The 254486-nt window shown below is 43.6% G+C and overlaps 1 protein-coding gene across 4 annotated transcripts; it reads left to right on the top strand.

Annotated features, from left to right (window-relative positions):
* The first annotated feature begins 10969 nt into the window (after positions 1-10969).
* Positions 10970-165892, top strand: zbbx (zinc finger, B-box domain containing). Of its 4 annotated transcripts, XR_010975964.1 has the most exons (20): positions 10970-11109; positions 18156-18269; positions 19236-19332; positions 21577-21625; positions 21706-21809; positions 25645-25740; positions 31886-32044; positions 47662-47857; positions 53043-53163; positions 54727-54836; positions 73106-73215; positions 75234-75313; positions 84021-84232; positions 90743-91080; positions 98334-98496; positions 136989-137153; positions 153998-154270; positions 160052-160145; positions 161577-161746; positions 164334-165892. XR_010975964.1 is itself a non-coding variant. In XM_068042182.1 (19 exons), exons 1-19 carry the CDS (start codon positions 11042-11044, stop codon positions 161692-161694), a joined length of 2667 nt encoding a protein of 888 aa, XP_067898283.1. In that variant the 5' UTR covers positions 10970-11041; the 3' UTR covers positions 161695-165892. The 4 variants fall into 4 exon arrangements, 3 of the variants coding, with proteins under 3 accessions (XP_067898283.1, XP_067898284.1, XP_067898285.1); XM_068042182.1 differs by having other exon boundaries at positions 161577-165892; XM_068042183.1 differs by lacking the exon at positions 31886-32044 and having other exon boundaries at positions 161577-165892.
* The last annotated feature ends 88594 nt before the right edge of the window (positions 165893-254486 follow it).

The raw sequence follows: 254486 nt of genomic DNA, 5'->3' as shown, positions 1-254486 counted from the left end.
TCACCTTTCCCTCCCCTCCCCACCTTTCCCCTCCCTCCCCACCTTTCCCTCCCCTCCCCACCTTTCCCCTCCCCTCCCACCTTCCCTCCCTCCCCACCTTTCCCCTCCCCTCCACCTTTCCCCTCCCCTCCCCACCTTCCCCTCCCCTCCCCCATTACCCCTTCCCATCTTCCCCCATCCCCCTTCCCCCATCCCCTCCTCCCCACAAGCTCCTCCCCCTTCCCCCTCCCACCCTCGCCTCCCACCTCCCCCTTCTGCTCTCCATCCCCATCCCCCTCCCCTTCCCCATTCCTCCTCCCCTCCCACTCCCCCTTCCTCCTCCCCCCCACTCCCTCCTTCCCCCCACTCCCCCTTCCCCTCCTTACCCCCTCCCCCACCCCCCTCCTCCCCATCCCCTCCCCCATCCCCCTCCCCATCCCCTCCACCCATCCCTCCTCCCCATCCCCCATTCCCCTTTCCCCTTCCCCTTTCCCTCCCTTTCCCCTCCCCTCTTCCCCATCCCCTCACCTCCCCTCCCCACACCCTCCTCCCCCCTCCCTCCCACCCTCGCCTCACCTCCCCCTTCTGCCCTCCATCCCACCTCCCTCCCTCCTCCCCCTCTCCCTCCCCCCTCTCCCCTTCCCCCTCTCCCCTCTTCCCCACCCTTCCCCCATCCCCCCTCCCATCCCTCCCCTTCCCCCCCAACCCCATCCCCCTCCCCCAACCCCCCCCCTCCCCCCACTCCCCCCCCCATCCCCCTCCCCCATCCCCCCATCCCCCTTCCCCCCAACCCCCTCCCCCATCCCCCATCCCCCATCCCCCTTCCCCCCATCCCCTCCCCCATCCCCCTTCCCCATCCCCCTCCCCAACCCCCATCCCCCAACCCCCCTTCCCCAACCCCCTCCCCCATCCCCCTCCCCCCATCCCCCTTCCCCCAATCCCCTCCCCCCTCCCACCCCCATCCCCCTCCCCCCCAACCCCCATCCCCCAACCCCCTCCCCCAACCCCATCCCCACCCCCTCCCCCAACCACCCCACCCCTCCCCAACCCCCTCCCCCACCTCCCCCATCCCCACCCCCCTCCCCCATCCCTCCCCCCTCCCCCCTCCACCCCCTCCACCCCCTCCACCCCCTCTCCCCCTCCTCCCCCTCCTCCCCCCTCCTCCCCCTCTCCCCCCTCCACCCCCATCTCCCCCCCTCCCCACCCCCCCTCCTCCCCCTCCCCCTCCCCACCCCCATCCCTCCCCCACCCCCTCCCCAACCCCCTCCCCCACCCCACCTCCCACCCCCATCCCCCTCCCCCAACCCCCCTCCCACCCCCTCCCCAACCCCCCTCCCCCCTCCCCCTCCCCACCCCATCCCCCACCCCCATCCCCCTTCCCCCATTCCCACCTCCCCCATCCCCCCTCCCCCTCCCCCCTCCCCCTCCCCCCCTCCCCCTCCCACCTCCCCCTCCCCACCCCTCCCCCCTCCCCACCCACCCCTCCCCCCTTCCCCCCTCCCCCCACCTCCCCCACTCCCCCTCCCCCCCTCCCCCTCCCCCCTCCCCCCTCCCCCTTCCCCCCTCCCCCCCCCTCCCCATCCCCCCTCCCCCTCACCCCCCATCCCCCCCTCCCCCTCCCCCCTCCCACCCCCCCCACCCCCCCTCCCCCCTCCCCCATCCCCCCCTCCCCCCTCCCCCCTCCCCCATCCCCTCCCCCCTCCCCCATCCCCCTCCCCATCCCCCCTCCCCCATCCCCCACCCCATTCCCCCCTCCCCCATTCCCACCCTCCCCCATCCCCCTCCCCCATCCCCCCTCCCCCATCCCCCCTCCCCCATCCCCCACCCCCATCCCCCCTCCCCCATTCCCCCCTCCCCATCCCCCCACCCCATCCCCCCATCCCCCATTCCCCCCTCCCCCATCCCCCTCCCCCATCCCCCTCCCCCATCCCCCCACCCCATCCCCTCCCCCATCCCCCATCCCCCATCCCCCATCCCCCACCCCCATCCCCCATCCCCCACCCCATCCCCACCCCATTCCCCCTCCCCCATTCCCCTCCCCCAACCCCCATCCCCATCCCCATCCCCCTCCCCCATCCCCCCCCCCATTCCCCCCCCATCCCCCAACCCCCATCCCCATCCCCACCCCAACCCCATCCCCCTCCCCTCCCCCAACCCCCCCCACCCCCATCCCCCTCCCCCCCCCATCCCCCCCCTTCCCCCCCCTCTCCCCCCCATCTCCCCCTTCCCCCCCCATCACCCCCATCCCCCCCACTCCCCCTCTCCCCCCATCTCCCCCCCTCCCCCCCCCCCCATCCCCCCCCATCCCCCCCCTCCCCCCCCCTCACCCCCCTCTCCCCACCCCCTCCCCCCTCTCCCCCACCCCCCCCTCCCCCCTCCCCCCCTCTCCCCCCTCTCCCCCCCTCCCCCCACACCCCCCTCCCCCCCTCTCCCCCCCTCCCCTCCCCCCTCCTCCCCCCTCTCCCCCTCCTCCCCCTCACCCCCTCCTCCCCCTCTCCCCCTCCCCTCCCCCCTCCTCCCCCTCCTCCCCCTCCTCCCCCTCCTCCCCCTCCTCCCCCCTCCTCCCCCCTCCCCCTCCCCCCCTCCTCCCCCTCCCCCCCTCCCCCCTCCCCCTCCTCCCCTCCTCCCCCCCTCCCCCCTCCCCTCCCCCCCTCCTCCCCCTCCTCCCCCCTCCTCCCCCTCCTCCCCTCCTCCCCTCTCCCCCTCCTCCCCCTTCTCCCCCCTTCCCCTTCCCATTCCCCCTCCCCACCCTCTCCCTCCCACCCTCACCTCCCCCTCCCCCTTCCCCATCTCCTCCCCTCTCCACTCCCTCCTTCCCCTCCCTTCCACCCTCAGCCTCACCCCCCTCCTCCGCCACCCCTTCCCCCTTCCCCCCTTCCCCCTTCCCCCCTTCCCCCTTCCCCTTCCCCCTTCCCCCATTTCCCCATTTCCCCATTTCCCCCTTCCCCCTTCCCCCTTCCCCCCTTCCCCCTTCCCCCCTTCCCCCTTCCCCCTTCCCCCCTCCCCCCTCCCCCCTCCCCCTCCCCCTTCCCCCTTCCCCTTCCCCTCCCCCCTTCCCCCTCCCCCCTTCCCCCCTCCCCCCTTCCCCCCTCCCCCCTTCCCCCCTTCCCCCCTTCCCCCCTTCCCCCTTCCCCCTCCCCCTCCCCCTTCCCCCCTTCCCCCTTCCCCCCTTCCCCCCTTCCCCCTCCCCCCTTCCCCCCTTCCCCCCTCCCCCCTTCCCCCCTCCCCCCTTCCCCCCTTCCCCCCTCCCCCCTTCCCCCCTCCCCCCTCCCCCCTTCCCCCTTCCCCCTCCCCCTTCCCCCCTTCCCCCCTCCCCCCCTCCCCCCCTCCCCCCCTCCCCCCCTCCCCCCTCCCCCCCTTCCCCCTTCCCCCTTCCCCCTTCCCCCTTCCCCCCTCCCCATTCCCCCCTCCCCATTCGCCCCTCCCCATTCCCCCCTCCCCCATTCCCCCCTCCCCCATTCCCCCATTCCCCCCTCCCCCATTCCCCCTCCCCCATTCCCCCTCCCCCATTCCCCCCTCCCCCATTCCCCCCTCCCCCTCCCCCATTCCCCCTCCCCCATTCCCTATTCCCCCATTCCCTATTCCCCCTTCCCCCATTCCCCCTTCCCCCATTCCCCCTTCCCCATTCCCCCTTCCCCCATTCCCCCTTCCCCCATTCCCCCTTCCCCCATTCCCCATTCCCCCTTCCCCCTTCCCCCTTCCCCCTTCCCCTTCCCCTTCCCCCATTCCCCCCCCCTTCCCCCCTTCCCCCCTTCCCCCCTTCCCCCTTCCCCCCTTCCCCCCCCCTTCCCCCCCCTTCCCCCCCCTTCCCCCCCTTCCCCCCCTTCCCCCCTTCTCCCCCCTTCTCCCCCTTCTCCCCCCTTCTCCCCCCCTTCTCCCCCCCTTCTCCCCCCCTTCTCCCCCCCTTCTCCCCCCCTCTCCCCCCCTCTCCCCCCCTCTCCCCCCCTCCTCCCCCCTTCTTCCCCCCCTTGCCCCTTCCCCACTCCCTCCTCCCCCCTCTCCCTCCTCCCCCTTCTCCCTCCCACCCTCAGCCTCACCCCCTCCCCCTTCCGGCTCCCCCTTCCCCCTCCCCTTCCCCCATTCCCAATTCCCCCTCCCTCCTCCCCTTCCCCCCTTTCCCCTCCCCTTCCCTATCTTCCCCCTACCTACCCGTACTCCGTGTTCCTTCACAGCTCCACATTTGTTCCCAGGATGGAGATTGGGAAACACAGTTTGGACTTTGTGTTTTCCTACAGGATTTGTGTTTGGGATGGAATAGAGCAAGTTTGAGAGTGAGCCCAGGGGTTTTCTGCAGCAGAACTGTATTAAATAAGCGGAGTATGGGACAGAGCATGTACTGGGAAAGGACAAGGGAAAGATTGGTGGTGCGGGGTGTTATTGCAGGGTTAATCACATTGCATGAGCATTGAGCTATAGGAAGAAGTTGAAATTTTTAACTGGGGAATTTTTAACAGGAGTGAGCTGCCTGTGATAGGACCACTGAGACATGTACAAGATGTTAACTGATGCAGAAAGAGACAAGTTAAATATGGATTTAAGCCATGTTACGCCATGACTAGGATGGGTGCATAATTTCACACTTCGTTGGTAATGTTTGGTAGTATAGTGGTTTCAGTGCGATATAGTTCGATGGGAGTGTTTCTTCGTGTTCTCAACATTGACTCTGGACTCCATGGAGTCTTTTGTAACTTCAGGGCAAGATAGATCCAGGAAATCTCCTGCTGAAAACTTACTGCCTTCCCCTCGATGAGCTGATGAATCAATATTCCTTCATTTTGAATGTTACTTGGAGGAAGCAGTGACGGAATCAGACGCACAGAATATACTCTTGGTGGTGGATATTGAAGTCCCCTATCAAGAGTGGCTTGGTAGAACCACAACTGAGGACTTGACTCAGTATGAGGGATACAGTGGCCAGAATGCGCCTACATCAAGTGGTGAGGGAATTAACTTGAAGGAATAACTGCTTCACCAACCTACCTGTTATAGATGCATCTGTCTATGATGACATTTGGAGGAGGAACCCCCTCTACAATCTTTATGAAGACAATGTCTTCTTTATAGTGAGGGCATCCTTCATTATATAAGTTGGTGCTATTGCCATGCTACAGAGACAGACTAAGTACGATCTAGCAGCCCACATCCAGGCATCTGTGAGGTGTTGTTAGCTGTCACCAGCAGCAGCAGAATTGTATACTTTTTTTATTCTTTGATGGGATGTAGGCATTGCTGGCAAGGCCAGCATTTATTGCCCACCCCTAATTGTCCTTGAGCAGGTTGTTGTGAGTCACCTTCTTGAACCGCTGCAGTCAATCTGGTGTGGGTGCTCCCACAGTGCTTTTAAGAAGGGAGTTCCAGGATTTTGATCCATCAACCGTGAAGGAATGATGATATAATTCCAAATCAGGATGGTGTGTGGCTTGGAGGGGAACTTGCAGCTAGTGGTGTTCCCATGCATCTGCTGCCCTTGTCCTTCTAGATCAGGGTTGTCCAACATACGGCCCGTGGGACAGGATCCAGCCCGCTGGATGTATCCATCCGGCCCGTGGATGTAAACTGTTCCTTGGGCCGTTTCTCATCCTCACTGTGATTGGAGATGAGAAATTTCCCTTTGTCTTCTTCTTTCAGAGCGGCCTTTTTAAAAATGTTGAACTGTCAGTTTCACAGCTGACAGCTGCTGACATCGGAAACAGCCGTTTCCCAACAGACTCGGGGGTTTTCTGGCAGGTTCTCACTTTTATAAAAAAAAAAGCATGCAGGACAACCCCATGTCTGTTGGGAAGCGACTGTTCCCGATGTCAGCAGCTGTCAACTGAGAAACTGAGAGCGCACTGTTTATAAAAAGAACTGACCAACCATCTGCTGAGCATTCCACTCTCTCAACTGTGAGGGAGAGACAGAGGGAGCGCGGGGAACACTGAATGGGGAGCGGGGACGGAGATACGGGGTGGAGAGGGGCAGCGAGAGGGTGGAGAAGGAGACAGACAGACAGAGGGGGGGGGAGAGAGAGAGACAAGGGAGGGGGAGAGAGAGAGTCAAAGAGTCATTTACTTACGGCACAGAAGGAGGCCATTCCGTTCATCGAGCCCATGCCAGCTCTCCACGGAGCTATGCGGTCAGTCCCACTCCCTGGCTCGATCCCCGTAGCCCTGCAAGTCTATTTCTCTCAGGTGGCCATTCAACCTTCTCTTGAAGTCATTGCTCATCTCCACTTTCACCATTCTTGTGCACAGCGTTCCAAGTCATTACCACCTGCTGCGAAAAAAAATTCTTCCTTATATTCCCCCTTGCATCTTTTGCACAAAACTTTCAATTTGTGTCCCCGAGTCCTAGAGGGGTGGAGGAAAGAGAGAACGTGACACAAACACAGCACAGGGAGAGGGGGAGAGAGATCAAGGTCTCTCCTGAAAGATGGACATCTGTCCAGAATACTCTGCATCATTGCATCAAGTGTGTGGGCAGAGATTGACTATTTATGCAAGCAAATATAATGCCAGGTATGTCACTAAATCAGTTTTCAATAGAGTGATGAGGAAGTAAGTCAATAAATTAGTCTTCTCATTTAAAGCTTCTTCACAAAAATGCACATTGTTGTTGTTTTTGTTAGTAAGATAAATTTTTAATGCCTTTATTTTTCAAAATTTGCTCAGTGGCCCCTTAGGCTGAGCAAAAATCGTAATGCAGCCCTGCGCCCGAAAAGATTGGACAACCCTGTTCTAGATGGTAAAGGTCTCGGATTTGGAAGATGCTGTCGCAGGGGCCTTGGTGGGTTGTTGCAGTGCACCTTGTAGATGGTACACACTGCTGCCACTGTGCATCGGTAGTGGAGGGAGTGAATATTTAAGGTGGTGGATGGGGTGCCGATTAAGCAGACTGCTTTGTCCTGGATGGTGTCGAGCTTCTTGAATGTTGTTGGAGCTGCATTCATTCAGGCAAGTGGAGAGTATAACATCACACTCCTGACTTGTGCCTTCCAGATGATGGACAGGCTTTGGGGAGTTAGGAGGTGAGTAACTTGCTGCAGAATTCCCAGTCTCTGACCTGCTCTTATCGCCACAGTATGGTTAGTCCAGTTCGGTTTCTGGTAAGTGGTAACCCCAAGATGTTGATAGTGGGGATTTGATGGTAATGCCATTGAATGTCAAGGGGAGATGGCTAGAAACTCTCTTGTTGGAGATGGTCATTGCCTGGCACATGTGTGGCACAAATGTTACTTGCCACTTATCAGTCCAAGCCTGAATGTTGTCCAGGTCTCGCAGCATATAGACACGGACTGCTTCAGTGTCTGAGAAGGTTGCACATGGTACTGAACATTGTGAAATCACTAGCGAACATCCCTACTTCTGACCTTATGATGGAGGGAAGGTGATTGATGAAGCAGCTGAAGATGGTTGGGCCGAGGACAATAGCCTGAGGAACTCCTGCAGCAATGTCCTGGAACTGAGATGATTGACCTCCAACAACCACCACTATCTTCCTTGTGCTCAGTATGACTCCAACCAGTGGAGAATTTGTCAGGGCTCCTTGATGCCACTCTCGGTCAAATGCTGTCTTGATGTCAAGGGCAGTCACTCTCACCTGCCCCCTTGAGTTCAGCTCTTTTGTCGATATTTGGACCAAAGTTGTAATGAAGTCAGGAGCTGAGTGGCCCTGGCGGAACCCAAACTGAGCATCAGTGAGCAGGTTATTGCTGTGTAAGTGCCACTTGATAGCACTGTCGACGACATCTTCCATCACTTTGCTGATGATCAAGAGGAGGCTGAAGGGGTGGTAACTGGACGGATTGGATTTGTCCTTTTTTGGATTCTGTAGAATCCACAACTTCATGGCCTTGCACATCCCTCTTTCCACCATCGCCATCAATCTGGGGAACTAATCCTGGTTCAATAGGGAGTGTAGAAGGACATACTAGGAGTCGCACAGGTATAAGAATGCAGTACCAACTAAGCAAAGCTACTTTTGTGCTGAACATCAAAAGGAGCAGAGCTGTGTCCAAAAGCCAATGGATGAGAGAAGACCTCTCCATTTACTCCACATCCAGATGAGAGTAGTGGTGGACAATCAGGCAATTAATGTGAGTGGGAAGTTTTATGAACATCCCCATCCTTAACAATGGTGTAGACGAGCATGCTAGCAAAGAGTCGAGACTAAAGTGTTTGCAGGTATCTTTAGACAAAGTTGCCGAGTGGATGATCTGACTCTGCCTCCTCTTGAGATGCCCACCATCATGGATGCATGTATCCAGATAATTTATTCCAGGCTTACAAGAGATTGTAGAATGCGCAGGACACAGTAAATGCCATGGGCGTTGATGACTACAGTCAGTACTGAAGTCCTATACACTAGATGTAATTACCTCCCACACCCTACCAGCTAAGCTGTACCAGTACAGTTATGACATTGGTATCTATTGGATAATCAAGGCTCTAGAATGGTGCTGTCCATTGAACATTTTAGTGTTTGGTTCACGTCATAGTTCCTCTGAAAAATTGAGCAGTCTATGCCAGCCTACAACAGGGCTTGGACAACATGCAGGCATGATTTGACAAATTGCAAGTAACATTCACACGACAGAAGTGCCAGGCAATGACCGTTTTCAACAAGAAAAAGCCCACCCGCTGATCAATTCGCAGATATCCGTACACCAAAATCAGGAAGCAGGAGACAGTCTATGATCCACAACTGTTTTATTCTCAATCCACAGTTCAGTATAAATACCAGTTTCCACTCTTCCCTTCTGGACTAACTCCCTGTCCAGAAGTAACTCCTCTCACTCGGGAAGAACCCAGCCTTTAAATATAAGCTGCAATGAGCATCACCCGCTCTTTATTAACTCTGAAGTAAGTCCTGGTTAATTAAAGGGACCAGCATTTTCAACATTGTCACCCACCTCACCCTGACTGTCAAAGGCACTATCATTACTGAGTCCTTTTCCATCAACATCCTGCACGTCACCATTGACCAGAAACATAATTGGACCAACTATATCCACACTGTGGCTGAAGAGCAGGGCTGAGGCTGGGTAGTCTTCTGATGAGTGGGGATCACCTCGCCCACCATCTACAAAGCAAAAGTCGGAGTATGACCAAATGCTCCCTGCTCGTCTGGATGAATGCAGTTGCAACAGTGCTCAAGGCTTGACAGTATTCACTGCAGAACAGTTTGCTTGATTGGCATACTTGTCACTAGGGTCTTTGTCTATCCCACATCACTGGTGCACTGTTGGTGCAGTATGTACTATATACAGAATGCACTGCAGCAATTTTAAAAGGTTACTTCAGTATCACCTCCCTTGCCCATGACTTTTACCACCAAGAAGAATAAGAGCAGCAGGATCTGGAGCACCACCTGACTGAGATATATATCGTTTCATTGTTGCTGGACCAGAACTCTGGAATTCCCTACTTAACTGTCGTGGGAGCATCATCACCATTAGGACTGTATCAGTTGAGAAACATGGCCTACAGCTGCCTTCTTTGGGTAACTAGGGATGGGCAATAAGTGTGGCCTTGCCAGCATCAATCCGATCCTGAGAACAAATAAAAGGAAGAATTTATTTTATAAAGAATAACCAATAATTGTTGGGGTAGTGGAAGCAAAATAATTGTCATTCAAAAATAAGTTGGACATTGTAATTGGTGGTTGGGTGGGGGGGCTGGTGGTGGCTACAGGTTTTCTCTCAATGTTTTTGTCACCCATACCTATCTGATCCCAAGACACCTGAGAACCTGTTGCCTTCTAGAAAAAGGGAAACCTGGAAAATTGTTAGGAGGCAGTTAATGGATAGATTCGGTGTCAAAACTGAAGAATCAGAGTTATAATTCATCTTAAAGCTCTGCAATTTGGGCATAGTCTTGGAACAGACCACCTCCCTGATATCTTAGTGTTTATCTACCAGGTAATTGGCTCTTGGCTCCTGATTGTAACTGTTTAAAATTTTACACAGTTGGTAGCAATCTTGCATGTGAGTCAGAAGATCATGGGTTCAAGTCCAACAATGGTCTTGAGCACATAATATAGATTATTGCCTTAGTGTATTACTGAGGGAGAATCTGCATTGTTGGAGTTGCAGTCTTTTGGATGAGATGTTAAACCAAGGCCCAGTCTGTCTATTCAAGTGGAAAGGATGCTATCCAGAAGTGCAGGGAGTTCTCCAAGTATTCTGGCCTATATTTATCCCTCAACGTGCACCATCAAAAATGGATTAACTGATCATTTACCTCATTACTTTTTTGTGGGATCTTGCTCTGCATGTATTGATTGCCACGTTTGCCAACATAACAGTAATGAAAGCACTTCAGAAGTACTTAATTGGCGATGAAGCACAAGTTTGTTTCTTTTCAATTTTATGCAAATTTGCTTTTTCTACAAGTTATTTTTCTTCCAACCTTCTTCCTTTAAGCTTCCTCCCTTTTTTTCCTGTGTGCTACCAAAAAATGAACTAAACTATGAAAATATAAAAGCATAATGTATGAAAATGCTTGTTATATTTCTATTATAGTACAATTTACTTACAGTTAATGTATACTAAAATAACACTTCTTGGATCAAGCCTATTGCTACAGAGTTCAAGTGCTCCTGTCTGCTGGCCAGTGAAAATAATGTTTTACCTACTTACTTGCTCAAACCCTTTTAGAATTTTGAGTACATCTATTAAATTTCCTCTCCCTTCATTCTGGTGAACAAACTCCAGTTTCTCCCATTTCTCGTCATCCTTGTTATCATTTTACTAATCCTTTCTATGGTCTCCATAGCTTTTTCATTCTAACTACAGTAGAATACCCAGAACGAGATGTACATATGTCCTTGCTTCATGTCTTCGAAACCTAGTATATGCCAGAATATGCTACTTCCTTGATGTTGCATTTAGCTCTCTTTTGTATTGCTGTATCATGTCATCATACTGAATGTGACGTGGGTATTATCCAGTAGCTTAACTATTTTTTACATTTTACAGATGTAATAGATAAATCCTTTGTTTTTCAGAAATCTCTGTTCTCGCACTGCTGTTGGATGTCACAGCTGCTATTCCTTGACTTTGAATTGTCGCAATCACTGAACTATGAATCCCAATGATTTTGTTGTGATCCCAGGCAACAAACCTGGCATGTCTGTTAAGCTAAAAGCGAGGTAAATTAAATAAAGGCATCTTGGGCGAATTACATTTTTGTTAAAATGTAAAATTTTAATGGATATGCAGAAGTAGAATTTTTACAAGAGGATAAAACTTGAAATAACAGATTCTGACCTCCCCTTGTATTTTTAACTATGTTTATAGTGCTTGCTAACTTCTCCATTTTAGATCATGATTTGAACTAAATGCATTCACTAGTTTAATTCATGAACCTGCTACCGTTGCAAACCTAACTTATGTGGTGCTTTCAATCTGTGGTGGTAACTAAGCCTGGTGCAAATCCTTGATCTGCAGCTAATTTTTACAAACGGCATTCAGAGGTCATAAGTTTTACTCCAAACTAATGTCATGGTAAATAAAAAGTGTTCATTTTTATTGCAAAATCTGAAATAAAAACAGAAACCGCTGGAAATACTCGGCAGGTCAGGCAGCATTTGTAGAGAGAGAAGCAGAGTTAATGTTTCAGGTCTGTGACCTTTCATCAGAACTGGCAAAGGTTAGAAAAGAATTAGGTTTCAAGCAAGTGAAGGGGGTGGGTGATTTACTGGGAAGAGAATAAAAGGGAAGGTGTGATAGGGCAGAGAGCAGGAGAGATTAAGGGCTGAATTTTACGCTGCCCCAGCGGGTCGAATGATGGTGGCGTAAAATTGAGCGGGAGACTCTGGGAAGCCTTCCCGCCCTACTCCCGCCTCTGGCCAACTTTATGGTGGTTGGCGGGGGGGTGGGGGGAATGAAACGGCCCGCCTGCCCGCCCCAGGCCAATCGTGGCCATTAATGGCCACTTAAGGGCATTCGCCCGCCTCCACAGGTATTTTGCCCATGGCAAGCGGGCATGCTGGGGACGTGAAAGGCCGCCCAGCGATAGCTGCTGGCCTTTCTGCATGCCGGGGGATGCCATGGCAGTCGGGCACAGGGTGCCTGATTGAGGCCCGCCCCCGCCTCCCAACCCACCCCCGGGACCCAAGACCCCCCCCCCCCCTCCTAAATGACTATTCTTGCCTCGCCGCCACACTGATCACACCCCCCCCTCCCCCCACAGTGAGGCAAGCCCAACTCACCTGAGGTCCTGGCTCCATGGCCTCGTCTGGGCTGCAGTCTCAGCAGTGGCCACCGCTCTTGGTGGCGCTGCTGGGACTGCCGGTCTGCTGATTGGCCGGCAGCTCACTGAGGTGGGACCTCCTCCCTCATTCAGGTGGAAGTCCCGCCTCGGGACATTTAAAGCCCGGGGACCTGTAAAATGCAGGTCAGATCCCCAGGCTAGGTGGAAACGGGTTTGCCACCAATGTTTACTATGGTAAAATCCAGTCCTAAATAACAAAGCTGTCATGGGACAAAGGCAAGGAGCGTTTTAATGCTTGTGGTGAAAGATAAAGCATTAGTCCAGAGAGAGTGTTATTGGCCGAATAATGAGCAGCTCGGTCCACATGAAAAAACAGGCACATGATTAAAAAATAAAATAATAAAAAAAAATTGCAATGTTGGATTTTACAACACATAGTAAAAAATATTTGTCTGTAGTCCATCTCAGGCATCCACCCAAAATTTCATTGTTTTTGAGTTTTAAATACAATAATTGTCAATATTTTTGTGCAGCTACAAACAAAATTAGATGAGATTGATTCTACAAATGTTAAAACAGACTTAAGGTGAGAAGCAGACTTCTTAAGTTATGATTAATTTGGACTTGCTGCTTTAGTATTCCTTAAGAATTTATTTCAAAATACTTGCTAACATCTACAGTATCTACAAAGTGTGAAGATACTATAAAGTTTGCCAAGTGAACTTGTTTTTCTTAGCCTGATTTGTTATCTGCTACATAGCTATTTGCAAATATATGTTTGTAGTTGGAGCATGTAATGAATGCATAGAAAAGAGAAATAAATACTTTTTCCTACTATACTACTTTTCAAGCTGGTAAATCATAAGTTTTTCTTAAGATTGGGTATTACTATAAAAAGCTTAACTAAATGTATGATTTGCCTTGGAGACTGTTGGGCCTATGAGAGTTAATTAGTAGCTCTTAGGACTTGACCATGGGATGCATATTAAAGGAGTGGGCAAAGGCCATTCATTGTGGCAAAGTGAAAGATCATTTACTGGATCCATGAAATTGCAATATTTTCTTTTTCTGGTGCGAAACTAGGAACTGTGGAGGAGCAAAGAGGTTTAGGTGGTTGTCGTGTATACAAATCACATAAAGCTATTGGACAGGTACAAAAGTTAACTGCAGCATTTGTGCTGTAGCCGGAATCAGTTTAACTGATGTAATGTCATATGTATTTTATTGATGTATTGCAAATAATTCCTCTAAATGTGAGACCTTTTACACTTTAACAATTTTTAGCAGTGCTACTTCTTCTTAGCACTGGCTTCGTTTCACACATTGTCCCAGGTTTCAAACAACTTATGAGCAATGTCAATGTGCAAGCATTGATAAAATTGCAAATGGGTACTGATTTTATAAACTATCATTTGTTCTTTCACAAAAGAGGTAAAATGTCAAAACAAAAATACATGTACATATCAAATGTTAACAGGATTGCATGTAGATTATGTATATGTGGGATGAAGAAATCATATTAGAAGCCACATTTCTGCAGAACCCAGTAGGATGTTCAGAAATACGTTGGAGACTAGATGTGTCAGTAAGCCATTGGAATATATTAACAAGAGATTTTTTAAAGAATTCCACTAATGGATAGGTGGAAATAGACAGCATTTTAGAACTCTGTTATGTTCAAGAAAGCCAGTTGGTAAAGGATGGAACTGGAGCCAGCCTTCATACGTAAATGTTAGACTGAGTATTATGAAACATTGCAAAACTACATCTCCTAACTCAACCACACCCCAGTTTTAGTGAATGTCTCTTTATACCTGCTCAAGTGAAACCCCAATTATTGCCCTCCACCTGCATATAATTAAATACAATTAATATACAATTAACAGATTCCCTTCTTTCTCTTTAAATAGCAATTAGTTAATATGCACAACCAAAATTTCAAAATAAATCAAAAAACTGTCCATGTTCTGTACAAAGCATTACATCGCGAAGTGCCCTTCCTCTAGGACTCCTAAAAATTCTTTGTACAAGCATTTCTGTTTGTCAAGCAACCAGAGAATTAAAGACTTGCATCCACCTATTTAATTTTAGAGATTTCCTTTCTCTCCAGCATTTGTTTCAAGCCAGCAAGGTCAATCTGTAACTTTTCTCGCTCATGCTTTTTGTAGCATGTACGTGATTCCACGATGAACGATTATCTACATAACATTCAATGGGTATACTATCTTCAGTCAGCTCCTTGTATAGAATCTCACTTAAAATATTTGACAGATAGAATCACATATTCACTGCTTCCACAAGAGCCGTTGTTTCAGCAGCTAAAATACTTTCAGCGGCCCTTTGTATTTTCTTAGCTTCCTTACCAAAGGAACAACATCTCCCATTTTCACCCATCAGATATGAAACCAACTGCACCCAAAGTCCCATCAGAAAGATTAGCATGTGAAGCACCACAAACAATGACTAGTTTCATGTTCTTTGGGTCACCTAAGGATGGTAACTTAAGTACACATTTATCCAGACTTAATTTTTTTCAATGTTTTATTTGCCCTTAAAACATTCTCGACTTTAGGATGTTTGATCATAGTACTTAACTCCAAAACATCAAACCTAGCATTTGGTCTAGTCTGGGTGCACAAGCAATTCAACTGACCAATCAAGTCTTGCAGTTACTCTGTGTGTTCTTTAAATACAACATCATCTTTCTGTGATGTCCTAGTATGATTAACTGGGATGGGAGTAGCACTCTCTAAATAGGATTGTTGATTCAAACTTATTCCAGATCTACGCTGCTTAATATCTAAACCAATATATTTAAAAGCTCCAGAAGCCAGACTCTCAATCTTAAATTCTACTCTAATCTTAATAACACATTTCTCATTCTGCAGTATCACCTCATAAGAAATCATGGCGTATCATGAAGATGCCTGAAAGTTTCCCTTTCATGACACCGATAAAACATTGCATGATCTGCTTTTAGTTGAACACAACCTATTTTCTGTAAAACAAATGTCACCGAAAAATACCACATCCTGGAAGCATCATTCAGGCCATAGACATATTTATTTCGTTTCCATAGTTTTCCTTCTGCATCTGCTTCCTGTTCGGGTGGTTTCAGAAACACTTCTCTCAGAAAAGCATCACCCTGCAGAAATGTGGCTTTTCTGTCAATTGATCTACACTCCCATGAAAATGTGACCAAAAGAGCTAAAAGGATTTTCCAAGATTACTTTTCAGCTGTGGGAGAGTCCACTCTAACATCTGTATCTCCGAGTCGCTTATCAAAATCCCTAACAACTAGCTTCGCTTTAGCCTCAAGTCCCATCTGCAAGGACTTTTTCAGTACAAATTCACCCATGTGACAAGACACCTCAGTATAAACTCCAAACTCTGTCTAACTAATTTATTTTGTTTTGCCTCTTTTATTAGTGTATTGGCAGCCACCAAAACTTCACAGTCACGAAGATTTCTGCTCCTAGTTTTGTTTAGAGACTGTTCTGTAGCCTTCATTTCATTGTGTAATCTATTCAAGCTTCAACCTCTACTTGCATTTTTCCGTCTGTTGGGACTGCTACTGTGAGATCTCTCTCTTGCATTGTCAGAGGCTCTTTCTCTGGTATAGAAGTAACTTGGAAGTATTGTGAACTGTGGGGAGCATAGTGATAAGCTTCAAGAGGACATAGGCTGGTGGAAAGGGCAGATATGTGGCAGACGAAATGTAATGCAGAGAACTGTGAAGTGATTCATTTTGGTAGGAAGAATGAGGAAAGGCACTATAAATTAAAGGGTACAATTCTAAAAAGGGTGCAGGAGCAGAGGGACCTGGGCGTATATGTGCACAAATTATTGAAGGTTGCAGGGCAGGTTGAGAAAGCAGTTAATAAAGCATATGGCTTTATAAATAGGGGCCCTCCAATATTTCTTACAGATTTCACATTTATCACTGATCTTTTCCATTAACCTTGTATATTCTTCAACCACATCAGCATTCTTTAGCAAGGTTTTTAATATTTGACAAGCAGGACCAGCAAATTATGTATCTTTAAGATAATTTGCTTTTTTCTTTGATTTTTATCACCTGATGCCATTAAGACTTATCTAAAACTCTAACAAAGAACATTAGATTTTGTTAAGGAGATACAATAATGTCATGATTGGGTAAACTACAGATCCACTGACTTTCCAAAAACTATTGATTTATTATGCTCCATGTCAAGTTTCATTTGTGCCTTTTTCATAGAAAGCTTACTCAACAGCAAAGTTATCTCACTAGGGATACATCAGTACTGATAAAGTGGCTTACTCCAGCTATTTTACATGGAATTACAACTCTTTAGTGACCTCAATGTGTTGTCATTTCTAAATCTAAAGCAAGCAGTACTTTTATATTCCGGAAACTTGCATCGATTCTCACAATTTAGTGAATCTAGATAATATTTTAACCAATCTGTTGTGCATACTGTCGAAGTGCAAGCACTATTTAGTGCAGCACAGTTGAATGAGTCCGCGACTAACAGATTCATTACAGGACAAAAACTCCTTGTGACTAGTACAATTCATTCGGATTCGTTATTATCTTCATTTTCTGCCTCAGAATTCTCTGTCATGTATCATTTTGAGGATACTATCTTTCTGCTTTGGGCAGTTCATCGCATAATGGTACTTTGAATCACACCTGAAGTACCTAGTAACTGTTCCTGGGCATTTCTGAGATCCATTCGCCTATTATTGCTGTTCCAATTTTGTATTCTGCTGTAGTTGCAAGATCTGCTAAAGGTACTTTCATCCTAATTCTGCCTGTCTGTAATTCATCCGCTGTACTGATGCCAGTATCTGGGCTATTTCAAAATCTGGCAATCATTGAGTCCTCTATTCTTTGTGTCACTACGCAATGCCCCATTTGTTCCTCTAAGGCTACAAGAAGTTACTGTTTTCGCCAGGAATTTTTTCAAGGCAGCAGATATCTGATCCAACAGGGTGTCTCTCTCTCAGAACCGAATACCAGTTGGAACCAGGAGCTTGTCCATATGAGACACTTTAGCTCAATCCAGCAATTTAAATGCTAGTACTGAACCCGGGATCTCTATTCAATTCCCTCAATATTTTATACAGTTGGTTAAAGTTTATGATGCATTTCTCCATTGAGTAACCATCTGTTTTTCAAAATCTATCAAAGTTTGACCATGCCTCATTGACATTTAATAGATCATCTTTCTTGTAAAATTCATCCAAGAACTCTAATAGCAGATCCAAGCCTTCATCAGTGTCCAACTGTCAGGCATGCAGCTCACAAAATAATTAATTTCTGATTTTACTTCTGGTAGGAAGCAACAGTTCTAAGGCTATTACTTCCTCTTTGGTAGGGACGTAACCCATGTCCACATATCCACTTCATTCTTCCACTGCTCATATGGTTCAGACTCCGAGAACATTGGGGGATAATTCTACCCCAATAATTTGCACTTGCTTTTTCTGCCATTTCTCACAGTGGCTACTAGGATTGTAGTCTTCTGTCTGAATTTTTTTTTCTTAGTATCCAACTTCACTTTTAGGCAACCATCCTCTGCTACCATATTGTATTCAAGAAAGCCAGTTGGTGAAGGATAGAACTGTAGCCAATCTTTACTCAGTCTAACATTTATTTACAGAATAAAACATTACAAGCACACACGTCCTAACTCAACGCCACCCAGTCTCTCGATACCTGCTTAAGTGAAATCCCAATTAATGCCCTCCACCTGCATATAATGAAACACAATTGATGCTCTGAAATTCTAAAATGGACGGTTCAGTGTCTGAGAGTTTGGCATTTGCCACTTAGTGGTGCTTCATTGTATTGAGTATTGGACAAATTCTAAAAATTCAGTTAAGAAGCAGGACTGGAAGGATATATATTGTTATTTGGTTATCTTTGTCAGGTTATTATAGATTTCGAGTTTCCCAATATATCATGTACAATAAGTCTTCAATTCTTTTCTGTAGAAATCTTCGGGAGCTACGATTAGAAACTGTGCAGCTAGAACTAGATAGTGATGTAATGGAACAGAGATTGCAGCAGCTTCGTCAAGCCATGAGTAAGGAAAAGGAGGAACGGGAGTAAGTGTTATGAGTTACTGCTTCACATAATTTTTTTTTAAAGCTGTGAACTAGGTGGACAGAGTTGTAACAATAACAACAACAATTTGCATTTATATAGCACCTTCAATGTAATAAAAACATCCCAAGTGGCTTTACTTGAGCATTATCAGACAAAAATTGACACTGAGCCACATGGAGAGATATTAGGATAGGTGGAAATTGGAGGGACGCAAAGATCTTGCTTCAAAAGAAGAGTCTCAAAATAAAAATTATTTTGGCATATATGTTGGGGATATGCTGGCACTTATTAAAAAGTGCCACCAGATTAAGGTAATTTCAGATATAGTTTTCAGTCATTGGCTACACAAGTTTTGAAGTAGAATATTCTCCTAAACTCAGAAACTTAGCGGTTTCTTCTCCTCTGTCTCTGAAATAAAACTGCATGCTGGACCCTTTGCATTAATGATTGCTTCTTGTTGCTGCAACAAATGACAACATTTAAGATGATATAAATGATGCAATTTTGCTCCAGAATGGCTGGGTCAATTTTCATATGAATTTGGGAACTATCTTTAATTTCAATTCTTATGACATTTGTGAGAATTTACATATTACAACCGCCAATCAAAATTTGATCCTGATGCAACTTTCAATTTCCTTTTAATTTGCTGCATTTTCTTTTTTTCTTGCACTTATAAAATTCCCTCTTCATTTACAGTCATTTTTGACTAGTGTAAAGCCTGGCCATAGTAAATGTTAATAGATTTCTATGAAGTTAGTTTTTCTCCAGGATGGTAGTGTGTAGGAACTGAGCATTTGCGGTTTAGTTTCTGCTCAATGTCACTCAGTAGTAGGGATTAGCTACCTCACTGTGGTTTTTGAGGATATCCTGATAATCTCACTGTAAAATATAGACTGGACTTTGAATCAGCGTAGCTTTTAATGGGTGTGATATGATTTTATTTTCCACTTTGTTTATTGTAGACGATCAGGGCCATATCATTGGAAATCTGGACAGATGGGGAGTCTTGTAAATCATGCGCAGGTAGTGCTGAGGAATAAAGAAAATTTTAATCAAAAGGTAAGGAGAGACTTCAAAATAAAATCATTTGGAACAAATTTCTATTTGAGGCTGTTGCTTATTAATGTCCTCATTTGGTTCCATAGCATTTGATGCAATGTTTGTAGAATCTCAACAGAGGAATTCTAATAACTGTTACTGAGATAGCATGGTTGGGGAGAACTGTAATTGTAGAATCATAGAAATTATAGCATAGATGAATCCTTTTAGTTGAATGTTTCTATACCAGTCCTAGCTCACTTTTCTGCCCAACCGTTCAGTGTCTGTCTGTGTTTTATTCTATCATTTCAGGCATGGATGGGAGTAAAACACTTGCAATATATTTACAGTTGCTCCATCCCTCCCCCATATCCTTCCCTATCATTTCTATTGTCCATATGCACTGCCCCTATCAACTCTCACATTGTTTCTTCCATCCTCCCTTATAGCCTTCCCCTTATTCCTCTCCAACCCTAATATTTTTAAGAAGAAATAAAATTCTGTTTCCAACACTGAGCTTGAAAATGGGCTTTTATTATTTTCATTAATTACTTTATAAACTTATATTGTATTATCACAGCACTGCTGGTTCCTTCGTCTTGGGGAAGCAGAAGCAAGAGCGATCTGATGACTAGGTGGTTGGTCTGAAGCTTGAGGGGGACAGTTAGGTGTGCACGTGAATAGGTCATGCGGGTTTGTGAACTATTAGGAAGAATGGATTGTTGAGAAGATTGATGATGCTTGGCCTGATTTATAAGGATAGATGAGCATCGGGAATAGGGTGATCTTGGGGATTGGTTAGGCAGGGAGGTTAGGAGGTGGGCAGAGATGGTGAAGAATGCTCCTGGGAGTTGGGTGTTTGGGATATCAGGAAACAGCTACATGTCTTGGACGGTGGAGGGGTGGTGTGGGGGCAAGGTAGGGGGCATGTGTGGAGAAAAAAACAATGGATAAACATGCTTTTAAATATATGAATGAGGTAATGAAGAACAAAAAAAAACAAGGGGGGTAGTAATAGCAGAAGCTACCTGGAGAGAGGTGTTGCTTCTGTTTAGCCTTTTGCATCTCTTGGAGAGGTGAGGATGGAGACTGCAACCAACATCCCATATAAATTGCTAATCTTGTTGATCATAAACCCTTCCAGAAACAACCTCCATTAATGTCCTGGTATAATTTTTGGATAAAAACGTCAGCACAATATGATTTATATTGTTTCTAGGTACAGCCTGTGGTATTTTTTGCTCAACAGTTGGGGGGTGCAAGGAAAAGGTGTTTCATTTCTCGAAACAACAGTGTAAACAAACAGACAAGATTAAATGGGCTCTGTCTCTTGCTTTCTGAAGTGAAAAATAAATTCCATAGCTTTTATTTCAAAGCTTATTTAAAAATCCTATGCAATCATCCAGTTTGCATTGAACCTTTTCTAAAAAACTGAATATTATGTACAAAGACGCAGTTTTTCTTTTCTGCTGGTGGCCAATATCACATCACAATCAACCAACTAAATTATGTTCTGCAGAATTCTAAAGATGAAACAATACACAGAAGTAAACATACAGGCAAGGTACTATAGAGTACAATAACTAAACTTACAATGCCCACAGAACTGTGTTGACTACCTAAAAATGTCTGAAATAATTCCAGTTTTTTTGTTGGCTAATTCTTAGAAAAATTTGCTGTCAGATAGAAAATCATCAGATTTCTTCCTGACCATTGCTAATCTCCAAAGATTAGTCTAGAACATCTGCCAGGGATTTTTATGTTATGATTCCTGTATTGTGATGTCCAAGACTTGCAACAGTAGCTTTAGATAATTTCAGCATGGGGATGTCTTCTAGATGGTGGGATAGCAGAGTAACTGGTCATTGAAACAAGATGCACGTTAAATGCCATTTCTACTATTGGACGAGGCGCTCGAGAAAGATGGTAGCAAAATTGGTCGCTTTGGAGAAAAACAGGGGCATTTTATGTCACAATCTATGGGTAGTTTTCAAAGGTTTGAGTAGGGTTGTTGGTAATGTTAATTTTAACAAGTGAATGGCTGGTAGATTGAGAAAATCTTTATGAACAATCTCCAGTTAATTTAATTGACTGGACCTTTGTGCTAGCCAGCTTTGTTTTCCAGGTATGACGTTTGCACTCCTTTTTCTATTAAAGTGAGCAAATAGTTGCATATAAATGGATATGAATATACATATTCGCCTGGAGTCATTTTCTGCTGTTCTGCAAAGTAACCCTTTTAAAATTACATTTATTCTGTCACAGATAGCTTCTGGAAAAACAAAAATCAGAATACTGAAGGATCAGTGTGCAGGTATGGCTGTTGTTTTTAGTTAATTTGTGTTCATGCAGGTTATAAGCATATGAAATGGTTTCTTATTGTGCTTATTTCAGAGCCTCCAAAACATGTATTCACCAATGTGCCAGTTTGTGTAACTGAAAAGCCAAAGGTTTTGGGGAAAACGTGTGGACAGTGTGAGATCAGAAGTCCTGTGCTGGTAAGTAAGACAGGAGATATGTACTTTAAATATTTTGACATAACAGTAACTGAGTGTTACGACTAGGTGAGAAAGGGGTCTAGGGGTTCCCTCCCAGCCTTTGCCTGGTTTAACCGTAACAGGGTTTAATTTTAAAAACACTGTTTTTAGCTCCCCCTCAGTGAATTCTTGTTCACTGCTCTCCAATTGTAAGGCAAAGAAATCAACCAGACAGGTTTTCTTAGACTTCCACCGTTCTTGTTTAAATCTATTAACCTTAAACGCTAATTCGGTTAATGATTATGCATACGCGACACGACCAAGTTAGCATGCATACGCGATAAACACACAAGTTCGATGTAGAGTTTTTGATTGCCGTTAAGTCTTGCTGTTTCGTTGGGGCCCAGTGCATGCTTTAAAACTTGCTTTGATGTAGGAGTCTTTTCTCTCTTGAGGTTTAAGTGACTTCAGTGGATCTGGAAATTCAGGAGAGAGAGAGAGAGCTAGCTAGCCAGCCAGGAAAGAGGCTGTCGTCTTGCAAGTTCAGTTGCAATCTGACTTAAACTGTGCTGTAAGCAGTTCAAATAAAAACCTGGGCCAGCAGGTTAGTCATGTGACTAGCTGTTTTAACAAACTCCTGCATTTGTGGATTCTCCATCTTACAGACACCCTGGAATGCTGGCTTTCTTACACATTTAATGTCTGGTGATCAAAATCCATTTAGGTTCATTGACTTAGGGAGCCGTTCTATTGTCTCCAGGCACTGTCTCTTAGTATGCAAATGTTTTTCAGCCACTGCTGATCTCTTCAAACAAGTCATTTCTTCCTTCCAGCAACAGTTTAAAATTAATGTTCATTTGACAAAATTAATATGCCTCATTCTTGGCAGGTGGGGTCTTCATGACACTGAGTCAGTGGAAATGTGAAAGCTGATGACCTGCTTTAACTGGCATTAGGTTGCAATGTGACACTTCAATTTAATAGTAGGAAGAACTGATGAGTTTATGGATATATGCTTTAAAATCCCTTGCACAAATTCTGACGTTTGTAAAGGAATAATTGAACTTCTCAATCACAATTAGTCTGAAATCTAAGCAAACTATTGCCCCTTTAAATTAGCAATTTTGCTTTAAAAATGTAGTTATCCTATTGACAGTCTGTTCCCATATATTATGTGAGGCTGCCATTTCTAGAACCCTTGCTGCTTAATGCTATTCTGGCGTAACATTTAATATTTTAAATAGAGTTTTAATCATCAGATTTAATTTTCAGCTATCTACAATCTAAGCTGGTTTATAGTCAGAATGAGAATGTCAGGAAATTGGAAAGAGCAATAAATTATAAACTGATTTATGAGGTTTCCCATGCATGAGCAATGTGTGCTGTAACTCAGCTGTGAAGTTGCCCAAATTGAATCCAGGCAATTTATTTGAGACCACAGATACCGATGTATATTGCCATTAGTGCAAAGCAAACAATCATTTCTAACCTTTTTACTGTTACCAAAGAGTTGACTAGCCCACGAGTTCTTTTCTATAATTCAAATTTAACCAGCCTTTGTACACACGATAGTTTGAATGCATGTATAGAGCACTCTTCGCAGGCCAGTGTGCTATGAACCAATTATTTAATTTGGGTTTACCAATCTTGTTGCCTCTGGTTACTAATCTCAAACTGATAGCTGTGGCAGAGCAGTGCCCTTACAGGTGACATATGAATTCATGTTTATTTTTGAGTGAAGTGCAGCAAAATATTTTTAAACCACAGTGAGTGGTAAAAAGAAAGACTTGCATTTATAAAGCACCTGTTATGACTTGAGGACGTCCCAAAGCACTTTACATTTGAAGTGTAGTCACTGTTGTAATGCAGGGTACGTGGCAGCCAATTTGTGCATAGCAAGCTCTCTCAAACAGCAGTGTGATAATGGCCAGATAATCTGATTTAATGATGTAGATTGAGGGATGAATATTGACCATGACACTGGGGATAACTCCCCTGTTCTTTAAAATAGCGCCACAGGATCTTTTACATCCACCTGAGAGACCATACGTCTTGGTTTAATGAAAGAGAGCGCCTATGAAACTCCCACACTACTGAACTAGAGTGCCAGGCTAGACTTTTGTGCTCCAGTCTCTGCAGTGGGACTTGACCCACAACCTTCTGAGTCGGAGGTGAGAGTGCTACCCATGGCTGACACATCTGTGTAACCCACTGTCCTCCAATACATGCCTGCGAATGCTGATAGTGAGTAGTTAGCCTAGAATACTGTGATCTGTGTGTTCCCAATTGGGAAATAAGAAGGAATTCTGTGATGCTAGATCTGTGCCCACTTTTTTGCCAGTACTATTTCTGGCATCATTTCCAGTGGTTGTATAAACATTTTTGGGCTGTTCTATGGAAATGAGGCAAAAATTATGAAATGTCGTATTTTCCGTCTCTTGTCCTGATTACTTTTCTTGGCTGTATAAATAGGCATTCCGGCTGCTAGGTGATCTGCATATGGCAGATAAGACATTAAAGAGTGTAGCAGCAGTTTAAAGATTATTTCAAACTTATTTTTGGAGTATTTTTACTTTTTTATTACCAACTACTTTGACATCTGTGTTTGCGCCATTTACTATGAGGCTGTTATTTTGCTCCAATTTCAGACGGGGCTAATATATTTCCCATTGGACGTTTCATTGCTTTTCTTTTTGAGAGAAGAGAAACAACTGAGGAATGCCGAGGCTGGTCAGAGCCAGAGGCACAATTCCCCCACCTGCTGGTTGGTATCTTCACACCAGTATATACAGACAAAGGCTCGCCTATTTGTAGTTTTTGGAGGAAGTGACTTTACTTTACAAAGGAAGCTGTTGCTAAGTTATGAAATCACGGGCTTGATTTTGTGGAGGAGACGGGGCTCCCAGTGCCGGGCCAAAAAGGCACGGGCAAACTAGCCTCAGCCTTTTCACTGGCTAGATTCCAGCGGCGGGGGGAAGAGGCCCTTAAGTGGGAGACAGTGGTGTAGTGGTAATATCACTGGATGAGTAATTCAGAGGTCCAGGCTAATGCCGTGGGGGGACACAGGTTCAGATCCCACCATGGCAACTGATGGAATTTAAATTCAATTAATTAATAAGAAAAATGGAATTGAAAGCTAATCTCAGTAATGCTGCCATGAAACTATTATCGATTATCGTAAAAACCTATCTGGTTCATTAATGTCCTTTAGGGAAGGGAAGGAAATCTGCTGGCCTTACCAGGTCTGGCTTACATTTGACTCCAGACTTACAGCATTGTGGTTGGCTCTTAACTGCCCTCTGAAATGGCCTAGAAAGCCATTCAGTTCAAGGGCAATTAGGGATGGGTAACAAATGCTGGCCTTGCCAGTGATGCTCACATCCCATGAAAGAATAAAAAAAATAGTGGCTTTAGTAGGCCACTTAAGGGCCTCAATTGGCCTCTGGATGGGAAGCCTGTCATCGGCCTATCCTGCCCCTGTGAAAATCGCTTGGCGACGGGGCAGTAACGGGCCCTCTGCCTCCCTGCCACACATTGTGACCCTGCCTCAAGGGGGCACATAAAATCCAGCACCACATATGCATTTCTCACAATTTTCTATCCATTCATTGTAATATGTGAAAAATCATAAGTGTGCTCACAATTCCCATTATGTGCTCCTAGTGATTAAGAATGCTAACTGGGAGCCTGATTTTGTAAAAGCAGCCCTAAAGCACAAGTTCCATTTAGTTTTTGGCTGCATCTGTGCTCTAAAGATAACCTCATATACGCTCGGAGGCAGAAAAATGTCTCTTTTCTTTAAATCAATGAGAATTTCAGCTAGTCTCACCTTAAAATGTTTCTGCACTTTTCAAAGGTTTGTGTGGAGTGTGGAGAGGATTACTGTTCCAGCTGTTTTGCTAAATTCCATCAAAAGGGGGCACTGAAGCTTCACAGATTTTCTCCTTTTCAGGTACAGACAAACTCTTCTGTTACATATTTTCATAATATGGTGATTTTATTTAAATGTATTGTAGCTTAGGGTTTTTAAAACTAATTTTTTTTGATTGTAAGTTTTGCCTATTCTTGATAATTTTTTGACATATTGTTTTTGATTCTCTGCCTTCCAAAAGGAATTCACGAACTGTGATCATTTCACATGGCTTAATCTAGCATTTACTGTAAATAAATGAATGGCTAAAAAATCATGCCCACTGTTTTAGCTTACATTTGAAGGCATACTTAACTTTATACTACGCGCACACACACGCACCCATTGATTGATGGTAAAGATTAGCCAATCATCAATTTTACAAAGTCCTGCTGAATTAATTTGAACTTTATATCGTAGTCAGTGGAAAAGAAAATCAAACAGGATGTATAATGGGCGACATATCCAATAGCACTGGTTTTATGCCACTACGGAAAGTTAAAATTAGCCTCCATGAGTCAAGGTCAAATGTTGTATTCAGATTAACTGCAATTAAAAGAGAGGATAATTGGACCAGGGCATCTATTGAAAATAAGTAAAGCTCATTTTTGAACTATATATCTAATCAACCTTTCTTAAAATTTCACATATTTCAATGCAGTACAAAAGATATTAGGAAATGTAATTTCTTCTCTCTTGTTCTCTCCATCCCCACAGAGTCCTCAATAGAATTAGCATTAAGGCGGTCCTACTTGTTTTAGGCCATTTTTGTGGTACTTTTTGGACAAAAAGCTGTATTCAGATGCTGAGAATCCAAAACAAACACAGCATTAGAGAAGTGGGTTCTGATGCAGCTAAACCCGAACTGTTAACTGATTTGTATTCTCATAACAGATACCGCCTGTCTGTTCTCTGTCTCCAGTGTTTATTGTTTATGCTACCATGGTTTTTCCCTGCTGCATCTTTTTCCTTATATTCTGCCTTTGTCTATAGAACAATCTGTTCCATTTTGCCAGAAGCTAGAGCAAGTGCTGATAACCAAATTTGTCATCAATATTTTTGCAGAAGTCCAATAAATTTACAGTAACATTTTTTAATGTGCATTTCATTTTTTTTTTAACTGGTCCATCCCTTTGGGCTTTGCTTAAGGGAAATTGGAGGATATAAATTAGGTTTTGCTTGTATCTACAAAAGATATTAGTTGCTACTTTTTTGTGTGTTTCTTGTTTTGTTCAGTTCTGCTCGTCTGTGTCCTTTTTCATTTGTTGACTTCATGTTCTGTTTCTCGAATATTTTTCCGTGTCAGTTGACTGGGAAGGGGCCTGTGAGGGACGATATTTCCTTTGGTGCTCGGACAGGAAGTTGTGGATGGCTAAAAGGTGGATGTAGGACATGAAGGGAGGAGAGAGCTGCAGCCTTGGTATAGACCAGTGGACATGAGGGCTGTTTGTGATTTGGGCAATGTTGTAAGTCTGTTTTGCGATTGGGGTCAGTAGGGTGATTTTTGAGCTGCAGCTAGTGGGAGATAGGTGAGGGCCAACCTTTCTGAATTTTGTTTCTAAAGTTTTATCGGAACAATAGTAGTAGTCCAACAAATTTTAGTTGCTTTTTTAAGAATGATCAGTGTTACCAAACGCATTAAATTTTGTGTACTCTTAGCATGCAAGCACATAGCTTCTGTTTTATTAGTGGTATTAGTGAACACTAGACGAATCAATGAAATGAATTTGCTAATGTTAAGTCCTCTGTGATGGTCTTCTCCTGATCTGTGTTTCCCTTAGTCTTCTATTTATGCACTGACTACAAATTGAATGGCTTCACTAATTAACTCCATTGCACATACGACCTCAACACAAAACACCTTTTACCACTAGGCCAAAATAATATGATATGCAGTCCAAGGGCTGAATTTTACGCCGCTCCAGCGGGTTGGATGGTGACGTGGGGGCGGCGTAAAATTGAGCGGGAGGCTCCAGGAGGCCTACCCGCCCCGCTCCCGCCTCCGGTCAACTTTACGGCAATTGGGTGGGGGGGGAATGGCCCGTCCGCCTGAGGCCAATCGAGGCCCTTAAGTGGCCACTTAACGGCCACTTAAAGGCCCTCTCCTGATTCCACGGGTATTTTACCCATGGAAAGCGGGCATGCTGGGGATGTGAAAGGCCGCCCAACGATAGTTGCTGGCCTTTTCGTGCTCCAGGGTGGTGGGGTGGGGGGTCATTGCAGTCAGGCACAGGGTGCCCGATTGAGGGCCACCCCTGTCTTCCAACCCATCCCCGGGACCCAAGACGCCCCCTCCCCACAAATGACCACTCCAGCCTCACCAGGGAAGGACTGATCCCCCTGGTGAGGCAAGCCCAACTTAACCTCGTCTTCAGTCTCCATGTTTTCGGCTGGGCTGCTGTCCCAGCAGTGGCTGCCACTCCCGGTGGTGCTGCTGGGACTAAGAGCTGCTGGCCCGTTGATTGGCCGGCAGCTCACTGAGGTGGGACCTCCTCCCTCAAGTGGGTGGAAGTCCTGCCTCGGGACAATTAAAGCCCGGAGGGGGGACCCGTAAAATATGGGATGGATCCCTGGGCTAGGCGGAAGCGGGTTCACCACTGCTTAAGGTAAAATTCCCATCTGCTTAAGGTAAAATCCAACCCCAAGATTCAACTTTGTAGCTTGTTTTCAAGTGAATGCTCCAAAAAGGCCATGACTATGCTTTAGCACTCAGGTACAGTGCCAAAATAATGGTGCAGAACACGGTCACTGCCACCTTGTGGTACTAAAGTGGTTTAGAATTTCTACTCTGTGATTCAGTTTGTAGTTTTGTGTGTAAAACAGATTCAGTTTTTCATATCACAATGGAAAAATCAGAAAAATAAGCTGAGAGTAACTGTGTATTTCCGCTTTTCCTTTTGGAGAGGGAAGGAAATGCAAAGGAAATGCAGCAGAGTGCACAAGCTGCTCCTCCTGAGTTTGAAAGGTACATAAGTAGTTTATGTGCAGAAGAACGTCAATGGTGTGTTTCTGCTCGATATCATTTTGTGCTCTATGCATGCTAATGTATATTAATAACAAATCATTCATGCATACTTTGGAAATTGTGTAAAGAGAGCACTATGGGAATGACACTTGATTGTGCATTGTAAGACGCTCTCTTTTGTCTAAAGGATCTAGCCTTTACTCTGGGTATCAATGGCAGACAACAACTTGGATACTGTGCCACTAGATGTGGTACACCTTTTTACACCACTAAGCAGTAGTGCATACTGACGATAATACTGGTTGCTTTGTAGCCCTGCGAGCCGGACTCTGTCTCGGTAGTCTGCCTGCCAACAAATTTTCCGTGCGTGACCCGCGCCGACCATGCCACCCTGACCACTGTAGCAAAGATGTTCCTCTGAACTCTTTCTTAATACTTTTTTTTTTGCTATGGCCCTGTTCCATATAAGGTAAAATCTGTCTTTAACTCCTTCAATTGGCCTGCAATTACCTCAGTTTTTTTTCAAAACAAGCCAAATACCTCTCCAGGTGATGGCCATAGAATCATAGAAGGTTTAAGACACAGAAAGAGGCCACTTGGCCCCTTGTGTCTGTTCCAGCTGAAAAACGATCCATCTATTCTAATCCCACCTTCCAGCATTTGGTCCGTAGCCCTGTAGCTTACGGTACTTAAAGTGCATATCCAGACTCCTTTTGAATGAGTTGAGGGTCTCTGCCTCAACTACCCTTTCAGGTAGTGAGTTCCAGACCATCACCACCCTCTGGGTGAAAAGTTTTTCCTCATCTCCCTTCTAATTTTTCTACCAATCACTTTAAATATATGCCCCCTTGTCACTGACCTCTCTGCTAAAGTGAATAGACCCTTCACCTCCACTCTAGCCAGGCCCCTCAAAATTTTGTACATTTCAATCAGATCTCCCCTCAGCCTTCTCTGTTCCAAGGAGAACCACCCCAGCCTGTCCAACCTTTCCTCATAACTGCATTTTTCCAGTCCTGGCAACATCCTCATAAATCTCCTCTGTACCCTCTCTAGTGCAATTACATCCTTTCTGTAATGAGGTGACCAGAACTGCACACAGTACTCAAGTTGTGGCCTAACCAATGAGTTATACAGTTCCAGCCTAACCTCCCTGCTCTTGTATTCTGTGCCTCAGCTAATAAATGAAAGGATTCCATGTACCTTCTTAACCACTTTATCAATCTGTCCTGCTACCTTCAGGGATCTGTAGACATTCACTCCAAGGTCCCTTACTTCCTCTACACTTCAGTATTTTCCCATTAATCGTGTATTCCTTTGCCTTGTTTAACCTCACACTTCTCCAAGTTGAATTCCATTTGCCACTTTTCTGACCAGACCATCAATATCTTCCTGCAGCCTACAGCTGTCCTCCTCGCTATCTATCACGCTGCCAATCTTTGTGTCGTCCGCAAACTTCTTGATCATGTCCCCTACATTTATGTCCAAATCGTTAATGTACACCACAAAAAGCAGGGGACCAGTACTGAGCCCTGCGGAACTCCACTGGAAACAGCCCTCCGGTCGCTAAAATAGCCATCAACAATTACCCTTTGTTTCCTGCCATTGAGCCAATTTTGTATCCACCTTGCTGCATTTCCCTGGATCACATGGGATTTTATTTTTTTAACCCGTCTGCCATGTGGGACCTTGTCAAAAGCATTGCTAAAATCCACGTAGATCACATTAACTGCACAACCCTCATCTATCTTCCTTGTTACTTCTTCAAAAAATTCGATCAAGTTGGTCAAACAAGATCTTCCCTTAACAAATCCATGCTGACTATCCTTGCCTTTCTAAGTGACAGTTTATCCTGTCTCTCAAAATAGATTCCAATAATTTGCTCACTACTGAGGTTAGATTGACTGGCCTGTAATTATTCGGTCTATCCTTCGCTCCCTTTTCAAACAGAGGTACAACGTTAGCAATTCTCCAATCCTCCGGCACCACACCTGTGTCCAGTGAGGACTGGAAAATGATGGTCAGACCTTCTGCTATTTCCTCTCTTGCTTCTTTTAACAGCCTAGGATTCATTTCATCTGGCCCTGGTGATTTATCAACTTTCAAGGTTGCTAATTCCATTAATACCTCCTCTATCCCTATGTTTATCACATCCAATACTTCACACTCTTCCTCCTTAACTACAATATCTGCATCGTCCCCCTGTTTTGCGAAGACAGACGCAAAGTATTCATTAAGAACCGTACCAATATCTTACGCTCCTACACAAATTGGGCCTCATGCATGAATTTCAAGGCCCACTGCTTCAGATAACAAAGATGGTTTGGTTCTGCTTTGTTATTTCTTGCACCATTATCAACCTCCAGACTGGTGTTGACAGACTTGTATTTTTAGCTCTTAATGAGCAAGGCTTGAATCTCTTCCCACTTTTGCAGTTTATTTGGTGTTGCAGACTGCTAATTCTGGCAAGACTCTGTCATGACAAATTGACCATCCCATCTTGTGCCTTCAGTCCCACAATACAGTTCATTAGATGTCTTTGGTCATGATACTTCAATGCACCTTGTCGCCACCATGAGACCGACTCCACACACACAGGACTCCGCCACAACTGGTCTACAATCATTAATATAAAAGAAAGCAAAGGAACAGTTACTTGATTAAAAAGTGATTGTACATTAAAAGGTAAAAATATGTTGGCTTACAGTATATTAACAAAATAATTGCTACTGCAATTTTCTTAAGACTACAATATTTTGTGACCAAAAACTTTTTTCTAGTGAACAGTTGTACACAGAGAACCTAAATATTCTTTTCACTGTTATTGCCTTTTCTTCCTTGATAATGAAATTCAAAAATGTGCTCCCTAACAGAGTGGTTAGTCTTGCCTAGAGCACGTGGAATGAAGCAAACTTTGAAGGGTGCAGTGTAGTTGTTTATCTTGTACCGCTTCAAGTTATCTTCTGGTGAAAAAGCAACATTAACTTCATGTCGAGATTTTCAGTCACAAGATCAGTTGTGTTGTACTAGGTTTGGGTCATTTTGTTCTATCATGTTTGCAAATGTTCTTTGGAGAACTGTTGGAATATTTATGAGGAATAACTGAATAATAAATGACTTAAAATCTGCGAGGGAATGATAATCTAACATGGCCCTTATTAAACTGCCTCTTTTAAAAAAAATTCTTCTATTCAATGATGTCATCCATTTTTATAATATTGACAGGCTGGCGAACATACATCAAGCAATTCATTGCATTTAGTCAGCCAATTTAAAAAACAAATTGAATCTGATGACCCATCTGTGAATACTAAGCAGTTTCTGAAGAAACAGTTTTCAGTAAGAAAACCTTCATCTCAAATGGGCACACAACAACATGCTGAGGTAGGTTATTGTTTTAAATTAAGATTTTATATGAAGAAAAGACCACAATTAAGTAGGTGCATATTTGCATGCCTGATAATTAAAACCTCGTTTTATGTGGTAAGCATCAAATTGTATAACTGGTACAAATGATTATTTATTTCCAACAAGACGCATGTAAACCTAGAAAACTAGCAAAAGCTGATCAACAGTTTCAAAAAGACTAACTGCTCAAAAGCAAATCTGAATACAGGTCAATGACACTTCAAAACAAGACTTACAATGAAAGTGCAGTTATTCACTAGCCTATAATCTTGAGCAGTTTGCATAGACAACATTCCTTCATTTTTTTTTGAAGGAAATGGAAACATAAGTATCTGAAGGATGATACAAGCCTAAGGATGAGAAGGCCCAAGATTTATTTTCTGGGGGAGTATGGGGTGGACGGGAAGAGCAGGAGCAATTAGCCTCCAGAAATTTCAATGTTTGACAATTTATTTGATTTATTTTCCAGCATTTAAGAACTTACATGAGCATTGCTGAAGTTTCATTTAAGAAGGGACTTTTGTACAATCCTCTTGAAAATATCTGTGACATTTGGGAAATGATGATCTTCCTTTATTTTTAAAATTCTTTCACCTAGTAGCAGCAGTTGATCTTTTACTATGAGAAAAGTTTTAATCCATTTTCTATGAGTAGAGTATTTGAACCCAATCTTCTTAACTGTAGTCTAATTTCAGTTGGAGTTGTAGGCAGCACATTTATAAACTCTAGTTATTGTAGGGAGACCTGTTGATGTTTTACTTAGAATTGGTACATTCATGTTAACTTTAAACACTTTTTTAATACTGTATAATTCTTTTTTTTAAAGATAAAAATAAAACTTTAGGCTGTCAATAGAACAACCAGACCCAGCCTTCACAAAAGCTACCTCAAAGGTCACTCTTTCTCTCTTCCCCCATCCCCCCATAGTCACAGAACTATTATATACCCTCCAAAACTACCAGATCTGACATCCCCAAACGTTTCCTTAGCAGTCACACTTCTTTTCCACATCCAAACCCAGTTCGCATCACTGTATCCTATCTAACTCACCGCCACTTCTCCTCTCCCACTCTCTTCCCCCGTCCTGGCTTCTCCTCTTTAACTTTGTTTCTCTTCTCCACCCCCCAACAGCACAGTGCCCCCTATGGTTTGATGGCATTCACTTCCTTCTCTATTCTAAAGTAGTGTGAATTGAATGCTTGTCCTTCCAACAATTTGTATTTCTAGCATGTTTATTGTAGTAAAATGTCCCAAAGTACTTCACAGCAGCATTGTCACTTAGAAATTAACACCAAGCCACATAGAGATATTCAGACAGGTGACCAAAAGGTTGGCCAAAGAGGTAAGTTTTAAAGAGTGATTTAAAGGAGGAGAGTGAGTGACAGAGAGAATTCCAGAGCTTTAATCCTAGGCAACTGAACATATAACCACCAATTCCTAATGAATGCCAGAGCTGCAGAGCAGACTCTGGGAGCAAATATGTTTCCACCAGCAGAGACAAAGACTGTGCTTTCCTAAAACCTCAAAGTAGATTTTTTCCCAACTCCCTCCTTCAGCTTTTTCCCTCCCTTCCCCAGAGTGCCACTTCTGGCTTCTCTCTTTTAGCCCTCTACAGCACCACTCCTGGCTTCAAATTCCCTCCACGTAAGTGTGCTCCTAGCTTTTCCCTTCTTCCCACCCATTAAATCACTGCTACTGACTTCTCTCCCAATCTCATAAGAATTTCTGCTCGCACTGTGCAGTGGCATCATTAACCAAGCAGGAGGAATTGGGAGTTTGGGCGAAGGGCGTAGTCTATGCTGTTTTGCCAGCCATGCATGCAGTTCTATCAATACACTAATTGTCTGCATCAAATACATATGGTTGGTAAGTATTTGTTTAAAGTCTTAAGTATTTGATATAGCAGGAATTGATTTACCCCTCCACCCCAAAGTCAGCTGGAGAATAGAAGATCTCAGTGTGATTTCAAAAGACATCTGTGAAGACAGCTTGCATAATTTTTCAAAAAAACTTCAAAGATTTTGAATCAAATTTGCTGATATTAAAATATTGTTTGAATCTGAACATGTTTGAAGAATAAGTTGCTCATGACTCAAAATTGTTGCTGACATTCGAATGACTTTGTTGATTAAAATCTAGGTGTGAATCATGCTGGAATGTAAATTGAGTCTTGTGCTCTGCATGATTGACACGAATGATGGGTGCAGCATAATATCTAAAAACCTGTTCACCATGTATGTAGGTTTTGTTGGACTCGTCCATGAAATTCTTTTAATAATTGTTGATAATACAACAGCAACTTGTATTTGTCTTGCACTTTTTACATAATAAACTGTCACAAGGTGCTTCACAGGAACATTATAAAGCAAAATTTGAAACCGAGCCACATCAGGAGATATTAGGGTAGATGACCAAAAGTTTGGTCAAAGAGGTAGGTTTTAAGGTGCATCTTAAAGGAGGAAAGAGAGGTAGAGAAACAGAAATTCCAGAGTTTAAGGCACAGCCACCAATGGTGGAGTGATTAAAATTGGGATTATTCAAGCAGCCAGAATTAGAGGAGCGCAGATACCTTGGAGGGTTGTGAGACTGGAGGAGATTACAGAGATAGGGAGGGGTGAGGCTATGGGTGCATTTGAAATCCACGATGAGAGTTTTAAAAGCAAACTGTTGCTTAACTGGGATGTAATGTAGGTCAGCAAGCACAGTGGTGATGGGTGAATGGAACTTGGTGTGAGTTGAGATAAGGGCAGCAGAGTTTTGGATGACCTTGAGTTTACAGAGCATCAGAAGATTTACATCTAATTTTCTCTCTTCGGTATTCTTACCTATCTATCGCCTACTATGACTTCTCTTCCTGCTCCCACACCGTTACCTCTGGTGTCCTCTAAGGATCCATATTTGTTCCTCTCCGATTTGGAGAGGATGAACATGGATGGCCGGCCAAGAGTGCATTGAAATTGTCAAGTCTAGAGATAACAAAGGCTTTGGATAAGGGTTTCAACAGTAGATGAACTGAGGCAGGGACGAAGTTTGGTGATGTTACGGAGTTGGAAGTAGGCAATCTTAGTGATGGTGCGATTATGTGGTCAGAAGCTCATCTTGGTCAAATATAATATTAAGATTGCGAACAGTCTGGTTCAACTTCAGACAGGGAGAGGAATGGAGTGATGGTTGGTAATGGAGTTTGTGGTGGGGACCAAAGACAATAGCTTCAATCTTCCCAGTATTTATTTGGAGGAAATTTCTGCTGATACAGTACTGGATGTCTGACAATTTCGAGTCAGGGGAGAAGTCAAGGGAGGTCGTGGTGAGGTAGAGTTGAGTGTCACCAGCATACATGTGGAAACAGACATTATTTTTTCAGATATGTCGTCGAGAGGCAGTATGTGGATGAGAAATAGGAGAGGAACAAATATGGATCCTTAGGGGACACCAGAGGTAACGGTGTGGGAGCAGGAAGAGAAGCCATAGTAGGTGATAGAAAGGTAAGAATACTGGAGAGAGAAAATTAGATGTAAATCTTCTGATGCCCTGCAAGTGGTGCAGCAGTATGCATGGGTCAGAAAGTCAGACTTTCAACTTCTCGCACTACTGTTCTACTGTTATTGTTTCCCTGCCCAAAAGTAGGCTTCAGTATAGGACAGCCTGACCCTTGTTTTAATATTTAAATAATACTGTGGTATTACTCGTCCCTTTGTGTGTGATCTAGTGTTAAAAGTCACGGGAATACAAGTCATAATCAAATTAAATGTGGGATTTTATTATAACAGAACTGGAACATATATACAAATAGTAACTGCAGGATCTAGACCTGAACACGTCTTACTAGGGCGGGCTCCATTCACAACTAACTGGTCACGTGTGAGTCAACATCACTTCCTCTGATGATGTTCACTTGCAGTCCTTAAGGTGTTGCGCCCTCAAGGTCATCCCACAACAAATACTGCTAAATCCTTTGCCATATTTTTCAACTTCTGGCACATCTATTTGGTCTACTTTTGGACCTTCTGTCAAAGCTGGCCGTCTGATCTTGTCTCAGTAGCAATTTCAGGATGAATTATTTTGCCTGAGCATTTTTGTATAGCTGTATTGCACATCATGCACATTTTATGAAGTCTGTATTTTGTTTTGAAGGGGGCAGTTTAAGCTTTGCCACCAGCTGCAGGCAGGCAACCTCCAGGAATGCATTGGCACTATTTGTAGCCATGAGGTGGTCGTCGAGGCTCAGGGCCTCAAACTGGCCTCGGTCGCCCTTCTGCCGTCACAGCTGGGAGCCGGGAAAGAAGTTCCACCACAAGCTGGATGGTGACCACAAGCGCAGCAACAGCCTGGAGGACGCCGACATCAAGGAGGCCGTGCAGGTTGTGGGCTAGCCTGCTTGCCAGGGTTGCGACCCCCGCCCGATGCCCACCCCCTTCCCCCCCGCGCCCCCTTTCCTCCCCCCTGCACCCGCTTTCCCAAAGCCTTTGCCCTCGTCAGCAGACGTGGTCTCTTCAGACGACTAGCAAAGATCGGATGTCCACCAAAGCTACTAAGTATCATCACCTCATTACATGACAATATGAAAGGCACAATTCAGCGTAGCAGTGCCTTATCAGACCCCTTTCCTATCCTGAGTGGCGTGAAACTGAGCTGTGTTCTCGCACCTTCACTGTTTGGGATCTTCTTCTCACTGCTGCTCTCACATGCGTTCAAGTCTTCAGAAGAAGGTATTTTCCTCCACACAAGTTCAGATGGCAGGTTGTTCAACCTTGCCCGTCTTAGAGCGAAGACCAAAATATGGAAAGTCCTCATCAGGGAACTCCTCTTTGCTCACTATGCTGCATTAACATCCCACACAGAAGAGCGTCTGCAGAGACTCATCGACAGGATTGTGGCTGCCTGCACGAATTTGGCCTGACCATCAGCCTCAAGAAAACGAACATCATGGGACAGGACATCAGAAATGCTCCATCCGTCAATATCGCCGATCACGCTCTGGAAGTGGTTCAAGAGGTCACCTACCTAGGCTCAACTGTCACCAATAACCTGTCTCATGATACAGAAATCAACAAGCGCATAGGAAAGGCGTCCGCTGTTATGTCCAAACTGACCAAGAGGGTGTGGGAAAATGGCGCACTGACACGGAACACAAAAGCCTGAGTGTTTCAAGCCTGTGTCCTCAGTACCTTGCTCTATGGCAGCGAGGCCTGGACAACGTATGTCAGCCAAGAGCGATGTCTCAACTCATTCCATCTTCGCTGCCTCCGGAGAATCCTTGGCATCAGGTGGCAGGACCATATCTCCAACGCAGAAGTCCTCAAGGTGGCCAACATCCCCAGCATATACACCCTACTGAGCCAGCGGTGCTTGAGATGGCTTGGCCATGTGAGCCACATGGACGATGGCAGGATCCCCAAGGACGCATTGAACAGCGAGTTCGTCACTAGTTTCAGACCCACTGGCCGTCCATGTCTCCGCTTTAAAGACGTCTGCAATCGCGACGTGAAATCCTGTGACATTGACCAAGTCGTGGGAGTCAGTTGCCACCGATCGCCAGTGCTGGCGGACAGCCATTAAAGCGGGGCTAAAGAATGGTGAGTCGAAGAGACTTGGCAGTTGGCAGGAAAAAAGTGCAAGGAGAGCTGTGTAACAGCCCCGATAACCAATTTTATCTGCTGTGCCTGTGGATGAGCCTGTCACTCTAGAATTGGCCTTTATAGCCACTCCAGGCGCTGCTCCACAAACCACTGACCACCTCTTGGCGCTTACCCATTGTCTCTTGAGACAAGGAGCCAAAGAAAGAAGGTAATAGTGGCCATAATCTTTTTATGTCATGAGTCCTTCCAGGCAATCGCAGGAATCATCAGCTAGTCAGCTTTATACAGATGTTTAAAGTTAAGTGACAGGTGCCATGTTTTCTCTTGGCAACGCCTTCATAACTTTCCAAATGGAAAGGTTCCAGCAGCTTGAGAGGGCACAGAACTTCTGACTTACAAGGTTTGCTGTAGTGCAGGGTGTCTTTGGAACCGATCTGGTCAGTACTCCTTGACCTTCCTGCTTTCTTGCCACCATTGCAGGCTTCACTTTTTTTTAATTCATTCATGGGATGTGGGCATTGCTGGCTAGGCTAGCATTTATTGCCCATCCCTAATTGCTCTTGAGAAGGTGATGGTGAGCTGCCTTCTTGAACCGCTGCAGTCCATGTGAGGTAGGTATACCCACAGTGCTGTTAGGAAGGGAGTTCCAGGATTTTGACCCAACGACAATGAAGGAACGGCGATTATAGTTCCAAGTCAGGATGGTGTGTGAATTGGACGGGAACTTGCAGGTGGTGGTGTTTCCATGCATTTACTGCCCTTGTCCTTCTAGTTGGTAGAGGTCGCGGGTTTGGAAGGTGCTGTCCAAGGAGCCTTGTTGTGTTGCTGCTGTGCATCTTGTAGATGGTACACACGGCTGCCACTGTGCGTTGGTGATGGAGCGAATGAATGTTTGTGGGTGGGGCGCCAATCAAGCGGGCTGCTTTGTCCTGGATGTGTCAAGCTTCTTGAGTGTTAGAGCTGCATCCATCCAGGCAAGTGGAGAGTATTCCATCACACTCCTGACTTGTGCCTTGTAGATGGTGGACAGGCTTTGGGGAGTCAGGAGATGAGTGACTGGCTGCAGGATTCCTAGCCTCTGACCTGCTCTTGTATCCACGGTATATATATGGCTACTCCAGTTCAGTTTCTGGTCAATGGTAGCCCCTAGGATGTTGATAGTGGGGGATTCAGCGATGGTAATGCCATTGAATGTCAAGGGGAGATGGTTAGATTCTCTCTTGTTGGAGATGGTCATTGTCTGGCACTTGTGTGGCGCGAATGTTACTTGCCACTTATCAGCCCAAGCCTGGATATTGTGCAAGCCGTGCTGCATTTCTACACGGACTGCTTCAGTATCTAAGGAGTCGCGAATGGTGCTGAACGTTGTGCAATCATCAGCGAACATCCCCACTTCTGAGCTTATGATTAAAAGAAGGTCATTGATGAAGCAGCTGAAGATGGTTGGGTCTCGGACACTAACCTGAAGATCTCCTGCAGTGTTGTCCTGGTGCTCAGATGATTGACCTCCAACAACTACAACCATCTTCCTTTGCTTGAGGTATGACTCCAACCAGCAGAGAGTTTTCCCCCTGATTCCCATTGACTCCAGTTTTGCTAGGGCTCCTTGATGCCATACTCGGTCAAATGCTGCCTTGATGTCAAGGGCAGTCACTCTCACCTCACCTCTTGAGTTCAGCTCTTTTGTCCATGTTTGAACCAAGGCTGTAATGAGATCAGGAGCTGAGTGACCCGAGCGGAACCCAAACTGAGCGTAACTGAGCAGGTTTTTTCTAAGCAACTGCTGCTTGATGGCACTGTTGATGACACCTTCCATCACTTTACTGATGATTGAGAGTAGACTGATGGGGCGGTCATTGGCCAGGTTGGACTTGTCCTGCTTTTTGTGTACAGGCCATCTTCTGCTTTGGCCTCCTTATCTCAAGAGACAATAGGTAAGCGCCTAGAGGTGGTCAGTGGTGTGTGGAGCAGCGCCTGGAGTGGCTATAAAGGCCAATTCTAGAGTGACAGGCTCTTCCACAGGTGCTGCAGAAAAATGTGTTTGTCGGGGCTGTTACACAGTTGGCTCTCCCCTTGCGCATTTGTCTTTTTTCCTGCCAACTGCGAAGTCTCTTCGACTCGCCACACTTTAGCCCCGCCTTAATGATTGCCCGCCAGCTCTGGCGAATGCTGGCAACTGACTCCCACGACTTGTGATCAATGTCACAGGACTTCATGTCGCGTTTGCAGACGTCTTTAAAGCGGAGACATGGATGGCTGGTGGGTCTGATACCAGTGGTGAGCTCGCTGTACAATGTGTCTTTGGGGATCCTGCCATCTTCCATGCGGCTCACATGGCCAAGCCATCTCAAGCTGCTGACTCAGTAGTGTGTATAAGCTGGGGATGTTGGCCACCTCGAGGACTTCTGTGTTGGAGATACAGTCCTGCCACCTGATGCCAAGTATTCTCCGGAGGCAGCGAAGATGGAATGAATTGAGACGTCGCTCTTGGCAGACATACGTTGTCCAGGCCTCGCTGCCATAGAGCAAGGTACTGAGGACATAGGCTTGATACACTCGGACTTTTGTGTTCCATGTCAGTGCGCCATTTTCCCACACTCTCTTGGCCAGTCTGGACATAGCAGTGGAAGCCTTTCCCATGCGCTTGTTGATTTCTGCATCTAGAGACAGGTTACTGGTGATAGTTGAGCCAAGGTAGGTGAACCCTTGAACCACTTCCAGAGCGTGGTCGCCAATATTGATGGATGGAGCATTTCTGATGTCCTGCCCCATGATGTTTGTTTTCTTGAGGCTGATGGTTAGGCCAAATTCATTGCAGGCAGCCGCAAACCTGTCGATGAGACTCTGCAGGCACTCTTCAGCGTGAGATGTTAAAGCAGCATCGTCAGCAAAGAGGAGTTCCCTGATGAGGACTTTCCGTACTTTGGACTTCACTCTTAGACGGGCAAGGTTGAACAACCTGCCCCCTGATCTTGTGTGGAGGAAAATTCCTTCTTCAGAAAACTTGAACACATACCTGGGCAATTTTCCACATTGTCGGGTAGATGCCAGTGTTGTAGCTGTACTGGAATAGCTTGGCAAGAGGCGTGGCAAGTTCTGGAGCACAGGTCTTCAATATTATTTCCGGAATATTGTCACGGCACATAGCCTTTGCAGTATCCAGTGCTCTTAGTTATTTCTTGAGATCACGCGGAATGAATCGAATTTTTTTTTTTTTTTAGAGATACAGCACTGAAACAGGCCCTTCGGCCCACTGAGTCTGTGCCGACCATTAACCACCCATTTATATTAATCCTACACTAATCCCATATTCCTAGCACATCCTCATCTGTCCCTATATTCCCCTACCACCTACCTATACTAGGGGCAATTTATAATGACCAATTTACCTATCAACCTGCAAGTCTTTTGGCTGTGGGAGGAAACCGGAGCACCCGGAGGAAACCCACGCAGACACAGGGAGAACTTGCAAACTCCACACAGGCAGTACCCAGAATTGAACCCGGGTTGCTGGAGCTGTGAGGCTGCAGTGCTACCCACTGCGCCACTGTGCCGCCCTATTGACAGAAGTCTGGCATCTGTGATGCTGGGGACTTCAGGAGGAGGCCGAGATGGATCATCAACTCGGCACTTCTGACTGAAGATTGTTGCAAATGCTCTGCCTTATCTTTTGCATGAATGTGCTGGGCTCCCCCATCATTGAGGATGGGGATATTTGTGGAGCCACCTCCTCCAGTTAGTTGTTTAATTGTCCACCACCATTCACGGCTGGATGTGGCAGGATTGCAGAGCGTAGGTCTGATCTGTTGGTTACGGGATTGCGTAGCTCTGTCTATTGCATGCTGCTGTCGCAGTTTGACACGCCATTGGTCCTCTGTTGTAGCTTCACCAGGCTGAGACCTCATTTTGAGGTATGCCTGGTGCTGCTCCTGGAATACCCTCCTGCACTCTTCATTGAACCAGGGTTGGTCTCCTGGCATGATTATAATGGTAGAGTGGGGGGATATGCCGGGCCATGAGGTTACAGATTGTGGTTGAGTACAATTCTGCTGCTGCTGATGGCCCACAGCGCCTCGTGGATGCCCAGCTTTGCATTGCTAGATCTGTTCGAAATCTATTCCATTTAGCACGGTGATAGTGCCACACAACACGATGGATGGTATCCTCAATGTGAAGGCGGGACTTTGTCTCCACAATGACTGTGCGGTGGTCACTCCTACCAGTACTGTCATGGACAGGTGCATCTGCGGCAGGCAGATTGATGAGGAAGAGGTCAAGTATGATTTTCCCTCTTGTTGGTTCCCTCACCTCCTGCCACATACCCAGTCGAGCAGCTATGTCCTTTAGGACTCGCCAACTCAGTCAGCAGTAGTGCTACTGAGCCACTCTTGGTGATGGACATTGAAGTCCCCCACCCAGAGTACATTCTGCACCCTTGCCACCCTCAGTGCTTCCTCCAAGTGGTGTTCAACATGGAGGAATACTGACTCATCAGCTGAGGGAGGGCGGTAGGTGGTAATCAGCAGGAGGATTCCTTGCCCATGTTTGACCTGATGCCATGAGACTTCATGAGGTCCCTCTTAGATAAACTTACAGCTTCCCTTGGTGCCTCTCTTGCATCCTTGAAAGGGCTCACCGAAGCACTCGGCGCTGGCTCATTTTGAGCAACAACCTCAATTGCTCCATTGCAGTCACTTCCTAGCTTACTGTCCAGTGTGCCCGTTGGGGGCTATTCTGGCCAATCTTCTTCCTGTGTTACTCACCCCTCTATTCGTTGGCCCTATGGACTGCCAGCGGATCAGTTTTTACCACTCTACGCATCTCCCTGCAAAATGTCTGTTCATGTGTGAAGAAGGCCCTTGCCCTGTACAAACTTATCGTGGATGATTGCATCGATATCATGGCCTTAATGGAAACCTGACTGAAGGATGATGACCCCTTTCCTCTTAATGGAGCGTCACTGTCTGGTTACATCTTTGAGTACTTGCCGTGCTGAGACCATTGCGGTGGCCTTGTGGCGCTTATCACCAGATCACACCTTGGTCTGACACCCTACTCCTTTTCTCCTCCTTTGAGCTTCTGACCTTGTTCCACCCCTCTCACCTCTCTTTCAAAATCATCGTCCTCTATCACCCTCCCAAGTATGATAAATTTTCTCACTGAGATATCTTCACTGCTTTCCTTCAGCTTCTGCACTGAATGACTTCTCATCATCAGTAATTTCAGCCTCCATCTTAACTCATCATGTTCCCACTCCTCTGAGTGCACTGCCCATCATCTTCCCTAAATCTCTCCCTCCATGTAAATTCCCCAATCTATATTCACGCCCACCCCCTTGAGCTTGCCATTTCACGTGGTGTTGCTAGTCCCATCGCATCAGTTACAGATGAGGCCGTCTCTGATCACTTCCTTGTATCGTTCTTCACCCACATCTCCCTTCCATACCCCAGCCTTACCTCATTCTGTTTCCATTCCTGGAAAAAAGTATCTCCAAATTTACTTGCCACTGTTTACCACAACATTGCTGCAGCTACTGATTTGCTCAACTGGAACATAACATCCATCTTGACACCCTGGTCCTGAATAAAACCATTACTCTCTCTCACCCTTGCTGTTCCCTGGTACAACCCTCATCTCTGCTTCCTCAAGCCCAAGGGACACAGACGTGAGAGGATCTGGTGATCAACTGGTTTAACCATTCACCGTCAGATCCGGCTGGACCACAAAAATTCTATAGGGTCCTGCTTTTGTCTGCTAAAACAGCTCCCTATACCAGGATCATCTTTACTGCAAAATGTCTTCTTAACCCCCTCTCCCCTGTCCCCTGCACCCTCATCTCCAATAATAAGTGCAAGGAGCTCACGACTTCTGTGCCACAAAGATTGAGATCATCCAATCAGCTGCCTCTGCTACATCTCTCCTTTCACTAGCCCACCTGGCCAGACTTATTCTAATGCTCCCTCCTGCCCTGGCCATGAACTTGCATCTTTCTGCAGTTTGTCTCCTATCTCCTCTCATGCTCTTTCTGAGCTCATCTTGGTCATGAGACCCACCTCTGCGTTATCACCTCCCAAATTCATTCCCATCATTCCCAGCAGTTTTGTTTGAATTCCTCCAGTCAGGATTCCACCCTGCCACAGTATCAAAACATCTATCAAAGTCACAAATGACATTCTATGGGCTGAATTTTAATCATGCGCGCGGTCCGTCCTCGGCAACGTGCTTTCGACTCGGCGGCCCTCCGACACGGAAGGGCCGCCGAGGAGCCCCTGCAATATTTTGTGCGGGGCTCATTTAAATAGTGGGGGCGGAGTGGCCGTCCCTGATGACGTGTAGGGGGCGGCTTCCGCATCCCCGGCAATGGCATCCAACGCCACTGCACAAGCGTCGGTGCCATTTTTAAAGGGCTTTAAGCCCTGAGAAGTCATTTTACATTTTAAAGGTGCAGTATTAAGGAATTTTTATTCACACATAATATAGATATGGAGGCCTTTCCCCAACCTCCCCTCCCCCCCCCCCCCCCCCCCCCACAATGGTCATTTCAGTGCCTGAAATGACTAACACATGCCATTTTCCCCACCTGAACTTTACCCCCTAAACCTATAACTTTTGCAGAGTTCAGACAGTGTGCGAAGGTCAATGGAGGCCTTAAAATCGGTGTGAGATGGCAGGTAAGTTAATTTGAATATCATCTTCTTCTTCTTTGGCCTCCTTGTCTTGAGAGACAAAGGGTAAGCGCTTGGAGGTGGTCAGTGGTTTGTGGAGCAGTGCCTGGAGTGGCTATAAAGGCCAATTCTAGAGTGCCAGACTCTTCCACAGGTGCTGCAGATAAAATTGGTTGTCAGGGCTGTTACACAGTTGGCTCTCCCCTTGCGCTTCTGTCTTTTTTCCTGCCAACAGCTAAGTTACTTCGACTTGCCATTCTTTAGCCCCGCCTTTATGGCTGCCCGCCAGCTCTGGTGAGCACTGGCAACTGACTCCCACGACATATGATCAATGTCACAGGACTTCATGTCACGTTTGCAGACGTCTTTAAAGCGGAGACATGGACGGCCGGTGGGTCTGATACCAGTGATGAGCTCGCTGTACAAGGTGTACCTGGGGATCCTGCCATCTTCCACGCGGCTTACATGGCCAAGCCATCTCAAGCGCTGCTGACTCAGTAGGGTGTATATGCTGGGGATGTTGGCTGCCTTGAGGACTTCTGCGTTGGAGATATATTTGAATATAATTAATGTGAATTTACATATGGAAATGAAGAGCCCATGCCAGGTGGCGGGGGGCTGCACCGAGGTCCCCCCACCACGGTAATATGTGGCAGGCCCTTCCCAATGTTGCAGATCGAGGCGGGCCTCTCCCCACAGAAATTCAGCCCAATATGTCTGAAACCTTTGACAGCATTGACCACATCCTCCTCCTCCAATTCTTCTCCAACTTTGTGAGACTGCTGTCACCTGGTTCCATTCTTATCTATCTAATCATAACCAAATTATCACTTTATTTTTTTTAATTTCGAGATACAGCACTGAAACAGGCCCTTCGGTCCACTGAGTCTGTGCCAACCAAGAACCATCCATTTATACTAACCCTACAGTAATCCCATATTCCCTACCACCTACCTACACTCGGGGCAATTTACAATGGCCAATTTACCTATCACCTGCAAGTCTTTGGTGGTGGGATGAAACCGGAGCACCTGGCGAAAACCCACACGGTCACAGGGAGAACTTGCAAACTCCGCACAGGCAGTACCCAGAATTGAACCCGGGTCCCTGGAGCTGTGAGGCTGTGGTGCTAACCACTGCACCACTGTGCCGCCCACTTCCAATGGTTTCTCTTCCTGCTCCCACACCATTATCTCTCGCATCCCCCTGGGATCTATCCTTGGCCCCCTCCTGTTTCTCCTCTACTTGCTGCCCCTTAGCGACATCATCTGAAAGCACAGCATTTAATTTTCACACGTATGCTGATGATACCCAGCTCTACCTCAGCACCACCTCTCTTGACTCCTCCAGTGTTGCTAAATTATCAGACTGCTTATTCAACATCCAGTACTGGTTGAGCAGAAATTTCCTCCAGTTAAATATTGGGAAGGCTGAAGCCATTGTTTTTGGTCCACGCTGCAAACTCTGTTCCCTAGCAACTGACTCCAGCCCTCTCCCTGGCAACATTCTGAGATTAAACCAGTCTGTTCACAACCTTGGTGTCACACTTGACCCCAAGATGAGCTTCCGACCACATATTCTCACCAACACTAAGGCCACCTATTTCCACCTCCATAATATCATCTGTCTTCGCCCCTGTCTCAGTTAATCCGCTGCTGAAACCTTCATTCATGCCTTTGTTACCTCTAAATTTTACTATTCTAATGCACTCCTGGCTGGTCTCCCACATTCTACCCTCCATAAACTTGAGGTCATCCAAAACTCTGCCCGTGCCTTAACTACACCAAGTCCTGTTCTCCTATCACCCCTGTGCTCACTGACCTACATTGGCTTTGGGTCACACAGCATCTTGATTTTAAAATTCTCATCCTTGTTTTCAAATCCCTCCATGACCTTTCTCTTCCCTATCTCTGTAATCTCCTCGAGCTCCACAACCTTCCAAGGTATCTGCACTCATCTAATCTGGCCTCTTCAGCATTCCCGATTTTAATCGCTCCACCATTGGCGGCTGCAACTTTAGTTGCCTAGGCCCTAAATTCTGGAATACCCTCCCGAGACCTCTCTGGCTCTTTACCTCCTTTCCTCCTATAAGGCACTCCTTAAACCTACCTCTTTGAACAAGCTTTTGGTCATCTGACCTAATATCTCCTTATGTGGCTTGGTGTTATATTTTGTTTTATAATGCTTATCTGAAGCGCCTTGGGACATTTTATTTTTTATAAACATGTTGTTGTACGTGGCCATGAGTGTTCCACTTGAGAATTGCATTGTTTTACTTAACTGGAGAGGGCTCTACACCATAAATTTGCTGGTAATTTTGTAACTAGTTAGCACAGAAGTATGATTTAATTCTATTTCATGGAGATACTTGTGATCAAGAGTTGATTTCATATATAATTCTCCACATTACTGGTCATTTCTTGGAGTGTGGATATTATTCTTGTATTCTGCTGCAGTCCACGGCACTGAGTCTTGGCTCGTGACTCCAGTCCAGAACCCTCATATATCAGTAGACAGTACACTGCAGACCATGCCACCACCAGAGTTGCTGTTGAGCAGACTGCAGGCATGCTGAAGCAATACTTCTGAGTAATCTAACCAATTAGAGGAGTACTGTTTAACAGACCAGCCAGAATGAGCAAGAACATTGCCAGATGCAACATACTTCACAATTTAGAAATCAGAAGAGATGAGGGGGAATGGCATTAGGTGAATTGCTGATTCAGAGAGCTGGTGCAGACATGATGGGCCAAATGGCCTCCTTCTGCGCTGTAACGATTCTGTGATGTAAATGTGCAGATGGTCCAGAAGTTTGAAGTCCCCAAGAAGAAAAGAGGCCTACTTGGAGGGAGTTGATGTGTATGCAGGCAGAGTAGAGAGAAACTCACTGATTGCTAAGTACTATCAATAAAGTACACCTTACTATTGTAATCTTCGTGAAAATGATGCACATTCCATCCATTTGACCTGAATTGTCCAAATTCTGCCACATCAATGTAACTTGGAAGATTTTAACAACCCTACATAAAGAATACAGATGTGCAAACAGGAAGCCAAATGGATGGATTTGTTGGGAGCTTTTCACATGCTTCTAAATGCTGTAAGCTTCCCCTTGGTGGACCTTGTCCAACTACTTCATTCTCATCCTCTACACTTAACTTCTACTGTTAGCATAGCTGTAGTCTGTCAAAGGTTTACTGTAATGTCTTTCTAATCTGTAATCTTTTCTAAATTGTGAAAGTTTACTGTAGCAATGCATGGTCTGTTGCATAAATAAATGAAAGCAGCTTTTATGTTGGAGATAAATATCGAAACATGGTAACATTTTATAATTTCCTGTATGCTCTAGGTTCTTAACATGGAACGAGAGGATGGTGAATCAGCTGTATGTGTGCAAAACAGCAGTGCGGAAGATTTGAACAGTAGTTCGTTATTAAATGGCAACTTTGATGAGGAACAGTCATCAAAGTCTTTCCAAGAAGCATTAAAAGAGTGGAGAGAGAGAAACTCTAGTGAAGCACAATGGTCACCCGAAAGGTTTTCAGGTAGAAATGATCGTGGCGCTTCTATTTTGAATACTTGAAAACAATTTAAGGAAAAAAACACCTTAAAATGTGATTTAGCAGCTTAAATAAAAAATTATTTTGTATAAATCATTAAAAAGTGAAAACATTGATAAATTTGAACAATGTCATGATACTAATCTGAAGCATGGAAATGAAAACAGCATTTTAAATGAAATTGGGAGCTGTGGTAAACCATTGCCAAAAGATCTGTATTGATGCTCCATAAATTGCAGCTAATACCCTTCTCAGTCTCTGTGTTGTCTTTCTACAGTCTCTTCAGTTCTTTCATATACTATCACATTTTCTCTCTAACATACAGTCCATCATTTCACTCTCCAGTCCTTTCCCACAAATTTTCCAGTAGATCTGGGATAAATGGGGCTGGAAATATGCTGCACGATCTAGTTCACCACACTCCCATCTCAAATGTAGATACATATGCTTTTTGCCATTTGCCTGGTTCAGGGGACCAGCACCGCTTGGGCCTTGCACAAGTGTTCAAATGTAGGTGGAGAGGGCCTTGCAGTATCAATTGTAGATCTTTCTAAGAAGCGCCGTCCCCATAACCCAGAAGCAACAGGACAAATTTTGTGAAATAAAAATGTTGATTTTCTTTTTCTGGCATGACTCTCTGGCAAAAACTGAGAGCCTGCCTCTGCCACACAAGTGACCTCAGGGCCTCAAAGTCAGTAGAAGCAAGCATTGCCTCACCAGAGATGCTCCCTGTTATAAAGCATGGAACGTAGAGAACAAAAACAATATAAAAGATAATTAAAAGATTGTGGACACTAAATAATCTTTATTATGGTTTATTACTCCCCGATTTATATTTTACTCAGTAAAGGTAAGAGCAGTTCAATACTCCAAAAAAGTTTATTTTTCACAGTATTATAAATAATATGGACTCCATTCTTATTCTCTCTGCCTCAAGCCTCCAGGTTTCCTGTACATAATTGCCTGTGTGCTGCTTCTCTTCTATGCTTATAGCAGTAACAGAACAGGTGCTAAGTCAAATGTCAGATCCTTAGGGTAAATTATCTCTCTATTTTTCCCTTAAGAAAGTCGAACCTGGGAAATGGGTTAGTTCAGGAGCAGTGGCAGTATCTTGATGAGACTGTCCATAACTATAGGCAGTTAAGCTGTACAAACACGGCTATAAGCTGTGTTTTCCCGCAAGGCTACAGCTTTACTTTTGGGGCATATACTACTGCAGCCTGTTGATTTGAAATAGATCATCTGCCTCTCCTTGTTTATGAACTGTACTAAATATGGTTTTCATGGGAATTTCTGTGTTTTACTTCACTGATGATCATAGCAAGTCAGTGAATGTTGATTTTTTTTGGCAGGTAATTAATTATAAAACAAGCTGCCCTTTGCAGCAGGAACTGTGGACAGACCAATACATTTATTACATGTAAAAGGCCATAGTAAAGCTATTCAATACTTCTGGTTCTTGAATGTAAGCATTTTATGTAAGGCTATATACTTTGTAAATTTAAATGTAAATTTGGCGAGCGCCAAATTTAAAAAACAGAACTATAGAGGTTCTTGTAAATTATTGAGTCAGTGATACATAAAAGAAGATTTTTAGGTATTGACTTTAGTTATTTATTTTATTTAGAGATATAGCACTGAAACAGGCCCTTCGAGTCTGTGCCGACCAACAAGCACCCATTTATACTAACCCTACAGTAATCCCATATTCCCTACCACCTACCTACACTAGGGGCAATTGACAACAGCCATTTTACCTATCACCTGCAAGTCTTTGGCTGGGGAGGAAACCGGAGCACCTGGCGAAAACCCACACGGTCACAGGGAGAGCTTACAAACTCCGCACAGGCAGCACCCAGAATCAAACCCAGGTCCTTGGAGCTGTGAGGCTGTGGTGCTAACCACTGCGCCACTGTGCCGCCCAACTTATAGATGTCAGTATAACGACAGTAGAAATTGTAGCAAGATGGAAGCTTCTTTTACATTGATATATTTGTTGATATTTTAAAATGCCTTATCCAGAACCTGGCATTAATCATTCTCTAAAAGACCAATAATTTGAAATAATCCATATCACAGAAGCATGCTTTCGTCCTTGAAGTGACAGATGTTATCGTGAAATGCCCAGGAGCAGGGATTATGGAAATGTTACATGATTAAAGCTGCACAGTACTTCTCTGAGCTGCAGGTGGTATTTGGAAGCTGTCAGTTGTCTTAGACATTGATGCTGTTGTCTGAGCTGTATAAAAGTAGGAAAAATTTTGTTTCTTGCCCCTTATTTAAATTTAGCAGCATTCGCTATCAGAAGTTAAAATGGTACAAATTTGTCTGACCTCTACAATAATTTAAGCTGACAGTAGATTTTGAATGTCATAGAATCATAGAATGATACAAAACAGAAGGAGGCCATTCAGCCCGTTGTGCCTGTGCCAGCTCTTTGACCGAGTTATTCAATTATTCCCACTCCCCAATAATGATGATGAAAATAGCAAGAATTTGGAATTGTATGCAGTGTTGTCTTCAAATTTTATGAGATCGCCAAAGAACAAATATCATGACTGAGAATTAGCTTGAGCAGAGCATCTCACAGCATGCCCTGTTAGTTAGATTTCCTCCTGTACCCTTCGGCTCAAAAATGTTTTGTGCTGGAAGTGTGAGCTGATAATGGTGTGGTGATGGCAACAAGGCACCTGGGACCTTGGTGAACGACAGGACCATCAGGATATCTCCTTAATGCAATTTAACGATTGAGAACGAAACAGGAAGGACCAAGAAGGAAAATGAATTAGAGTTAAATCAGGTACAAAAAGAAATAAAGGGAAAGAATGATTGACAAAAAAAGAACCAAAAAGGAAAAGTAAGAAATAAAATCTGGCATTTGTAAAATTTCCAACAACAATTCACAATCTGATGAATTGAGACAGCAAATCTATAAATGATCGCTTTCTGGGTAAGAGAGATTGATTGGCAGTGATTAATAATTATCACATTACGAGGGTACTTCTGCAGTTAATTACTAGACTTGACTTTCTGTGGCCTGTTTAATGGATAATTCATGTGCAAATGCAGAAGCTTCATGAAAATCTCTGAGAGGTTAATGGTGCGATGAAGCTAATGGCAAAGCAGCGCAAATCGATCAGCAACTTGTGCCGATTCACAATTCCCTGTATGCTTCTTCCTTCAGAATCAATGTAATTCAATATCACTTTGGATTAATTTATTTGTTTAGGTCATTTGATCCTAATCACCACATTAAAATAAGAAATCAGAGTAAAGTCATCAATATAAACTCTACCTACTATGAAAGATAGTTTATTGAAATGTACTTAATAAAAAAAAACTAAACTGGGTTCAGGTGCTGTTGATAAGTTGTTGAAATTGCAGTGTTGTGAACTGAGGCTCGAGTGAAATTGGGCCTCCAGACGTTATTTGCATTGAATCGGTGTCACAGATGCCAATCAAGTGTCCCTATGCAGCTCACTAGTCGGGATCTGACTCCTGTTCCCTTATCTCAGCTAAGTAACCTTTATTCACATGTGAATCTTGATATAAAGTTTCAGCAGGCTAAATGATTGCAGAGCAATTTGCACCGGAACTCAATCTTGCCTCATCCACTATTGCTTAATGCGAATGTGGTGCCATTATTCAAGAAGGGTATTAGGGATAAACCAGGTAATTACAGGCCGGTGAGTCTAACATCAGTGGTAGGGAAACTATTGGAAAAAATTCTGAGGGCCAGGATTAATCTCCACTTGGAGAGGCAGGGATTAATCAAGGATAGTCAGCATGGCTTTGTCTCGGGGAGATCATGTCTCACAAATTTGATTGAATTTTTCGAGGAGATAACTAGGTGTGTAGATGAGGGTAAAGCAGTTGATATAGTCTACATGGACTTCAGAAAGATTTTGATAAGGTCCTGCATGGGAGACTGGTCAGAAAGTAAGAGCCCATGTGATCGAGGGCAGATTGGATCCAAAATTGGCTTAGTGGTAGGAAGCAGAGGGTGATGGTCAAGGGTTGCTTTTGCGATTGGAAGCCTGTGACCAGTGGTGTACCACAGGGATCGGTGCTGGGACCCTTGCAGTTTGTAATGTACATTAATGAATTTAATCCTGAGAAGTGTGAGGTGGTGCATTTTGGGAGGACTAACAAGGCAAGGGAATATACAATGGGTGGCAGGACCTTAGGAAGTGTAGAGGGTCAGAGGGACCTTGGTGTACTTGTCCATAGATCACTGAAGGCAGCAGAACAGGTAGATAAGGTGGTTAGGAAGGTATATGGGATACCTGTCTTTATCAGCCGAGGCAAAGAATATAAGAGCAGGGAGGTTATGATGGAGCTGTATAAAATGCTAGTTTGGCCACAGCTGGAGTACTGTGTACAGTTCTGGTCACCACACTATAGGAAGGATGTGATTGCACTGGAGAGGGTGCAGAGGAGATTCACCAGGATGTTGCCTGGGCTGGAGCATTTCAGCTATGAAGAGAGACTGGATAGGCTGGGGTTGTTTTCCTTTAAGCAGAGAAGGCTGAGGGGGGGACCTGATTGAGGCATACAAAATTATGAGGGGCATAGATAGGGTAGATAGGAAGAAACTTTTTCCCTTAGCCAAGGTGTCAATAACCAGGGGGCATAGATTTGCGGTAAGGGGCAGGAGATTTGGAGGGGATATGAGGAAAAAATTTGCACCCAGAGAGTGGTTAGAATCTGGAACACACTGCCTGAAGAGGTGGTAGAGGCAGGAACTCTCACAACATTTAAGAAGTATTTGGATGAGCACTTGAAACGCCATAGCATGCAAGGCTCCAGGCCAAGTGCTAGAAAATGGGATTAGAATAGATAGGTGCTTGATGGTTGGCATGGAAACAATGGGTCAAAAGGCCTGTGTTGTGCTGTATAACTCTATGACTCTAATAGCAATCAGAGTGGGGATTCTAGCTGATTTTAGTTCTTCTTTGATTAAGAGATACTGAGGTCTCCTGATGCTTCTACCAAATTAGTTGCAATCATATCACACTCCACAAATGGACTGAATGCTGGATCCTTCATGGTCTTTACTGCTCAGTTACTTGCTGAACAACCTCACTGAGCCATTGGGACAGATCATTTTGTGTTTTAGACATAAGCTTTTCCATAAGCCTAATGACTACTTTGCACATAATCCTGACAGTTTCCACAGGGACATCACATGCCCAAGACAACCTGCAAAGTTCAAAAGAACCATTTGAAATTCAATTTAAAGAACACAACATAAGCTATTTGGAGAAGCTGCTGCTCAAAAAGTACAGAAGGTAACTTCAGTTTGTTCATGATTTTTTGGATGTTTTTCACTTTCCTACCATTGGAAACAACATTAGGGAGAAAGGTAGATACCTAATCAGTAAATTTATCAGGTATTACGTAAAGTAGGAAAGATATGGATATCCCAGCCAATAGTAAGTTTCTTGGGGTCAGGTGATCCAGAGCAGCTCTTGTTCCTTGTTGATGACTGCCGCAGTGTGTTGCCTCTTAAGTGAAAATGACACCTTTAAACAGAACAGAAATTATTTGACAATTAATTCATCACAGTGATTTTACTCAGCAAATATTGGATTAAGTTGAAATTGTAACAAAATGGTAACAATTTTTGAAGTTAATTTTAAATATCTTTGTTTTAAATTGAATTATCTGCTTTTAATACAGTCCACAATGACTTCAAAAATGACAGATGTATTTTCCTCTGCTCCTGTCTGCTTCCATAGATTACAGCTAGTATTGTTTATTGAGCAGAAAGTCAAATTGCATTCACATCTTATAATTAAAACAGATAATGTTCAGGTTAAAATAATAACTTACCATCAAAATGTAAGTAAACAATTGGAACTGAAAAGTATTTTAAATACAATGCAGGGAATGCAATTTCACTTTAAGCGATACATTGCTGATTTAAATAGGCTCATGAGGTTCACCTGAAATTGTGCACATCATGGGCTGGATTTAGTCGTGCCAGCGAGACTCCTAGTGATGAGCTGAAAAGGCAAGGGGAATTCTGCCTAGGCCTTTCGGAGCCCCCCAGCCCCGGCGTGATTCTACAGTGCTCAGGCACTTAAGTGCCCGGTGCTGGGATCCCCGTCGCTTTAAAGATGGGGATCCTACCTCCAAGAACTGCCGGCCAATCAGAGGGCCAGCAGCTCAGTAGTATAGGTAGCACCACCAGGAGCGGTGGCCACTACCAGTACTGCAAGAGGCCTGGGAGCAGGCCCAGCACTGGAGACCCAGATAGAAGGTAAATGAGATGGTGTCGCTGGGGCCAGTTTGGCAGGCCCCTTGATGGGGTGGGCGATGAGTGATGGGGGTGGTGTGGGTGTGGTGGTGCGGTGCAGGAGCCTACGTGGGCCACAGATTACCCACGGGGGAGGCACCCCCCCCTCCCCACAAGTCTGCAGAGAGGTCACTTCGTTTCACTGGCCTAATTCCAGCGGTGGTGGGAAGAGGCCCTAAAATACTTAAGGGCCTGAATTGGCCTTTGGCGGGAAGGCCGTCTTTGGCCTTTCTTGCCCATGACTTAATCGCGGTGCGATCGGAAGGTGACGGACCCTCGGCTCCCACCTCCCGTCCCAAATAAAAGGGGCCCCTCACCTCCTAACCCATCTCCGGGAGGCCTATTAAATCCAGCCACATGTGTGTGGGCTACTTGCTGTCCGATCAAGTGGGCAGCCCAGTAAACATATTTAAATGAGGACCTCATGCTCATGATATCTTGGGGTTTTCCTACTCACCCTAAACACCCGATTTGCACCATGAATTTAAATACTTGTGTGGTAGGTTTTTACATTTTTTAATGTAATTTAAATAAATATTTTTTGTTCTTTTAGGTCTCCAGTAGAATCTTTTCAAGCTTCCTATACAGATGACCTAAGGTCCTTTTCCCCTTCATCTTGTAAAGAAGAGGATGACCAAAAAGATGAAGCACTCCTTCTAACAGGTTAGTTTTGTCAATGTGCTTCACAACTGAGGATACTCTAACTCTTCAGATGGTATACAATTTGTACAAAATCTGTGTCATGTGCACAAGAAGTGCATTGATACAAAAATTATGGACAAAATCTGAAGCGTTATAAAAACTGACTTAGTCTTTTTTTAAAATGAACCTTTCTTTTAAAAAGTGGACAATGTGCTCAAAAATGGCCACTGAAGAAAAATGACTTGGCCTTGGTATATTCAAACAGTCTAACAGGGACAAAGGAAAATCTTCAAAGCCAAGAGGTGTCAATTGCACCCATCCTACACCCAATCGTAAATATTCCAGAATTGAATGGGTTCCTCTGAAACAATAAAATGTGTGAAGTAGCCATGTCCTGGGCCATTGTGCGATCATCATGGGGGAGAGGCCAAAGCGTATCCTACCCGGAGGTAAGATGCAACACAGCTTTACCTGAAAAAAGCATTCCAGAGCGAGAGAAAGAAAGATGCCTAGAAAGCAGCATCCCGGAAGCTTGTTTCCAGCAACCCAGAAGGCACGTGCCCTGCTGTGGAATTCTACATCTATATACTTTATACAGCAGTGAACTCAAAGTGATCCACTGTCTTCAACTGAATTTTCAACCAAGAGAGGAATCTACAAACACCTCAAGACTGCAACAACGAGAACTTGACTTCTAAGAGAATTCAACAGGTTTACCATGACTTCCCCTGAAACCTAACCCCACTTATAATCACTTACCCCTTTTCCACTCTCTATCTGTCTCGTGTGTGTGTGTGTGTATGCACGTGCAAGCGAATGCATGAGTGGATGCGGTTGCGACAAGGTCAGGTAAGGCGTATTGATCAATAAACAATTGATTTTCTGTTTTCAACCTACAAGAAAACCTGTTGCTGTGTTTTTATTTGTCAAATAAAACACAAAGGGGTTAATCCCTATTAACAAAACACACTGGCTGTGGTCAGGTGGGAGTTGAGCAGTGGTAACCACCCAAACCTCACCACATGGCTGTGACACCTGAATTTCAAATTGTGTTTACCTATGATTGTCCTTAATTCCTTGTGCAACATAGAGCCTATAGTCCTTTACTCAATTATTTTGGGGATTGTATAGTCTTAATATACTTCTGTACTTTATGATAACATCTTTACTCTTAGTAGTGTTTTTGGTTGTGTCATGTAGACCCCACCCTGCCAAGAATGAGGCATATTAATTTTGTCATATGCACATTGATTTTAAACTGTTGCTGGTGTGGAGAAATTACATGTTTGAAGATCACCAGATACAGGGCAGGAAGGACATTTGCATACTAAGAGACACTGCTTGTGGAGACAGAGGACTATTCCCTGCTCCAATTAACCCAAATGGATTTTGATCACCAGACATTGAAGGTGTAAGGAAGTGCATTCCAGAGACTGCTAAGGTAATACACTCCACAAACCTTGTAGGCGAGACTGTTCCAAATAAGGAGCTAGTCATATGACTAACCTGCTGGACAACCTGGGGTTTTTTGAATTGTGCCACAGAGCAAGGAACAAAAGGCAGTGTGCAACTGAAGCTGGAACAAGAAAGCCTCTCTCTCTCTCTCTCTCTCTCACTTTCTCCCAAGCCACCGGACCCGCGGAAGACATGTAAACCTCAAGAGAGAAAAGACTCTACATCGGAACAAGTTGAAGCGTGAACTAGGCCCCAATGAATTGCAAGACTTACTGGCAACCAAAAACTCCTCATTGAACTTAAAGGACTGTAACTACCAGATATTACCTCAAATTTTCCCCTTTATTCCTTCTACTTTTTCTGTCTCTATCTGTGCATGTGTTTATCGCATATGCATGCTTGCGTGGTTGCATCGCATATTCGTAGTCGTTAACCAGATTAGAGTTTAAGATTAATAAACTTCTACCTTTCTTGTTTAAATTTAAGGAAATCTGTTTGATTTCTTTGCCTTACAATTGGAGCAGTGAACAAGGATCCACTAAGGGGAGCTAAAAACAAGGTCTTTTAAAATCAAACCCTGTTACGGTTAAACCAGGCAAAGGCTGAGAGGGAACCCCTAGACCCCTTCTCACCTGGTCATACCAGAAATTTGGGGGCTAGCGTCCTGGATTTGACCCACAGCCAACCGAGGAAATTGGAAGTGGGAAGCCAAATTGATCCCAAACAAAAGAGAAAAGATTTCAATACAGGTTTTCTTGTGGTTGTGTGTGCTAGAATACTAACATGTCTGCGACTGAAGCTAGTAGCTCCGCAAGCCAGAATGAAGTAACTTGGGATAAGTTAAAAGCATTGTCTATGGAGGAGTTGAGGAAAATGGCTGAGCAGTATGGCATCACTGTACATGGCAGGGCTAGGAAGTTTGAACTCCTAAGGCTAGTGGTCAACCATTTTTCCCTTGAATATGAATAAGCAGAAACAGGGTTAGAAGTAGACTCCAACAGGGTATTGCCAGCAAAGATACAATTGGAACAGAGGAAACTTGAATTTGAGGAAAGAGTAAAAGAGAGATAGGAGAGAAAGAAAGAGCCTTCCAGAGGAACATGAAGACAAAGAGAGGGAGGAGAGAGAAAGAGAAAGAACCTTCCAGAAAGAAAGCGAAGAGAGAGCGCTGAAGCGGCTTGAGTTAACTAGGGGGCGACAGAGTAACTCCAGTGAAAGCATGGCCAATATGGAGGAGCGTAATTCAGAGCTGGGTACAGAATTGCTAAAACTCTCCCAACTGATCCCAAAATACAATGAGGGAGACGTGGAAGCATTTTTTGTGACCTTTGAAAAACTGGCAAGGCAGTTAAAGTGGCCAGCTGAGGCTTGGACTCTGCTGTTACAGAGCAAATTAATCAGAAAAGCCCATATGGTTTACTCCATGTTGCCAGATGAGAGTTCATTAAATTGTGAACTGACAAAAATTGCTATACTCGGGGCATATGAGTTAGGACCCAAAGCCTAGCGCCAAAAGTTTAGAACCCTCAAGAAGCAAGCTAATCAAACTTACTTGGAGTTTCAGAGAAATAAGCAGCTGGCTTTTGACCAGTGGCTGAGGGCTCTTAAAATACTGCTGAGCTATGAAAATTTCAGATAAGTGATTTTGCTGGAGGAATTTAAAAACTCTGTCTCACTCTCCATAAAATATATGTAGAAGAGTAGAAGGCTCATATAGCCTGGCAGCCAGCAGTTGTGGCCGATGAGTTTGCGCTCATTTATAAGTCAGTTTCCCAGGGATAAACCTTTCCTAATCAAATCCGAAAAGGATGAAGGATGGGAAGCTGATAGAAGCTCAAGCAGTCCTGGGAGGGAAGGAAAAGCAGGAGACACAGGGGGCCCTCCTCCAGCCAAAAGGGAAGGTGCTATAAGTAGGAATGAGACCCGGAAATCTGTGTGCTTTCATTGTAGTAAGGCAGGGCATTTAAGAGCTGACTGCTGGAAACTAAAGGGAAAACCTGTAGGGTTAATCAGGTCACACCCGCTCAGTGAAGACAGGAACCTGATGGAAAGCACAGTAGAACAAGCTGTGGCTTTAACTGCAGTAAGAGTGAGACCCAGGAAGCTTACAGCTGCAAGTGCAGGAAAATGTATTCGAATTCCTGAAGGTTGTCAGGGTTTTGTGTCTGAAGGGAGAGTAACCCCGTACCCCTCGAGTGGGGCAAGCAAGTCAATAGTAATCCTCAGGGACACAGGCCACTAGCTCCCTTTTACTGGGAAAAGGCTTGACCTTTCCTCAGAGAGTGCAGTGAACACCAGAATGGTGATGAACGCTATTGGAAGGCAGCCTATGTCTGTACCTTTACACTGGGTGCACTTGGAATGCGACCTAGTTGCGGGACCGGTGACTGTAGTGATTGTCCCTAGTTTGTCTGTGGACGGGGTTGACCTGCTTCTAGGTAATGATCTGGCGGTGAAGGTGGTAGCCCCTCCATTAGTGAAAGAGAGACCGCAGGGGATCAGAGAGACAGGGCAGTGGCAGGAGACAGTCCCGTGCAGTTTCCCTGAATGTGTAATGAATGAGGCCATGATCAAACCAGCTCCCTCAGAGGAGACTGAATTGGCACTGCAGGCAGATGGCCATGAGGCCTGTCTGTCCGAGACTTTCTTTGGAAAGTTAGAAAAAGCAGGGAATGAATTAAATGAATTTTCCCTCGCTGAGGCTTAGTGAGCTGACCCAGTATTGAGAGAGTTAGCACAGGCTGCCCAATCTGAAATTGAAGCAGAGGGAGTCCCTGATTGCTACTTTCCCTTTTCCCTTTCCCTCCCTTTCCAAAGAAAGAGGTACTGATGAGGAATTAGAGTTCTCCTCACAGACCTGAGAGCAAGGAGTGGACAGTGGTTCATCAGTTAGTGGTGCCGCAGAGGTACCGGAAAGAAATCTTAAGAGTGACCCATGAGATTACAGTGGCTATACGTGTCGCTATACATGAAAAGCCAAAGCCCGCATAAGACAGCTGTTTGACTGGCCAAAACTCCATAAAGATGTGGTGGAGTAATGTAGGAGTTGTCACATGTGCCATGTTGAGGGGATACCCCAACCTATGTTGAAGTCTGCACCCCTAAGTCCTGTATCGGTGTTTGGAGGACCATCCAGCAGAGGGCTGGTGAATTGTAAGGGACCCCTGTGAGAACAAAAAGGGACAGGCAGGCACATGGCTGGCAACAGGTTCGAAAGGAACGGTGAAAAAGGGACGAAGAGGGCAGGTTAAAGGAAGTCCGGGAGAAATCCCAAATGGAAACCCCTACTGTCCGGTCAGCCAACCCCGAAATATTTGAAAAGTTAGACCCCACATCCTCCTATGTAATTTTAAACACTAGAAAAAACCCACCAGAGTGACTAGCAGCATTTAAAGGAACCTGCAGAGACAAATAAAGTCCTCAAGGTGGCAGAGAAACTGTGAGGGTGATGCCTCACCTAATTGAAGTGCCACAGGGGAGTGCAGCAGAATCTGGACAAATACCTGCAAGCAGGAGTGTCCCAGAGAACAAAGGGTGGATTGGCAAACAACTCACCCACACAGTCAGGAAAAAAGGGAACCAGCCATTCCCTGAGGTGAAAAGCCCTTGCATGACTCAACAAAGTGCTGAAAGAGAGTTCAGAGTGGAACCGCCCACTGCTGCCACCCCTGTGCAGAACACTAACCAAGGGCTAATTAAAGCTAACCCTCCTCCTGCAGATCTCAACAAGACCCCTTAGACAGTCATGGAAATGTGAAAACCGAAAAAGCTTCCCCAAAATCCACATGTTTATTGGGATGCCAAAAAGGGCTGTTTAATGCAGCACTGCTACCAAGAAAAGACAGGCTGTAACATTTGTGAAGGTTCTGAATGAATGAGAGATGCATGTTTGTGTCCCTGTCCTTATCTTCTCTCTAGTCCCTTTTATTGAAATGCTCTTTTTTTACAAATCACATTTCTTTCCGCTGGGTGTGGAGGTGTCATGCAGACCCCCACCTGCCAAGAATGAGGCATATTAATTTTGTCATATGAACATTAATTTTAAACTGTTGCTGGAGTGAAGAAATGACTTGTTTGAAGATCACCAGACATTGGGCTGGAAGGATATTTGCATACTAAGAGACACTTGCTTGTAGAGAGAAAGGACTATTCCCTGCTCCAATTAACCCAAATGGATTTTGATCACCAGACATTGAAGGTGTAAGGAAGCACATTCCAGAGATTGCTCAGGTAATACAATCCACAAACCTCGCAGGAGAGACTGTTCCAAGTAAGGAGCTAGTCACATGACTAACCTGTTGGACAATCTGGGGTTTTTTGAATTGTGCCACAGAGAAAGGAACAGAAGGCAGTGTGTAACTGAAGCTGGAACAAGGAAGCCTCTCTCTCTCTCTCTCTCTCTCTCTCTCTCTCTCTCTCTCGCTTTCTCCCAAGCCACCAGACCCACGGAAGACATGTAAACCTCAAGAGAGAAAAGACTCCTACATCGGAACAAGTTGAAGTGTGAACTGGGCCCCAACGAATTTCAAGTCTTACTGGCAATCAAGGACTCCTCATTGAACTTAAAGAACTGTAACTACCAGATATTGCCTCAAACATTTCCTCTTTATTCCTTCTACTTTTTATGTATCTGCGTGTGTGTTTATCGCATATGCGTGCTCGCGTGGTTCTGTCGCATATTCGTAGTCGTTAACCGGATTAGAGTTTAAGATAAATAAACTTCTACCTTTCTTGTTTAAATTTAAGGAAACCTGTTTGACTTCTTTGCCTTACAATTGGAGCAGTGAACAAGAATTCACTAAGGGGGAGCTAAAAACACGGTGTTTTAAAAGTAAACTCTGTTACGGTTAAACCATTCAAGTGCTGAGAGGGAACCCCTAGACCCCTTCTTAGCTGGACCTAACAATTGGTTTTGATGACAATGATTGCTGTCGAAAATGCAGAAATTCTCTCTGCAAAGGTCTGTTACAAAAAAAACTAAAAACGAATACTTTTGCCAAATACTTGATAATTTTTGAAGAAAAAAAAGATATGGAAGGAAGTCAGTTGTTCATTTTGGTATGGCGTCCAGGTATATGGAGGCGAGTCACTGGGATCTTTTCTAAAGCAGTTCTTTTCAGGTGGCGTTGTGAATTAATCTGGCAGATTTTTTCAGCTTCTCAGGAGAGATGCTGCACCAGGGATTTTAGCTCTCCCACATTGAATCTTTGCAGGGTTTCTTCAAAGAGGCAGAGAAAGCTGAGCTGGGTGGTTTCTTTTTCCTTGGCAGGCAAAACACCAACTGTCTTCAAAACAGTTCACATCCCAACTGAACTGAAAACAATATCCAAACCTCAAACAGAAAGTCAACCTCTTGACCTCCATAAACCTTGACATGTGGCTTCTCTGTAAATATCTTCCCCAGGTCACCAAGGTTTCTGTTGTTTATTGAGAATAAAGCACATGATTTCCAGCACAGGTTGTTTTCAGACAACATCTCAAGTGTCCTTTCAGTGAACTTGGTAAAAAAAATCTATGTAATCATTTCAGTTTTAACACAAGTCCTCAAAATATTTTTTAAAATGGAAGCAATTTCTTAACAACAGCAAGGGCCCACAGACAGCTGTAAGATACATAGCCAGATGATCTATTTAGTGATGTTTATTGAGGGATAAATATTGGCAAGGACACCAGGAGACACCCTGCTCTCATAAATGTATTGGTGCAGGAACTTTAAATAAACCTAAAAGGGCAGTCCAGGCTTCGGTTTGACACCTTTTTAAATAACGGCACCTCTAACAGTACCATACTGAAGTATGCGCTGAAGTCTGCAGGATGAGGCTTGAAGCTTCAACCTTCTGAATACTACCACATAGCCGAGGCTGACGATGAAGGTGTGAGCCATGCAAACGTCCCATCATCAGAGTTTTACATAGGATTGCAGTATTCATGAGTTCAAACAAGTGTCATGCTGGGCCCCCATCTGCCAAGAATGAGGCATATGAATTTTGCGATATGGACATTAAATTTCAAATTGTTGCTGGGAAGAAGAGAAGGCCTGTTACAAGGGCTGTCAGACACTTGACTGGAGGAAATTTGCATACCAATACGGACATGAGAGGTTCAGAGTCATAGAGTTAGACAGCACAGAAACAGGCCCATTGGCCCATCGCGTCCGTGCTGGCCATCAAGCACCTATCCTCATCCCATTTTCCAGCACTTGGCCCGTAACCTTGTATGCTATGGCGTTCCAAGTGCTCATCTAAATACTTCTTAAATGTTGTGAGGATTTCTGCCTCTACTTCAGACAGTGTGTTCCAGATTCCAGCCATCCTCTGGGTGAAATTTTTTTTCCTCAAATCCCCTCTAAACCTCCTGTCCCTTACCGTAAACCTGTGCCCCCTGATTATTGACACCTCTGCTAAGGGAAAATAATTTCTTCCTATCTACCCTATCTATGCCCCTCATAATTTTATATGCCTCAATCAGGTCCCCGCTCAGCCTTCTCTGCTCTAAGTAAAACAGCCGTAACCTTTCAAGTCTCTCTTCATAGCTGAAATGCTCCAGCCCAGGCAAAATCCTGGTGAATCTCCTCTGCACCCTCTCCAGTGCAATCACATCCTTCCGATAGTGTGGTGACCAGAACTGTACACAGTACTCTAGCTGTGGCCTAACTAGCATTTTATACAGCTCCATCATAACCTCCCTGCTCTTATATTCTATGCCTCGGCTAACAAAGGCAAGTATCCCATATGCCTTCCTAACCACCTCATCTACCTGTGCTGCTGCCTTCAGTGATCTTTGGACAAGTACACCAAGGTCCCTCTGACCCTCTGTACTTCCTAGGGTCTGACCATCCATTGTATATTCCCTTGCCTTGTTAATTCTCCCAAAATGCATCATCTCACACTTCTCAGGATTAAGTTCCATTTGCCAGTGCTCTGCCCATCTTACCAGCCCATCTATGTCGTCCTGTAATCTAAGTCTTTCCTCCTCACTATTTACAACACCACCAATTTTCGTGTCATCTGCGAACTTACTGATCATGCCTCCTATCTTCACGTCTAAATCTTTAATGTACAGTACAAACAGCAAGGGTCCCAGCACCGATCCCTGGGGCACACTACTGCTCACAGGCTTCCAATTGCAAAACCAACCCTGAACCATCACCCTCTGCTTCTTGCCACTAAGCCAATTTTGGATCCAATTTTGGATCCAATTTGCCAAATTGCCCTGGATCCCAGGGCCTCTTAACGATTCTTCCACGTGGGACCTTATCAAAAGCCTTACTGAAGTCCATGTAGACTACATGCTTTACCCTCATCTACACATCTCGTCACCTCCAAATTTCAACTTTGTTAGACTTGATCTCACCCTGACAAAGCCGTGCTGACTATCCTTGATTACTTCCCTTATCCACTTATCCTAAAATGGTCTTGGATCACCAAGTATTGTGTGTATGAGGAGGCATTCCAGGGTCTGCTCGGACAAGAGAATCCACAAACACAGAAGTGGTTACCGTTGGTCACGTGACTAACTTGCTGGCCAACTTGGGGAGTTTTTTGAATTGTACAGACAGTTTGAACTGGGAGAGGCTGTTTGCTCCTGGACTGAGAAGACCTCTCCTATCTGCTCCCATCTCTTTCTCACAAACCTCTGGACCCACTGAAGACACGGGAACTTCAAGAGAAAAAAGTCTCCTACATCGAACAAGGTTTAAGAAGAATATTGGGTCCCAACGAAAAGCAAGACCTACCTACAATCAAGGACTCTACAGCGAGCTTGAAGAACAGTAACCAAAACCATCTTCAGATATTGCCTCAAACTTTTCCACTTTATTTTCTTCTGCTCTTTTCTGCCTCTATCTGCATGTGTGTATCACGTATGCAAGCTAGCGTGGGCACGTCGTGTATCCGTAGGCGTTAACTGAATTAGTGTTTAAGTTTAATTAAGTTCAACCTTTCTTCTTTAAACCTAAGAAAATCTGTTTGGCTGGTTTCTTTGCCTTACAATTGGAAAGCAGTGAACAAGGATTCACCAAGGGGGAGCTAAAAACAGTGTGCTTAAAAAAAACCCTGTTGCGGTAAGACCAGGTGAACGCTGAGAGGGAACCCCTAGACCCGTTTCTCACCTGGTCGTAACACAAGTGTCAAAAATGGAAGTTGGATGCAATAAACAGACAGTCTCCTTTACTTGATTGACTTGAGTGGATAGTTGCCAAACTTAATCAACTTGTCATGGGAATTGTGATCTCCTCAGACTTTGAACAGTTTGAATGTGAACTATTGAGGTTGATTTTTAACTCCAAGTGAGCTTTGGCAAGGTGGGGCGAGTAGAAATTGTATTTGCAGAACACAGTTTTCAGGCTGACGATATATTAATTCCTGGACCTCATCTGCATGTCAGCTACCCACTCAAAATGTGTGGAAAGCAGCATTTGGCTCGTAAGTGTGAGCAGAGGCTCAGGCAACTACATAAGAAACAGGAGTAGGCCATTCAGGCCCTCCAACCTGCTCCGCCATTCAATACGATCATGATCTGATTTGATTGGGGCCTTAACTCCACTTTCCTGCCTGCTCCCATAACCTTTGACTCTCTTGTAGATTAAAAATCTGTCTAACGCAGCCTTGAATATATTCAATGACGCAGACTCCACTACTGTCTGAGGTAGAGAATTCCAAACATTTATGACCCTCTGAGAGAAGAAATTCCTTCTCATCTCTGTCTTAAAAGGGAGACCCCTTATTTTGAAACTCTGTCTCCTAGTTTTAGATCCCCCCATGAAGGGAAATGTTCTCTCAGCATCGACCCTGTCAACCCCCCTCAGAATCTTATATGTTTCGATAAGATCACCTTTCATTCAAACTCCAGTGAATATCGGCCCAACCTGCTCTACATTTCCTCATAAGACAACCCCTTCATCCCATGAATCAACCTGGTGAGCCTTCTCTGGTGAAGTCTCACCAATACCCTGTACAGTTATAGCAAGACTTTTCACTACTTTTATACTCAATCTCCCTTGCAATAAATGCCAACATTCCATTTGCCTTCCTAATTACTTGCTGTGCCTGCATGCTAACCTTTTGTGACTCATGTACAAGGACACCCAGATCCCTTTGTACCATAGTATTCTGCAGTCTCTCTCCATGCAAATAATATTGTTTTTCTATTTTTCCTGCCAGTTTTCCTCACATTTTCCTACATGATACTCCATCTGCCAACTTTTTGCCCACTCACTTAACATATCTTTGGGTTGAATTTTATTTGCGTGCCGCACATCGCGGCGGCGCAGTTTGAAGTCGGCGGCCTTGCGGCGCGGAGGGCTCATTTAAATGGCAGGGGCGGAGTGGCCCCCCCCCAATGACGCAGAGAGGGTGGCTGCTGCGTCCCCAGCAGCTGGGTCCGGCGCCACCGCGCATGCTCTGGCGCCATTTTTAAAGGGCTTCAAGCCCTTAAAAATTTGCATTTTTAAAGTAGCCCCACTTTGGATTTGAAAATAATAATTAAAAGCTGGAGGCCCTTTCCCAACCTCCCCGATGTTTTTATTGGCCTTTATCAGGTATGTTTACTTTGATCCCACACTGAACTTTCCCCTCCAATCTCGTCACATTTGCCCTTCAACCCCCTCCCACCATCCCCTCAACAAATAAAAAATGTTTTCCTTGCTCCCCACCCTGCTAATTTCACTCTTCCCTTCCCCACCAGTATCTCGCCTCAGAATTCTGAATGGAGTTCTGAAGGCTCATGAGTTGCAGTGGGCGGCCATAATATTGACATGGGACGTCCGCCGGACCAGATAGTTGATTTGCATTGTTTATTGAATTAATTGTAATATTTAAATGGAGGCTCTGCCGCTAAGTGGCAGGGTGAGAAGGGGCCACACCGAGGCCTCGCCACCACTGGTAAAATGCGTGAGGCCTTCTTGGCATTGGGGGTCGTGGCGGGCCTCTCCCACAAGTATTTTACTGACCCCCCCGCAACCTCCACATCGAGGGGCTGGTAAAATTCAGCCCTTTATCTCTTTGCAGACTCTCTGTGTCCTCCTCACGACTTGCTTTCTGACTATCTTTGTACCGTCTGCAAATTTGGCTAAAATACACTCGGTCCCTTCATCCAAGTCATTTATATAGATCGTAAATAGTTAACGCCTCTGCACTGATACCTGTGGCACTCCACTAGTTATAGTTGGCCGACCTGAAAATGTCCCATTGATCCCGACTCCCTGTTTCCTGTTAGTTAGCCAATCCTCTATCCGTCCTAATATATGACCCCCAACACCATGAGCTCTTATCTTGTGTAGTAACCTTTTATGTGGCACCTTATCGAATGCCTTTTGGAAATCCAAATACACTACATCTACTGGTTCCCCTTTATCCACCCTGCTTTTTACATCCTCAAAGAACTCTAATAAATTTGTCAAACATGATTTCCCTTTCATAAAAAAACATGTTGACTACCTGATTTTCTAAATGTCTTGCTGCTACTTTGTTAATAATGGATTCTAGAATTTTCCCAATGACAGATTTTAGGCTAACTGGCCTATGGTTTCCTGCATTCTATCGCCACCAGCCCCCCCGGCATCCCTAGCACACCCCCACCACCCTTTCTTGAATAGAGGTGTTACATTTGCGGTTTTCCAATCCACTGGGACCTTTTCAGAATCTAGGGAATGTTGCAAGATTATGACATCCACTGTCTCTGCAGCCACTTCTTTTAAGACCCTAGGATGCAGGCAATCAGGTCCAGGGGACTTGTCAGCCTTAGTTTCATTAACTTTCCTAATACTTTTTCTTTAGTGATATTAATTGTTTTAAGTTCCTTCCTCCCTTTTGCCACTTGATTTTCTGCTATTCCTGGGATGCTTTTTTGTGTCTTCTCCCGTGAAGACAGATGCAAAATACTTGTTCAAAGTCTCTACCACTTCCTTGTTTACCATTATTAATTCCCCAGTCTCATCCTCTAAGGGACCAACACTTACTTTAGCTACTCTGATCCTTTTTTTTTATTCATTCATGGGATGTGGGCGTCACTGGCCAGGCCAGCATTTATTGCCCATCCCTAATTGTCCTTGAGAAGGTGGTGGTGAGCTGCCTTCTTGAACCGCTGCAGTCCATTTGGGGTAGGTATACCCACAGTGCTATTAGGAAGGGAGTTCCAGGATTTTGACCCAGTGACAGTGAAGGAACGGCGATATAGTTCCAAGTCAGGATGGTGTGTGACTTGAAGGGGAACTTGAATGGTGGTGTTCCCATGTATTTGCTGCCCTTGTCCTTCTAGTTGGTAGAGGTCGCGGGTTTGGAAGGTGCTGTCTAAGGAGCCTTGGTACATTGCTGCAGTGCATCTTGTAGATGGTCCACACTGCTGCCACTGTGCGTCGGTGGTGGAGGGAGTGAATGTTTGCAGATGGGGTACCAATCAAGCGGGCTGCTTTGTCCTGGATGGTGTCCAGCTTCCTGAGTGTTGTTGGAGCTGCACCCATCCAGGCAAGTGAAGAGTATTCCATCACACTCCTGACTTGTGCCTTGTGGATGGTGGACAGGCTTTGGGGACTCAGGAGGTGAGTTACTCGCCTCAGGATTTCTAGCCTCGACCTGCTCTTGTAGCCACGGTCTTTATATGACTACTCCAGTTCAGTTTCTGGTCAATGGTAGCCCCTAGGATGTTGATAGTGGGGGATTCAGCGATGGTAATGCAGTTGAATGTCAAGGGGAGATGGTTAGATTCTCTCTTGTTGGAGATGGTCATTGCCTGGCACTTGTGTGGCGTGAATGTTACTTGCCACTTATCAGCCCAAGCCTGGATATTGTTCAGGTCTTGCTGCATTTCTACATGGACTGCTTCAGTATCTGAGAAGTCACGAATGGTGCTGAACATTGTGCAATCATCAGCGAACATCCCCACTTCTGACCTTATGATTGAAGGAAGGTCGTTGATGAAGCCGCTGAAGATATTTGGGCCCAGCACACTACCCTGAGGAACTCCTGAAGTGATAACCTGGAGCTCAGATGATTGACCTCCAACAACCACAACCATCTTCCTTTGAGCTAGGTATGACTCCAGCCAGCAGAGGGTTTTCCCCCTGATTCCCATTGACCTCAGTATTGCTAGGGCTCCTTGATGCCATACTTGGTCAAATGCTGCCTTGATGTCAAGGGCAGTCACTCTCACCTCACCTCTTGAGTTCAGCTCTTTTGTCCATGTTTGAACCAAGGCTGTAATGAGGTCAGGATCTGAGTGGCCCTGGCAGAACCCAAACTGAGTGTCACTGAGCAGGTTATTGCTAAGCAAGTGCCGCTTGATGGCACTGTTGATGACACCTTCCATCACTTTACTGATGATTGAGAGTAGGCTGATGGGGCGGTAATTGGCCGGGTTGGACTTGTCCTGCTTCTTGTGTACAGGACATTCTTTTCTTTTTTTCTTTTGGGCCTCCTTATCTCGAGAGACAATGGATACGCGCCTGGAGGTGGTCAGTGGTTTGTGAAGCAGCGCCTGGAGTGGCTATAAAGGCCAATTCTGGAGTGACAGGCTCTTCCACAGGTGCTGCAGAGAAATTTGTTTGTTGGGGCTGTTGCACAGTTGGCTCTCCCCTTGCGCCTCTGTCTTTTTTCCTGCCAACTACTAAGTCTCTTCGACTCGCCACAATTTAGCCCTGTCTTTATGGCTGCCCGCCAGCTCTGGGCAATTTTCCACATTGCAGGGTAGATGCCAGTGTTGTAGCTATACTGGAACAGCTTGGCTAGGGGCGCGGCAAGTTCTGGAGCACAGGTCTTCAGTACTATTGCCGGAATAGGGCCCATAGCTTTTGCAGTATCCAGCGCCTTCAGTCGTCTCTTGATATCACGCAGAATGAATCGAATTGGCTGAAGTCTGGCATCTGTGATGCTGGGGACTTCAGAAGGAGACCGAGATGGATCATCAACTCGGCACTTCTGGCTGAAGATTGTTGCAAATGCTTCAGCCTTGTCTTTCGCACTGATGTGCTGGGCTCCCCCATCATTGAGGATGGGGATATTTGTGGAGCCACCTCCCCCAGTTAGTTGCTTAATTGTCCACCACCATTCACGGCTGGATGTGGCAGGATTGCAGAGCTTAGATCAGATCCGTTGGTTATGGGATCGCTTAGCTCTGTCTATCGCATGCTGCTTACGCAGTTTGGCACGCAGATAGTCCTGTGTTGTAGCTTCACCAGGTTGACACCTCATTTTGAGGTATGCCTGGTGCTGCTCCTGGCATGCCCTCCTGCACTGTTCATTGAACCAGGGTTGGTCTCCTGGCTTGATTATAATGGTAGAGTGGGGGGATATGCCGGGCCATGAGGTTACAGATTGTGGTTGAGTACAATTCTGCTGCTGCTGATGGCCCACAGCGCCTCATGGATGCCCAGTTTTGCATTGCTAGATCTGTTCGAAATCTATCCCATTTAGCATGGTGATAGTGCCACACAACACGATCGATGTTATCCTCAATGGGAAGGTGGGACTTCGTCTCCACAAGGACTGTGCGGTGGTCACTCCTACCAATACAGTCCTTGACTGAAGCATCTGCAGCAGGCAGATTGGTGAGGACGAGGTCAAGTATGTTTCTCCCTCGTGTTAGTTCCCCCACCACCTGCCGCAGACCCAGTCTAGCAGCTATGTCCTTTAGGACTTGGCCAGTTCGGTCAGTAGTGGTTCTACCAAGCCACTCTTGGTGATGGATATTGAAGTCCCCCACCCAGAGTACATTTTATCCCCTTGCCACCCTCAGTGCTTTCTCCAAGTGGTGTTCAACATGGAGGAGTACTGAGTCATCAGCTGAGGGAGGGCGGTAGGTGGTAATCAGTAGGGGGTTACCTTGCCCATGTTTGACCTGATGCCATGAGACTTCATGGGGTCCAGAGTCGATGTTGAGGACTCCCAGGGCAACTCCCTCCCTACTGTATACCACTGTCCCACCACCTCTGGTGGGTCTGTCCTGCAGGTGGGACAGGACATACCCGGGGATGGTGATGGCAGTGTCTTGGACATTGTAAGGTATGATTCCGTTAGTATGACTATGTCAGGCTGTTGTTTGACTAGTCTGTGGGACAGGTCTCCCAACTTTGGCACAAGCCCCCAGATGTTAGTAAGGAGGACTTTGCAGTTGTTTTTATATATTTCTACAAGCTTTTGCTGTCAGTTTTTATATTGCTTGCTAGTTTACTCTTATGCTCTAATTTCTCCCTTTTTTTTAGTCATCCTATGCTGGTTTCTAAAATTTTCCCAATCTTCTGGCCTGCCACTAATCTTTGCAGCATTGTACACCTTTTCTTTCAATTTGATACCATCCTTAACTTCCTTAGTTAGCCACATCCTTCTCATAGAGTCTCTCTCAATGGAATATATCTTTGTTGAGAGTTATGAAATATCTCGTTAAATGTCTGCCACCGCTTCTCTACCGTCTTACCTTTTAACTTATTTTCCCAGTCCACTTTAGCTAACTCTGTCTTCATACACTTGTAGTTGTCTTTGTTTCAGTTTAAGACAATAGTTTCAGACCCAAACTTCTCACCGTCAAGCTGAATGTGAAATTCTATCATGTTATGATCACTCTTGCCCTCGAGGATCCTTTACTATGAGGTCATTTATTAATCCTGTTTCATTACACATTACCAGGTTTAAAATGGCCTGCCCCTGGGTTGCTTCCAAAACATATTGTTCTAAGAAACTGGCCCTAATACAGTCCATGAACTCATCCTCCAATTTAGTTAGTTAAATCTATATGAAGATTAAAATCGTTTACAATTATTGCAGAACCTTTCCTACAAATCCCCATTATTCTCTTCACTGTTCCCTTATGGACTTGAGCTAAATTCAAGTCGCAAACCACTTGTTCAATTAGCACAAATGTTTTGATAGGTAGAATGGGGGCAATAGTGTTGATTGCATGCCTGATATTTATTGCAGAGCTCTTGTATGGCACCGCTCTTCCTTCCTTAGCTTTGGCAAGCCTTCCCTCTCTCCTGCTTCTCTTTCTGATGCGTTGTCTTCTCCTGGGTCCTCTTATAATTTTCTTGTCAACTATGTAGGGTTTTAAAAGATAGTGGGTGCATTGGTTTTGATCTTCCAGAATTCCCCAGATTCTAGAATGGTCCTCGTTGGGTTGGAAGGTAGCAAACTTAACTCTGCTATTCAAGAAAGGAGGGAGAGAGAAAAGAGAGAACTGTAGGTCAGTTAGTCTGACATCAGTCATCAGGAAAATGCTAGAATCTATAATTAGGGATGTGGTAACAGGGCACTTAGGAAATTATAATATGATTAGGCAGAGTCAACATGGATTTATGAAAGGGAAATTGTGTTTGATAAAATATTAGTTTTTTGAGATTGTAACCAACAGGGTAGAGGGAGCAAGTTGATGGAGTGTGTTTGAATTTTCAAAAAACATTCCATAAGGTGCCACATGAGTAGTTATTGAACAAAATTATGGGATTTGGGGTAATATATTAGCATGGATTGAGGATTGGTTTACGGACAGAAACAGAGTGTTGGAATAAACAGGCCATTTTCAGGTTTTCTGACTGTAACTCGTGAGGTACTGCAAGGATCAGTTTAATTACAATCTATATTAGTGACATGGATGAGGGGACCAAGTGTAATGCATCCAAATTTGCTGACAATACCAAGTTAGGTGGGAAAGTAAGCTGTGAAGAGGATGCAAAGAGGCTGCAAAAGGATTTAGATGGGATAAATGATTGAGCAAGAATGTGGAGAAATATGAAGTTATTCACTTTGGTAGGAAAAATAGAAAAGCAGAATTTCTTTACATGGTGAGAGACTGCGAAATGTTGATATTCAGAAAGACCTATCGAAAGTTAACATGCAGGTACAGCAAGCAATTGGAAAAGCAAATGATATGTTACCATATATTACAATGGGATTGGAGTATAGAAGTCTTACTACAATTGTATAAGGCCTTAGAACTGGAGTCCTGTGCACAGTTTTGGTCTCCTTACCTAAGGAAAGATATATTTGCCTTAGAATGGAGTACAATGAAGGCTCACTAGACTGGGGTGAGAGGATTGTCCTATGAAGAGAGACTGAGTAGACTAGGCCTGCATTCCCTAGAATTTAGAAGAATGAAAGGCAATCTAATTGAAACATGAATTCTGAGAGCATTGGACAAGATAATTGCTGGGAAGATATTTCCCCTGTGGGGAGTCTAGAATTAGGGGTCACAGTCTCAGAATAAGGAACCAGTCATTTAGGACTGGGATGAGGAGAAATTTCTTCACTCAAAGGGTTGGGAATCTATGGAATTCTGTACTCCAGAGAGCTGTGGATGCTCAATCGTTGAGTATATTCAAGACAGACATCAATAGATTTTTGGCTACTGAGGGAATTAAGGTATATGGGGATAATGCGGGAAGGTGGAGTTGAGGTAGAAGATCAACCATGATACTGGATGGCACAGCAGGCTCAAAGGGCCGAAGCGCCTACTCCTGCTCCTATTTCTTACATTCTCTTTGCCCACTCCTGCTTGTCTTTGTCATTCCTTATTTTTGTTGGTTTTGTAGTACTGGCATTTTAGCTTTGAAACAACTAGTGCAATTGTAAGTGCAGAAACAGAATTCCTGGTTTTGTAGAAACAGTGAAGGTAAGAAACGATAGAGGAGTGGAAAGAGGCACATTTTACGCCCCCCCTCCCCCCCTTTATACTGTGATAAAGATAACGGAGTGCTAAGAGAAGTGGTAGGGATGGGGGAACCTGTTGGCAGTGAGATGAAGCACATTGACAGTGACAACTTGGTAAAAGTTTAAAAACATTTAAAGTTTTAAAGCAATTATTGTGACGTATACACTGACACTATCACATATATTGTCTTTTCTTTTTGGCAGCTGAAGAGATTGAGGAACATGAAAACTGTGTTGCTCTTTTTAAAGTAGATGAATCCTCCGAAGATTCAGAGAAACTGCAGCCAATTTTGAGAATTATGGAATTAGAAGAGGTAACTATGTGTATACCAAATAAATTAAATATCTGGGATTGCAAGGACAGAAGCAAATAAACTAGGAATTTCCCACTGTACGACCTCCAAGTGTGAAGGTCACATTTGTATTTCTATGCTGTCAGAAATCTTGTTGAACTTATACAATGGCTTTGGGAGTCCAGTCATAGCTGTGCAGCAAAGATTGTAAAAGTGGATCTCTAACATCAAACTAAATCTTTCATACTGAAGCAATAATCATTACAAGGTTCTTAGCTACCATGTTGGAGCAGCATTGCAATCTACAACTCCTAATTAAGGAATGTGGACTCTTAATTGACCACTTAAGAGCCTCAAATGGGTTGGGGTGAGATGGCCGTTCCTGGCCTTCTGCACCCCCGACTAAATTGGAAGGCATCGGGGAGATGACAGGAACTCCGCTCCCCGCCTTTCGACACACCTTTATGGGCCCCCCCATGCCTCCATTCCTGTCCTTGGGGGACCCACTATTTGACTGATAGCTGGGAAGGAGATATCAAATTATGAGAGAGTTTACTTTTACCAGACATTGTTATTTAAAAGTCAAAGATAATACATTTGCTTCTATCATATCCAAAATCCAGCCAGTCCGAGCTCATTGAACCCTGTCTCTAGATTCTACTTCCGACAAGTGGGTAACCGTCAGCTTATGCGTAGGCTTTTCTCTCCCTTGCAGCACACCCTCGCCTCTTAATGACTTGAGAGTTATTCTGGAAGGAATAAGTGCAGGAGTTGCGAGGTGAGCTGAACAACATCCTGCAGCATACTATCAAGTGGAAAATTTACAAAAAGAAAAGTCATGCTATAAAAAATAAAACCAAGAGCAATGCGTGTGATTTGAAAAGATCAGAAAAGTTTACTGATTAGTCCAGAGATACTAATTTCTATGGACACTTTTTTAAAATATTTGATATCAGCATTTAGTAAAACCTCTGAAATCAGCCCCCATTTTATGAATATGACCCTTTGTGGACACCTTGCACTTCTCATATTCCCACATGTCTACGAAAATGATTGAAATTCAGAGTGTTAAGAATCTTCTAACTTCTAGTGAAGAGGAACTTTGCAGAAGCTCATTAAGTGTATAGCATTTTAGTGGACCTGTAAGTGGCCCATGTTAAGTTCATGATAAGACTTATCAAAGTGTGCTTACTTGAAGTAATGGTTTTACATTGACATAAAGCACTGTGGATGTGGCATGTTCAGTGCATTTTTGTGACATGTTTCTTTTGCTGCTGCTTATTGACCTTGAAAGTGACCTTTTGTGAATAGTTCTGCAGCTCATGGGAGATCCATTCACATCAAAGGCTTTTGTTTTGTCGTAGGAGCTTCAAAGCTCCAGTTAGTGAATGAAATGCGATGTCCGAGTTTTAGTTTTCACAAACTGAATTGTAAATGTTATCCCAAATCATGAATAAAAATCTGAGATCCAGTGTACTAAAAATAAAACAACTATTTCAGTTACCTTCAAGTAATGACCTTGGCCATAGGCCATTATTTATTGCTGTTATTCAGTTTTAAGTTGTTTTGAGTTGTCAAGCTTTGTAGGGCTGACAGCTTTCCTGAATTTGTAGGGTGTCCTGTACTTAATTGTCTGTCTCAGTTTGAGCCTTGTATAGAAAATGGAAGTGCTCCATTGGATTGATAGCCAATATTTTTCTAAGGTTGGGGTTATGACACATTATCGGGTTAGACTGGAGAGAGATTTACTCTTCTTTGGAATATGCATTACCTGACATAGGAGTGAGTGCTGATGCCAGCACCAAAAATGGAATAGTGTTCCATTGCTCAGCATGTGCATCCCTGATCTAGGCCAGGGCCAAAATTTGTGAAAAATCTATGGAGGGCCAGAGAAAGTGGGGTAACAATTTGAAAAATGTGCTGAACACAGAAGTTAAAATATATTGCATTGTAAAACCGTAGAGGCCTATGTATGAATCAGGTGTAGGCAAAATTATTGTTAAACCATGCAGCGAATCAAATTGTGTCTTTATAACCAGACCAACGCTGAAATAATCGAAGAAACTTCCAATTATTTGGTTGAAGAAGCAGATTGCAATGGACAAGAAAATAGACCAAGGTAATACAATACTGCAATATTTCTGAATGACTTCAGTACGAGTATACAGAAACTTGAGAATAAATTTCATTTTGCAACAAAATATTCTAGGTGAACATCGGGGATTTGTGGTTTACAATTTTTTAAAAAAAATCATCATGAGAGGATAGTTAAATGAGTTAGGAGCAGCTTTCATGATTTACATCAACCACAAGAATTGCATATTTTCCAGAAACTATAAATTCCTGATGTGTATTCTGTTTATATAATACTCATAATGTACATATTGTAGTAGTATAGATTGTTTATCAATATTTTTATTTAGCTTATTACTGATGCAATTACCATTTTGCATACAGGTTAATATCGATGTTTCTCAAGTTAATGGATTCTAAGTTTGACAGGGAGTTTGAAAAGGGATGAAAGAGTACTTGAGGGAAAAAATCAGGCGAATGTCACTTTGCTATTTCCTGCATTTTAGATTCCCACTGTACAGTCTGGTAGCCATAATTCTTCCTTCTTGCCTCTGTTCTCCTTTCCCCATTCTCACAACCTTGCTTGATTTCTGCCTTCCCACCTTTGTGAATTTGTCCATCTGCCATCTGTTCCAGCTGTGATCCTAGCCAGTATTACTCTCCTTTGTAATCTTGCTCTCCTAATGCTGTTCAACTTCCTTGGCCTTCTTCCCTTTTACTGGTACATTGCAACCAGCTTTTCTGTCTCCAATTGATAGTCACGTCATTATTTAGAGTTGTGAAGCAATATCTATTGTATAATTTAAATACTAGAATAATGACTGCAAGTTCATTTTTTTGTCAGATTTATAATTTTTTTTAGAATATTCCCATTATTGTGCTCTTTAAATCTATATTAAAATTTTCTTGCAGAATTCATAGTTGTTGATGCTAAAATTTAGAAGTATGAATCATTTCTTGATATGAAGTCTTAGATTCAGCTCATTGTAGTAGGTAAATGGTCAGCAAAATGTGTTTTTATGCTTTTAACCATTTCTGAGGACTGTCACATACCTAACTGGCTATTCCCATAGAGAATGTCTTCTCAAACTCTGGGTCATCAAGTAGGCAAGTGCAATACCTTGCCATCTTCTGCTAGGACTATCACATGCAATGACAGTAATGGCGAACTGCCCTGAAACTTTGTTGCATTTCTTTGCAAACATGCTGCAAAAGTGACCTGTGGGTTGGTGGTATAGAGTGGAGTGGCACAGAGGAATCTATCTTGCAACCACTTCATTCAGCAAAGTCTTGCCTGCAGCATCAAAGAAGATTGGTGCTGAGCTCCTCTGCCTCTTGCCTGGAGACTCATGCATACATACTTGGCTTCCTATTCTTTCATTTTTTTCCCCTGTCGCTTCTTGCACATTTGCGCCTTCAGCTTTGGCAAAGGAGTGTAAGATTTGATAAGATAGGGACGTTTTATGCCCCCTTCTAAGGTGGGAACAGACTTGGCAGCACAAAGCATGTTGTGAATTGACTTTATTGAGATTGTTATGCAAGGCCCCCACCTGCCAAGAATGAGACACATCAGTTTTGTCATGAACATTGATTTTTAACTGTTGTTGGAATGAGGAAATGACTTGTTAAACAGATCAGCCGTGGCTGGAGAAAAACATTTACATACTAACAGACATCGAAAGTGAGGAAGCACATTCCAGGGCCTGCTCTGGAGGATACAATCCACAAGGGCCAGGACTGGTTGGACCAGCTGGTGGCAAGAGAACCTGGCTGTTCTAGGGTTTTCATTTGAACAGTCCACCCAGAGTTTGAACTCAGAGGGCTGGATTTTACTGGCCCCTTGACGCCGCGAGTTGCGGTGCGGGGGTCGGTAAAATGCTGCGGGTAGAGGTCCGCCTCGACCTGCGACGGCGAGCAGGTCCCACTGTATATTACTAGAGGCGGTGGGACCTTGGTGCAACCCCCCGACGCACAGCGGCGGCACCCCAATTAGCATATGGTAAGGAGTACTTAGCTATGCTGATTATGCAGCTCGCCACCTCTCCACTGACACTTCCGGATTTTGCGCTGAACGGGCAGCTGTCACCTGCCATCCCAGTCATGATCTGAAAAGCCGGCAGGTCTTCCGAGGCAGAAGTTGTCTCCAGCGAAGGTAAGTTGTGCTATTCAGGGGTCTCACTCTGCATTACAGTAGGGAGGAGGGAGGGGGGATATTCAGGGGTCTAACTGCATTCTGAAAGGGAGGAGGGAAGGGGTGGATACACAGGGGTCTAACACTGCATTCTGAAAGGGAAGGGGTCTGGGATTACTGGAGGAAAAGCTGTGCTGGCATGAAGGGAGGTACTGTGTACTATCCCTCCGTTAATAGTATATGCTCTGTGTTTGTGAGGGCCAGGAAAGCAGCTGCTGTACCCGTCGACACAATCCAGGCCCTGTTAGGAACCTTCAAATACATGCAAGGTTCAACTTTATTTATCATATGGAAATAGGTATGGCTTATCCTATATTGTGTGATCCTCTGCATGTGAGGATCCGTATGCGCCAGAGGCAATACCAACAGGCATGTGGATTCCACGTAGAGGCCCCCGATCGTGAGCAGCAGCCCCCAAAGGGAGCTCACCATTACGTTTGCCGTGCATCTACAGGCCCCGCATGACATGCCATCAGACGTCAGAGCACCAGTGTCAGAGGAGATTGCGCATAAAGAGAGGGTGGTGACATGTCTCTGTGCCATACTCAAGGAGCCCATGGGCTCCGGTGGACATCCCATGCCTTTGTTGCTCATAGTGGCAGTGGTTCTCAAGCCTGATGCCTCTGCAGCCTTTTAGGGACCCACCAGAGATCTTTGTGGGGTCACACAGTCACCAGTGCACCGTTGCATCAGGGAGTCATTAATGCCCTGCACTGGAGGGCCAGTGAGTATGTCTGTTTCAGGACAGACTGTCACAGCCAGGCCCAGAGGGCCATTGGTTCTGGCATAATTGCCGGAGAACCATAGATTGTAATGTTCATAGGCTTCACTCATGTGGCCATCAGGCCTACTGCCAGGCTACCACCTGCAGATGTCACTATTAAAGGAGCCCTCTCAATCTAGGTGAAGTTGGTTTGTGAACACTGCAGATGCTTGCGGCGAATGTGTGACCGCTTCTCAGGCAGCTGCCATGACACCTGGGTCTTGCGCCAGTCCTGGCTGCCACCACTGTTCACTGAACTGGCTCAGATGGAGGGGTGGCTTCTTGGAGATAAGGGCTATCCTTTGCAAACATGGCTCCCGACGCCAGTGAGAGACTGCACCACTGCTGCAGAGGAGAGATACAATGCCAGCCGCTGAGCTACATGAGCCACCATTGAGCAGGAGATTGGCATGCTGAAAGAGTGCCTCCAATGCCTGGATGGATAGGGTGTGATGCCCTGTAGTACAGGCCGAGAACGCAGATCCTTTCTTTGCTGCTCTGCATAACTACGCACCCAATAGGGGCCAGGCCTGGCATGATGAGGAGAGACGTCAACAGGATTCCTCCTCAGACTATGAGGACGCTGAGGACCTACAACATGAAAACCGCATGGGAGGGCAGATAGCATCCAGGCTCTGCACGCACGGCTAGCAGTGAGCTAAGGATTTACGGAAGTGGCTTATCAGACAAAGGCTGCCTGCTCCATAGGAACCGACATGAGCACATGCAAGCCACACATCACCTTCACTCACCTGCTGTGCACCAGTCCACATCTGCAGCATCCCTTTGTAAACCATTAGAGGCAGCAGCTGACTGAACCAGTGCCCATGTCACTGAGTCCGTGCAGACGGTCATGAGTAATGGTGGCATGGCAATGATGTTGCATATGTTGGCTCTTCTGAAAGGCTAATGGTGCAAAGGGATGTGACATTGGTGCTACTTGCTGGCACACATCATTCACACAGAGAAAAGGACACACATGTTGGTGAGGAACATTTAATGAAAGACATATTTACATTGCTGTGACACCCGTGCATTCCGATTTGTGTCAGGGTGTTCTCTGTAAACCTCTGTAATACCTTTTATGGTCTATTTAAGTCTCACGTCCTGGAATATGCAAAATTAAGATTATTCACCCAGGTGCAGCATGCCTACAACATGGAATGTAACACTTGAGTGGGAGAAGAGGATCGCAACTTCACAGGACACTGGGACACAGCAGGGTAAGTATGTGCCAGCAAAGCGGAAAGTGCTGGGGTAACTCAGCAGGTCAGGCAGCATTTGTGAACTTGGACAAGTTAACTCTGCTTCGCTCTCCACAGATGCGGCCCGACCTGCTGGATTTGTGCAGCACTTTCTGTGTTGCTGCCTGATTGACAGCAGCCCCACTCTTCAGTAGTCAGGTAAGTATTCTTTGACAGCTGTCAGGAAGCAAGTGCTGGGGCGCTTACAATAGGGCCCCGGCACCTGCTGCACAACTGTCAAAAACTCTCTCACTGCATCGAATATCCTGCCTCGCCCCACCTAATATGGGGAGGGCGGCTCGGCGCCGTGATTCTAATGAGCCCCTGTGATTAATATCATGGGGGCTTGGCAGCGGCCGGCGAATGTGGGCGCACTGCCGAGTTCAAAGGGCTCTTATGCGGACGGCGGCGCTCCAATAAAATTCAGCCCAGAGTGTCTTTTTGGTCCTCGACTGAGAAGATCTCTCCTGTCTGCTCCCATCTCTTTTTCACAAACCTCTGAATCCACTGAAGAGACATGAACCCCAAGACAAAAAAGTCTCCTGCAGTGAACATGGTTTAAGAAGAATACTGGGCACCAACGAAAAGCAAGATCTACCTACAATCAAGGACTCTACAGTGAGCTCAAAGAACCGTAACAAAAACTCCTCAGATATTGCCTTAAACTTTTCCACTTTATTTTTCTTCTCTTTTCTGTCTCTGTTTGCATGTCTGTGTCGTGTATGCATGCTAGCGTAGGCGCGTCGTGTATCTGTAGGCGTTAACCGAATTAGAGTTTAAGTTTAATAAATTTCAACTTTTCTTCTTTAAACCTATGAAAGCCTATTTGTGCTGGTTTCTTTACCTTATAATTGGAAAGTGGTGAACAAAGATTCACCAAAGGGGAGCTAAAAACAGGAAGTTAAACCCTGTTATGGTAAGACCAGATGAAGGCTGAGAGAGACCCCAAAACACCTTTCTCACCTGGTCGTAACAGAAATTTGGGGGCTCGTCTGGGATTTGACCCACAGACAAACGAGGAAATTGGAAGTGGGAAGCCAAATTGATCCCAATCAAAAAGAGAAAAGATTTCAATAAAGGTTTTCTTGTGGTTGTGTGTGCTAGAATACTAACATGTCTGCGACTGAAGCTAGTAGCTCTCCAAGCCAGGGTGAAGTAACTTGGGATAAGCTAAAAGCACTGTCTATGGAGGAATTGAGGAAAATGGCTGAGCAGTGTGGGATCACTGTACGTGGCAAGGCTAGGAAGTCTGAACTCCTAAGACTAGTGGCCAACCATTTTTCCCTTGAATCTGAGAAAGCAGAAACATGGTTAAAAGTAGATCTCAACAGGATATTGCTAGCAAAGATACAATTGGAACAGAGGAAACTTCAATTAGAGGAGAGAGAAAGAGAGACACAGGAGAGGGAGAAAGAAAGAGCCTTCCAGAAAGAATGTGAAGAAAAAGAGAGGAAAGACAAAGCAAGAGAGGAGAGAGAAAGAGAAAAAACCTTCCAGAAAGAATGCGAAGAGAGAGAGTTGAAGTGGCTTGAGTTAACTAGGGAAACAACAGAGTAACCCCAGTGAAAGCATGGCCAATATGGAGGAGCATAATTCAGGGCTGGGTACAAAATTGTTAAAACTAGCTCAACTAATTCCAAGATTCAATGAGGAGGATGGAGAAGGATCTTTTGAGAAACTGGCAAGGCAGCTAAAATGGCCAACTGAGACCTGGCCTCTTTTACTGCAAAGCAAGCTAATTGGAAAAGCCCATGAAGTTTATTCCCTGTTGCTGGATGAGAGTTCATCAAATTATGAACTGACAAAAAATGCTATCCTCGGGGCATATGAATTAGTACCCAAAGCCTATCGCCAAATGTTTAGAACCCTCAAGAAGCAAGGTAATCAAACTTATCTGGAGTTTGAAAGAAGTAAGCTGGCTTTTGACCAGTGGCTGAGGGCTCTTAAAGTACATCTCCAGGGAAGTTGTTCTGTTAGAGGAATTTAAAAACTCTCTCCCACTCTCTTAAAGACACATACAGAGGAGAAGTGGGCTCAGAGAGCCCGGCAAGCGGCCGTACCGGCCAATGAGTTTGCTTTAATTTAAAAGTCGGTTTTCCAGGGAGAACCTGTCTTAGTCACCCCCACAAATCCGAAAAGGTTGCAGGGTGGGAAAGTGATAGGAGCCCAAGCAGCCCTGGGAGAGAAAGGAAAGCAGGAGATGCAGGGGGCCTTCCTCTATCCAAAAAGGAAGGTGCTGTGAGCAAAAGTGAGACCCGGAAACCTGTGTGCTTCCAATGTAATAAATCAGGGCATTTAAAAGCTGACTGCTGGAAACTAAAGGGAAAACCTGTCAGGTTAATCAGGGCACACCCGCTCGGTGAAGAAGGGGAACTGATGGATAGCACAGCAGAACAGGCTGTGGCTTTAACTGCAATAAGAATGAGACCCAGGAAACTCATGGCTGCAAGTGCAGGAAAATTCAGTAGGATTTCTGAGGGTTATTAGGGTTTTGTATTTGAAGGGAAAGTAACCCCATACCCCTCAAATGGAGCAAGCAAGCCCATAGTAATTCTCAAGGACATAGGGGCCACTAGCTCCCTTTTACTGGGAAAAGGCCTGACCTTTCCCCCAGAGAGTGCAGTGAACACCAGAATGGTGGTGAATGGTATTGGAGGGCAGTGTATGCCTGTACCTGTACACTGGGTGCACCTGGACTGTGCCTAGTTTCGGGATCGGTGACGGTAGGGATTGTCCCTAGTTTGCCTGTGAATGGGGTTGACCTGCTCCTAGGTAATAATCTGGCGGGGGTGAAGGTGGTTGCTCCCCCAGTAGTGAAATAAAGACCGCAGGAGGTCAGGGAGACAGGGCGGTGGTGGGAGACGGACCCCTGCAGTTTCCCTGAACGTGTAGTGGATCAGGCCATGATCAAACCAGCTCCCCAGAGGAGACTGCATTGGCACTGCAGCCAGATGACCATTAAGTCTGTCTGTCCGAGACTTTCTTTGGAAAGTTAGGAGACCCAGGGAATGAATTAAATGGATTTTCCCTAGCTGAGGCTAAGCGAGCCGACCCAGTATTGCGAGAGTTAGCACAGGCTGCCCAGTCTGAAAGTGAAGCAGAGGGAGTTCCTGATTGCTACTGTTTAAAGAATAAGGTACTGATGAGGAAATGGAGTTCTCCTCACAGACCTGAGAGCAAGGAGTGGGCAGTAGTTCACCAGTTAGTGGTGCTGCAGAGGTACCGGAGAGAAATATTAAGAAGGGCCCACGAGACTGCAGACAAAAGCCTTGAGAATTTTTGTTCCTGTACTCTAATGTTACCTTTTATTTGTCCCCATCCCTTTTAAATTCCTCCCTCTCTCGCCACCAGTTCAAACTTGCACCTAAAGTTATGCTAATAAGATGACCATAGAAAATTAGGTGTAAACAGCCAAGCTCATTTAAGTCTCTCAAAACCTATCAATGGCCATTTGACAGTAATGACAAAAGTGGAAAATCTAGGCCTTGTTCTTAAATGTTTATTTCGCACGACGGCTCATTTATATGGAGGGGGCAGAATGCCGGCCCCCGATGACGTCATCGGGGCGGGCACTGTGTCTCTGGCAATGGCGTTCGGCGCCACCGCACATCGCCAGCACCATTTTTAAAAAGATTCCAGCCCTTCAGTTTGATTTAAATTTTTGAAGGTACAGGTCATGAAAAATTAAGTGGAAAATTTTATTAACAGTTTCAATCCCCTCTCCCACCCTTCCAATGAGTAAATATTTTATTAGTTGTCCTCTCCCGCCAAAAAGCATCAACTCCTGATCCTGACCTTTCCTCCCCGAACATTCTTCACTTTAACCTTCAACCCCTTCCCACCATCCCCTCAACCAATCGCAAGAGTTTTCCCCGCATCCCCCCCCCACCCCCAGCCATAATAACTTCACTGCTCCCCCCTGTCCACCAGTGTGCCGCCTGGGATCTCCAAACTGAGATCCGAAGGTGTGGGAGTTCTGGTAACTGGCCGGAACATCGGTGTGGGACAGCTGTCGCGACGAGATAAGTAATTATGCAATAATTAACATTTATTTAAATATTTAAATTACGTTTCTGTTGCCGAGCGGCCGGGGGGGCCGCCACGAGGCCTCTCCACTGCTGGTAATATGGCGCTGGGCCTTCTCGACATCGAGGCCCATAACGGGCCTCTCCAGGAGGTATTTTCCAGCACCCCGCCCCCTGGCGCCACGACCCCCGATGTCAGGGGGCTGGTAAAATCCAGCCCAAGGAGTCATACCCAATTGCGGTTTCCAGGTAAAGTAGAGTTAGAGGGTGGGGGATAATTGGGTGCACAGATGTAATTCAGCCACCATTTTAAAGTCATACATTCTGTCCTTATCTTTATACATCCATTATAAATTCTTGTGCCCACATTTCTAATTGATGCTGCCAATATAAACTTCATGCATTGTAATTACACCTTCCTGCCAATGCCAGTGGAAAAAGTTGATGAGAAGAGTGTGCATACACAAACAAGATTTTTAATATAGTTTATATAAATATATCATAGTCATTGCTTTTCCATTTTATTCCAGAATTTATGGAAGTTTATCCATCACAATGAATTCATCACTGCAGCAGGAAGACATCACAATATCAAGAAATATTGATACTTCACCATTTCAAGCTTCAAAGAGAAATGATTTGTCAGACCTCAGTTGCGCCTCTACTGTGGAAAAGGAAAATCAACAGTTACCCCTTCATGATACAAATAGAGATCTAATGGAGAAGAAGCACAATTATAGAGGTACAGAATATCTTGATTCCTCCTAGCTCTACTGAATAGAAATGTGGATAGTAACCCTACCTCTCCCCATGTAGCAGAAATCATGCCCTCCTCCCCTACCCCTGCTCCCTCAAACCATCACCAGTGAGGGCAAGCTTAACCTTCCCTGTCACTTCTGAGGACAAAGAAGCCTTTCCATTCCCACCTGCATTCCAGCATATCTCCAATGAGGGCAAAAAAACTTTTATTTCCCCTTCCCACATACCAAAGAAAACCTGCCAACTGAGGATATAAGTCAGTCTTTCCCTACCTCCCCCTCATCTTTAACTCTTCTTCATCCAACCACCTCCCCCTTCATTTTTCTTTGCGACCCCCTTTCCAATCATCCTCACGCCTTTATTTCGCTTGCATATTTCTCTCTACCAATTTTTCCCCTCTAATCTAATAATCTCCTTCTAACCTGCTTGACCAGAATATTGGACAGTGTGATTCCACATTTGTGGCTTCATAGGAAAACAACTAGTTATAAATTATATTTGGTACATGGGGTGCACATTTCATTCAAAACTTTCATAATTCACGTTGCACATCTGGACAAGCCCACTCCATTGTCCGTAGTATCTGTTACACCTGTAGGTGATGCAGAGTGTTGTTGACAGTGTTGTCAAGCGGTAATTACTCACCATTAACCTTACTGATGCTCATTTTGGGTTTCACCAGGACCACTGGACTCCAGACTTATTACAGCCTTGGTGCAAGCATAGATAAAAGAGATGAATTCCAGAAGTAAGGTGACAGTGACTGTCCTTGATATCAAGGCAGCATTTGATAAAGTGTGGCACCAAGGAACCCTAGTAAAACTGAAGACAATGGGCTGGATTTTTGCGGCGACCACACGTCATGCAGCCACTGCGATATTCAGCATGGTGGCTCTTTTAAATGGCTGGGGTGGACTGCCCAGTCCAATGCCATGGAGGGGGTGGGCTGTCCGTCGATGGCAATGGCGTCAGCAGCCTTTGCACAGGCGCTGACACAATTTTTAAAGGGCTTTGAGCCCTATCATTACATTTAAATCATTAAAAGGAAATGGGTTTTAAAAATTAAATTCATTGATCTAGCCCCTCTCCCGCCCACCCCCAACAACCATAGATTTAATTCTTTGCCCTCTCCCCCCCAAAATATTTAGCTTGTGCACCTGATCTTCCCCACCAACCTCCCCCACAAAGTTCACAAACTTTACCCCTTCCCACCATCCGCTACACCAATCAAATCACTGTGATGCCCGTCCCACACCCGCCCCCCCGCTCTGAACAACTTACCTGCTCCCCTCTCCCCCCACCAATGTTCCCCCTCAGAATTCCGGAGGGAGATCCGAAGGCATGGGAATACCGGCCACCGGCACCAATATCGCCCTGGAACAGACGGCAGGAGCGGGTAAGTCATTTATTCATTCATTTACATTTTTAAAAAATATGCAGATTTGTCTCCCGTTGCCAAGCTACGGGGGCGGCCGCCACCAGGCCTCGCTACTGCCAGCCTCTGCCGGAGGCATTTTCCAGCCCCCCTACCCTCCACCATGACCCCCGCGTAGGCGGTTCTGTAAAATCCAGCCCAATGGGGGTTAGGAGGAAAAACACTCCAGTGATGAAGTCATCCCCAACACAAAAGAAGAGGTTGTAGTTGTTTGAGACCAATCCTCTGAGCCCAAGAACATCACTGCAGGAGTTCCTGAGGGCTGTGTCCTAGGCCCAACCATCATTAACTGCTTCATCAATTACTTTCCCTCCAACATAAAGTCAGAAGTGAGGATGTTTGCTAATGATTGCACATTGTTTAGTTGTATTCCTCAGATAATGAAGCAGTCATGCCCATATGCAGCAAGACCTGGGCAACATTCAGTCTTGGGCTGTAAATGGAAAGTATCTTTATTGCTGCACAAGTGCCAGGCAATGACCATCTCCAACAAGAGAGAGGCTAACCACCACCCCACGTAATTCAACAGTATTACTGTTGACAAACCTCCACCATCAATATCCTGGAGGTCACCATTAATCAGAAGCTTAACTGGACCAGCCACTAAATGCTCGAGCTGTATGAACAGGTCTGAGACTAGGTATTCTGTGGCGAGTGACTCACCTAATTCCCCAAAGCCTTTCCACCATTTACAAGGCACAAGTCAGGACTGTCATGGAATACTCTCCATTTGCCTCAATGAGTGCAGCTCCAACACCAATCAAGGAGCTCAAAATCATCCAGGACAAAGCAGCCTGCTTTATTGGCATCCCATCCACTGTCTTCAGCATTCACTCCCTCCGCCACCGGCAGCTTGTACCTGTAGTGTGTACTATCTATAAGATGTACTTGCCAAGGTGTCTTTGAAAGCATCTCCCAAACCTGCGACCTCTACCCGCTATCAGGATAAGAACAGCAGTTCTTTGGGAGCACCAACACCTGCAAGTTCGTCTCCAAGTTACACGCCATCCTGACTTGAAAATATATCACCATTCTTTCATTGTTGCCGAGTCAAAATCCTGGAACCTCCTACCTTACAATACTGTGGGAGTACCTTCACCACATGGGCTGCAGGGGTTCAAGGACAATTAATAAATGCTAGCCTTGTCAGCGACACTCGCATCCCACAAATTAATCTTTTTAATAAAAGGTGATGGGTCAGGGGTTTTAAAGTCAAGGGTGTGGCCTTGTCTGTCACACACTCACCCAGCCTTGCATCATACAAGTACCAGTGAACATACCGGTAGAAGTTAAAATATTTTTGTTCCATAACCTAAAGCTCAGGTAAAATAGTGAAATATTTTTAATTATTTGTTCAACACCAGCAGACGTGAATGTTCTTTAATAGTTCTTTTCACATTGAAGGGTGGCACTTGCAGATATTTGTATGAGGCTTTAAAATATTTGCACATAGATGTGAATGCAAATTGAGAATGAGGAAAATAACGAAATGAAATTCTAAACGTTAGGTGGAATAATGGTTTCGGAAAGGTTAATGTCAAGATTGTAGAGCTGTGTGTTTTGTAATGATCAGTTCAATTAGGAACTTTCTGACTGTTGCAGTTATGAAAATGTGAGGTTATAGTAATGTTGAAATGTGTGGCATAATATTACTTTTCAGAGAATGAGGCTTTTTGTACTGTTTTGAATCAAACTAAGAATTAGATCCATTTTTTAAGCATCCAAACGATGCTTTGGAAAATGAACTGGATATTGATTCATGTTCACTGTCTCTATCTTTGACGCAAGGAATTTAATGTGACAACAAAAAGAAAAGCAAAACTTCTGGAAATGGCATTTTCTGAATTTTATGTGACTGTTGTCACAGTGCATCTGATGTGTGTGTGATCCAAGTGCAGTGTTGATCATCATCCTAGAATTAGTTGACGTTGTCTAATGCTGCTACTTGCTGAAGTCTGAGTTTTAATTGTGGTGCTTGTCAGTACAGTGGGTTAGAGGTACATGAGATTGAATTAGCATTGCTGCTCTTGTCCTCGCTGGTAGAGGTCACAGGGAGGTGCTGTCAAAGTAACCTTGGTGCTTTTCTTTGTACATTGATTACACATACTGCAGCTACTGTGAGCCAGTGGTAGAGGGGAAGATATTGAGTTCTGTGGCACAACAATGTTGTTGCAGCTGCACCCATCCAGGGAGTATCCCATCACCCGCCTGACTTAAGTTTTGTAGATAGTGGTGAGGCTATGAGGGGTCAGGAGGTGAGCCATTTGTTATAGATGTACTTATAACCACAATGTAGATATGGTGAGTCCAGTTCAGCTTTTGGTCATTGGACCCCAAGATGTTGATGGTGGGATTTTTGGTAATGGCAATGTTGTTGAAGGGCTCCTTGACATCATATTTGGTTGAATTCTACCTTGATGTCAATAGCAGCTCCTTTCACTACTCTTATATTCCATTATTGCATTTGTGCCTGGATCAAGACTCTGATGAGAATGATGAGGCAAGTGGTTCTGGTGGAAACTGAACTGCGTGTGCATGTTATTGGTAAATAGGTGTTGCATACTAATGATTGGGAGGAGGCTGATAGGATAGTAATTAGTTGAGAGATAATTATCCTGTTTTTCATTGATGCCAGGGAAATATTCCATATTGTAAGGTAGATGCTAGTGTCATGGCTGTCTTGTTTTAATATATCTAGGTATTTGTGGTATCAGGTCAAACTGAACAATCCAGCACTCAAGCATTAAGATCACACCATTATCATACTTGGAAGGTATGAAATGTTCATGTAATTTCTTTTATTCTTTAAATTCCAAAGAAAATTTACACCACCCTCGTTGAAATAAAGAAACAATTAAAATACTGTTTTCTTGTACTTTAACTGTAATTAATTGTTGAAGAACACAACGCAATAGTCATAAGAGGAGGAGGTAAGCATGCTATCTGAACAGATGGTTTACTGCAGGCATTCCATCAATATATGTAGATGGAAGAAACAAAGGGGTCAGCAACAAAGTGATGGCATGCGCAGCTGATCTCAAAGGAAATTTGCCTACAACGATCTAGCAAGCTCTGTAGTGCGGATTTCATTCTGGCGCCAGCTATAGGGAATCTCTGGAATCCAGCAACAGTGATGTCACGAAGCAGGCTAAGCAGCCAATCACATTGAAGAATTCTCACAGACAGCAAACCAGGAAGTAACCAGCAGGTTTCATCATTCACTTTTTATAATTTTACAGAAAATGAAATACAAATTAGGACATACACGTTGCTAGAAGCTGAACTATCATGAACAATTTGATTTCTAAGAAAGGCTAGGCCATCAGCAGGTGGGAGCCTCTCATGGTGGTCAATTCCTTTAGTCACCTAACTGTGCTTCAAGATTATAATTCAGTTTGGTCAGTTTTGTCAAAAGTTCAGTTGACTGTGGTTTAGGTCTGTCTGCATATGACCAGTTTATCAATTATTATACTGTGGTAGCTTACGTGATTGGTTGCAAAAGGGCGGCACAGTGGCGCAGTGGTTAGCACCGCAGCCTCACAGCTCCAGGGACCCAAGTTCGATTCTGGGTACTGCCTGTGTGGAGTTTGTAAGTTCTCCCTGTGACCGCGTGGGTTTTCGCCGGGTGCTCCGGTTTCCTCCCATAGCCAAAGACTTGCAGGTTGATAGGTAAATTGGCCATTGTAAATTGCCCCTAGTGTAGGTAGGTAGTAGGGAATGTGGGATTACTGTAGGGTTAGTATAAATGGGTGGTTGTTGGTCGGCACAGACTCAGTGGGCCGAAGGGCCTGTTTCAGTGCTGTATCTCTAAATAAATAAAATAAACTTTAGTTTTTATTATTTTAAAAATCTATGAAATTTTTATTGAGACATAGAGAAATTGGACATTCCTCAAATTTAAAATTAGGTTTTCAGGGCAGGAGAGGTTGTTCTGCAGTAATTATGAACTTAGCACACAATTAAAACCCCAATTATAGCTCTTCAACAAGGTGTAACTTTTTCAGAGTTTTTTTACAGCGAGAATAGTAGCGTAAAAAGTTAAAGTTAGTGTCAAGTCAGTGATTCCATCTGTGAGGACTTCAGTGCATCCTGTGGAGGAACAGGGAATTACTGACAGCAACTTCTGGATTTCCATGTTTAACTGTGCATGTGTGGATGCTGGAAGTTGTGGTGCAGGTTGACAGTTTTACCGTCATTACAACTGCAAAATCTGGGCCAATAAAGCTTTGTTACTACCCGCGGATATGCTAGTGTTAGCAAGTGTAGAATGATTGTGATGTTTCTTAGTCAATGGATTTATGTGTTCCAGAACAGAATTGTAAATCAACTACTGGCTACAAATTTTGGCACATAGAGATATACAAAGAATAGTACATAGTTAAAACATTACTCAGATGCACATTGCCTCCTGACTGGACCAAAAAAAACTCATAATCAATATTTTCAAATACGGATGATGCATTTATTTTTTGATGGTCTTGGCCTTGCCCTGGTAGCCAATTCCAATAACCTATTATCCTTTAGACATAGTAAAAAAAAACTTCTTTCTTGTTTCTAATTTTTAATTTGTATACCCTGTTTTTTGATCTCTTTGCCATGTGAATAATTCCTTGATCACAATTGATAGTATTTTATCATTCATGTACAAGTTGTGCAAAGTTGTTGTAATTTTTACAGTATGTAACATAATTTGATTCTGGCATTGTTGGTACTGTTCTAACGCATGAGTAGCTTATTTTAAACAAAAGCAAAATACTGCGGATGCTAGAAAACTGAAATAAAAACAGAATATGCTGGTAATACTCAAAAGGTCAGGCAGCATCTGTGGAAAGAGAAACAGAATGAATGTTTCAGGTCGATGACCTTTCATCAGAACCCAGTTTTAAAAGTCATTAATTCTATGAGAATTAATGCCATACTTATTTGGTACTCTTTTGTTGCTTCTAAAAGATTAAAAGTGTGGCTTATGGCACTTAGTATTGTTGGTTTAATATCTTTTTTATTTTAGTTTTTAAAAATATATGTATAATATACTATGTTTTTCTCCCAACTTTACAGATTCCTCAATGGACAGAAAAGATTCAGTTTCAAACTGCGAGACATCTCGGCCTCAGAATGGAACAGTGAAAGAAAGATATTGTGATGGAAGTCTAAATGCAGCCTCCCCTGATTGTGGCAGTAGTTCATCCAGGAAACACAGATTTATAAACCAAATCCTTGATAGAACAAACACTGTTACTTCTACATTGCCATCTCAGATGACTTCAGTGTTTTCAAATGATACACCTGAAAACCCTGTTTCTTCATTGAAAAGTTGTGAGGAATTTAACCATAAGCTGCAGATAGATGACTTAGAAAATAGCAAGAACATTGGATTCATTGCCAAGCCATCTAATGTAAGAGTTTGATACGTTTTTTTTAAAATAAAAGAACTTACGCTGTAATAGATTAGTCCCTTAAAACTTAATATAAATTTCCCATATTTAGTTTTTAAATTTAAACATCTAAACTCATACAATGCTGGCATTTCTAGGGAATGTTTTATACCCAGGCTGATCCCTTTTTTATATAGATTCAGTGATTGTTTAATATATTACTGGTCGAATATTAGGAGTAGCTTTATAAATCCATTATTGCAAACTCAAGGGATGATTCAGAGCATTTGACAAGTGCCACATAAGATACTTATATTATGAAAATTAAGCACACGATATCAGAGCAAACGTAGTTACATAGGTAGAGAGATGACAAGAGACAGAAAGTTAAGAGCAAGTGGTTGTTTTTCAAATTGAGAGGATGTTATTGCTTTGCCCTTGGGATCTGTGCTTCGACCTCTTTTGTTTTCCATTTATATAAATCATCGGGGTGTAAACACAAAGGAAATTATATCAAAATTTGCTGATGACTAAATTAGGGAGTATGACAAACTTTGAAGGAGGATGTAGATGTTCACCAAGGTGAGCACATAGCAATTCAATGAAGATAAATGTGATGTGTATATTTTAGGGAAAAGAGCACTGAAAGTGGTAAGAATCTTAACAGGATGGGGAACAGAGCACTGAAAGTGGTAAGAATCTTAACAAGATGGGGAACAGAGAACTCTTCATTGAACTTTGAGAAGCTGGTTTTATAAACGGGAAGGCCAAAAATAAGTAAAATGGGATTCTTGGCTTTCGAGATAGGATATGAATGTAAAAGCAAAGATGTGATGTTGAACTTGTGCAATGTTAATGACACCAAAGTTGGAATAGTGCATGCATTTCTGGGCATCCCATTTATAGGAAGCATTTTAGAACCATGGAAATAGTATTAACAATTCATTACAATAATACCAGGAACGAGAGGCTACAATTACAAAGAAGCAGTTGAAAAATTGAGGCTTTTTCATTGAAAGAAAGAAGAAAAACTACTCGACTAAAAGATTTTGTCAAGATAAATAGTGAAGATTGTTTCTCTTCGTTGGTGAATTGGTAACAAGGGGACACAGACTCAAGATTATTATTCGAATAATGAGGGTGTGGAATTTAGAGCAAAGAGTTGTTAGAATATGGAATACTTTACCACAACTGGTTATTAAGGCGGAACTTCTAATATACCAAAGAGGCTGAATAAATTTTTGAAAAGGAAAACTATAAAAATATCCAGGGAAATAAGAAAAATTGGATTAGAGGAGACAACTCCATTTGAAGAACTAGTGCAGGAGCAATGGTCAAATGTGCTGTAATATGAGTCTTGCTAACCTCCATTTTCTAATCTAAAGATAGAGAATTGCTTGTTCCTTCCTAAATTACTGTCTAAACGTGTGAGGCTGTTCCATTTGATTAAAAAGATGTGCTGCCATCTTCTTACCCTGTCTACATAAATTAGAAGAAATATTGATTTCATTGTGTAGCTATTATGCAAGCAATCTTTGTACTTTTAAAAAACATCTTTTCATCTAGAACTATTCTCTTGTGTACCCAGGTGGTTGATTGGTTGAATGTATTAGACTGTACTATGAGCAAGATGACTGCCTATGTATTCAGCAACTTCTCATTCAAAATAGAAAGAGAAACAAAGAAAAATGTGCAAGTTAGCAGAGTAATGCTCAGAATCCTACTCAAATAAGTCTCCCCTGCTCACTCGCACTCTCGCTCTCTCCCTCGCTTGTACTATATCTCTTCCTACCTCAACAGTTTTTAAAAAATTATTTAGTGGCTAGCAGACATCTCTAAAATTTTAAGGCAATTACTAGTCACCACAAGAATAGTGATACTATCTTTTTTTTTAAAAAAACTTACTAAAATTGTATATACTTTGTTTTCCTTTTTATTGCCTTCAGTTAATTGTTTTAGATTAGTTACTTTATTGCTGTTGCTGTTGAAGGTTTTGTTCCAGCATAAGTAAAGGTCCGCGCATCATACTAATTGGTAGTCATAAGAAAATGAGTCATTATGATTTCTCCTTTTAATAATATGAAGATACCCTACTCTCATCAGAACGTATGCATAGAAAATATATAGGACTAGATTTTACTAGTGCGCTGCAACTCACGGCAGCATGCTTTGAAGTCAGTGGTCCTCCTGCGTGCAGCGGCTACCACTGAGCCCCTGTAATATTTCACACGGGGGCTCATTTAAATGGAAGGCACAGAGTGGCTGTCCCCAATGACGTAGAGGAGATGGCCGCTCCATATTCAGCAATAACGTCTGGCGCCACCGCACAGTCGCGGCACCATTTTTAAAGGGCTTCAAGCCCTTCACTAGCGTTTGCATTTTTAAAAGGAATAAAAGTTCAAAAGTAAAGTTACACATGTAGTAATATTTTCACTCCCCTCACCCACACCCCCATGGAAGAATCAATTTGTTAAATGCCCATTCACCCAGCCACAAAATCTTTTATGCAGATTCCGACCTTTCCCCCCAACCTTTATTAACTTTAAAGTTTAACCCCTTCCCACCATCCCCCCCCCACACCAATTAAAAACTGTTCCCCGCTCCTCCCCCACACCCGCCCTGAGAATTACACTCCTCCCCCCCTCCCCACCAGTGTCTCACCTAGTTCCCCAAACAGAGATCCGAAAGCGCGGGACTTCCGGCCACCGGCTGGAATATCGGCGTGAGACAGCTGCCTGGTCTAGGTAGGTTTATTTACAGTTATTTCAAAACATTTTGCAACGGGGCTGCACCGAGGTCTAGCCGCCGCCGGTAAAATGTGGCGGGGACTTCTCAGCGCTGGGGATCAAGGTGGAACTTTCCTGACAGAATTTTCCGGCCCCCCCCCCCACCCCCCACGACCCCTGATGTTGGAGGGCTGGTAAAATCCAGCCGATAGTCTTCCTGAAGGCCAAATGATATAGGTATAATTGAAACTCTCTTAAAGGGATACATTCTCTGATTTGCATAATTATTTTGCCTGGGGTACGTAAAATATACTCTTCTTTCAAAGATTGCAGATGACTCCATCTAGTAGGCAAAAAATGTTAGCCAGAGTCCCACTAAAAAAATACTATTTTAATAATTTTTTTCCTTAAAAATAGAATCTGGATAATGATCATTTTAAGAATTGGATAGTTTCCAAAATACCATAGAAGGCACTTGCTCCAATGCATTGGAGCACATGGAAGTGTTATCAGTAAAATGCATAAGAGTAGGATTTAGATTGCCGTGTTGGATTGGTACTCTGCAGTTTTCTTTTGTTGGACCAGGAAGAAATTTCGGTTACTTAGATTGGCAAATACAATGATTTGGTGGTTCACAAGAATCGGTTCTGAGGCCAATGTTGTTCACCATTTAAATAAACAATTTGAATTGGAAGTACAATTTGAAAATTTGTGACTGATGCCAAATTGAGGAGTGGAGTTAATACAGAGGAGAACTGCAATAAAAGACATTAATACACTTGCTAAATGCACATGTAATTATCAAATTAACTTCAATATGGATGAGTGTGAGGTAGTTAGCAAGAATAAGGAGGTCACATTTTCCATGGGAAAATAAGTGTCTAAATGGAGTTAAGGAATAAAGGGTTCTGGGGGTACAGGTGCACAAATCACTAAAAGTAGTGATGCAGGTTAATAAGGCCATTTAAAAGAAAAAACAAAGTGCTGGAGTTCATTTCTGGAGGGATAGAATTGAAGAGAAGAGCAATTATGTTAAACTTGTATAGAACCTTCGTTAGGCAACACTTGGAGTACTGTGAACAATTCTGGTTTCCATATATAAAGGACATAGAGGCACTGGAGAATGTGCAAAAAATATTCAGTAGAATGAAAGCAGAACTGAGAGGTTATACTTATCAGGAACGATTGAACAAGCTGGGTCACTTTTCTCTAAAAGAGAGAAGACTGAGGGGTGACCTGATAGAGGTCTTGAAGATCATGAAAGGGTTTGATTGGGGTAGATGCAGAAAAGATGGTGAGACCAGAACTAGGGCCCATAAATATTGGGTAGTCACTAATAAATCCAATAGGGAATAAAAACAGAAAATGCTGGAAATACTCAGCAAGCCTGGCAGCATCTGTGGAAAGAAAAACAGAGTTAATTTTTCAGGCCGATGTTCCTTCAGAAGAGTTTGCCAAATACCAGTTTAAACTCAAGCATGTCCATGAGGTAGGTAAAGACCTGGACAGCAAAGAAGACACTCAAAGCAAACAAGCCTTTCCCATGGTGACAGTCGTACACCACATGGATGCAATTACACAGCTGGAAGCCTTCACTACAATCAAAATCATATGTCCAAACAAGAGTGGCAAGCACAAGCTATGGCTGAAGGTTGATGCTGGGCAAGTGCCAACATTTTACCACTTTGGATACTGAGGGTATATAGCTAGCTAAATGGAAATCTATGCCATAGCCAACAAAAGCTAGACTCACTGCATATAATGGTTCACCAATATGAAGCGTGGTAGCACTGATGATGGAGTTCAGATATGGAAATTCTGCATGGCCACCACAAGTCTTCTACGTTGTTGATACCGATGGTCCACCAGTAGCAGGATTACCAACATGCAGTGGACTCTGGATTGTGACGATTCACAAGATCAGTAATGTGCCAGTGCTACACAACCAAGGTAAATGTGACCACATTGAGTCCATTCAGGATTTACGAAAGAAGTACCTGGACAGATTTGATGCCGTGGGCAGTTTTAGAGGAGATGTTTTTCATTTGAAAGACGACACAGTTCCCTCCATAGATCCACTATGGGAGTGCAGTGTCCACATCAAGGACAAACTAAAAGCTGAACTTGACACAATGGAATGCTAAGGGATTTTTCATCATGTCCAGCAACACACTGGTGCAGTTCTGTAATCACCATGATCAAGAAAGATGGTATCATCAGAGTACGTCTTGATCCAAGAAGGTTAAACCAAGCACTCAAGATGTCCTCACAAAATTCATACTTTGAAAGAGTTAAATCCAAGATTTGAGAGAGCCAAGGTTTTCTAAAAGTTGGACACAAAACATGGATACTGGTCAGCCTACCTTTCTGAAGATTCACAGGAACAAACAACTTTCAGAGCACCATTTAGGTGATATTGCTTTTTATGCTTACCATTTGATCCATCAGTAAGTCAAGACCTGTTCCAACAGTATATGGATTTCATCACTGATTCATCAGCCTTAGGAGGGTGGTAGGTGGTAATCAGCAGGAGTTTTCCTTGTCCTTGTTTGACCTGGTGCCATGAGACTTCATATGGTCTGAAGTCAATATTGAGGACTCCCAAGTCCAGTCCTCCTGACTGTATTCTACAGTACTGCCATCTCTATGGAACAGGACATAAAGATGGTGATGGAGCAGTCTGGGACATTGGTTAAAAAGTATGATTCTGTGAGTTTCTCGGGTTTTTGTTTGATTAGTCTGTGGTACAGCTGTCCTAATATTGGCACAAGTCCACAGGTGTTAGTAAGGAGGGCTTTGCATTGTTGGCAGGGCAAGGTTTTCCATTGTCCTGTATGGTGCTTAGGTCGATGCCATTTATTCTGACAAGGCTTTTTTGTAGCAGTTAGTATTATGAAAGTGCTTCCATTTCTTAACATTTGTTGAGGACTCATGTTTTAGAATTGTGGAAATGGATTCCTTTGGAGGACTGAAGTGATTTCATAGATGCTGGACTTTTTTTTTAAATGGTCACTGGAAGGACTTTGGGACTCGAGATTTCTGTTTTAAAAAACCCTACTGGATGTCACATGTCTTAAGCTAAATAAGCAACAGGAGCCTTGGTGACTTGGGGGAGTTATTGACAGAGAAGTGACATGTCAAGCTTTACGGTGGTCAAGAGTTGATTTCGTTTTGAATATTGTTTTGAGTCTGTTGGAGGTCAGCCTGCTAAGAGAGAAAATCCTTTCTCCACCTCTGAGAAACCCTGGGAATCCAATGTGTGATACCATATTTCTCCTGGAAAGCCTGCCAGACTAATACTTGATGTAGCCTGAAGAGAACTGCTCCAAAAAGAACCCAGTGACAGTCATTTACACGTATTTGGGATGCCAGAAAAGGAACAACTGATATAATTCCATATCTTATCCTTTTCCTTCAAGCATTAACAAGTATTTGTCCAATGTGTTTTTTTTTGTCTTTTTTGTAAAGAGATCTCTGCAGAGAAAATATATTTATTTTTTCTTTAACTGATGTATGTATGTGTGTGTTTGTGTGTATGTGTCTGTGTTGGGCTAAGTTAGAAGGGAACTTTCATATTTCAATCTGTGTCTTAATGCTTTGCATCTTTACTGAATACATCTTGTTTTATAATAAATTGATATTTTTTTTGTTTATTAAAGAAACCTGGTTGGTGGATTTTATTCTGAAATAAAAATAGAGTATATAATTGGCTGTATCGGTAACTGGGTAAACATTTGAATATATGTTGTGACCTGTGGAGAAGTGGAACTAAAGAAAGACAGTGCACTCATTCCGCCTGGGTCGTAACATTAGATACAACTGAGGAGCTTGCTCGGCCATTTCAGAGAGCAGTTAAAATTCTACACATTGCTGTGGATCTGGAGTCACATATGGGCCAGATTGATTAAGATGTCCCAAAGGACATTTGTGAACCAAATGTGTTTTTCCAATGTGCCATTAGTTTCACAGTCAGCAGTACCAATACTGGCATTTTTTATATTCCAGATTTTTATTTAATTAACCGAATTTAAATTCCCCAGCTGCCTTGCTGGGATTTGAACTCATGTCTCTCGATCATTAGTCCAGTTCTCTGGATTACTAGTTCAGATGATACCCTACATTGAGTTCTACATAAAAACAGTCTCTGCACTTTCAATAATATGATGAGGTGTACAATAAAAACTTTTATAAATGCAATTTCTTTCTTGTAACATATTCATTTACTATATTGTAACTTACAGACACATTTTTGATAATAGATAACATGGAATTCTCTTTTTATGACTTACGTACGTTGAAATTTTTAAAATCTATGAAGGACCATCACAAGTAAATGGCCAGTGTTTCATGAAGAGTAAATGGAATTGTGTAGTAATTGTTGATGATTGCAGCGTATAATGCAAGTAAGTGGGATTAGAATAGGTCTCTCTAATTAAAGAGCATGCACTCGTGCTGATGTGATGGGCCAAATTTATTTTGTTCCGTAACTTCTATATTTTTATAAGGTAACACTAATATTTTTGCAATAATTTGTTTCAATCTTGTTAGGAATTGCATGAGATTGCTCATTGCCAAGATGTTGACACTGGCCACTATCTGGGCCTGGAAGGTTTCTTCACCTTGCAGATGGATCCTGATCAAATTGTTGCAGAACCTTTTGCAAAACGAGTGATGAATGACAAAAAAGAAATGTCAGAAACACTGATCAAAGGTATGACATCCTGTATTTATATGAACTCAGATAGGCAGGCATCAGATTGGCTGTACGTGCTTGTTATTTCAATGAATAAATCTGAAAGTCAATTATAGCTGTAAAATGGAATTCAATAATGACTTTCATTTCGGCATTGTGTGTTAAAGTCTTTCAGGAAATGCAGAAAGTAACTACAGTGATGCAATTTGTCAGACTACTATCTTTTCAAACTGGTCTTGAACTCAGCCAAGCATGATTGAAAAAAAGTCTTTGTGGGGGACTATTGAATGCCTACATGAAAGAGTCTCAGTTGTCTAAAACAAAAACAGAAAATGCTGGAAATATGAACTGAAACATTAACTCTTTCTCTCTCAACTAGTGCTGCCTGACCTGCTGAGTATTTCCAGCATTTTCTGTTTTTGTTTCAGATTTCAAGCATTTTCAGTATTTTGCTTTTGTCTCAGTTGTTTAAATTTAGTTCCAAAGGGGCCTGAGTGTAAATGTCAATAATTCAGCAGTAATTGCCAATCTTATTCAGGGATTTATGAGGGTAGATTTTCAATTCTACTGTCTGAGCAGATGTAGAGAGGAAAATGTGACGGGGAGGATCATACATCGTAACAGAATCCACCAATATTCCCTTCAGTTTATATTAATCTGAGAAAAATATGATGGGTTCCATAATGTGCTTGTAATCCTCTGCTGCCAGATTTTCTTTTTGTGCTCCACCCAGGCAATGTGTAAGGCCCAAGTAATAAAGGTGTAAATCTACCCCATGGGGTTATAAAAATGAATGAAATTATCAAAGCATGTTGTTTAGGCAGTATGAAGAAAGATTTGCCCCTGCATTTAGACTGTGTTTTACACAGTAGGGGCTGAATTTTATTCAGGCGCCGCGATGCACGGCAGCGCCCTTTTAATTCAGCGCGGCACCCGCATTTAGCAGCTGCCGAAGAGCCCCTGCGATATTATGCGCGGGGGCTCATTAGAATCACGGCGCCGAGCCGCCTTCCCCATATTATGTGGGGAGAGGCGGGATATTCGGCGCAGTGAGAGAGTTTTTGATAGTTGTGCAGCAGGTGCCGGAGCCCTATTTTAAGTGCCCCAGCACCATCTTCCTGACAGCTGTCAAAGAATACTTACCTGACTACTGAAGAGTGTCAATTTGGCAGCAAAGCAGAAAGTTCTGCAGAAATCCAGCGTGTCAGGCAGCATCTATGGAGAGCGAAGCAGAGTTAACTTGTCCAAGTTCACAGACCTGAAAGTTAACTATGCTTCTCTCTCCACAAATGCTGCCTGACCTGCTGAGTTACCCCAGCACTTTCTGCTTTGCTGCCACATACTTACCCTGCTGTGTCCCAGTGCCCTATGAAGTTGTGATGCTCTTCTCCCACTCAAGTGTAACATTCCTTCTTGTAGGCGTGCCACACCTGGGTGAATAATCTTAATTTTGCACATTCCAGGACGTGAGACTTAAATAGACCATAAAAGGTATTACAGAAGTTTACAGAGAGCACACTGACACAAATCGGAATGCAAGGGTGTCACAGAAATGTAAATATGTCTTTCACTAAATGTTCCTCACCAACATGTGTGTCCTTTTCTCTATGCGAATGATGTGTGCCAGCAAGTAGCGCCAATGTCACATCCCTTTGCACCATTGGCCTTTCAGGAGAGCCAATGTATGCAATAACATCATTGCCATGCCACCATTACTCATGGATTCAGTGACATGGACATTGACTCAGTCAGCTGCTGCCTCTAATGGTTTATGCAGGGATGCTGCAGATGTGGACTGCCACACCGCAGGTGAGTGAAGGTTATATGTGGCTTGCAGAGCTCATGTCGGTTCCTATAGAGCAGACAGCCTTTGTCTGATATGCCACTTTCGTACATCCCTAGCTCACTGCTAGCCCTGCGTGCAGAGCCTGGATGCTATCTGCCCTCCCATGCGTCTTTCATGTTGTAGGTCCTCAGCGTCCACAAAGTCCGAGGAGGAATCCTGTTGACATCTCTCCTCATCATGCCAGGCCTGGCCCCTATTGGGTGCATAGTTGTGCAGAGCAACAAAGAAAGGAGCTGGCCTTTTCTGCCCATAGTACAATGCATCATCCTATCCATCCTGGCATTGGAGACGCTCTTTCAGCATGCTGATCTCCTGCTCAATGGAGCCTTATGTAGCACAGTGGCAGGCGTTGTATCTCTCCTCTGCAGCAGTGGTGGAGTCTCTCACTGGTGTCGGGAGCCATATTTGCAAAGGATAGCCCTTATCTCCAAGAAGCCACCCCTCCATCTGAGCCAGTTCGGTGAACAGTGGTGGCAGCCGGGACTGGCACAAGACCCAGGTGTCATGGCAGCTGCCTGAGAAGCGGTCACACATTTGCTGCAAGCATCTGCGGTGTTCATATACCAGCTTCTCCTAGATTGAGAGGGCTCCTTTAATGGTGATGTCTGCAGGTGGTAGCCTGGCAGTAGACCTGATGGACACATGAGTGAAGTCTATGAATGTTACAACCTATGGTTCTCTGGCAATGGTGCCAGAACCAATGGCCCTCTGGGCCTGGCCATGAGAATCTGTCCTGAAGTGGACATACTCACTGGCCTTCCAGTGCAGGGCATTGGTGACCTCCCCGATGCAGCGGTGCACTGCTGACTGTATGACCACCACAAAGGTTTCTGGTGGGCCCCTAAACAGCTGCAGAGGCGACAGGCTTGAGAACCACTGCCACAAAAGGCATGGGATATCCACCGGAGCCCATGGGCTGCTGGTCATCGTTGAGCAGGGCACAGAGACATGTCACCACCCTCACTATAAGCGCAATCTCCTCTGACACTGGTGCTCTGACATCTGTTGGCATGTCATGCGGTGCTTGTAGATGCATGGCAAACGTAATGGCGAGCTCCCCTTGGGGGCTGTTGCTCATGCCCGGGGGCCTCTACTTGGATCACACCTGCCTGTTGGTATTTCCTTTGGCGCATATGGATCTTCACATGCAGGGGATCACACAATGTAGGATGAGCCATACCTATTTCCATGTGATAAATAAAGCTGAACCCTGCATGTATTCAAAGGTTCTTAACAGGGCATGGATTGGTGTTGATGGGTACATCAGCTGCTTTCCTGGATGAACTATGTGGTGTGCTATGGCATTGCCCATCTTGGCCAAAACTCAGAGTGGCACATCATGACTACCTCCCTTTATGCCACCACAGCTTTCCCTCCAGTAATCCCAGACCTGCTCCCTTTCAGAATGTAGAGTGTGATCCCAGCATATCCCCCCCCACCCCTCCTCCCTTTAGGATGCAGAGTTAGACCCCTGAATAACAGAGCGTACCTTCGCTGGCGACAACCTCTGCCTCTGAGGACCCACTGGCTTTTCAATTCGTGAATGGAACGGCACACGACGGCCACCCGTTCAGCAAAAAATCCGGAAGTGTCAGTGGAGAGGCGGTGGGCTGCATCATCAGCAAAGGTATGTGTTGTTATGTTAATTGTGATGCCGCCGCCGTGCGGTGGTGGGGGGGGCCACACCGAGGTCTCTCCGCTGGCGGTAATATGCGGCCCACCCTTCTCTACATCGCGGGTTGAAACGGGCCTCTCCCTGTAGGATTTTACCGGCCTCCGCATTGTGACTCACGGCGTCGAGGGCCCGGTAAAATTCAGCCCTAGGTGTGGGGTGGGGGTGGGGTGAAGGAAAAGAAACATTGTTTGTTATGTATAATTAAGTCATAAATCCATTCTTTATAAATGGTTTTATAATTTGTTACACGTATCACATGGAAGAAATCTTCCTTTGCTTGGATGCAGAAATCTAGAGTTGCTGTCAGTGATTCCCCACTCTTCCACAGTGTGTGCTCTTTCAATCCTCGCAGATAGAAATCAATTAGGAATCACTGATTTGACATGAACTTCCACTTTTTACGCTATTAACCTCACTGGAAAAAAGCCTTGAAAATGTTGTGCCTAGTTAAATGAGGTATCACTGTGTACTAAGTCATAATTACCGATAAACAGCCTCTCCAGCCCTGATAATCTATTTTTTTTATTTGTGAAATGTCAGATTTCTCCATCCCATGCTAAACAAAATCCATTGATTTATAAAATAATAAGTGGAGAGTATTCCATCACATTCCTCACTTTTGCCTTGTAGATGGTGGGCAGGCTTTGAGGAGTCAGGATGAGAGTTACTCGCCATAGAATTCTTAGTCTCTGACCTGCTGTTGTAGTCACAGTATTTATATGGCTGCTCCAGTTAAGTTTCTAGTGTGTTGTAATCCCCAGGATGTTGATGGTGGGGGATTCAGCAATAGTAATGCCATTGAACATCAAGGGGAGTTGGTTAGATTCTCTCTTATTGGAGATAGTCATTGTGTGACGCAAATATCACTTGCCACTTATCAGCCTAAGCCTGAATGTTGTCCAGATCTTGCTCCATGTGGGCATGGATTGCTTCAAGATCTGAGGACTTGTGAATGGCAAGTGCAATGATCAGTGAACATCCCCACTTCTGACCTTAAGATAGAGGGAAGGTCATTGATGAACCAGCTGAAGATGGTTGGGCCAAGGGCACTACCCTGAGAAACTCATACAGTGACGTCCTCGGACTGAGATGATTAGCCTTACCAACCATAACCATCTTCCTTTGCGCTGGGTTTTACTCTAGCCAGTGAAGCCTTTTCCCCAGATTCCAATTTTGTTAGGGCTCCTTGATGCCACGCTCAGTCACATGATGCCTTGATGTTAAGGGCAGTCACTTTCAATTAACCTCTGGAATTTAGCTCTTTTGTCCATGTTTGGACAAAGACTGTAATGTGATCTGGAGCTGAGTGGCCCTGCCAGAACCTATACAGTCAGTGAGCATTGGTGAGCAGGTTATTGCTGTGTAAGTGCTGCTTGATATCACTGTTGACGGCACCTTCCATAACTTTGCTGATGATTGAGAGGAGGCTGATGGGCTGGCAACTAGCTGGATTGGATTTTTCCTGCTCTTTGTTGACAGGACATACCTGGACAATTTCCACATTGTTGGGTAGATGCCAGTGTTGTAGCTGTGCTGGAACAAACTTGGCTAGTTCTGGAGCACGTCTTAAGTACTGCAGCTGGGATGTTGTTAGCACCCAGAGCCCTGGCTGTGTCCAGTGCCTTCAGCTGTTTATTGATATCATGTGGAGTGAGTCAGATTGTCTGAAGACTGGCATCTGTGATGTTGGGGACCTCAGGAGGAGGTCAAATTGAATCATCTACTTGGCACTTCTGGCTGAAGATGGTTGCAATTGCTTCAGTCTTGTCTTTTGCACTGAAATTCTGGAGTCCCCCATTACTGAGGATGGGGATGTTTGTGTAGTCTCCTCCTCTGGCTAGTTGTTTAATTGTCCATCACCATTCGCAAGTGAATGTGTCAAGACTGCAAAGCTTTGATATGGGCCGTTGGTTGTGGGATTGCTTAGCTCTGTCCATCGCTTGCGGTTTCTGCTGTTCAGCATGCATGTGTTGTAGCTTCACCAGGTTGTCACCTTATTTTTACGTATGCCTGATGCTGCTCCTGGCATGCTCTCCTACACTCCTTATTGAACCAGGATGAGTCCACTGGCTTTATGGTAACAGAATGAGGGTTATGCCAAGCCAGGATGTTACAGATTGTGGTTGAATACATTTTCTGCTGGTGCTGATGACACACAGCGCCTCATGGATGCCCAGTTTTGAACTGCTCGATCTATCCAATTTAGCATAGTGGTGGTGTCACGCAACACATTGGAGTGTGTCCTCAGTGTGAAGATGGGACTTTCTTTCCAAAAAGACTGTGCGGTGGTCACTCCTACCAATACTGTCCTGGATAGATGCATCTGCAGCAGGTAGATTGATGAGGATGAGGTCAAGTAGGTTTTCTCCTCTTGTTAGTTCTCTCACTACTTGCCACAGGTCTGGCAGATATATCTTTCAGACTTGGTCAGTAGTGGTGCGACCGAGCCACTCTTCGTGGCAGACATTGAAGTACCCCACCCAGACTACATTCTGTGCCTTTTCTAACCTCAGTGCTTCTTGCAAGTGGTATTCAACATGGAGGAGTACTGATTCAACAGCTGCGGGAGGGTGGTAGGTGGTAATCAGCAGGAGGTTTCATAGGACCATATGTTTGCCCATGTTTGACCTGGTGCCATGAGACCTGGTGTCAATGTTGAGGACTTCCAGCACCACTCTCTCCCAACTAGATACCACTGTGCTGCCACCTTTGGTGGATGGTAATGGAGGAGTCTGTAACATCGGTTGTAAGGTATTTTTCGTTGCCTATGACTATGTCAGGCTGTTGCTTAACTAGTCTGTGGGACAACTCCATTCCAATTTTGGCAGAGGTACCCAGATGGTTTTGAGGAGGACTTTGCAGGTTTGACTGGGCAAGGGTGTGTCTTTGTTGTTTTTGGTGCCTAGGTTGATGTTGGGTGGTTGTCCTGTTTTATTCTTATTCGACTTTTCTGTCGTAATTTGATACAACTGAGTGGCTTGCAAGGCCATCTCAGAGGGCAGTTAAGAGTCAGCCACATTGCTGTGGGTCTGGAGTCACATGTAGGCCAGACCACGTAAGGATGGCAGATTTCCTTCCCTGGAGGACATTAGTGAACCAGATGGGTTTTTAACAAAGATCAAGTTTCATGATCATCATTACAGTGGCTACTTTTTTATTCATGATTTATTAATTAATTAAATTTCAATTCCCCCAGCTACCATGGTGGGATTTGAACTCATGTCCCCAGAGCATTAATCTAGGCCTCTGGATTACTAGTCCAGTAACAGTACTGCCATGATAATGTTCCCTATTACCAGTGGACTTCCTGTCACATTGTTGATGGAAAGCTGGAGGAAATGTTGTTTATTAAGGAAGTGGATGTGGTGATGGTAAATGAAAGGAGAGCTTGTTGGTTTTGGATAGGGAGAACCACAGAGATAGCAGGATCTGAGTGAGAGCTCAGAGGAGTGCAGAGAGGGAGCGATTTGGAAGTGGACAACCCATCTCATTTATTTTGGCGGTTATTTATTTAATCAATTCATTTGAGGCTGTCTGTATTCCCAAAGGCTTGCTATGATGTTTTCATTGTTTAATTAATTTGTGGCTGTACAGCTCTCCCATGATTCATTCATTAATGAGTGGCTGACCCCAAAATTAAAATATTTAATGCATTACAAAATACTTTCTAGTTAGTTTTAAGAGAGCTAATTAATGACACAATTGAGATGTAGTTTAGATGTGCAACAGTGCCATCTAGTATTTGGCAGTTTAAAAGATATGTTTAATGTTAAGTGTGGATAGTTTAGCTTAATTGTTTTAAGCAGGACAGCTGTGTAGCAAAAGATTGACAACAGGAAATGAACACAGATGTAAAATGTTATTACATTATAGATAGCTTATACCCTTACACTGAGGGGCCTTGATGCCCAGGACCAACATCCCAGTGTAAGTGCTGGAATTTGACAGTTTGACAGTCGGCCCCTCTGTGGCTGACCCTACCAATTTATCTATCTAGATAGAAACACAGCACAAAATGTAGCCCTTGTAATTTTATTGTGATGCAAATATATTCTTGGAGTCCAAAATGATTAATACAGGTTTTGCATTTAAATATATGGACTTTCTATGTGCAGTTTTTTTTTCTAGTTCCTTCTCAGCCCCTCTTTTAACTTGTATCTGTGATAGGAACATAGGAGCAGGAGTAGGCCGTTCAGCCCATCGAGCCTGCTCCGCCATTCAATACGATCCTGGCTGATCATCCACTTCAATGCCGTTTTCCCACACGATCCCCATATCCCTTTATGTCATTGGTATTTAGAAATCTGTCAGTCTCCACTTTAAACATACTGAATGACTGAGCTTTCACAGCCCTCTGGGGTAGAGCATTCCAAAGATTCACAACCCTCTGGTAAAGAAATTTCTCCTCATCTCTGTCCTAAGTGGCTTCCCCCTTATTTTGAAATTGTGCCCCCTGCTTCTAGACTCCCCAACTAGGGGTAACATCTTACCTGCATCTACCCTGTCTATCTCTCTCAGTATTTTGTAGGTTTCAATGAGATCACCTCTCATTCTTTGAAACACTAGAGAATACAGGCCCAGTTTCCCCAATCTCTCTTCATAGGACAGTCCCGCCATCCCAGGAACAAGTCTGGTGAACCTTGGTTGCATTCCCTCTATGGCAATAATATCCTCCCTAAGGTAAGGGGACCAAACCTGCACACAGTACTCCAGGTGCGGTCTAACCAAGATTCTATACAATTGAAGCAAGACTTCACTACTCCTGTACTCAAATCCTCTTGCGATAAAGGCTAACATACCATTCGCCTTCCTAATTGCTAGCTACACCTGCATGTTAGCTTTCAGTGACTTATTGACAAGGACACCCAGGTCCTTTTGTACACCTACACTTTCTAATCTCTTACCATTTAAGAAATACTCTGCACATCTATTCCTCCTACCAAAATGGATAACCTCACATTTTTCCACATTTTATTCCATCTGCCAGGTTCTTGCCCACTCACTAAGTCTGCCCAAATCCCCTTGGAGCCGCTTTGCATCTTCCTCACAACACACATTCCCACCTAGCTTTGTGTCATCTGCGAACTTGGAAATGTTACATTTGGTCCCCACATCCAAATCACTGATATATATTGTGAACAGCTGGGCCCAAGTACTGATCCTTGTGGTACCCCATTACTCATGGCCTGCCAATGTCAAATGACCCGTTTATTCCTATTCTCTGTTTTCTGCCAGTTAACCAATCCTTAATCCATGCCAGTATATTACCTCCTATCCCATCTGCTTTAATTTTGCTAACCAACCTCTTGTGGGGGACTTTATCAAAAACCTTCTGAAAATCCATGTATACTACGTCCACCGACTCCCCTTTATCAATTCTGTTAGTAACATCCTCAAAAAACTCCAACAGGTTCGTCAGACATGATTTCCCATTCATAAATCCATGTTGACAATGCCCAATCAGATCATTATTACCCAAGTGTCCATTTATCACATCCTTTAAAATAGATTCTAGCATTTTCCCTAATACTGAGGTAAGGCTCACAGGTCTGTAGTTCCCTGTTTTCTCTCTTCCTCCCTTCTTAAATAGTGGGGTGACATTTGCTGCCTTCCAATCTACAGGAAGCGTTCCAGAATCTATAGAATTTTGAATAATGATCACCAATACATCCACTATCTCCATAGCTACCTCTTTCAGCACTCTGGGATGTAGAATATCAGGTCCTGGGGATTTATCAACCTTCAGCCCCATTAATTTCTCCAATACAGCCTTTTTACTAATACTAATTTCCTTCAATTCCTCATTCTCCCTAGTCCCTTGGATCTCTAATTCTGGGAGATTTCTTGTATCTTCCTCAGTGAAGACAGACACAAAGTAGTCATTTATCTTCTCTGCTATTTTTCTATTCCCCATTATAAATTCTCCTGACTCTGTCTGTAATGGACCCACATTAATTTTAGCCAAATGTTTCCTTTTTACGTACCTATAGAAGCTTTTAGAGTCCATTTTTAAGTTTTTTGCTAGTTTACATTCATATTCTATTCTCCCTTTCTTTATCAGTTTCTTGGTCCTCCTTTTTTGTATTCTAAAATCCTCCCAATCCTCATGTTTACTACTATTTCTGGCAACGTTATAGGCCTTTTCTTTTAATCTTATATAATCCTTAACTTCCTTAGTTAGCCATGGTTGACGGCCTTTAATTTTGGGGTTTTTGTGCCTTAAAGGAATGTATAGTTGCTGTAAACTATGTAATAATTCTTCTGTACCTTGTATACATCCTGGTGTACCCTTCTCCCTGTAGAATTTCTACAGGTAATATTTCCTTTCTATTTCATGATTAATTAGTTAAATCCATTTAGGGTTACTTTAGGGTGAGCTTGTTCATCTTGGAATGTACTAGTCCTGCAGGTCCAGCATTATTCTTTTACAGGTGTTCCACTTCTTTCAAAACGTCAACAAACACCCTCTACCAATCCCATTTGTTCCAAATATTTGCCCAATTTTTAACATTTTCTAGCCTTTTTAAAGCTATAAAACTGGGTCTTGGTCTTTGGTATAACTGTGTACCAGATAAAATGAAATTTGCTTGTTCAATGTCCTTGAGGCGCGACGACTGCCTTAAGTTAACTGGACCACTTACAACTACCAGGTTAAAATGAGCACTTTACCTTATGGCTACTCTTGCTCACTGTGTCATGGAGTAGTCATGCATTTCATTTAATAACACTGACTTTTTTGTGCAGCGTTAGTTATTTACTATTGTCGCTAACAGATCTAGTGCTGTAAACCAGCATGAGATTCAAATTATTATAGTTTCTGTTTGCTAACAGGAGATTCACATATTCCCCTGTGATTTTTTACTTTGTATTAAGAAGGTTTTCCTGAATTCCTGAGTTTTATTGAGTTTAATTTATTGAATCAAATTTATTTGTATAGTCTACAGAATCCCTGTGCAATTCTTTTGTTGTTTTGAGTTGTAGTCTGCTTCAGGGTGTTTCAGTTAGCCTATTTCCAGTTGTCATCCTAGTGAAGCTGCTGGCTCTAAAGTTTGCATTGCTACATTGGTTCCTGGTCCTGTGATGGGAGGCTGAGTAAATTGAGCCTGTACTCTGTGGAGTTTAGAAGAATGAGAGGTAATCTCATAGAAACAAAAGATTCTGAAGCGGCTTGACGGGGGTAGACACTGAGAGGTTGTTTTCCCTGTCTGGAGAATCTAGTACATGGAGGCATTGCCTCAGGATAAGGGGTCAGTCATTTAGGACTGAAATGAGGAGAACTTTCTTCACTCAGAGGGTTGTGAATCTTTGGAATTCTCTCCCCCAGAGGGTTGAATATACTCATTGTTGAGTATATTCAAGACTGGGATAGTTAGGTTTTTGATCTCTCAGAGAATCAAGGCATATGGGGAGCGGTCAGGAAAGTGGAGGTGAGACAGAAGATCAGCCCTGATTGTATTGAATGGTGGAGCAGGCTGGAGGGGCCATATGGTTTATTCCTGATCCTACTTCTTGGGCTGGATTTTACTAGCGCATAGCAACTCACGGCGGCACGCTTTGAGGTCGGTGGTCAGCTCGCATGCAGCGGCCGCTGCTGAGCCCCCATGATATTTCGCGTGGGGGCTCATTGGTATCATAGTGATGCGCCCCCCCCCCATATTACGTGGGGAGAGGCAGGACATCCGCTGCCATGATGAACATCGGCTTAGCTGTGTAGCAGGTGCTGGGGCCCTATTTAAAGCACTCCACTTGCTTCCTGACAGCTGCCAAATAAATACTTACCTCACGATTGAAGAGTGGGGATGCTGTCAATCTAGGAGCAAAGCAGAAAGTTCTGGAAAAACTCAGTAGGTCTGCAGCATCTGTGGAGAGAGAAGCACAAGTTCACAGACCTGAAAGTTAACTCTGCTTCTCTCTCCACAGATGCTGCCAGACCTGCCAAGTTTCTCCAGCACTTTCTGCTTTGTTGCCACGTACTTACTCTGCTTTGTCCCAGTGTCCTGTGCAGTTGAGATCCTCTTCTTCCACTCAAGTGTAACATTCCTTCTTGTAGGTATGCTGCACCTGGGTGAATAATCTTAATTTTGCACATAGGAGGACGTGAGACTGAATTGTATCATAAAAGGCAAATACACAGCAGAAATAAAAGCATAATTTAAGAATATCTGCATATTATAGGCTTGTAAACACCTGACTGAAAAGCCGCAGACGAATATGCATTTGGAATCTGTATTCATTTCTCTGCTAACTGTTAAGTGAAAAGACATGTAACTGGAATTAAAAGCACTTCTTAAAGAACAAAGAAAATATGTTTATATTCTAGCTGCATTGCAAACCAAAAATATTACATCAATAATTATGATCAGCTGCTCCAGAAGCAAAGTGTACGTGAACACGTGTCGATCTGTCATAGATGAAAAACCAAGACAACTGCACAGATCTCCTCACTAGTCTCGCATTAGTTTTCCCAAATATGCAAGAAAAACCTTGCAGCCAGAAGTTAGAGCAATTACACTGTGGAATCACATTTGCATTTAAAGGACCAGACCAAAAACCGAAGATGGAAGAGCGCCGTTCTAGGGTGGCCCCACTGTTCAGCGATGCCTCCCGTCTCACTCTCCTCCAGGCTGTGCGGGCAACCGGGAGGTCCTTTTACCCAGTGATGGTAAGAAGAGGCCCTCCCACCCGAATAAGGTAGCCTGGCTGGAGGTGGCAGAGGAGGTAAGTAGCTGTGGGACCATCCGGTGTCAAAAGGTCCAATGCTGGAAGACGATGAACGATCATTCCCCCAACCAGCTGGGGCCCTCCAGGCCTCATGCGCACAGAGTATGACTGCCAAAGTCATCCACAGCCAAAGGACAATCTGATCAGTAGCCTTCCTCCAGTCAGGCTGCTAGCGCAGAAGTGGCACCGCAAAGGAGTACCCACAGGTGTTTCCAAAAACCACTATAGCACAAATGGGTCTGCACGGATGACACACACTGAAAAGTTCAATCTCTAAATCTTCGTCATTAACATGAGTGTAGCTTTTACTGTGTGAATGAAGTGTGCCAGCATGTACCAATCGTGTCTACTCCCATTACATCAATGGCCTTTCAGAACTGCAAGTGTATTGAATAACATCATTGCCATACCAATATTACTCATGTGCATCTTCACGGATGAAGTAACATGGACAATGGCTCAGTCTGCTGCAGGTAATCGTTGAGCAGGGCACAGAGATGTGTCACCACCTATCTCTCTACATCCAGAGTCGCCTCTGACACAGGCGCTCTGGCATTCGCTGGTATGTCATGTAAGATCTGTAGATGCGCGGCATTCGAAAGACAGGAGTGGCGGCGGCTGGCGGACCTGGACGGAAGCTGCTCTGAAGCGGGAGCTGTAAAAGAGAGTGCGGGGCTCGAGGCCCTCACTTACCTGAAGACAGGAGCAGCTGGCGGACCTGGGTGGAAGCTGATCCGGAGCGGGAGCTGTAAAAGGGAGTGTGGGGCTCGAGGTCCTCACTTACCTGAAGACAGGAGCGGCTGGCGGACCTGGGCGGAAGCTGATCCAGAGCAGGAGCTGTAAATGAGAGCGCGGGGCTTGAGGCCCTCACTTACCTGAAGACAGGAGCGGCTGGCGGACATGCTCTCTCTCGGCGTGCGCTGAGGCTCGAAAAAATTTTTTACAGTGACATCACAGGAAACCTGCAAGGTGATTGGTTGGGTGCGTAGCAGCTGTTAGTGCATTTAAATAGCTTAAAAAAAGGGGAAAGTTTTTTTTGTGGAAAAAAAAGCTCTAGTGATAAGGTGAGTACTACTAAAGTGTTCTTTTGAATTCAGTGTAATTTATTAAGGACTTTAGATTGTAGTGGGTAGAACAAGGCCCCTAGTGTAATTAGTACTTTTTAATTAAGGGAGTAACTAATTAATCTCAGGGTAAGTAATGGCAGGAGAGCTCAGCTCCATGATTTGCTCCTCCTGCGCTATGTGGGAAATCAGGGATGCTTCCAGTGTCCCTGATGACCATGTGTGCAGGAAGTGTATCCATCTGCAGTTACTGGCTACCCGCATTATGGAGCTGGAGCTGCGGGTGGATTCACTGTGGCGCATCCGCGATGCTGAGAACATTGTGGATAGCACGTTTAGCGAGGTGGTCACACCACAGGTAATGGTTGCACAGGCAGAAAAGGAATGGGAGACCACCAGGCGGATTAGTAGGTGCAGGCAGGTAGTGCAGGAGTCTCCTGTGTCTATCCCCCTCTCAAACAGATATACCGCTTTGGATACTGTTTGGGGGGGGTGGGGTGACCTCCCAGGGGAAAGCAGCAACAGCCAAGTTCGTGGCACCAAGGAGGGCTCTGCTGCACAGCAGGCGAGGAAAATGGGTGGAAGAGCTATAGTGATAGGGGATTTTATCGTAAGGGGTGCAGATCGGTGTTTCTGTGGCCGCAAATGAGACTCCAGGATGGTATGTTGCCTCCCTGGTGCTAGGGTCAAGGATGTCATGGAGTGGCTGCAGGACATTCTGAAAGGGGAGGTTGAGCAGGCAGAGGTCATGATACACATTGGTATCAATGACATAGGTAGAAAGAGGGATGAGGTCCTGCAAAGTGAATTTAGGGAGCTTGGTAGCAGATATAAAGCAGGACCTCAAAGCTTGTAAGCTCTGGATTACTCCCTGTGCCACGTGCTAGCGAGTATAGGAATAAGAGGATGAATGCATGGCTGAGGAGATGGTGCAGGAGAGAGGGCTTTAGGTTCCTGGATCACTGGATCAGTTTCTGGCAAAGGTGGGACCTGTACAAGTTGGACGGGTTGCACCTGAACCGGAACTGGACCAACATCCTTGCTGGGAGGTTTGCTATTGCTGTTGGGAGGAGTTTAAACTAATTTGGCAGGGGGATGGGATACAGATTGGAGGTACAGTAGGGGGTTTGGCACAGCCAAATATAGAAGAGAAATTGAGTCAGTCTGGAAGGCAGAGCAAATATAGACTTGTTAAGGCACAAGTAAAAAATACAAGGCTGATTTGCATATACTTTAATGCAAGGAGTCTTACTAATAAGGTAGATGAATTGAGGGCATTGATTAGCACATGGGATTATGATATTATTGTTATCACAGAGACATGGCTGAGGGAGGGGCAGGACTGGCAACTCAATATTCCAGGGTATAGAATCTTCAGGCATGATAGGGGAGGGGAGAAAAGAGGAGGTGGTATTGCACTGTTGATCAAGGAGTCAATTACTGCAGTACAGAGAGATGATATATTAGAAGGTTTCTCAAATGAGGCCATCTGGGTAGAACTTAAGAACAAAAGGGGGGCAATTACTTGGCTGGGCATGCACTACGGGCCTCCAAACAGTCAAGGAGAGATAGAGGAACAGATATGTAGGCAAATCTCCGAGAGGTGTAAAAATAATAGGGTAATAATAGTAGGGGATTTCAACTTACCTAATATCAACTGGGATAGTCAGTGCAAAAGGCTTAAAGGGAGAGGAATTCTTAAAATGCATATAGGAGAGCTTTTTGAGCCAGTACGTAGAAAGTCCTACAAGAGAAGGGGCAGTACTGGACCTAATCCTAGGGAATGAAGCTGGACAAGTGGTAGAAGTATCAGTATGGGAGCATTTCGGGGATAGTGACCATAACTCTATAAGATTTAAGGTAGTTATGGAAAAGGACAAAGACGGGCCAGAAATAAAGGTATTGAATTGGGGGAAGGCCGATTTCAATTTGATAAAACAGAATCTGGCCAAAGTGGACTGGGAGCAGCTACTTGCAGGAAAGTCTACATCAGGCCAATGGGAGTCATTCCAAGAGGAAATAGTGAGGGTTCAGAGCCAATATGTACCCGTTAAGGTGAAGGGTAGGACCATCAAGGCCAGGGAACCATGGATGTCAAGGGATATAGGGTATTGGATCAGGAAAAAAAGGAGGCTTATGGCAGATTCGGAGCACTGAAAACAGCGGTGGCATTAGAGGAGTATAAAAAGGGTAGGGGGGTACTTAAAAAAGTAATTAGGAGAGCGAGGAGGGGACATGACAAAACATTGGCAGTCAATATGAAGGAAAATCCTAAGGCGTTTTCTAAGTATACTAAAGGCAAGCGGATAACCAAGGAAAGAGTAGGGCCCATTAGGGACCAAAGTGGCAATCTGTGTGTGGAGCCGGAGGACATAGGTGAGGTTTTAAATGGTTACTTTTCATCTGTTTTCATTGTGGAGAACGACGATGTAGGTGTAGAGATCAGAGAGGGGGATTGTGAGAAACTTGAACATATTAACATTGAAAGGGAGGAAGTATTAGATGTTTCAATGGGCTTAAAAGTGGATAAATCCCCAGGCCCAGATGAGATGTATCCCAAACTGTTGTGCACTGGGGCACTGACACAAATTTTCAGATCCTCTCTGGCCACAGGAGATGTGCCAGAGGACTGGAGGACAGCGAATGTGGTACCATTATTCAAGAAGGGTAGCAGGAATAAACCAGATAATTATAGGCCGGTGAGTCTAACATCATTGGTTGGGAAACTGTTGGAAAAAATTCTGAGGGACAGGATTAATCTCCACTTGGAGAGGCAGGGAATAATCAGGGATAGTCAGCACGGCTTTGTCAGAGGGAGATCGTGTCTAACTAACTTGATTGAATTTTTCGAGGAGGTGACTAGAGTGTAGTCTACATGGACTTCAGTAAGGCAATTGATAAGGTCCCGCATGGGAGATTAGTTAAGAAGGTAAGAGCCCATGGGATCCAGGCCAATTTGGCAAATTGGATCCAAAATTGGCTTAGAAACATAGAAAATAGGAGCAGGAGTAGGCCATTTGGCCCTTCGAGCGTGCTCCACCATTCATTATGATCATGGCTGATCATCCAACTCAGTAGCCTGTTCCGGCTTTCGCCCCCATACCCTTTGATCCCTTTCGACCCAAGAGCTATATCTAACTCATTTTTGAAAACATTCAATGTTTTGGCCTCAACTGCTTTCTGTGGTAGCGAATTCCACAGGCTCACCACTCTCTGGGTGAAGAAGTTTCTCCTCATCTCAGTCCTGAAAGGTTTACCCCGTATCCTTAGATTATGATCCATGGTTCTGGACTCCCCACCATCGGGAACATCCTTCCTGCATCTGCCCTGTCAAGTCCTGTTAGAATTTTATAGGTTTCTATAAGATCCCCCCTCACTCTTCTGAACTCCAGCGAATATAATCCTAACCGACTTAGTCTCTCCTCATATGTCAGTCCCGCCATCCCAGGAATCAATCTGGTAAACCTTCGCTGCACTCCCTCTATAGCAAGAACATCCTTCCTCAGATAAAGAGACCAAAACTGCACACAATATTCCAGGTGTGGCCTCACCAAGGCCCTGTATAATTGCAGCAAGACATCCCTGCTTCCATGCTTGAATCCTCTCACTATGAAGGCCAACATGCCATTTGCCTTTTTTACCGCCTGTTGCACTTGCATGCTTACCTTCAGCGACTGGTGAACGAGAGCACCCAGGTCTCGCTGCATATTCACCTCTCTCAGTTTACAGCCATTCAGATAATAATCTGCCTTCCTGTTTTGCTACCAAAGTGGATAGCATCACGTTTATTCACATTATACTGCATCTGCCATGCATTTGCCCACTCATTCAACTTGTCCAAATCACCCTGAAGCCTCTCTGCATCCTCCTCACAACTCACCCTCCCCCTCAGTTTTGTGTCATCTGCAATTTTGGAGATCTTGCATTTAGTTCCCTCATCTAAATCATGAATGTATATTGTGAATAGCTGGGGTCCTAGCACCAATCCCTGCAGTACCCCACTAGTCACTGCCTGCCATTCGGAAAAAGACCCATTTATCCCTACACTTTGTTTCCTGTCCGCCAACTAACTTTCTATCCATCGCAATACACCACCCCCAATCCCATGCGCTTTACTTCTACATGCTAATCTCTTATGTGGGACTTTGTCGAAAGCCTTCTGAAAGTCCAAATAAACCACATCCACTGGCTCCCCCTCATCAACTCTACTAGTTACATCCTCGAAGAATTCTGGTAGATTTGTCAAGCATGATTTCCCTTTCGTAAATCCATGCTGACTCTGTCCGATTCTACCACTGTTCTCCAAGTGCTGTGCTATAAAATCTTTGATAATGGACTCTAGAATTTTTCCCACTACTGACATCAGGCTGACTGATCCATAATTCCCTGCTTTCTCTACCTCCCTTTTTAAATGGTGGGGTTACATTAGCTACCCTCCAATCTGTAGGAACTGTTCCAGAGTCTATAGAATCTTGGAAGATGACCACCAATGCATCCACTATTTCTAGGGCCACTTCCTTAAGTACTCTGGGATACATACCATCAAGCCCTGGGGATTTATCGGCCTTCAATCCCATCAATTTCCGCAACACCATTTCTCTACTAATACTGATTTCTTTCAGTTCCTCTCTCTCACTAAGCCCTGTGTTCCCCAACATTTCTGGTATGATATTTATGTCCTCCTTTGTGAAGACAGAACCAAAGTATTCATTTAGTTGATCAGCCATTTCTTTATTCCCCATAATAAATTCCCCTGTTTCTGACTGTAAGGGACCTACGTTTGCCTTCACCAATCTTTTTCTCTTCACATACCTATACAAACTTTTACAGTCAGTTTTTATGTTCCCCGCAAGCCTGCTCTCGTAGTCTATTTCTTAATCATTCCCTTGGTCCTTCTTTGCTGAATTCTAAACTGCTCCCAGTTCTCAGGTCTGTTGTTTTTCCTGGCAAATTTATATGCCTCTTCCTTGGATTTAATGCTACATCTAATTTCCCTTGTAAGCCATGGTTTGGCTACCTTTCCCGTTTTACTTTTGCACCAGACAGGGATAAACAATTGTTGCAGTTCATCGACGCGCTCTTCAAATGTTTGTCATTGCCTATCCACCGTCATCCCTTTAAGTAACCTTTCCCAATCCATCATGGCCAACTTGCGCCTCATACCTTCATAGTTTCCTTTACTAAGATTCAGGACCCTACTCTCAGAATCAACTACGTCACTCTTCATCTTGATGAAGAATTCTATCATATTATGGTTGCTCGTCCGCAAGGGGTCTCGCACCACTAGATTGTCAATTATTCCTCTCTCATTACACAATACCCAGTCTAGGATGGCCTGTTCTCTAGTTGGTTCCTCAACATATTGGTCCAGAAATCCATCCCGTATACGCTCCAAGAATTCCTCCTCTACAGTATTGTGACTAATTTGATTTGCCCAATCTAAATGCAGATTAAACTCACCCATAATTACAGATGTTCCTTTATCGCATGCATCTCTAATTTCCTGTTTAGTGCCATTCCCAACATCACCACTACAGTTTGGGGGTCTATATACAACCCCCACTAACGTTTTTTGCCCCTTAGTGTTTCTCAGCTCTACCCATACAGATTCCACATCGTCAGGGCTTATATCTTTTCTCACTATTGCGTTAATTTCCTCTTTAACCAGCAATGCCTTTTGCTTTTTGTCTCTCCTTGGCTTGGTGGCAGGTGGCAGGAAACAGAGCGTAATGGTCGAGGGTTGTTTTTGCGAGTGGAAGCCTGTGACCAGTGGTGTACCACAGGGATCGGTGCTGGGACCCTTGCTGTTTGTAGTATACATTAATGATTTAGACAGGAATATAGGAGTTATGATAAGTAAGTTCGCAGATGAAGCAAAAATTGGTGGGATCATAAATAGTGAGGAGGAAAGCCTTAGATTACAGGACAATATAGATGGGCTGATAAGATGGGCGGAGCTGTGGCAAATGGAATTTAATCCTGAGAACTGTGAGGTGATGCATTTTGGGAGGACTAACAGGGCAAGGGAATATACAATGGATGGTAGGACCCTAGGAAGTACAGAAGGTCAGAGGGACCTTGGTGTACTTGTTCATAGATCATTGAAGGCAGCAGCACAGGTAGATAAGGTGGTTAAGAAGGCATATGGGATACTTGCCTTTATTAGCCGAGGCATAGAATATAAGAGCAGGGAGGTTATGATAGAGCTGTATAAAACGCTAGTTAGGCCACAGCTGGAGTACTGTGTACAGTTCTGGTCGCCACACTTTCGGAAGGATGTAATTGTACTGAAGAGGGTGCAAAGGAGATTCACCAGGATGTTGCCTGGGCTGGAGCATTTCAGCTATGAGGAGAATCTGAAAAGGCTAGGATTGTTTTCCTTAGAACAGAGAAGGATGAGGGTGGACATGATTGAGGTATACAAAATTATGAGGGGCATTGATAGGTTAGATTGGAAGAGACGTTTTCCCTTGGCGGAGGGATCAATAACCAGGGGGCATAGATTTAAGGTAAGGGGCAGGAGGTTTAGAGGGGATTTGAGGAAAAAAATTTTCACCCAGAGGGTGGTTGGAATCTGGAACGCACTGCCTGAAGTGGTGTTAGAGGCAGGAACCCTCACAACATTTAAAAAGTATTTAGATGAGCACTTGAAATGCCATAGCATACAAGGCTACAGGCCAAGTGCTGGAAAATGGGACTAGAATAGTTAGGTGCTTGATGGTTGGCACAGACACGATGGGCCGAAGGGTCTGTTTCTGTGCTGTATAACTCCATGGCTCTATGATTCTATGGTGGCAAGCTCCCCTTGGGGGGCTGCTGCACACGACCGGGGGCCTTTACGTGGGCTGCACCTGCCTGTTGATTTTGCCTGTGGCACATATGGATCCTCAGGAGAAGTGGAATACACAATCTAGGATGAGACATACCCATCTCCATGTGACATATAAAGTTCTACCCATCACTTACTCGAAGGGTCCTAACAGGGCAGGCATTGTTGTTGATGGGTACATCAGGTGCTTTCATGGATCAACTATGTGGCATGGCATGGCATTGCCCATCTTAGCTCACACTAAGAGTGGCACAGCATGACCACATAAAGATTATACCAGCTGTATCAATTGCCCCCACCAACCAGATAACCTTTACACTCCTACCATTTCTGGTACCCTTCCCACACAAAGGGTGACTAGAGTGGCATTACTCCTTCACACACACAAACAAATAATGGTGTAGAGCATACACCATTTATGGAGGGAGGGTACGCAGTACCTTCCTTCATGCCCTCAGAGCTTTGCTCTCAGTACTCCCATCCCCCCTCCCACCTCCCTTCAGCTCTGCAGAGTTTTGCCCCAAATAATCCCAGCCCCCTCCCACCTCCCTTGAACTATGCAAGCTGTGCCCCCAGGAATACCATCACCCCTCCCACCTCCCTTCCAGTATACAGAGTTGAGACCTCAGTTTACAGAGACTTAACTGCACTGTCTGCGATTGCTCCCTCTTCTGCTGTCCCGCTGACTTCTCTCAGTTTTGAAGAGGACGGCATGTAACAGCTGCCCATTCAGCAAAAAATCAAGAACCAAGGAGCGACTAGCAGCGGGATGTATAATCAGGCAAGGTAAATAGGGCTTAACATATTTAAGTTAGGATTCTGCCGCTGAGTGGTGGTGGGGGGGGGGTGGGGGGGTGGGTTGTGATGGCCGTACCGAGATCCCGCCACCACCAGTAAAATGGGGTGGGACATATACGGTGTTGGGGGCCATGGCGGGCCTCTCCCACTAGAATATTCCGGGCTCCCCACCACGATCTCTGACATTGGAGGGCTGGTAAAATTCAGCCCCTTATGTTTTTATGTGCCATGGATTCTTCTTAGTGAACAGTGTAAAACCTGTCTCAGGTACAGCATGGATACTTGATGGGACTGACTCATTCATTGGAAGGTGATAATGCCTTCACAAATATTAAGTTTCCTTCTTCTTAATGAGCTTGATTCAAAATCACTCTTCACTCTCGGGTCAGACAAAGAATGGTTTATGAATATGAAGTGTTTCCAAAACAATTTTCTAAGATTTAACCGTCGGGTGATGTTCTGTATAAGCTCATATGGGCCAGGCAAAAAGGTTGAGTCACCAACTCCCCAACTTTGGGGAGGTGGTGGTGTAGTGGTATTGTGTAGTGGTACTGGACTAGCATCCCAGAGACCCATGGAATTAAAAGCTAGTCTAATGATGGCCATGACCATTGTTGTAAAAACCCATCTAGTTCACTAATGTCCTTCAGGGAGGGAAATCTGCTGTTCTTACCTGGTCTGGCCTACATGTGACTCAGACCCACAGCAATGTGGTTGACTCTTAAATGCCCTCTGAAATGGCCTAGCAAGCCGCTCAGTTGTATCAAACTGCTACAGTCGATAAGGAGTGAAACCGGAAGGACCACCCAGCATCGATTTAGGCACCGGAAACGACAAAGGCAAACCCAGCCCTGTCAACCCTGCAAAGTCCTCCTTACCAACGTCTTGGGGCTTGTGCCAAAATTGGGCGAGCTGTCCCACAGACTAGTCAAGCAACAGTCATACTCACCCAATCATACCTTACAATGTCTCAGACACTGCCATCGCCATCCCCAGGTATGTCCTGTCCCACCGACAGGACAGACTCAGCAGAGGTGGAGGCTCAGTGCTATACAGTCGGGAGGGAGTTGCGCTGGGAGTCCTCAACATCGACTGCAGACCCCATGAAGTCTCATGGCCTCAGGTCAAACATGTGCAAGGAAACCTCCAGCTGATTACCACCGACGGCCACCCCCTCCCCCCACCCCCCCCTCAGCTAATGAATCAGTACTTCTCCCTGTTGAAAACCACTTGGAGGAAGCACTGAGGGTGGCAAGGGCACAGAATGTACTCTGGGTGGGGAACTTCAATGTCCATCAAGATTGGCTGAGTAGCACCACTACTGACCAAGCTGGCAGAGTCCTAAAGTACATAGCTGCTGGACTGGGTCTGCAGCAGGTGATGAGGGAACCAGCAAGAGGGAAAAACATACTTGAACTCGTCCTCACCAATCTGTCTGCTGCAGATGCATCTGTCCATGACAGTATTGGTAGGAGTGACTACTGCACAGTCCTTGTGGGAGACCAAGTCCTGTCTTCACATTCAGGATACCCTCCATTGTCCTGTGTGGCATTACCACCATGCTAATTGGGATAGATTTCAAACAGATCTAGCAACACAATACTTGGCATCCATGAGGCGCTGTGGGCCATCAGCAGCAGCAGGACTGTACTCGACCACAATCTGTAACCTCATGACCCAGCATATACCCGATTCTACCATTACCATCAAGCCAGAGGATCAATCCTGGTTCAATGAAGAGTGCAGGAGGGCATGCCAGGAACAGCACCAGGCATACCTCAAAATGAGGTGTCAACCTGGTGAAGATACAACCCAGGACTACTTGTGTGCCAAACAGCATAAGCAGCATGCGATAGACAGAGCTAAGCAATCCCATAACCAAATGAACAGATCTAAGCTCTCCAGTCCTGGCAGTCGTGAATGGTAGTGGACAATTAAACAACTAACTGGAGGAGGTGGCTCCACAAATATCCCCATCCTCAATGATGGGAGAGTCCAGCACATCAGTGCAAAAGATAAGGCTGAAGCATTTGCAACAATCTTCAGCCAGAAGTGCCGAGTAGATGATCGATATCGGCCTCCTCCTGAAGTCCCCAGCATCACAGATGCCAGACTTCAGCCAATTCGATTCACTCCGCGTGATATCAAAAAATGACTGAAGACAATGGATACTGCAAAGGCTATGGGCCCTGACAACATTCTGACAAAAGTACTGAAGACCTGTGTTCCAGAACTTGCTGCACCTCTTGCCAAGCTGTTCCAGTACAGCTACAACACTGGCATCTACCCAGCAATTGCCCAGGTATGTCCTGAACACAAAAAGCAGGACTAGTCCAACCCGGCCAATTACCACCCAATCAATCTATTCTCGATCAACAGTAAAGTGATTGCAGGTGTCATCGACAGCGCTATCAAATGGCACACACTTAGCAATAACCTGCTCAGTGATGCTCAGTTTGGGTTCTGCCAGGGCCACTCAGCTCCTGACCTCATTAGCTTTGGTTCAAACATGGACAAAAGAGCTGAATTCCAGAGGTGAGGTGAGAGTGACTGCCTTGACATCAAGGCAACATTTGCCCGAGTATGGCATCAAGGAGTCCTAGCAAAACTGGAGTCAATGTCAATCAAGGGGAAAACTCTCCGCTGGTTGGAGTCGGACTTAGCCCAAAGGAAGATGGCTGTGGTTGTTGGAGGTCAATCATCTGCGGGAGTTCTTCAGGGTACTGTCCTAGGCCCAACCATCTTCAGCTGCTTCATCAATGACCTTCCTTCAATCATCAGGTTAGAAGTGGGAATGTTCGCTGATGATTGCACAATGCTCAGCACCATTCGCAACTCCTCAGATACTGAAGCAGTCTGTGAAGAAATGCAGCAAGACCTGGACAATATCCAGGCTTGGGCTGATAAGTGGCAAGTAATATTTGCGCCACACAAGTTCCAGGCAATGACATCTCCAACAAGAGAGAATCTAACCATCTCCCCTTGACATTCAACGGTATTACAATCACTGAATCCCCCACTATCAACATCCTAGGGGCTACCATTGACCAGAAACTGAACTGGAGTAGCCATATAAATATCGTGGCTACAAGAGCAGTTCAGCGGCTATGAATCCTGACTCCCCAAAGCCTGTCCATCATGTACAAGACGGAAGTCAGGACTATGATGGAAAACTCTGCACTTGCCTGGATGGCTCCAACAGTACTCAAGAAACTCGACAGCATCCAGAACAAAGCAGCCTGGTTGATTGGCATCCCATCCACAAACATTCACTCCCTCCACCACCGACGCACAGTGACAGCAGTTTATACTATCTACAAGATGCACTGCAGCAACGCACCAAGGCTCCTTAGACAGCACCTTCTAAACCCATGTCCTCTACTACCTAGAAGGACAAGGGCAGCAGATGCCTGGGAACACCACCACCTGCAAGTTCCCCTCCAAGCCACACACCATCCTGACTTGGAACTATATCGATGTTCCTTCACTATCGCTGGGTCAAAATCATGGAACTCTCTTCCTTACAGCACTGCGGGTGTACCTACCCCACATGGACTGCAGCGGTTCAAGAAAGCGGCTCGCCACCACCTTCTCAAGGGCAATTAGGGATGGGCAGTAAATGCTGGTCTAGCCAGCAACACCCACATCCCATGAACGAATAAAAAAAAACAACTTTATTTTGACCTTCAGTCCAGCATTCACTAAAACAGTGTTATTGATTCATTTGAGCAGAGCATGGAGCTCACCAACATATAGTGGGGAAAAAACAGGCATTTATTGAGGAATCTTGAAAGAAATAGCTCCTTTTAAAGACTTTCCCTTTCAAGAACCTACCCACTAACCTTGATGATTATTGCACATCATGTACTTGCATATAAAAGTTGTGCTTAATTGGTCACAGGAAAAGTTGCTGAATTATGGCTTTATTGGACTTTAAATCTTTTAATAATTTCTTGCACAAGTCATGCATAATGTATTGAGTCAAATCTCATTCACCACCACATGCTGGATCAGTCAAGAAAACTTGAGACATCTGTAATGAGTGAAGTATACACCACTTGCTGCAATCCAAGCATAATTGTGTCATAATATCCGTCCATTTAAAATGAACCCAAGAATGTGGAAGTCATTTAGGTTGTCTCGATATTTTCAGTGTTGCAGATTGAATTACATAAAATAGAAGATTTGGAGCACTTAAAACCGATTTTTTTTTACTAAAATCATTTTTGCTTCTGAAATGGATTCTTTGCATATACACAAAATAAGGCTCTATGTAAAATACATAGAATGCAGCAACGTCTGATGATGGCACACAACAAATTCTGCATGAACTTTCAAACCAATGACAATTCCCCCATGATTTTAGTGTGGGCAGAGCAGATCAAAAGAGATATCTTTATGGTGCAATTCCAATGGCTTTTGCACTCATAACCTTGGTATGACCTCTCATGGTCTATGGCTGGAGTAGTGGCAAATAATAAGTTTATTTCTGTTATGTGTTCTACAGATGTATGATTTTGCATGTATGTTGAATTCAGATTTTTCTTGGGAATTTATCGATGGGATTCTGTTAGTTAACAGGTCTCTACAATTGTAATTCTGCAGTATTTGGAATCCTCACTCTCATCTCTCTCGGTATAATTCTTGCACTGATGTTCTGTTACACTGTTAGGTTGAATTACATTTTCTTTTTATATAAATGTCTTCTAATGATAAACTTTTAAAAATTGTGAAGACAGGAGATTGCAATGCATAATACGGGGGCAGCACATTTGCAATCAATGTTGGAAAAATGAGTCTACCAGCAATTGTCTGCACTGCACAGCATCAGAAAGGCTTCTGGATCACTGTTCAGGATGTTGTCACCCAAGGAACAGTGCTAAACAGTTCAAGGTGCTAGGATAGTGGAGAAGCTGAGAAGTGGGTGAAATTTGCAGGGGCAGCAGAGAAAAACAGGACTTCACAGATGCAGGGAATCCTTGGTTTACTGGAACTGTCCTATATATCCAAGTGTGAGGCAGATAGCAACAGTGGCTCGGGAGGTGGCACTATGGAGTGAGAGGATTGCCAAGAAAAAGAGAGTAGTAGTAGTGGGAGATTTTGTAGTCAGCTTTGGACAGCCTTTTTTTTTACAGCCAGTAGGAGTCATTCAAAAAGGAAACAGTGAGAGTTCAGAGCCAATATGTTCCCGTAAAGGTGAAGGGTAGGACCAACAAGTCCGGGGAACCCTGGATGTCAAAGGATCTAGAGGTTTGAATAAGGTAAAAAAAAAAGAGGCTTATGGCACATTCAGAGTGCTGAAAACAGCGGAGGTCCTAGAGGAGTATAGAAAATGTAGGGGAGGTACTTAAAAAGTAATTAGGAGAGTGAAGAGGGGACATGAAAAAACACTGGCGGGCAAGATAAAGGAAACTCCCAAGTCATTTTATAAGTATATTAAGGGCAAGAGGATAACCAGGGAAAAAGTAGGGCCCATTAGGGACCAAAATGGCAATCTGTATGTGGAGCTGGAGGACCTAGGTGAGGTTTTAAATAATTACCTTTCATCTGTGTTCTCTATGGAGGTGGATGATGTAGATACAGAGGGAGTTTGTGATATACTTGAACAAATTAGCATGGAAAGGGAGGATGTATTAGCTGTTTTAGCGGGCTTAAAAGTGGATAGATCCCCAGGCCCAGATGAGATGTATCCCAGGCTGCTATGTGAGGCAAGGGAGGAGATAGCAGGGGCTCTAACACAAATTTTCAAATCCTGTCTGGCCACAGGAGAGGTACCAGAGGACTGGAGGACAGCGAACGTGGTACCATTATTCAAGTAGGGTAGCAGGGATAAACCAGGTACTTACAAGCCAGTGAGCCTAACATCAGTGGTTGGGAAACTATTGGAAAAAATTCTGAGGGACAGGATTAATCTCCACTTTGGAGAGGCAGGGATTAATCAGAGATTGCGTGGCATTGTCGGGGGAGATCGTGTCTAACAAACGTGATTGAATTTTTCGAGGAGGTGACTAGATGTTTCGATGAGGGTAAAGCAGTTGATGCAGTCTGCATGGACTTTAGTAAGGCTTTTGATAAGATCCTGCGTGGGAGTTTGTTTAAGCAGGTAAGAGCCCATGGGATCCAGGCCAATTTGGCAAATTGGATCCAAAATTGGCTAAGTGGCAGGAGGCAGACGGTGATGGTCGAGGGTTTTTTTTGCAAGTGGAAGTCTGTGATCAGTGGTGTACTGCAGGAATCGATGCTGGGACCCTTGCTGTTTGCAGTGTACATTAATGATTTAGATGTGAATATAGGAGGTATGATCAGTAAGTTTGCAGCTGACACGAAAATTGGCGGTGTCGTAAATAGTGAGGAGGAAAGCCATAGATTACAGGACGATATAGATGGGCTTGTAAGATGGACTGAGATGAGGAGAGATTTCTTCACCCAGAAAGTGGTGAACCTGTGTAATTCTCTACCACAGAAAGCAGTTGAGGCCAAATCATTAAATATGTTCAAGAAAGAGTTAGATATAGTTCTTAGGGCTAAAGGAATCAAGAGATACGGGGAGAAAGCGGGAACAGGGTACTGAGTTTGGACGATCAGCCATAATCGAAGGTGCAGGCTCGAAGGACCGAATGGCCTACTCCTGCTCCTATTTTCTATGTTTCTACTTAACATCGTTCCTTTGCAACAATGGTAAAGTTGCAGTAAAAATGCACTGAGATTACTCCAACATAAATATGATAAACTTGCATATCTCTTGCATATTTGGAACAAATAATACTTAACCCCCTTCTAAGTTACTGCATAGGAAGAAATTGTTAAAACAGAGAAGCAAATTATCCTTGCAAAATTGAGAGAAACAATAATTTCTGTAATTAAAAAGTCAGACGCATCAAACCTTTTAGCAGATAAATGAATTTTTCACATTTTGCTTAAACCTTTATTTATAACACAAGCTAATTGATAAGATCCTAATGGGGTGAGAAATTCACATGCCCCTGTTTTTGGGCACAGGGGTCGTGATTCGCGACCTGCCCACAGTCGTTCCGAATGAGGTGGGCAGCATGTAACTTTGGTGCACCCACCTTATCTGCATGATTGTAGCATCTGGCTGAGCGGGTCCTGCACTGCTTCCTCCTCCTCTGCGCTGCTGGCTACCTCTGCACTCAACAGGGGAGTTGAGCAGTGTTGTGCAGAAACCACTTGGTGCAGCCAGCATGTTCTTAAAGGCAGATTCCCTATTAGAGGGGAGGCTACACTATTGAATTGAAGGCTACTGGTAAATGATTTTGCAGCACTGAAGCTGCAAGGAAATGGCACATTAGGCAAGGGAAAGGGCTCCCAGATTCATTGAGCTAATTTTGGAGGCACTTGTCATACAGGAGTCTAGGGGAAATGCTACGTTAATTGGTGGGGGGGGGGGGAGTGGGGGAGCAGGAGACCCTCAAGGAACACCCTCCAAAGAGAATGGGGGTAGATTGCCAGGAGGTGAATGCCTGGAGTCTAGCCCCAAGGAGGTGGCAACACTGCCAAGAAATGTTTCATGACCTCATACAGGTGGTCAGGTTGAGTGAATATATCTTCACATCGCATCTCATCACTACTCACCACACCACCATCCTCTACACTGCTCAATGCACCACACCCACATCATTCACCCAACAGCTCTCACTGGTATTCAGGACTCATGCTTAACATTCAAATACTTGACCTCACCAATGCATATCGATCAATGCTGCCAGCCTCGCACTACCTCTCGCTGCCTCCACAGACCTCCAGCTATTTAGCTATGGGAGGCACATCACCCAAGAACAATGCCAGACAATCACTGACATTCTTCCCTCAATCTTGCAGGAGAAGATGGTCCATTACATTGGGGAGATCCACAGAACCTTTGGAGATCTGGCACACCTCCATCGCTTGAGCCCTCTCGAGGAGATAGTACACTGCATCATTGGGCCAGCAGCCACAGAGCCCATGGCATGGGCATTGCTGAGGTGATACAGAATGATGGTAAATGACTGCCTTGCGCCCCTTCTCAACTCCCTCCTCACCCTAATCCTGAGATGTGGCATGAAGTGGAAGCTGCCCATGGTGTGCCATGGACATCCTGCTTTCAACCCAACCCCTTCCATCCCAATCCTTACCTTCTGCTTTCATGCTTTCAGATACCTAAAAATTGCCATCTGGACAGCTTCAACACAGCCAGGAGAAAGAGGAAGTGCAACCCCGTGACAGTGATGAGGAAGCACTATTACTTCATCTAACACTGCCAGACACCAGCTCTCAATACTGGCACTGCACAAACTTTAGAGGCTAGTATATTCGGGATCAGCATGTGGTGAATCACTGACATGAGTGGGCTACAGCCAGGCTAGGGGGATAGGGTGACTCATGTGCCAGCTCTCTGGAGAGTGAAATTGCTGATATGTTCTGCAGGGGACACAGATGAGGAACTTTGAGACCTACAGGAGAACACTGATGATGATGCATAAAGAGATGTTCAGTGCATTGCCTGACCTCCCAGACATCCTCCTGTCAGTGTCAAGGAGCATGGAGAAGTCTGGCTGCAATGTGGCAGATGGCATCGCACAGACCCTAGAGCCATCCATCCATTCCAGTGTGGAAGTGGTATCCAACTCCATGACAGCACTAGTGAACTCGATTATGATGGAGTGTCTGGTGGCTGCTGTCTCAGCTTCCACTGCAGCACAACCTGAGACCAACCAATGTCTCAGGGCTGCAGTGGAAGCTCATTCAGAGATCATAGGTTTCATGCTTGCAGCCATGTAGGCTCAGACTGCTCCCATCATGGTTGCGGATCTCAATGCTCAAAGGGACATGCAGACTATCAGTCTAGCAATCTTTCCTCGTACAGATTACAAGGATTGCTTCCCTGAGGGAGTGTCAGTGGCACTGTGGAGCACAATCTTGCTTCTACCACTGCCATTCTGCGTGTGCCCTTAGCCAGCCAGCCCAGACTGTTACCCCCCCATGGCAAGGTGGTGCAATCCTAAGCCAGGCCCTCAAGGCCTTGAGCTGCTCAAGGGTGTCCTGAAAGGACAACTATAGATTCCCCCATTGAAAGTCAGCAGCCTTGCACCAGCCATGCTGCAGCTATAGGGGTAGCACTGGGTAGTTACATTAGGCCAGGAAAAGGCACCCGGAAGACAGGCACTAAGGGATTGAACAAGAGTAAATAACTCATTTTCATTTTTTAATTGGATTATTTGTTGGATGAAGATGTCAATGGAAAGATTTTTGTTGGTGGCTTTTATTGCTGGTTGTTGTCCAAGGGGATGTTGTGATGGGGTATCTGAAACAGATGGCACGATGAACAATGGTGGGTCCATGTTCAGATGGGGAAGTTGTTTCAGTGGAAGCAGCACCTCACAATCACACTCTCACTGTGCAACAACTGCCTTCATACCTGTGTCAGGTACTCCTCTCTCCTCCCTAAATGTATTCAGCAACTGGTAAAAACCAGAACTGTGCTTCCACCAATATAAAAGTAAAATACTGCAGATGCTGGAATCTGAAATAAAAACAGGAAGTGCTGGAAATACCCAGCAGGACAGGCAGCATCTGTGGAGAGAGAAGCAGAGTTAACGTTTCAGGTCTGTGACCTTTCATTAGAACTAGCAAAATTTAGAAAAGTATTAGGTTTTAAGCAAGTGAAGGTGGGGTTTGGTGGTGGTGGTGGGGAAGAGAACAAAAGGTAGGGTGTGTGAAAGGGCAGCTCCAGCGTGGTGCCACCTCTAGCATGATGCCATCACCAATCACATCTTCCCTTCCCCTACCCTCCCCTGTCAGCATGTCAGCATTCTGAGGGGATCGTTCCTTCCGCGACACCCTGGTCCACTCCTCCATCACCCTCGACATCTCGTCCCCTTCCCACGGCACCTTCCCATGCAATCGCAGGAGGTGCAATACCTGCCCTTTTAACTTCTCTCTCCTCACCAGCTAAGGCCCCAAACACTCCCAGGTGAAGCAACGATTTACTTGTACTTCCTTCAATTTAGTATACTGTATTCGCTGCTCACAATGCGGTCGCCTCTACACTGGGGAGACCAAACATAGATCGGGTGACTGCTTTGCGGAACACCTCCGCTCAGTCCAAAAGTATGACCCCGGACTTCCGGTTGCTTGCCATTTCAATACATCCCCCTGCTGTCATGCCTACATTTATGTCGTTGGCCTGCTGCAGTGTTCCAGTGAACATCAACACAAACTCGAGGAGCAGCACCTCATCTTACTATTAGGCATTCTTGTTATGACCGAGGTGGGAGGAGTGCATTTTTTTCTCTCGTCCTACTTTTCCACGGGTCACAACATATTTTTAGATGTTTTACCCAGTTACCGATATGTCCAATTATATACTTTATTTTAGTTCCAGAATAAAATTCACCAATCAGGTTTCTTTAATAAACAGCAAAAGTATTAATTTATTATAAAACAAGACTTAGTCAATAAAGATGCAAAACTTTAACACAGTTTGAAATATGACAGTAAATATATATATTCCCTCCTAAATACCCAACACACACACCGGTTAAAGGAAAAATAAAAATGCTTTGGCCAAGGGACATGTTAATCCTTGAAGAAAAAGGATAAGATATGTTATGTTTCAGATGGCATACATTCTGGCATCCGAGTACACGTAGGCAGGTCACAGGGATCTTGTCAGAAACATTTTTTAGTTTAGTTTAGAGATACAGCACTGAAACAGGCCCTTCGGCCCACCGAGTCTGTGCCAACCATCAACCACCCATTTATACTAATCCTACACTAATTCCATATTCCTACCACATCCCCACCTGTCCCTATATTTCCCTACCACCTACCTATACTAGGGGCAATTTATAATGGCCAATTAACCTATCAACCAGCAAGTCTTTGGCATGTGGGAGGAAACCGGAGCACCCGGAGGAAACACACGCAGACACAGGGAGAACCTGCAAACTCCACACAGGCAGTACCCAGAGTTGAACCCGGGTCACTGGAGCTGTGAGGCTGCGGTGCTAACCACTGCGCCACTGTGCCTGTTCAGGAGATGTCAAGAGGAAGTCTTCCAGAAGCTTCTGAGGAGAAATGCAGCATCAGGGGTTTCAGCTATCACACACTGGATTTTGCAGGGTTTCTCAGAGATGTGGAGAAAGATGAGCTGGGAGCTTCTCTTCTGGTAGGCTTAGCCCCCAAACTGACTGGAAACAGTATTCAAAAATGAAACCCATTGTTAATCTCCATAAATCTTGACATGTCACTTCTCTTATAAACAACTCCCAGGGTGTTATGAAGGTGCTTCTGTTTTTTTTTATTAAAATAGTTTTTGAGGAATTCATAGTCAAACTGAAGAAATGTTGGATCAGTTTTTTTTCAAGACAGTCATCAAGGGGACACTGAAAGAACTGGTTTGGCAACAATGTTTACTGGTTGTCACATGACTCAAGTTAAAATAGAACAGAAACCCTGGTAACAGGAGAAGATGTGGGTAGAGAAGTCAGTGGCGCACCCCTTGATAGGACAAGCCCGGGAGAAGCAGCGTGCACCTGAGAGAGCAGAAAGCTCACAAGCTTTTGGTTGTAGTGTCAGTGTGTTTTACCTTCTGGAATAAGAAAAAGTTAGCCTGCTGTTGAAGAAGTGTCAAGGAAGGAGAGAAGACCACAACCCAGCTTGCTTTCTAGCAGCTCCTTAAAAGACCCTGAGAAGTCCACTGTGTCAGCTCATCTCATCTCCTGTTTTTGTAGAAAGCCTGCTAAATTAATTCTCAACACTGCCTGAAAAGGACTTTTCTAAAAGATCTCAGTGACCCATCTCCATGTACTTGGAAGTTAGACTGTGTGCCAGTTTTGGAACACAATATATCTCATCTGCTGTTTTCAGCAAGTATTCAGCCCAAATGTTTTTTTTAAAATCTGTAAACAGAGCTCTGAATTTTAAAAAATCCCTTTTATATTTCTGGTATATGTGAGTGTGTGGAGCTAAGGTAAAAAGGGGACTTTAAAAATTTAATCAGTGTGTTTATGCTTTACTTGTTTTATAATAAACTGATAATTTTGTTGTTCATTAAAGAAACCTGCTTAGTGTGTTCTATTCTGGGAAGAATAGAACATATGGTTGACCGTATCGGTAAGTGGGAAAATTTAAAATATATGTTGCGACCTGTGGAGAAGTGGCTCTAGAATAAACAGTGCACTCCTCCTGCCTTGGTCATAACTATAGTCAGAAGACACATGTTGTTTACATAGCTGAAGACATGTGACATCCAGTAAATGTTGTTTTAAAAAAACAAAGTACAGCATCTATGGAATCACTTCAGTCCTCCAATGAATCCATCTCCACAATTCTAAAACACATGTCCTCAAAAAGTATTTTAAAATGGAAGAACTTTCATAACACTTTACAGCCTTGCAGACTCAACATTGAGTTCAAAAATTTCAGAGCATGACTGTCCTATTTTTATTTATTTTTTTAACCATGTGCCAGTTTTCCATATTGTGCTTTTGGACAGAGCTGCTTATTATTCTGCTATTAATACTCTCTGGACGAATGCTTTGTCTTTCACCACAATCATTAACACACTCTTGCCTTTGTCCCATGACAGCTTTATTATTTAATCTCTCCTGCCCTCTGCCCTATCACACACCTTCCCTTCTATTCTTTTCCCCATCATCACCACCCCACCCCCTGCCACTTCACTTGCTAAAACCTAATACTTTACTTACCTTTGCCAGTTCTGATGAAAAGTTAACTGCTTATCTCTCCACAGATGCTGCCTGATCTGCTGAGAATTTCTGGCACTTTCTGTTTTTATTTCTGTGCTTCCACCAACTCTGTCTAAGCAAAAGTAAGCCAAAAGCACCTCACCTGCAAGTTGCCGAGTGGCTGTTTCAGGACCTATCTTGTAGCAGAACGCCTTATCTTTGCTGAATGATGTACGAAATCATAGCCTGGACCTGCATTAGTTATCCTGGCATTGCATCAGCTGGTTGGACTGTGCGATGTCAGGATAGCATCGATTCAGAGTCTTCTGGCACACACAGGGACACCCCACAGGCATCCTTTTACTACTGGAACACCATGTGGGCAGTGGTCCACAGTGCGTTGTGCCCCAGCAAAGCAGTGATAGGCCTCAGCGGCACTGTGGCATCGAATTTCGCACCCATAATTTGCTAAATAGATTCCTGTTATGATAGCATTAGAACAAGCCTGAAGAAGTCTGTCTCTGTGCAAGAGATCAATACATTTATACAAATATACCTCTGAGGAAACCTCCTTTCATGAATAATATTCAAAACAAATTTTATGCTACACTGCATTCCAAAATGTACATCTCAGCCTTTCAATTAATATTAGTGGTGGGAGTGAGTATTGAGCGATCTGGTGGCTTCTACTAAATCTTGTTGCCAAGCTGTAATCCCTTAGAATGCTCCAACTAAATTCTGCTCTCCTTCAGAAAATTAAATTCAACTTGGTAAAAAGTTACTTTGACATAATGGTGATGCAGAGGGATTCCCCCCCCCCCCCTCACTTTGAAAAGAGGTATGATGAATCAAGCTGATTGTACAATCTGATAACAAGCCAAGTCAGAAATATGCTCCGATTTGAGATTGTTATGACCAGGTGAGAAAGGTGTCTAGGGGTCCCTCTAAGCCTTCACCTAGTCTTACTGTAACAAGGTTTAATTTTAAACATGCTTTTAGCTCCTCCTTGGTGAATCCTTGTTCAGTGCTTTCCGATTATAAGGCAAAGAAACCAGCACAAACAGGCTTTCTCAGGTTTAAAGAAGAAAAGTTGAAATTTATTAAACTTGAACTTAAAACTCTAATTCGATTAACGCTTACAGATACACGACATGCCCACGCTAGCATGCATATGTGATACACACATGCAAATAGAGACAGAAAAGAGCAGAAGAAAAATAAAGTGGAAAAGTTTGAGGCAACATCTGGAGAGATGTTGTTACGGTTCTTTGAGCTCACTGTAGCGTCCTTGATTGTAGGTAGATCTTGCTTTTCATTGGGACCCAGTATTCTTCTTAAACCTTGTTCACTGTAGGAGACTTTTCTCTCTTGAGGTTCATGTGTCTTCAGTGGATTCAGAGGCTTGTGAGAAAGAGATGGGATCAGACAGGAGAGAGATCTTCTCAGTCCAGTAGCAAACAGCTTTCTCCCCAAACTGTTTGTACAAATTCAAAAAACTCAAGTTGCCCGGCAGGTTAGTCATGTAACTAGCTAGTTCGACCATTCCTGTTTGGTATATGGCCATCTTAGCAGTCAACCTGGAATGCGAGCTCCCCCACCTTCAACATCTGGTGATCAAAAGCCCATTGTTGGTTGAATGTCAGGGAATGGCTGCTTTGCCCTTCCAAACACTATCTGTTAATATGCAAATATCTTTTCCAGCCACGGTTGATCTGTTTAACAAGTCTTATTCACTCCAGTATCAGTTTAAAATCAATGTTCATGACAAAATGAATGTGCCTCATTCTTGGCAGGTGGGGGGGCCTATCATGATAAGATTCTGACCATTTATTTACAAACTATTGCCACTTTATTAAAAAATTTATTTGGTGAAATTAGCCCTAGAATTAGCTATAAGTGAATTAGTGCTCAACTGGAAGTGAAGGAATGGGATCTCAGTGCCCTAATTTGTTGCTTTTCCAGCTCGTATTCTCAGGAAGACAAAAAGTTTAATGACTGTATCCTGATCTTTATTTCCTAATAATGGAATATGAGCTCCAGAAATCCTATTCCTTATTGATCTCATTCTTTTGCCCTCTGTTCTGAAATCTGTTTAAATCTTCTGCAGAGAAAAGCGAAGATCAATCCCACTTGTACTCCCACAACTGCAATTTAGCATAATTGAGACATTAGTATCATCCATTAATAATGATGAGCAAGATGCCAACTGGAACTTTTATATTGATGAGTGCGGATGTGGGAGTAAATGCAATTGGCTGCTGTAGCTTTAGTGATGTATGATATTTGATTTCAATATCAACGCACTCCTGGCTGGTCTCCCACATTCTACTCCCTGTAAACTTGAGGTCATCCAAAACTCTACGGCCCCTGGTTTACTCGCACCAAGTCTCATTTCCCTCTCACCCCTGTGTTTGCTGACCTACATTGTTTCCTGATCAAGCAACGTCTGGATTTTAAAATTCTCATCCTTGATTTCAAATCCCTCCATGGCCTCACCCCTCCCTATCTTTATAATCTCCTCCAGCCCCACAACCCTACAAGATATTTGTGCTCCTTTAATTCTGGCCTCTTGTGAATCCCTGATTTTAATCCCTCCACCATTGGTGGCTGCACCTTCAATTGCCAAGGTCCCAAGCTCTGGAATATCCTCCCTAAACCTCTCTGCCTCTCCACCTCGATTTGCTCCTTTAAGCCACTCCTTCAAATCTACCTCTTTGGCCAAACTTTTGGCCATCTAACCTAATATATCCTTATGTGGCTCAGTATCATACTTTGTTTTATATTGCTCATGTGAAGTATCTTGAGACATTTTATTACGTTAAAGGTACTATATAAATATAAGTTGTTATCTATTAGACATTTTTTTCATTTGTTTTCAAGTCAAGCATGACCTATTTATGTCTTGAGTATCTGAGGTTATCTGTGAACAATGGTGAAAGCAATCATGGTCATGCTCTAGATAGACTACACCTAGCCTAGCAAATGATCTCTCCCTTGCTTATTTTGTGCAGCTTTCATTAGATCCACTTAGTGAGGTGCTACATTGTACCTTTTGTGCAGGTTTGTGGGATTGCCTCATGCCAAAATATTTTTGCAGGAGAGACCTAAAGGTCTTAAAAACTTTTGGTGGAACTATTGTACTAATAGCAGCGTTGCCTGCCTGGGTATTTTTGGCTCTACAAAGAAAGGAAGACTTTGCAATTATTTATTTCCTTTCACAACCCCAAGGCTTGAAATAATCCAGCTGTGAAAATAGCTACAAGTCTTAATGCAGCAGGCCATTAGTTCCCACACCATTTCCATTGGGTAACACAGGTAATGGCTGCACTGTTCATTGCTAAGTTCCTCAAAGCTCGTTTGCTGCTTGAGATTCATCTACAGGGGTATGACCAAGTTGGAGATCTTCTCCTTCTATGATATCAGTGCTCCTCATCAGCCAGCCTCTCCCTCCAAGATGCCACCTACAATAATGTTCCAAAGAGCATATGCATTTTGGAACAATACTGGGCACAAACACCCTCAATAATTTAAAAAGACCTGCAGCCTTCAACAATAAATGCTGAAGTTCCAAAACGTGTTGCAAAGCAACAAGTTAGATATTTGAATCTTACCTCACAGCAGCAGCATATCCCTTGAACAGAACTGGCACTTGTGTGCCAGTATAGGAAGCAGTAGTGCTAGGATTCTATAGAGGAAGCTTGCACCTGACCTGGAACCAGTGGAAAGAAAGAACTTACATGTGTATAGTGTCTTTCATGTCCTCAGGATGTTGTATAGCTGGGAATTACACTGGGAATTGCGCTATAGCAGTCTCTTCTCAGCAACTGTTGATCAATTTTGAGAGACTTCTGCCTTGTTCCAGTTGCATCTCTTATTATGCTAAATTAAAAACATATAGACAAAAAATTAGTTGTTGACAATGTCTTGCTACAGAATAAGCCACCATATGATGGGGTTCTTAATTGATATTTATGTAGCTGACATCACAAGTTAATTTATGTATAATGGTATCTTACATGCTGATTCTTCTTTATGCAGGAGACATTTGTGGCAGATTAGAAAATACCTTTTAAAGTCATCATTCTAATAACTCTGGCATTGTGACTGCAGGACTCTGATAATGTTGCAAGAAGTGTTGAATATATGTTGAAGCCATTCTGTATTATGGCACTGGAGGTCTGAGCATGATATGAACTAGATTGAGAAATGGTGAGAATAGGAAGTCAAGTTACAAAAACACCATGTAGCAATAAATTAAGCTTAGGATTGTTTTATTTGAATGACATTTGCGAGTATTTGGGGTAGTGTGCCATCACAATGCATGGTGTTGCATGCATAGATTTATTCTCCCATGCTGATGAATTAATGTACTGTTTTGGGAAGGTATCATCAGAGACCAGGTACTTCCCCTCTGGAGAGAGGAGGAAAATTCAGACTATGTGATTCATTAGGCTGCACTTGTTATCTATACAGCCAATTAGTATTTTAGTTAGAGATAAAGTCTACTTGAATGTAGCTTTAACCACAACTGATTTCAAGTTCAATATGAATTATACATTCTTTATATTTTAAATCTTGTTCTGTATAAGTCTTGTTTTGTCAGACTATTTTAAGCTTGTGTTTTGATTCACATGTCATTTTAATCTGTTCCATTAAGAGGTTTAAACACTACATGGCTGCTTTTAACTTTCAGCCTTGGTGGAAAATGTGTAGTAGCGGATCAACCACTTATTATACACGTCGGTGTCAAATGGAAAGGAAGATAGGATGAGATGTCCAACAGGCAGCTGATCCATATCACCCATTTTCTGCCACTGCCAAAAATTAAAATCAGCCCTGGCAAGTTTCAGAATAAAGAATTATTCCTTTTTATCTCTCAATTCTCTAGAAAATATGGACTGGAGACCACACAGCAGCCTCTGCAAATATGCAGATAACTCCATTGTTAATGATGTAATTGGTGATATTCAGAGTAGGCCTTCAAGCAGTTTTGTAAGACATGTTGCATCTACAAGAGTTACACCATGGGCAACATTATCAAAATCAACAGCAGGTATGCCATCAATACTCAAATAATGAAATTTCCCTCCATGTTTTTATTTTGAGGTCTGCCTTATCTCCTTAGCTGTTTGACAAGTTTACTATTCCTGAAATTAATCCAATGTATTTCCAGGCTTGACACCTCTCTTTGGCCAAATCCTTGCTCAGCAATTTCTCTTGTATCACCTTCCTCCTATCTCTCATTGAACTCAGCTTCTATGTGAAATCCACCACCTTCTCTTCAATTCCGTCCCAACCTAGTTGCTGATCTTTCAGCTTTTTTTTCTCTGATCAATGCTTGCTGTCATTGTCAACCTTTCTCCTTCCTTGAGCATTGTTTCCTTCTAAAGCCAGCATTATTGACACCTTTATAAAAAGCCTACCCTTAGCCCCATGTCCTCACTAGCTTCTTATATTTGACTTCCCCTCTCTAAATCTTCAAATACATTATTGGCACTTAACTTATACTGACCCCCCCACCCCCACAACCATTCCTGATAGAGACTAAACTGAAGAGAATCAATCTCACCAACACCAGAGAGATGGTTCTGGTCAAAGTCACCAATGATATCATAAGTGACTATGGTAACACACATTAAATCCTATTTATTTACTTAGCGATACAGCACTGGAAGAGGCCCTTCGGCCCACCGAGTCTGTGCCGACCATCAACCACCCATTCTATACTAATCCTACATTAATCCCATATTCCCTACCACATCCCCACCTTCCCTCAATTCCCCTACCACCTACCTGTATTAGGGGCAATTTTTAATGGCCAATTTACCTATCAACCTGCAAGTCTTTGGCTGTGGGAGGAAACCAGAGTACGCAGCGAAAACCCACGTGGTCACAGGGAGAACTTGCAAACTCCGCACAGGCAGTACCCAGAATTGAACCCGGGTCGCTGGAGCTGTGAGACTGCGGTGCTAACCACTGCGCCACTGTGCCGCCCATTGTTGACTCTGACCTCCCCACAGCTTTCAACATAGTTCACTGACATATTGTGGTTCCACTCCTACATGTTCCACCGTACGACATCCCCTCCTATGGCTTTTCCTTCCACATGTGCATTGTAACATCTGGCATGCCACAAGGCTCTATCTTTAATTCCCTCATTTTCTGAATTTACTTGCTGTCCCTTGTTGACATCATCTATAAATGTGGGATTTGCTTCCATAAATACACCAATAAAACCAAGCTCTCTGCCACTACTTGGACTCCACAACTGCCACTGTGCTGTCTGACTGCTGAATGGTAAGCCATGAATGAGCCATAAACTTTTTATCAGCTCAGTATCAACATCAGTATGATTGAAGTTGTCCTGTCTGGCTTCCTCAACTGTTGATCCCAATAATAGGCAACCTGAGTTTGCTGCTTCAAGAAACTAAGTTTCAAAGCCCAAATCTTCTAATTCCCAAGATCATTCCACATCTTTGTTAACTCTCGGTTTGATTTCTCCAGTGGGCCTCATGTTAGTCTCCTAAACTACTAGGTGTCAGCTGTGGCTCAGTTGGGAACACTCTTGCCTCCTGAGTCAGAAGGTTGTGGGTTAAAGTCCCTGTTATGGCCACATGGTGAGGGGTGTGGGTGGTCCCCACTGTTCAACTCCCACCTGACTGCAGCAAGTGTTTTTGTTATTTAGGTTTGAACCCCTTGGTGTTTTATTTGTCAAATAAACAGATAGCAACAGGTTTTCCTGTAGGTTTAAAACAGAAGATTAATTATTTATTGAGCAATGTGCCTTATCCCGAAATCATCGCAGCTGCACCCACTCATGCATTCACTTGCACACACCCAAACACAAGAAGAGACAGATAGAAAGGAAAATGGGTAAGTGGTTTGAAGTGAGGAAGGGTTTCGGGGTTCACAGTAAACCTGTTGAATTTTCTCGGAGGTCAGTTTCTCTTTAGTTGCAGGCCTGAGGTATTTGTAGATTTCTCTGTTGGTTGAAAGTTACGTTTGAACACAGGGGATCACTTCAGTTCTCTGCTGTACAAGTTGAAATGTAGAATTCACAACAAGGCACCTTCCTTTTGGCTTGCTGGATTTTCTCCCACCTCTCAGTTGGACAGGCTTTGGTGATGCTTTGTCCTGGGTCTCTTTGTCTCTCTCTTTCCAGAGAGCTACTTTTAAGCTAAAAGTCTTTTACATCTTGCTTCTGTTGGGAGACACAGATCTTACTCCCTATGGTGACTGACAATGGCCCAGGATGTGGCTACTTCACACCTTCTTTGTTTCAGAAGAACTCATTCAATTCAAAAATGTTTCTTGATGTGTTCAGGATGTGTTCAGATAGTAACACAGTTTGATTATACAAGGCCAGGTCTTTTGACCTTTGGCAGACATTTTGAAGCACATTGTCCACTTTTTTAAAAGAAAAGACCATTTTTATAACTCTTGAGGTTGAGTTCTTGTATTTTCAGTTGCTGCACTTTGCAAAAGCATAATATCCCACTCCAGGACTTGAATACAAAAATGAAGGCTGACACTCCACTGCCAAATTGAGGAAGCGCTGCACTGTCAGATGTGCCGTCTTTTGGGTGAGATGTTAAACCGAGGCCCCATCCCCCCACGCTAAATACAAAAGATCCTATGGCACTATTTCAAAGAAGAGCAGGGGAGTTATCCCCAGTGTCCTGACCAACATTTATCCCTCAGTTAACATCACAAAAAACAGGCCATTATCACATTGCTGTATGTAGGAGCTTGCTGTGCACAAGTTGGCTGCTGGGTTTCCTACCAAAATTGGGAAAGACAGAGAGATAGTACTAGAGTAAAAAATAGTAAGGTATTAGTTGCAGTCAGAGTAAGAGAAAATGTAATAACGCCTAAATTGGGTTTACTGTGCATGTAAATGAATGCAAAGAGTGTGGTAAATAAGGTTGGTGCGCTACAGGTGCATGTAGCCACTTGGTGTTATGGTCAAGTGAGATGGGGTTGGTGGGCTTCCCTCCGTTCTCTTTCTTTGTTAGACCACAACAGGCTTAATTCTTTCTTAAAGTGGATGTACTGGTCAATTCAGTAGCTGTCTGATTGGTTCTTGTTATGATCATAGCAAGTAAGTAATCAGACAGGTTTTCTTGAGTTAACAAAGAGGTTATCTTTATTGTACCTAAACCGAGCTAATAAAATAATAAACAACACGCCAATTTTCACTGTCACACACACAATAGAGGTTTACACACACACAAATAGGTTATAGAGTGGGGAAAGGTAGATTGGTTGAATTAGAATCCATAAAAAAGATATACAGTCTGTGCCGTTTGGTGATCCAGCTGTCTTCTAGCTGAATTTGGTGGTCCTGAGGCTTTTAGGTTGAAGAGCTTGATGACTGGAGGTAGCGATGCAGATGATTTGCTCCAACAGGTTTTCAGATTGGAGCCAGAGTATGCAAAGGTGTTAAGTTAACAAGCAGGATTTGAAAGCTTTCAAGCTGGAATGGAGAGAGAGAGAGAGAGAGAGACCTCCAATTAGGGTCTGCTCATGTCAGAGTCCAGTTGCTTCTCTGCTGCAGAGAAAACAACAGCTTAAAACCACAGATGGGGAGGGGCTTATCACATGGCAGTCACTCAGTGATTCAAACATAGCAGTTAGCAGTATTTCTCTGTTTGCTGAAAAGAACAGGTAGTTCCTTTAAATTTCCTGGGTCTTGGTTCTAGCAGACATTTTATCTCTCTCCTCACAAACATTGCAGTGTAGGATACAGTGTTGCAAATTAGGTATCCAACGTAAGCTGCCTGCAAAATCATCCTTTGAGTTGATCTTTTAAAAATGTCTTTTTTTAAATATATAAATTCAGATCTCCAGTCAGTGGATTAAAGAAAATTATCATTCAACAAAGCACATTGGCACAACAGTGGGAATATGATGTTGTGGCGATAATGGAGACCTGACTCAAAAAAGGGTAGGACTGGGTACTAAATACTCCTGGATACAAGATGTTCAGGAAAGATAGGGAAGAAAACAAAGGAGAAGGGGTGATAGTATTGATTAAGGATAATATTATAGTGTCAGAGAGGGAGGATGTCCTAAAGGAGTCAAAGACAGAATCTATTTGGTTAGAGCTAAGAAACAATAGTGGTACTATTACTCCACTGGATGCATTCTATAGACCACCAACTAGTGGGAAAGCAATAGAGGAACAAACTTACAAGGAAATTACAGAGAGGTGCAAAAGCTATAGGGTAGTTATTGAGGTCTTTAATTATCCTAATGTAAATTGGGATAGTAACTGTGCAAAGGGCAGAGAGGTGGAAAAGTTTCTAAAGTGAGTTCAGGAGGATTTTCTACATCAGTCTCATTGATAAGATAGCAGGGGTTTATGCCCCCTTCTAAGGCAGGAACAGACTTGGCAGCAAAGCTTTCTTGTGAATCGAATTTATTGAGATAAAGGTAAGTACAAGTTTATCAAGTTTTCAGTTAAATTATAGTCACAAATTTAGGCAGTGATTAACAGTCTAAAACAGATTATACTACCCATATTAGGAACTCTTGCAGCTTTGGTCTTCAAGTGTTCTTTCTCTCTCTTTCCTGCCCCCTCTCTCTTTCTCGACTCTTGTTTCAGTTGTTCAAAAATTCTCTCAGCCTTACAGGGACAAAGATAAGGTATGGATTAGTATCATAATCATGGACAGAGTCATGGGTATTGGCCTGCATTATATACAGTCTCCCACCATTGGTGGTCACCTTGCGTTTGTATTTTCTGCATTCTACAGTCATTGGTCCGTATCATTTTTACTAAGTGTTGCTGTGAGGTGGTTGTCCTTTCTATTCTAGTCTGTAGTGCTGTACCGATACCCAACCATTCCCCTTCCTTGATTCTAAACCGCCTAATCGTGGTGGCAACATCCATTGCTCAATTACACTGGTCTCATTCATTACAATAAGGTTCTCTACATTCTTCCCAAGTTGTGTGGTCGCAGTCCTTCCATCATGCATGGACTTATAAAAATCTCCAGTCTCTCTCTTTACCCTGTATCTGTCTTGTGGATAGTTCTTGCTAAGTATTATTTTTCTATCCCTTTAACTGTCTCTCTCAGCTTTAATTTTACTCCCTCTGACCATTACCAGTGTGTTTAATTTGTACTGATTATTGTGAAGTCATTTTCTGTATGGAGTATGTGTCAATACCTTGATAATTTAAAATGCCCTTTAAAAATGGCATCAGCACCTGCGCACAGGCAGCTGACACCATTGCTGGGGATGAACAGCCCGCCCCCTCCATTCATCGCTGGGGCAGGGGTGGGGTGGGTGCGGCCTATTTAAATGAGCTGCCATGCATAATATCACGGCAGCTCTGCAACGTGCGGCCTGCACAGGCATTGTGTTTGCCCACCACCGAATTTCAGCCCATCGTTTCAGGTGTGTGACCTTTCATCAGAATTGGCAAAGGTTAAAAATGTAACCGGTTTAAAGCAAGTGAAGGGGGTGGGGGGAAGAGAACAAAAGGGAAGGTGTGTGATAGGGCAGAGAGCAGGAGAGATTAAATGACAAAGATGTTATGGGACAAAGCAAAGGGAGTGCTAATGTTGTGGTGAAAAACAACGCATTTTTCAGAGAGAGTGTTAATGGCAGAATAATGAGCAGCTCTGTCCAAAAGCATAAACATGAAAAACCAAGTTTAAGACAGGGACATGGTTATAAAATAATAAAATAAACTAATAATAAAAAAGGCCAGTCATGCTCTGAAATTGTTGAACTCAATGTTGAGTCTGGAAGGCTGTAGAGTGCCTAATCGGAAGATGAGGTGCCGGGACAGTGCCTCCGACGGTTACTGCAGACACAATTACCCATTGTCTCCCCAATTTTCCCTGCAGCTCCAAATCTCTCTTTAAGCACTCATTCTCCTCCTGCTGTTTCAACTGACTTTTAGCTTCCTGAGCGTCTGTCACGACTGCGCCACTGTTCAGGTTAGAGAAATGTTGCTGCTGCCACAAAGCGGTCATGTGCTGGTGGCAGAGCTCCAAATCTCGAACCCGCTGATTCAATTGCTCAACCTCTATCTTTCTGGTTAATGATACTGTCATCTCTCTGAGTGCAAAGGTGGACGCTGTAAGCCAAAGGGTTTTTGCCTTCTCTATCTTTAACTTCTTCTGGCCCATCCTATCTTGAATTAAATCTATAACTTGCTTCTTTTTCTGCTCGAAGACCTGTTTAACATTTTTAGATGACATCACGGCTTTATCTATTCTCTTTATAGCTTTATCTATTCTCTTTATATATTCTCGTATAAGTGCCTTTGATCACTGGTTGGTCTGTTAGGATCCCACATTCCCCAAAGGGTTTTCCCTCCCACAACGAGTGTTGGCCAGACTCGCGAACTTGAGATCCTTACCTTCTCTCAGAAAGGCATTCCCAATGCGCCAAATCCTACCGCAGTAATCACTTGTAAGATAAGATAGTGGGGGTTTATGCCCTCTTCTAACGCAGGAACAGACTTGGCAGCAAAGCTTTGTTGTGAATTGATTTTATTGAGATAAAGTTAAGGACAAGTTTATTAAGTTTTCAATAAACTATAGTCACAAACTCAGGCAGTGAGTAACAATCTAACACAGATTATACTACCCATATTAGGAACTGGACGGCGAGAGCGTTTGATCTTCTAGCTTTCTCTATCTTTCTCTCTCTCTCTCTCGACTTTTGTCTTGGTTGTTCAAAACTTCTCTCAGCCATACAGGGACAAAGACAAGGCACCTTTTATTCTGGATGCTTTCTCATTACCACCCCACTCCACACCCCCCCCCCCCCCCCCCACCCCCACCCCACCCCCGCTGCCCTTTCCTCAATTATCTTTACTCTTGTGTTAAAGGATGCTTTTCTTAACCAACCAAGGATCATTCTGTGGCTGTTGCTAACCTTTCCAATTTATGTAAATAATAACCCTATGTGTCGACTACTCTATCTACATGCTTTTATATTCTGTGGTACCATATCCCATTGAGAGACAAATCTATATTTTGTTCTTACGGAAGCTGTTTTCACTGACTGCTTTCAAGGTCTCATCCTTTTTCTGCATGTAAGCACGTTGAAACTTGTCATAATCTCCCAGAATCCCTCTACCTTGACATCTTGTCTGTATTGTGCCCTATTTCTTATGTTTTCCCACTTTACCAAACTACTGAGAAGGGTTCTAATAAAGCTAAATGTTATTTTATAATAAGTTGTTAGTTTATAATAGCTAGATTTTAACAATTAGTATTCTGATTAGTAACCTAATAATGTTACGGTATGTTTCCAGTCTGATGAGGAAGAAGGCATTGCTGGACCTGGTTCTGGGGAATGAGGGGGATCAATTGTCAGTGGGGAGCATTAAGGGGACAATGATCATAGTATCATAATGTTTAGGTTAGCTATGGAAAAGAACAAGGAACAATCCAGAGTAAAAATAATTAATGGGAGGAGGGCCAAATTCATTGGGGTGAGAACAGATCTGGCCCATTGAAATTGGAATCAAAAATTGGCCAGCAAAACTGTAATTGAACAATGGACTGCCTTTAAAGAGGAGATAGTTCGGGTACGGTCAAGGTACACTCCCATCAGGGGAAGAGGTAGGACAAACAAAGCCAGAGCTCTCAGGATGATGAAAGAGTAAGATGAAGCAGAAAAGTGTACATGTGACAGATGGCAGGTTGATAATACAAGTGAAGACCAGTTGAATATAGAAAGTGAGAGGGGAAGTGATAAAATAAATAAAAGCAGCAAAGAGAGAATGTGAGAAAGGACTGGTATCCAAAATAAAAGGGAATCTAAAAGTCTTCTACAGGCATATAAATAGTACAAGGGTGGTAAAAGGAGGAACAGGACCGATTAAAGACCAAACGGGATTTACGCACAGAGAAAGAGGGCATGGCTGAGGTACTAAATGAGTAGTTTGCACCTGTCTTTACCAAGGAAGGAGATGCTGCCAAAGTCATATTGAAAGAGGAGGTAGTTGAGACACTGAAATAAAAAGCAGATCAGGGAGCATCTGTGGAGAGAGAAGCAAAGTTAACATTTCAGGTCAGTGACCTTTCATCAACATTCCTCTCCCCCAACTCTTTTTCTGGTACATTGATGTCTGTTATTGGGCCATTTCCTGCTCCTGCCCCGAACTGTAAAACTTTATCAACTTTGCTTTCAATTACCACCCTTCTCTCACCTTTACATGGTCCATCTCTGACACTTCCCTTCCCTTCCTCGACTTCTCTGTCTCCATCTCTGGGGATAGGTTGTCCACTAATATTCATTATAAGCCCACCGACTCCAACAGCTACCTCGACTACACTTCTTAACACCCTGCCTCCTTTAAGGACTCCATTCCATTCTCCCAATTTCTCCGTCTCCAACGCATCTGCTCTGATGATGCAACCTTCCACAACAGTGCTTCTGATGTGTCTTCCATTTTCCTCAACCCAGGATTCCCCCTCCACTGTGGTTGACAGGGCTTTCAACCGTGTCCAGCCCCTTTCCTGCACTTCTGCCATCAGCCCTTCCCCTCCTCCCAGAAAAACGACAGGGTTCCCCTTGTCCTCACTTTTCACCCCACCAGCCTCCACATTCAGAGGATTATCCTCCGCCATTTTCGCCACCTCCAGCGTGATGCCACCACCAAACGCATCTTCCCCTCTCCTCCCCTATTAGCATTCCAAAGGGATCGTTCCCTCTGCGAGACCCTGGTCCGCTCCTCCATTACCCCGGCACCTCGTCCCCTTCCCAAGTCACCTTGCCATGCAATCGCAGGAGATGTAATACCTGCCCTTTTACCTCATCTCTGTTCACTATCCAAGGTCCCAAACTGTCCTTTGAGGTGAAACAGAGATTTATTTGTACTTCTTTCAATTTAGTGTACTGTTTTCGCTGCTCACAACGCGGTGACCTCAACATTGGGGAGACCAAATGCAAATTGGGTGACCGCTTTGCAGAACACCTCTGCTCAGTCTGAAAGCATGACCCTGAGCTTCCGATTGCTTGCCATTTCAACACTCCCCCTGCTCTAATGCCAACATTTCTGTCTTTGGCCTGCTCCAGTGTTCCAGTGAACATCAATGCAAGCTCCCAGAGCAAAGAACAAAGAACAGTACAGCACAGGAACAGGCCATTCGGCCCTCCAAGCCTGCGCCGATCTTGATGCCTGCCGAAACTAACACCTTCTGCACTTCCGGGGCCCATATCCCTCTATTCCCTTCCTATTCGTATATTTGTCAAGATGTCTCTTAAACGTCGCTATCGTATCTGCTTCCACCACCTCCCCTGGCAGCAAGTTCCAGGCACTCACCACCCTCTGTGTAAAAAACTTGCCTTGCACATCCCCTCTAAACTTTGCACCTCGCACCTTAAACCTATGTCCCCTAGTAACTGACTCTTCCACCTGTTCTTTCAATTAGGCACTCTACAGCCTTGCAGACTGAACATTGAGTTCAATAATTTCAGAGCATGACAGGCCTTTTTAAAAATATTTTATTTTTTAACCATGTGCCTGCTTTCCTGTAGTCAGAGCTGCTCATTATTCTGCTATTAACATTCTCTCTGGACTAATGCTTTGTCTTTCACAAGCATTAACACACTCTTTGCCTTTGTCCCAGGACAGCTTTGTGATTTAATCTCTCCTGCCCTATCAAACACCTTCCCCTTTGTTCTCTCCCCCATCCCCTCCCCTTCACTTGTTTAAAACCTAATTCTTTTCTAACCTTTGCCAGTTCTGATGAAAGATCATAGACCTGAAATGTTAACTTTGCTTCTCTCTCCACAGATGCTGCCACACCTGCTGAGTATATCCAGCACTTTTTGTTTTTGTTTCGGATTTCCAGCATCTGCAGTATTTTGCTTTTATTTTAGTTGAGACACTGGATGGGCTAAATATTGATGAAGAGGAGGCATTAGAAAGGATGGCTGTACTTGAAGTTGATATGTCACAAGGACTGGATCAGATGCATCTGAGACTACTGCGGGAAGTAAGGGTCGAAATTGTGGAGGCACTGGCCATAATCTTCCAATCCTCCTTGGACACAGTTATGGTCCCAGAGGACTGGAAAATTGTAAATGTTACACCCTTGTTCAAAAAAGGGTGTAAGCATAAGCCCATAAACTACAGGCCAGTTAATTTAACCTCAGTGGTGGGAATGTTTTTAGAAATGATGATCTGGGACAAATATAGATTAATTCAGGAAATCCATCAGAGATTTGTTAAGGGCAAATTGTGTTTAATTTGATGGAGTTTTTTTGATGAGGTAATGGAGAGGGTTGATGAGGGTCATGCAGTTGATGTGGTCCACATGGACTTCCAAAAGGCGTTTATTGAAGCTCTCTCGAGTTTAGAAGAATGAGAGGTGATCTCATTGAAACATACAAGATTCTGAAGGGGCTTGACAGGGTAGAGACTGAGGTTGTTTCCCCTGGCTGGAGGATATAGAACACCAGGGCACAGCCTCAGGATAAGGGGTTAATCATTTAGGACTGAGATGAGGAGAAATTCCTTTACTCATAGGATTTTTAATCTTTGGAGTTGTCTACCCCAGGTGGATGCTCCATCGTTGAGTATATTCAAGGCTGCAGTAAACAGATTTTTGATCTCTCAGGGCATCAAGGGATATGGGGAGTGGGCGGGAAAGTGGAGTTGAAGTAGAAGATTCGCCATGATAGTAGAAGCAGATACATTAGGGACATTTAAGCGACTCTTGGATAGGTACATGGATGATAGTAGAATGAAGGGTAGGTAGTTAGTTTGATCTTAGAGTAGGTTAAAGGTTCGGCACAACATCGTGGGCCGAAGGGCCTGTACTGTGCTGTACTGTTCTATGTTCTATGATCGTATTGAATGGCAGATCAGGCTCGAGGCATCATATGGTCTACTGCTTCTATTTCTTATGTTCTTACGTTTTCGGACCAGGATCAATATGACCAGCAGCTGTAGCCTGCTCTCAGAGAGACCCATAACTGGACTGCAGAGAGGGCAGCAGCCTGCAGGAGGCAATACCCGTGAAACACGGTGTACAACCTGAGTTTCCATGACATGTCCGTACAGCCATGTGAAGGGCCTTCCAACATCACAAAGTTACACACCTGGAGCTGGACTAGCTTCTAGTTTTTGGCCCATTCTTCTACTTTTAATGGGCTCCCTGGCCTCCCCATGGATTATGGGGAGATTTGCTCCAGCAGGCCTTGAAGTCTTGTTGCAGTATAGTTTTACCAATTTTGGCAGTGAAACTGAAATTTAAAAAAATAAATCTTGTGCCAAAGTTAATACAATCGATTGCATGTGAGTTCTGTATTTTAAAAATTGATACACCCCTCCCACCATTGCCATGTTAGCTGCCATGGACTAAGATGCATCTCTTGCATTTCGCATTGCCAAGAGCCATGTGACAGAAATTCATCACCTAATGTATGTTCTGTCATTTCATGAGATGTAACAGGTTTTAAGGAAGTACGGTGGCAGGGAAAGGGGGAGGGGAGGAAAGAACAGAAGGGAGGGCTGTGATTGAGTAGAAGGCAGGAAAAATTAAATGACAAAAGGAATGATGGTGCAAGGCACTCTGTACAGTCACAAACCTACCTTCCCCTGTACTGACAGCACTCTGTTTACTCAGGTTCAAACCCAACATTGTCGTTCAACTTGCTGACAAGGATGACATTGTTCTTGTGTCATGAAATGACCTCTACCTTTCGGTGGCTGATCCCCAACTCCTTGACATCTCCACTAGGACTATGACTCCACCATCAACATCAAGCCACCATTTCTCAGATTGTCACTGACCTCATCTCTGGAGATCTTCCTTCCAGAGCCTCCAACCTCATAGTCCCCCAGCGCAAGATAGCCCACTTCTACCTCCTTCCAACGGTCCACGAACAGGGCTGCCATGGTAGACCCATCGTTTCAGCCTGTTCTTGCCCCTCAGACCATATTTACTCCTATTCTGTCATTTTTTCCTCCCCTTTCCCTTTCTCTTCCCATCAATCTCTGCAACTCTTCTGATGCCTCTGCTACTGTAACAGTTTACAGTTTCCTGCCTTAACTGTCTACTTTTCACCATGGCCAACAAGTCCCTCTACATGCATCCCTTGCCAGGGTGGTCTAAATGCCATCTACTGCTTCCTAAATGGAGACCCAATGACTCTCCATTCATCATCCTACCCCTCCACCTGGCTGAACCTGTTCTTGCATTGAACAACTTCTCCTTTTACTTCACTCACTTCCTCCAAATCAAAACTGCTGCCGTAGAGTCCTAACTATAATGAAAACATAAAATGCTGGAAATATTTAGTAGATCAGGTAGCACCTGTGAAGAAACACAGTTAATTCAGGTCCATGAACTTTCATCAGAACTGGAAAAATTAGAGATCAAACAGATTTTAAGCAAGCACAGAGGCAAGGAAAGGAGGAGGGTGGAGAAAGAACCAAAAAGGAGGTCTGTAATAGGATGGAGGGCAGGAGAAGTTAAATGACAAAAAGAGTGATGGGTGAAAGGCAAAAGGAGATGGTAATGGGACAAATAAAGAAACAAAAGATAGCTCTAGAGGAGATGTAAACGGGAATAGCAGAATCAGTAGTGATAGCAGCTGTATGAGAAAATAGGGGTAGAGCTTATGACCTGAAATTCTTGAATTCAGTGTTGAGTCTGGAAGACTGTAAAATGTATAATTGAAAGACGAAAGTGCTGTTCCCTGAATTTATGTTGAGCTTCATTGGCTGTTTAGGAGGCCAAAGACAGTGAGACCAGGGTGGAAGTGGGACAGAGAATTACAAGGACAAGCAACCAGAAGCTCAAGGTCACACTTGTGGACTGAATGGAGGTGTTCCACAAAGTGATCAGCAAATCTGCATTTGGTCTTCCCCATGTAGAGGAGACCACATCATGAGCAGCGAATACAGTTTACTGAATTGAAAGGAGTACAATTGCTGTTTTACCTGGAAGGAGTGTTCGGGGCCCTAGGCAAGTGTTGTATTTGCAGTATGTCTTTCTTTATCCTTTACTGTAGCTGTGGGAGTCTGTGTACATATAGTGGACATCAGCCTATCCTCAGAGATAGAGATAGAGAAGTCGAAGGAGGGAATGCTAATATTTGCACTTTTTTCAATTTAGTATACAGTATTCGCTGTTCACAATACGGTCTTCTCTACATTGGGCAGGCCAAACACTGATTGGGTAAACACTTTGCGAAGCACTTCCACCATTTCCACCACCTCCAGTGTGATGCCATGACCAAACATATCTTCCCCTCCCCTTTCAAGAATCTGAAAGGACGCCCTGATCCACTCCTCAGTCAACCCAAACACCACCTCCCCTTCCCATAGCATATACAAGTGCATGAGATACAACATGTCATTTACTTCCTTCCGTCCCACCATCCTAAGGCCCCAAACACTCCTTCCAGGTGAAACAGAGATTTACTTGTAACTTAGTATAATGTAGTCGCTGCTCATAATGCAACCTTCTCTACATTGAGCTGACAAAAGACAGATTGGGTGATCACTTTGCAGAACAACTCTGTTCAGTCTGCAGGCAAGTTCCCGAGCTCCCGGTCGCTTTGCCATTTTAATTCTCTGCACCACTCCCTCTATGACCTCTCTATCCTCAGTTTCCTACACTATTCTAATTAAGCTCAACAGAAGCTTGAGGAGCAACACCTCATCTTTCGATGAGGCACTTTACAGCATTCCGGACTCAACATTGAGTTCAACAATTTCAGATCGTAACCACTGCTCCCATTTTTTTGGACTGAAGTTTCTGGTAATAATACTGCTATTCCCATTTACTTCTGTTCTGGACCAATCTTTTTCTTTTATTGTCCCATTTTGCCTTGCACTGTCAGGTCTTTCGTTATTTAATCTCTCCGGCCTTCCACCTTATCACAGACTTTCCCTTTTTTTCTTTCCTCCCCTCCCTCTGTACCTGCATCTCGAACTTTTTCCACTTCTGATGAAAGGACATCGACCTGGACCGTTAGCTCTGTTTCTCTTTTCACAGATGCTGCCTGATCTGCTGAATATTTCCAACATTTTCTGTTTTCATTTCAGATGTCCAGAATCTGCAATATTTTGCTTTTGTAAAAATATTGGAGATAAGGGAGAAGAAGCTGTTGGACTGGGCGATGCACTTGGAGGCAGGAGGTCATGTAATGAAACCTCCAGTAATAAACCCAACCAGAGTTGGCATCCCTAGATGCAGGGTGATGGGGTGGTGTTGTGGGAGAAAAGAGAGAATTTAACAGCTCATCCGCCAAGCCAATTCTGAAGTGGCTCCTAAAAGGAGGGAGGTAAATCTTGGGTTCAACTTCACAGAGGGACTGGTAGTAGGTAGGAAGATGTTTTTGGGGCTGGGAGGGCAGGGTCAATGGTTGAGGCTATTCAACAATGAGTTCCACTGGGGTGAGAGCATGCTCCTTTTTAACTACTTTCATTCCAATTAGTTGGTGCCTTACAATAATGAACCAAAGAGGCTGAACGGCTGGATTACTTCTGATTTACAGTCTGTTTTGCATAATTCAATTCTCCACTGCCACAGCTAGTGCATATATGCTCCTAGAGCCCAAACATTTCCTTGGGATTTATCGTCAAAGTAAAATAACTGAAAGTTTTCCAGTGTTGTTCACATCTGTAATTTTGGCAAATGGCCTTGGAATAGTAAGAAGTTGAAGGTTATTTCTGTGCTACTTTAATATAGAGGACAAATTTGTGGACAGTTTACTACTGCATTCATTGGATGTGACATTGTTGTGAGGGAAGGTCAACTACTAAAAGATTATTTATACGGTAGGCTGAATTTAACAGGATAGAATTTATTATCTCAGTAAAGCTTTATTGGATAGTTAAAGTGCAGTCACTATCTTAAACATACAAAAAATGTACAGCCTTCTGCAAGTTGCCAAATTTGAACGGAATTAAAATGAAAAGTTTGAATTTAACAGTAATAGTTTTTTGATTTTGAAAAAAGACTTTTGAAAACCTGAGTTTATATGGCATGTTATCACTTCTTCAGGATGTCCCAAAGTGCTTTATAACCAATGGATTACTTTTGAAATGCAGGCAGTGTTATTATGTAGGCAAACATGACAGTCAGTTTGCTCACAAGGTCCCACAAACAGCAAATGAATGAATTAACTGTTAATCTGCTTTTATTCGTATTGGTTTAGAGTGGAATATTGGCTGGGACATTGGGAGAACTCACTTTTCTGTTCTTTCAATAGTGCTATGGAATTTTTTTGAACCCACCTAAGCAGGCAAGAGAACCTTGGTTGAATATCTCATCTCCAACAGTGTAACACTTCCTCAGTGACATGTTAGTCCAGATAGTACAATCAAATCAGCTTTCTGACTTAGAGGTGGTGATAATACCAACTGAACTAAACTGACATTTGAGAAAAGCTATCTTTTTAAAAATAAAGTATTTGGATTCCTCAGATTTCTGTTTTAATATTTGCCATGAATTCAAATCCAATTCTAAAACATACCTTATTGTGAAGGAATCCAATAGTTAACAGCCGGTTATGCAGTTATACTTAGTTGGTCAACAGAATTATCACAGAATAATACAGTGCAGAAGAGGCCCTTCGGCCCATCGAGTCTGCACCGATGCATTAAAACACCTGACCTGTCTACCTAATCCCATTTGCCAGCACTTGGCCCATAGCCTTGAATGTTATGATGTGCCAAGTGCTCATCCAGGTACTTTTTAAAGGATGTGAGGCAACCTACCTCTACCACCCTCCCAGGCAGTGCATTCCAGACCGTCACCACCCTCTGGGTAAAAAAGTCTTCCTCAAATCCCCCTTAAACCTCCCACCCCTCACCTTAAACTTGTGACCCCTCGTAACTGACCCTTCAACTAACGGGAACAGCTGCTCCCTATCCACCCTGTCCATGCCCCTCATTATTATGAAATAATAAAAACTGAGAATATTACATGATGAGCTCAACCTATAAATTTAATATATAATGACAAATAGAGACAAATACCAGCAGAATTTTGTTATGTAGGTTAGTGTTTGCACTTTTGCAGAGTTAATAGTAATTGTCTGCATCAGAGTACAAAATTGACATTTTACTTGGTTGTGACCTGCAGTCTTCTATCCAATTGCTACATTTATCGTGAATTGTGGGAAGTAACGGCAATCTACAGTGGTAACTCAGCGATTGTTCCTTTGGTGTTGTATATGCAAAACGAGAATGGACACAAAATTCTGCACCATGGAATAAGAGAAGGGAGATTTGCTCCCACAATCCTCACATGCTAAGTTATTGACCTTACTTGTATCCATGTGGGAAGGAACGCAGCCGCGGCCAGTCATTTTTCCAGAGGGAGAAAGGGAGTGTCACCCCAAGGCTGCTTATGTGTGCTTCTTTGCAGCTGGATTCAGCACTTTATTGACAGAGACTAAGAAACAGGCTGTTAGCCTCCCACATGATGAATGGCACAAGGAGTTTCTAGAAAAGGAATTGGGAAAAACACTTTTGAAAGAGGGATTCCTGCCCTCAAACAGGGCAATGGACAACCATGTGTTGTCTAATCTGCATAAAAATGAATAACTAATGCCAAATATTACAGATTTTGAGCATGTTTAGATTGCAGGGGAAGAAACATGTAGAGTCTAATGCATCACTCAATTGGATGCTAGGGGTCAGATAGTTCTGAGAATTTGTGCATTAAAGAGCAGGGGATACTAATTAGAATGGAGAATGCAGCAAGAATTGCAACCTAAGAGTGTGTAGGAAGGACAAGAAGTACAGTTTGGGAGAAAAAGAAGCAACAATGAGAAGACAAGTATATGTTGCAAAATTACAAGGATAACTAACTTTCAGTCTGTTTGGATGTTATATTAAATAAAATTCTGTGGTTATTTGTGTTCTTGTGATTTAACTGAAATTTGTAATGTTTTTAGGAACTCTGGGATGCTCCGGGAGAGTAATATCACCCTCTGCAGCAGAATCATTACGTATTGCATCTCAAATTACAACTAAACCTCTAGTTTCCCAGAAATGGCATGAAATCTCTCATCAAAGCTCAGTTGCTTCATACCCGCTGTCTAGAGCTGCAATGGAAATTTCTGAAGTTGAAAGAATTGATGTCGATCAAGATGAGCCCAATTTTGAAAATGATGCCGATGAACAAGCTTTAGTTGAATTGGAGAGGGAACTGTTGCAGGCCCACAGAGGTATAAAAATCTTGAAATAAAAGATATTATGAGTTACAATTTTCAAGTTTCATGATCAGCCTGAAACGTAAATAAATAGTTTTCAGTCATTTAAAAGCAGCATTTCCAGGCTGTTAATATATAACAAAAAGAGCTATGATCCCAATGGTAACTCCTGGAGGAGACCACTGCCCACATGCACACTTCTTTCCAGTCTGAAACTTTCATCACGATACTCTGTTTTCTGCCCCTTAGTCAATTTAGTATCTACATTGCAACTGTCCATTTAATCCCATGGACTTTAATTTTACTTGTAATTCTATTATGTGATAATTTGTTAAATGCCTTTTCAAAGTCCAAATACACTAGATCAACCACACTACCCATCATCAACCCTCTCCATTACTTTATCAAAGAACTCAATAAAGTTGATTTGCCTTTAACAAATCCATGCTGTATTTCATTTATTAGCCCATAATTTTCCAAATGCCAATTTTTTTTTTCTGGATTATTGTTTCAAACCTTCCCCAGCACCAAAGTTAGGCTGGCCTATAATTGCTAGGTTTAGAAAGAAAGAAAGAATTGCATTTATGAAGTACTTTTCACAACCTCAGGATGTCCCAAAATGCCTTACAGCCAATGAAGTACTTTTGAAGTGTAGTCACTGTTGTACTGTAGTAAACACAGCATCCAATTTGCACACACAAAGCTCCCGCCAACAGCATTGTGATAATGGCAGATAATCTGTTTCAGTGATGTTGATTGAGGGATAAATATTGGCCAGGAAACTGGCAAGAACTTCCCCCACTGTAGTTGACAGGGCCCTCAACCGTGTCTGACCTATTTCCCACACTTTTGCCCTCATCCCTTCCCTTCCCTCCCAGAACCGCGACAGGGTTGCCCCCGGTCTTCACTTTCCAACCCACTGGCCTCCACATCCAAAAGATCATCCTCTACCATTTCCACCACCTTCAGCGTGATGCCACCACCAAACACATTTTACCCTCCCCTCTCCTGTCAGCATTCGAAGGGATCGTTCCCTCCGCAACACCCTGGTCCACTCCTCCATCACCCCTGACACCTCGTCCTCTTCCCACGGCCCTTCCTATGCAATTTCAGGAGATGTATTACCTGTCCTTTTACTTTCTCTCTCTTCACCATCCAAGGCTGCAAACACTCCTTCCAGGTGAAGCAACGATTTACTTGTACTTCCTTCAATTATGCTGTATTCACTCCTCACATTGCAGTCGCCTCTACATTGGGGAGAGCAAACTCAGATGGTGACTGCTTTGCAGAACACCTCCGTTCAGTCTGAAAGCATGACCCCGAGCTTCTGCTTTCTTGCCATTTCAACATTCCCCCCTCTGCTTTCATGCCCACATTTCTGACCTTGGCCTGCTGCAGTGTTCCAGTGAACATTGATGCAAGCTCGAGTAGCAGCACCTGCACTTTCGATTAGGCAATCTACAGCCTTAGAATGATAGAATCATAGAAAGTTTTGGGCATAGAAAGAGGCCATTTGGCCCATCGTGTCTGTGCCAGCTGAAAATCAATCCACCTATTCTAATCCCACCTTCCAGCATTTGGTCCGTAGCGCTGCAGATTACGGCACTTGAGGTGCATATCCAGACTCCTTTTGAATAAGTTGAGGGTCTCTGCCTCAACTACCCTTTCAGGCAGTGAGTTCCAGACCCCAGGGTAAAAAAGTTTTTCCTCAATTCCCCTCTAATTTTTCTAACAATCTCTTTAAATCTATGCCCCTTCATCACTGATCTCTGAATAGACCCTTCATCCTCCACTTTATCCAGGCCCCTCAAAATTTTTTCACATTTCAATTAGATCTCCCCTCAGCCTTCTCTGTTCAAAGGAGAACAACCTCAGCCTATCCAATCTTTCCTCATAGCTGCATTTTCCCAGTCCTGGCAACATCCTCGCAAACCTCCTCTGTACTTTCTCTAGTGCAATTACATCCTTTCTGTAATGAGGTGACCAGAACTGCACACAGTACTCAAGTTGTGGCCTAACCAATGAGTTATATGTTTCCAGCATAACCTCCCTGTTCTTATATTCTATACCTCAGCTAATATTGGCTGAGCCAATTTTGTATCCACCTTGCAGCATTTGCGTTAAGACTAGGGGACTCAACCTCGAATTCAACAACTTCAGAGCATAACTGGCCTTTTAAAAATATTTTTCTATTTTTTTAATTATTTTATTTTTATTTTTTAACCATTGTTTTCATGTGAACAGAGCTACTCATTATTTGGCCATCAACACTCTCTCTGGACTAATGTTTTGTCTTTCACCACAAGCATTAATACACTTTGCCTTTGTACCATGACAGCTTTGTTATTTAATCTCTCCTGCCCTCTGCCCTGTCATACACCTTCCCTTTTGTTCTCTTGTCCACCAAACCCCCGGCCACCTCACCCCCTTCACTTGCTTAAAATCTAATTCTCTTCTAACCTTTACCAGTTCTGATGAAAGGTCACAGACCTGAAACTTTAACCCTGCTTTTCTCTCCACAGATGCTGCCTGACCTGCTGAGTATATCCAGCACTTTGTTTTTATTATAGCACCGATTCATTTCATGGCTAAACCCAACAAGCATATCATCAATCCACGTTCACTGAATGTTTCACTTTACTAGAAGCTTTTTTTAACCACCTTTGTTTTAGTTTTTTTGAAGGAGATGATGAGTAGAATTTAACTTCTGATTTCCTCCTTGACCTTGTACTCTTTGGTATCTGCCAGTTTAAAAATAATACAGGACAGTCACATGAGGAGTAAATGAAGGGTACATAAAAGAGCAGTCAGGGGCTGTGGATGAGAAATATCTGAAGGTAGAGGATTCCTTAATTTATTTCTTTATTGGTTTGCATACCCTGAGAAGGAAAATGGAGCAAGTGGCCAGGGAGGACAATTCCCAGAGTCTGGCCCTGAGGATCTGGCTGTAGTGCTGGAAAAGTTTAGTGACCTCACATGGATGGTCAAGGTCAGTGAATGCATCTACATATGAGATCTCCTACCCACTGGAAAACCAACCTCTCATACTGCTTCATGCACCGCAGCCCCATCACTGACCCAACAGCAATCAGGACTCATGCCTAACGTTCAGATGCTCCACTTCACCCTCACACAGTTACCAATGCTGCTAGCCCCACAACCAACTCTCACAGCTTCCACATACCAGCTATTCAGCTATGGCAGGAGCATCACCCAGATACATTGCAACATACTCACTGACATTCTTCCCTCTCTCTTGCAGGTCGAGGTGGCACATAACCACTGGGAGCAGCAGGGTACAGGCACACCTGCACCTCTTGAGCACTTTGAAGGAGACAGAGCTCCGAATTATGGGGCTGGCAATGGCTGAGGCCATTGTATCCGGCATTGCAGAGAACATTCAGGATGCCATATGTTGCTGCTTTATGCCCGTTATCAAATCCCAGTTCGCCCTCATCCTGCTATCTGGCATGAAGTGCAAGCTGTAGGTGATGTGGCCATGGACCACTTGCTCTCCACCTCTCCCCCTTTCCCACACCCCAACCCTCCCCTTCTGCATTTCAGCTTTTAAGTACCCAAGATTTGCTGCCTGGCCAGTGAGTGCAGCCTCATCATGAAGGGCGAGAGCAACTGCAGACCTCTGATGAAGGAGCATTGTCACTTGATCTGACACTTGCAGCCACCGGCTGAGATACTGACACTGTGTATATGTTATCAGGTAATTAAAGTCAGGATCAGCACACAGTGAATTACTGGGTGCAAGTGAGCTACAGCTTGTCTGGGGGAAAGCCAGCCAGCCCAGACTGCTGCTCCCCCCATGCTGAGGTGGAGCAGTCCGAAGCCAGGCCCACAAGACCCAGACTGCTCAGGGTCGTCCTGCAAGACCATCTGCAGTCTCCCCCAATGAAAGTCAGCAACATTCCATCAGCAATGCTGCAGCTGCTGGGGTGGCACTAGGAGCTAGGGCAGGCAAAGGCATCCACAGGCAGGCACTAAGGGAATGCACAGGGTGAATAGTTCCGTTTTGTATGTATTACTGGAACTGTTGTTTGATAGTTGTTATGTAATGACTTTTGTTGGTGGCTTTTATTTCAGGATTTTGACACATAGCAGATTGTGGAGCAACTGTGAAAAAGGGATGAAATCTTAGTTAACTGGAGTGTGAGTATCAGCTCACGGATAGCTCAACTAGAGGGAAGGGTACCCGGCAGCCTTCTCTTCCCCCTCCCCTCTTCCTCCTCCTCCTCCCCTTCCTTTCAAATGACCTCGAAAGGCCTGGTGGCAAGGATTGTGCCCTCATGAGAGCGAGGTTGTGGCGGTCACAGCAGACCATCACAAACTCGAAGACTTGCTCCAGTGAGTACTAGAGGGCTCCCCCCGAGTGGTTCAGGCAGTGGAACTTTTGTTTCAAATCGTCAGTGGTTTGCACCACAACATTCCTGCTGGCTGCATGGTTCTCATTGTAGGTATGTTGTCCACTTGTGGTAGGGTAGCAGAAGGGAATCCATGAGCCAGGTGTAGAGTAGGTATCCCTTGTCACCTAGCAGGCGGCCTCTGGTTATTTGTGATGGTGAGTATGGCTAATCAGCGCAGGATGAATGCATTTGGTGCTGCCAGGATAGCGGGCATTTTGAAACAGGATCTTCTGGGCAAGGTCGCACACCAACTGCACATTAAAAGCCCTTATGTGGTACATCTCCCACTTAAACATGTGGGGCCTGCAGAGTTACGTGTGTGCAGTTGATTGCACTTTGCTCTATTGGGAATCCTGTTAGTCTGGCATAGTCTTGTGCTCGCTCTTCCTGCTTCTCTCTAGTAAATGAAGACACTGCTCCTGGCTGAGGTGGAGTTCGAAGGAGTGCTCTCTAAAGACCCTTCATGAATTGGGTCTTTTATTGAGACCTGCCCTCCTCCTCCCTTTGCGCACAGTTTCTCCTCTCTGCTACCTGTGCTCCATTTCTAAGACATGCTGCAGCCCAAGAGGTATTGCAACTATATTGAAGCAGACTTTCTCCTGACAGACCTTCCTTGACCTCCTTGTCAAAATCCAGCACCACTCCCTTGTAAATCCAAAAAGTTTGCAAAACTCCTCCAATAACACTCAACACATTTCCACTAACTCTGCACCAGTAAAATAAAGTCAAAAGCACCTCATCTGAAGGTTGCATGTTTAGGTCTTTAAATAGCATTACTCAGGGTTTGGGAGGGGTGGGGGGGCGGGGGGTTCCCCGTGCAGCTGAACATGTGTCCAAAATGGCAGATTGTGCACCAAATCAGCATGAGACTTCACGATCCACCCACTCTACATGCTTTCAGCGCAAGCACTGTACACCCGCGCTGGCGCTGTTACACTGCATGGGCCACAACAGAAGTACTCCAGTAGCCATTTTTTGAGTTTCAGACTTTTGTGGTACCAGCACGAGCGGCGCTGTAGAGCTGACTTTCCCAGTCAAGAAATGCTAAAGATGAGTAATCATTCAATATTTGGAAGGGAGATTCTTAAGAATGGATTGAAATGTACGTAAAGCTTATCAAAAATGTTAAAACGTAAAAAAAGTTTTCAAAATTTGTTTTAATTCTAAACCTTGACTACTTAAATGTATTTGTTATAGTTCAAGTACAATGTTAGAATATGTAAATGAAAATACATTTGTGGAATAATCTATCTGTCTATAAATGAATACTTTTTTTAGCAAAATGAATAATGTAGAAATAATGTATGTTATGCATCACGAATGTTTATAATCCTTATAAATTCATTTAAAAATTTTTCAAAACCATTCTTTGCTACTGTAGACAGTGAAAGAAGGAGGCACGACTTGTCATCTGCTTATGAGCTGCCAATCTCTACTGGGCTATCACTTGAAAAGGGTACTGCAGTTATGCAAAGGTCAGAAAGAACCAAGTCAATAATTTCTCAAAGATGTATTGCATCGTTTTTTGTTTACAGTTCTCCAACAATTTCATCAAATACAATAGGAGAAGTATTATTTTGTTTCTTGTGGCTTTATGGTGTAGCAAGTTCTAAAAGTAAGCAGTAATATTCTTGAGTGAAGTAGAAAGGAAATAAAATTACATTTATATAGTGCCATTCAGGATGTGCTACGGCTGTTTTTGAAATGCAGTTACTGTTGTAATGCACAAAAAGCAGCAGTCAATTTCCGCACAGCAATCTACCCAGTAACTTGTGTCTGTACGCACCTCCCGATGGTTAACTTCTTACATTAAAGCCTGGTTTCTTGGTGTCATCATCTGAAGCCATGGGATCAGCTTCCACATATATGATGAAACTCACGTCTGCCTTTCCACCAGCTCTTTTTAACCTCAAAACGCAATATAGAATGTACTGCATTAGGAATAATTATTTGCATGCAATGCACAAAAAGAATGTATCCCTCTGTGAAACACCTGGGGATGTTTTTCTATGTTATAAGTGCTGATAGTTGCAAGTTTTTAATGTTATTATAGTCGCAGAAGACCTATCTGCTAATAGAGGGAGATGCATTGAGGAACAATCCCTCTATGCTAAGTTGACACCTTTGAATGAGGAGCATATAAAATGTAAAAAAAAGGAGCATATAAAATCCTTTAGTTCATGGTAAAGGAAATTCATGGAAATCTGTTTGAAAAGTTTCTGAAACAGTCATTCTTCTGATTTTGCTTTTTCCCTATTTATGATAGAACGCTTTTACAATGTATGAGAGCGATGATTAATCTCCGCATACGTTGCATGCATGTTTGTTTTTGTAGTCAATAAAATCGATACATTGTTTTTGTGTATTGCGTGCAAATAATCCTGTATTATGCAGTACATGCTATATCGTGCTTTGAGGCTATATATTTTGATTTGGGTTTGAACTTCTCAGCTATTGTGTCAGCCAGTATATCCTGACTACCCAACCCGAACCGGACCAAACCCAACTACATGTTTCAGGTTCGGGTCAGGTTGGGTCTATATTCGGTGTATAGCATTCGGGCTTGGGTTGGGTCAGGTTCGGGTTGGCTGTGGTCGGGTTTTGTTTTGTATTGTTTTCTTTTTAATCTACGTTTTGATACGATTTTTTTTCTGTACTAATAACATGTTTGATATTTTCGGGTTGGTGTTTGATATTTTCGGGTCGGGTCGGGCATGAAAAAAAATGGAAGGTCTCGGGCCCAGGTCGGGTTCGTGTTGGCTATGGTTGGGTCGGGCCCTGGTCGGGTTTAATTTTATACCCGAACCAGGCTTTACCTGCCAGTGTGGAAGTGGCTGAGGATGATTTATGTTTATTTCACTAGAACAGTTGTGTTTTACATGTCTGTCTCTTTCAATTTCTCCTAGGGATGCTGTTTGTTCTCAGTTTATGCTTGATTCTCTAACAGGAGGGGCTGATGAATGTCAAACAGATGATGAAGGAGAGGAAGCCCAAGACAAACAAAATGTTCTGCTGCTTTTCTGACAGTGTGTCAGAGATAAACATTAGATAAAATGTAACTTTTTGTTACCAAGCAGTAAGTTCTGGAAAAACTCAATGCTAATGTTTGATTTGTGATATTAAATATCGATATAATTTGAAAAGAGTGTGATTTGATAATGACTCAGGTTATGCACTTTGCAGAACAATTAATACTTTCTAAAATATGAATAAAAATGCAAGCTAATTTGATGCATTTATGAAAAATGTTTAATCATCTGTAAATTGTTACTGAACCATCATAAATACTTCTATAATTTTAATGGGCATATTTGGAAATATGATCTCGATCTTTTTTTTTAATTGGTTCTTGGCTTGTGAGCATCTTTGGCGAGATCAGCATTTATTGCCCATCCCTAATTGCCCTTGAGAAGGTGGTGGTGAACCACTTTCTTGAACTGCTGCAGTCCATGTGGTGTAGTTACACCCACAGTGTTGTTAGGGACAGAGTTACAGGATTTTGAACTAACGACAGTGAATGAAGGGTGACATAGTTCCAAGTCAGGATGCTGTGCGACTTGCAGGGGAACTTGCAAATGGTGGTGTTCCCAGGCGTCTGCTGCTCTTGTCCTTCGAGGTGGTCGATGTCACAGGTTTGGAAGGTGCTGTTGAAGGAGCCTTGGCGAGTTCCTCCCAGTGCATTTTATAGATGATACACACTGCTGCCACTATGCACTGATGGTTGAGGGGGTGAATTTTTAAGGTGGTGGATGGGATGCCGATCAAGCGGGCTGCTTTGTCTTGAATGGTGTTGAGCTTTTTGAGTGTTGCTGGAGCTGCACTCATCCAGGCAAGTGGTGAGTATTCCATCACACTCCTGACTTGTGCCTTGTAGATGATGGACCAGCTTTGGGGAGTCAGGAGCTGAGTTACTTGCCACGGAATTTCCAGCCTCTGACCTGCTCTTGTAGACACAGAATTTGTATGGCTGGTCCAGTTAAGTTTCTGGTCAATGGTAACCAGGATGTTGATGTTGGAGGATTTAGTGATGTTAATGGCATTGAACATCAAGGGGAGATGGTTAGATTCTCTCCTGTTGGAGATGGTCATTACCTGGCACTTGTGTGGCACAAATGTTACTTGCCACTTGTCATTGCAAGCCTTAATTTTCTGCTGCATGTGGGCACAGGCTGTTTCAGTATCTGAGGAGTTTCGAATGTTACTGATCACAGTGCAATCATCAGCAAGCATCGCCACTTCCGACCTTAGGTTGGAAAAAAGGTCATTGATGAAGCAGCTAAAGATAGTTGGGCCAAGGACACTACCCTGAGGAACTCCTGCAGTGATGTCCTGGGGCTGAAATGATTAGCATCCAACAACCACAGCCATCTTCCATTGTGCTAGGTATGACTCCAACCAGTGGAGAGTTTTCCCCTTGATTCCATTGACTTCAATTTTACCAGGTCTCTTTGATGCCACATTCGTTCAAATGCTGCCTTGATGTCAAGGGTATCACTCTGGAATTCAGCTCTTTTGTTCATGTTTGGACCAATGCTGTAATGGAGTCAGGAGCCGAGTGGCCCTAGTGGAACCCAACTGAGCATCGGTGAGCAGGTTATTACTGAGTAAGTGCCGCTTGGTGGTACTATCAACGACACCTTCCATCACTTTGCTAATGATTGAGAGGAGTCTGATGGGGTGGTAATTGGCCAGATTGGATTTGTCCTGCTTTGAGTAGACAGGAGACACACCTGGGCAGTGTTCCACATTGTCGAGTAGATGCCAGTGTTGCAGCTGTACTAGAACAGCTTGGCCTAGGGCGCAGCTAGCTCTGGAGCTCATCTTCAGAACTACAGCCAGGATGATTTTAGGGCCCATAGACTTTGCTGGATCCAGTGCCTTCAGCCATTTATTAATATGTGGAGTGAATTGAATTGTCTGATGGCTGGCATCTGTGATGTTGGGGACCTCAGGAGGAGGCCAAGATGGAGCATCCACTCGACACTTCTGGCTGAAGATGGCTGTAAATGCTTCAGCCTTGTCTTTTACACTAACATGCTGGGCTCCGTCATCATTGAGGATGGGTTGTTTTTGGAGCTTCCTCCTCCAGTTGGTTGTTTAATTGTCCACCACCATTCATGACTGAATGTGGCAGGACTGCAGAGCTTTTATCTGAGTGGTTGTGGGATCACTTTGCTCTGTCGCATGCTGCTTCCTCTGTTTAACATGCATGTAGCTCTGTGTTGCAGCTTCACCAGGTTGGCACCTCATTTTTAGGTATGACAGGTGATGTTCCTGGCATGGTCTCCTACACTTCTCATTGAACCAGGGTTGGTCCCCTGACTGGATGATGATAGCTGAATGAGAGATAGGCCAGGCCATGAGGCTACAGAATGTGATTAGATACAATTCTTCTGCTGCTGATGGCCCACATAGCCTCATGGATGCCCAGTTTTGAGTTGCTAGATCTGTTTTGAATCTATCCCATTTAGCATGGTGAACGTGCCACACAACACAGTAGTGGGTATCCTCAATGTGAAGACGGAACTTCGTCTCCACAAGGACTGTGTGGTGGTCATTCCTGCCAATACTATCATGAACAGATATGGCTGTGACAGGTAGATTGGTGAGGGTGAGGTCAAGTAAATTTTTGTCTTTGTTGATTCTTTTAACACCTGCTGCAGGTCCGAATTTGCAGAAATATTCTTCAGGTCACGGTCTGCTTGCTCAGTAGAGGTGCTACCGAGCCATTCTTGGTGATGGACATTGAAGTTCCCCTATCCAGAGTACGTTTTGTGCCCTTGCTATCCTCAGTTCCTCTTCCGAGTGGTGTGTTCAACATGGAGGAGTATTGATTCATCAACTGAGGGCACTAGGTTGTAATCAGCCAGAGGTTTCCATGTTTGACCTGATGTCATGAAACTTCATTGAAGTCCAGAGTCAATGTTGTGGACTCCCAGAGCAACTCCCTTCTAACTGTATACCACTGTGCCGCCACCTCTGGTGAATCTGTCCTGCTGGCAGGACAGGACATACCCAGGGATGACGGTGGAGGAGTCTTGGACATTTGCTGCAACGTATGGTTCGATGAGTGTGACTGTCAGGCTGTTGCTTAACTAATCTGTCGGACAGCTCTCCCAATTTTGGCACAAGTCCTGACTATTCTCAAGGAGGACTTTGCAGAGTCAACTGGGCAGGGTGTGCCTTGTCATTTCCAGTGCCTAGGTCGATTAAGGTGGTCGCCCTTTTTAAAAAATTATTCTTATGCATTATCATGTACTTCATAAGAGTCTTAAGTCTCTTTTCGTAATATTCAACAGACACCTGGTTTAAAATGCACTGATTAGGAGTGACAATCTGTTTTTGCAGTGTCAGAAAAATCTCTTTAACTTTCATTTGGACAGTTTGTTTAAATATCATTGAATTATGAAAAACAAACAAATGCAAAAGACTTTCTTTTTTGTTGCATAGTTATTTGACCTATCAAACAGTGGCAGAAACAGTGTTAAGTACTTCTGAAGGTTTTACATGCATTGGTCATAAGTGATTAATATTTAAGGAGAAACTTCAACTCCCTTTACCCAGTGGCTATTTAATTCCTCAGTTTCATTGGGCAGGAAATTGAAATATAAGCATATTGGGGTTCTACAGGACACTTGGTGCAATGTTAACTCGCAGTAAAACATGGCAGATGCCCAGCAGATGCCCTGTGAGCTAAGTGTAAAATTTATTTTTGTGGGGCTTGAAGGATGCTGCTGATCTGCTGCTGCTCTGGTCCCAGTGACTTGCTGCCTGGGAGTTAAAACACCCCCTTAAGACTCCTTATTAATTTATGGATCTGATTTTCCTTCCTTGGCATAATTCTGTCTTGAATGGTTAAAAACTGATGCAAATCTAATTGAAACGGAAATGCACCAATAGCCCACAATTTTCCCAACTTGAATGAGGACAGGGTGTGAAAATTCCTGCCACCTTTTCACTGCGGGTGTGGATGACTGGTCATGCACTCAAAAGTCTGAATTGACCCCACTGAGTATAACTGAACTAAATTCACCCAATTAAGTCGTTAGGGTGGTGCAGAATCCTGAGAGCTGTTCATTTCTGTTTGTCTTTTTAAAAAAATATTCTTTGTTGACCTCCATTTATTCACTAGTTAGTCATGACAGGCTTCTGGGAATTGTTACCTGCACTATATATAAAGTGTTCAATGGAAGTGTTTTGTACAAATTTTAAGCTTATGTTAGTAAATGTGTTAATCCTACCGTTGGTTTGGAAATTGTTATTTTTTACATGATTACATTTACTTTGAATTTTTAATAAATAGAATAGATATTGAATACATCAAATAGGCCTTTTTAAGAGGAAAAGATATATTTACTGAACTGTTTTAAGGAATACATCTCCCCAACTGTTTCCTTTAGCTCTAATTATAACGATAAAGTCTACAAAAAAGAATACTCTTTTACAAATGTACAGAAACATTTAAAAAATGCAAGTCAGGGACCAGTGCCTTTATTTTTTACTTGTCCACATAAATCACTATAATAATAATGTTTATTAAATTTGAGCTTGTACCTGGAATTGATTTTTCCAGTTATCGTTAATGTCACTGATAAAAATTTAGTGCATGCACAGGATTCCTACATGAAGTTATAAATCTTGCAATTGCTCCACTGATTTCCACAGTTTTGTTCAATTTATGCATGGTCACTACACAGAAGATGTCCTACAGTATAAACAGAAAATACTTAATGGCAATCTGTGGAATACCAAACTTATTTCTTAAATGACTATATTCATTAATTGGTATTTAATTGTAAAAATTTAATGAATAAGCATTTATGAATCTGGTAACTAACATTAGTGGTCAGATGTAAAGAGCTCATCACTGCTAGTATAGAAGGGTGCATAACAACAACTTGATTGCATCTTTGTTCTTGTAATGTCAGTCTACTAAGTGATTGTAAGAAGATGTGTTTACTTTTGGGCAACTTTTGTTGATTGATACATTTGACGCAGTAGATATAGTTGCTTGTTTTAAGAGATAAATTGGCTGTTTCTGCTGAAGGGTGCCACATTAGACTGAGCATCGTTGATCCTCGTGTCCATTATCAATTTCACTTTCACTGGTCTGAAGTAATAGTATGGGGACTATGAAAATAATAATTGATGAATAATAAGAGTAAAAATCAATTTCATATGTATAATAATTGTTGTTGAGTTGAATGCATTCTTCAAGTATGAGGAAATCTCCCCACGCACTGTTGTAGTCTTTTATATAGCTTGACATTTATGAGCTATCTCACAATTCTGGCCCAGCTTATCCTTGGATATCCTTCTGAAGATGCAGTATTATGAACAGTGCTTTGGAATAGAGAAATACATATGGGTCTTTAGTGCAGGCAATTTTAAGCTTTTGGTTTAAATATTTACTGTTCAAAGAAATGGATCACAGTGTACATATAGGGAAGCCAAATATTTATACAAACCATCTTACATTACCTAAATTTTATTGAGTCTTTTAAGCACATCACTCAAGAAGTTCCTTCTCACCTGAGCCTGAACTCAAACTGAATGAACAGATATTGGGGTAGAAATTGGTACATGTTGTGGCAATCTGCACAGCCATTGGTCCCACTGCTAAATTCATGGGGACCATTTTTTTAAAAACTTCTTGCTTGTTGAAGAACCTGTGTGTAAAATTTGTTCCCAATGGGGCACGCACTGGGACTGCCGCACTTGGGAATCTTCAATGGCACCCACCAAAAAACGAGTGTTAGGTGTATTTTAAATTAAATTTTCTGTGGAACCAAGTGGAGCATGAGTACACTCCCTCCCTCTGCCTCTGTCCTGACGCCACGGCCCTGACCATTTGTCCCATTATTGCCTGATCCAATGCCCCTCCAGGTACTTACCTAAGGGCCACTACTGTGGCCCCAAATTCTTTTTTGTGTGTACATGGAAGATAATAAGCACACTGGATTGTTGCAATATTAATTATATTTGTATTGAATATTATGACCATGTAATAAAAAAAAAGTTAGTCGAGAAGAACTGTATGACTCATAGCAACTTGCCCAGAGTTTGATATAAATAGTCTGAGGTACTGTCGCAAAAGGTCTTGACCATTAATCTATGGCCTCAAATTAAAGGAGGTTTGAAGCTATTCTGAATACCAGTACTTGGAACCTAGGCAATATGAGCACCTGTTTCGTTTTAGTTTAGAGATACAGCACTGAAACAGGCCCTTCGGCCCACCGAGTCTGTGCCGACCATCAACCAACCATTTATACTAATCCTACACGAATCCCATATTCCAATAACATCCCCACCGGTCCCTATATATTTCCCTACCACCTACCTATACTAGGGGCAATTTATAATGGCCAATTAACCTACCAACCTGCAAGTCTTTGGCATGTGGGAGGAAACCGGAGCACCCGGAGGAAACCCACGCAGACACAGGGAGAACTTGCAAACTCCGCACAGGCAGTACCCAGAATCGAACCCGGGTCCCTGGAGCTGTGAGGCTGCAGTGCTAACCACTGCGCCACTGTGCCGCCTGTTACTAGATAATGATATTTCTCTGTTAAAATTTTATGAACGTTTTCATCAATTATGAGGACTTGCTTCGCAGCAAAAATTCATAAGGCTCATTTTAAAATGGGAACAATAACTAATTTTCACATTCAAACCTGTAAGAGGAAACCAATACCACGTACCATTTATGCTCATCATTCAGGATACAAGTGAGAACTTCTGAACCAATACCAAAGGTGCTCTCAATTTTCTATTTTGCATCATGTGCATAAGATTTATACAACCAGCTTCTCTCCAAAGCATATTCCAACCATTTGTGAAAACAACTTGTAATAACTGCAATAATGAGTTAACATTGAAAATATTCATTCATTTGAATAAATGTAAGAGTAACGCCTGTGCCCCACCATAATTGTACACGACGCACAGTTTACATTTACCAATAGTATTTTTAATTACTGTTCAGCATGGCTGGTCTTTTTGGTTGACCGGTGCAGAAAGTATGATGTATTACTATGAATATAAAATAGCTTTAGCATCATGCACCATAGAAATTTTAAAAAACTGCATAAGCAAAATAAATATCACCTCCAACAAAAATATAAATATAAAATATAACTGAAATATATTGCTTCTATAATTAATGAGAATTAGTTTTTTGGTTTGGATAGAAAAGGAACCATGGCTATTATTTGTACAAATTCAAATGTAACATACACTAACCAAAAGATGGCATTTTCCATGTCATTCACAACTATGGTAAACTACGTGAAGAACTTCATAATTAATTGAAGATGTTTGCCACAAAATTCAGCTCCATAGCACCACTGCATCCCGCACTGAATGCCATTTTGGTGAGGGCATTAGCATGCACATTAGGAGTCTGTACTGAAAGAATATAGAGTAAGCAGATCAAGATGTCAGTCAGCTGATATGATGGCAGAGCTTCCATTTTCAAACTTGCCGCTCTAGATAACGCCTTTCCCTAACTTCGCACAGCACAGTAGGAAGGATGCCCAAATTGTGCTATTTAAATGGATCATCAACTACTTTCAGGTTAATTACTGAATGATTTTGACTAGCTCTATCTGAGTTTGCAAAAGTGCTGAGTTTCTACTGCTGTTTAAAGCAGGTGACATCAACAGGGAGGGGGTGTTGTACATGGTGAAGGCCTTGGTTCTGATTTCAAATGTTCTGGTCAGACCATTTTCTCCCAGTCGCAGGTGCTGTGGTTACCATCCACCTTGGCCTGCAGCATGATAGGGAGATTGAGCAGAGCTGACACAGAGAACATAAGAAATATGAGCAGCAGTAGACCACAGCCTGCAATGCAATTCAATACAGTCCTAGCTGGTCTTCTGCCTCAATTCCACTTTCCCGCCTGCTTCCCGTATTCCTTGATTCCTTCAGAGACCAAAAATCTGTCCAGATCAGTCTTAAAATATACTCATGGATGGAATATCCACAACCCTCTGGGATAGAGAATTCCAAAGTTTCATAGCACTCTGAATGAAGAAATTTCTCCTCATCTCAGTCCTAAATGATTGATACCTTATCCTGAGGCTATGCCGCCATGTTCTAGATTCCCCAGCCAGGGGAAACAACCACTCAGTAGCTACCCATTCAAGCCCCTTCAGAATCTTGTATGTTTCAATGAGATAAGCTCTCATTCTTCTAAACTCCAGAGATTATCGGTCCAATTTACTCAGCCTCTCATCCCAAGGCAAGTATATCCTTTCTTAGATATGTAGACCAAAACTGCAGACAGCACTCCAGGTGTGGTCTCACCAAAGCCCTATACATTTGTAGCAAGGTTTGCTTATTCTTGTGCTCCAATCCCCTTGCAATAAAGGCCAACATGCCATTTACCTTCCTAATTGCTTGCTGTACCTGCATACTAACTTTCTGTGTTCCTTGTATGAGTACACCCAAGTATCTTACAACATCAACGTTTAGAATTCTCACACCTTTAAAAAATATTCTGCTTTTCTATTCTTACTACCAAAGTGAATAACTTTGCACTTCCCACATTATATTCCATCTGCTACCTTATTGCTCACTCACTTAACTTTTCTATATCTCTTTGCAGCCTCTTTGTGTTCTCCTCACATCTTTCATTTCCAACTAGCTTTGTACAGTCAGCAAACTTGGATACATTACTCCCGATTTCTTTATCAAAGTCAGAAATATAGATTGTAAATAGCTGAGGCCCAGCGTTGATCCATGTGGCAGTCCACTAGTTATAGCCTGCCAACTTGAAATTTTTTGTTTATCCCTACTCTCTGCTTCCTGTCCATTAACCAATCCTCCATACGTGCTAATATATTAGCTCCAACTATATGAGCCTTTATCTTGCATATTAACCTTTTGTGTGGCACCTAATTGGATGTCTTTTGGAAAACCAAATATACTACATCTACTGGCTCCCCCTTATCCCCCTGCTCGTCTTGTTCGTATCTTCTTATTGGCCCAGGCCCAAGGACCCCGGTATCACTCCTTGTCCAAATAAGGCTCCATTCTTGTGATATCTCCCTTGTCTTTCACATAACCTAATTAGCTCAACTTGTCTTTCACATAACTTAATTAGTTCAAACTGGTTTTCATCAGCACAGGCCAGTGTCTGAGCTCAGGTTACTTTAGTTCACAAGCTGTTCAGCAGTTTGTAACAGACTCAGTACTTCTTGCAGCCCCTGGCCAACAAACTTCTTGTGACACTGCATCCAGGTCCTTGGGGCTAGACTGCTGGCATTGACTGTAACAGCTATCTGCTTCCACTGCATTTGCAGTATCTGCCCAGAGGGACCTCTGCCTATGAGGTTCTCTGTGATTAGGGCACATCTCCCCTCCTCGTCCTTCTCCTGCACCAGATCCTCCAGTGCTGCATCTGAGAACGTTAGAGCATGCCCTCTGTCCTGTTGCACTATTCATCAGTGTTCTTCCTGCTTGGAATGACTTTCCCAGCTACTTACAGCATCTTCTGTGACCAGATTGCACCTCCCTTTTAAGAGGTACAGGCTGGTTTTAAATAGCTTTCAGTAGTGCTAGCCTCACATGAACCTGGGCTCCCTGCTGAAGTGTGCAGCCACTCAACAGCACATTTAGCACTCGACTGAAGGCTACTATTGTTTAAATTAGCAGGCAGCACAAAGTTTGCACGCTGCCTTCATCAGAAGGAACAGGCGCGGGTTAATTGCGCATCACGAACCCCTGGCCCTTTTTGAGGCCTTATCCAGTTCTTCTCCCCCATTAAGCTCACATGTATCTTCCTTCTCCCCTAGCCTAGTTTAACAAAGACTGCAGTTATGTTATGGAAGCAATGGTTAAAAAGAAAAAGAAATGCAGAGTCTGGAGACCTTCTGAACAAATTAGTTAAATGTCAGTCACTATCAGCCCTGATGGCAGTATTTGAAAGTCTACAATTCCTGGTTGAATTTGGCAGCTATTCAGCTCCAAAGGAATATGTATTCATACCTTCAGAAAATTGAAATATAAACCCAAAATTAACTTCATACAGAGCCCTGAAAGTATTGCAGATCACTATAGTAGTGCTGTGTGTGTGTTTTGATATATTTTCATTCTATTACTCTGGATGTGATGGTACATCAAGGTCATGGCTCAGTTAATGAACAATGATTGACAATATATATTGAAAGCTAGTGTGTGAGCTAGAACATAGCCTTGAACTAAGAAAAATGCCAGATTTCATGCTTGATTGCTGAATGAAACCTGATGGGGGAATGCACTATTAATATTTATATATTAATGATCTTGTAATATAATCTATAATTATTATTGAAATGTAAAAGTAACTGCTGGTTAGGCCCCAAATTATATTTGTAATTATTATTCTTTCATGGGAATTTAATACACCAACTCCAATCTTAACAACCTGTACCTGATGAAGGCAAAGGGTTAAAATAAGGGCAGAGTTTTTACAGCCCTAATCATACTACACTTTCGCCCACCACCATTTCAATTCCTGAGTTTCAGAAGGCGCTTGCTGCAGGCAGACAAAGGACTTATAAATATGCAAAAGTTGGGATCCTATGATGCAATTAGGTCAGCAATACTCTGATACCCAGGGCCACACTGATTGCTAGAGAATCTGTCAGCAAGAAGGCTTTGGGCCAAAAGAGGCTTATTGTAGTGTTGTGCTGTGCTCTTATGTCTTTATTAAATGACAACCGCAGGCTTTATATTCAGATTCAACACAAACACTATTTATTGTCTTACTTATCTACGTTGCATAATCTCAGATTTAGGTCTTTTCCTCGCTGATGTGTGTGAATTCTCTGTAAGCCATCTCTCAAAATGTGTCTCCTCCTTATATATGTCTGATGATGTCATCAATTGCATCGGTGGCCTGGTCTCTTTAAGGTACAGTTTCTTAAAGGTGAAGTCACCACTACACTACAGTACATTACCCCCTTCTTTTAAATTTAAAGTTTCCCCCTTTTCTTTAAAAATTAACAATTACTCTCTAGCTATGTAATCATGCAAAATTATACTGACCAGGCACATCACCCTCAATACCAGATGTTTTCCCACCTGGCTTCCTTCACAATCAATGTATGACATAGTCTTTAAATCAGACAGTTAATCAATGAGGTCTTGATATTTTTTGGATCTTGCAGTATCGATCTTGGCTGTGCTTGATTTGGCTAAGCTGCTTCTTGAGTTGTCGCAGGCATGAAGTCATCGAAGTCGTCTTCATCAATTTCTTCTGGAATTGTTTTAGCATTGACTCTTTTGAAGAAGGTTACATTTCTCTCCACAATGTAGTTTCCTGTCTTCACTATGATCATGTTTCCTATTCTCTGAACTACTGGAAGCACTCTTGTGTCAAATGGTGAGCTAATTTTCGATGTTTTCTCTTGCTGAAGCAGAACTTTGTCTCCTTTTATCTCACTGTTGTTTGCGTGCATCGTCGGTCTGCATGTGTCTTTATCCTCTGTTTTTCACTCTTGTTTCTATCTATCAAGCTTTCCTTTGATTGCTGTAGGGTTGAGTAGGTGTGAATTGTGGCAGTGGATACTTCTTCAAGATATCTTCATTTGTCATGTAGTTCGGTTCTCTGACGGTGTTGATTGTGATCAGCTTCAATTCGCTGGCAGTTTCGAAACTTAGCAGATTTCCCTTGCCGGAGCCTACAACAGTGAACTCAGTCTGACATGTAGACCCATGGGAGGATTTGAGAGTAACTTGGATGATCCCTAGGACCGGTAGAGGGGTATCTGATCTGTAGAAGAAATTTTAGATATCGGCTTGTTCAATTGCAGTTTCTGTTTCCTCTGTAATTCGTCGAATGTTGGGGCATCCATTATGTTGACTGTTGTTCCTGAGTCAATTACTGCAGAGATTGTTGAATTGCTTATGAACACATCACACATGGGCAGGTGTCGGTACTTGTGGTTGTGAGCAACAAAAATCTTCTCTCGTGCTGCGAATATGCAATCTTCCTTCTGGCATTCAACTTTATTAATGTCATTATGCTGGTTTTGACGGGCATACTTTTGCAAAATGTCCCAGTTTTCCACGGGTTTACACTTCTTTCTTCCCATAGGATAAGTTTTGTAGTGAGGATAGGCACCACCACAATGATTGCAAGTTTGAATATGATGTGATTGTAATCTCTGTCTTCGTCTTCCTTGGTGTGTTTTGGACCTCTCTCTCGGTTTCCTCTGTATTCTTGTGTTTGGTGTGTTTTTCTGGTGAAATCACCTTCTTATGGCATTCAGATTCTATTGATGGTCCTGACCTGGCCTCAGGGGATTCTCATTTTATGTTATTTGCCTCTTTCCATTCTAAGACTTCATCTTGTCTTTCACTGGCTTCCAGTGTTCTGCCAATATTGAGTAACCTTAGCAAGTTTAGTGATTTTCCCTTTCTAACAGCTTGCCTTCTTAGTACATACAAATATACGAACATATGAATTAAGAGCAGGAGAAGGCCACTCGGCCCCATGAGCCTGCACCGCCATTCAACAAGATCATGGCTGATCTGATTGTCACCTCAACACCACATTCCTGCCTACCCCAGATAACCTTTCACCCCTTTGCTTATCAAGAATCTATCTACCTCTGCCTTAAAAATATTCAAAGCCTTTGTCTCCACCGCCTTTTGAAGAAGAGTTCGAAAGACTCACAAACCTCTGAGAGAAAAAATTTCTCCTCATCTCTGTCTTAAATGGGTGACTCCTTATTTTTAAACAGTGACCCCTAGTTCTAGATTCTCCCACAAGAGGAAACATCCTTTCCACATCTACCCTGTCAAGACCCCTCAGAATCTTATATGTTTCAATTGAGGCACCTCTTACTCTTCTAAACTCCAGCAAATATAAGCCTAGCTTGTCTAACCTTTCCTCATAAGACAACCTGCCCATTCCAGGTATTAGTTTAGTAAATCTTCTCTGAACTGCTTCCAACGCATTTACCATTTACATCCTTCTTTAAATAATACAGTGCACAGTATTCCAGATATGATCTCACCAATGTCCTGTACAACTGAAGCATAACCTCCGTACTTTTGTATTCAATTCCACTCACAATTCTATTAGTTTTCCTAATTACTTGCTGAACCTGCATACTAACCTTTTGTGGTTCATGCACTGGGAAACCCAGATGACTCTGCATCTCAAAGCCTGCAATCTCTCACCATTTAGATAATATGCTTCTTTTTTTATTCTTCCTGCCATAATAGACATTTTCACATTTTCCCACATTATACTCCATTTGCCAGATCTTTGCCCACTCACTTAACCTGTCTATATCCCTTTGTAGCCTCCTTATGTCCTCTTCACAACTTACTTTCCTACCTATCTTTGGGTCATCAGCAAATTTAGCAACCATACCTTTGGTCCCTTCATCCAAGTCATTTATATAAATTGTAAAAAGTTGAGGCCCTAGCTCTGATCCCTGTGGCATACCACTTGTTACATCTTGCCAACCGGAAATTGACCCATTGATACCTACTCTCTGTTTCCTGTTTGCTTTCCAATCATTTATCCATGCCAATATGTTAGCCCCTACATCATGAGCTTTTATTTTCCGCAATAACTTTTGATGTGGAATCTTATCAAATGCCTTCTGGAAATCTTAGTACAGTATATCCACCAGTTATTTCATCAAAGCACAAACTACTTCTTCAAATAACTCAAATAAATTGGTTAAACATGATTTCCCTTTCACAAAACCATGTTGACTCTGCCTGATTACCTTAAATTTTTCTAAATGCCCTGCTATAACTACTTTAATAATAGCTTCTAACATTTTCCCTAAGACAGATGTTAAGCTAACTGGCCAGTAATTTCTTGATTTCTGTCTCCCTCCCTTTTTGAATAAAGGAGTTACATTTGCTATTTTCCAATCTAATGGAACCTTCCCCAAATCTAGGGAATTTTGGAAAATTAAAACCAATGCATCAACTATCTCACAAGCCACTTCTTTTAACACCTAGGATGAAGTCCATCAGGACCGAGTGACTTGTCAGCCCGCAGCTCCAACAATTTGTTCAGTACCACTTCCCTGGTGATTGCAATTTTCTTGAGTTCATTCCTCCCTTCCATTTCCTGATTTACAGCTATTTCTGGGATGTTACCTGTTTCCTCCATGGTGAAGACCAATGCAAAATACCCGTTCAATTCATCTGCCATCTCCTTATTTTCCTTTATTAATTCCCCAGACTAATTTGCTATAGGCCCAACTCTCACTTTGGTCACTCTTCTTTTTTTTTAACTATCTATAGAAACTTTTACTATGTTTTTATATTCCTAGCTAACTTTCTCTCATACTCTATTTTTTTCCTCCTTATGAATCTTTTAGTCATTCTTTGCTGTTTTTTATATTCTGTTTGACTTGCCACCTATCTTTTGCGCAATTAAATGCTTTTTTCTTTAAATTTGATACAATCTTTAAGTTTTTTAGTTAATCACGGATGGTGGGTCCTCCCCTCGTTGGAATGTATCTATTCTGTGTATTCTGAAATATCCCCTTAAATGTCTGCCACTGCATCTCTATTGACCTATCCCTTAACCTAATTTGCCATTTCTTTTTTGCTAGCTCTGCTTTCATGTCCTCATAATTGTCCTTATTTAAGTTTAAAATACTAGGCTTGATGATTGGTAGGTCATAAGAATATGGGAGATGATTTCTTTGTTCACGTCTGTGAAGTTGTAATTCTGGCGCAGACTTCTGAGTCTCGTCACATTGCGGTCAAGGGTCTTGCATTTATCTTGTTTTGCTTGCCTGAAGTCATAAATTTTGTAGTGAGAATTTGTCCTTGGTTGAAAATATCTTGTTAGAGCATTCTTCACTGCGTCATAATCATCGTTGGTTCTGGTATCTGTGAGTGTATCAAAGATTTTATCGACTTTTGATCCAGCATAGTATAGGAGTAATGCTCTCTTTCTTCGGGGTGTATTGATATCGAGTGTCACCATTTGGCATTCAAGTCTCGCTAACCATTTGCTCCAATATTACGCTGGGTTGCTGTCTGTCTCTGTAAAGGCAATTGTGCACACACATGGTGATTGCTTTTACTGAAATCTGGAACAAAACGTTTTTTTCTTCCTGTTCCAGCCCAGATTTTCTCTGTACTCCAGTCTACATTTTCTCTCTGATCCAGTCCTGGTTTTCTCTCAACATTTTTTGTATGTTTTTGCTTTCTGTCCTTGGATCCTTTTGCGCCTAGTCTTTCTGTTTTTTTTCCTCCTCATCATCAGAAAATATAGTGTTGTGCTGTGTTCTTAAGTGTTCATTAAATGACAACCACAGGCTTTACATTCGGATTCAACTCAGTACCATTTATTGTCTTACTTATCTGCATTGCATGATCTCAGGTCCAGGTCAGTGCCTTGGAAACCTTGTGCCTTCCCTTGCCTGCCTGTTCTCTACACCCACCACCAACAACCTTTCTCCACCCCCGCCTGACTGCGATGACCTCCCAATCATTCTCGAACCGTTGAATTTAGTGCTAGGGACAGGTTCCTTTCTGACCTAGAACACGGGAATGAGGCCCTGGTGTTGAAATTTCTTTGTGCCTCATCTGGTACCATGATACAAGCTCAATGCTGCTTTAACTTCTGGCCTGCATGCCTCACTCACCACCACCACGCCCCCACCCCCACCCCCACCCCCACCCAAGTTAACTTTGAGACTACTGTTTATCACACGATGGACACAAATGATCTCAAGCTGGTTTTAACTTAATGTGAGGTTGTTAATGGGAGTCCGCAGAGCTCGTAGCACTACCATTCATTGATGGGTGGTTTCCCACAAAGACATGTACTGAGGCTTAAAGAACTCTCTCTAGGAACGACATAATGTGACCCAAAAGTAACTTAGATGCTGGAACTGGTACACCAGCTGTTTGCAAGACTAAGGGGGAAAAAATTTGATAAAGCCCCTTTTCGACTCCAGGAATCCTGATGTGCAATTACTTGGTGCCTTGTTCTGTTAAGACAGGCAGCTCACAAATTTCATGCTGCCTGTTTTTCAATATGACTGTAGCATGAAGCCCATTGTGACTGGCTGCACATTCAGCAGGGGGCCCAGCAAGCACTGCGAAAAATTCAATAACGTCACATGTATGCTCAAGGTCAGTGAATGCATCTTCAAATGACATCTCTTAACGACTGCTCTACTAAACTTTCACACTGCTCAATGCACCACACTCCCATCTCTCAACCATCAGCAATCAGAACTTATGACTAATGTTCAGATACTCCACCTCACCCTCACACACTTACCAATGTTGCTAGCCTCACACCTACCTCCCCCTGCTTCCACATACTTTTCAGCTGTGACAGGCATCTCATCCAAATACATTGCACTACACTCACTGACACTCTTCCCTCTGTCTTGAAGGACAAGGTGGGACATATCCTCGGGAGTAGCAGAGAACCCGTGGGGGACTGCATCTCTTGAGTGCTTTGGAGAAGACAGTGTTCTGCATTCTGGGGCTGGCAGTCACTGAGGATGTTGCAATTGGTGTCACTGAGAACATGGATGATGTAGGTTCCTACCTTAGGCACCTTCTCAAATCCCACTTCACCCTGATCCTGATATCTGGCATGAAGTGCAAGCTGCAGAAAGTGTGACCATGGACCTCTTGCTTTCCACTCATCCCACTTTCCCTCACTCCAATCCTCCCCATCTGCATTTCCACTTTCAGATACTCATGAAGTGCCACCTGGCCAGCTGTGCAGCATCATCATGAAGGCAAGGGCAACTGCAGACCTCTGATGAAGACGCACCACCACTTGATCTGACATTCACAGTCACCAGCTCAGATAGTGGCACTGCACATGCATTAGAGGATAATGTAGAGTCGGGATCGGCATGTGTTGAGTCACCAGGCACGAGTGGGCTGCAGCCAGGGCGGGGCGAAATGAGTGTGCATGCCAGCTCCCCATAGGGTGAGGCTGCAGACAAGTCCTGTTGCAGAGGACTCAAATAAGGAATTCAATGGGGTGGCATACAGTAAAAGGCTTGCACAGAGAAATGCTTGGTGCATTGGCAGGTCTGTCACAGAGCTTGCTTTCACTGTCAAGGAGCATGGAGGAGCCCAGCTCCAACTTGGCACACAGTTTTGTGCAGAACTTGGAGCCTGTGCTTTCCAGTGTGGAAGTGGTGGCCTATTCCATGATAATACTTGTGGACTCGGAAACAAATTTCTCTGCAGCACCTGTGGAAGAGCCTGTCACTCCAGAATTGGCCTTTATAGCCACTCCAGGCGCTGCTTCACAAACCACTGACCACCTCCAGGCGCGTATCCATTGTCTCTCGAGATAAGGAGGCCCAAAAGAAAAAAGAAACTCAGCCATGATGCAGCGTCTGGTGGCTAATGTCTCAACCTGTATTGCAGCACAAGCACAAGACACCCATTATCTAGGTACTGCAGTGGACGCTCAGACTGAGGTCATGAGATCCATACTTGCTGTCATGTAAGCCCAGCTTGGTGCCTTGCAGGATCAGACAATTGCCATCATAGCTGCGGATACCAGTGGTCAAAGGGGCTTGCAAGCTCTCACAGCAGTTTAGTGATATGATCCAACAGATTGCTATGATTGCGGAGGTGCCACCCCAGTGGAGTGCCATTGGCACCTTGGAGCATGAATCTGCTATCCTATTTCAGGAGGAAAGTATTCGTCACTCCGCTAGTACCCTGGCTGTTGCCTTTCAGCCAGTCAGCCCAGACTGCTGCCGTCCATCCTGAGGTGGTGCAGTCCAAAGCCAGGCCCTCAACGTCGAGATCTGTTCGAGGTCGTCCTGCAAGGTCATCTGCAGTCACCATCTGTGAAAGCCATCAGCCTTCCACCAGCCATGCAGCCAAAGGGGTAGCACTGCATAGGAGCACTAGGCCAGGTAAAGGCACCCACAAGGCAGACACTAAGGGAATGCACAAGGATGAATAGTTCAGTTTTCCATGTTTTATTGGAAGTGTTGGATAAGGTTGTTATGGAATTGTTTTTTTGGTGGTGTCTTCTATTTCAGAATTGTGGCAAAGATGACACTGTGATGGTCCGATAGCAGAGAGACGGAAAGGTGGGGAATTGTGGAGCAACAGTGATGTCAGGGCAACCAGAGTTTGAATAGCCTGTCATGGACAGCTGTCTGAAGCAAAGGGGTCCCAGATGCCTCCTCCTCTTCTTCCTCATCTTCCCAAGGTAGCAGAACCTTTGTTTCAGGACACTGATGGTCTATTCCATGATGTTCCAGATGGCAGCATGGTTCTCATTGTAGGCATGATGTCCACATGTGGTCAGGTGGCAGAGGGGAGCCATGAGCCAGGTGTAGAGTGCCCAAGCAGCCATCCTCTGATTCACATGGTAAGAACAAAGATGGTGGTTATAGCTGACTGGCACAGGATGAATGTGTCCTGGTTGCTGTCAGGATAGCGGGCATTCACTGATGGGGTGTTCTACATATGGTCACACACCAACTGCACATTTATGGGCTAGTAGCCCTTGCAATTGTGGTACATCTCCCTGTTAATAAGTAGGACCCGCAGAGCCAATTGCGTGCAGTCGGTGGTAGCTTGCACCTTTGGAAATCCCACTAGCCTGGCACTCTAGTAAGAGAGAAGACAACGAAGTCCCCTCTTCTTCTGTACAGGGTCTCTGACACCTCCCTAATGCAGTGATGCATGGCGAACTGTGAAATGTTGGAAATGTTGCCTGCTCCCGCCTGGAAGGATATGCTGGTTTAATAATTGAGGGCCAAGGTTATCTTCATGCCCACTAAGTGCATCATCCTCATCCTGCTGTGCAGCTGCAGGTCTGGTTGTAGGAGGCGGCACAGTTTAGACGTCACCCCCTTGTTGAACCGCAACCATCTCAGACACTGGCTGAGGTGGAGGTAAGAGAGGTGCTCCCTAAAGGGGTACGGCCCTTGTTGGGTAGGGCCTTCTATTGAGAGTCCTCCCCCTGCCTCTGAGCACAGCTTCCCCTCTCTGCTGCCTCTGCCTCTTCTCCAAGTCATGCTGCAGCCCAAGAGGAACTACAACTATAGTTCCCATTACTAAAAGCAAGATTTCTCCTGACAGGCCTTCCATCTTCTCTGACCTCATTGTCAAAGTCAAGCATGACTCCCTTGTGAATCCAAAACATTTCCAAACTCCCCTCCAATAACACTCAACACAGAACTGCCACTCACTCTGCAGCAGCAAAAGTTAAAATCACCTCACCTGGGTCCCTTTAAATAGCATAGTGGAGGGGGAGGGGATGGTGGGCACTCCCTTGTGTAGCTGAATGCATATTCATCTGGGCATGCTTGAGAAGGCATTAACCGACCAGTGAGGTCCAAAATGGCAGATTGTGCGTCAAATCTGCATTAGATGCTGTTTGACATCATGAGCCGCCCAATCTGCATGCATAGCCAGGGTGCATGTGTGTGGGCACTTTGGAAGTGGCTGAAAGCATTCACGTTGACATTTTTGAAGTTTTGGTCTTCCACAGCACTGGCACCAGCTGTGCTCCAGAACTGAATTTTGTGGCCCTGGTCTCAGTTTCCAAGTAAGTGAGTGGAAATGCCCATATTGTGATTCACATGCCTCAACAATGCTCCATAGGCCAAGCACAGAATGAGAGCATCCCTGCAAAGGATGCCTCTTCTCTCTTACTGGCTCCTTGCTGTGTTGATCATATGTGTTTGTAAGTTACTGTTTTTCTGCCATATTGTTGCTTTTGGACAAAGAAAAGTAGGGAATTTTTAGGGAGAACTCCTAAAAGCTTCTTAAACCTATAAAGCATTAGTCATTTGTGCCAGTTTGTCCAACAATCAGTGTTAGTATTCTGATTTGCAAGGATGTATGAGTATACCTATTATTGGCAGGTTCCAGGGAAGAGGGATTTCAGTTGGGGCATGCCAAACAGGTATGCTTACATGTTAGGAGCTTCATTCTTATACTACCTGCATACAAAGTGCCAGATTGTTTTATTGGCACATGTCTGAAGACTTAATACATACAGAGACTCAGGCCTATTTTAATAGCAGCATTGGAAAATCCAGGTTTTTTGGAAACCACTTCTCAGACAAGAATGGCTGTGTCAGCAGCTGTATAGGTTACAGCTATGTTGAAAGTTTGTATAGTGGTTCATTCCTAGGTTTGGAACTCCTCTGTTTCCTACATTACAACATTGTAACAGTGACTACACTTCAAAAGTACTTCATTGGCTGCAAAGCGCTTTCAGATGTCTGGTGGTCATGAAAAGCACTATATAAATGCAAATCTTTTTTCTCTCTGTAGATACCCCCAACATGTAAAGTGACACCATGAAGTGATGTAAAGCTACCAAAGTATATTTGTATCCAGGCCTTGCTCACAACAAAGCGAACAACCTAGTCAAAGTCCCTAAAGCTAAGCCAGGAAGATATTCTTCTTGTGTATGCAATGATATTTAGTGGTTAAAATGGACACAATCTTGGAAAAAGAACAAGCGCGGTTTAGAAAAGGCTCCAGTGTGATCAATCAATCATTCAGATTGACAACTCAGTGAAACGTATATTGAACACATTCGTACCTTATCAATTTTATTGATGTTAAGAATGTCTTTGATCATTCAGAAAAAAAGCTCCATTTAGAATAGTGAAGGCTTACAAGATGCCAAAGATATTTCAGCTTCATTGAAGAAATTTCAAATTTGGACTGTGGTCAGGGACAAGAGGGTGTGACTACGAGTGAAGCCGGTATGGGGATCCAGAATTTAGCTTTGGAGGAGCCTCAGCCAGTGCCCTTATCCAATAGGTACGAGGTTCATGCTCCCGGTGTGGACAAGGGCACAGACTGCAGGGAGGATGAATGAACTGACCACAGCACCGTGGTTCAGAGCGCCATTCAAATGGGGGGAGAAAAGAGAAATATAGTAGTAATAGGGGATAGCATAGTTAAGGGAATAGATACTGTACTCTGCAGCAAAGACAGTGAGTTCCGAAGGCTGTGTTGCATACCTGGTGCCAAGGTTAAGGACATCTCTTCTGGGCTGGAGAGGAACTTGGAGAGGGAGGGAAAGGATCCAGTTGTCGTGGTCCACGTAGGAAAGGTTCTGCTGAGGGACGATGAACAGCTCGGGGCTAAATTAAAAAGCAGAGCCTCAAAGGTAATAATCTCTGCATTTCTACCTGAGCCATGTGCAAACTGGCGTAGGGTAAATAAGATTAGAGAGGTAAATGAGTGGCTCAAAGATTGGTGTGGGAGAAATGTGTTCTGATTCATGGGGCAATGGCACCAGTACTGGGGAAGGAGAGAGCTGTTCCGTTGGGACGGTCTTCATTTGAACCATGCTGGGACCAGTGTCCTGGCGAATCGTATAACTAGGGTTGTCGATAGGACTTTAAACTAATTAGTGGGGAGGAGGGTTCAATTGAAGGGAAGTTTAAAAATCAAAAAGAAATAAGAAAGCAGAGGTGCAGGGTCATGAAGAGACGAATGGTAATCAAAGTGTGACAGGAAGGGGCAGAAAATGTAAGCAGAAGTGTGCAGCAGAAATTAGACCCAAAATGAGTAATAATGGTAAAAAGTCAAAGCTTAAGGCTCTTTATCTGAATGCACACAGCATTTGTAACAAGATAGATGTCTAATATGCCTGCTGTATGATAGACTGCAGGGCATCATTGTGATCTGTGATCAGTTCACTATTATTAATAACTAAAGATTGTTAGTCATTATTGTTACAACAGTAACACCAAGATTTATCACTATACATTAGAATTTTGTATTCCTTATTTAACGAGGCAATATCAGACATGCTCACCACAGCCTGACACTTACTTTAAACCAGTCCAGGAAATTGCTGTGTAGATGTACTATACTGTGTGAAAGAACATAGGAGCATAAGAAATAGGAACAAAAATAGGCCATTCGGCCCCTCAAGCCTGCCCTGCTATTCAATAAGATCATGGCTGATCTGCCCCAGACCTCAACTCCTCTTTCTTGCCAGCTCCTCATAGCCCTCAACTCCCCGATATTTCAAAAATCTATCTACCTCCTCTTTAAATACTTCCAATGATCTAGCCTCCACAACTCTCTGGGGTAGAGAATTCCAGACATTCACTACCCTCTGAGAGAAGAAATTCCTTTGCATCTCAGTTTTAAATGAGTCCTCTTATTCTGTAACTGTGTCCCCTAGTTCGAGAATCCCCCACTAGTGGAAAAATCTTCGCAACATCTACCTTGTCAAGCCCCCTCAGAATCTTGTACATTTCAGTAAGATCACCCCTCTTTCTTCTAAACTCTAATGAATGAAGGCCTAACCTGTTTAGCTGCTCTTGATAAGTCAACCCCTTCATCCCGGGAATCAGCCTAGTGAATCTCTTTTGAACTGCCTCCAATGCCAGCATATCCTTTCTTAACTTCAGGGACCAGTACACAGTACTCCAGGTGCGACCTCACCAACACCCTGTACAGTTGTAACAAGACTTCCCTATTTTTAAACTCTAACCCCCTAGCAATAAAGGCCAAAATACCATTTGCCTTCTTAATTACTTGCTGCACCTGCATGCTAACTTTTTGTGTTTCATGCACAAGAACACCCAGATCCCTCTGTGCTGCACTTTTTTGAAGTCTCTCTCCATTTAATTAATTTAATTAATCTGCCTTTTGATTCTTCCTACCAAAGTGCATGACCCCACACTTTCCTACATTAAGCTCCATCTGCCAAGTTTTTGCCCACTCACTCAACCTATCTATATCCCCTCGCAGATTCCTTATGTCCTCATCATAACATGCCCTCCCACCTTTTGGAAGCCCATGTACACCACATCAACTGCATCACCCTCATCAATCATCTCTGTTGCCTTACCAAAAAACTCAATTAAGTTAGTTAAATATAATTTGCCTTTAACAAATCGATGCTGGCTTTCCCTAATTAATCTGTAATTGTCCAAGTGACTGTTAATTTTATCCCAGATTATTGTCTCTAAAAGCTTCCCCACCATTGAGGTTAAACTAACTGGTCTGTAGTTGCAAAATTTACTCTTGCACACTTTTTCGAACATGGGTGTAATATTTGCAATTCTCCAGTCCTCTGGCAGCACCCCCGTATCTAAGGAGGATTGGAAGATTATGACCAGTAGCTCCACAATTTCAGCCCTTACTTCCCTCAATTCCCTTGGATGCATACCATCTGGTCCTGGTGACTTATGAACTTTAAGTACAGACAGCTTTTCTAATAGTTCTTCTTTACAAACTTTTAGTTCATCCAGTATCTCAACGACCTCCTCTTTTACTATGACTTTGGCAGCATCTTATTCCTTGGGAAAGAAATGCAAAGTACTCATTTAGTACCTTAGATATGTTCTCTGCCACCATGCATAGATCCATTTTTGATACCTAATTGTCCCCACCTCACTTCTTACTACCCTATTATTATGCTTCTAGAAGACTTTTGGATTTGCTTTTATGCTAGCTTCCAATCTTTTCTCATAATCTCTCTTTGCCTCTCTGATTTCCTTTTTCACTTCCCCTCTGAACTTGCTATTTTCATTTTGGTTCTCACTTCTATTATCAATTTGTCATACACCCCTTTTTCTGCTTCATCTTATTCTCTATCTCCCATGTCATCCAGGGAGCTCTGGCTTTGGTTGCCCTACTTTTCCTCCTTGTAGGAATGTACCTCGACTTCACCCGAAATATCTCTTTTTTAAAGGAAGGCCATTGTTCCATTAAAGTTTTGCCTGCCAATCGTCAGTTCCAATTTACCTAGGACAGATCCGTTCTCACCCCATTGAAAGTGAACTGCCTTCAATTTAATATTTTTACTTTAGATTGTTCCTTGTTCTTTTCTATAGCTAACCTAAACCTTATGATGCTATGATCACTGTTCCCCTATTGACATTTGACCCAACTGACCCACCTCATTCCCCAGAACCAGATCCAACAGTGCCTCCTTCTTTTTGGGCTGGAAACATACTGCTCTAGAAAATTCTCCTGAACACACTTCAGAAACTCTTCCTCTTCTCTGCCCTTACACTATTACAATACCAGTATATATGAGGAGAACTGAAGTCCCCCATTATCACAACTCTATAGATTTTTTACCTCTTTATAATTTCCCTGAAAATATACTCCTCTGCATCTTTCCAACTAGTTGGTGACCTATTGAATATGCCCAGTAGTGTACAGTAATATAATAGTATCTCTCTTGTTACTTAATTCTAACCAAATAGATTCAGTCCTTGACCACTTTAGGACATCTTTCTTCTCTCCAGCACTGTAATATTCGCCTTAATCATTAGAGCCACCCCTCCTCCTTTCTTTCCTTCCCTATCCTTCCTGAACAGGTTTGTATCCAGGAATATTTAGTACCTAGTCCTGCCCATTATTGAGCCAGGTCCCCATTATTGCCACCACATCATAGTTCCATGTGGCTATTTGTGCCTGCAGCTTATTATGAACGCTGGACCTTGTGACATGATTATGCTTTAAAGACTATGATTTTTAATGTAGTTTAAGATGGAGTCAGAAAGACACGTGAGTCACATCAACTCTGCTTAAAGACAAGGCAGGAATTTTGGTTATCAGTACCACAAAGAACTCAGATCAAATATCTTTTTAGAAAAGCAGAGACTGCAGGGGTATAACAGCTGAAGAACAACGGGTTTCACCCTTCCAGACTTTCAGATTGTAAATACGGGCTGGAATTTTACATTGGGGCAGAAGCCCCATCTACTGGTTAAGAAGTCAGGGGCGAGCCTGCCTCTGCCAGGTCTGTGAGCCACGCTATGAATTTACCTGGCCCAGGCCCTTAATTGGCCTTGGGTGGGGCTTCTGTCCTTCTGAGGCAGAATGTCCCGCCCCCAAGAGCTGCCAGCCAATCAGCGAGCCAGTAGTTCTCAGTCCCAGCAGCTCCACTGGGAGCGGTGGCCACTGCTGGGACTGCAGCCAGGGAGTGAAGCCAGAGGAACACTGGCCCTGGAAAAAAGGGTAGTTTGTGGAACCTTGCCAGGGACAATCAGCCAGGCCCCGGCGAGACAAGAGGGGTCGGTTGTGTGGGGGGAATGTATTTCAGTGGGGGCGGTTGAGCCGTGGGGGGGGGGGCCAACGTGGGGCTCAGGGTGCTTGAACAGGAGGGAACCCCCACAGTCTGCAAGGAGGCTGCCAGGTTTTACTGGGCGGCCTCCTGGGGGCCTAAGCCGCCTGCCTGTTGCTGGTAAAATACCAGTGGCAGCAGGAGGAGGCCCTTAAGTAGCAGATGTTTGGCCACTTAAGGACCTTAATTGGCCTGGGGCAGGCGGGTTGTTTCTCGCCACCACCACCCCTCGTAAAATTGCATCGGGGCGGGAAGTGACAGGAACGGTACCCCCACTCCCATTCAATTTTATGACCTCCCCCCACCCCGCCTCAAGCTTGCTCCAGCGGTTGGGGGGGTGGTCTAAAATTCCAGCCAAGGAGTCAGTGACTCTGAGAAAGTAAATGAATGGTAGCTGCTAACACCTAGAAACAATGGCCTGCCTGAGTGGCTCTGCTGTAGCCAGTCTTGGGGACTTTGCATCTTGGAAAAGGACAATTGCTTATTGACTTTTGATTCGAGATAAATTCAACAGGTTTTCTGAAGCAGACAGGCTATATGGAAGACCAGCAGTGGCAGCCTCAGAGAATACTGAAAGGAAGAAGATCAGTAGTGGCAGCCTCAAGGGAGAGAGAGAAGAAACACCTGCTCTCAGAAGACTGATACAGTAAAATGTTGCAAAGACTTGAAACTGTTTTGAAAGTTGAAGTTTGCGGAGAAGTAAAAGACCAACAGGATCACCAGGGATCAACTAATTCACAGACCTCCAGGTCAAAAGTTCTTGGAGAAGTGAGTGAAGAGGACAGTGACTTTGAGAAAGGTCTGGGAGATCCAACACATTGCAAATGGGAGGAGTTTGTGACTTTTAACCACAAAGATTTTTCCATCAAGGAGGACTGTGTAACATATAAGTGTGGTGTGAGGTTTTCAAGTGTTTTAATAATGTTATGCGAGTGCTTCTTTTTTTAAATATGTTTTTAAGGATTCATTTAAATTGTGAAAATGGATTCATTTGGCAGTGTGAAAAAATGTTGGACTTTGTTTTTGTCATTGAAAGGACACTTGTCTGTGAGAAAAATTACTGGAAGAATCAAGGAGTGCTAAAAAAAAAACCTTACTGGAGAGCACCTGCCTTAAGATAACAGGAACCTCGGATTAAGGGGAGATGTTTACAGAGAAGCCACATGTCAAGGTTTATGGAGGTCAGGAGGTTGACTTTCTGTTTGGGGTTTGGATATTGTTTTCAGTTCAGCTGGGGTGTTAACTGTTTTGAAGACAGTTGAAGATCAGCCTGCCAAGGAAAAAAAACAACCAACTTGTTGCTTTCCTCCTGTCTCTGAAAAACCCTGCATATTCAGAGTGATAACTAAAACATTTCTCTCGAGAAGCTGGAAAAAACCTGCCAGATTAATTCTCAATGCTGCCTGTAAAGAGCTGCTCCAGAAAAGATCCCAGCGACCCATCTACTCAGATGCCAGACCTAAATGGAAAACTGACATATTTCCATATCTTTTTTTCTCTTCAAGAATTAGCAAGTATTTGGCCAAAGTATTCTTTTTTTGTCTTTTTTCTTGTAACAGAGCTCTGCAGAGAGGATTTCTTTATTCTTTTCAGTGTGTGTGAGCTTGTGCGTGGGAGATTTAAAAGAGGAACTTTCATATTTCAATCTATGTATTAATGCTTTGCTTCATTACTGGATAAATCATTTTTATAATAAACTGATAATTTTGTTTAAAGAAACCTGGTAGAGTATGTGCTTGACTGTATCAGTAACTGGATAAACATTTTAAAAATATCTGTTGTGACCTGTGAAGAAATGGAACTAGAAAAGACAGTGCACTCCTCCCACCTCGGTCATAACAATAAGTAAATAAAATACCTTTCTCTGTAATTTGGAGTATCAGCTACTTACAATGTACTACTGAGTTAATGGGGATTTCTTTTAGTTTAGTTTTTATAATAAAAGTCTTGAAATATGAAATATTATTGTATAATTCTTTAAATTGCCCTGGGGAGTTCATACCTTGTATTTTAATGTGAACAGTCTCACTGAGGTTGTAACAAGTTCACCAACTTTATTTACCATGCTTCGTGCACTTACATACATGCACCCTTAAACCTAATTTAGATCTTATTGCATTACCTATTAGTCTGATCCCAGCTAATACTTTATTATTTCTTACCCTAGTGCTATCTGCTTCTCCCAATCCTTTGTGCACCTTATCCTTCCTAATGTTACATTCTGGTTCCCAACCCTCTGCCAAGTTAGTTTAATCCCTCTCCAACAGCAATAGCAAACTGCCCTGTGAGGACATCAGTCCATGTTCTGTTCAGGTGCAACCTGTCCAGACAGTATAGATCCTAAAGCCCTCTCGCCTTCACAATCTCTTCAGTCATGCATTCATCTGCTCTATCCTCCAATTTCTATACTCGCTCACACATGGCACTGGAAGTAATCCGGAAATTACTATCTTTGAGGTCCTGCATACTAGTTTCTTCCCTACTGCCCTAATATCTGCCTGCAGGACCTCATCACTCTTTCTCCCTATATCGTTGGTACCGATGTGGACCATGACTGCTGGCTGTTCTCCCCCCTCAGAGTGCTCTGCATTCGCTCAGTGACATCTGGACCCTGACACCAGGGAGGCAAAATACCATCCTGGATTCATGTTTGTGGCCGCAGAAATGCCTGCCTGTTCCCCTAAGTATAGAATCCCCTATTACTATTGCTTTCCCAATCTTCCACCTGCCCCCGTTTACAGTTGAGTCAGCCGTGATGCTACAGACGGTTCTGGTTGCACTACACAGAGGAACCATAACTCTCGCCAGTATTCAGAACTGAATACTGGTTGAAGAGCAAGATGCACTCAGGGGTCTCCTGCACTACCTGCCTGGTCCTCCTTTGTCTGCCTGGCAGTCACCCATTCCCTCTGCTTGCATACCCTTAAGTAGCAGGGTGACCATATCCAGAAATATGCTATCCACGAAGCTCTCAGTTTTGCAGATGCACTGCAGTGATGCCAGCTACTGCTCAAGCTCTGAAACCCAGAGCTCGAGCTGCTCCAGCTGATAACACCTCCTACACATGCAATTGTCCAGAACACAAGAAGCATTCTGGAGTTCCCACATGGCAAAGGATAAGCACTACATGGGACTGAGGTGCCCTGCCATGCCTCTATTTTTCAGACTAAACTCAACAGAAATAAACTACAGACTAATTAATGACTTATATAAAGAAAACCAACCAGCTCCTCACCAATTAGCACCTTCCCTTTAGCTGATTTTTAAAAAAACTTTGTTCTCCGATGCTGGCTCTCCCTCTGGGCTCCCACCCCAAACTCCTTCAGGTACGTGTTCCCTACCTGTTGATCTCCGACAGTCTTTTCCCCGAGGCTCGCTCTATCGACTCCCACTGATTCCCTACTGCTGCTTTTTCCTATTTATCACTGGGACTGTTTTCCATCAGACTCTTTCTCTCTCTGACTCCCCGTGACTCTCCAGTACCTTTAGCAGTTGGTCTCGGCGCTTTTCCCCATCAGGCTTGCTCTCTCTCTCTTAGAATTTCTGTTCTAATAAACTAAAATTGGATATTCCGAATCTCAGGCCTGAACTTGGGTCAATAAGACTAAATGGTACTCCTTATTGGATTATGAGGAATCAAGGTGAGTTAGGGACAATGTTGCAGTTCTCTTGCCAGATAAGTAGATGCATAATGGCCGTGGAGATCACAAGATTGGGAGAGCAAGACCTGTGCCTATATCCTATTGGGTTGCAGATCAATGTGCACACATCTATTTCATACCTTGCTTCATCAAAATCTAGGAACTGAATTCTGCCACAATTCTGTGGGAATTGCCTCATTTTTTCCCAGTTGTGTGTTCATTTGAAATGGAAAGGTAATACATTAATTGTGAGGGACTTTAATCTGCATATAAACAGGGACAATCAAATTGGCAACAGTGGTCTAGAAGATATGCTTTGGAGCAATATGTTGTAGAACCGACTAGGGATAAAGCTATCTAAGATCTCGTATTTTGTAATGAAGCAGTTTTAATAAGCAATGTCGTAGTAAAAGATCCACTGGGAAATAGTGATCATAATACCACTGAATTTCATGTTAAATTTGAAAGTGACACATTTCAATCACAAACAAGAATCTTAAACTTAAACAAAGCCAATAACGAAGGTATAAGGGGAGAACTGGCTAAGGTTAATTGACTAAATAGACTGGAAGATATTGCAGTAAATGAACAGTGGGAAACATTTAAAGAAACAATTAAACGGTTCAACAAAAGTACATTCCATTCCAAAACAAAAACTCATCCAGAAAGACCCATCTGTGGCTCACTCAGGAAGTTAAGGAGAGTCTTAGACTAAAAGATTAGATTAGATTAGAGATACAGCACTGAAACAGGCCCTTCGGCCCACCGAGTCTGTGCCGACCATCAACCATCCATTTATACTAATCCTACACTAAACCCATATTCCTACCAAACATCCCCACCTGTCCCTATATTTCCCTACCACCTACCTATACTAGTGACAATTTATAATGGCCAATTTACCTATCAACCTGCAAGTCTTTTGGCTTGTGGGAGGAAACCAGAGCACCCGGAGAAAACCCACGCAGACACAGGGAGAACTTGCAAACTCCACACAGGCAGTACCCAGAATCGAACCCGGGTCCCTGGAGCTGTGAGGCTGCAGTGCTAACCACTGCGCCACTGTGCCGCCCTAAAAGAAGAGGCTTACAATGTTGCAAAAAATAGTAACACGTTTGAGGATTGGGACTGTTTTAGAAACCAGCAAAGGGCCACCAAAAAGTTGATAAAAAGGGAAAAAATAGAATATGAGGGTAAACTAGCCAGAAATATAAAAAACAGTTTGTAAGAGCTTTTATAAGTACATATAAAGGAAGAGAATAACTAAAGTAGACATTGGTCCCTTAGAGGCAGAGACAGGAGAAATCATCATGGGGAATGAAGAAATGGCAGAGGCATTGAATGAATATTTTGTGTCTGTCTTCACAGTAGAAGACACAAGTTCCATACCAGAAATAGGCAGTAACCTAGGAGCTAAAAAGAGTGAGGAAATTAACAATATTGGTATCAGTCGAGAAAAAGTCTTGGAGAAACTTTGAGGGACTAAAATCTGACAAGTCTCCAGGATCAGATGGCCTACATTCAAGGGATATAAAAGAAATAGCTGCAGAGATAGTAGATGTGCTGGCCATGATTTTCCAGAATTCCTTAGATTCAGGAATGGTCCCATCGGATTGGAAGTTTGCAAATGTTATGCCGCTTTGCAAGAAAGGAGGTGAAGAGACAACAGGGAACTTCAGGCCAGTTAGCCTAACATCAGTCATTGGGAAGATGCTGGAAACGATTATTAAGGAAGTCTTAACACTGCATATGTAAAAGCATAGTATGATTAAAACAAGTCAGCATGGTTTTACTGAAGGGGATCCTGTTTGAAAAATTTATTAGAGTTTTTTGAGGATGTAACTAGTAGGGTAGATAAAGGGGAACCAGTAGCTGTAGTATACCAGGACTTTCAAAAGGCATTCGATAAGGTGCCACCTAAAAGATTAGTAGGCAAGATAAGGGCTCATGGTGTTGGGGGTAATATATAAGTGTGGATAGAGGATTGGTTAACAGACAGAAAGCAGAGAGTGAGCATAAATGAGGAATTTTCAAGTTGGCAGGCAGTGAATAGTGGGGTGCCACAAGGATCAGTGCTGGGGTCTCAGCTATTTACACTGTATATTAATGACTTGGATGAAGAGACAGAGAGTAATGTATCTAAGTTTGCTGATGATACAAAGCTCGATGAAAAGGTAAGCTGTGGGGAGGATGTAGAGAGGTTGCAAAGAGATATAGACAGGTTAAGTGAGTGGGCAACAAGATGGCAAATGGAGTATAATGTAGGAAGTGTGAAGTCGTTCACTTTGGTCGTAAAAATAGAAAAGCAGAATATTTTTTAAAAGGTGTGAAACTGGTAAGTGTTGATGTTCAGAGAGACTTGGGAGTACTCGTACAATGAACACACAAAGCTAACATGTAGGCGAAGCAGGATATTAGGAAGGCAAATAGCATATTGGCCTTTATTGCAAGGGGATTGGAGTACAGGAATAAAGATGTCTTACTAAATTGTACAGGGTTTTGGTGAGACCACACCTGGAATACTGTGTGCCGTTTTGGTCTCCACATTTAAGAAAGGATATACTTGCACCGGAGGCAGTGCAGCGAAGATTAACTAAATTGGCCCCTGGGATGAGGGCGTTGTCCTTTGATGAAAGGCTGAGTAAATTGGGCCCATATTCTCTGGAGTTTAGAAGAATGAGAGGCGATCTAATTGAGACATACAAGATTCTGAACAGGCTCGATAGGGTAGAAGCTGAGAGATTGTTCCCACTGGTCACAGAATCTAGAACATGGGGACACAGTCTCAGGATAAGGGGTCAATCATTCAGGACTGAGATGAGGAGAAATTACTTCACTCAAAGGATTGTGAATCTGTGGAATTCTCTACCCCAGAGTGTTCTAGATGCTCCATCATTGTATACATTTAAGGCTGGTATAGATAGAAGTCTCGTAGGGAATCAAGGGATATGGGGAGTGGGCAGGGAAGTGGAATTGAAGCCCAAGATCAGCCATGATCATGTTGAATGGTGGATCAGCCTCGATGGGCCATATAGTCTACTACTGATCCTATTTCTTGTGTTCTTGTGGAAGCAAAGCAAACACAATAGGAGATTGTGACAGCTTTTGTATGGTTTCCGTTGCAATAAATGCACAGTGTTTCTTTCATTAGACATTACATATTTACAACTCTTTTTATAAACCTGGAATTTGCAGTTGTAATGATGGTAAAAATGTTAGTGTTCACCATCATTACTGTATAAAACTGACAGTAAATTCTGGCAAGCACAGTTAAACATGGAAATCCAGAACTTGCTGTCAGTGATACCATGCTCTTCCAGAGGGTGGGCTGTTATAGAATTCACAGATGCATTGAATACAGGGTCACTGATTTGCCATGAACTTCAATATTTTACACACTATTTTTGCTGTAAATTTCAAATGTTAATTCTTGTTCAGTTAGGAGTAACTGAATTTTTAACAACATACTAAATCACAATTACTGATGAACTACCTCTCTGGCCTTGAAAACCTGTTTTAACAAGTGTGGAGCTTCATTCCCTCAGCAGAACATGTAAAAATTGCCTGTTTTTTTTCAATTAATTTTCATTTATATGTCAGTTTCTCCCTTAATACCATGTGTATGTCTTGTTTTCTATGTAATGTTTTAACTGCCCTCTGAAATGGCCTAGCAAGCCACTCAGTTGTACAAAACTGCTACCCAAAGGTTGGAAAGGAATAACACTGGACAGAACACCCAGCATTGACCCAGACACCGGAAAGGACAATGGCAAACCCAGCCCTGTTAACCCTGCAAAGTCCTCCTTATTAACATCTGGGGGCTTGTGCCAAAATTGGGAGACCTGTCCCACAGACTAGTCAAGCGACAGCCTGACATAGTTCTACTCACAGAAACATACCTTATATCCAATGTCCCAGACACCACCATCACTATTCTTGGGTATTTCCTATCCCACCATCGGTACAGACTCACCAGAGGTGGAGACACAGTGGTATACAGTCGAGAGGGAGTTGCCCTGGGAGTCCTTAACATTGATTCTGGACCCCATGAAGTCTCATGGCATCAATTCAAACATGGGCAAGGAAACATCCTGCCGATTACCACCTACCATCTCCCTCAGCTGATGAATCAGTACTTCTACATGTTGAACACCACTTGGAAGAAGCACTTATGGTGCCAAGGGCACAGAATGTACTCTTGTTGGGAGACTTCAATGTCCATCACCAAGAGTTGCTCGGTAGCAACACTATTGACCAAGCTGGCTGAGTCTTGAAGGACACATTTGCCAGACTAGGCCTACAGCAGGTGGTGAGGGAACCAACAAGAGGGAAAACCTACTAGATGTTGTTCTCACCAATCTACCTGCTACAGATGCACCTGTGCATCAAAACTGAGCACCCATGAGGCGCTGTGGGCCATCAGCAGCGGCAGAATTATACTCAACCACTATCTGTAACCTCATTGCCCGGCATATCCCTCACTCTATCATTACCATCAAGCTGGGGGAATCAACCCTGGTTCAATAAAGAGTGTAGGAGAGCATGCTAGAAGCAGCACCAGGCATACCTAAAAATGAGGTGTCAACCTGGTGAAGCTACAACCCAGGACTACTTGCATGCCAAACAGCAGAAGCAGCATGCAATAGACAGAACTAAGTGATCCCAGAACCGACAGATATGCAGTCCTGCCACATCCAGTCATGAATGGTGGTGGACAATTAAACAACTAATTGGAGGAGGAGGCTCCACAAATATCCCCATCCTCAATGATGGCGGAGCCCAGCACGTCAATTCAAAAAACAAGGTTGAAGCATTTGCGACCATCTTCAGCCACAAGTGCCGAGTGGATGATCCATCTCGGCCACCTCCTGAGGTCCCAGCAACATAGCCAATTCAATTCACTCCACTTGATATCAAGAAACAATTGAAGGCACTGGATCCAGCAAAGACTATGGGTCCTGACAACATCCCAGCTGTAGAATTGAAGACTTGTGCTGCAGAACTAGCTACGCCCTAGCCAGTTATTCCAGTATAGCTCCAACACTGGCATCTATTCAATGTAGAAAATTGCCCAGGTATGTCCTGTCCACAAAAAGCAGGACAAATCCAATCCAGCCAACTATTGCCCCATCAGTCTACTCTCAGTAAGTGATGGAAGGTGTCGTTGACAGTGCCAACAAGTGCCATTTAAACAGCAACAACCTGCTCACCGATGCTCTGTTTGAGTTCTACCAGGGCCACTTGGCTCCAGATCTCATTACAGCCTTGGTTCAAATATGCACAAAACAGCTGAACTCAAGAGGTGAGATGAGAATGACTGCCCTTCACAGAATCATTATTACAGTGCAGAAGGAGGCCATTCAACCCATCATGCCTGCACCGGCTCTCTAAATGAGCAATTCACCTTCTCCCTGTAACCCTGCACAATCTTCCTTTTCAGATAAAAGTCTAATTTCCTCTTGAATGTCTTGATTGAACCTGCCTGCACCACACTCTCAGGCATTGCATTCCAGACATTAACCTATTGCTGCGTGAAAAAACTTTTCCTCATGTCGCTTTTGCTTCTTTTGCCAATTACTTTAATCTGTGCCCTCTCATTTTCGATCCTTTCATGAGTGGGAACAGTTTCTCCCTATCTACTCTGTCCAGACCCCTCATGATTTTGAATATCTTTATCAAATCTCCTCTCAGCCTTTTCTTCTCCAAGGAAAACAGTCCCAACTTCTCCAATCTATCTTCATAACTGAAGTTCCTCATCCCTGGAACCATTCTTGTGAATTTTTTGTACACTCTCTCCAATACGCTCATGTCTTTCCTAAAGTACAGTGCCCAGAACTGGATGCAATACTCCAGCTAAGGCCAAACTAGTGTCTTATACAAATTCAACATAACCTCCTTGCTCTTGTACTCTATGCCCCTATTAATAAATCTGAGGATATTGTACGCTTTATTAAACTTCTCTCCACCTGTCCTGCCACCTTCAATAACTTATGCACATATACACCCAGGTCCCTTTGCTCCTGCACCCCTTTGATGTCAAGGCAGCATTTGATTGAGTGTGGCATCAAGGAGCCCTAGCCAAATTGAAGTCAATGGGAGTCGGGGGAAAACTCTTGACTGGTTGGCATCATACCTAGCACAAAGGAAGATGGTTGTGATTGTTGGAAGCCAATCATCTCAGCCCCAGGACATTGCTGCAGGAGTTCCTCAGGGTAGTGTCCTAGTCCCAACTATCTTCAGCTGCTTCATCAATGACCTTCCCTCCATCATAAGGTCAGAAGTGGGGATGTTCGCTGATGATTGTACAATGTTGAGCACCATTCGTGACTCCTCAGATACTGAAGCAGTCCATGTCCATATGCAGCAAGACCGGGACCACATTCAGGCTTGGGCTGATAAGTGGCAAGTAACATTCGCGCCACACAAGTGCTAGGCAATGACGATTTCCAACAAGAGAGAATCTAACCATCTCCCCATGAAATTCAATGCCATTACCATCACTAAATCCCCCATTATCAACATCCTGGGACCAGAAACTGAGTTGCAGCATAAATACTGTGGCTACCTGGGCAGTTCAGCGGCTAGGAATTCTACGGTGAGTAACCCACTTCCTGACTCCCCAAAGCCTGTCCACCATCTACAAGGCACAAGCCAGGAGTGTTGTGGAATACTTTCCATTTGCCTGGATGTGTGCAGCTCCAACAATACTCAGGAAACTCGACACCATTCCAGGCAAAGTAGCCTGCTTGATCAGCACCCCATTCCCACCTTAAACATTCACTCCTTCCACCACCGAAGCATAGTGGCAGCAATGTGTATCATATACAAGACGCACTGCAGCAACTCACCAGGCCTCCTTCAACAGCACCTTCCAAACCCATGACCTCATCCACATAGAAGGACAAGGGCAGCAGATGCATGGGAACACCACCACCTGCAAGTTCCCCTCCATGCCGCACACCATCCTGACTTGGAAATATATCGCCGTTCCTTCACTGTAGCCGGATTAAATTTGTCGATCTCACTCCCTTACAGCACTTGGGTGTACCTACATCAGATGGACTGCAATGGTTCAAGAAAGCAACTCACCACCATCTTCTCAAGAGCATTTAGAGATGGGCAACAAATGCTGGCCTGGTCCATGAAATGAATGATTAAAATGTGAACTTTTTTCCATGCTTTTTACTTCCTGCTTTGCGCATTGGAACTTGATGGCTTCCAAGTGTCCAGGGCATCTTTTGAAACAGGTATTGGAGTGCCTTGAATATGCTAATCAGGGTCCTGAAGCCTGTTTTATAACTTTGCTGCAAATTCAGCATACATTAGGCACAGTATGCATACACTCAATAGCTTATGTCCAAGCATGTGCCTGTTAGGCCTACCTACTAGAAGCAAATACCCATTACAATGCACTACTAACTGCAAAACCATGCATTTCCCTACTGTTGCAGAGCACAAAGCTCTCCCGTACAGACCCAAATTACCACCCAACAAAGGAAACTGCAACCTTTTCCATTATTACTCCATTACACGTGATGCTACATTTCTCAAATTATTGGGTCTTACCTGGCTTCTAGGCATGACTTACATTTTACATCCAATAGCTCTACCAACCCCTTTTTGTGGGACTAATGAATTCCTTTAGAGAGATGCCAATAACAAACCTGATTTGCACCATTGCACTGTTAAATTTTTATATTTTTAAATGACATGTTCTTGTAACATTTTGTTTACATTTTCTCTTCCTGCACCAAAATAAGTAAATCAGTAAAAATAATTGACTCCTCTGAAATGTTAAAAGGCTTTATCCACCGGTGTAGCTTAAGTAATGGCCTTTTTTCCCATAAGAGGAGAGATATAAACTAATTACCCCTTTTTATTTCACAATAAACCGATGCCAGAGCTCTACAAGGGACCATCATCATATTGGCCATTGATACCGTGACCCTGTCAAACCCCAGCAACCATAGTCAAATTATCACGATCCAATAAATAATGAGGTGATAGATTGCCACGCTGTTGCCTGTTATGTTGTGGATCAACCATATGGTGATCAATGTGAATGAAAATTGGATGTGTGGCTGATCCACAATGGCAGTGTTACACTCGAGCAGCAGGTTGAAAATCTATCTCAAGCTGTCCCCAATATGTGCATAATGTACTAACCATTCCAATGTAGTAAGGTGTTCTTTATTAGTACCAATATATGTGTTTATAAGTACTTTGTCACAGACTGAAGTGATTTCACAAAATCAATGCACATACTTTTTTTTCTTGAGGAAAACTATTAAACAAATCACTCACATGTGAGTGTAGACAAATGGTTGTTCAGCCTGATGTTGAAACCACATTTAGCCATTTTATAAATTTCAGGTCTTTAATATTACAGTTCTAATGCATAGGACAACAAAATCCAATGGTGAGCATTTATTCATCCGTGTCCATTCTCCACTTTCTTTCAGTTGACTATTTTTTCTTGCTATAATTCAATGGTAAATCTTATTCTGATGCCCTGCCAGTTTAAATGATACAAGAAGGCCCAAGGGGTATCACAAAACATAGAGGTAAACAGCGGCGCAGTGGTTAGCACCGCAGCCTCACAGCTCCAGCGACCTGGGTTCAATTCTGGGTACTGCCTGTGTGGAGTTTGCAAGTTCTCCCTGTGTCTGCATGGGTTTCCTCCGGGTGCTCTGGTTTCCTCCCACATGCCAAAGACTTGCAGGGTGATAGGTTAATTGGCCATTATAAATTGCCCCTAGTATAGGTAGGTGGTAGGGAAATATAGGGACAGGTGGGGATGTGGTAGGAATATGGAATTAGTGTAGGATTAGTATAAATGGGTGGTTGATGGTTGGCATAGACTCGGTGGGCCGAAGGGCCTGTTTCAGTGCCGTATAACTAAACTAAACATGAAATGTTGCTTGTGTTTAATATCCTGATATAGTTCAGCTTCAGTAAAAAGTATAAAACCGTTCAATTAAACCCTTGGAAGAAAATCATTATTTTTTTAATGAATAATTTGGTAGAACTAATTAAGATACCATAACTGTGACAAATACAAAAGAAACAAAATCGCCAGTGAAAATGTGTGCTTTTGGGTATGTCTTATGATTGAAAGATGGAGATGCTCAAATGGATTTTATTAATGCAGTTGTGAAAACATATGGCTGGAGAAATTCAATACATGGTTACCTGTTTTGTGCCTGAAAAGTGGGTGTTCAATAGTTGAAAATCATGGGGAACCTTGGCTCCTGTTTTGATGCCCAATGCCTGCCTGATGCAATATTCAGGCAGGCCTGCAAATGGTTAAGCCGCCTGCCTGCCTGAAAGAGACATAAGGTTGCTTAAAAATGCAAATGGAGGTCTTACATGATTGAGAGAGGAGGAAGCCCTGGGTACTCTTGTGGGGCTTGGAAGAGCTCTCTACTGGCCTTCAAGGATTCTTTAAAAAGTTTGAGGCTGTGCAGATGTTACTCAGGCCTGGGTTAAAAATGGCTTTAGAATCCTGATTACAATATCAGGACATGGCACTGCAATTGAAATTAGACCTTGCTCCTTTGAGGTGGGTGGCCTTCCCATGCCTGAATTCAGGTAAGTAAAAATGGTGTGGCGCAGGAATATGTCAGGAATGAGGTGTGTGCCACCGCTATCGTAAACCTTTGTCCACACTGTTCCCATCAGGTGAAAAAGGGGATTAAAACTGACCTGCATAATCTTAAATTTGCATTCTGTAACTGGCTTAAGTGATTTGCAAATAAAATTCGCTGGTAGCGTAAAATCATTCTTGGTTCATTTTACCCCAAGGTATGAAGCCTTGTTGGGGATCTGCTTAGTTAGCCTAGTGTGTTTAGGATTGATTGAACACCTGCTTCAATGCAATTAAAAGACTCTGTTGCTTCATGTCTCTCTTTGCAATTTATTTCTGATCTGAGCTACTTGGAATGACCAAATGCAGGATAGTTGTGAAACTTCATTGTGTGCATTTGAACTCCGAGCAGTTTCCTGCCAGCCAAAGACATTAGGAGGCCATGGTGATTTTAACTGTCAGGCATCATTTAGGCACAGAGTAACTGCTGACAGGGAATATAGTCTGGTCCTTAACCACCTGCCAGCTTCTAGGTAAGTGGCATGGAAAAGCCAGGGCAGGTGAGGCCACAACTTTCCTTGTGTGTTCAGGAGGAGCAGTCTTCCTTTAAAACTGAAAAAATGCCTTTGAGTATGCATAGCAATAATGCCGGCTGAGGAATTACATTATCCAGAAGCTAGATGATGCACTCTATAACATTTCAAAATACTGAATATTTTGAATACTCAAAATATTTCAAAAAATTTCTGTTAATAGCAACCCACTTATTTACATTGTTACGACCAGGTGAGATGGGGTCTAGGGGTTCCCTCTCAGCCTTTGCCTGGTCTAACCGTAACAGGGTTTAATTTTAGAAACACTGTTTTTAGCACCCCCCCCCCCCCACTCAATGAATCCCTGTTCACCACTTTCCAATTGTAAGGCAAAGAAGTTAGACAAGTTTTCTTATATGTAAACAAGAAAGGTGGAAGTTTATGAATGTTAAACTCTAATTCGGGTAACGGCTACGAATACGCGACATGACCACGTTAGCATGCACACGCGATAAACACAGACGCAGATAGAGACAGAAAAAGTGGAAAAGAATAAAGGGGAAAAGTTTGAGGCAATAGATGGATTGTAGTTACAGTCCTTTGAGTTTGATGTAAGGTCTTTGTTGCCAGTAAGTCTTGCAGTTCATTGGGGCCCAGTGCACACTTTAACTTGTCTCAATGTAGGAGTCTTTTCCCTCTTGAGGTTTGTGTGTCTTCAGTGGGTCCGGAGGCTTGTGAGAAAGTGAGAGAGAGCCAGCCAGGAGAGAAGCTCTCTGTTCTAGGTTCAGTTACACTCTGCAGTCTGTGTCTTCAAACTGTCCTGTGAGCACAATTCAAACCTCCACGTTGGCCAGCAGATTAGTCATGTGACTAAGTTTTTTTTCAACAAACTCTTGCATTTGCAGATTCCAAAGCTCTTGATGGGTGTGGGGGGGGGGTGGTGGTGTTGGGGGGCTGCTGTTGTAGGGCTGTCTCTTATACTGACAAGATGTGGATCACCATTGCTCAGACCAATCTCTGTTAATTGAATCAGTGAACAATTCTTTTGTCTCTCCAAGCACTGTATCTTAGTAGGTAAATGATTTCCCAGCCACTGCTGATCTCTTTAAACAAGTCATCACTTCCCTCCAGCAACAGTTTAAAATTGATGTTCATATGATGAAATTAATATGCCTCATTCTTGGCAGGTGGGGTTCTTCATGACAACATACATGTGTTATTCATCTCAGAGGCCTTTAAACAGCATTAAACCTAAAACAAATAAATACAATATGTGGTGTAACGGGCCAGATTTTGTTCACACATTAACAATGAGGTGAATAACACTCATCATTATTTACATGCAAATGATACAGCAACTTCAGGCAAGGGCAGAGATGCGCGTAAACTCAAATATCTACAAGTTCCTGTCTGAGTTGTGCATCTCCCCCTTTGGCTTTGCAAAAACAGCAATCTTGCTCTCTGCTTCACCATTGAAATGAGATGAATGGCTTGAAGTTGCTGTATTTGTGTGGTAGATATGAACTAATTTCACCACAGTCAGTTAAGTCTTGTAATTTCAAGTCCAAGTATCCTTTTAATGACATGATAGCATTAATTACTGCCAATCAACTCTCTGGCACTGAAAATTAACTATTGTTTTAATTGTTGGAGCTTTAAAATATAATTTTTTTTTACTTTCCCTGTCTTTTTTTCTCCTATTCTTCCCTTCCCTTTATTTCTCTTTCTCTACCTGATTTGACATTGAATTCAGCCACTCAATTTAACACTTCCTAGTCAACCCTTGCGCTGCTTATTTCACAATCCTTCAGTCTCCTTGATTAAGGAGATAGACAGTTCCTTGTCATGTTTATTCAAGTCCCAGTTATCTTGCTTCCCTTGCTGTGTTATTATGAGCTTGCACTTTCAGCAAATTGCCATGCAAACAATTTAAAAACGTAACCATGCAAGGGCATGTCTAGCGAATGATAGACACTGTTAAACACCCTGCTGCAGCAAAGTCTGGGCGATTGACTTCTTCTGTGGCAGTATATATTTTCTAAAATTGTTGAGTGCAGTGTCCAGATCTTATCAAGAGAAGCCATACTTTCCTCATAGACGTTAAAAAAAATCTTTGAAAAACCACTGTAGTCATTTGCCAACAATTTCTATAGTACATCAGGCTGGGTTATGACAGTTCTCATTCATCAATTTGATGGCACCTTTTTAAAAGATGTGGGGAAATGGTGAGGAGAGGAGTCAAGAGATCCTAATCTTATTATGTTCTACAAATTTGTCAAGCAGAATCTCACTGCTCTGCTTGAAAGTACTCTTTAAATCACATTCATTTCTCTTGAATGATACAGATGTCTGATTAAATAAATTCCTTCTGTATTTTTGCATTCATCATTGATGTATAAAACATTTACATGTGCCTATGTTGTAATCAGTGCATTGCCGCAGTGAATGATACTTCGAGTCTGCAATATATCAAAATCATATGCACAACCTAAGAAATTGAGGTCTAAGGGCTGTATTGGAACTGCAAGAAAGTATGGAGAAATGTGTTCACTGTTTGCTGCTTTTGTTTTCCTAATTATCATTCATGCATTTCCATCTTAGGCATAAAGCCACTTAGCAGTACGTATTTCTCTATTCTTAGGGGAGATCCTTTATATACTAAGGTTTGACAAAAATGGAGAATGGATTTTACACCTGATTAATTATACTGAGCAATTGAAGGGTAAGGGAAGATGACAGCACTAAGCTTCTGTTGTGTGGTTATGATAAACCTCTAGATGTCATATTTCTGTTTTCCCTGTGCTTGGCATAACTGGGACAATTTTGTGCTGGACCCGCAAATGGAAGAGAATTACATTAAGGGCATAAATTAACAGCTATCTGTGGTTGTTAACCTTTATTATGTATTCTTAAGTGAGAGAAAGACAGTCAAGCAATAATCTGCAGGCTCTTTGATCTTCCCTATTCATTTAAATGCAAAATATTTTTTTCCCTTAGGAAAAAATATATAATAGAGTCTGTAGTTTGGACTTTTTACATTACAGTGTAGCACAGGATGTAGGGACTTTTTTCTCCATTATATTTCAGTCAAAGTTTTATGTACCAAAATAGCTAGAGCATGGATTCAGGGCACGTTACTGAATGGGAAGAGATCTTTGATTCAATTTTTAAAACGTATTAGTTTTTTGCACCAAATTGAATTCATTTTAAAGGAAGGAATCAACCATTATAATCTCCACTTTCACCTCCCATAACCTTTAACTGAATTTTACTGAACCTGATGAAATGTTGAGGGTGAAATTCAACTGCAGCGGGGCATAAGATGAGTGGTGGTGGATTTGCTTCTTTTTATATGCTTCCACCCTGCCCCCAGTTACCCTTTCCATCAACTTCAATGGATGTGAGATTTTGTGCACAGTTAATGGACATTGGACAGTTGGAAATAGGTTATTGTGGCGCCTGGAAGTGTAAAAAGGTAGACGTTGGCAAAATCAAATCCATTAGCTTTACTTCAATTGGCTGAATTTAGTGACCCCGTCACAGGTCCCGGCAGTGCACCCAGAAGTGGGCGCCATCTCTGCTCGTCACATGCGCAGCGGGCCTACTGCAATCACGAGATGGGCAGCCAATTACAAAAATGGGAGCGCGGGGCCTGTTCAATTATGTGATGAGTGTGGACTCCGAGGTGTAGATTATGTCACCAGCTGACCCCTCAGCAGTAGCTGGCACCGAATTTAAAGCACTGCCAGCTCTGCTTGTATTGCTGCCTTTCAGTGAGGCAGTGAACCTGGAGTGCTGCTGGAGTCCTTTGATGATACTTTGAACTGCTGGACACCCCCCCACAACCGCCCCCCTCCCAACCAGCAAAACTTCTGTAATTTCTGTTTCCTGGGTCTGCAACTTCTGGACCCTGCTGTACCTAATAGAACTGGGACCATGTCCAAGGCAAGACACTGGGTGGCCCCAAGATTTAGCAATTCCTCCCTGCAGGTTCTCCTCCAGGCTGCAATGGAAAGGTAGGAGGTCCTCTTTCCCAGGGAGGGCATGAAGACGTCTTTCCACCTGACCAATAAGCCTGGACAGAGATCGTAGAGGAGGTAAACAACCATGGGCTCACCCCCCCAGACATGGGTCCAGTGCAGGAAGAAAGTCAATGACCTCCTTTAGTCTGCCAAGGTTTGTGCTCCATACCTTTCTCCTCTTGGGGCTTGCATGTGGTTGCGAGACAGGCAGCATGACATGGGGGGAAGCACCACAAAGGCTCTGGCAAAGGGGGTTAGGCATCACCAAATCCTGGCAGATGCATGGCTGCATACCATCCACAGGTCACCTTCTTTCAAACCTCACCCCCATTACCTCCCCCGAACTCGCACGTGAGGAGGAGCCATGTAGGAAACCCCAGCAGAGGAAGAGGGGCTGCCACTACACATGGGCCCATTACAGGAGGGAGACCTTGCAGAGGAATTATTGACATATGGCCTCTCGACAGCTGAGGAGGAGGCACTCGAGTTAGCGGGCATTGAAGGTGGCCGCTCAATAGCGGATGGAGAGACTGGAGTCTCTGCACAAGAACATAAGAGGATTGTGTTCAATCGACATTTGACACACTTCGGCAGATGTACATCTTGCATGGCTGGCATGACAAGATCTGCAATGCCTAACCCACACACGCTTGCGTTGTCTGATGCAGGTCGGTGCCCACAGGAGACTCCAGTAGAAGGGAGATATAATTCTATCTCTGAGGAGGATAGCAGTCAGAGGAAACACTGGCCCACAACTTTCCTGCACCTTCCACCAGCGCAGATACTTTCAGCTCTGTAGTTTTCTGCTTGAATCAGTGTCACTAACTGGTGAAAGCACCAAACACACGCCCAAGCAGCTGGCTGAGGCTGAGACAGCCCAGGCCACTGAAAGTCGGAGGATTGTGGGTGGCCAGGCCCATGCTGAGCCCCAGGTTCATGGCAAGCCTGTGGTGTCAACAGCACAGGGAATGCTGGAGTTGCAGTGAGAAGTAAGGTTACATCTGGCATAGATGCCAGAGGCAATGAGCAGTCATGAGCAGATGATGGAGGAGTCCATCCATGCCAAGACTCTTGCCATGTCTCAGGCATGTGAGCGCATGGCTTCCTCCATAGAGATGTTGGAGACCCTCATGGAGAGCCAGATCTCACAGATGCCTGCAGACCTGCACACCATTGCCTTGGTCGTGAGCACAGCACAGCAGTTGCAAGACGAGAGAAGAACGAGGTGTCTGTAGTCTGCTCCAGCTCCTCATCTTTCTCTGGTGAGCAAGAAGGTTCAAGTGAGCCTTGAAAGGCAGGAGGAGAAGCTGACCTCCAGATCTGACCTCCGCAGCCTGAGAGCGCTCCGACTGTGGACAACAGCTCCAATGATCCTAGCTCCAGTAGCTGTGATGCCTGAGGAAAGCCCTACCCCAGTGCAGGAAACCTTCAGGCAGCCGGGGCCCTGCAGACCTCAGACATCCTGAGGATGGCCGCAGATGTCATCCCAGGCCAAGGAGTAGCCTGATCAACAGCCTGCGACAAGCACAGCTGCTAGTGCAGGAGTGACCCCTTGTAGAAGCATTAGTAAATGTAAAAAGAAAACCACCTCGAGACACTTGGGGTTTCACGGGTGTTTGCCATTTGATATTCATTTTCTCATATAAAGTTCTTTTGTTTTTGAAATTAACTTTCATTATGGAAAATTATTATTCTATCATGCCTTAATTGTGAGCTGCTGACTTTCCCCTAGTGGATTCCAACATAGATACAGCTGTCATTTGATTAGTGTCTCCCACGGGCCATAGCATGTGGTTCCACTGAGCTTTAGGCATGGAAGACAAATAGAAAGGAAGCGACAGACTGCATGCATTAAGGTGAGTCTTTATTATTTCACTCTGAGAGGCCATCATGGTAGCTGGAAGCGGTTAAGTATGAGATTGTCTCTTGCCTCCTTGGCCCATTGTTCAATGTGCCTGGCTTCCAGTGCAAGCGGTTCAAGATCTACTGCTGCTTGCTCATCACCCTCCTCCACGTCCTCCTCTTCGGTTGAGGAGTGACAGTCAATCCTGTCCTCCTCATACAAGACTTCCCCCATTTGCAGTACTAGATTCTGCAGAGTACAGCAGACCACCACGAAACGCGAGACCCTTACAGGGGCATACTGCAGGGCTCAACTGGATCGATCAAGGCAATGGATGTGGTAAGTGTTGTACCTCTCCTCCACTGCGGTGTGGGTTCCTCACAGGTGTGAGTAGTCATGCCTTTAATGGGTAGCCCTTGTCCCTGAGAATCCATCTCTGAAGGTGAGCGGGGTGCTTGAAAATCTGTGGCACCTGGGACTGTCCAAATATGTAGATGTTGTGGCTGCTTCCCGGGAAACGGGCACACAGCTTCAGGAAATGCGTTCGGTGCTCAAAGACCAGTTGAATGTTAATGGAATGGAAGCCCTTCCTGTTGATGAAGGTGGTTGGCTGGGGAGTCTTGAACCTGGGGGAATACAACGATCATCCAGAATCCAATGGCCCTCTCTGCCTGACTGTCAGGGTTGGTCCGGTAGCACACATAGTCGACCGATCCTCTTGAACAGTGCATTGGTCACCTTGATGCAGTGGTCGGCTGCTGCTTGGGAGACCCCACATTTGTCGCCAGTGGATCCCTGGAATGATCCAGAAGCGTAATAGTTAAGTGCCACGGTGATTTTCAATGCCACAGACATAGGGTGCCCACCGAATCCCATAGGTCGTAAATCGTCCTGCAGCAGAGTGCTTAAGTCGGTGATGGCCTCTCTGGAGAGCTGTAGTCCTCGCTAACAATGCTGCTCAGACAGTTAGAGGTTGCTGATCCGAGTCCGGTACACTCTCTGGTGCAGGTGGGCCCTCCTTGGCATGGCTGGCTGCTATCGTTCTCATTGTGGAACTTCATGGGCAGGCGCAGCTGCATCTTGGCCCTCCCTCTGCAGAGGCATTGCATCGTGCCACGGGCGTCTAAAAGGACAGGGTATATGACACCCATGCCAGGTGATCACTCGGCCTCCAGACGGTTGTCTTTGTGGAGACAAACCTGTCTTGGCAACTTTCCCTTTGCTACTTCTCTCTGTAGATTCCCTAATGGCCCTCAGTGCCCACCCTTGCTGATAGCCGACCCTCTCACCAAGCAGTATGGGCATCCAAACCTCTCACCCAGCAATTTGGCCACCCAATACTGCCACCCGACCAAACTCCCCCTTGCACAGGACCTGACACCACTGCAGCAGCGAAATTACAAGGTGACATTGAGACTCTTGGGCTGGGATTTTGTGTGGCTTCCTGAGCAGGACTGGAGGTGACGGGGGCACGGAGAATCGCGACAGGTGGAGTGGGGGGGGGGGGGGGTGGGGTTTGCGGGTGTGGAGGGCCTGTCGCCTCCTTATTGCCAAGCGATCTTCCTGGGGGCGGGATCGGCTGATGATGGCCTTCCCGCCCAGAGGCCAACTGAGGCCCTTAAGTGGCCACTCTTCCTGTCGCCACTGAGATCTTACTAGCGGTGAGGGTGCGGGAGAGGCCTCCGGCATGCAGGGACGACACCTTGTAAAATGAGGCGCCCTCCCTGTGGATTTCGGGGGGTGGGGGGGGTTCCCTTCTCTATGGGAAATCTGTAGCCCACGGAGGACCCTCGCTAGGAACCAGTTTACCCCCAGGAATCCCCTCCTCCTGGACTGCACACCACCCCCCATCTCTCGATGATGTCTTCTGGACTGGTCCCTGTGACCCCGCCTCACCTGCCTCTGTTTCAGGGTTCCAACGCTGGGCCTGGGTCTGAGGCCTCTGCATTACTGAAAGTGGCCACCGCTCCTGTGAGTGGTGGCCACTGCCAGTGCTGCTGAGCAGCTGGACCTCTGATTGGACAGCAGCTTTTGGAGGCTGGATCCCCGTCTTTAAAGGCCGAGTCGGGCTTTCCCCTGCCATTTTGGCCTGGCACCGGGAGCCCTGTCTCCAGTGCAAAATCCATCCCTCCATTTCTGAAAGTATACCAGATTCACACCACCAACTTTGGGCTGAGTTTTAACCACAGAAGATTACAACACTTTAGCAACTCCAAGACAAGGAATATTCATGTCCGCAATACTGTTATAAAATTTCCTCCCAAAGAAATTCCAAAGATTCTTTAAGCAATGGATTCTTGCACAGTAATTTGGACCTTAATTGCATCATACCCTATTCTCTCTATCTATCTATTCTTGTGCATTGTCACGGACCCGTAATTATTTTTCTCCTTGGATTAAAAACAGTGTCTGTGCCTTTACGACTCTGTTAAAAACAGTGCACCTTTAAGAGAGAGAAGGTTCTGGAATTCCTGAGACACAGTGTGTAGCAACTGCATTTTTGTTACCCAGGGCAACAGCAGGAGAGAGAGAGGTCACATGGTAATGTTTCCACTTGGCAGTGTGTGGAACTGGCAGAAACCGGCTGAAACCAGTTAGTTTTGAGAGACTTTCCAGCGAGGCATACTGAAGAGAAAAGGAACTGTTTATTCTCTCTCAGCAAAAATTCTACAATGAGCTACAAGCCAAGTTAATTCCCTGAGTAAAGAAGAAAAACGTTCTTTGTCAAGAAACCATTTGTATTGCTGTACTCATCATTCAAAGAACTATTTTAATGCTTGCTGCAGCCAAAGAGTTGAATGCCTATCTTCTGAAGGACTATTTTCATCAAATCCACATTAGAAGATCTCATCCATCAGGAACGTAACCTACAAAAACTTACGTATTTTATTTATTCTTAAGAGCAAGCTAATTTTTAAAAACTCCACCTTTAAAACCAGGCTACTGTTAGTTATTGAGTGTATGGGCTGGATTTTACCATAGGCAGACTGGACTTCACCACCGACATAAAAGTTGGTGGCGAATCCACTTCCGCCTAGCCTGGGGATCCAACTTGCATTTTACGGGTTCCTAGGCTTTAAATGTCCTGAGGTGGGACTTCCACCTGCCTGAGGGAGGTGGTCCCGCCTCAGTGAGCTGTCGGCCAATCAGCGGGCCGGCAGCTCTTAGTCTCAGCAGCTCTACCAGGAGCGGTGGCCACTGATGGGACTGTAGCCCAGCCAACCAAGGAGGATGCCATGGAGCCAGGATCTAAGGTAGGTTGTCAATGCCTCGCCGAGGGAATCAGGCACACCCCGGTGAGGCAAGGGTGGTCGTTTGGGGGGAAGGGGGGGGCGTCTTGAGTCCCTGGGGTGGGTTGGGATGCGGGGGTGGCCCTCAATTGGGCCACATAAACTCTGTGCCCGACTGCCATGGTACCCCCCCCACCGCCCCCCCCCGGCACGCGGAAAGACCGGCAGCTATTGCTGAGTAGCCTTTCGTGTCCCCAGCACGCCCGCTTGCCACGGGTAAAATACCCGTAGAGGTGGGCGAGGGCCCTTAAGTGGCCATTATGTGGCCACTTTAGGGCCTTGATTGGTCTCGGGCGGGCGGGCTGTTTTCCACTTCCCCCCCCCGCCCCCCCCGCCTGACTGCTGGCAAGTTGACTGGAGGTGGGAGCGGGGCGATAAGACCTCCCGGAGCCTCCTGCTCAATTTTATGCTGCCCCTATCTGCCCCCACGCCACCATCCGACCCACTGGGGCACATAAAATTCAGCCCTATGTGTGTGAATGTGGGTGTTAGGTTAAAATAAGAAGTTATAAGGTCTTTAGATGTCGGTTTATCTTAATAGTGTTGAAGATTTAGTTTTTTAAGAAATAGTTAATTTGTTGTTGTCTAAAGATACCTGGTTTGGTCTGTTTCATTCTGGGGTTACTAAAGTGTTTAATTTGGCTGTTTTCTGATTGGGTGTGAAAGCTTAATAATATGCTGTGATCTGTGGAGTGATGAGACTGAATTGACAGTGCGTCACTCCTGCCACAGTCGTAATAGTATGCATGTGTGTGAGTGAAGTTGTGACCATTTTGGGAACTGTTTAAAAATAGTTATCTTTCTTTGTTTTAACCTATGAGAAAACCTGTCACTCATCTGTTTATTTGACCCTATAAACACTCAGGGACTAACACACCATTTTTAACAAAACACTGCGGTCACTTGGGAGGTAAAAAATGGAAGACATCCACACCACTTACAACCTATCTGTAACACAGGATTTAACTGACTATATCTAGTTGGGCACCACTGAACAGCCTTTGAAGTGGATGGGGACAGGGCACCCCAAGTCTTCACCTGTGGATCTTTATAACAGATATAAACAACGTTTCACTTCAATGAATTATGCCCACTAATCAGGCGGCCTATGTTTTTACATGCTGATAATGACAATACTCTAAAATAGCTGGAATCATATCTCCTTATGCTGAATAATAATCTAACCGAAATTTTCCCTTCACTTTCACCTTCCCTTCTGTGTTGTAACCATGCTATGATTCTATGATTTATCAAAAGCACATCGTTCATTTGATGCTGGTTTACCTCCTTGTGGTTCTCATGATATAACCTCTGGATTACAAGGTCATGTGCAAACTTGATAAAACTCTATGTCCAAGAAGCAGGGTTGTAATGATCTGGAATGCACTGCCTGAAATGGTTGTGGAAGCAGATTCAATAGTAACTTTTGAAAGGGAATTGGATACATATTTGAAAAAGGAAAGATCTTCAGGGTTGTGGGGAAAAAAAGCAGAGGAATGGGACTAATGGGATAGCTCTTTCTAAGATCCAGGACCGGGCTGGTGGGCTTAATGGACTCTGACTCAGAGCAATCATTTTCGCACACAAGAAAAATAAGGAAAAGCATAAGAATATGCTCATTGTGAACTCTTCCATTAGTTCTAGAATTAAAGCGATTAACATTATTATATTACAACAACTTGAAGGTGACGCGGAGGTGGGGAGTAGGGTGGGAATTCTGAAATGTGAGACTGATGCAGCTGATGGCATGCTTACAAAAAGAGAGCTAAAGCAAGGGGGGATGGACAACATGCTGGAGTCAGGGGAATGAAGAGTTCAGGGGATGGGGTACTTGTAGCGCTAGTGGAGTTTACAGAGACAGGGAGGGACCAGACCTTGAAGGAGTTTAAACACAAGGATGAGGGACCAGGAACCAATGTGGATCAGCAAGGAAATGCGTGATGGGAGAATAGTTGTTGCTGAAATATAGGATACTGACAGCAGCAGCAGAGTTGTGCTTGAGCTGAAGTTTATCGAGATAGAAAATGGGAGGTGGACAGAAGAGCTTTGGAATTTATATGGATAGGAGGTTTAGGGAAGACAGTGAATTCAGAGAAGAGAGGGCAAACAGTGCTGAGATGGATGAGGATGATTGTGTAGGAAGAGAGTATTTATATGGCATTACAATTGCATAATTATTACAATTATATCTTCAGAGTACCTTATCGGCCAATAAATTTAATAATGGTTTGTTTAGCTAAAAATTCACTGAAGTAGAATAGAAAAGTTCTAAGTTTATATTACAGTTCATTAGATTCACAAAATTCTGTGTGCCCTAGAATAGAGTGGAATAAAGCAATTGTTCTATAATCATATGATTGAAATTCATGATATTAATAATCGTGCTTTTTCAGTGTTTAATAAATACATTTTTGTTTGGGAGGAGGTGAGAGACTGGACTTTAGATAATTGCCTGTAATTATGGGGTTTACTGTTATGTCATTATAATGTAGTAATCTGAATATTTTCTCCTTATTAATATGTGAACAGCAGAAGTCACTCATGATAGAGTGCAGAGTAGGTCTTGGAATTGGTGTAATTGTTGTACAGAAACTTAGTCACCTAATTAAATAACTTAAACATGGTGTGGTGCACTTATTCCAATAGTGTGCACATACCTTGAGGATAAAGGGAGATATGCTGTCAAGGCCAGTTGTTTTATTGATTGACAATTCATTAAAAATTATAATATCCCCCTGTTTGTTTTATTTACTTCATCAAAAATACCAGGTAGATTCCAATTACACCCAATTTATTAAACCCAGACTAAAACCAGGGAAGTGAGTAGGCGAATGGGTAACATAAAGACATTTGATGAGTGTTTAGAATTCTGATGTAAGGCTGCAATGGAGAAGTGAAATAGCAATCATTTTATTGAGAATCTGGTTTAAGAATTTATTGTAGGTCTAAACTGTACATTGATGACGGATTTTATAAATGGTGCTTGCTAGGAAAATTTCAGCCCCTATAAAAATACTAGAATAGGATTATCCACAAATGTTATACAAAATTCCAATTCAGGCAACCCTGTAATATTGATGGTAAGACTGGGAGTTCTCCTAATCATCTGTTGTAAATTCTCTGGGTGTTTTGTGGATCTTCTGCTGAAGTTATCACAAATGATCAGGAGAACCCCTGTGGAAATTATATCCCATAATATAAATGCCATAAAGGGTCAATTCTCAACAAGATTACAAAGTAAATTGTTGTTGTGCAGTCAATCATTTTTGTCTGGATAAGATGGAAAAGAGAAGCTTACAGTTTGGAGATTAGTGTTAGTATTGAAGTCCTATCTCTGACTTGTGTTCTTTTTAAAAGAGGCTCTCAGCTGGGAATACAAGATTACTGAATTTATCCAAACATTTCTGGCCTACAAAAGGACAATCGGTACCAAGTGATCATAGGAGGGGGTTGAAGAATCCTTGGAGAAACTTGGAGAATAAATTATCCTCTCTCATTTGATGGAGAAATTATGGTAATTGTGTTAAGGGTTTGAAATCAGCAACTGGTCACTTATTCTGAACACCCAGATGGTGTTGGTAAACATCAAGACTGCTGGATGCACTTCCCTGATGGACAAACCATTATTAGTCCTGTTGTATAGGAGCCATCTTTGCCTTGTGACATCCTTTGAGCCTCTTCCTTGGATGAGATGTTTCTCAGTAAAATAGCTCTGCTGTGTTTAGTTTTAACATTGCAAAAGAGATTCAGGAAATACTCTGGGAGGGAAGATTATTTTAGCTTCCTCTGTTTTCTCAAATTGTTCTATTACTTCCAGAGATAGGAAAGGAAGTTGGAATGATCTTGGGATATCTATTTCACTATCATAGAAGAATAAGTGGGAACAGCATTGTTTAAAATTGGACATTAATAGGAAGATTCAATAACATAGAGTCCAAGAAAGAGAAGCAAAGGCATAGAGGGAGGGTGAGGGGGCAAGGAAACATGTGGAGAAGGAGAGATAGGTGACAGAGGAAAGTTGATAAAATTGTCTATAATTTTTTCTGGACCTGGGTTAAGATTGAATTGAGGTGATGATACATTACACAGTCTCTGTGATCATATTTTAAATTAACTACCAGATCTCCTATGGCATTGCTCATGCTTAAACAGATGATACACTGGGGCCAAATTCCATTTATTGCACACATTGGGTGGTGGAGCAATTGCAGCCCTGGCCCAATAACACTAGCGAGAGACTGGAAACTTTTAATTGATTAGAACTCATTCAAAATGGGATTGGCAAGCTGCCAGCACTTAACAAGCACCAACAAGCTTGCTGATTGGGTTTTAAGTGGAAGCAATGCTGGGTGGGGTCATGGAGGGACCTGTAGCCTGCTAGAATACTCTAATGGAGCCAGGCAGTGCATGCAAACTTATCTGTAATGTTTTTGGAGCACCCTCTGCTAGTCCCTTTAAATGATTACTGTTTAGATCACTTTAGGTCCAGAAGGATTGGGCAGAACATGTGAGGTGCCCGCTGTACTCATTGGTACCTGAAAATTATGGTGAGGTACTACACCGAATTTGTATTAAGGCTTATGCCTGTTTTGGGTGGGCGTTCTAGCTGCCCATTTTGTGGCCTACACAAAAATCGATCAAGCGGGCCTTGGGTAGTAGTTTTTATTGAAAAAAATTGTCTGCCTATATACTGCTGGGTTTTTTTTTTAGCAATTTTAATGTAAAAAGCTTTTCAGGGAGGGGAAGGAAAATATAGATTAAAAGAATAAAGAAGAAGTTAGAAAAGAAGAAAAGATGAGCAATAAGCATGGTTGAAAAGATGGATTATGAAGAGGTTTTTAAGGGTGGAGAGAGAAAAGGAAGAGAGTTTTGGGAGGGAATTCCAGAGTGTACGGCTGAGGAAGCCAAAGGCTCTGCCAGCATAAGTGGGATGAGAGATAAACAAAATGCCAGAGCAGGGGCTTGCATAGATAGGGTGGTGTGAGACTATGGCAACAGTTGAAGAAGAGAACAAGGATTTTAAGTTCAATATATGGGAGACTGGGACCCAGTGTAGGATAGATGGGAATGAGAATGATGAGAAAATGGGTCTTAGTGTGGGACAGAATATGAACAGCTGAGTTTATATTATCTTGAGTTCTGGAGAGTGAAGAATGGGAGGTTGGTTATCCAGATGTTGGAATAATTGAATGTAGAGATGACAACACCCTGGGCAAGGTTTTCAGTGGCAGTGGGGTGAGATTTGGGTGGAGGCAAGCAATATTGAGGAAATGGAAGCAGAAGAATAGCAAGTCCCACTTAAACATTACTCAGAACCTGGTTATATAGAGAAACCTGATCAACGTGAACCAAGCAAGACTGGAGGAGGCTCAGTTTACCAATCCTACCTTTGGGGCCTCTGATTAATTTTACCTAGGAAACATGTTATTGCCCAGTAAGGACTGCCTAAAGTGGCATAAACTATTCCACACAGCTCCTTGTCCATGTTGGAGTAGCCTGCTTAAGGAAGGGATGCAAGGGGGAATCACATAATCCACAACCTAAAAGGAGGCAGAACAAACCTCTTACAGGATATGACAGTTTCAGTTATGCGGTGGACAATTGAGCAGGAGCAGCTGTTGGTAACACCCAGGCATAATGTTCAATTACATGGCTGGACAGAACTGGATCTGCACACTGTTTGTCTGAAGCACAAGGGACTGTGTGAGAAGTATGGAAGTCTATATTTCGGGGAGGCTCCTACACAGTCCGTGAAAGTTGAGGACAAATGCTTGTCAGACCATTTCACTGTACCAAGTGTACTTTTTTCAGTTCTTCTAAGCGAGGCATTTATTGTGTATGTGAACAGCCTAGCCACAGGGAGAGAGATCACAAAGTACCTATGGCCCTGACATAAATGGTTACAGTGCCTCTTTTTCTGTCCTTTTGAACACTATATACACCTGAATATTAGTTTCCAGCCTCTGGGTCTATCCATGGTTCTGATATTCCCACCACATCCTAGTTTCCTAAGACCATAACAGCTTCCAGTTATGGCATCCTATTTCCAATTCGATTAAATCCGATTAAGAAAGCAATATGGATCCAAAATTGGGACTGCCTAAGAGATTCCAGAATCAAGAGGGACCCAATCAGATTCAGAATTGGCTGTCATGGAGAAACATGTTCCTAAGGTTTAGAATCACTTTGTAACTCCATACAAAATCTGAAGTGGAACAAGTGAACACCCTTCTATATTCAGTAGAGGTGATTGCAGATGATGTAATTGATAAGGGATCAATGAAGCTACCAATAAATTCGAAGAGGTAGTCTAAAGCTCTGATAAATATTCTAATCTCCAAAATAAAAATCTTGGAAAGTGCCAAATTTAATAAGCTGGCACAGATGATTGGCAAATTTTGAGACTCTTATATTAAGAACCTTTATAGATTGGCAGAAGGTTGTGAATACGGCAAATTAAAGGCAGAACTAATCAGACACACGATAGTCTTCAGCATAGTGGATGAATCCTTGTCAGACCTGTTGCAATCCAAGGGAGACCTTACAATTTGAATGGTCTTTTCCAGTGTAAGACTGGCTGAAGTTTGCAAACAGATTAGGGACATCCTATGAGCTGAAGACAAGCAGTGGATGAGAAGGAGTCCAATGCCTGTCCAACTGGTTAAGCTAAAGCCAGGGAAACACTTTGAGGAACACAAAAAACATACAGATGAGAAGGCGCATGGAATAGGAAAACCTTGTCAATGTTGTGAAGCCAAGAAGGCCCGCAGATATGAGCAAGTAAAGCTGAGGGTTTTAATTGTGGAAAAACTGGACACTATGGGAAGATGTGCCATAGCAAATTTTCTTCACTTAAAGGTACAAAGCAGAAGACCTTCACACAAACAGCAGTGAATCAAGTACAGCAATACAGACAAGAGAGTGAACCAGGAGAGATTGTGGGAGAAATCAATAATCCAGACCAAGATTTCTGGACAGCAGGCATCCACGTGAATGGACGCCTCACAAATTTTAAGCTTGACACAGAGGCTAGCCTTGGGTGAATAGATGTTACCTGCAACCAACAATATACAGTTGCATGGTCCAGGCGGGACACAACTGCGGGTAAAACGCAAACTCCAAGCAACTCTTCAGCATAAAAAAGGAAGACAACTGGTAGAGACCTTATACATCTTACACAATCAAGAATTTTCTTTACTGAGCAGGAATGCATGCTTAGAACTGCAGTTGATTAAAAAGGTAGCCGAAGTTGAGCAAGCAAAGGTAAACAATTCTTTCCAATTGTTAGCCGATGCGTCAAGGGCAACCATAGATCATCCATCACAGAAAGACATGAATTTTGTATGTGACATGGAGTCACCCATGCAAAACACAGCATAAAGTTGGCCAGCAAGCACACAGAAGTTGCGAGAAATGCAAGCACAGAAGAATGACCAAAAGTGCATCATGTTAGACAATATTGTACACATGGGTGGCCACAGGAAAGTCCAGGAGGGAGAACAGTGAGGACATTCCATGAGTACAGGAAATACTTTACCAAAATTGACGACTTATTGATTTACAATGACAGAATTTTTTTTTTTATTCATTTATGGGACGTGGGCATCGCTGGCCAGGCCAGCATTTACTGCCCATCCCTAATTGCCCTTGAGAAGGTGGCGGTGAGCTGCCTTCTTGAACCGCTGCAGTCCATGTGGGGTAGGTACACCCACAGTGCTGGTAGGAAGGGAGTTCCAGGATTTTGACCCAGCGACAGTGAAGGAACAGCGATATAGTTCCAAGTAAGGATGGTGTGTGACTTGAAGGGGAACTTGCAGGTGATGATGTTCCCATGCATTTGCTGCCCTTGTCCTTCTAGTTGGTAGAGGTCGTGGGTTTGGAAGGTGCTGCCGAAGGAGCCTTGGTGCATTGCTGCAGTGCATCTTGTAGATGGTACACAGTGCTGCCACTGTGCGTCGGTGGTGGAGGAAGTGAATGTTTGTAGATGGGGTGCCAATCAAGCAGGCTGCTTTGTCCTGGATGGTGTCGAGCTTCTTGAGTGTTGTTGGAGCTGCACTCATCCAGGCAAGTGGAGAGTATTCCATCACATTCTTGACTTGTGCCTTGTAGATGGTGGACAGGTTTTGGGGAGTCAGGAGGTGAGTTACTCGCCGCAGGATTCGTAGCCTTTGACCTGCTCTTGTAGCCACGGTATTTATATGTCTAGTCCTGTTCAGTTTCTGGTCAATGGTAGCCCCTAGGATGTTGATAGTGGGGGATTCAGCGATGGTAATGCCATTGAATGTCAAGGGGAGATGGTTAGATTCTCTCTTGTTGGAGATGGTCATTGTCTGGAACTTGTGTGGCACGAATGTTACTTGCCACTTCTCAGCCCAAGCCTGGATATTGTCCAGGTCTTGCCACATTTCTACACCGACTGCTTCAGTATCTGAGGAGTCACGAATGGTGCTGAACATTGTGCAATCATCAGCGAACATCCCCACTTCTGACCTTATGATTGAAGGAAGGTCATTGATGAAGCAGCTGAGGATGGTTGGGCCTTGGACACTACCCTGAGGAACTCCTGCAGTGGTGTCCTGGAGCTCAGATGATTGACCTCCAACAACCACAACCATCTTCCTTTGTGCTAGGTATGACTCCAGCCAGCAGGGAATTTTCCCCCTGATTCCCATTGACCTTAGTTTTGCTAGGGCTCCTTGATGCCATACTCGGTCAAATGCTGCCTTGATGTCAAGAGCAGTCCTATTTCTAATACAAGAGATCGATATCTTAGATCGATTACACCAAGGCCATTTGGGTAAAACCAAGTGCAGAGTGAGGGCACAATTTTCGGTATGGTGGCTGGAGATATCTAAGGATATTGAGACCATGATCAGGAATTGTCAGACATGCATGATACAGAGGCCAGAACAGCGCGAACCACTGTTGACTACCCAATTTCCAACTAGATCTTGGCAAAGGCTAGGCATGGATTTATTCATGTTTGGTGGGAAGTCATATATCATCATTATCAACTACTTTTCCAGGTGGATAGACGTCTGCGATTACATTCTACAACCATCGAGGTAGTTATCAGAATCCTTACGCACATCTTCGTGACACATGGAAGTCTGGATGAAATATTGTTAGACAACAGACCACAGTTTGTGAATGAACGTTTTACTCAGTTTGCCATGAAGATGGCCTTTCAGCATCTTATGAGCTGACTGAGGTATCCACAGTCCAATGGCGAGGCAGAGTGAGGTATGTGAACCATACAATCTTTACTCAAGATAAATGAAGATCTTCCTATCTTATTCCTAGTTTATCATTCAACGCCACTGCTGTGCGGATTATCACCAGCAGAATTACTAATGTGAAGGACGTTAAGAACATAGCTTCCAGTATTGCCTCAACAATTAATGCCAGGATTGAACACTCAAGACTACGAGAAAGTTTGAGAAAGAAAAACTCTTACAGAAGTCAACAAACCCAGAATTACACTAGGAGATTTCGATGAGAAGCTTACGTAAATTAAACAATGGTCAAAAATTTTGGATACATGACCTGGAACGAAAAGGTACAGTAATCCATAAACATGAGGACTATCAGTGATTCTATGCTATATGAACGAATGAAGGGAACATACAATGGAATCAGAGGAGTATCATCCCTATTCTGCAAAAGCAACAGCCAATAATTCATCTGCAAGATCCAGATGAAGAGGAACAGATCCAAACCGAATGGAATATTACAACCCATAGAAAAGAAAAACCAAGTCAGCAACCCAGACTTCCTACGAAGACTACTGATCGTCCCAGACAGACTACAACCAGATTGGGGAGAGTTGTCAAACCTCCGATGAGATTGAATCTGTAAAGTCAGAGACTTGGGAGGAGAGAGTAGTAGAGAAGTCATAATATATATATATATTTTTGGAAATGTGTTGGATCAAGACTTGGGGGGAGATGTAGTATAAGGCTGCAAAGAGTTAATACTGAAGACAGTAAGAGAGACCCTTCCCATTGCTCGAGTGATAATGTAACAGTCACATGAGATAGGCTTGAGGAGAAGAAGGTAGAGCAGCACAAAGGATCTAGCTTAGGTGGTTTACACAGAGTGCATATAGTAACTGTAAATACTAGAGTTATTAGTTAACCTTTACCAGAGCTTAAGACTTAGGGCTGGATTTTACCTTAGGCAGACGGGAATTCGCCACTGACGTGAAAGTCAGTGGCGAACCAGCTTCCACCTAGCCCGGGGATCCGTCCCGCATTTTATGGGTCCCCAGGCTTTAAGTGTCCCGAGGCGGGACTTCCACGCACTTGAGGGAGGAGGTCCTGCCTCAGTAGGCTGCCAGCCAATCAGCGGGCTGGCAGCTCTTAGTCCCAGCAGCGCCACCGGGAGCGGTGGCCACTGCTGGGACTGCAGCTCAGCCGACGCCATGGCGCCTGGAGGGAAGGTAAGTTGGGCTTGCCTCACCAGGGGGATCAGTCCTTCCCTGGTGAGGCTGTAGTGGTTGTTTGGTGGGGGGGCAGGGGGGCGTCTTGGGTCCTGGGGGTGAGTTGGGCACGGCCTTCATTGGGCACCCTGTGCCTGACTGCCATGCATCCCCCCAAGGCGCGGAAAGGCCGGCAACTATCGCTGAGCGGCCTTTCACACCCCCAGCACACCCACTTGCCACTGGTAAAATACCCGTAGAGGCGGGCGAGGGCCCTTAAGTGGCCGTTAAGTCTCCCGGAGCCTCCTGCTCAATTTATAGCCGCATCCACGCCACCATCTGACCCACTGCGGCAGCATAAAATTCAGCCCTTTGTCTAGAATGCCCTACAATGCTACTAATACAAATACAACTAAACCCAACAGACACTGTAACACTGTATCAGTATGACCCACAAGGTTACTGTGTCCATACCCACCTGCTAACTATCTTCTATCCTATGATCCATCCCATCTGGGATCTGATTATAACGCTGCCTCCCGTCACTTATCAAATTTTCAATTGCTACCTCAATGCACCTTACAGGCTGCTTTGTTCTTATTTAATTAAGGCGCAGTGAATTCCTCTGTTTTCTCAACTATTGGAAGCATTATGTGATGAACCAAATGTTGCAACTCATGTAAAATTGTAAGAGAGCTTATCATACATTTTTAATATCTATATTTCTGATGTGGAAGTTCAATTTACAATTTATCTTGCTGTACCTGTCATATTAGCTGAATACAACAAAAAAATTATCTGGAAATTCAAACTGGGTTTGATAACAGAGTAAGCTTCATATGTAAATGAGATTGTTGTAACCTTGTTTATTTGCTTTATTCAGTGAATAGGTAAATTCAGTCAGAATTGAGACCAGCAAATGGCCCAGAGTGTATCTCTGCCTGGGCATCAAGCAATCAATCAGCTCCTGTGCTTTAGCAACTCCCTGTGGGATATCCCCCAATGGGATAACTGGGTTACTTGAATTCAAGACTTTCAGCTATTCTCAGCACCATGGGAATGAAAATGGTATGTATTCAAACAAATATAGCTGTTATTCATGGGGGAGAGGAGAATGGGGGTTCAAAAGGCATTAAGGCTGGCTTCCCAGACCCTGGTTTTCAGCCAAACAAGATAACAAGCTATCATTCTTCAAAAGCCAAGTGATTGATAATTATGTAGAAATTATCCAAAAGTGATCAAACCTAATAATGTTACAAATAAAATGCATCAACACTTCAAGGCCATCTATAACTTGTGAACTCACTTGTCTTAGCTGCCGATGAAAGTCATTTCTGACCGTACGTATAAAATGTGGATTATGCTCAACTCATCAATGTACCTGCAGTAAATCTCATTTGAAGGCACCAATCATCTTTCAAATAGATAGTAATGTCAAATTTCTTATGATTCAAAATGTCATGAAACTCGTAATCATCACAAGCCACATTCCTGTCAAAGCAGAGGTTAAATCTCCGTGGAAGGAGTTTCTGAAGAGAGTGAAAAGTGTCTTTTCTGCAACAAATGAGAAAGACATTTCATGTTATCAGAGGCAGTAACAAAGTCATTGTATTCAGTTTTACAATCTTCATTTTACTTGTGTGACATAGTTTGGATGGCAAAAACACAGTTTTTGAGCTGCAGCATCTTCAATGAGGTGCCATACAAACATGGAGACAATGTTTTTTCCTTTTTCCTACTGTTATGAGGGTTTCCTTTTTTTGTTAAAACTTGAGAATCTATATTTTAAAAACTGGAAAGGATTTCATGGATGCTGGAATCTTGAAAAAGCTAAACTTTGGGTGTGTTTCATAAAAGGAAGGTCAACAGAAGGTTGATCAGTAAACAAATCTTACTGGAAGACATCTAATTTCAAATAAACACAGCAGGAGGTTGGGTTTTGACCTGGAGATATTTGCTTATTGACAAGTCAGGATTTATGGCTGTCATAGGACTTGCCTCTGAAAAGGTTTTTGTTTCATTTTCAATTGTTAAAAAAAACCAGTGGGTGTTTGGCCAAGAACATAGAAAAGTTTGCTTCCTGACCTGCCAGGAGAAAAGACCCTGCTTATCTTTCTCTTGAAAAGCAAAATCCTGGATCAAGTTGTACTGGTGCCTCCTGTATTTGAAGAAATCCTGAATGTTTGCAGAAATCTTGCATCTTTAAAGAATTTTGCATCGAATGTGTGAGAACTGAAACCTATGTTGCTGCACACCTGATGTAAGACCTATTTGAAGCCTTCTGTGCTGAATCTCTTTGAACGCCTACCCAAACAGACCATCAACATAGCCTGAAAAGAACTGTTCTAGGAAGATTCCTAGTGGCAGCCACCTATTCATCTTTGAGACACCTCACCAAAAAAAGGACTTCCATACCTTCTCTTTGGTGTAAGTTTTTTTTATTCCTTCTATTTTTTTGTAACAGCTGTAAACAAAAATCTCTTTTTTATCCCCAGTTAACCGGTAGTGTATGTGAGTATGTGTGTAAGGGCTAGGATAAAATAAGGGGCTTTAATATTTCCATTTGTGTGTATGTTTTGCTTCATTATTAGTTAAGACTTGGTTTATAATAAACGGATAATTTATTGTTTATTAAAGAAATTTTATTGGCGTGCTTTATCCTGGGGAAAATTGGAGTATATGATTGATTGTTTCAGTAAGTGAGAAAATTTAAATCTATGTTGAGACCTGTGGAGAAGTGGGACTGAATTAACAGTGCACTCCTCTCACCTCAGTCGTAACACTACACATTCTTAAATCAGAAAAATAGAAAAGCACTCTTTGTGAAGCACATAAATACCTTACATTGACTTCATTCAATTCTTCCACATTTGATGATGCCTCTTTTTGCTGTGCCGAGCTGCTATCGAACACAGCAAACTACAATGATGTGGCCCACTTTGTCTGGTCCATATTGTAGGGATTCCTCTAGAACAATCAAGGCACCTGAATCTTAGGTTCAAAATGTCAATGATATGATCTGTTAGGTTCTTGGTGACCCCATGGGTATCGGTGTACCTGTGTTGCTCAGTCATGGTAGCATTGTGGAGGGGTGTCCCTTTGTGCCCAGCAGCCATCGTCTGACATTGCTGAATGGCTGGAAAAGTTAGGAAATGGAGGAGAGTAGCAGAATGATGGTATTATGGCAACTGCCAGCAAAACTGGCAGGACCTTGCATTATTTTTCTGTTTAATCGCACATCAGTTGATGGTTAATGGAGTGAAAGCCATTCCTGTTTGCATAAGCTGTTGGCTTATCCAACACCCTGATAGCTACATGGGTGCAGTCTTATTGTACCCTCGGCATGAAGGGAGCTGGTCACTGCTGCAAGTCCTGTCTGATTTTGGATCTTGGCACCCATCATAATGGCAATGTACAGGTTTACTCTGGAGGGCACTAGTGACCTGTTTGATGCAGTTTTGCATTGCAGACTGGGAGTTGCAGATGATGCCACCTATGGTCGCCACAAGGGCCCTGTGGTGAAAAAGTTAAGGTGGTCGAGATTTAGATAGGCAAAACATTATCCCTTTGGTCCAGCCTGCAGCAAGCCCTTCCCAACAGACTGCATAATACAACATCAACCTGCTGAATCTCAGCCTCTTCCTTCACTGCTCCTCAGAAATATTTAAGAAAGTAATTCTGTCCATAGGCCCTGTTTATTGAGTAAGGCCTCCCATGAGCAGTTCCCCTCACCTCCTGTCTTTTAACAGGCCCATGGTCTCTTGTCTTAGTTCTTCAGGCTGCTGCTGCTTCTGTTTCTCCGACTGTCCATCCATCCAAAGGAGTGAGACAGAAACTGCTCCCAAGATAATTGGTGTGTGCTTAATGAAGGAAAAAGGAAAAAGGAAAAAGAATTAGAAAGAAGCAAACTGGAAGCTCAGAACTGGTTTGAAATACACTGCTCACCTTGGGACATAAATCCTAATGACCCAAGTGCCTGCAGATGTGTGCCCTGTTAAATTGAGCTTGCAGTTATGTCAGTCAGTTTGTAAAGTGATTCCCGCTAGCTTTTACTCAGATCCAAATGATATAATCAGAAACCTATCTGAATTTATTCATGAGGCACCTGCCTCTGTCAGGTGGGTGTGTTTGTGCCCTGTATCAGCTCTGCAGCATTTATGGTGTTTAGCAAGTTTTCAACAAGAATGGAGCAGTAAGTTGAGTTTTGTATTTTTTGTTGTTTGCCCATCTCATGGGTTAAAAACTGGAGACTGAGTTTTAAGAGTCCATCTTCAGCTAATCAGGGTAATGGATTAGCTCAATTAGTAGCACTCTTATTTCTGAGTTACAAGGTTCTCAGTTCAAGTCTCACTCTGGGGCTTGAGCACAAATATCAAGGCTAACACATCAGCACAGTACTGAGGGGGTGTTGTCTTTTGGCTGAGATATTAAACTGAGGTCCCATCTGCCTGCTTGGGTCAATGTAAAAGATTCCATGGCACTATTTCAAAGAATGCGCAATGGAGTTATCCTTTGTGTCCTGGTCATTTATCCCTTCATTGACATCACAAAAACAGATTAGCTGGTCATTATCACATTGCTGTTTGTGGCAATTTGCTGTGTGAAAAATTGGCTACCATATTTCCTACATTACAGCAGTGACTACATTTTAAATTACATCATTGGCTGTAAAGCGCTTTGAGACATCCGGTGTTCGTGAAAAGCGCTCTAGAAATGAAAGTCTTTCTTTCTATTTTATGTGTGTGAGATGAATCATGTGGGCAGAGCTCATCCAAAGAATGTAAAATTTGGCATAGGATCTGATGATCATAATTAAGATATCACGATGAGATTGGTGCTGGCCACTACCACAGCTTCATCTGAAATTCAGCTTCACTACAAATATTCAGCCTGCTAATATGCTCTGTTGCTTTTCTCAAGATGACCACATTTGAGGCCTTGTCATTCTTGGAAAGTGCAGCACCTCATCTCGAAGAGCCAATAGACAATGCTTCAACTCATCCCACCGCTGTCACCATATAATGAGAAGCTTTTTATGAAAGCAAAATACTGCAGATGCTGGAAATCTGAAATAAAAACAGAAAATGCAGGAAATACTCAGCAGGTCAGGCAGCATCTGCAGACAGAGAAACAGAGTTAATATTTCAGGTCTGTGACCTTTCATCAGAGTTTTTTATGTTGTCTGATGCAACATAAAATGAGATGCATGGAGTTCAGTTGATTGAAGATCTCAAGCAGGTTTATTAACAGCTAACTTTTATACACAGTACAGAGCTACTATTTACAGAAGCTGCCTCCTGGTATTACAGTTAGAGTGAGACTGGCACGTAGTCACATGACTGCATCCTGGTATTCAGCTCATTAGCATACTAAAATCTTCAAGGTACATTACTCTTAAAGGCAATCACACAACACCCTAGTCTGAATCTAAGGCAGAGATGGAAATAAGAACCCAGAATGTGCAAGGCTCTGTACTGCCAGCTAGTGCCTCACTAAATCAGGACTTTCATTTTGATCTCTGGGCTGGAATCAAACATGGATCTCAGAGTTGAAAGAATAATGTGCTAATCTGCAAACCCTGCCCTATGTCCTGCATTTACATTTTTCTTGTACATTACTCATGGTGCTATATTGGAACTGTACATAAATAAACATTCTACCATATGTGATTTTTCTGAGGCAGATGAATCTATCTTTCATTTGCAGTGAGCTGACAGCAAATAGGTCTATTTTGTGAGTAAGATATTTTGTATTGTCAGCCAAAATATTGAACAAATACACTATAAATGTTACCTTAGCTTTTAGAAAAAAGATGAAAATAATAAATTTGGAAAACTAGGAATAGTTAGTAACCTAATTGTATTTCTGTCCACTTTAGTATAAACGGAATTGATAATTTGTTTTGTGAGAGTTTGTTAGATGAAAATATTCTGTGTTTTTCATCTGTGTTGCTAGTCATTGAAAATATTTGGAACTTCTATTGCTTCTGGCTGTTTACCTATTACTAATGGCAAAGGTTTCCATGGGAATATGCTCTTCGGTGAATAATGGACATGTTGTTGTTCCCAATGTTGCCACAATTATTTTCTATCAGACAGTGAATTTTGGAGCTGTCAAAATTCTAACTAAATCATTACAGCTGGAAACCTAGTTTCTATGATTTTTGTATAATTATAATCAAAACAAAACAAAAAAAAATCTGTCATTTGGATATCTACCCATAAGTGAATGTTTTCAATAACACAAAATTCTTGCTATAGATTGAATTATCTAATGAAATAATGTTACACTTGTCATGCAGGCCCCCACCTGCCAAGAATGAGGCATATTAATTTTGTCATACGAACATTGATTTTAAACTGTTGCTGGGAAGAGAAGGCCTGTTACAAGGGCTGCTGGACACTTAGCTGAAAAACATTTGCATACTAACAGACAGTGCTTGTGGTGACAAAGGACCACTCCCTGACACATTCAACCCACATGGATTTTGATCACCAGACAGTGAAGGTGTAAGGAAGACCATTCCAGAGACTGCTAAGGTGATACAATCCACAAAAGCCAGGACTGGTTAAACCAGCTGGTCACTTAACTAACTGGCTGGTCCAGGGTTTTTTGAACTAGCCACAGAGTTTTTTTGAACTCAGAAAGACTGTTTGCTCCTGGAGTGAGAAGACCTCTCCTGTCTGCTCCCATCTATTTCTCACAAGCCTCTGGACCCATTGAGGACACATGAACTTCAAGAGAGAAAAGTCTCCTACATCGAACGAGGTTTAAGAAGAATACTGGATCCCAATGAAAAGCAAGACCTATCTACAATCCAGGACTCTACAGTGAGCTCGAAGAACAGTAACCAAAACCATCTTCAGATATTGCCTCAAACTTTTCCACCTTATTTCTTCTGCTCTTTCTATCTCTATCTGCATGTATGTATCACGTATGCATGCTAGCATGGGCGCGTCACATATCTATAGGCATTAACTGAATTAGAGTTTAAATTTAATAAAGTTCAATCTTTTTTCTTTAAACCTAAGAAAATCTATTTGGCTAGCTTCTTTGCCTTATAATTGGAAGTTAGTGAACAAGGAGGAACAGAGGGAGCTAAAAAAGAAGAATGTTTAAAATTAAACCCTGTTACAGTAAGACCAGGTGAAGGCTGAGAGGGAACCCTAGACCCCTTTCTCACCTGGTCGTACCACCCTGCAGAGCATCAGTCATATATAATTTATGTTACTATTAACTTGAAAACCCTTTTACTTTCCGAAGAGCGTATCTGCAGAATCTCAAGGGCAATTAGGGATGGGCAATAAATGCTGACATAGCCAGCGACACCCACATCCCCTGAATGAATAAAAAAAATAATGATATTCAGACAAAGGACATCAAGGGATTGGTTTTCTTTCAGGTCAAACAGCTAGAATATTCTCTGTAATAAGGATCCTTGGAAACTAGATGCAAATTTTGCACCATACACATTACAAAATGGTTCATGATTTAAAATATTCCTCAGCTGAATATTATAACACTTGTGCTTACTTGAAATTCCATCTGCATTGGCAGGAGAGCAATGTGCAGATGGTGTGCTGCCTTAATCCTTTTCAGTTTTTAATTTATTGCGTTGAACTCTTAACAAGTGAGGAAGAGTGACAGAGACATTATATAACCATATACAGCAGTAGTCTGCAGTTTTATCTGATTGCATGCTTCAATGTTTCCATTTTGACATTCTCTCTTAACTAAAAATTTATTGTGATGATGAAAATGTCAGTAATTTTCCATACCTTTACAACTGTTCATCTTTGTCTTGTTACAATGTATTGCCATTTGAAACAGAAATATTTTCAGGTAAAGCTGCAGTATTTTTATTTGTAAGATTGCAGCAGCATTTTAAACACATTTGTGATATACATGCCATCCAATTAATTGCAGGGTAAAGCATCCCGGATACTTGTGTCATTCATCATAGTTCTTGTCACTTAAAACATATCATTGGGGTGCAGTGCAGAAGAAGACTAGTTGGTTGCATGTAAACATTATTCTTAGGAACTCAAGGTCTGCCATTCTACAAGTACTGAATTATGACACAATAATGATTCCAAATTATGCCCAAATTTAGTTTATAACTACCTGTAAAACATATAACTATGAAATGAATCAATTTCTCAGTATATAAGTACAATGAAATTGATCTTGTATTTCATTTGGGATAGATAGGACATTCAGCTCACATTAGTGAGTATCACCTTCACAACATAGAACTATACAAAATACCATGAATATTGGAGGGAACAGAATGCAAATCTTCCAAACTCAAATGAACTCCACAGACTGTTTCTTCATGTTGGGGATCAGTAAAAAGGAGTCAGCAATTTAAAATTCTCAGAGTGTGAGGACAGAAGTCAGCAAAAATTTCTGCACATAAACAGTTGTTGGGGCATGGAATGCTTTTACAGCAGAGAATATTTGAGACAATTGCATCTTTGAAGGCAATAATAGTAAATACTTGAAGCAGAGGTATATGCCGTGCTGTGGGTAGAAGACAAGACAGTACCATTAGTTTTGGATTACTTTAGTCTAACAAAGACTGGACAGAGAAATGAGATATTGCCTCAAGCTTTTCACTTTATTTCTTCTGCTCTTTTCTGTCTCTATCTGCATGTGTGTATCGTGTATGCATCCTAGCGTGGGCGCGTCGCGTATCTGTAGGTGTTAACCGAATTAGAGTTTAAGTTTAATAACGTTCAAACTTTTCTTCTTTAAACCTAAGAAAACCTGTTTGGCTGGATTCTTTGCCTTACAACTGGAAAGCAATGAACAGGGTTTCACTAAGGGAGAGCTAAAAAATGGTGTGTTTTAAAAAAACCTTGCTACAGTAAGACCAGGTGAAGGCTGAGAGGGAACCCTAGACCCCTTTCTCACCTGGTTGTAACAATATAAATGTGAATGTAGCTCTTAATAATTTTAGTTTACCTGGACCAGCTTTGATCACTTAGGGAGGGTCAAAGAGGAATTTACAGATTTTTCTTTCCTCATTGGCCTGGGTTTTACCTTTTTTTTTGCCTTTCCCAGGAGATCACATGGCTTTCGGGTAGGGAGGGAGTGTATATATTGTGATGCATGAGGCATCGCAGCTGTGTGCGCAGGCTCAATAGACTAGAGGGTCTTTTCCTTTCCATTATTGTTCATATGTTAGTATATAATTCACTTACAGGCTGAAATATTTAACAATATATCATATACTTTTGATGGAATTATTTTGTTTAAACAAAAACATTTAGCAACTTTACAACATTTTGTGATTTAAGTGGAAAGTATTTTAGCAAAACATCAAATGACACAGTCAATATTGTACTATAATAAAGTAACATATTGAGTGATATGAGTTGGAAGTTGGGACTTTATAAATATTATCTTGACTGTGAGACACGCTGCTATTTTTTAAGTTACTCCAGATTTTTCTGTACAGTGCATTGAACAGACACATAGTGATTTGCTTTTGTTTTCTATTTCATGTTTTTTGCCAATGGGAGTGCAGTGATTATTTGATTAGATTAGAGATACAGCACTGAAACAGGCCCTTCGGCCCACCGAGTCTGTGCCGAACATCAACCACCCATTTATACTAATCCTACACTAATCCCATATTCCTACCAAACATCCCCACCTGTTCCTATATTTCCCTACCACCTACCTATACTAGTGACAATTTATAATGGCCAATTTACCTATCAACCTGCAAGTCTTTTGGCTTGTGGGAGGAAACCGGAGCACCCAGAGAAAACCCACGCAGACACAGGGAGAACTTGCAAACTCCACACAGACAGTACCAGGAATCGAACCCGGGTCCCTGGAGCTGTGAGGCTGCGGTGCTAACCACTGCGCCACTGTGCCGCCCAGTGACTGAAAGTATCTTTTGTGGATGGCATGTGATTTGACAAGCGGCAATTATGTATAATGAAATTTGATGAGCTATGTTATGGGAATTGATTTTACTGACTGATGCAAGATAATATAGATTCTATACCTTTATAAGACATCGCTTCAAGTCTGTCTGTCAATTTACTATCCCTCATTGGTTAAGTCTGTATTTTTTCTCCTTTCTAATGGCTTGTTTTCGAGCTTTCTTATTTAAGAATTATATTACACAAAAATTTTCTCCCTAACACACTCCACCCAAATATCCCATTTACATTTCAGTAAATAAAAGTCTGAGCTTTCTCCACCATGACACTTCCTTATCCATCTCATCAAGACTGTAACAAATAAAATGTAATGTATGGGAAACACATAAAAAAATCCCCGCCCCTTCCATAAACAATATAAAACATCCTTCCATGCTTTTGAGCACCTTAGACTTTGCATACCCTCTACTCTCACACACTTCACAATCCCTAATAGGTTAGCTCACTTCCTGCCCTAAAATTCTACAGAGGTTCTGCTGCTGTAAATTGGGTGTCAGATCAGGGGCACCCCCAGAAGAGTGTACAAATGGCTGCTTTCAGCCATTTATATCATTTTCCCTGGGTTTCCATGGGAATACACTATCTGTTGAATAATGGATGTTTTGTTGTTCCCAATGTTACCACGATTATTTCCTATCAGACAGTGAATTTTGGAGCTGTCAAAATTTGAACTAAAATATTTTAACTGGAAATCCCAGTTGTACAGCTAAGATTTTTGCATAGTTATAATCAGAACAAGACAAAAAATTCAGCCGTCTGGATATCCAATCAACAAGTGAATGTTTTAAATAACACAAAATGCTTGTATTAGCTTTAATTATCTAATGAAATAATGTCATTTCTGCACAGTATCAGTCATATACAATTTATGTTCCTGTCAACTTGAAAGCCTTTTACTTTTGGTGGAGCTTATCTCCAGAATCCATAATGATATTCAGACAAAGGACATCAAGGGATTGGTCTTCTTTCAGGTCAAACAGCTAGAATATTCTCTGTAATAATGATCCTTGGAAACGAGATGTAAATTTTGCACCTGGCAGATTACAAAATTAGTTCATGATTTTAAAATATTCCTCAGTTAAATAATATAACATTTGTTCTTTTATGTCATTTCTCCAGGGATTCTGCTGATCTCCCACTTCAGTTATCAGGAGAGATTGGGAGAAACCCAGCAGAATTTAAAGGCCCATGTTTGGAGGCTGATGCAATGTCTTCAATTTAAAGCAAACATTTGTATGTGCATGAGTCCACATCTGCTACAAAGAACTGTAGTTCTCAGGGGATACTACAACCTTGCATGAAAAAGCACAGTCCTTTCTTCATATAATCAAAGACAGTGCAACATGCATATGTCCATGTGTCCATCTCTGAAGAGTAAACTCCCATTTTAAATTTTTTCAACAGTGCTGGGCTTGATGAATAGGAGAGATAGACATGACTGAGGGAGAGAAAGAAGGGAGAGTGATTCTCTTGAGTAGAGGAAGGAGAAGTAGTGAGCAGAAAAGATACACTCATAGGGATTCACATGATGAGCAACGGGAAAGGGGGAGAGAAAGAGAGACATTGGGCTGAATTTAATTCTTGTGACAGAGGTCCTGGCGATGGGCCAGAAAGTAGGGGAGACCCCACCTCAGCCCTCCGTCAGACCCCTCTTGCAATTCCACGGTGGCCAGGCAATTAACTTTCCGTTGTCCCTTTAAGAGACAAAATCCTGCCTCCAAGAGTTGCCGGCCAACCTGGGAGCACAGGAAACTGCCAGTACTGCAAGAAGCCCTGAGGTACGTAGAGAGGAGAAGTCCCCAGGATTGGCGAGTGGGGCCAGGGTCGCTGCGACCATTCAGGCAGGCTGTGGCAATTGCCTGATTGCTGTGGGGAGGATCCTGGATTACCTCCAAAGGAGGGACCCCTCAACCCCACTGGGAGGCCACCAGGTTTTACCTTGCAGTGTCTCCCTGTAGATTCAGGCCCCTCCACCTTCTATAAGGGCCCTTAAGGGCTTCAATTGGCTTGGAGCAGGAAGGCTGTCCTTAGCCTTCCCTGTCCAGACTAAATTGGAAATCGTTGGGAAGCTGACTGGTACTCCGCTCCTGCCTTCTGATGCATTTCTATAGGCCCTTTCACCTCAGTTCCTGTCCTGAGGGGGTCCATAAAATGCAGCTCATTCTGTGCGACAAGAGGAAAGAAACAGAAAGAGACCTTATTCAACAGAGATAGAAGAGACACAGATCCTGATGATATTCTTTTAGGAGTTAACACAGAGAATTTATTGAACAATCTACTCAGGTTGTGGCAGAGAAAGAGATATTGGGCAGGATTTTGGAAAATTGCTGGAGGCAGGAAGAGAGGTGGGCAGACCCAGAAATTCCAGGCTCTGGACAGTGGCTGTTTTGCCTACATCATCCCACCTTTGGGCCATTTTTAAGGAGGCAAGTAGGGCAGGGTGATAGCTACCTGCCTGCAAGTGGCAGGAGCTTGTTAACATAATTGAAAGGTCTATTGAAGCCTATGATCAGAGGTCAGAATTTTCCAGTCGGCCTATGAGCCTCCGTGGTGTCTAGAGCCCGGCAGATGCCTGGAGGCAGCCTCCCGGTGGCAGACCGAAGGGCCAGCACTCCAGGATCAATTTGAGGTCCCCTGCCCAGCAGCTGTCATACCTACATGCCACGGCTGCGGCTTCAGGCCACCCTGTGCAGGGGTTTCTCTCCACAATGATGGTCCAGAAGATGTGGCAGTGGCCCTCCAGCTTCTTGAGCCTGTCCACCATCCTTAATTGGATGGCAAGCGCACCCTGTGGCCATTAATTGGCCATTCCTTAGAAAATTGTATCAGGTGACTATTTTCAACACAGTGTGTGCTTGAGACCTGAATTAAGTCCCGTCGTCAGGGTCCTGACCTCAAAATAAAAATCAAATAATGTTGATGCATGAGCTCTGCTGAGACAAGGGATTGTCGTTGCTCATGGACTTAGTAAGTCCACATTATAAAATAGTGTATTCTTGAACTCACTGTGAGCAATGCCATTGGAGAGTCACTGAAATCATAAAACAATGTTTGACAGGCAAATCATAACCATCAGAGGTCAGCTCAGAAGTTGAAAACAGTGCTGCACGAGAGCATTGACATGATCAACAATGCCAGTGATAGGGGACTATGATGAATACATGCATCCAATAACCTTTAAACAGAATATTCCATTCATTTCTACTGGAGAAGATTTGAACAGCAAGTTTGGTTTATTTGATGTTCATGTGCTGTATTTCAGTAAAATTAAACTTTTGAAATGACGTCTTATATATCAATTATGTACCAGATTGGGGGGGCGGGGGGGGGGGGGGGGGGTGGTGGGGGTGGTGAAAAATGTTTCTGTCTTTTTAAAAGCTTATTTTAATTAATAACAGTACATAATTTACCAAGTTTTCCCATTTTTAACCATTTCACATTTATTTGTGTTATTCTGCTTGGTATGGATCTACTTCAAGTTGAAGAAACAGATATTGCTGGTATATTGACAAGTAATATAGATTATTGAAAATAAATCAAAGCCTTAATATTAGTCCAACAAAATCTATCTAGGCGAAGAAAAAAACTACCATTCTTTTACAGAAAGCCATCTGTAACCTATTTTTAAATTAAATCATTATCATCATTATTACCATTAAACATAGTTGTGACATGATTATCAAGTTTGATTGATTTTAATTTTGACATTATTTACATATAGTTATTTGCATGCCTGGCTTCAGCTAATTCTGTTCTGGTGGGTAGAGTAAGAGATTTCAAGGCCATACTTCACTTCGAGTTCTAGATGGAATGGCAGTACTGCATACTCACTGAATTATCTCTGTGCCTTGCCTACTGGATACCAAGGTAACCGAAAATCTTGTTATGAGGACATTTGGAAGGTAAGGAGTAGGACGCTCTTATTGTGAAGCAACCACCTATTTAGTCAGAAAGTCTTCTTTGTTAACCTAGTCAGTTTCCAGGCTTTCCTGTCATTTGCTCAAAGTAGAATTGTGATAATCACGAGCATGGGAATTAATTGAGAGGTGAAAAGATTCCATTTCGTCTGGATAATGACTTTGTTGACCTGTCAGAATAAATAAACACAAGGAATAGGAGAGCTGACTTCACTCCAGTTCAAAGTGTTCCATTAAAAAAGTGGCTTTATTTTATTGTCTTTTACTTGTTTTTTTTCAAGAGTTTGATAGCTGAATAAAAAGGGAAATTATTGCCTTTATTTTATTTTGCAAATCTGTAACAAATGTCTGAGTTTTGGAAACAGAAGCCTTATTTTTAACTCAGGTTGGGAATCGGGCGGGAGGAACCAAGGCACATGCAAAACTGTCCTGATTTCTGCAGGTTAAGGCCCATTTTAACTCTCGGGCAGCACCTGCATGCCCCACTCAGTTATCTGCTTGAAAGTAACAGGAAGTGACAGCTTGATGGTGGGTGGGAGTGCAATGTCGGGCAGCAGAAGGCTGCTGCCGAGGACGGCAAAGATTGTCCCGGGTACTCGGCTATATCCATCGGTGGAGGAGTCTGGGCAGGTCATGCATAAATAAACCTTATGGGACTCAGTGACGCACTCCTGATCTTCCTGGCCCTACAAGGGAAGTAACAAAACTGTTAAAAAGACTTACTTCTTTTGGATTTCTTCTGGGCCCGATGCCTCTCCCTGCAAGGTGAGTCTGGTGAGAAAGCCACAACCACTCACCTACTCAGGTCTGGAGTTAAAATGGCAGTTGGGCCCCGAGGTTGGCATCGCAGCTCTGTCTTCATATTTAAAGAAGGACCCCTCTGGTTTCTGGCATGTGTCCTTCTCATCTGCCCAGAAGAGCAGTTTAGAATTGTATCCTAAGGAATTAGTGTGGGATGAGTGCTGTGAGTGATTTTAACTGTCCACCTCCCCTGTTTCCACGAGGGAGGTAGGGTTAACATTGCCTCTTGTGTGTTTATGAATAATCTAAAATTGTCTGATTTGAACTGTGTTTTTATTCTGGCCTAATACTTATCTCAATTACATCAATACTGCTGTTTAGTATGGTCTTCAGGAAGCATGATTAAGTGACACACAATGGAGGACCCAAGTTTTTGCCTTGCCCTCGAGTGTGCCCACAACCAGAGGTGAATCAACGGAAACTGACAAAACTTCTTCTCTAGAGGAATTCACTGGTTTCCTAAATCAGATCAGTGACTATACTTCAAATATACTTCATTGGTTGTGATGTGCTTTGGGACGTTCTGGGGTCCTGAAAGATACTATATAAATCCATGTTCTTTCTTTTTTCTTTAAATATCAACTGAGAAAGGGTTTTAACATGAATCTTCTGATTGTGAGTCAAAGACTAAACATTGGGCTGCATTTTAAGAGTCCGCCATTGACGTAGGCGGCGGACGTAAAAAAATGCGCCCGCACGCACGAGCACCACGTCACGGAGCTGCCGCAATTTCAAACGTGGCAGACCATTTGCATGGCCGTGGCAGCTGCCCCCCGTGATGCTGTCGCCGGCAAAGGCATCCGGCGCCAATGCGCAGGCGCCACTTTTAAAGGGGTTATAGCCTTCAATGGACATTTAAACTTAAAGGGCAGGTAAGTGAAAGTTTCGCAAAAAACAATGAAATTACCTTTCCATGCATTTTCCCATCCCCCTCAATTTCAAAACATTCCTGCCCTTTTCCCCGCCAGAATTCGTATATTGGGAATTTGACCTTACCCGTCCCCGCCCCCCCGCAAAGTTTGGCACGTTTGCCCTTTACCCCTTCCCATCACCCCCCCGACCAATCCGCATCATTTTAACCTCACTCCCGTCCTCCCGCACGGAGAAAACATCCTCCTCCCGCCTCCCCACATGTGTCACGCCACGTTTCCCCGAATGGGGATTTGAAGGCGCAGCATTGTCGGCTGCCTGAATGAAGATCGGTGCGGCGATTTAGGAGGCAACGGGACCCTCATTAAATCAGGTATTTAAATTAGTTTATATATTGAAATGGTTGTGAGTCAAAGACTAAACATTGAGCTGCATTTTAAAAGTGGCGCCTGCGCATTGGCGCCGGATGCCTTTGCCGGCGACAGCATCACGGGGGGCAGCTGCCACGGCCATGCAAATGATCTGCCACGTTTGAAATTGCGGCAGCTCCGTGACGTGGTGCTTGTGCGTGCGGGACGCATTTTTTTACGTCCGCCGCCTACGTCAACGGCGGACTCTTAAAATGCAGCCCAATGTTTAGTCTTTGACTCACAATCAGAAGCCGTCGCTGAGCGGCCTCACTGCTGCCACTAAGATTTGTGCGGGGCCTGCCGCTGTCGGGGTCGGTAGAGGGCCGCCGCTGTACCGTCTTCATTGCCCTCCTGCCACCGTTACTGACAGCAGAGGGGCCTTAAAATCCAGCTCAGTGTAACTATTGTTTTACATGATTCCAGTGTTGGTGTTAATCATAAACCTTACATACAAACAAAAAAAGCCCCAGTACTCTGTATTTTCAATAAAAGCCTTTTTTTTCTGTGACAGATTGAAACACTCTGGATATCACTGGGCCAAGAGGTCTCGAGAAAACACCTTGGCAACAAAACAGCATTATTTTCTTCCTCTTTCTCTTTGTCTCCTGAAGGTGCCTACTTGTCCTGAGGAACAATGCCATCAGTCCTCTGGTAGCTCATCCAACTGACCATTGTTCAAGTGCATGTCTGCAACGTGAGTATTGCTACATCTGAGCCCTATATTGTTCTCACTTCACAGTGCACTTTCCAGAAGTTACACTGGTTGAGAAGTTAGAAACTCAAGTGTGTGTTTCCTCCCTCTTCCTGACCTTGGTATTCAAAGATTAATTGTAGTATCCAGCTGCCACTCAACTAACTCAACAAAGACCTTTAAGCTTGTTGGTGTGGCTATCTCAGTACCATACCTCATTGTCCATATGCCCACTACAATTCTAACTGCAGTTTCTAACTGTAGCAACATTGCTCTGTTAAATACAAATGAAAACTAACCAGAATTATAATATTTTCACCTTGCCTTTAATTGTAAAGTAGGAAGGAGATGCCCTTTAATGCAGATAAGATCTCATTATTGCCATCCCAAAAATAAATGAAACTGGCAGAGGGGAACTAAGGGTATTGATCTGATGATTTGTTTTTTGTCTGAGATTGTTTTTCTGAGGAAATTCTTAGGCACAGGTTTGTACTGCTAAATGCAAATATATGTTTCGTTCATGTAGTTGTGTCATAGTATCTCGTGATGTATCTGAAGAATTGATGCAAACTACTTCAAAATTGTTTTCTTTCACAATACTCTTCCAAAAACATTTCATAAATGTTTGAAGAGGATATCGATTTAAACAGTGATTTCTTTCCTTGTTTACTAATTGGAAAATATTTCAAACATACATCTTATAAATGTGAATTTTATGCTCAAAATGATTTGAATTTGGTAAATACTCTGAGAGTTATAATACTACATTTACTACATATTTTATGCACTTCAGTGCAAATAAAACATAGTGGCCACAAAATTCAGCGCTGTAGCACTGGTGGTTTTAGTGCAATGGAAGCTGGTTGAATAAAAATGCCAGGGGAGGGGAGTTGGGGGGGTGGGGCGGGCACCACTCCCGTCACATCCAGCAGGGTGCTTGCATGCTGGAAATATGCAGAGTGGGCAGATCATGACTGTTATATATTGTTATACTATCTGTAAAGTGCTAGGAACTAATTAGCAAGGAACTAGTTGTAAATGTTCCAGTGGGGCCACATTCACAGTCATGGGAGACATAAAACAAAAGCAGTTTCACCAGACCTACAGCAGGCAGCATGGCGGCTGAACAAATAAATGAAAAGCTCAAGCCTTTCCAAGTTCAAAGTGTGATTATTTCCAACATCTGAGAACAAGAAAACAACATGAAGATGTAATATGGTGGCAGCGAGTGTCTGTGAGTAAACCTAGGACATTTAAAAAGAATTAGATTGGGGAAAATTGACCCAAATTAGTGCCAGAGAGAGAGTAAGAAAAACTGAGTGACTCGTGTAAAAACAAAAAACGAAATGTCAACCGGGACAGGAATGAATGCACAGCTACAGCCCATAATGAATTAGGAAGCTGATGATTCGTAGAGGCATTTGAGAAGTTTAAACCAAAGTGCACATTGATGTTCAGTTGTTTCCTAAAAGGCACTAGTGAAGAGGAGAAGGTGAGCTATATCCTTCTGTGGGCTGGAGATAAAGGATTACATTTATTTAACAGTTGGGACCTAAGTGAAGAGGACAGCAGAAACCTAGACAAAATTTTTGAAAGATTCAGCACTCATCTCAAGCCAATATCAAATCATTGGATATACCGATATGAATTTCAAAGCCTCAGACAGGAACTAGATGAGCCTATTGACAATTTTATAACAAGATTGAAAAATGCAGCTAAAAAGTGTCAACTTAAGGACACAGATGAAAGACTGGTAGATCAGCTCATTTGGGGTTCTGCGCATCCTGAAGTACAGAAAGCTCTAATTGGAAAGAACAAGCTCACAATATCGCAGGCTGTAGACACTGCCAGAGCATATGAAGCCACGAGCCTTCAGTTAAGCCAAGAGAAAGGTAGCAGGGTTGATGCAGTGAAATAGCAACGGAAAAATGTACACCAGACAGAGACAAAGATGTGCAGGAGCTGTGGATGACCACACGAATTGACAGATAGAAGGGAACATCCCACATATGGATCAACCTGCAGAGCTTGCGGAAAGCCCAATCACTGGGAAAAGATGTGCAGAACAAGGCAAGAAGGTGGTAGATGAGTCACCAGAGCCAGAGTAACAGAGCAAAGGAATAGTGAAAGAAACCAAAACATCCATCTCCTGAAAGATAATGATGAGTTTGAGAACATGATAGACATGGGAACCATACAATTGCACGAAATGTATGCATGTGACAGTACCCAGAGAAAAGAATTTCACACAACCATACAGATCAGGAAGAGAAACAAGCCCACAACGATAAATCTGAAGGTGATGATTGATACTGGAGCACAGAGTAACATCATCCTGCTCAGACTATACCAGCAGATCTTTCCTGAAAATCTGGAGGAAAATGGTTATCCAAGGGAAGGTGCTCCGAAACCAAACAATGCCATGCCTACAGCCTACAGGGGAACTGAGATTAGACAGCCACGAACAACCCAAATCAGAGGCACGCACAAAGGAAAAGTTGTTAACTGTATGTTCTATGTCATTGAAATAGATGGTCCTGCTATCTTTGGGTTGAGCAGTTGTGAAGAGCTACAGATTATCTCAGTAAACCATGAGGTGAAGGAAGCTACAGTGAGGGTTGAAGATAGTACACCCATTGAAAAGTGCTCTCCAATCAGAAGCAAAGAAAATCTGGTACAAATGTACCCACAGTGTTTTGATGAGATGGTTGGATGCTTTGAAGATTTTGAATATCACATCACTATTGCCCCAGCGATGAAACCAGTGATTCATCCCCCATGTAGAGTACCAATAGAACTAAAAGGAAAGCTTGAAAGAGAGCTTCAAGAAATGAAAGAAAAGAAGGTGATCACCAGAGTCACAGAGCCTACTGAGTGGCTAAATTCTATTGTGGTGAGAGAGAAGACAAACAGATGGCTAAGAATTTGCCTGGATCCCAAAGATCTTAACCAAGCAATAAAGAGGGATCATGACCCTATTCCCACACTGGAAGAAACCACACCAGCACTGGCAGGGGTAAAAGATTTCAGCAAAAGCTTGATGCCAGAAATGGCTACTGGGATGTGAAGCTAGATGCAGAATCTTCATTGCTGACAATATTCAACACACCCTTTGGCCTCAAAGTGAGCCAGGATGTCTTCCAACAGAAAGTAGATGAGACATACAGGGGATGGAAAGGAGCAGTCAGCATAAGCAGATGATATCCAGATATATGGTGTAGATGGATAAGAACATGACAACTATCTACATGAAGCCATGGAGAGAACCTGGAAAGCTGGGATCAAGCTCAATGCAGACAAATGCATTGTGAAAGTGACAGAATGCCAGTTCCTCGGAATGGTGTACACACCTGATGGAGTCAAGCTGAATCCTGAAAGAATCTTAGCCATCTCTGGGTTGGAAGCCCCAAGAGATAAGAGAGAGTTGAGAAGTTTCCTTGGTTTGATCCAATACATGAGCTCCTTTATACCGCACATGTCAGAACACACAGTAAACCTGTGGGAGCTGATGAAACAAGATGTAGAGTATCAGTGGTCAGAGTCACATGACAGGAGTTTCAACAAACTCAGAAAGATAGTATGCAAGGAGACAAGTCTGTCATACTACAACAGAACAAAACCTGTCGCTCTGCAAGTAGATGCTTCCACAAAAAGACTGGGAACAGTCCTAGTACAAGAGGAAAAGCCAATAGCATTTGCATCCAAGGCTCTAATATCAGCTGAGACAAGATATGCCAACATAGAGAGAGAGCTTTTGGCAGTTGTGCATGGATGTGAGAAGTTCCACACATATCTCTATGGGAGTAAGTTAATAGTGGAGAGTGATCATCGTCCACTGGAGCAGATCTACAAGAAAGGTCCATGTAAAGCACCAGCAAGACTGCAGAGGTTACTCTTGAGGCTTCGGAGTTACAATTTCACTCTGAAATGTAATCCAGGAAGAGAAATGGTGCTGGTAGGTACCCATCTCGGTTGTCACCACAGGAGAAACATGAGATAGAAGATTTATGTATAAAGATTCATCACTAGCAAATGTAACACCACTGAAACTGAGTCAAATTAGAGATGAGACCAGCAAAGATGAAGAGTTACAGATGCTATCCCAGCAAGTGATGCAGGGATGGCCTGATCAGATACAGCAAACTCAGCCAGCAATACAGCAGTAATGGTCTATCAGAGATGACATCTAACTAGAAGATGGTGTTCTGCAGGTGGGTTCCAGAATAATCATTCCCAAAACAATGCAGGAAGAACTTCTCCAAAAGATACATGAAGGCCACATGGGAATGGAGAAATGTAAGCTCAGAGCCAGATCAGCTGTGTACTGGATAGGCATATACAAAGATATCAAAAATATTATGTCTGCATGCAATGTATACCAGAAGTACAGAAACACACAGCAAAAAAAGATGATAGCTATGGAAGTACCACCCAGACCATGGCATACTGTAGGAGTCGATTTATTAACACATAATCAAGAATGGTATCTCATAGTCGCAGACTACTACTCAAAATTTCCTTTTATCCGGAAGGTGAACGACTTGAGAGCCACAACAATCATCTCAGCGACATGAGTTCTGTTCGTTGAGCAAGGGATTCCTGAAAGGTTAATATGTGACAAAGGCACTCAATTTTTATCCAGAGAATTTCAGGAATTCGCTGACCAGTATGGGTTCAACATCATCACCTCATAACCACACTACCCACGGGGACACAGATTTATAGAGAGGCACGTCCAGAAAGTTAAAAGAATGCTTGTGAAATGGCAAGAGACGAAGGAAGACCCAAACCTGGCCTTATTGTCACTCCGATCCACACCTCGCAAGGCTGACATGAAATCACTTTCAGAGCTGTTGAATGGAAGAAAATATAAGACTACTCTACCAAGCAAAATACACCCTCAAAGTGACCAGGAGGAAGTGAGACAACAACACAGGTGGCAACTTGGGCGGCACAGTGGTGCAGTAGTTAGCACTGCAGCCTCAGAGCTCCAGCGACCCGGGTTCAGTTCTGGGTACTGCCTGTGCGGAGTTTGCAAGTTCTCCCTGTGACCGCGTGGGTTTCCGCTGGGTGCTCAGGTTTCCTCCCACAGCCAAAGACTTGCAGGTTGTTAGGTAAATTGGCCATTGTAAATTGCCCCTAGTGTAGGTAGGTGGTAGGAGAATGGTGGGGATGTGGTAGAGAATATGGGGTTAATGTAGGATTAGTATAAATGGGTGGTTGTTGGTCAGCACAGACTCGGTGGGCCAAAGGGCCTGTTTCAGTGCTGTATCTCTAATATAATATAATATAACTCATTGAAGCACAGGTAAGAGGAGAGCAACACTTCAACAAATATGCTAAATCCCTACCTGAGATGTTGAAAAGACAAACTTTACATGTACAGGATCCAGTCATAAAAACCTGGAGCCTGGAAAAAGTTGTTAGTGAAGCTGAGACCCCAAGGTCATATATCATTAAGACTGAAACCAGTAACCAAATGAGAAAAAACAGAGTCCATATTTGACCTACATCTGAGCTGGAACAACAGAAAAGACCACCAAAAACATCACTATCCAGCGAGACAACATTAACATCATGAGCAAGTGACACAACATCGCCTGTACAGCATGCCAACTCACCAGCAAGAGCAATAAATGCCAAATCTACAAGATGGAGGCACAACATCCTACCACCCAAATGGTACTGTGAATAATGTTTTTTAGAAAAAGAATACACACTATAAAAGACTGTAAAAAGGGGTTCAGATTATTTCCAGAAGTCAGTTCATAATCTTCTTTAGTTATATTGACAGTTATATTGATATAGGGGAACGATGTTTTAAAGAAAGAGGGATGTTATATATTGTTATACTATCTGTAAAGTGATAGGAACTAATTATCTAGGAACTAGTTGTTATGTGTAAGTGTTCCAGTGGGGCCACCGGCAGACAGCATGCTGGCTGAAAAAATAAATGAAAAGCTCAAGTCTTTCTGAGTTTAGAGTGTGATTATTTCCAACATCTGGGAACCAGAAAACAGCAAAAAGACGTAACAATGATGTTGTCAGCATCTAATGCTGATTTGACATTTTGGAACTTGCCATTCCTGTTAATGCATTGTCCTAAACACTCACAGCTGAACATGCATTCAGCTGCATGAGGAACCTGCTCACCAGTGCTATTTAAAGGCATCATCATTCAACTTGCAGTTGAGGTGCTTTTCACTATCTACTTGCTGTTGCAGAGTTAATGGATGTACTGCGTTGTTGAAGGAGTTGTGAGAATTTGTTTAAGTCAGAAGGGAGTGGTGCTGGATATTTGAAAGGAGTTGTGTGCTTCTGAAAGGTCTCTGAGTACACCACTTGCTGCCAGTCATAGGGGCTATAGCTCCAGTTCCCCTTTGGCTGCAGCATCATAGGGAAATGGAGTAGAGGCAGCAGGGAAGACAGGCTGCTGAAAGAGGGAGGAGGAGGGCTCTCAGCAGGAGACCTTACTCACCAAGGTTCTTCAGGGAACACTTCCCCTACTGCCATATAAGCTGGGAGCAGTGTGTTCAGTGACTGTGCTTCACCAACAACAACAACTTATAATCTGATACAGCCACGTGGTGCGATGTGGGTGGTTCCCACTGTTCAACTCCCCATCTGACCCCAGCAAGTGTTTTGTTATTGGGGTTTAACCCCTTGGTGTTTTATTTGTCAAATAAACACACTGTAATCTTGTAGGTTTTAAAAAAGAATAAAATCTTTTATTGATCAATATGCCTTATCCCAAAATTGTCACAACCGCATCCACTCAAAAATTTGCTCGCGCGCGCACACACACACACACACACACACACACACACACACACACATGAAGAGACCGATCAGGGGGGGGGAAGGGAAAGTTATTTTTAGTGGGGGGGAGGTCACGATAAATCTGTTGAATTCTCTTGGAAATCAAGTTCTTGATGGGTGCAGGCCTGAGATGATTGTAGATTTCTCTTTTGATTGAAAGTTCAGTTGAAGATGGTGGGTCACTTCTAGTTCACTGCCATCTAATATAGATGTAGGATACTACAGCAGGGCACGTGCCTTTTGGCTTGTTGGAAAACAAGCAGCTGGATGTTACTTCTCTCTCTTTCTCTCTGGCTTTATCTCTCTAGGCTGTCCTTTTTATAAGGTAAATCTGTGTTACTCCTCACCTCCCAGTAGGAGACGTTCTGATCTCTTCCCCATGGTGAGTGCACAATGGCCCAGAATGTGGCTACTTCACACCTTCTATGTTTCAGAAGAAGACATTCAATTCTGGAATATTTTAGGATGGGGTGCAATTGACACCTCTTAGCTTTGAAGATGTGTCCTTTGTCCTTGTCAGACAGTTTGAATACATAAAGGCCAATCCCTTTTTTTTTTCAGTGGCCATTTTGGACAATTGTTCACTTTTTAAAAACAAGGTTCATTTTTAAAAGACAAAGTTAGTTTTTCATAACTCTTCATAGTTAGTCCATGATTTGTATCATCACACTTCCTGGGTGCCTGACAATTTATATTGCACCTTTAACATAATAAAATGTCCCAAGGCACTTCACAGGAGCATTATAAAACATAACTTGACACCGAGTAATAAAAGGAGATATTAGGTCAGGTGACCAAAAGCTTGGCCAAAGAGGTAGTTTTAAGGAATGTCTTAAAGGAAGAAAGTGAGTTGGAGAGGCAGAGAACTGTAGGGAGGGTATTCCAGAGCTTAGGGCCTAGACAACTGAAGGCACAGTCACCAATAGTGGAGTGATTAAAATCAGGGATGCTCAAGAGGCCAGAATTAGAGGAGTGAAGATATCTTGGAGGGTTGTGGGGCTGGAGGAGATGACAAAGATATATAGGGGCAAGGTCATGGAGGGTTTTGAAAACAAGGATAAGAATTTTAAAATCCAGATGTTGCTTGACCAGGAGCCAATATGGGTCAGCAAGCACAGGGGTGAAAAGGGAACAATACTTAAAACACAGGCAGCAGAATTTTGGATGACCTCAAGTTTACAGGGAAGAGAATGTGGGAGACCAGCCAGGAGTGTGTTGGAATAGTCAAGTCTAGAGGTAATGAAGGCATGAATGAGGATTTCAACAGCAGATGAGCTGAGACAGGGATGAAATCGGGCGATGTTATGGAGATGGAAATAGGGAGTCTTAGTGATGGCATGAATATGAAGTCGGAAGCTCATCTGGGGGTCATTTCCTTGAGGACGGCACTGTCAGTGGCCATCAAGGTGACCGTGGCCCTGAATTTTTAAGCCGGTGAGTCCTCACAGGCTGGAACAGGTGATATTGTCACGTTGCTATTCGCTGCACACATGGCTAATGACTCCACTCCGCAACCCCATCACATGTGGCCAACGCTCCTACAATGAGAGTCATGCTGCTACAAGGGACGCCATAGAGCAGACCATTGGCATCCTGAAGCAATGGTTCTGTCTCAGGGAGGAACTCGCCAGTGCTCACTGGATAGTATCTCCCGATTCATTGTGGTATGCTGCGTCCTGCACAATCTGACTATCATGAAGGCTCAACCCTTGATATTGGGGCTTTGGCGATCACCTCAGAAGGAGGAGGAGGAAGGGATGAGGCAGCTGGCACAATCGCAGACTGGACGGGCTGTCCATGAGCATATCCTCAAACTCTAGTTCCCCTGAATGAATCCCCAGATCCCCATTGCTGAACACTTCCCCACCTTACCATCCCTATATTGTGGACTATCACAGTGCCGTCTTGGTCACAATCCTGAAATAAAAGACACCATAAGACAACCATTTCATACCAGCTTTATCCAACAACACATCCAATATGCTATGCAATATTCAACTAATCACTGTTATGCATTCCTTTAGTGCCAGTTATCTGTGTGTCTTTGCCTGACTGAGTGCTCCTACATAGAGCTCCCCCAGTTGCTGTAGCAAGGCTGGTGGAAGGCTGCAGACATTCACTGGGGGAGACTGAAGATGGTCTTGCAGGATATCCATTAGCTTCTCTGGGCCTTCAGTGTCCAGATTCTGAATAAACCACCTCAGCATGGGTGGCACCAGTCTGGGCTATTTGGCTGACAAGCAACAGTAAGAAAAAGTGGCAGTAGTGGCAGGTTGAATGCTGTCATCCTGAGACAGGACAGCAGGTTTGCACACCATGGTGCCACTGCCACTCCCTGGGGTGACGCCTTAACAACCATTATAATCTGTTGGAGGACAGAGAGCTGGACTGCTGTGAGACCCTGAAAACCCTTTAGGACACTGGTATCTGTAGCCAAAATGGCAGCAGTCTGAGCCTGCATGGCAGTAAGTAGAGATCTCATGATCTCATTTTGAGATTCCACTGCAGCACTCAGACATCGGGATTTGTGCTGCAGTGGAAGCTGAGACGTCAGCCATCAGATGCTGCATTACGGTCGGATCCGCAAGTGTTCTCATGGAGTTGGCCACCACTTCCATACAGGAAAGGATGGGCTTCAAGCTCTGCGTGAAGCCCTGTGGCAAGCTGGAGCCAGACTTCTCCATGCTCCTGGAGAGTGACGACAGATCTTCGGCAGGCCTGCCAATGTACCAAGCTCATCAGCCATTTTTTGTATGCCATTCCATCAATGTCTTTATATGAATCCTCCGCAGCAGAACTCATCTGTACCTGTTCTACAACCCTGGTTGCAGTTCACTTGTGCTGGGTGACTCACCACATGCAGCTCCCGCCTCTAAGTTACCCTCTAAAGTTCACATTCATGCAGTGCCAGTAACTGAGCTAGTGGCTGTGGGTGTCAGATGAAGTGACAGTGTTTCTTCCTCAGAGGTCTGATTTTCCTCTGGGCCTTCAGCTTTAAGCACCACTGACTGGTTAGGTGGCAGGTCTTGGGTATTTGAAAGTAAAAATGCACAAGGGGAGGGTTGGGGTGAGGGAAGGCTGGGTGGATGGAAAGCAAGAGGTGCATGGTCACACCAGCTGCAGCTTGTACTTCATACCATATTGCATGATGAGGGTGAAGTGGGATTTGAGAAGGTGTATAAGACAGGAACACACCATCACCCTCGATGGTTTCAGCAACACCGCTTGCCATGGCCTCAGTGACGACCGTTCCAATTATCCCCAGCATCGTCTCCTCCATGGGGGATCAGCACATGCAGCCATGCCTGCCACCTGCCAGTTTCTTGCTGCTGTCCTTTATTATGGGCCATCTTGTCCTGCAAAAGAGAGGGAAGTTGCAATGTGTTTGGGTGATGTGACTTTCATAGCTGATAGCTGGAATTATGAGGAAGATGTGAGTGTGAGGCTTGCTGCAGTGCTAAATGTTTTGAGGGTGAGTTGGAGCATATGAATGTTAGGTATGAGTCCTGATGCTAGAGATTGCTGTTAGGTGAGTGATGGGGGTTTGGTGAATTGAGCAATGTGTGAGACTGGGGGTTCAGCTACTGTGACATGGCATTTGAAGATGCATTCAATTGACATTGAACTTCTTCCGGCACTGTATCCATTACTTCAGTTTCTTCCTGCATCTAATGCGTTTCTCAGCCAGTCAAATGAGCTGCTGCAGCCAGAATGGACCTCCCCTTTAAGAGGTGCTGGCTAGCTTTAATTGGTGTTAGCCTTGCACGAATTTGGGTGTTTAGTGTTAGACCCGCACACCACTATCATGGAGATGAGCAAGCAGCATGAAGTTGCAGAAGCAGCTGTGTGTTAATTGCGCATTGTGAATTCCTGAACTTGTTAACGGGCCTTATCGCATTATTACTGGTGTAATGTTACCTGATACTTTGAAATGAGTGACTACTGTGACAATCTTTCTGTGTATAATAAATCAGGCATGTAATTAAAATTACATTTTTGTACCACCATCCTAAAACTGTTCAGGATGGTTAAATGTATATTCATTAAACAGAAGTGGTAATTGATGATTCAAATACACTTGTGGGAACGATATTGTGTGAAACAGTATGTTGCAAACAAAACTACTACACAATATGATTAATATGGGAACTAAACTGTCATCACTTTAAAGGTTGAATACAAAGTAAACCATTGTGAAACGTGACCAACACAAATATAATTAAAAGAGTTATCTACCATTACTAAAACTATTAAAATTTGACTTTGGACGATAGTGTAAAATGGGCAATATTGATTCAGCTGCTTGTTCTACAACTCTCCCAATTTTCATTCCCATTGGCTTCACCCAAAGTCAAAAGGAGTGTTGTTACGATCAGGTGAGACAGGGGTCTAGGGGTTCCCTCTCAGCCTTTGCCTGGTTTAACCGTAACAGGGTTTAATTTTTTAAAACCCCAATTTTTTAGCTCGCCCTCAGTGAATCCTTGTTCACTGTTTTCCAATTGCATGGCAAAGAAATCAAATCAGACAGGTTTTCTTAGATGTAAACAAGAAAGGTAGGAGTTTATTAATCTTAAAACTCCAATTCAGTTAATGACTACGAATATATGACACAGCCATGCATATGCGATAAACACACACGCAGATAGAGACAGAAAAAGTAGAAAGAATAAAGCGGAAAAGTTTGAGGCAATAGCTGGGTGTAGAGCCTTTGGTTGCCGGTAAGTCTTGCTGTTCGTTGGGGCCCAGTGCACGCTTTAACTTGTTTCAATGTAGGAGTGTTCTCTCTCTTGAGGTTTAAGTGACTTCAGTGGGTCCAGAGGTTTGTGAGAAAGCAAAAGAGAGAGACAGCCAGGAGAGAGACTCTCTTGTTCCAGGTTCAGTTGCAATCTACCGTCTGTCTTCAAACTGTCCTGTGAGCACAATTCAAAACTCCAAGTTGGCCAGCACGTTAGTCATGTGACTCACTGTTTAAACAAACTCCTGCGTTAGTGGATTTCAAAGGTCATGGTGGGGGCGGGGCGGGTGTAGTATAGGTCTACAAAGGAAACCCGACCAAGCCCGAATGCCAGATTCGGAAGTATGACCCGACCCAAATCTGACATGTCGTTGGGTCCAGTCGGGATCAGGTCGGGTAGCAGGCCTGTACATCAGTACATGGGTAAAGGCCTGCTACCCGACCCGATCTCGACGTGACCCAACGACATGTGTCGGGTCGGGTCTCACTTCCGGGTCTGGCATTCGGGCTCGGTCAGGTTTCCTTTGCAGACCTTTACCTCACATATAAGGCTATCCAACAGGGCATTGCAGTGCTTTAGGGTGTAGTGCTGTCTCTTACCCTGGCATGATGTGGATCACCATTGCCCAGCCCAATCTCTGTTAATTGAAGCTGTGAGCAATTCTTCTGTCTCTCCAAGCACTGTCTCTTAGTATGCAAATGTTTTTCCAGCCAAATGTATGATGATCTCTTTAAACAAGTCATTTCTTCACTCCAGCAATAGTTCAAAATTAATGTTCAGATGATGAAATTAATTTGCCTCATTCTTGGCAGGTGGGGATCTTCATGACAAGTGAAATATGGATCAATAATGGTGCTTCTGAAGCCGATCACTCTCCTGGGGGTTTGCACTTCCCATGTGGCCCACTTGGCACTCCACCTTGAGTATGGCTGATGTGACGCCCATTTACCAAATTTGGATAATGCAGGTCGATTTAATGAATGTGCATTTCACTCACAAAGGATCGAGTGTTCAGTTGCAAAATGGGCCCTGCACCAGCATTACTTAAAGGGCCAGGAACCCAACTTGCATGTAAGGTAATTTTTAAAAACTTCTGCTATTGCAAAGTGCCTTAAAGTACTCTGGAGTGTTTTTGGAGATGTTGTGGTGAGTTCCAGGATTTGGCAGACAGTTGCTGCATCCTCACAGGGAGGGCAAGGATAGGTGATCAGTCCATACAAAAGTTGCAACAGATATGGAGCAGAGCCTGATGTGAGGGCAAGCTCTGCAGGATGCCCTCTACCAGGTGGAGCTGGACTCCTCCATTCTCCTCAACAGTGACAGGAGGCTGCCTGACAGACCAGTCAATGCACCCAACATCTCAGAGTGCATGCCCATCAGCATTCTCCTGTATGCTGCCCCATCAAAGTCCTCACCTGAGTCCCCTTTAGCAGAACTCATCTGCAACCTCACTCTCCGGTGAGCTGGCACACAACCTATACTTTCCCTGTGGCTTGCCTGCAGCCCACCCATGCCAGGTGACTCACCACATGCAGATCCCAACTCTATGCTAGCCTTTAAACTATGTGCAGTGCCAGTATCTGAGTTGATGGCTGTGAGTTTCCTTTCAATTGATAGTGCTTCTTCATCAGAGGTGTCGTGCTGCTTTCTCCTCCTCCTCCTAGGACTGCTGTGGCTGGTCATCTGAAAGTTCTTGGGCGTCTCAAAGTTCTTGGGGATCTGAAAGCAGAAAATCAGAAGGGGAAAGTCGGGTGAGGGAAGCAGGGTGGAAAGTGAGAGGTCCATAGCGACACTAACTATAGCTTTCTCATCATGTCAGGTAGCAGGACGATGGTGAGCTGGAAGTTGAGAAGGGGCATAAACCGTTAACATATCATCATTCTCAATGTTCTTAGCAATGCTGGATGCCATGGGTTGTGTCACAGCCAGCCTCATGTGTAATATAAGGTAATATAGGGTTGTTACTGGAAAGAATATGTAAATAGTCTGTGCGTGTCATCACAGGAAGTGATGCAACAGAACTTGTACAGAACCTCATGTAGAGTGTACGTGGAGGCCATAGATGTTATACGTATGTAAATAAACTCCTGTTTCTGTAGCCATCAGTCTCTTATTTATTCTGTTTTAAGCCTTAATAATATCAGAATATTACATCATGATATAGTGAACCATCTCCTCTTTAGGGATCAGGCGATGCTGGCATCTTTGTCCTTGCTGGTTCTGCTGTGTTCCTTTCTATTGTAAGTCACCTTGTCCCTGCAAGAGAGAGGGCAGAATATCAGTGGTTGTGTTGCACTGTGTTTGGACGATATGCCTGCCATAGTTGAATAGGTGGAGGTATGTAGAGGTGGTACAAATTGGGTGTGAGGCTGGCAACAGTGGTAAGTATGTGAGGGTGAGGCGGAGTATCTGAATGTTAGGCGTGAGTGCCAGGGCATGCTGATGCGTGAGTGATGGGGGTGTGGTACATTGATCAGTATGGAAGCTGGTGTTGTGGTGGGTAGGAGATGTCCTTTGAAGATGCATTCACTGAGCTTGACCATCCGCATGAGGTCATTACACTCTTGTGGCACTGCTGCCTGGTCGTCAGGGCCAGACTTCAGGAATTGACCTCCCTGGCGATCTGCTTCCAATCTCTTTGAGAGATGTCTTTGAGAGCCTCCTGACCTCCATGCAACCATTGGTCTCTCCACCACTAAGGCCTCCAATGCCCCATCCTTGACCCTGGAGGCTCCCCTTGTCCTGGTTTTCCATCTTTCTTGTTTTGAATTTCAACAATTGTATTCAGCAGGGCCTCCTGTGATTCAGTGCAGCTTCCCTTTAAGAGGGAGTGACTGCTTTTAAGAACAGAAGGTTGGTTGCACCACATGCTATCAGCACAGCACTGCTTGATTCCCTGCTGAGCGCAGAGGCAGCTGGCAGCACAGGAGTCGCTTGGCCCAACACCAAATTTACATGCTGCTCACCTCCACTGGAACCAGGATGAGCAGGTTATGAATTGCAACCCCTGTGCCTGAATAATAATGCAATCCAATTTTGAGCCCTAAATCTTTAGACCGTCCCTAAAATGTTATTCTCTTCAGAAACATTGCCAACAATGCATTTTAAAAATTAGATTGCAAACAATATAGTGGGTGAAATTCAACATCGGCGGCAGCACACAACGGATACTAGCAAATTGACAGCCCACTTTACACCCTGTCTGATCTTTTTCTTCCATTAACTGATTACTTTGCATTCACAACAATTGCCGAAAATGGAAATTACGCAAATAATTGTAATGCACTGATGGAAAAAAAACTTTTCCAGCAAAGGGGTAGGTTTTACCCCAGAGTTTTATTGGTGGCTGACTGTTAAAGCAGACTGGCTGGCTGCTCGATCATCCCTTTAGGGCTAATCATTTCACATTTCACACGAAATGGGGATCCTCTATTCATGATAAATTCTTAAATCTGAAATGCAAGTTCAGTTTTATTGTTTATTGTCAAAACCTGCAACCTGAAAAGTTGCATTTTTGAGTGACATTATTCTTATTCCAAAACTATTCATGTTGAGTATACTAGAATAGTTATGTCCTGCTATGGATTCTGCATGTTTGCTTATTGCAGAGACTGGTTTTTCAATTTGAAAGTAGCACTCTTTAGTTGTGCCCAAGTATTGTAAATTCCAGGTTTATCCTGGCATCACTTGAGACTATAATGATGGTTTATAAGAGATAAAGATCAGATAACATTGAATAGAATTGTTTGAAGATGCTTCTGCAGCACATATTTATTCATACTTGAATTCTTTTCATAAGCACTCACAGTTGCCATGGAATTAGTGTCTTCTTCAGCTTTCGTTTAATAAAGCAGAAACATCTTTCATTTATTGCCTTAGGCGTCATTGCATCCACAATTGAATTGAAGTCAAGAAGCGATTTTCTATTTTGATGTTGAAAAATTTTCGAACTTGCATTTTTATTAGTGTACCAGAAAAACCTTCTTCGTAGAAACTAAAGTTTGGATTAATTGAATTTTTGGGGGCTAAAATTAGAACCAGATTCATTTCACCACCATGGCTTGAGGCTTCAGTTGTTTCTGTGAATTAAACAATATGTAATAATATAACTTGTAGATCAAGAACTGCTATTTGTTGTAGTCTGTAGTCTAGTCTCCTATGTAATGCTTTAGCCCAGAGAAACATATCTTGACCAATGTGTTGAGACGTCTTTAGAAGCACCTATTGCAGCCTTTTTCTCATTAAAGTAATATTCAACGCAATATCAGAGTGTGGAGTGCACTTATCGTCAACACACTTTAATATCACTTCCCACTTGTTGCTATTTTTTTCAGATAAGCAGGATTTGCTGTTCTGCGCAGCATGTCTCTCAGTTTGTAGCTGAGATATCCTGTGGATTATTCATTAGCTTTAACAATGTGAGCTAAGGGAGGTGAACTAACACTTAGATTGTAACCACGCTGAAAACTTCGCAAGATTTTCGGGGAGGTCAATATTTTGAAACTAGTATTTATATTAGATCTCAATTAAATATGTTGTGCTAAGATATGAAAGGTTATCTCATGTAGACATGTTGGGATGAAATTAATCTTAAGTGGTAAAATAAGAATCGACCATAATATATTGGCAATACAGTTTACACCCTGCTGACTTTCTTTTCCAAGTCAACAGAAAATAAATCAGGCAAGGTGTAACACAGGCTGCTAATTCATTATTGCCTGTTTACCCCACCACCCACAACCAGTTTCACCCCTTAATGTACAATAATTACCTATGTTTTTATTCCACAAAGTTTTTAAAAGGAAAATAGTGCCTTATTCATTAATCTTTTATTAAAATATCCTGGATGACATGGAAGACATTTATGTTCCTAAATAAATAAATATAGTACGTCGTTATTAGTTATGGGATCATTGATTAGCATGGTCACTGATCTTAATTACCACTCGTGTTTCTCCACGTTATGCATATCCTATTAGAGGGCGGCACAGTGGCGCAGTGTTTAGCACCGCAGCCTCACAGCTCCAGCGACCCGGGTTCAGTTCTGGGTACTGCCTGTGCGGAGTTTGCAAGTTCTCCCTGTGTCCGCGTGGGTTTTCGTCGGGTGCTCCGGTTTCCTCCCACCTCCAAAGACTTGCAGGTTGATAGGTAAATTGGCCATTGTAAATTGCCCCTAGTGTAGGTAGATGGGAGGAGAATGGTGGGGATGTGGTAGAGAATATGGGATTAATGTAGGATTAGTATAAATGGGTGGTTGTTGGTCGGCACAGACTCGGTGGGCCGAAGGGCCTGTTTCAGTGCTGTATCTCTAAATTAAAAAAATTAAATTTAAATTAAATTAATAGTTTAATACCCATACTGCAAAACCATTGCTAATTACACGGACAGTTCTTTTCTTTCTTCTTCTTCTTCTCGAACACTAACAGTGCTACCACGTTTTTGACTGAAGTGAATAATGATGACCAGGTAGAAAAGGAAGGGCTGGCTGTTGCTGAACTCCATCTGATATCTGGTGAAGATAATACAGCTGAAAGAAGTGAAAGCCTGTAGGGTGAACTTTCAGCTTTTGGATCTTACACAGGGTCAGCTAACAAAAGGAAAATAGCTTGAGCTCTTGAACCTGAGTGAACAAAATGAAGAGACATATTAGCCACCTACCACAGCTGGAGAGGGCTCAGGCCACAGAAACCATACTTGATGCTGTGCAGACTGGCTTCACGCAGCTGAATAATGACAGTAAATCCACACAGCAAAGTAGTAAAATGGTCCTGTACAGTTAGTTGAGCAGATCAGCTCCCTCTGTCAAAGCTACTGACTGAAAAGTTTACAGCAAGGGGCCTTCCTCCTTGCAGACCAGTGATACCACTGAACTCAATCTACAATTGACAGCTCCAGTGACATCCATCCCAGATGCATCTCTCTCTGATTCTTCCTCTCCGTCCCACACATCCCAACAAAATTAACCTGTGATTTTTTTTTCTGCCTGCTGCCTCAAGAATGATGTTTCTGAAAATGCTGTTTGATGTTTCTCCCTGCCCTTTCTCGAGGGCTGTATTTATCAGTCTAATTATTTTTCTCTGCATCTCCCTTTTCCTAGCTCTATTTATGATGACTTTTTCTTATTTATTTGGATCACCAAATGGGTAACATCAAAATCCAACAAATGACTAGTTACTGCAAAAATTGACACTTGACTTGTGGCAATTTTATTAGAAAATGGCCATCTCAAATGT

Source organism: Heterodontus francisci, chromosome 11, assembly GCF_036365525.1.
Source record: "Heterodontus francisci isolate sHetFra1 chromosome 11, sHetFra1.hap1, whole genome shotgun sequence".
In the NCBI taxonomy this organism is placed as follows: domain Eukaryota; kingdom Metazoa; phylum Chordata; class Chondrichthyes; order Heterodontiformes; family Heterodontidae; genus Heterodontus; species Heterodontus francisci.
This window is presented reverse-complemented; position numbering and strand designations above follow the sequence as displayed.

Bases quoted from the DNA above. Each gene is read 5' to 3' on its own strand.
- zbbx (XM_068042182.1), top strand. From the start codon at position 11,042: ATGAATCCCAATGATTTTGTTGTGATCCCAGGCAACAAACCTGGCATG. The intron at 11,110-18,155 runs GTAAATTAAATA...TCTTTTCTGTAG, and splicing joins TCTGTTAAGCTAAAAGCGAG to AAATCTTCGGGAGCTACGAT. The intron at 84,233-90,742 runs GTACAGAATATC...CCAACTTTACAG, and splicing joins GAAGAAGCACAATTATAGAG to ATTCCTCAATGGACAGAAAA.